Here is a 247,420-nt window from a genome sequence, read left to right as displayed (position 1 = left end):
TTAACATCTTTTCTGCACCCCATTTTTGATGGAAACCTTTACTTCAATTACAGCTGGTATACCTATAAGTAAAGAAAACGGACTAACCTTATACTCTAATTTCACCTTAAACCTTAAACTCTAATTTCACCTTAAACTTTAAACTCTAATTTCACCTTAAACCTTAAACTCTAATTTCGGTGCTGTAAGCAAACAAGCGTAGAAGGTACACGTGTTTAAATTGCTTCATGCCCAAAATAGCACAAGTGATTATTTTTTTTGCCTAGTATCTCTGTGCGCTTTTACTTTTGTTGCATTTTTTGTTTTTTTCCAAAAAACATTGCTTCCAATGCATGGCTCACAAGAAGGACGCTCTTCCCCGAGACTGAAGGATTCATGCTGGTCATCCAAGACCAGGTAATCAACACCAGAAACTATAGAAAATACATCGCAAAGGAGCCCGGAATGTCAGATGACACATGACGACATGATGACACCTGGCCTCAGAAACGATCCAACGCATCACAGGGGGTGAAAGGTTATCACCCACACTGAGTACACTCATAGACACGACTAGGTAAGGATAATACATCAGAAGTTAGCGAAGAAATACCAGTTGACCAAAGAAAGTGTACCATACTACAAGTAAGAACCCCAGGCAGTACTACAAACCCCAAACCACAAGCTGTACTGGGCCCGCGCCACAATAACGGATAAGACCATCTCGCACAACAGACCTGACATAACCCTTGTGGACAAGATGGAAAAGGCTACCTACCTGATTGACATAGCGGTGCCCAACACTAGCAATTTCCCAAAAACCCAAGAGGAAAAAATTAGGAAGCACATGAACTTGAGACATGAGGTCAAGGAGATGTGGCATATGCAAGAAGTAACGACCATCCTGATCATCGTGTCAACCACTGGTATGGTGCCAAAGACCCTACATAGCAGCAATAGGTCTCCCAGAGAATACCTACAAGGAACTCCAGAAAGTCGCAATCCTGAACCCCGGTAGGATAGTCAGATAGTTCCTCAACCAACAGTAACACCAAACATTACAACCACCCTGTGTACGGAGTGAAATCTCCCAATCAAGGAGAAATAATATAAGAATAACAATAATAATAACTCCTGCGAAAAAAAAATTGTGTGCCAAGCACGCATAGTGGAAGTTAAGTGAAACTTCTTTAGGTGAACAATTATCACTTGACCGAGGATCCTGTATTGACCGTATGAATGCCGAAGGCGACGAATCTGCATGAATTGGAGCCTCGGAGATATGGGACGTTCCGTCACCAAATCTAGTATTGGCAAGTGCTGTGGCATCGGATGTAAGACAAATGTCGGCCTGTAACAGCTGTCGTGGCTATTTGTCTTACACCCTCATTTGGAAATGCTGTTTGAAGAAGAGCATCATCTCGAGCTGCTACAATCTTCATACCGTTCTTGAAGCCTTCGATCGTTCTGGAACACACGGAACAGTCTGAACCGAAATCATTATGCAGGAATGTACATTTAAACTGTGCATGGATGGTTCATTGTACTTCAGGCAGTCTGTTTCTCTTTTCGTTTACGACTGGGCTTCGAGAACTCGTCATCGTTTTCATTTGCAGCATCAACTTCTATGATTCCTTCTTCCAGATTCACTTCTAACATTTCTGGGAAGATGTAAGGCTCTAAAGATGTGAATGGATCTTCTCTGGGTTCTTTGTTCAATTTCAACGCACACTGTAATTTCTTCCGGTGTCGAAATAGCTTAGATCTTTCCTTTGTACTCAATGGAGGTTGTTTGGGTGGTCGCATTGCAGTATACATGCTCTATACGCCCTACAACGCTCATTATTAGTCTTCGACTTGTTGAATTATAAATTTTTTTTCCGTTTAAATTTTTATTCAATACGGGAGAGAATGATGCATGAATCGCTCGTGCCTGGTACAATGGTGGGGGGGGGATGAGTCATTTGGTGTCGTTTTTTCTTGGCGATTTTTGTCAAATCACGGACGCATTGCACGTGTGCGTGAGCTATGCGCCTTATAATGCTCACTACAGTGTATCCCCCGCTTTACGATTGGTTAACTGTAAGATCAAATCACTTTATGATGGACACTCCATAACAAAATACCGTTCACTATACTACATGTAATAAGCACCGGTCATTGTGATCGTGTTTACGAGTTGAATTTTAATTCTATTAACCGCGATTCTAATAAGCGATAATAGGAGGAATATTATCCACATGCTATCTTTACTTTTATAGATTTACACTTTTGTACCTTACCAATTAACAAAATTAAATGATACGTGACAATCGGAAGAATATTTTCCACAGGTTGATAAAAAAAAATAAAAACAAAGGCAATTACATCGTGTATTTCCAATTGGTCATCCTTCCAATTACTTACCAGGCCTAACGCTGCTCAACTTTAGTGATCGCACGAAAACCGGGGTACGATATTTGGCTGTTCAAAGTGCTATAATACGTTTACTTAAGGCAACGTTTTTTGTCAACCCACGAACGCAAGTTACTCCCACCAGAAACCTGCCTGAAGCGCACCTAAAGAAGTTTCACTTCAAAAGTCGTAAATCTTACTTTAGTCGAGGTGGTATTGAACTCAAGATTTCTGCAAACGGTGTAAAACAAGAACATCAAACTGAGAAGTGAACGTGGGCTAAACAAACAGTTCCTGGCACGAGGCGACAAGTGGGCCGGGAGAGGGTGCAGTTCACACTGCTCTGCACACAGCACATCAGTGACATTACTGAGAAAAATATATTAAATTCCTCAACGAAAACACACAATCTCATGACTATCAACATTTATGATGTTTTGAATAGTTTACAGATTTTATTTAAAATTTTTATTAGTGTATCTCCATTAAATATTACCAATTGCAATCATTATCATATCGGTTAATCTCTGAAAAGTCAACACTTGGGGTTTGCGCAACAAACGTCAGAGGGTCACTAGATTTGACATGCATGGTGTAGAAGGATGGCGGATTATAACGACTGTGCCAGTTGTAAGCATGATATTGGCTAAGGAACGGATATGTATTATCAGGACGTGTTAAAACGGAAGCCTGTAAAGCTATATCTCAGTTGCAAAATATGACTTTATTTGAGTAACTTTCTATGTATCGGTGAGGCGATAAAATGAACCCAGCGGTTGAGGATAGAGGGCATTATCTTGTTGTAATTTCAGTGTTAAAAATCTCGATAGATACTTTTGTTGTTTTGTTTTTGTGAGAAAGAAACTCTCCGCGCAGATAACACAAAGGTGTAATCACTGTCCTTCCCACAACGGGTGGAAAAGGCTCCGGTTCAAATACCTTCATTGGCACAAGAAACGTTTATGGGCTTTTTTACTCCGTGGCTGAATTAGTCGGTCTTAGGGGTGGACAGAAAGGTTTTTTTTCCACCCTGGAATTGGAGTTTTCATCCAGAAACACAGTAGAATCGACCAGAGCACACGATAAATTTATGGATATATTTTAGTTCTCGGTGACCCTAACATAGCACTTTTTTGTGCCGAAGCAACTAAGACTGTGAAACGTCAATGTTTGTCTTCTGTGATCAATTTACCTGTTCCACTGGATGAAATACCCAATTTCTGGTGAGGAACGCAATTCAATCTTCTCATGAGATTTATTTTGGCTAATATTCCTTCTGTATTGACTGAATTCGTATCCATAACCTTTATACACCGCGTCTCCCGATACTGCCCTGCACGTTAGTATACTCTTTTATTATGCACCCATTCATAAATCTTATGTTTATTGTTTGAGATTTTCCGCGTACAGCAAAACAATGGATCTTTTCATTCATCATAGTGATGGTGGAAAATGATTATAACTCATTCCGATCATAGTGGGCACATGCCAGGGGCATTCATAGGGTAAGTGGCGCCCGGGTGCCAATTGAAATTGGGTGCTTCCCCTTTAAATTTTTCTTCATATGTGTATGTAAGTTTCAGGTTTTCAGGCGCCCCTTGAACATTGGCGCCCGGGTGCAGTATACCCCTTCACCCTAGGGACAACTCGCCCCTGGCATATATAGCGAAATGTGATCAGAATGGTTTAGTCTATTATCGTTTTCCACTATAGTAGAAAATGCAGATTTACTGTGCACTGTAAGTACATTTCTAAGGTACGAGATCACCGTTATATAGTGGAGAAATGGGACTGCCAATTGGGGATAAATATACTATCTCCACTTCCCACTTCGACGCTTACTTTGTAACTTGGCGCATCTGCTAGAAATAGCGAGCAGAAAATAGTCAAAAGTGCATATGATTATCATGTGTTATCGAGTACTTGAATGAAATGTGTTCTAAGTATTTCCATGTCTGCGCATATAGAACAGTGGCATTGTCACCATTCTTCCCACACCGGGTGGAAAATATCCTGGTCGATTTCCCATCAATGACGCTTGGAACTTTTATAGGAGTTTTATAAGAATTACCAAAAAGGTCACATTACAGAAGTCGATAAAAGATGCTCGAAAATATGTCCACATGACATCAGTACGGCGCTTAATCCCTCCAATAGCTAAACAGGCCTGACAGCGGTGAATCGTGCTCTACATAAGGATGTCTGTAAGATTCTGTGTCAACAAAACCCATTTTTCCACTAGCGAAGATCTTAGCTCACCAAGTGACAGAGGAGATGGCTGTCAATGTACAATACGACGCCCAAGTCCCACACATGGTCGATCGGATTTAAGTCTGGAGATCGTGCTGGCCACGGTAGTCGTTGGATATCTTCAGTTTCAAGATATTTCTCCGCCACTTGAGCACTATATGCAGTGGCTCATAGTGCATGAAAAGAAAATCTAAGCCAACCACACTCCTAAAAAGTCGCACATAGGATTCGAGGATCCGTTCTCGGTAACTCTTTGGAATTGCAGTATCCCTATCAAAAATATGAAGAGGGGTGCGGCAGTTGATCATTATTTCGTCTTGCATAGAACATCGCCTCCACTAAGCGTTCCTTTCTCTTCAGTTGAAGGGATGGTACAGCATTCCTCATTGTCTCCAGATGAAAAAAAATTTCTAGAATCGGTTTGTAGGGTAAAACAGGACTCATCAGACAATAGAACTGTACCCCAATTGTCAGAGCTTCAAGGCAAATGTCAGCAGTTTCGACGATCTCTGCCGTGTGTTGGGGTTAAAGGGATATAAACTACTGGCTTCTTTGTGTAGAGTCCATTTCTGTTGAACATTCTTAACACAATCCGGTTGGAAATATTTTTACCTGTGGCCGCAGCAACCTCAAGAGACAGTTGATAACAGAGGTTCCGTCTTGCTGTTAGAGCCAGATAGCGTTCTCTTCTGGTTGACGTAGCCCTCGGGCGACCTTGACCAGCTCTTCTTTAATAGTTTCTCTCTACTGAAACTGTTTCCATAAAAAAAAAAGACTATTTATTAGGGCTGTCGTACGGGGTGCCTGGCCACGGAGTCTCTAGTGTATATCGTTGCACTTGGATGCCATATATCACATAGCCTCCGAGCGATTAGACAGAATGCTGTGATTAACATAGTAGAGAATAGACTCAGCCAGAAGGGCTGGATGGTGGTTAAAGAGCCACATTACCACACTTCAAAAGGATTATGAAAACTCGACCTTTTTTGTGTGTTTCTTCTTGATGTCCAAGTTGTTGATTCTGGGCACGACTTAGAAACATGCCATCGCTTAAAAACAAGATACTATTACTCAAATAGGAGTCTAAAGGACATAGTTAAATAGCAATATGGAAAGACCACAGTAGTATCATCCATCACTGTTTCATTTAGGGAGGGGGTGTAAAATATCTGCTTCTCTACTTGAAACTTTACGACTTACAACATTAGACCTCAAAATACTTGCAATCCGTGTTTTATAGGGAACGATTGGTTGCTGGAAGTTCCATCAGCGAATGACCTCGGTAGTACACCGATGTCTACCAAGTCGATAAAACTAATTTTATCGACTAAAACTAATGCTACTACTAAGTACTCATTAAATATTATTAAAGAATGAATAAGTATTTGATCTATCAAACATTTTTAACAATTTTTCTTTGCATTTTATGAAGCTAAATTTGTATGGAGGGAAAAAATATCTCTCATTTATCATATGTGGACGCATTCAAAAAGCGTGAAAGACAGGGAATTCTTCCATCAATGGAATTTGCATTGAGGGAAGTGAAATAGCGCTCAAATGGTAACATAGCTTGAAGAATTAATCCATGTAGACGGAAATTTCATGTTGTGGATATTTGGAGCGTAATGTTAAATTAGCTTTTTTATCATTTGTGAAAGCAGGCATATTTTAATATGATACAGCTATATGTGGAAGAAATCATCTGTGTGAAGCAAAAACATTCAGAGAGTCAGAGTTATCGTAGGTGAAGTATAAGGAGGTGAATATATATTTATATGTGAACTGCTTGTTATTCACAGATAAGTTATATTGACTCCTGTTATGTAGAGATTCTTGATTGTAGAAAGAAAAGTAGGAAGTTAAATTTATATTAATAGGCCTTTCCTATTTAGTTCATTCACTCAAGTTTCATCGTAAGGTTAATGTTTATAATGCGCTGTTGCAACTTGTATGTAAAGATGAGTCACGCTTTTAACGTGTTATATCGATGTTTTGTATCATTTAAATTAATTCACTTATACTCCTTCGTGTGTTTGTGGATAGGGAATAATTGATTTGTTAAATTTGACCTTCATTTTTAGTGTGTTGACATTGAGCATTTTTGCACTTTAAATTGAGGAGCATATGTTTTCTATGTGTAAGTGCAACGTTTCTATCCAGATGAATCATGGTGTATTTTGTTTTGTCAACGCTCAGGGATAAGTAAACCTGAAAGAGTCACCCGCGAAATCCCAGATGGAAGCCTTTTGATAATGTCATCATTTATTTGTTTTCATCGTAAAATGCCCAACTTGTGAAACTTTGTACTGCAGTTATTACGATTGTTCAGTTATTATTGATTTATAAATAAAACATTTGTAATATATAGGTAGGATGTAAATACCATTCATGAAATTGTGGCAGTAAAATCTTAATGAATGTTTTCAAGTTGTTATTTTTAATAGCTAAATAGTGTTATAAATCAACTGAGGTGATTGGATTAAGCATGGTACATTTATGAGATTCATATCGATTTCAGTTGAATGGCTTTCAATAACGTTGGTGACATTTTTGTATTTCCTTAATTTTTAGCAGAAAACACCGTCACAATGTGGCCAAGTTAATCAATCTTGGGCAAGTGTTGTATGGTTTTTTCTCCCGCAAACTCTGGTTTTTCATCCAGCAAATAGCAAATGGACCACAGAATACATAGAATTTACAGACATATTATATACAGCACAATATAGTCTAAGTTTCTGCTGTACCTAAAACCCTACGACAACCAACCAGGATCACAGCTGATTTCACTCACAATATTAGTAACTACTTACAAAATTTTTCCCAAAGTGCCATCCCTTTTACGAAGTGATAGACAGCATCTGGTAATTTTGAATATTGAACAATGAAAGAGTGGATATTGTTGGTTAACTTCATCAGTAGCAGCTGTTTAAATGATAAATGCTGAAGACATATCCTCTTTATCGAAATTGTTGACAATATCTTTCATCTGTCAGAGTCAGATGTCAGAAATATTTATATAGTAAAATGCATTAGAGATTCATGTCTCCAACCTAGTGAGAACTTGTTGAGGAAGTAATACAAGTCCAAGTGTTATTTCCTTGAATAGCCTTCAGCAGTTAAGTAGTCAGGTGCAAGGGTACAAAAGTGCACTTGCTTTTAAGTGACCGTGGTTCAAGCTCATGTATCTTGTGAACTTCTCTGACCTTTTGTGGTTGTCCCAGAGGTATAAACAGAAAATATATATTTATTATTTATTTTCCTGATGTAGCTGTGTACCTCCTCAGAAACTTCGGAGCGCATGTGTAAAACAAGTCATAAGGTAGTGGAGGAAAAAGAATTTTAAGAGCTTGTGTCTCTCTTCCTTCATATACATTGATGAGCCAAAACATTATGACCACCTACCTAATATGATGTTGGTCCTCCACGTGCAGCCAAAGCAGCTCGTACCCGGTGAGGCATGGATGCTACAAGATTTCTAAATGTGTCTTGTGGTATCTGGTACCAACGCATAACCAGCAGATCCTTTAATTCCTGTAAGGTCTGTGGGTGAGATGCAGTAGATTGGAGTTACTGTTCCAACACAAACCACAGATGCTCGATGGGATTGATGTCTGGATAATTTGAAGGCCAGGGCAATACCTGGAAGTCTTCCTCGTCTTCCGCGAACCAGTCTCGAACAATTCAGGTGGTGTGGCATAGTGCATTATCCTGCTGAAAGATGGCACTACCAGAGGAGAAGACCTTTGCGATGAAAGGGTGTACCTGGTCAGCAGTGATGTTTAGGTAGGTGGTAGATGTCAGAGTGCCCAGCACATGGATGACTGGACCCAGGGCATTCCAGCAGAACATCGCCCAAAGCATGACACTGCTGCCACCGGCTTGTTTTTGTCCCATGGTGCATCCAGAAGCCATCACTTCCCTAGGTAAATGATGCACACACACCTGGCCATTCACATGGCACAACAGGAAATGTGATTCATCAGACCAGACGACCTTCTTCCAATCACTCAAGGTTCAGTTTCAATGCTCGCGTGCCCAAAGTAGGCGCTGTCGCCAGTGAACCCTGGTTAGCATGGGCACTTGGAGCAGCCTGCCGCTATGCAGCTCCATTTTCAGCAGGGTTCGACATACTGTGTATTGTGACACATTACTCCCGTCACCAGCATTCCAATTACTGGTGAGTTGCGGCAGTAATTGGTTCATGGGTTTTCCCTTCTTGGACCACTTTCAGTAGTTACTAACCACGGCTAACAGTGAGCATCCCACCAGTCGTGCCATTTTGGATATGCTCTGACCCAGTTGTCTGGCCATTACAGTTTGGCCTTTGTCAAACTCGCTTAAGTCCTCTGCCTTTCCCATCTGAAGAACAAGAGTAAGAGCGGACTGATTAACAGAACTCAGTATCAGGTGTTTTTTATACCGTGTCCCGACCTACACACATGCCATAGTTCACCTGCAGTTGCTTCGATTTGCATAACGACTCCACGCTTCTTGATTAGACCGGGGTTCGAGCCCGTCACCACCAAATACGGAGGATGCAGAAAGGTCAGGGAATGACCACCGCATATCCCGGAGCAATATGGCCTTAGTTGCTAATGCTCCTAAAAACCAAATAACAAACAAACAAACAAACAGCATAACGACTCGCTGGGCATAATGTTTTGGCTCATCGGTGTATGTAGCTGTGTTGATCAGGAATAGCACGATATTATCATGCTTGGTATGTCTGGATGTTATTTCACATGCATAAAGAGCATTTGTAAATAGGTGAGCAACAGTTGAGTTATTTACTTTTTTAAGCATTTAGTAGTGTAAATAAATATGGTTTTTGAGGGCCTATTGTCCTACAGTGTTTCTAGTGCCATTATATTGGTAATATATTTTTCCACATCACTTTACGCATGCCCTTGTGGGTAATACAGTTAGTAGAATTGCTGTCCTCCCTACACTGGGTGGAAAAGGCCTGGGTTTGAGTCCTTCATGATGAGAGGAATTTTTATGGGCCCTTTTTAGAATGTGGCTGGGTTAGTTGGTCTCAGCCAAGGGTAGCATGGTTTATTCTCCTGGAAACTCTGGTTTTTCATTCGGCAAACAGAAAATGGACCTTAGAACACACTCAATTTACAGACAATATACACAAAGCAATATGGCCTTAGTTACTGATGCTCATAAAATCCCAATAACAACAGCTTGTCTCATCAATGAAAAATTATATATTTTTCTTGGCAGCTTTTATCCTATTTATCTACATAACAGGAGTGAAACAAGTGTATAGATAATTTTCTTTTGAAATACACTCACTTGGAATATGTTCATGTATATATATAAAAAAATCCTTTAAAGAGATGTGTTACACTCCCCATAAAGGAATGCCAATATTAAGAAACGTTTTGCATAAATCAAGCTAAAACTTGGATTGTTTTTTGGAAGATAACAAAATGTATAGTAAACAGTCATATCTTCTTGTCACCAGTGTATGAACTGTAGCTGGCCAGTTTGTATTATTGGAATTTGATACTCTTCATACAGTTTACAAAATAATGCCATGGTAGTACTAGATAATGCATCACTGCCAAACTTTTTAAACTAAATTATTTAATGTAGGGTTTAAAGAAGTGCTTACTTTTTACATTGTTATTTGTTGTGAAAACAGAAAATGAATGACTGATTAAGTAAAAGGTGTCGAGCTAAAATAACAAATGGCCAAGTCAACCTGACATCATTTATTCATCTGTCACATATTGTGAAATACTCTTAAATAAGAACAAACTGTGGGATATACAACGTTTATTAGTTATTTCACTTGGTTTTCACTACTAGAAATCAGAAATACAGGAATATAAAAACAGCATTCCTATTTTCCAAGTGTTTTATTTATGGTATTAAAAATTTGGTTTCCAAAAACTTAGAAAAGGAACCAAGAAGTATGCTCTACCAATTTAATCAAAAAAACAATGACTGTGTGTTTATGGAAACTTGTATATTGTTCATCATGCATAAATATTTTTTATTTCTAGTACTGCTTTGAGATTTCACTGGAAAATCCATGTGTAGTTCAAGTACATGAAAGGGAAAATAAGCAAAATAGTGGAGGAAATGGTTCCCTCCCTCCCCAAAATATGAAAATAAGCATTTATGGTATTTTTCCTGAACACCCAAGCTCTATCCATACCAAAACATGTTTGGCTGTGAAAGAGTCAATTGTTTTTATTTGAAGTGGTTGTTATAATATAGATTTGTACTTAAAAGTCTGTGACCTGATAACTACATGCCGCTAGGTGTTAGGATTGGGACTGGAGCTGCTGGTATTATTTCCCTGTGTGTGAATAACCACACTGCAAGCAGCTTTGTATACGTTTCCATAATTTCCACTAGGAGAGGGGAAGGGACTGCTGACACCCTACAGAAACACTGGACATATAACAGAGGTAACATAAAAGTGAATGACATGGCATTCATTCTATCTGGCCTAAAATATGCTAATATGAAGGGAATAGTGTATCACCGCCAGATTTGTTGAAGCATTCCGTATACCATTGAATATGTCTTATATCAGAAACAAAGAATTTGTCTCATATCAGAAACAAAACCAATTTACTACTCCTTTTACGTTGAGTTTGCCTTTTTTGCTTGTCAAATTCTTTTTTTATTCCTCTCCATCCTAAGCACTTGCAAGGCAGTTGTCAACTTTTGCTCTTTCATTGATTATATCAAGTAATAATTCTATGCAAAATTTTGACTTATAATACCAGCTGCAAGTTTTTGTGAAAAAAAAAAGCCGAAATTTGAAGTTGTTACTGATATATTGTGAAGCTGTAATTGTAATAGCTGCTATAGAGAGAATCTGGGAGGGGGGCGGGGAGAATGGTTCACAAGGGTTGATCTTTCCACTTACAAAACTCATATTCAGATTTTGCAAAGTCAAAATTCTTTTTTACACCTTGGAAAAACTGTAATATTCCTTGTCTCTACTCATTCAGCCAAAATTATTCAGCTCCCCCCCACACCAGTGACACAGATCTTTCAGACTATTTCTTTGGACTTGGTTTTATTTTTAGAATAGGCATCACTCATTGACCAAATGGTACTCTCTCATCCGATAGCCAACTGCCATCTACATTGTCTTCATATTTGCTTTCCAGAATGTCAAGTGTGTCAGTAGTTTCTACAAAAGCAGTTAGTGCATAACATTTGAACCATTCTGTTGCACATGTCATTGTCAACTGAACTGTTACAGACTCAGATTTTTGCCTTATGGTCTTTGTACACTTGCTATATATTGCAGAACACTTATAGGATTCCACATGTCAGGAGTACATACTTTGATCACAGCAATGTAAACATGAGGCAAGTTTACAGCAAAAAGTGCATATAACTGCATACAGAGTTTCTCAGAAATATGTGCACACATTTTAGAAAAAGAATAAAATTCATTACATACCTCAGAAACTATTATTATTAGGAGTTTAGCATTAGCAAGGGCAAATGATGCAAGAAAGCAAGCTTATATAGCATCAGCCAAAAAAAAAAAAAAAAAAACATACACCCCCTTCTCATTTCACTCATCCACCTGCTCCAAATGTTTGTCTAGTTCTGCCTTGAATCCATTTAAGCTATCAACTTCTACGACAGATGGAAGTTTGTTCCAGCAATCAACCACCCGCTGTCTAAAGGCAAGCTTCCGCACATCTATCCTACAACTCTCTTTCCTCAATTTGAATTTATTTCCTCTCAGGAAATTATTCTGAGCAAGAGGAAGAATCCCATCAGCATTGAGCATGCTCAAACCATTCAAGGCTTTATACATCTCAATGAGATCACCTCGCAGGTGCCTAGTCTTCAGATGCTGTAATTTGCAAAACTTAAGTCTTTCTTTGTAAGAGCACCCCTTTGTTCCATTCACTAATCTTGTTGCCCTTCTCTGTACTTGTTCCAACAGCTCTACATCCTTCTTAAAATGAGGTCTCCAGACCTGTATACAGTACTCAAGGTGTGGCCTGACCATTGCCTTATACAAGTGGATAAACACCTTCTTATCCCTGCTAGAAAAATTCCTGTATATCATTGACAAGACACCATGGGCTACTCTTGCAGACCGTCTGCATTGCTCAGAAAACTTCATATCTGCCTGCACAATTACCCCCAGGTCCTTTTCATTCTGTACCTCTGTCACTGTAGTACCACACAGTTGATATGTTATTCTGGGGTTACTCCTTCCCATATGCAGTACTTTGCATTTGTCAATGTTAAACTTCAGTTGCCACTCTCAGCCCATCTACTCAACTTTTCTAGATCCTGTTGCAGCAGCATACTGTCAATAGTGTCATTAATAACCCTGCCAACCTTAAAGAGAGAAGTTTAGAGAAGAAATAATTTGTGGTTTGTGAATATGTAAAATCCAGAAGAAATCACTTACCACTACAAAGTCTTTAAATGTAGACATTTTAAAGTAGTACTTTGACAGGTTCTGAAAGTATGCCAATTTCTTTGGGCTCACTGTCAATTTAGAAAAGTCTATCTATCACATATTCCCTCCAACAGATTGGGTAATATTATGAAGGTTGATTCCTTAAATCCATGCCCCACTGGGCATTTCCTAGTCCCTCTGCAAATCAGTCAAATTGCTGGGTATATTCCTTGATTATAAGGAACATTTCCAGGGAGATTCAGCCAAAAAATATTGGTGTACTTCTGAAGGTAAAAGAAAACAAAAAGAACAGTAGTATGTAATATTTACTCTTTTAGTATGTGTGTTTAACTTCACAAGTGCAGTTGCATCATGTCTCTTCATGCTTGCAACTGTTGTGTTTTTGTTTTTTTTTTAATTGGTTAATATTCATTTCAGGGTGCTCTGATGATGTTTTTAGTCTAAACTGATGACAGGGAACAACTTTCCCATTGAGAAAACAGCAGTTGATTATGCAAAATTAAAGTTTATAAATTATAAAACCACAATGATAATAGTTAAATTTTAATGTAAAATTCAAAAATTTCAGCCCAAGTGTGATAAATACCTTAAATCTAAAAATAAGCCAGTTAGTAATAGTAGCCACCATATAGTGCAAGGAAGCCATAAGCTTTTGCTGCATTGGCAAAAAAAAAAACAAGTAGATAAGAAAATACAAATTATGTGCCTCCTCACCTGTGTGAGGAGGCACATAATTTGTATTTGAGGAGGCTGACAGTTTGAATAAATTCAAAGGTCAGCTATCCAGTTGGCCTTTGAATTTATTCAAACTGTCAGCCTCAGCTACTTGCAGGGCAATATGTTTCATCAATCAATGACCCACTGGCTAAAAGAAAACTTCCTACAATCTAATATAAACCTCAACCCCTGTAGTTTGAATTTATGACCCCTATTTCTTGAATTCTTTATAACAGTGAGAATTCCACTTCATTCATTTTACTAATCACTCTCAGAGCCTTATAGACCTCAATCAGATTGCTTCTGAGGTGCCTGGTTGCTAAGCTCTGTAGCTCACATAATCAGTCTTTCATCATATGGTCATCCTTCTGCCAATCTCACCATTCGATTTGCCCATCTTTGGACCCTTTCAAGAAGCCCAATGTCTTTTTTCAGATGAGGTCTCCATACTTGAATACAGTATTCCAAATGTAGTCTTACAATTGCCTTACACAGTGTGACTGTGACCTCCCTATCTCTACAGGACAACGTTCGATAAATCATCGATAGGATACCATGGGCTTTCCTGGCTGCCTGTTTACACTGTTCAGAAAACTTCATGTCTGCCTGTATTGTAACTACCAGATAGATCCCTTTCCCCCTCCACTGTTTTGAATTCAATCCCATCAAATGTATAATTTATTTGTGGGTTGCTATTCCCCAACTGTAAGACCTTGCATTTAGCTGCTACTTCTCTAACCATCTTTGAAGTCTGTTCAAGTCATCCTGAAGGAGCGCTGCTTGGCACTGATCATTAATGACTCTACCAATCTTTGTCATCTGCAAATTTTGACACCATGCTTTCTATCCCTTTGTCAATGTCATTTATGAAAATGAGAAATGATGGTGGGCTCTTTGAGGAACCCCACTCCTGGCATTACACCAATGTGAAGAATAACCATTAATCGTAACCCTCTGCTTTCTGTCCTGCAGCCACCCAGCAATCCATCTTAGAATCTTACCAGATATTCCAACTTGTTCAAGATTATACAGTAACTTGTCATGAGGGACTGAGTCAAATGCTCTGCTAAAATTCAAATAAATTATGTTGAAATTGTTCCCTAAATCCAGCTCATGGGTAACTGCCAAAATAGCCTACTAAGTTAGTTAAGCATGATTTACCCTTAACAAAGCTATGTGTGTCCAGACTGCCATATCTATCTAAATATCCCTAGATTGCACCCTTGATCATTGCCTCTAAGAGTTTTCCTGCCACTAAAGTCAGACTAACCAGTCTGCTGTTACAAGCTTCACTCTTAGAACTGCTTCTGTGTGTTGGCAATACATTGGCACTTCTCCAGTCCAGTGGAATCTCCCCTGAATCCAACAACCTTCATAATTAACCTCAATGGTTCAATACACTCCCTCGCATGCTCTCCCTTAAAACTACAGTGTATATGCCATCAACTCCAGGAGCCTTACTTGCCTTTATGCTGAAAGGTTTTCTAATAAACAATCATTCATAATATTCAACATCACTAATTTCAATGGCTCTGCCTCATTTGCACAGCCGCTTCTCAGTGTGAAAGGTTTTTCATCAGTAAAGACCGATGCAAAGTACCTATTTAATTCATCTGCAACATCAGCTGGTTTAAGACTTTCCCACACCCCGTCTTACAGTGAAGAAGTAGTTACAGTTAGAAGTTAGACCCTGTTGCCTTTCACTTTAAACACCCTATGTATTTATTAGGAAATAAAATATAAATTTGTTCTATGGCAGGAAGAAGTGCTCATTCCCTTTACTTTAAGACTGAAATTTATTTTGAGTACCTCCCACCATTCACTAATATCACGCTTGTTACTTATTGCATTCTCTAATTAATATATGTGTATAGCTAGATTATGCACATATATGTGTATATATATGCATAGTAGAGTAACAGTGAAAGTTACACCATTCACTCTAACAATCTTTCATGTAATTATTAAATTGTATTATAAAATAAAATTTCAAACAGAAGGCTTTGCTGAAAGGTTAATTGGCCATTTATTTAAAAGATGAGACTGCTGTGACAGCTTGTTTCAGGTCCATCTGGTCCTTCATGAGATGGCAGGGGGTCTGTAGTGGCAACATGCAGACAAAACAGTTGTAAGAAGTTGTGTGATGTGAGTTGTCACATGTTATATGGTTTTAAAGTTATTATATAGCCAAAGCTATTTGTTTTGTCTGAGTGTGAATGTTTTCCCTAAAACCATTTTCTATTTGATGAGAAACAGACTGTCATAACAGTTTCTTCTTTTAGGCAAACAGTTAAACATATTGGTAAGCCCATATGTTTAGAAGTAGTGGAATACCATGGCAACTTGTTACAAAGGAAAGTTTGGAATAGTTTCTGAAGTAATGCATGTAAGCTGACTGTCTGGGAACACTATTGTTTTTCCAGTGATGGTGATAATGCTTGAGTGTAGGCTCTTTCATCTTTAGAAATGGCTACATATCAACAGTGTCTCTGGATAGTTGACTGAAAACCATAATGCAGAGAGCCATTATTTCAGAAGCTGTTTCAAATTTTTGCAATAACCTACATTGATGTAGTACCCTTTTCCTTAATATATCATAAAGGCAAGTTTGTTCTGTTGCAGGAATTAAGATTATTGCATTATGTATGGAGTTTAAATCCTGCTTTCCATAAACTGAGATGAAAGGACAAAATAGTCTTTTAAACATCTTATTTCTCTGAGTCCATATAGCTCTATCTATATAACAGCTGCAGATTTCTGTCTTTTGGTGCTATTTCTTAATTGGTAAACTTTGTAACTTAGCATGGACTGCTCTTGCAAATTATGGCTATGTGACTGATCGAGAGTGTTTGCACAGAATGGTGACTTTCTTGTCACATTAGAGAGTAAAGGGAGCCTGAAAATGCCAAGTGTGGGTACAGCTGAAAAAATGTGTTCTTTTTTAAATCCTTGGGTAATCTCTTCCATAAACAGTGATTTACTGATGTGTACAAATATTGAATTTAATTCCAGACAACCAAGATTATTTTTCTACCATTATAACTAGTCATACTGCTGATCAGGTTCATGAGTAAAGCAGGGAGAAAAACAACATACAGCTGAAGATCACTCACTTGGCTTTTCATTCTGTACTAATGCTATGGAAGAGAAGGCCTAGTGAGTAACTGTGAATGTCTGTTGTTTTTCTTCTCTGCAATAGTTATAATAGAAACAAAAATGAAACTTAGATTATTGTTATTACATGTGTAAAATTAATTGCATTTCTCCAGGGTACATTATTAAAGGCAAAATATCATGTAAACTAATAAAGACTGTCTCATTATAATAATTATGGAAGAGGATGCCAAAAGGCACCTGGACATAAAAATTGCGAGCACATCTTTGGATGCAGTTGTTCGACTGTATCCCCAGTCCACAAAGGAGATCAAAAGGTGACATGAGTAATTACAGACCTGTTAGCTTAACTTCTGTTTCAGGAAAAGTAATGGAGTGTCACAGGTTAAAGAAGTAAAGTGGGAACATTGAGACAGGAATGCAATTAAAATGTGGTCACAGCATGGATTTATTAAGGTGCAGTTTTGCGTGACTACTCTGATTGAACGCTGTGATGCAGCAACAAAGGAACTGAATGCAAAGAATAATTTTGATATCATATACAGGAGACTCTCAATTAACCGGGACACTTCAAGACTCCAAATAAAAAAAATAAAAAAAAAATTAAAGTAATAACTCGAATAGGTATAAACAGATATTTTGCAAGTCGTAAATAAGTGACAAGCGGCATTATAAGTTGTCATTGGGAGATTAGTGTACCTATTATCTTGCAATCCCTGCTGTCTTCACACCCGCCACTCAAAAAAAAAGAAAAAAAAAAGAGAGAGAGAGACCAAATGTTTAGTTTGTTTTAGTGTGTCGCATCGATTGTTGTGTTCTGTTGCAGTGGAAAAGGTCAAATTTTGTTTCATTATTTATGTCAGGGATGTCGGAATTTTTTTTATAGTAAATTTTTTTTTTTTTGTGTAGAAATCGCAAAAATGATGAGTAAATACAAAAGAGTTGCACTTTCATTTAAACAAAAACTTGGAATTATTCAAAAGTTTGAAAACTGTGCATCTGTTAAATCTCTAAGGACTCATTATAATAGAGATGTATCAAAATGGCCAAACATTAACAAGTATCGTGTGGAATTCAGATTTGTCAATAATAATATAGTAGCAATATGTTATTAGTCATTCCCGAGTTATGTAAAACTCGACGAAGTAAGAAGTCCTGGAACGTATCTCTTACTTATGTCGGGGACTTTTGTATTTTTGGATTAACCAGGAAATCGATTATCCAGGATTTGTTTTTTACCATCTATCCCGAAAAGTCGAGAGTCTACTGTAGTTGGATTTCAGGATGGCTTTTGATACTGTTGTACATAAAAGACTGCTGTGTAAATTGTAGCAGTGTGGCATAAGGAGCAAGTTACCACTATGCATAGAGAGATAATTGAGTTATAGAGGGCAAAGAGGGGTTATTAATGGGCACTGCTGTTCGTGGACTGATTGTTATTAATGGGGTCCCTCGTGGTTCTGTGCTGTGCCCATTGTTTCCAATATTTATTAATGATATTGATGAGGGTATATCAGGCTTAATGTCTAAAGTTGGAGATGACACAATGTTTGACAGGGCGGTTAATGACAGTAATCAGGGTAAGCCACTGAAACAAGATGTAAAAAAATTTGTGACAAATGGGCTGAGAAATGGCAGTTGATGTTTAAAATTAACTGTTGCAAAATACTGCATATGAGTAGCAGTAATCCCAGATTAACATATGAACTGTGTGATACTACACTCAGGATAGTGGTACTAGTGGAGATTGAAAAAGACGTGGGGTTATTGTACAGTCAGATATGAAGTTTTCAGAGCAGTGCAGGCCAGCTGCTGGAGCAGCTTGTGGGGTCTTATCAGTGATATACAGGGGCTTTGCTGCCAGGGATGGAGAAATAATTGTCCCTTTTTGTAGGACAATTGTTAGGCTGCACCTTGAGTACTGCATACGGCATAGTGGTCTGGATGCCTCATTTTAGGAAAGATGTAGAGTTGCTGGCATGGGCACAGAGACGGGCAATGATATTGATGAGGGGAGCAAAAGCCTGATGTAGCCGAGTGGTCAGAGCGTGAATGCTGTGGCACACGCTCCGAGTGGACTGGGGTTCAAGCCATTGGCTGCTAAATATGATTAACATTTGTATCGATTGATTTATTGTAAATGCCTCTGACCTGGTGGTTGTGCCAGAATATAAACAAGAACATTTTAAAGAGGTGCTCTTACCAAGAAAGGCAAAGTTCTGCAAATTGCAGCATCTGTAAATTTGGCATCTGTGAGGTGACTTGATTGAAGTGTTTAAGGCTTTGAATAGCTTCAGTAAATTTAGGAAGGATGGTTGCAGAATAGATGTGCAGAAGTTTGTCTTCAGCCAATGGGTGGTTGATTACTGGAACAATCTTCCTTTCATTCTTGTGCAAGTTTATAGTTTGAGTAAATTCAAGGAAGAACTAGGCAAACTATTGGAGGTGATGGTTAGGTGAAATAGTTTTCTTTTATTTGGCTGATACTAATATAAGCTTGCTTTCTTGCATCAGTTATCACTATTAATACTACTAACCGAGAAGAATAGTTAATTTTTATTTATTCTCCATCATGAAAGTTTTTTTTTTTTTTTTTTTTCTGAAGCAGATCCATTGATATTCTGGCAAAATTTGCTGGGGCTGTGCTTACTGTCATTTTTTTCATAAATTAAACTAATTTACATTTTAACCACTAGTACTATCTTTTAGTCACTATATAAACATGTACTGGTGTAAATAAATTCACTTATTATTCCTTAATATTCACTGAAATATGCTTCTGTGAAACCACTCAACCATTAGATATACCTCTCTGAAATACGGAAAATTTTAAAATCTGGCACCTCTCAATCTTTGAAAAAAGTGCTGGATTTTAAAGAGTTTGCTGTATAATACTTTTTGTTTTTATTTTATTTATTTTTTTAAAATATATATACATAATATATAAGCAGAAATATAACCCATGTACAGTTTTTAAAATTTTCACCCTTAACGATTTTAGAAGTTGGAAAATGGGACTAATACTTTCATATTTTTATTTTATGTTTAAATAATGAAAGATTGAGTGGATACTTAGATGGAACTGTCTAAGTATTTGTTCAATCTTTCTTAAATTTTTTCGACTTTTCAATTTTAACTCATCAGTAGTTGATTTTTTTTTTGTAAGGCTAATGCTGAATAAGCCAACTTTGTTGCATTTATTTCACATCATTAATACTAATAAAGATTCATCTGTATACGCAAAAAGTAGTTATCCAGATATATTTTTGATCGCAATTTTGATTTTTACAAATGGGGGGAGGATTGGAATTACTGGTATTGTAGTCAGATTTAAAGTGAAGGTGAAAATGATCCATTATCATTTTTTACTGACCATCTTGTATGTATTATTGTTTTGACTGTGACACATTTATTATATTTTAGTAAACATTAAATTATTGAAAAGTAGCATTCTGTGTTGAGATTTTGGAGCTCCCCTTTCAGTTAGTGAGTTGTAGGTGGCTGTCTGTTCTCAGTATATGTTGGCATCTTCCATTAGTTAATTTAACTTGAATAACCTTAGCATCATAACGTCATAATTTGTTTAAATTTTTAGGAACTACAAGCCATATGATTTTCACATGTCTACTGGAGCCAAGCGGGCTTGTACGCGATTTAAAATTAGAGTAAAGCCACCAGAGGTCCGACCATCTAAGAAGTTTTGTGAAGAACGGTTAGCTTGTAAAAGTAATAAACAGTTTGCTGCTTATCGGTGTCAGGATTGTAAAACTTTTCAATGTGAAGTTTGTGAAGTGCTACTTCATGAAAGTCCAAAGTTTGTTTTACATGTTCGAGACGAACTGAAACCTCCTCCATCAGAGGTACTGTGTGAAGGTACCTGTAATGAAAGAAATTTTGCAGATGTTACATGTGACTTGTGCAAAAAGAATTTTTGCTTTAGATGTGATTTAGCTTTACATTCCCAAAAGAAAAAAACACATACCAGAACTAGTTTTGAATTTCTTAATGAAGAATTTTTTTCTCTTGATGAAGCATCTCCTGATGAGAAAGGTGAAGAATTAGAATCTCTTAGTGATTCTTCAGATAGTAGTGAAGAAATGTTAAGTTTATCATCTGTGCCACTTTCTGGGTTACTTCCTGATATAACCAGCCCAAATCGTTCACTCGAACCAGCAGTTATCAATAGCAGTAATAGGTCAGCCTCTAGCTTTTTATTGATTGATGATAAGGAATTTTTACAGGTAAGTCAATTCATTGAATAGACTACTTTTTTAATCCACTAGTAATGTGCAGGGGTCATTTCAGTCCCACTCCCCTTTTAACTCTTTTGCATTGTAAAATCATCTTCTTCATCCTCTTGTAACTTACTCTAGCTTTTGAGAGGTGCTTTCCCCGCCTTTGATTTCTCTTAATAATTCCAGAACTTACCTGTTAAAAAGGGTCACAATGGCTCCTGCACAACTATGAGCTTTCATACAAACCTTTCACACCTTCAGAAGGTGCTGTTTTGTATAATCAGAATTAAATAGAAAAATATTTCTTAAGAGTAGCATTTTAAATATTTTCTTAATTGTCTATTATGTATTAATTACCTGTTATTTTTCATTATTACCTATTATAAAATAACATTTTGTAATATATGCTTATATCTTTATTAAGCAATAGTGCTGATAATAAATATGTATGCAGTACATTCGAAAAGTTCCCAGAATTGCTTGCTGGTATTTAAATGTTTGTTTGTTGTTTGGTTTTTAGGAGCATTAGCAACTAAGGCCATATTGCTCCGGGAATATGCAGTGGTCATTCTCTGACCTTTCCGCATCCTCCGTATTTGGTGGTGACGGGCTCGAACCCCGGTCTAATCAAGAAGCGTGTGCTACACACTGTTGCTCCTTCCCACCTGGCTACGGAGGCGCCAAGGTATTTAAATGGTTTTCATTACAGCCATATGATTTTATGGGACATTGACGGTGACTTTGGTGCACATGCATGCCGTGGGAACTGGCCCAACCACTTCACTTGCGTGTCACAGATGACTGATTGCGGAATGTCTCAATTTGAACAGCGTGCTAACATCAAGTTCTTTAAACTTGAGAAAAGTGCTGCAGAGACACTGCAAGTATTACAGAAAGTTTATGGGGATGATGCTTTGAAGAAAACAGCAGTTTATGAGTGGTTTAAGTGATTTAAAAATGGTTGGGAAACACTGGAAGATCGATCTTAGATGTCACGAAAGTGGAAAAACTTGTGTAAAATGATAGCCAAATGATTGTTGTTGAGATTGCTCAAAACGTTGGACTGTCTATAGACTCAGTACACACAATCCTGATGCAAGATTTGGGGATGTGTCACACGTGTGCAAAGTTTGTTCCATGCTTGCTGACAGACAATAAAATGGACTGCAGGAAAGCCATTGAAGGATTTGTTTGAAAAATCTATGCAGGATCTGAGCTTTCTAAGAAAAGTGGTCAATGGGGATGAGATTTATGTGTTTGTCTATGACCCCGAGACCAAGGTGGAATCATCTGAATGGCATACAAAAATGTCCCCATGCCCCAAGAAGTCTAGTGCAACAAATTCCAACATCAAAGTATTTCAGCTAATCATGTATTTCAACAATTAGGACAGTGCAACAAAAATTTGTGACTAGGGGTGAAGCGTTACTGCTGCTTACAATGTTAGGGTTCTGACATGTTTGCATGAGAATGTGAGGTGAGGTGATGATGAGCTTAAAAATGGAAGGATAACTGGATCCTGCACCTTAACAACGTGCCCAGTCACATGGCAATGGGGTAGTTCGGCAGTTCTTGGCTGTGGAAAAATCACAGTTGTACAGCAGCCTCCTTTCTCTCCCTACCTTGCACTGGCTGTTCTCTAAACTGAAAGTGAGGCTTTGGTGGTTATCATTTCACTTAACTGGATGAGTATACAAATTACAAATGTAAGTGTACACACGAGTATGGGTATATGATCACAAGTAGGTCAAATAGTAGGACAAGCATAGTCAAATAGATTGCCCAGTTTTCCAAGTTCTTCCAACTTGGAGGAAGATGAAGTTGTTGGCAGTTTTCATGATCTGGTGATGAGTGATCTACACATGTCAGTATGGTATATTGCCAATATCTTAGGCATCTCATCTGAATGTGTGTACCTCAAAGTAACAGAGGTTCTCACTATGAAAAAGGTGCCAGCATGATGGGTCCCAAAGATTTTAAAAGCAGATCAGAAATGTACAAGAGTTGCCAAGTCAAGTGAACATTTGCTTCATTTTCAAGCAGATCCAACAAATTTCCTTGAAATATTTTGTGACCATGGATGAGATGTGGGTCCATCACTTTCAGCCAGAGACAAAGGAGAAGTCCAGACAATGGAAACACAGCTCTCCCCCCCCTCCAAAGAATGCCAAGTCAATTCCTTCTGCTGGCATCAGTTTTTTGGGATGCTGATGGAGTGTTACTAATGAGTTGCCTTCAAGAAAGGCCAGACTGTCACATGGGCATATTACACAGACCTTGTGAGACATTTGCTTGAAAACATCAAAGACAAATGCCAAGGAAAACTCAGCAGTGGAGTCTTGTTTCACCAGGGTAACTCACCCGCTTACAAGTCAGTCATTGCCATGGCTGCACTGCATGAGTGTGGCTTTGAAATCCTGGACCATCCCCTATGTTCACCAGGTCTAGTACCATCAGACTTTCACCTATTTCCTAATTTGAAAAAAATACCTGGCTGGCATCCATTTTCCCACTGACAGCAATATCATTGTCATTGCTGTAGTGGATGCATTCCTGGAAGCCCAAGAGAAAGCTTTCTTTGCAGCTGGAATCAATGCACTGCAGCATCGGTGGCAAAAGTGTATTGGCTCCAAAGGGAATTATGTGGAAAAGTAACATGTTATCAGACTCCTCAGATAAACTCTTCGTCAGGCTATGAAATTTTCAAATGCCCCTCGTATAATTTGATCCTTCTTGCTACCAGAGAAGTTCCTAAGATAGGGATATATATAGCATGTGGCTTTGCAAATACACATATTTGATGTGTACCCAAGATAATATACTAAAGCTATTAAATGTTGTGCCCCCCCCTCATAGAGGAGTGTATTTTCATTCTGTTATTGATTTTTTTTTAAACTTTTAAAGTGGTATTTTACATTGTTTTTGTTGGCCTTGGGCAGTCCAAAGACTAACTTCTTTGGTTTTTTTTTGCTCACTATTTGTACAACTCTTGGTCGGCATTTCTTCAATGTGGCACTTATCTTGCATATTATTTACAGCAGTTAGTTGCTTCCAACTAGGATTCATATGTATGTATATAGAGAACCATTTGAATCATTATTTGTTCAAATAAGTTCTGCTGTTGTACTTTTCTAACATTTTAAAGATGAAATGCTCAAGGCATAATAACATATGGGTTTAAATAACTATATAATATTGGTGTAGATACACCATAGTTTACCCATAAATTAAACTACGTACATAGTGAAGGCATCGTTTTTAATTGTATCTCATATTGTGGCTACTTCACAACAAGATACCAGGTATCGCACTACTTCGAATAAGTAATGCTTCTCTAATAGAGAAGACTACTGTTATTTATTTTCAGTGGATACCACCACCCAGACGGCACCGTTTCAAAGCTGTTGGCCTATCATCAGTGGGTGGGCAGGTATCCTAATAATGCAAACATGCCATCACAGTTGCGAAGTGGTTCCACAATAGGGAGATGCCAAATGGTGAACAAATTATAATGTATTTTAAAGACCAAATGCACAGGGCATAATAACATACAGGTTTAAAAAACTATAATATCGGTGTAGATTGCAATTGCAATTTGCGATTTTCTGAATTCATGCTTTTGCAAATTATTCATTTCAAGTTAAAATAAATAAATAATATACAGTTGTAATTTACTGTTCATATTGTTTAATTGATCAATAATATTTACTCATCTTTAATTTGATAAATAAAATCTAAGATAGGGATTTTAGGGATTTTAATCTAAGATAGTGAATGATGATTTAGTTTGGTAATAAATGTTTTTGAAAAGTTGACTGTAGTTAAAGATATTTGAGAATGCATGTTTCAGATATTAAGAGTTAGTACTATGATTACACATTAAGTATACTTTTATGACACAGGAAATTTTAATTTTATTTCAGACTGATTAATTTCAAACATATTCTAACATATCCTCTAAACACATTCTCAGGAAAGGTGATTGCCAGTTCATAGGTGCTACCGAACCCTACTGAGGTGCTGCAGCACTCGTGGGCATTGCAATGGCCAGCTCTGCTGTACTGTACTCTGGCTAAAATTACAGTAATCAGAATAATAGTCTAAATTCCATTTAGTGAAAAGTAGAGTATGATATTATATGATTTATACACTGTCATACTCTACTTTAAAAAAATGTGTGACAAATTGTAAAGAAACTATGTCATTAGATTGGTATTTAATTTGTGTAATTTTATTAATTTATAATTTTTATATTTTGATAATTTAATACTTAATAGTTATTGCTATTATAGGTGGACATATGTTATAATTGTATATTTTATCAAAAAAAAAAATAAAAAATATAATAAAACTGATGTATGAGTTAAAAGGAAAATTTTGGATTATCTGTGCTTCTCCTCTGCCATTAGTCCAGTTAATCAGAAGTTTGTGTATTTTCATCAGCTTCTTTATTAATTATGTTATTTGTATGATGCCATCACAGGACAGTAATATTTCAGTTTCATATCCATTGTGTCTCTCTGTCATTATTCAGTGAATGATGTGGTTTGCTTGATTTGTTTTTGGACATTGACATTCTTTCTCTGAGTTTTTATATAATTTCTCTTAAAACAATTTTGCATTTAATATTTTGGATTTAGTATTAGCTGCACATTCAGTACTTTTAGTTACTGTGGTTTGAAATTCGTTCATACTGTAACAGCAATAGTAATAGGCATATAAGTATCAAGTGTTTTTGGGTCAAATGGCACCAGGGGTTTCCCCCACCTCCATGTAATATACATTTTCATGTGATACAGTACACTGTAAAGGCCAGAGATTTAAAATATATGGATATTGTGGTGCATAATGTTTTGTATCATTGTTCATTAGGCCTTTTAGCCATTGGGCTCCTAATGGGACCCACACTTTGCCCCATGGAAGCAGGCCAGGTACACCCAGTATAGTTATATTTACTCTGGCAGATCCTGCTATCTAATTTCCTGAGATTTCGGTGGCTAGGACCTAAAAAAAAGAAAGAAAAAAAAAGTATTTGTCATATAATGCAAAGGAAGTCACAGGCTTTTTCTCACTGGCAAAAAAAAACGTAGATAAGAATATACAAATTATATGCTTCTGTCCTCACACAGGTAACTTATCCAGTTGACCTTTGAATTTATTCAAACTGTCAGCCTCAACTATCTGTGAGGGCAGGTTCCAGCCCTCACAGGTAGTTCCTACTTGTTCCAGCAATCAGTGACTCGTTGACTAAAAGAAAACTTTCTACAATCTAATGTAAACCTCAACCCTGTAATTTGAACTTATGAAAACTAGTTATGGAATTCTTTATAACTGTGAGAATTCCACCTTCATTCATTTTACTAATCCTTCTCAGAGCCTTATAAACCTCAATCAGGTCACCTGTGAGGTGCCTAGTGCCAAGCTCTGTAGGCCACATAATTGGAGTCTCTCTTCAAACAGTTGTCCTGCCAATCTCACTATTCAGGTTGTCCATCTTTGGACCCTTCCAAGAAGCTCAATGTCTTTTTTCAGATGAGGTCTCCATACTTGAACACAGTATTCCAAATGTAGTCTTACAATTACCTCATACAGTGGGATTATGGCCCCCTAACCTCTATAGGATAACATTCGATAAATCATCAATAGGACACCATGGACTTTCCTGGCCATCTATTTACAGTGTTCAGAAAACTTCACATCTGCCCATATTTAACTCCAAGATCCCTTTCTTCCTCCACTGTTTTTAATTCAACCCCACAATTTTTATAATTTATCTGTGGGTTACTATTCCCTAAGTGCAAGATCTTGCATTTAGTAGCATTAACACATGCAGAGTTCCCATTTTCCTCAGTAGAGCAAGCTTAGTCAAAGATTTTTTCATCATCAAACATTAAAAAACTGTTTCAGCACCTTCTGGATTTCTTCTTTCAGTTGCATTATATAACTAAACATTATCAATGGCACAAGGAGATATCCCATATACAGGAACAACAGACAAAAGCTTTAATAAGTTTTCTTTACACGAGGCAATATTACTTGAGGGGGTGGCCCTGTGCATTACTGATGAAAATTTCAGGCTCCCTATTTATGCTACTGAACTAATGATGTCTGTCTTTCACAGTGCCAAACAAGCATTATGAGCAATTTTGCTGACTCTAAAAAAAACATTTTGGCATGTAGCAGGACTGCATGGCAAATTGTGAATGACGGTATTTGATTTTTTTTATGGAACATTTTGCTGTTGAGCGAGTGCAGTCTTCTTTTAATTGCTGATATATCCAATTAGAAATAGAAAGAAAGAAAGAAAGACTTATCACTTAACACATTTGCTGCCCTTTATGCATATATACATAAAATGGCACTAGGCATGATATACTACATTAAAAATGCATCCAAGCAGTGTGCTGTAATACATACAAGTGGTCATTCTAAAGGAGTCAACCAGCAAGTGCCATAAACATAAAGGCACATGAAATTAACAACTACTCTGCATTTGCATATTGATTAAATACTTTGCAGTAATGCTTGGCTTTTGTTTATAGGCTTGGCATATGATTTTATTTATTTTTTTGCTTGTGTTGATGTTAGTTTATATACATGAATAAACTTTTTATAAAATTTCAAGATTTGTTCAGATTTACAAAAGTAGGTGTTCACTTTTATCAATGAATTCTAAACTTTTAATTTTTAACCATTGTGTAGAATTTTTGGAATGTTGGGGATGTCAGAATGTTGATGTTTTTTAACATGCCAAAAATTATGGCACATTGAATGAGTTGTCTCACATTTAGATGGAAGTGAATGTATTAATTTAAAAATTGTACACATCTGTATATTCACTTTCAAATTATTTCAATACAGGCACTAAAATTCAACCTCACACCCTTCCGTTTACTATTTTTTTTTTTATCATTGTTTGATACTTTAGTCACTTTCCTTAATAATATAATTTCGTTAGGTTAGAAATACTTTGCAAAAGCAAGGCATGGAAAGGAAAATGTTTTATATTGTGTTATTCTTTCCCTTCTGATCAGGTTAAGGAAACTGCCTAAAGTACTCAAAAAGAATAAAATGAAGGAAGTTTTTATCTCTGTTTGTAGTTGTCATACAGTTAATGGAACGCATTCAGACTTTGTATGAATAAAAAAAAAAATCTATATTTTTTTACTATCTTTTACACTATGCCAAAATAATTAATAATCAGGATTTAGTAGTAAGCAGAGAGGGAGATCATCATTCAGTTACATGATGCGAGTTTGATTGGCACTTTGCACCCATAAACATACTACTTTAGAAAGTTTTCAGAACTCTGCTGAGGTGCCTATGAATGTCAACTTTGCCAAAATTTTAGGCAATCTAAATGGGCTTTGTTGTGCTTCTTCTACACAATCTTTATAAATGGCCCAAAGTTTGAATTTGTATTCATTCTTTTTCAGTTATATTAGCATTAGCATTAGTAGAGGCATATGATGCAAGAAAGCAAGCTTATGCAGCATCAGCCAAAAAAAAAAAAAAAAACCCACTTCCACTTCACCCCTCCGTTCATTCAAAATACCTGTCCAGCTGAGCCTTAAACTTATTTAGGCTATCAACTTCCACGACAAGGGATGGAAGTCTGTTCCACCAACCAACTACCCACTGGCTAAAGGCAAATTTCCGCACGCCTATCCTACATCTGTCTTTCCTCAATTTGAATTTATGCCCTCTCAGGTGATTATTCTGAGCAAGAGGAAGAATCCCATCAGCATTGAGCATGCTCAAACCATTTAAGGCTTTATACACCTCTATCAGATCACCTCGCTGGTGCCTAGTCTCCAGACACTGTAATTTGCAAATCTTAAGCCTTTCTTCGTAAGAGCACCCCTTTGTTCCATTCACTAATCTTGTTGCCCTTCTCTGTACTCGTTCCAGCAGCTCTACATCCTTCTTGAAATGAGGCCTCCAGGCCTGTATACAGTACTCTAGGTGTGGCCTGACCATTGCCTTATACAAGGGAATAATCACCTCCTTATCCCTGCTAGAAAAATTCCTGTATATCATTGACAAGACACCATGACCTACTCTTGCAGCCCGTCTGCACTGCTCAGAGAACGTCATATCTGCCTGCACAATTACCCCCCGGTCCTTTTCATTCTCTACCACTGTCAGTGTAGTACCACAGAGTTAATACGTTGCTCTGGGGTTGCTGTTTCCCATATGTAGTACTTTACATTTGTCAATGTTAAACTTCATTTGCCACCTCTCAGCCCATCTGCTCAACCTTTCCAGATCCTGTTGCAGCAGCATAGTGTCAGTAGTGTCCTTGACAACCCTGCCAACCTTTGTATTGTCTGCAAACTTGGACATTAAGCTTGATATACCATCATCAATATCACTTATAAATACAGAAAACAATAATGGACCCAACACTGAACCGAGGGACTCCACTAATAACATTAGTCCACGATGAGCAGTGTCCATTGATTACCACTCTCTGTCTTCTCCCCCTCAACTACCCCTTTATCCATAGCAGCAATTTGCCTCCAATGCCACACTGCTCCAATTTGTGCAGCAGTCTTCCATGTGCAACAGTATCAAAAGCCTTTCTAAGATCCAAGTATATAATATCAAAGTTATTCCCTGCATCCAGTTCTTTTGTGACTGCATCATAGTATCCGATCAAATTGGTCAGGCAAGACTTCCCCTTAACAAAACCATGCTGTGTCCGAGCTATAACTGAAGTCTTGTCTAGATGATCCTGCAGTGCTTCTTTAACCAGTGCCTACATTAATTTTCCTGGAACAGAAGTTAAATTCACAGGTCTATAATTACTTGTGTCGGCCTTTGATCCCCCTTTGTGAATTGGGGTCACATTTGCACATCTCCAGTTTGTGGGTACCTCCCCTGAGTCCAAGGAAGTTCTCATAATTATGGCTAAGGGTTTGCTTACTTCCTTTGCTGTCTCCTTTAATATAACTGGATGGATCCCATCCACCCCAGGTGCCTTTCTTGTGTTTATCTTTAACAATTTCTCCTCCACTTTACTCTCATTATTACAAGATTCTCTAGCTTACTGCCAGAGTTGAATACACCTCTGGCATTCCCCTTGCTGAATAACTCCTCATGTGTGAATGTCGATGCAAAATATTCATTTAGTTTGTTAGCTACCTGAGCAGGATCATCAACAGTTGACCCATCAATATCAATATATAATTCTTGCTACTGAATATTAACCCTTTCAGGGATGAGTTTTTTGGGGGATGGGAGAATTCGGAAGTTCATAAAAATTCATTTATGTTAATATTAATTAATATTAATTGTTTCTTATTTTAGCTTTGAATGCTAAGGTGGGATTATTGTCAAATATAAAATTAAAATCAAAATTTCATAAAAAAAATAAAAAAAAATCATTATCAATTAATTGATATTTTTTGTAGCAATACCCTTTGTGTTTATATGTGTATTATTTGATTCAGTTTCATCAACTTCTGAATCTGAATTCCAGAGAATTTCTTTAATTGCAACTTATATAAGCCCACATTATTTCAAGGCTTGTAAAATGGGCCACTCCCTCATGTGCCAGTTTTTGATACTGTTGTAAAGATGAAAATGGCTGATATTACCTCTAAACATATTTGATAGATGACAGCATGTCTCTGAGTTTCAAGAGAACCTGTATTTATATAAATGATGTTTTGATTGATACTGTGCTGATAGAACCTTGAAAACATAAATTTACATGCATATTCACACAAAGGGGTAATATAATTATTTTAGCTGAACGTTATCACCCTTTATTTATGAATAATGTGAGGTGTACTTGAAAAGCTTCTGTCCTACCATACAACATTTTCACAACTTATGACTTGTGTCAGTCTCAGAAAACATTAATGCTGTTCATAACCTGATTTTGAAAGGTTGTCAGATTGGGTAACAGTACATAAAAAAGACATTTAATACTTGCTGTGATTGCATCAAAATGAATTAAAGATAAAAAAAAAATCAGCAAAATGGGTACCAAAACACTTGAATGTAGACCAAAAGAAGGCAAATTGTGCAAAGTTAGTTCTTGCCAAGTTTACCCAGTATTTAAACAAGTTTTTTGGTCAGTTGACTGTCATAGATGAAAACATTTGTTCATTACTATGGTCCAGAGACTAAACAACAGTTAATGGAGCAGTTTCGTGAATCACAAGAAATTTTGATAGATTTCATCAGCTAACAGGTAGAGCATCAGTTTTTTGAGACAGAGAAGGAGTAATATTCATTGAATATCGTCAAAAGGGTAAATCCAATGTGGGTGGATATCATTCTTTCTTGCTGCTGAATCATCAGCACTTAAAGCAACTCTTCAGGGGACTTTCTTTTTACACGACAATGCCCTGTCACAGGGCTGGGTTGTGACGCCCAGGGCAAATAAAGAAATGGTGCCCCTTGAAAACTGTTCTTTTGGAATTTTTGCATTTTTTAACTATAAAAAAGCATCCCCAAAATTTGGTGCCCAGGGCACATGCCCCACCTGCCTCATCCCAGTTATGCCACTAGGGCTGCGATAACTTAACAAATTTAGGTTACAAATTGCCAAAATTCACCCATTTCACCATGTATGGCCATTTGGATTACTGGCAGTTTGTTTCCTGCACTGAAAAAACTTCTGAAGAGTGATATGCTGGGATAAATAATATCTTATTCGTGTCTTCAAAGATTATTTTGAGAACTGAGAGCTCTAAGGGTTACACAAGTCTGCAGCCCTTAGAGGCAACTGTGTTGAATAAAAGTTGATTAATTTCCAAATTGCTTCATTCTTTGTTGGTAGGCCAAGAACTTTTCAAACACCTTTTGTATATTTTTCTCTCCTATTTTTGCCTTCTCATTCCCTCTCTTTTTTTTTTTTTTCATGTATTCATAGGTTAAAAGTGAAAGTGAATTTATTGAAAAGCTAGGATGTGATAGTGAAAGTCTGGTGAAAGTTGTCTGTATCTTTGGAAATACTGGTGATGGGAAATCATATACATTAAATCACACATTTTATGGTGGACATGAAACTTTTAAAACATCATCTACTCAAAAATCGTGTACTATTGGAGTTTGGGCAGCTTATGATCCAAATTATAGTGTGGTTATTATAGATACAGAAGGGTTATTAGGAGCAACATGTAATCAGAACCAGAGAACAAGACTTTTATTAAAGGTAAGTAAATGCAAAGATAGCACCATGGTTATTTTTTTGCTCATTAATTTCTCATTTTATTATCATTGCAGGCAGAGGTAAAAGATTAGGTAGGATAATTATGTAAATTTGTAACTGTGAGATAAATATACAGATTCTAAATTATACTGACAAAATTATAAAGGTAGTTATATACAGGGTGTTTCAGTTAAACGTTTCAGAACTTCTAAGAGGGGTAGGGTACATCCTGACAACTCGAAATCATATAGCAATGTGGGGTTGGAAATGCTTTCCTGAAGCGGTATTGTACACAGAAGTCATCGTGCAGCACAGATTCGATTTTCGGTCAATGAATGGGCCGGTATTATGGGAGATCACCTCATCGGACCTTACCTGTTACCGTGTCGTCTAACCGGACCTATCTACTTGATCTTTCTGCAGCAAGTATTGCCACAACTTTTGAGAGATGAACAGATTTCTGCATCGACGCAACAGACAATGTGGTTCCAACACGATGGAGCCCCTGCCCATTATAGCGGAGATGTTCGTAACTATCTGGATGTCACATTTGGTCAACAGTGGATCGGACGTGGTGGTCCCGTGCGTTGGCCTGCTCGGTCACCCGACCTATCATGTCTTGATTTTTATTTCTGGGGTCATATGAAATCGCTAGTTTATGACACTCCTGTTGACAATGCTGAGGAGCTGGTTGCAAGAATCGCAGTAGCTGCCGAAGAAATTCGAAATTCGCCTGGAGTATTCCAGAATGTTCGGATGTCCATGCGTCGGAGATGTGAGGCGTGCATTGTAGCCCGTGGAAGAAACTTCGAACACTTACTTTAATCCATGTACCTTTTGCTTCTTTTCATGTATTATTAAAACGATTTCTCACTTACGGTCTCTTTTCTTTATGGTGCTTCTGTGTACAACACCGCTTCAGGAAAGCATTTCCGACCCCACATTGCTATATGATTTCGAGTTGTCAGGATGTACCCTACCCCTCTTAGAAGTTCTGAAACGTTTAACTGAAACACCCTGTATACCAAAACAAGTAAAAAAAGTTTGTACAAACATGTGCTTGATTCAGAACAGTTATCATTATTTGAATTTGAAAAAATGTCTATGGACTTTATGAATGGTAAAAAATAAAAATAATAGAATAATAAAAAGTAAATAAGGATAACAAGTTATTAAGATAACAAGGTATACTAACAAGAAACAAGATATACTAAAATATTTATTCATATTAGGTAGGTGTCTGCCTATTCCTATTTATTATTTTAATCATTATTTTTTTGCCACTCAAGATTTTTTACCTCTCAAGATTGAAGGAGTAGAAATTATTTCCTCCCATCCTATAGTATTATACTGCATGAGATTAACACAGCCCAGTTGCACACATAACACTCGTTGTGTGCTTAAATGAAAGTTTTCCTTCCATACAAAATATGTTATTCACACAGTTCAGAATACGTTTGCTGATAGAGACCACCCACCAGCTGATAAGAAGCCATTAAGCTTCAAAACAGATGTCTTGATAGTGGTATCGCAGATTTTTTAAGTGCATAGCAGATTTGTCTGTTTAGATGAATGTACAGTTTTAAGAGATATTAGCACCGTAGGCTGAACCATTATCCAGGATTCAGCCTTAGTTATTTGCATTTATGTCAGACATTTGTTGGATATTTGTCTCTAAGTCAAACATAAGCCCAAGCCTTAGTATAGAGTACTTACTGTCAATCTTCGGAAGGAGCAGTCTTGAATGAATTACTAATGCAGTAGTGGTAGTAGTAGTGGCATGTGATGCAAGAAAGCAAGTGTATGAGCTTATGCAGCATCAGCCAAAAAAAAAAAAAAAAAAAAATCACACCATTCCCTCCAAATGCCTGTCCAGTTACTCCTTAAATTTATTTAACCTATCAACTTCCACAACGACAGATGGAAGTTTGTTCCAGTAATTAACCACCTGCTGGCTAAAGGCAAATTTCTGCAAATCTATTCTACATCTGTCTTTTCTTAATTTGAATTTATGCCCCCTTAGGTTCATAATCTGAACAAGTGGAAGGATCCCATCAGAATTCAGCGTGCTCAACCCATTCAAGGCCTTATACACCTCAATCAGAAAACTGCGCAGGTTCCTAGTCTAGAGCCACTGGAATTTGCAGAACTTAAGCCTCTCTTGGTAAGAGGATCCCTTCATTCCCCTCACCAATCTTGTTGCCCTTCTCTGTACATGCTCAAGCAAATCTACATCCTTCCTAAAACGAGGCCTCCAGACCTGTACGAAGTACTCAAGGCGTGGCCTGATCATTGCCTTAAAGGAGGGACAATCACCTCCTTTTCCCTGCTAGCAAAATTCCTATATATCATTGACAAAACCCCATGACCTGCCCTGGCAGCCTGTCTACAGTGCTCAGAAAACTTCATATCTGACTGCACAATTACTCCCAGGTCTTTTTCATTTTCTATCACCTTAAGTGTAGTACCACACAGTTGCTACGTTTCTCTGGGGTTACTTCTACCCATATGCAGTACTTTGCATTTGTCAAGGTTCAACTTCAGTTGCCACTTCTTAGCCCATCTGCCCAAATTATCTAGATCCTGTTGCAGTAGCACACTGCCATTACTGTCATTAACAACCCTGCCAACCTTTGTATCATCTGCAAACTTCGACACTAAGCCTGATATACCTTCATCAATATCATTGATAAATATACAAAACAACAGTGGACCCAACACCAAATCCTGGGGGACTCCACTAATAACATTAGTCCACAAAGAGCAGCACCCATTGATTACCACCCCTGTCTTCTCCCACTCAACCATCCTTTTATCCATTGTAGCAACTTACCCTTAATACCATTCTGCTACAATTTGTACAATAGTCTTCCATGTGCAACAGTGTCAAAAGCTTTCCTGAAATCCAAATATATGATATCAAAATTATATTTTGCATCCAGTTCCTTTGTAACCACATCATAATATCCTATCAAATTTGTCAGACAAGAGTTTCCCTTAACAAACCCATGCTGTGTCTGAATTATTGCTGCAGTCTTGTCTAGATGATCCTACAATGCATCTTTAACCAGTGACTCCATTATTTTATCCGGAACAGAAGTTCAATTAACTGGTCTGTAATTACTCATGTCACCCTTCGATCCCCCCTTGTGAATTGGGGATACATTTGCACATCTTCAATCCGTGGGACCTTCCCTGAGTTCAAGGATGCTCTCATAATTATGGCTAAGGGTTTGCTTAGTTGCTTTGCCGCCTCCTTTAATATAACTGGATAGATCCCATCCACACCAGGTGCCTTTCTTATGTTTAACTTCAACAATTTCTCCTCCACTTTGCTCTCAGTTATTACAAAATCATTAAGCACCCTGCTACAATTTGATAACCTCCTGCCATTTTCAACCTTAATAACTCCTCATGTGTGAATGTAGATGCAAAATAATCATTCAGTTTGTTTGCTATCTGAGCAGGATCATCAACAGTGGAACCATCGATATCAAGTGGACCAATCAGATTCATCCCCTTCCTTTTAGAGTTTATATAAGTAAAGAAATCCTTGCTGTTTTTCTTAGCATCTTTTGCCAAAGATTTCTCATAATCTGCCTTCGTCTGCCTAACCTCTGTGACCTGATTACAGACTAGCTTATATCTGCCATAGGCTTCTGTGTCATGTGTTAATTTGTATGTATCCCATGCATTTTTCTTCTCTGTCACGAGTCTCATTAGTTCATTTGATAACCATTTAGGCCTAAACCTTGAACAATATTTCTTAATAGGTCTGACACTTTTAGTAGCATCCACGATTAAATCCTTGAATGCTTCCCACTTAGAATTTACTGTTGGTAACATCGTCAATTGATCCCACTGTACAGAATTTAAAAACTGTCTGAGACCACTGTACTCACCTTTACGGAAGCAAAAACCCTTTCCTTTACCCCTGATGGTAATTATATCTTTAAGTAAATCCCACGTCAGTACACGATCACTGCCACCTAGTGGTTCCTTTATCTGCAAATTCTTAATACACGAATGATCACTGCTGATAACCAGATCAAGACTATTACCCTCTCTGGTTGCCTCTCAAACATGCTTCTGCAGAAAACAATCATCCACCACAAAAGTCTTACTAGTGTGTGTGACCAACCCACAAGTTCCAGTCAATATCTGGGAAGTTAAAATCCCCCATTATAAGACATTCCGATTTACTAGCCCACTCTATTTCTCTGTACAATTGTTCATTGTACTCATTCAAGTCATTAGGCCTATAACACACTCTTACTCTTATTTTTGCTTTCGCAGTGCTTATGTCACACCAAACTGACTCAACAGTGCACTGTTCATCTATATCAACTGGATGTATTTCTTTTGATTTTATGTTTTTCTTAATTAACAACATAACACCTCCTCCCTTCCTATCCTGTCTATCCTTTCTGTACACATTGTATTCCCCAAATTCCAGTTCTGCATTCCTTATATCTGTGTGACACCACGTCTCTGCTATCCCAACAATATCCGCCTTTGATGTCTTGACCAGCACTTCAAATTCATCAAATTTATTTTCTATACTTCTAGCATTGGTATACATGCAAGTATACATCCACCTATTCTTATTCTTAGTTACCCTAACACATCCCATATACCCACCTGTTTCACGATGACTGCCATCAGCCTCTGAAACCCTCAGCACCCCTCGCTCCAGGTTGCTACTTATTTTAATAGAAGTAATTCATCCCAGCTTTATTTGATTACATTTTCTGCATTGAAATTATCCCCTACTATCTTGTAATATTCCACTTAGTTTCATTTCTCCATTTGTCATATTTTACCGCTTAGTTCATTCTTAGAGTAAAACAGACTATTCAAAATTTCATAGTTCAAATGAACTGTGAAGTTCAAAATTTTATCATTTTGAAAATATACTGGGACATCAGTTATCTGAACTAATTGAGGAGAGACCAGTTAAGCTTATCAGTTTGTTCAGATAATTAACATTGACTTCTGAGGCACATTGAATCAGTTTGCTTTTTAGGGTTAGCTTAGTTCTGAAGTAGCATACATAATGATTAGGATGTATGATGTTGAACATCTGAATTCACATGGTACCACGAAAATCCATAGTCCATTGTTAATTGAATGCTGTTATATTATGTTCCATATAACACTGAAGGCTTAACTCCATTTGCCAAAAGGAAATCTGATTGAATTGATTAGTTTAGAAGCAAATTTCAAAATTGGCTTCTCTTTCCTTATTTTTTCTCTCCAAATGTTTTTCTTTAATTTTTAAATATTTTGCCATTGACAGACAGTACTAAACATTTATGCTTTGTAGACATTTTTATAACAGAACAGGTTAAGTGAAACAGGTCATCTGACCATAGTTTTATATAGTAGACTACAGTATATGGAATCAGGTGGTGCTGAGCAAAGTGTGTACTGCAGTATGTACTTTGCTCAGCATCATCTTACTTAAAATATATTTTTAAAGATTTCAGAAAGAACTGAAGGAGAATATAAGTATAGCCATTCTTGTTCTTTATATTGAATGCATTGTTATAAGCTAAGTATTTCCACTTGAGCAAAATTCCTTGTATTATGCACAAATTTCACACATACAATGAACATACATTTTTCTGCCATAAATGTATTAATGTTGTTATTGTTATTACTTATACAGGGTGATTCACTACCAGTGCAACAAACTTGCAGGAGGTGTAGGGGGCACAGTTATTGTTATTACTTATACAGGGTGATTCACTACCAGTGCAACAAACTTGCAGGAGGTGTAGGGGGCACAAAGACGAATCGGAATCAAATAGTATTGCAGGGTCCGAAATGCCTTCATCATGCGGTAGAGGACGTTGAACGGGAGGTCGCGTGAGCAGCGATCCCGCTGGAAGTCAGCATTTGCGAACCGCTTCTTTTGAAGAAACCAAGTAGCAAAAGTCCTCCGGAGTGGATAATCCGCAGGCTCCAATGATTGGACGCGTTGCAGATGGTATGAACTCATTTGGTTTGTTGACAGAATCCTCCATACAGTGGATTGGGAAATACCCAATCGTTGGCCTATCGCTCGAGTACTCGTACTCGGATTGCCTTCTGCAAGACGTAGGACATTCTCCTCATTGTCTGGTGTCCTTGTCGTTTGCTCTCGATTCATGGTACCTCTCGTGAAACAACCAGTCTCACGTAACCTTCTGTGCACGTGTGCGAAAATCGTATGATGAGGAGCACGCCTGTGCGGGAAACGTTCCTGGTACAAGTGCAGAGTGGCGCACCCATTATAGTCCGCAGCTCCATACGCGAGGTGCATGTCAGCCAGTTCAACGTTTGAATACTCGTCCATCCTACTGCCTCGGGAACTAGTTCACAAATGCTGACTTCCAGCGGGATCGCTGTTCACACGACCTCCCGTTCAACATCCTCTACCGCATAACGGAGGCATTTCGGACCCTGCAATGCTATGTGATTCCGATTCATCTTTCTGCCCCCTACACCTCCTGCAAGTTTGTCGCACTGGTAGTGAATCACCCTGTATAGCACATTAGCATTTAAAACCACATTTCACAGTGTGTATGTTATGTACAGGCTATAATTCACTTGTATTCACAGGCTGATTTGCATGTTGTGTGGGCTCAAAAACCTTAAATAACTCAGGAGGATAATATGTTATAGTATAACAGCAGAGATTATAAACATGACTTCCACTACTACAGTATTTCAACAGCATTTACTTCATTCATTTTCTGCTTAAATGAAAATAAAAACAGTTTTTTTTTTTTGCATATACAGTAAACCCCCGCTATTCGCGGGGGTTACGTTCCTGAGAAATGCCGCGAATACTGAGTTATGGCTCCCATAGTAATAAAGGGGTTCCGTTCCAAAGTATGAAATATATAAGAAAAACTAGTCTAAAGTTTTGTCTGTGTATGTATTATATGTACCTTCATAATATGACTATGTACATAGACAGTACATAGTGAAATGCAAGCATATGGCATCGAAATGAAAATAAGAAACAATTTAATATTAAATGTAATATTTATTATAAATTATCATTATTATTATTATTATTAAAATCAGTTTATTTCCCAAGAAACCTTGGGTCACCTCGGGACGGCTCTGTGCCAGAAGGGTATGAATATTTACAGACTAAGGTGTGAGGAACACAATGTACAATAAACAAGAGTACATGCGTGCTCGACCCGAGACTTTTACAGGATTAAATATAAAATAATGTACAAAATATACAGTAATATACAAAATATATGATTGCATGAATACAAAAAGTCTTTGTCATATACAAATGGGCAAGTTAAAAAAAAAAAAAAAAAAAAAACAGTCTGTCCAGGAGCAGGTGAGTATTATAAGTTCATAATTTGGTAGCAGTTCTTGAGGATTTCCTTCCTGTAGGGCTTGTCTTCACAGAACCTATCAGGGTGGATCCTAAATTTATTGAAGATCCGAAGACAATTGGCTGGAAACATGTTCCTCAGGGAATCAACAGCATAAGATGTAGAGGGAGACAGGAGTCTGGGTGCTCCCCTCTTGCCCTCCTAGGGCCAGAGATTAATGTGGATACCAATGGAGCATCAATTTGCCTCGTTATAATCCGTGCAAGCGTGAGGACATTTTTTGTCATGATGATATGTCTCCAGGGAGTGGTGCCCACATTTGCTTGTAGGATAGATCAGGAGATAGTTAGGGGGTGGCCTACCACCCTGTTCATCCATCTAAGCAACCAGTACTCTAAACTGAGATACTTCTGAAGGTATGAGGCAGGGGCAGATGACCAAATTTCTGAAGCATAGAGAGGAATCGGCGTAATACACCTCAGGATGTGCCGAACAAGCAGCGCTGGCTGATGCACACCAACAAGCTCTTGACGCACTGCCCAAAGAGCAGCGTATGTCTTCTGCCTCATCCTGACAAAGTGAGGCTGAAATGTGAGCCCAACATCCCAGGTGAGGCCAAGATCAGTATGAGAGGTCACCTTTTGCACTGGTTCCCCACTAACAAAGATTTGGATATCATTTTTGACTTTCTTCTTGGTTATCGTCAGTTGTGCTGATTTGGAAGGGCTCAGATGCAGCCAGCCCTATTGTGGCAAGATAACTTTCCAAGCTCAATATCTGCCTAGAAGCTTGTTGGTTGATATCATGAATCTGATGATTATGATCTGAGCTCACGTAGAACTTCAGATCGTCGGCATAAGAGACAAAGTTCGGATTCTGAGCAAGGAAAGGCTCCAAAACTGCTGCAAACAGGATAGCTGACAGTATGCTTCCTTGTGGGATGCCCCTTGAGACGTCAATAGTTACTTGAAAGTCATTGTGGGTCACAGACAGATGTCTTGGGAGTAAAATAGACTTCAAAATTTGAAGTAAGGTATCCGCCAGGCCGAAGTAGTGTTTCAGAATGGTAAAAAGAGCTGGGTAGTGTATTCTGTCATAAGCCGATTTTATGTCAAGGAATGTGATATCAATCTGTGATTTGTTGTTAAGGGTGCGCTAAATTCTGAAGAGGGTATCAAGAAGATTGGTAGTTGTCGATTCAAACAAATCTTTCAAGCCAGCGTCTTTGCTATCTAAAAAACTTATCCCGCCAGTGCTATCACCAGTTTCGCTAAAGTGTTAATAAAGGAGTTTTGCCTTTTCACGAATGATGAGTGAATTTAACGGAATTTTATTTTGAGTTCAGTCTTCTATCCACAGATTTAAAGCTTTTTCATTTTTTCTAATTTAACATCACGAGTTACAGAGCAAATTTTTGAAGCAATTAGCGCGTTTTCACGGACACTACGGCGGATTTTTTCTTCCGATTTCTTGATTGATTGTACCGTTGACTCATTGATTTTATAATGTTTTGCCACTGAGGAGACACTTTCACCATTAGAAATTTTGTCTAATATCTCAATTTTATTCGCTAATGTCATCACCTTTGATCTTTTCACATTTCCCTTGTTATTCGTAGCCATATTTTTGTACGGGTTAGAAAGAACTTGTCCACAATAAAGTCACTTTCTTCCATTAACACACTCGAAAAAGTCTGTTTTACACTGCAAAACGGTAGATTTATCACTTTTGTAAGCATATCAATTTATAAATTTATTCAATTTATAAGCATATAAATTAAAAGCAAACGACGAAACCTTCCATGACAAGCGCATAGCACATACTGAACAAGGATTAGCGAGAAACATCCACGCTCGCGATTTTGTCACCCCTCTCCCCCCACCCACTGAGCGCTGTTTTGACCGGGAAAGATAATTTTAGCCACGCCCATGTTTTTTTTATGGCGGAAAATGTTCAACGCGCTTTAAAATTCACATTTTTTCAGGTTTCATTTTATATTAAATCAGCGACCGCGAATAGCGGGGGTTTACTGTATATTAATACCTGATATTTATAAACAAAAGAAGCTTTAGTCTTCTCTTTAGTTAAGTTAAATTTGCTTTATCAAATATGTTGCTACTTATTTGAAATGCACTTATATTACAGATCACAGTTTTGACTCTAGTTAGGGTCTCTTCAGTGGGTAAGTTTTTTTTTTTTTTTTTTTTTTTTTTTTTGGTAGTTGTTGGCGCATCGGCTTCTGTGGCCATAATGCACCTCCCAAGGTTTTTGCAGTACTTTTATCCAAGCCCGAGGCGGGATTCGAATCCGCGACCTTTGGGTTGCCAGGCAGGCACTTTACCCACCTGGCTAGACCGGTCGGCGATGGGTAAGTAAGCACTTTTGACTGAAGATCAGGCTGTGATGACCCAGTGGTCAGAAATATCCACAATATGTGAGCTGCTAGGTGGCATAAAAGTTTGAAAAATCAAATAAATATTTAGGACAAAAGCAAGAAGCTATGACAGCCATTATAGGATTATTTGGACAGGTTCGGGTAATAGCCTTGGTTTAGAACATAGCTGTGAGCAAACTGCATTCATTACAGATGCATCAATCTCACATTGTCGCGATACCTCACCATGGAGTTAGTGATGACAAACGTTACAGTAGCAACAACTTTTGTGTTCTACAATGAATGAAAGTTTTGTTCTACACTGAAATTTTGTTTAATAAGCACTTGTGAATCTGTGTTTCAAATATATACAATAAAATATTTTTTCCCAAAATTTTCCTTCTAAAACATGGGTGTGCCTTATGGCCCAGTGCATGTTATCATTTGGAAAATATGGTATTTGCTTTTGTTACCTTCAAAATATTTTGTCACATGGGAGCTCTATAAGAAGAACACTCTTTCTGCTAGAACTCGGAAGCATTTCTGGAACTCTTGTACTGATATTGGCTTTAGTGCTCGTAACATACACTGCAAAACTTCTTCCAAAGACCAAAAATGTATCCCTTCCATCAAAGTTTTGATACTGGAAATAGAAATAAGTCAGACAAAATCATATTAGAGGAGTAGGAAGGATGTTCCATCTGAAGGAACTCCTGTTTTCTGTCTTGGCAATAATGTGGTATGAGCTAACATATCCTAGTGCAGCACCTTTTTTGAGAGAAAAGATGTTGCAGAAAAGCAGAACGTTACAAACAGCAACACCTTTTCTCCCAGAAAATGTGTTGCTCTGTGAAATGAATTCTGAATAGAAAATATTTTTTTATTATCAGAGAAAATAATGAATGTAGTCTTGAATTTTGATATATCCATCCTTATTTTTAATCAGTCTTGGAAGAAATTTTTTATATTAGTGTTAGAAGTAGTAAATGATATAAGGAAGCAAAGTTATACAGCATCAGGAGGAGAAAAAAAAAACTCCCACATCACATCAACTGTCCATTTCATTGAATAATTTTTCAAATCCTTCCTTAACCCTCTGACGGTCATGTAAATTTGCTTCTCACTGACAGATGCACCTTGGCATCAGGTATGACATTTTATAAACTTAAAATCAGCATGAAAAAATTAAACATTGTTCACTTTTTGATGCCATCCTTTATTTTAAATCTATTATGAACACAATTGTGAATAATCCTGTTATATTAAAAGCATATATTTTTAAATATATAAATGGGGTTTTAAAATAAAACTCCCCTCTTCTATGCTTTAGACATGTTTTTTTCACATGTTAAAAAATACTCGTATTTGAATATTATATTTACTGTCAGCAAGCAAAAATTGGAAGAAACTAAAATCAAATATCCTGCTCTATGTGCTTAGTGGTCCATTACAGTGAGACACAAATAACACCTGAAGCCAGCCAGTGCTTTTGTTATATAATGCTTAGACCAAAAGGTAACAGAAATGCACTTCAGTAATTGGATGGGAAAGATGGAGCTAATTTTAAATTCGCTTGTTTTTCAACACAAGATAATTAATATGCATGAATAAGCTTAAGAACCTGCTTTTTTTTTTTTAGGCCAGCCAAACTTTTTCAGTAACAAAACAATTAATGATGCAGATTGATCGGAAACGCATTACTTGAGGAATTCATAAATTGGTATTGATGTCACTCATATAGATTTTGTTTAAATTATAAAAAAACAGCTCTGCATACTTTATCTGGGTAAGCTCCTCTTGAAGGGTTAAACTTATTCAAATCATTCGCTTAACAACACTGAATGATGGAAATTTGTTTTAATGATCAATTACTCTTTGGCTGAAAGTAAATTTTTGCACATATATCCTGCAGTTATCCTTTTTCAGTTTATGTACCCTTATACATGTTGACCAAGAAAGGATGTCCTCAGCATTCAGTTTACTAAATCCATTTAAAAGGGTCAAGCACTTCAATCATGTCCCCTTGCAGGTGCTCACTTTCCCAGCACTACAGTTTGCTGAACTGAAGTCTTTTGTGGTAAGCGTACCCTGTTGTGTCATTAAGACAACTTTCAACTGCTATAATGATAGATAAAGAAACACGATACATGTACTGGCAACATTGAAGTTCGTCATGATATCAATAATTTACTCTGGCCATTTCTGGAACATTCTAGCCACATGCACATGCTAGGATCAAAAAAGTTCAAGAACTGAATTTTTATTTAAACAAATGTAGTGTCTACAGGTTTTTCCCATTAAAGGGAAAAATAATTTTCCCTTTAATGAGTTCTTTCATTTGGGAAGACAAATAAAAATCACAAGGTGCAAGGTTAGGTGAATAAGGAGGATGGTGTAAACAATTTGCAAAATGTTTGGAAAAGTATTCAGAAATTATTGGTATGATGAGGGGAGTTTTGTCGTGGAATAATTTCCAATTTTTCCTTGCCCATAAATAGTCTCCTCCTAATTGTACCTCTCAAGCATGTACTGATTTCCAGGTACATCAGATAGTGCTTCTAATGTGGGAGAAAAATTCATCATTTTTTGAACGTATATTGTCTTCCACACCTTGCATCATCCTCGACAAGGAGACATAAATCGAAAAAGGATGTCTACAGGATAGATGGGTGAAAAATTTGCTTTCGGCCAGAGCAATTGATTGTAAGAATAAATTTCCATCAAGTGTTGTAGAAGTGCATAGTTTGAATAAATTTAAAGAAGTAGCAATATATTATTAGAGGGGATGGACAAATGAGGTGGTTATTATCTATTTATACAGTAAAAAATTTTTCCTCCTAGTGATATTTGCTTCTTTACACCATTTGTGACTATTGCTCCTAATACTAATATTGCATCCATTTTTGAAGTTTTTGTACTGTTCAGCTATCTTAGTTTTTGATAAAGCACTTTCTTTGTACATTTCAGTAATTATTTCTACAATATCTAAGGCCGATTTTGTCAACAAAAAGTTAAGCTTTATATCTTTTTTTTTTTTTTTTTTTTTTTCCCTCAACAAGAAAAAAAAAAAAGATTAGTACAAAATTGCTACTGGCAGAAAAATTTTTAGCAAATTCGGTCCTGGAACATTTTGATCCTACATTGTGTGTCTTCATGCATGCTGGTTTAATATAAAGTATTTCAATCAAATTAAATTGCACATGGTTTGATTGAAATAAAGCTCTTTATAAAGCATTTTATGCTGTATTGGTATAAAATTTTGTTATTGTCTTAAAAGCAAATATTTTTTTAAATTTTCAGGTGTTGGCCATTTCTGACATTGTAATATATAGAACACGTGCCGAACGTCTTCACAATGATCTGTTTATTTTTCTGGGAGATGCATCAGAAGCTTATATTAAACACTTTTCTCAGGAGTTAGGAGCAGCTTTAAAAAAATATAAACTCGATACCCCTTTATCATCTTTGGGACCATCAGTTGTGATATTCCACGAAACTCGTTACACAGATATACTAGCTGAAGGTAACATATATTTTTCATATTCATTCTTATTTTTATATATTAATATAATCAACTAATATTCATATAAATAAGTACAAAAGCATCACTTCTGTATGTAGCTAAGTTGCAAAGATTGTATTATTACAATACATCTAATATTGTGAAATTCTCTTCTAGTTGTATACCCTTGCACTTCAAATAAGTAACACTCCCCAAGTAGAGAAGTATATTGCTACTTATAATCTTACTTATACATATGTTAAGTTTATTGTATCTTGAGGGTTCATAGTCTCAAGCTATGAAAAATAAATACACAAATCAATTAAATTAGTTCATTACAAATGTAATAAACTAACTTAATCAATTTGTGTATTTATTCATGCCATTTTATTGTATTTTCCAAAATTTTTGCTGTAAGATTTCTACATCCTATAGAAAAACTAGAATTCTGAGGACCTTACTTTGATATTGACTGTACTATCCAGCATATTTAACTTCATATAAATGTTGTAAAAACAATGACAAATATTGTAACTTAACTGGGATTTTGTACAAAGACTCAAAATCATTTTATTCTTGTTTGTAATGCAAGAATTGTTTCATTAAAAAATTGCCTTTCATTAATATTTTGATTGCTTGTTATCTGTACAGTCTACTTTTGCTCGGTTATCTCCATAGGACTAAACATGAAAAAAATTCAAAAGTAAGTTAGGGAAACATAGGAGCTATGACAATAGCATCATTCTGACCAGATTATAAGTAGATAATCTTAAAGTCATCCTCATTAATTTAGATCTTAAAAAAAAATTAAACAAACCTCATTTTTAGAATATCTGAACAGTAACTTCTAATCTTTCCACTGTATCATACATATAGTTTGACTTAGCCCTCTTTTATTCACTTCTTGGCAGGCTCTGGTTACCAAATTTGAGAATGACACTAAAAAATTAAAAAATATTTTCAGTGGTTCTAGCAGGTTTGTTTCCTTGTTTTAAATTTATTTTACTTTAATTTATATTTTATTTCAATAGATTTATTTTTTAAAAAGTTAGAATTTATGAAGTGAGTTTTATTCTTGGGTTGGATGTAGATTTTTTATCACTATGCTTAAAAACCACAAAACAAAAACTTGCTGTCCTGATAAAAGTACAGCCTATTATCACAATAGTTTTTGGGGATTGAAAAAATCCCCAAAATACTTGTTATAATGGATTTTTGTTATAATCAAGTAATAGTTAAAAGGTGCATAAATGTTAAATAAGGCATAGGAATTTCAGAAAATCTGTTTACAATCATTACTTTCCTCCATTGTTCATATTATTCTCCCATGTTAGCAGCAACCTCTGATGTGGTATCTTGTATGTGAATGTTTTTTAAACAAGTCACACCAACATTAATTTTTGATGGTGCAACTCAGATGAGTGGTTGAACTCCAAATAATAAACAAGAATAGAGAAATTTATTGTTTCAGGAAAGAAGTGATTACAAGAACCGAATAACTGTGAACACGACAATTTTTTGTCATGTCCTGCAGCATTGTAAGCTTCTAAAGGTGGGGGAATGAAAATTAGTATTCTCAACCACTTAAATTATGAAATTAAAGAAGAAAACTAAAAACTACTGCTGTTGTAATAGCTCAGATTTATGGAGTAAATTGTTATACTGACTAGAAAAAAAAAAGTAAGTGATAAAAGTATTTATAACTACCTGTGCTACATGAATTTTAAGATGGATTTTTCACTTTTGGGTAGTGAATTCAATTTGTTTCAGTGGAAGAAATGGTCAACAAGTTGAGTGACACTTCTTGACATTGAAATATGAAATATGCAAAACAGCACTGAATTTAACTTGAGTTTCAAAAAAAAAAAAAAAGTGGTAATATACAATCATCAATAGCAAAAAAAAAAAAAAAAAAAAATGTGCAAGTCTTTTTTTTATATCAAGAAATAAATGATTCCAGCACTTTATATAACGTAAAAAAATGCCCAGAAAATGTTTGAATAGTTCATTTCTTGATAGATGTCACTCACAAAAAAAAAAAAAGTCTTTTGTTTAAAGATATGATTAAAGTCTTTTATTATATGATATCCATTTTACTTTACAGAGAAATGAGTTACATATGAAGGATAAAACATTTGTTACAGCAAAGCTTTTTGCATGCTTACACATAATTTCAATCATTTTTAACCATAGAATTCCTCACTTTTAATTTTCATAGCTCGATGCCCATTAAGTACTGTTCATTGTGGAAGACTTTTCATTATAGATTACTCATAAGTGGTTTTTATGATGATTTGATTTATTCTTTTTTTGTAAGTAATCTGAATATATTATTTAATTCTGTGTTTTTAAATTTTGGTGAACGTAAATTAAGTCAAATAACCATGAGTTGGCATGCTCTACAATTAAAAATTTTTTCAGAATTATACAATACTATATATAATGACTTTTGCAGAGTCAAAAGAGTATCATTTATTTATTAAAATAAATAAATGATACTTACTGTTTGCATATATCCATATACAAGTAAAAAATAATATATATACAAATTTGTATATATTGAAGGATCATTTATTTTGGTATCAGCTATGAATTCAGCATCATAATTTTTTTGGATATTTCTGTAAATATTTGTAGCTTCCACTCCCACCACCATAGTTATTGTTCCACTTTTTGTTTTGTAAAATTCGGTACTTTGATATTTTGAAATTCCATAAACTTGAACATTTTTATTTCTGTTATTGTTTTTTTTGTCTCAAATTAAATAATTCATAACAGTCATTCATGATTTTGAACATTGTAAAAAAAAAAAAAAAAAAACTATTTTGAAGAGTAAAGGTAACAAAATTTAAAGTTGATGATTTTAATGAAATTAATTCCAAAATTACACAGTGGTGTAAATTTTTTTTTATTTTTGAAGAAAATGGAAAAACTCCATTAGACCAAATAAGAGCAAGATTTCAGGAATTGGAACTTAAAATTGATGCTTACAGTGCTCTTGAATATGTGGGAACAAGAAATTTTGGATCTCATACATCATTTGAATCATTGAAGGCAGCAATTAGAAAACATCTTCAGAATTCTACAGTCAGATCTTCCAGGAGGCCCGGTGTTATTTATCATGCCCTGAAAGTTGGTATTTTTTTTTTTTTTAACATTTTGTAATGTTCTTATTTTTTTTGTGTGTATTTTACCTATGTTTTCATTTTATTGCCTTTGCTAAAAATATTTACTCAAGTACTAATCAATTTGATTATTTTTATTTCTCAATTGTTTTCATACCATTATCATTCCATTGATGAAAACAGAATTAACTTATTTAAGATTTCTTCATTAATTATAATTTTTTCTATTTCCCTATCTATTTTTAATACGATATTGGTAATTTACATTTTTCTATTTAGTCATTGTTAATGTTCCAGGTTTTTCAATGTTAATATGCAGATAAGTTATGCAATAGGAGGGAGTATATGATGAGAGCCTTGTCGATCAATTCGTCCCTGGAAAGATTGTTCAAAGCTCAAGGGGTAGAATTTTTTTCAGCCTGGATTGTACTTGTTAACAGGAGAGACTGCTTCTACAGGGATGGGATACACTTAAATAGAAAGGGTGCAAGAATATTTGCTGATGCTATCGAGGCAGTGTTAGGTGGGTCGGAAAACTGCTAGCTTGGGGGGAGACAAATACTAATAGATTAACAGTAGCCACTGGCAGAGGTGAAAGAGATTCTTGCACTGCTTCTATAGGAATGAGCAGAAGCCTGAAAAACAAGATGCAGGATACTTCAGAGACAGCTGGGAGTCATTGCGGTACAAGTAAACACATGGGTTGTGTTAGGGTAGCTAAGAATAGAAACAGGTGCATGTATACTTGCGTTTACACCAATGCTAGGAGTTTAGTAAATAAATTTGATGAATTTGAGGTATTGCTCAAAACATCAAAGGCAGATATTGTTGGGATATCAGAGATGTGGTGTCACACAGATATAAGGAATGCAGAACTGGAATTTGGGGAGTACAACGTCTACAGAAAGGATAGACAGGATAGGAAGGGAGGAGGGGTTATGCTATTAGTTAAGAAACACATAAAATCCAAGGAAGTGAAGCCAGTCGACATCGCTGGACAGTGCAGTGTCGAGTCAGTTTGGTGTCACATAAGCATTGGGAGATCAAAATTGAAAGTAGGAGTGTGCTATAGGCCTAATGACTCTGATGAGTATAATAAGAAACTGTACAGGGAAATAGAGTGGGCCAGTAAATCAGAGTCTTATAATGGGGGATTTTAATTTCCCAGATATTGACTGGAATTTTGGGGGCTGGTTACTCACACACTAGCAGGGCTTTTGTGGATTTATTGGATGATTGTTTTCTACATCAGCATGTTCGGGAGGCAACTAGAGGGAGTAATACTCTTGATTTGATTATCAGCAGTGATTCTTCATGCATTAAGAATCTGCAGATAAATGAACCACTAGGTGGCAGTGATCACAGTGTGCTGAAGTGGGATTTACTCAAAGAGGTAACTACCGTTAGGGGTAAAGGGAAGGGTTATTGCTTCCGTAAAGGCGACTACGATGGACTGAGACAGTATTTAAATTCTGTACAGTGGGACCAACTGATGATGTTACCAACAGCAAATTCAAAATGGGAAGCATTCAAAGAACTTATCTTGGAAGCTACTAGGCTTTACATACCAACTAAGAAATATTGTTCAAGGTTTAGGCCAAAATGGATGTCAGATGAACTAATGAGGCATATGGTAGAGAAGAAAAATGCATGGGATACATACAAATTAACACGACACAGAAGCCTATGATAGATACAAGTTGATATGCAATCAAGTTACAAAGGAGGTTAGGCAGGCGAAGGCAGATTACGAGAAATCCTTGGCAAGGGATGCAAAGAAAAACAGCAAAGAGTTCTTTACTTATGTAAACTCTAGAAGGAAGGGGATGAATCAGATTGGTCCACTTGATATTGATGGGTCAACTGTTGATGATCCTGCTCAGGTAGCTAACAAACTAAATGAATATTTTGCATCGACATTCACACATGAGGAGTTATTCAGCGAGGGGAATGCCAGAGGTGTATTCAACTCTAGCAGTAAGCTACAGAATCTTGAAATAACCGGGAGTAAAGTGGAGGAGAAACTGTTGAAGATAAACACAAGAAAGGCACCCGGGGTGGATGGGATCTATCCAGTTATATTAAAGGAGGCAGCAAAGGAAGTAAGCAAACCCTTAGCCATAATTATGAGAGCTTCCTTGGACTCAGGGGAGGTACCCATAGACTGGAAATGTGCAAATGTGACCCCAATTCACAAAGGAGGATAAAAGGCTGACACAAGTAATTATAGACCTGTGAGCTTAACTTCTGTTCCAGGAAAATTAACGGAGGCACTGGTTAAAGAAGCACTGCAGGATCATTTAGACAAGACTTCAGTTATAGCTCAGACACAGCATGGTTTTGTTAAGGGGAAGTCTTGCCTGACCAACTTGATTGGATACTATGATGCAGTCACAAAAGAACTGGATGCAGGGAATAACTTTGATATTATATACTTGGATCTTAGAAAGGCTTTTGATACTGTTGCACATGGAAGACTGCTACACAAATTGGAGCAGTGTGACATTGGAGGCAAATTGCTGCTATGGATAAAGGGGTGGTTGAGGGGGAGAAGACAGAGAGTGGTAATCAATGGACACTGCTCATTGTGGACTGATGTTATTAGTGGAGTCCCTCAGGGCTCAGTGTTGGGTCCATTATTGTTTTCTGTATTTATAAATGATATTGATGATGGTATATCGGGCTTAATGTCCAAGTTTGCAGACGATACAAAGGTTGGCAGGGTTGTCAAGGACACTACCGACACTGCTGCTGCAACAGGATCTGGAAAGGTTGAGCAGATGGGCTGAGAGGCGGCAAATGAAGTTTAACATTGACAAATGTAAAGTACTACACATGGGAAACAGCAACCCCATAGCAACGTATCAACTCTGTGGTACTACACTGACAGTGGTAGAGAATGAAAGGGACTTGGGGGTGGTTGTGCAGGCAGATATGAAGTTCTCTGAGCAGTGCAGACGGGCTGCAAGAGTAGCTCATGGAGTATTGTCAATGATATACAGGAATTTTTCCAGCAGGGATAAGGAGGTGATTATTCCATTGTATAAGGCGATGGTCAGGCCACACCTAGAGTACTGTATACAGGTCTGGAGGCCTCATTTCAAGAAGGATGTAGAGCTGCTGGAACGAGTACAGAGAAGGGCAACAAGATTAGTGAATGGAACAAAGGGGTGCTCTTACGAAGAAAGGCTTAAGTTTTGCACATTACAGTGTCTGGAGACTAGGCACCAGCGAGGTGATCTGATAGAGGTGTATAAAGCCTTGAATGGTTTAAGCATGCTCAATGCTGATGGGATTCTTCCTCTAGCTCAGAAAAATCACCTGAGAGGGCATAAATTCAAATTGAGGAAAGACAGATGTAGGATAGACGTGCGGAAATTTGCCTTTAGCCAGCGGGTGGTTGGTTGGTGGAACAGACTTCCATCCCTTGTGGTGGAGGTTGACAGCCTAAATAAGTTTAAGGCTCAGCTGGACAGGTATTTTGAACGAACAGAGGGGTGAAGTGGAAGTGGGGTTTTTTTTTTTTTTTTTTGGCTGATGCTGCATAAGCTTGCTTTCTTGCATCAAATGCCTCTACTAATGCTAATTCTAATCCTGGCGTTCTTACTGTGGCAATATGAAAACAACTACATGTTTTTGTGGTAGAAACACCTTGGCACCCTTAATTTTCATATGCAAAGTGGTTTGACTTTGTATGTGTGCTGGTTTTATTGGCACAAAACAACATCACTCTATCCTTCATCACTTTAAAGCCCTGTGCCTTTTGTTCATCAGATTTACAAGCTAGTGTCTATCAGGAAGCATGCAATAACAAAGTCCTGTTTTGTCACAATTGTAAATTTGTTCTGGGTTGCCTTCATGTATTATAACGTTTAATTGTGATGGATAATCATCACGAGCCTTGGTGTCTGCAGATCAAATTTCACCCGAAATTGCAACCTGGCGAATTCCATTCTTCTTTTTCCATCAGCTAAGCCAGCCCTTGCTTGCTTTGAATCCTTTCTCATACTCCGCACTGGTTGTTTTAAGTTTTTCTTCAGATTTTCAGCTTGACCCCTGAGAATTTCACCAGATATAGGTTCCTTCTGCACATTCTTGCATGAACCATGTGAAAATAGCCGTATCCAATGGGCTGTTGCTTGATGTTTTAAGCCGCTTTTGCTGAAGACCTCCACTAGCATCAAAGTCACTTGTTGCTTGTTATAGGTTAGCTTCATCTTTTATCCATCCCCTTAGAGTGGATTTTCCAATACCTAGTGTCAACCTGTGAAGAGACCTTTATATAAAGCAAAACATTGAAAAAGCTTGTCGGGATAGAAGCTTCAAAAATTGCAGGTATCCCAAAGCTGCATTGGCAAAAACAAACTGTGCCCTGAGACAGTGAAAACTACCTGCAGTCTACTAATTAGCATTCAGAGTAAATATTTAAGGATTTTGCACATCACTCTAAACATAAGATCTGAAAATGTCAACTAATTTCTCCTGAAAATCCTAAAATATAAATTGTTCTGGCCTTATATAGTTTTCATGAAGTATAAACTGAAAATTTAAAATTTTGTGTATTTCCTTATGGATGATTTAGCATCCATTGGAGTGGATGAGGTGTTTAAATCTATTTTAGTAAATCCATTGCAGCTAGCTTTTCTTGAACAGACCATGCTTTTCTTTTTTTCTTTTGAGAACTTTCTATGGACATTAATTTTTTTATTAAAAAGGAAAGAAAACAAAACAAAAATTTGAAAACACACACTAACGTTACATAAGTAAGCTTATGTCCAATTTCCAAACACCATATGTAAATTTTACTGCTGTTGTATCTTTCCAGGATAGCTTTAAGTTTATTTGTATCACAGAACTTACCTTCTAAAGCCATAGTTCAATCAATAAAGTAAAATAAAGACAAAAAAAAAAAAAAAAGCGAGAGAAATATCATTTGACCATCTTTGTAAATTAGTCACAGGTGCCTCCAGCCCAAGTTGTATTTGTATAATACAAAGACAAACAAAGCATTATATGATGACTGAAACACAAAAGAAATTAAAATTGGTATTAACAATTTTATTCGTAGGATGTTGTGTTTACAGATAGCAATTGTGTTAATTGTTCCATGAGGCCTGTAAAAAAATCAGCAGCAATAAATGTTTGCCACACCAGTAAATGCACTGGAACAAATCACAAATCAATAAAATTTTAAGCATATGAAAAAGAGGGAGGGGGGGTGATGGAATTGGGGTCTTACCATGACTGTGTTATAGGCAGTTCCACGTTATATTGGGTCTACAGTGTAATTTGTGCAAGACGGTCATAAAATGTGGTAGAAAGAGACTGCTGATCTCCTCAGCAATTAGTTGGTGATAAATGTAAATAATATTCCCACAAATGTTTCCAAGAATTCTACTATATTTTATGTTCATATTTTTTTTCCAACCATCTTGTTAATGTTTTTATTTCTTTTTTCTTGTTTGCTAAACAAAAGTCTCCAGGACAGATTTCATTATAAAAGGGGTTTGTTCTCAGAGACTTTATTAATAGAAGCATTTATATATATATTACGACTTATTATTTCCAGTTATTTGTGCATTCATTTACAACTCCAAAAAATATGAAAATTTTTGTTTCTGCACCTCGTACACTGAATGGGTAGCTCTGAAGACAATTATTTGACTTGAGAAAAAGAAGTGGCCAGAATTGCAAATCTGTGAAAAGACCTTTATATAAAGCAAAACATTGAAAAAGCTTGTTGGGGTAAAAGCTTCAAAAATTGCAGGTGTCCCAAAGCTGCACTGGCAATAACAAACTGTGCCCTGAGACAGTGAAAACTACCTGCAGTCTACTAATTAGCATACAGAGTAAACATTTAAGGATTTTGCACATCACTCTAAACATAAGATCTGAAAATGTCAACTAATTTCTCCTGGAAACACTAAAATGTAAATTGTTCTGGACTTATATAGTTTTCCTGAAGTATAAATTGAAAATTAAAAATTTTGTGTATTTCCATATGGATGATTTAGGATTCATTGGAGTGGATGAGGTGTTTAAATTGAGTTTTATTATTACATAAATAAATCTTTGTTCCCATCATGGCAGGTTGCCAGGGGTTACTATTTTACTTATAGTAAAATAGATTAGTACTGATAAATTATTGCCACTCCCCAAGAATAAACATAAATGGCATTGCCTGAAATATTTTAAAATTTCCAAATGAATTAAAATTTTTTTTTTTCCTAAAATTTAATTATTGCACATAATGTGAATTATATATTTATTCATATTTATGAACCAGTAAACAGTCAGGAAAATGCTGACATTTTTATTTAATGTTATATTTGAATTTGGTTCTGTAAGCTTTGCAGCTAATACTGTTATTTTTGCGAGATTTTTAATACAGTTAAAACATCTTTAAACATCATTAATATGGAGTGCTAATAAAATTTCTTAAGTGCCATTAGCAATTTACTGAGGATTAGTTTTAAACATCAATAGAATTTTATTATGCTCAGTGAAACTTAAGTAGAACATCAGAAAAAGGAATAAATAAACAAGCTACATTCATTTTGAAATTGCATTTTTGATTATTAACAGTTTTTGTAATATACTTATTATAAAGAGAATAAAGTGAAAAAAAAGTAGTATAAAACAATAATATAAAATTGAACTTCTTTGTTACTTGGCTGGATTCCTGCCATCACATATTGATGAAGCTATAACTTTGATTAAGTTTTTTTATTATTATTTTTTGTTTATAGGTATTGAATGATAAATTCAGTGGAGATATTGAAAAGACAGTTCCAAACACATTCCCTGTGATGTTTTTCAGTTGTCCAGCACAGTGCATGTCATGCAAGTATGAAAAGTATAGACATTTTCTGATAACAGTAATTGAAAATAAAAATATTAGGCATTAGCTTTAAACAGAAGATTATTTACAGCCTAAGGTAAAAGATGTTTGATTATTGCCCGTAAGAAAATATGCACCATTATTTTGTATGTAAGGCATACATTTTATAATGGAATATCAAACTTAGTTATTTTCTGGTAACAGTAACTGAAAATAAATTTCTTAAGCATTAATTTTACACAGAAAAAAAATGAATACATGCAGTGTACAGATAGGAAATATTTTATTATTGTTTGTAAGAAAATATGCATTGTTATTTTGTGTAAGACAGTGTTCCTCAACCTTTTCGTTGTTGTAGCACACTTTTAAAGACACTAAAATTTTGCGGCACACTACAATCACTATTATACTCATATATGTTATATATATATATACACAGTCGAACTTTCCTATAACGAATTCGATAAATCCAGTGAAAAAATTCGTTATACAGAGAATATCTTTTTTATTAAAAGTTGCTATCTATTAGAAAATTAAAATGAATCTTCATTTATTTTTAATGTATTTTATTTCAAAAACACTTACTTAAATTACGTTTACACAATTTTCACCAGTATCACAAATTTAAAAAAAAATCTGTAATTTTCGTTTGCACAGTACAATTAAAGAATGTCTGATTCTCAAAGAAAACCTCACATTTGTTCAGAGCATTAAAAACATTATCAGGAACATTTTCACAAAACTGTAGACCCATATGAACTGTTTTAAAAGCGTGAATCATTTCTTCGCGAGTTGGCTTTTCTATGGGTTGTTCTGATGAGTCTTCAGCGTCATTGTTAATTTCTTCGTGACCATGGTTGCATCTACACTGTTCAGCAGTATTTCATCTGGATGTTCTTTTGTAGTCAGATCTTGATCTACATAAACCTAACTATCCAGTGTTATTTCATTTTCGATGTTTCCAGACGATTCTAATAATGTCCAAAAGTTTTTCAGTTGTGAAAGGGGCAGTTCATCTTGTTCATCCAGTTGTTATTTGACTTCTGTATTCAATGCAAATCCCGCTTTCAAAAAACAATTTTGAATAGTGTATTCAGTGACATCATTTGTCCAAACTTTTGCCAGTTTAGAGATGCAATTTTTAAGGTTAATTGTAACCTCCAAGTTTCTGTTTTCTGATAATGCATTGACAATCTTCATTGTTATTCTCTTTCGATAATGAAATTTAAAATTTTTAATAATGCCTTCGTCCATTGGCTGGAGTTTTGACATTATGTTTGGTGGTAAAAACAACAACTTCACACTTTTAAGTTTGGCAGAAATACCGGCAGGATGTGCCGGACAGTTATCAGTTACCAACATGATTTTCCTTTTTTCTTTTGTTATACGCTTGTCTAGTTTTAATATCCATTTTTCAAAAATATCACTTGTCATCCATGCTTTTTTATTAAATTTGTAGTCAACTTCCAAAGATTTTGTGCCTCTAAAACATCTTGGATTTTCCGATGACTAAAAGTCTTAATTTTTCACTTCCTGTCATATTTTCTCCAACTAGCACAGTGATTCTTTCTTTGCTTTGTTTTCTGCCAAAACATTTATCATCCTTAAAAGCAAGTGGTTCTATTCGGTAAACATTTAAAGAATAAACCCATTTCGTCAGCATTAAAAACATCCTTAGGTTCATATTCTTCCAAAATCTTCTTTAAGGTATTGTTCCTCCAACTGTTGCAATCTTCTTCACTTACTTTAACACTTTCTCCACAAATAACCTTTTCCACAATTCTGTGGTGCTTCTTAAATTTATCTAGCTACCCAATGCTCACGTTAAATTCTGTATGTCCAAGGGACTATGCAAATTTCAGAGCTTGTTGCTTAATTATTGGACCCGATATTGGAATATTCTTTTCACATATCATTTGTACCCATTTTAGAATAGCTTTATCAACATCTTCATATATACACAACTTAATTCGCTTCTTGTCTGCTCCTCCTTTAATTGCATTTAAAATGGATTCTCGATTTTTTAAAATTGTAGATAAACTGCTTGCAGGTATGGCATATTTCTCCGCAACATCTTTTTTCTTAAAACCCTGGTCGATATCATGAAGAATCTTTGCTTTATCATTAATACTTAAACACTTTCTCTTCGACATTGTTTCCGCAACTGGAAAAATTACTTGACTGCAGCTCTTGCCAATACATACACTGCAAACTTTGCTGCGCTGGCCATATAGCGAATTGTTAGTACCGCCTACTCAATGACGTTCGCTTGCCAATTCAACGGTATCACGTGACCTTTCCTATCAATCACTTTGAAGAAATATACGACTTTGTGAATTTCTTTTATTCTGCTTTCATTCATATATACACGAAAGAAAATTTATGGTTAATGTATGCTGTATGTTACTTTTCAGAAAAAAAAAATACAAGAGCATATAGCCTATGTGATTGATGACAAATTGTTCTAAAAGAATGAAATTAAAAAAAAAAAAAAAATTCATGAAACCATCAACTGGGAGTCCAGTTAGATGCGAATGGACATATCATATAATGATTGACAGGAAGGTCACATGGTACGGTTGAGGTGAGAAGCGAATGTCACTCAGTAGGCGTTACTAAAATCCGACTATGGTAGCATTCTGTGTATTGCCGCCACAGTTCGCTAAAGGTTTACCACAGTGAATTTCGTTCTCCCCTTATCCAACATCAATTTACAAATCTATCCTATTTATTGTAAAGTTTATGACCACTTTTAAGAAAACCCATTTGGTTTTATAACTGTAACAAAAATGAAACAAAGACCCTCCTACTGGCATCAATGGCCACAAGTGTTCACTAAAAGGATGATTAATTCCAGATGCTAATGCACAATTTTGGAGGGAGGAGGCCATATATTAGAGTGGCTGTTCAGTAGTAAATGCTTGAAAATCTTCAAAAATGCTTTTACTAATTTTTTTAAAAATTCGTTATAGAGAGACTAATGCTTCACTATATGGGATTAATTTTACATGTAATTTCGTTTCAAGGTGCAATGTTTTGCGAAAAAATTTGTAATATAGAGAAATTTGTTAAATAGAAGTATGTAATAGAGAAATTTCACTGTATATAATATATATTTATAATATTATTATTATTATTATTATTATTAATATCCATATGATGCAAAGAAGCCTGAAGCTTATGCTGCACCAGGAAAAAAAAAAGTTCCCGAGTAACAGTGACAGAGAGAGAGAGAGAGAGAGAGAGAGAGAGAGAGAGAGTGAGAGTGAGAGTGTCAAAAGCAGAAGGGAATCACCAAGAAAGAGAAGAATGATGATATCCAGCTCAGGACCCTGGGTGTGCCAAGCCCATGCTCACCAGATGTGAGCCCCCGGGGTCAAATATATATTATAAATAAAAATTATATATATATATTCACAAACTGGAAGTTATTTCTGTTGGTTATATTTAATAATACATTTATTATTTGTTTAAATGATTTAATTTTGGACATACATGAATTGCATGAAATTTAAAACAAAATATGTAAAAAATTAACATAATTATATAAATACAAAAAAATATACATTTATAACATTTTAATCAGTGAGACAGTTGGGTTTGATGGGAGGCACAGTTTTTTAATACGAGAATTTATCACGGATAGGCTCTTCCTCTCAGCTCCTCTTCTACCGACTTTAGTCTCTCTTTTTTCATTTAATCTCGGAAAACCCAGTTTTGCCCAAGAAGGAAGTGAAAAATGGCAATAAAATTCTAATTGCTTTTTCGGAAATTCGTGGATATTCAATTTTAATTTAAAATTTGCTAATATTAGTGTTATTAAAGTGAATTTCCAGTGACTGGTCACTACGGATCTCAGCCAGTTCTTCTTCCTCTTGCAGATTCCGAAGTTCTAACGTCAGAAGGTTTCTTGTTGCAAATGGGTCTCTACCCACAAATATTTTTTGGTATCAAGGAATGGAAAGTAATGCTCAATTTTTGGCTTTAACAGTTCTAATATTGCGCTTATTACATTAATTATTTTAGTATAATTCATTTTGGCAGTCAAGGGAAACATTTCTAATTTTTTTTCATTTACATATTTTTTCCTTATACTCAACTTTTCTTTAAAGGCGAACAACTTGTTAGTAGAAGTGAGTAAATTTTCCTATGGGCCTTGCATACTGATATTTAATTTATTAAGCTGCGTGAATAAATCTGCTAGAAAAGCTAATTTACAGCACCAAATTTCACCACTTAAATAATCACAAAGTTCTGATTGCTCCAGTGAAAAAAAATATGAGCATTTCCCCATGCAACTCATACATAACGCATGAGTACATTTCCATTTCAATAGCCATTGAACCTTGGTGCATTATTAAAGAGAAATGATCAGACTCCAGTTCCTTGCATAATTTTCCAAAAATACATATTTATTGTGGTCTAGTTTTGCTATAATTGACCATTTTAATCACTTGATCAAGTACAGGTTTTAAATCGGGTATGACTGTCTTCGCTACTAGAACTTGTCTGTGTCTAAAACAGTGTGTTGTAATAATATTTGAATTGTGGCCTTTTACTAAGTTTACAAATCCTTTTAGTGCTCCTGTCATCGTGGGAGCACTGTCGGTACAAATGTCAACACGCGACTTCCATAATATACCACACTTTTGGAAATAATTATTCATTACTTCGAAAATATCTTGGCTGGTTGTTCATTCAGTGAGTTCTTTACAACAACAACAAAAAAAAAAGAGATTATTAATTGTGTCATTTTCAATAAATCTGACAAATACTATTAATTGGATTTTCCCCCTAATATCTGTAGATTTATCTACTTGCAATGCAAACAGTCACCCAAAATTATTAATATGTTGAACAACTTGTTCTTTAATATCATCAAACATTCCTTTTATACTCCTGCTAATTGTGCTGTTCGAAAGTGGTACTGTCATTATTTTTTTTTTTCAGCTTCCTCTCCCAAAATACTTTTCATGATTACCCAACAACATGCTGGTAAAATCAGACTTTCTTCAATCAGGTGAGATTTCTTTTTATCTTTGCCACCAGTTCGGCTACTAAATAGCTTCTTGCACTTTATCAGATATTTTATCCATATTATAAAATTCTGTACCTTGTTTCCTAGTACAGGCTTAAAATATTCCATAGTTTTGGATGATAAATTCTCTTGTTTTGTAGAAAAATGACGCTACAATTTACTCAGCACAATTGATTTATTTGACAATTTTAAATCACACATAAAGGTTGAGGACAATCTTGGGTACCAGTATAAGAAAATCCCATCACCAAATAATCATCATCATATTTACAACAACATGTTTTCTTCTTTTTTGATTTTGATGGTTGGTCGTGTTTTTTTTTTTTTTTTTTTTTGTCATTTTCTCCAAGCTCGTTATCAAGTTGCCTCTTCTGATTTTCTTTAACTAAATATTTATCCATTGCTAATAATTGTTTAAAAAAAGTTAGTTACTTCTAGAAACTAATATAGTTAATTTAAAATACCTGTTCTATACAAATTAACTGAATATGATGTTTTACAGATAAAAACACAAAAAAGTACTTTTAAAACACAAAGGAAATTTCTTACTATGCTGCTTACAAGTTGCACTTGTACAACTCGAGGTGCCTGGGAAAGTCTCTCAAGTGATAAGAATGGCCGAATAAAGTTGAACAGATCTAGTACTAGGAATCAAAATGTGACATCACATTGACCGCTGGAAGGGGCTGGGGTCGGTGCAGCGTAAATAAACGAATTTTTTTTATTCAAATTAATTTTTATTATAAAACTTGGATTTATTATTTTTTTTTTTTATTTGCATTTTCCGCGGCACTCCTGAAGCATATTCATGGCACACAGGTTGAGAAACACTGGTGTAAGGCATACACAAAATAACGATGCATATTTCGAGAGTTGTTTTGAGTTTTATAATATGTTATCAAGTTGTATTGCTAGAAAACTCAATTGTTGGTAAGAGGAATTAGCCTTTGCCTTCTTCATTCAAACCAGACATTCACCAGTTATCTTTATTTCTGTATTTATAAAATCCATCTCATTATTATTATTATTATTATTAGCCATATGGTGTAAGGAAGCCTGAGCTTCCTTATGCTGCACCAGCCAAAAAAAAAATTCCCGAGTTACCCCGAGAGAGAGAGAGAGAGAGTCAAAGGTAGAAAGGAATCACCAAGAAAGAGAAGAATGATGATATCCAGCTCAGGATCCTAGGTATGCCAAGCCCATACTCACCAGATGTGAATGTGAGTCCCTGGGGTTCATGCTGTTGTTAGTAGCTAAACATCCAGCACATTGTTTCTGTATGTGTTATTTGATTGTGGGGGCTCTTTCACATCAGCAGAAAAGTGGGAAGTTTGCTTACAGTACATTTTCATATACTGTATATTGTTTAGTGATGAAGATATAAAAACAATGTGGCAAATTTGCATAAAACTGATAATATGATAACTTCAAAAATGATCGACTTTAACTGTTTATTAATTTTTCTGATTTTTAAACAAGGGCATGGTGGGGAATATATCCCCTATCCCAAAAGGTATAATAATACAGTGCAACCTTGATATAATGATCCTCTTCATACTGTGGTTGATCATATCTTCCAAAACAAATTATGAAAAAAAGTAGTGTGTTCGCAGAACTAGCAATTTCATATTGGAAACTGGATATACTGTATATACTCATATCTACTGTATATCCTACTACCATATTTATAAGAAGGGAAATTGCTAAAAATTGGCAGTATGACCACTTCAATATATTCAGTATTGTGCAGAGTAATTTTTGTAAACAACAGGACTCGTCAGAGACTAATTACTGTAGACCCCTAGTTTCTCCCATCAGCTAGAGATGCAATAAGAGAGTATATCAGTGGAATGCCAATTACAAACAGCTACCTCTGGAGGTAAATATGGCTACCATTTGTCAAATGCATTACATTAGTTACAAAGGAAATTTTTGTAAACAACAGCACATGACATCCTTTCTTCGATTAGAAGTTGCACTTAGGATAGCAAAAACTGCTAAGGGCTAAACTAAACAAAAAATATATATGAACTGACAAGTGATTTATGGAGAAATCATGTGACTTCACTTCAGCACAATGACAGGCCAGAAAATTTGGTTTTGATTTAGTTTTCTCAAAACATTCTAAATCCTAGGGCATCAGAAATAAATAGACAGCAAAATTAGTAAATTGGTAAGACTGAAGTAATGGCCACCAAAATCAAAAATTATGCACTTGAAGAAAAAGATTATCAAAAGAATTAAGAGTGGCAAAACAAACTGCAATATATTTCCCAATTGTGGAATTCCAGAAGGAACTATCCCCAGTTTGATGAAAGGAAGAAAAATTGCATTCGTCCATTCGTAGACTCCGTATAAGATGAAGTAGGCTTTGAAAGAAAGAAAACTAGACTTTGGGAAAACAATGTTGTGGACCAATGTTTATATTAGTAGTTTCTACAAAAGAGTAGTGAAGGAGTACTGATAAATGGGGTAATTTTGAAAGCACAGGCACTTACATTTCATAAGCTTGGTGGAGATGAAGACACGCTTAAAGCTTCTGAAGGGTGGCTTTAGAGTTGGAAGCCTCATCATGGGATATTCCTGGTTAGTCTTGTAGGCAAATCTGCATTTGGTGACATTACAGCAGCAGAAGTGTTTCCTGAATTTCTGTGTAATGTGATTCAAGATGATGAACTTGCAGATGAACAGTTGTACAACTGTTCATCTGCAAATCTGTTCATCACTGTTTTATCATAGTTGATTTGCTCATCAACTATGACAAAACGGTGCTGTACTATAAACTTCTCCCCAACAAGTCACTGGATTAAAAAGGCATCCAACAAAGCAGGCATGAAAACTAACAAAGAGAGAATTACTGTGTTAGTTTGCACAAACAAGACTGGAAATCACAAGCTAAAGCTATTGTGCACTGATAAAAGTTGAAGTCCCTAGTGTTTTAAGCATGTCAACATGAAATCTCTACCTATGATTTATGAAAATACACCCAACATTTGGATGATGAGTGATATTGTTGCTTCATGATTTGAAAGCAAGTTTGTACCATTGGTGAGATGCCAAGTGCTTTCCTAAAAAACTGGAAGAAAAGGCTCTATTACCATTGGATCGTTAGAAATCAAAAGATGGCAAGAATCATCAATTATCAATTTTTAATATATTTTTTAATAATTTTAGAAAAAAAAAGACTACAAAGAAACATGCATTGTTAAAGTTCTGTTAAAAAACTGCTTCTTCTAATAAAGCTAACAGAAAAAAAACAATAAGTAAAAAAAAAAGAAAAAAAATTGACTTCCTATTTTTCAGGTTTTTTTTTTTTTTTTTTTTTTTTTTAGCCAAAAGCATGTCAATTTGTACCAAACAGAATTGAATGATGGCTATATTAGTTGGACTTGTTTATATATTTTGAAGCTTGCAATGATGTACATAGTTGGATCTGATCATTTTTCAGTGACATTAGGTGGCTGTGTCTTTGATCAATGACTTAAGTCATTAGATAATTGATGACTTAAGTTACTCACTAACCATCACTATTATTTTCAATCTTTCTTATGGATTCACGTAAATTATGACAATATGATTGAGGTAAGTTATATTAAAAAAAGAGGTTTTCTGCAATTTTAATTGACTATATTCTTTTAATATAATATATTTTCAATGTAATAATTTTACTTTTACCAACTTGATTACTTAGACACTGTATGAATGAATTTACTATGCAGTGAGTTAGTCAGTTATTTAATAAAGCAAAACATTTTTCCTTTTAATCACATATGGGTATAAAGAAAATTTCTAATACAGTTATTAATGCTATTATTAAATAAAGTGTGGTAGACTTTAATAACAGTAATTTTTTTTATTTAAATTCATAAATGAACAATGTGATAACTGTTTTTTTTTTTTTTTGTATAGTGCTAGATGTATAAAGAGCATGAACCACAAGCGTGATGGCATTCCTCACTCATCAGATAATATGTGCAAATATCAGCATCAGTTTGAAAATGAGAAACTGTACTGTAAGGTAAGAAGTAAGCATTTAGCATTTAGCATTAGTAGAGGCATTTGATGCAAGAAAGCAAGCTTATGCAGCATCAGCCAAAAAAAAAAAAATAAATAAATAAAATAATAATAATAATAAATGAATAAATAAAAATAACCACTTCCACTTCACCCCTCTGTTCGTTCAAAATACCTGTCCAGTTGAGCCTTAAACTTATTTAGGCTATCAACTTCCACGACAAGGGATGGAAGTCTGTTCCACCAACCAACCACCCGCTGGCTAAAGGCAAATTTCCTCACGTCTGTCCTACATCTGTCTTTCCTCAATTTGAATTTATGCCCTCTCAGGTGATTATTCTGAGCAAGAGGAAGAATCCCATCAGCATTGAGCATGCTCAAACCATTCAAGGTAAGGGATGCTAATTAAGTATTAATTCGCCAATAGTGTTAAATGCTGATTTTGAGAGCCATTACACAGCAAAGTCTGTTGTGTTTACTTGTTTTGTGTTCAATTCATGTAATGCTATCTTCCCAAAGGACTCAATCCCTCACTCAGCCTTGCCCTATGATATAGGACAGTTTATTGATAATTGAACTTTGTGAAAATTAGAAGTTCTTGGTTTCTCTACTTGATTAACTTTTATTTATATGTTAAATTAATTATAAATTTTAAATTTTAATTATAATTTTGGTTCTATGGGTTGGCTCAGAATCTGCTGTGCAGATTCTGAGCCAACCTGTAGAATTAAAACTTCTGTTCTTTTGTGTTTGAATTTCAATAAATATCCCTTCAAAGTACTCTGTCATTATATTTGATTTGTTATATATGATTAGATTTAATTTTCTCATTTTCTCTTTCTTTTAATAGATATGTATAAAAGATGGTAGAAGAAATACAGTTGAACCGAAGTCAGCAGAATCTGCAGACTCATCCATTATGAGTATGGTGAAATATGTTTGGCAAGGGTAAGTAAGCCAATAGTGGGTTGGCTGGGATCCTGTAATAGCAAGTGGATGCAAGTAAGCCTATATGCTTCCACAAAAAAAATGCATAGCCCATTGATAACTGTTGCACTAGTAGGCCTGACATAGCCAAGTGGTTAGGAGCGGGAGTGCAGTAGCACACGCTCTTTGAGTGGACCAGGATTCATGCCCATGACTGATAAATACAATTAACGTTTGTATTGATGATTTATTGTAAACTCCACTGAACCTGTGGTCATGCCAGGGTATAAACAAGACCATTTCTTTCTTTTCTATACCAGCTGCAAATTTAAAGCAGTTATGATGAAGTTGGGAACTCCTTTATCCTTTAGAGACTGTAATAGGATAAACAGATTTTTTTTTTTTTCTTTTTTTATATTTCTTTTTTATATAAAAATTGTGCTGCTTCATTTAAATATTTGTTATATTAGTTGAAGTTTAAGATTAGATTCAGGTTACTTAGAAGATTGTTTCAATTAGTTTTACCTTTAGAGAAAAACGTTTTGAGCCTAAAGGCAAGTAAGGCTTCTAGAGTTAGTAATAACTGGTAGTAACATGGTAGTATTTTGAAGAAGGTAGTGAGAAAGTGCATTGCACTGTTAAGGTTAATTATGCGGGCATCTTTAGACTTAGGAGAGATTCTTTTGGTTTGGAAAGGTGCCTTTACGGAGTGGCAATACATAAAGGCCATTCTGAGAGTGAAGTGGATGACTACACACCACAGTTGTACAGGGTGTTCAGAAAGTCACTGTGCACTTTTCTAATCATATTTTGTTTATATTTCAGATTTTGATCCCAATATGGTTTTAACAACTGAAGAACGTGTATGGCTCGTCGAACACGTATTCCGAGAAGGTGATAGATACACAGATGTGGTGCGACAGCGATTTGCTGAAAAATTCCCAGATACATCTGTTCCACATCGCAATACAGTTCGTAACCTTGTCAATAAGTTTCAGGAAACAGGAGCAGTGGATGATGTCAAATGCTGTGGAAGGCCAGAAAAGCTATCGGAGGAGAAACTGTTGGATATTTCTGACAGTATGTGCAGAGTCCATCAAAATCATTACGAAAGTTAGCTCAGCAGCATGATATTGGTCTTGGAACTGCTCATAAAGCCGTCAGAAAGAAATTAAAGCTCTTCCCATACAAAATAATGGTGGTACATGAACTGAAAGCAGCTGATCATGAAAAACGAATACGCTGTTGCAGATGGTTTAACTGATTTATTGAAGAGAATACAGCTAATGTGTTGGATGTGACCTTTTTCACCGACAAAGCATGGTTCCATCTCTCGGGTTGTGTTAATTCGCAAAATTCAAGATTGTGGTCATCCGATAATCCTTACACTTTGCACGAAACACCCCTACATGATTTCAAGGTTGGTGTGTGGGTTGCGATTTCCAGATGTCGAATTGTTGGCCCTATTTTCTTTATGAACACAATAAACAGCGAGCGCTATTGTTTGGAGATTCTTCACACCTTCATCGGTCAGATGACAAATGATGAAATCAATTACTCATGGTTTCAACAGGATGGTGCTACTGCCCACAGATCTCACAGATCTATGCAGTTATTAAAGGAATGTTTTGGAGACCGCATTATTTCGACAGACTTGTGGCCCCCACGCTCAACAGATCTAAATCCACCAGACTTTTATCTATGGGGAGCAGCAAAATCTGCAGTGTATCGAGGTTGTCCGCGCACGCTGGATGACTTGAAAGCAGCGATAACAGCATTCATTCAGTCTATTTCAAGCAAGCAACTGATAGCAGTGTTTAGAAACAAAATAAGAAGGATCCAAGCCTGTATTGATGCTAAGGGGGGTCACTTTCAACATTGTTTATAATTGTCATTCATATTCACCTCCTGTATTCTATATTGAAACACGTCTGTTAATAAATATATAAGTGCACATTGACTTTCCGAACACCCTGTAGTTAACTATATCACCTGTGTCAGCTATATCATATCACCTAATAAAACTTGACTAACTATTAGAGGGGATGAATAGGTGATGTGGGAAGTTTGTGTTTTTTAGCTGCTCCTGTATGAGCTTTTTTTTTTTCTTGCATCATTTGCTATTACTAATAAATATGTGAAGTTTGAAATCTGATTCACATGAATGCTATTTACAGCTACACTGAATTTTATTTTAATTGCATTTATAACAAAATTGGACTTTTTAAACTTGGTTAGTCTGAGAAATGATTCCCTTTAGGATCCATTTTTAATTTAGTATTTTTACTTTTATATTTATTTTCATATACCTAATAATGCTGTACACTTTATCTACAAGGAACAAGATAGATAGAACATTTCATATCATCTATTTTATTATATTCTCAGTGTTAGGAATCCAGTAAAACATTTTACAAAGTAAAATTATTTTCATTTTAGCATCCTCATGAACTATATTTTAATTTACAACTCCACAGTTATTGATGTGCATATGTGTGTGCATACCCACACACAGTACAATAATTAAAAGTTACAAGTTTTTAGTGTAAGTTTAGTTCATTTTTTTTACTGAGAAAGGGTTCTAGAGAATTTCGTTATGGAAAAGCAATACATTTGTAACATTAAATCATTATAATGTAATTTACCTTATTTGTTATTTAGTTTATAAATGCTCAGGTCTACTCATATATTGCAGTATTTAAATTATTTTATTTATTATTGTTATTTTTTTTTTATGATCTCGTAGCTATGTGTTGGAGTGTCCCAGCTGTGGAATAATATATACAAGTCGTAAATACTGGTATGGGAACAGAGATCCAAGGGAAACTTCAGTTATAGCAGAACCATGCCATGTGTGGCCTGGTGTAAGTATGTCCATTCATTGCTATATTAAACTCGATGGTACTTTTTCTCTTTTTTCACTTAACTCTAAGAATAAATTTCTTTTTTTTTTCTCTTTTTTTTTCCCCCCCCACACTTGAAGAAAATAAAAAAAGTTAATTAATGGGAATGGTAGCCACCTGGGCCTGATAGCAAGAAATAAACTATTGCCCCTCCCCACAAAAAAAGCAGGGCTACAATTGGGATGGAAAAGAGAAGAAGAGGCTAGGTTATGATGGTGGGGGGGGGAGAGAAAGAGAAGAAAAATTATAAAAACTTAAACTTAGTTGGGTGTTCTTACGATCATGGGCTAGTGAAATTTAAGTGAACCCAGTGAATTATACATAAAACAAATAAATCAATAAGAAATTAAGCTGGAAATGTTTAATTACATGGCTATTCCGTAGAAGTCTTGCAGGATTGAAGGAATTGTTCATCAGAAGGTTACTATTGAAAGATCGGTGGTATCCATTATGCTATATTGTACACATCAGGTTGTGCACTGCACCACTGCAGAGGTGTCGAACTGGTATCCACAGTTTCACAACCTAATGTTTAGCCCATTGCAGCACTGTAGATATCACCCAACCTTTCAACAGTGACCTGTTCCGATGCCCCAAACCCCTACAAATTTCGGCAGAGACCAGTCAGTTTCCTCAAAAAGACCAGCCTCCAAGAATGGTAAAAGTTATTATCGTATGCTTGTGCAATTAATTTTGTAGGTAAAAGTTATGTAATTAAGTCATCCCAGTTTAATTTCTTATTTATTTATGTACAACCCACTGGGTTTCTATAAATTCCATTAGTTTACACTTATGTGGACATCTGACTTCCTTAACTTTCTATAACTTTCCCTTCTCTTCCCAACCCCCTTCCATCCTAGCAGGCATGTTTATCATTTATCCTTTTTCTGGCATTGCCCTTTATGTTTTTTTTTTTTTTTTTTTTATGAGAACCCCAAACACGAGAGGTATTATAACCTATAGTACTTAGTACCGTGCTTGGGTTGGAGGTTGAGAAGACGAAAGAAGATATTTGTTGATATTGGACTTGAACTTCTGTAGATTGTAATTTTCAGGAAATACGTATGAAGGAAGGTTGTTCCAGAAAACGGCAGTTGAATGAATAAATGAGGAAGATGAAAAGTTGGTTCTGTGGGTTTGAAGTTGGACAGTAAATGGATGTTGGCTGGTGGCGGCACGTGTTCGGACTGTTTTGAAAGAGAGAGCGGGAATTATAGAAGCCAATTCAGAAGAACAGTGCCCATGGAAGTATCTGTAGAAGAGGCATGCAGCAGAAACAGTGCGTCTATGAGAAAGCGAGTGGAGAGACTCTGTTAGAGATGAATCATTAATTAACCTAACTGCCCTCTTCTGAATGGAATCAAGAAGCCTGAGAGAGGTTTTGGGGGCCACCCCAGATGTGGGAACAATATTCCATGGCAGGGCGGATTTGCGATTTATACAGAGTGAGCAGCTGTTTGGGAGAAAAGTAACGCCGAGAGCAAAAGAGAAAACCAAGTTTTTTAGATGCAGAGGAAGCAATATTTGTAATGTGCTTGTGCCAAGAGAGATTAGAAGTCAGGGTAATCCCCAAAAGAGATATATCATTTTGCCTAGAAATCGGAGTGTCACTAAAGATAAGCATAGGAGCAGAAGAATCCTTTTTGCGAGATATAAGACAAGATTGAGTTTTAGAAGGGTTGAAATCAACTAAGTTGTCTTTGCCCCACTGGAGAATTACCTGAAGATCGGCATTTAAGGAATTGGCAGCAGATTTTCGAGAACTTGAAGCTGATTGAGCTGGACAAGGTTTCTCAAAATGGAAAGTTGAATGCAATGTGCTATCATCGGCAAAACTATGGATAGGATTTCCAGTCAATGGAAGAAGGTCATTGATATACAAGAGGAAAATAGTGGGGGAAAGAACTGAACCTTGGGGGACACTGGCATTAGTGGAGAAGTTAGAAGACAGAGAGCCATCTACCATCACCCTCAGTGAGCGATCAGAGAGAAAACTGGATAACCAATTACTAAAAACAGTTGGCAAACCATAAGATGGAAGCTTGTTTAGAAGACCTTTATGCCAAACACGATCAAAAGCCTTTGAGATGTCAAGAGCAACTACTTGTGTTTCACCGAACCTTTCCATTGAATTAGTCCATAAATGGGTAACATAAGCCAGAATATCACCAGTGGATTGACACTGACGGAATCCATACTGGCGATCGTTGATCAGACGGAAGGTTTCTAGGTAGTTTAAGAGTTGGCGGTTAATTGATTTCTCCATTACTTTAGAAAGAGTAGAAGTAATTGCAATGGGACGATAATTGGATGGGAGGGATTTGTCACCCTTTTTAGGAACTGGCTGGATATGAGCAAATTTCCAAGCAGAGGGAAAAACACCTTTGGAATAAGAAAGTGAAAAAAGGCGGCAAAGAATAGGAGTAAGTTCAGGAGCACAGGTTTTGAGAACAAGTGGAGAAATACCTTCAGGACCTGGAGCTTTCTTAGCATCAAGATTCATCAAAATCCTTCTGATATCCTTTTGACGGAAGACCACAGGAGGCATTGAATGGAGCGTGTTAGGAATGGTGGGAGGTGTTTTACCAAGATCATTAATACATGAGCTCGAAGAAAAATGGGATGCTAGCAGGTCAGCTTTATCCTTGGCTGAAGTGACAACAGAACCATCTGGTTTGGACAGAGGTGGGAGCAGAGATGGGCAAAAGTTGCGGTCAATAGCTTTGGCAAGAGACCAGAATGCTCGGCTACCATTAGGGCAAGAAGCAAGTTTTCTACTCTTAGCCCGTTCAAACTCTAGTTTGGACTGATTAATAACTGCTTTACAATTGTTGCGAGCTTTGGTGTAGGCAGAAAATGAAACTGAAGAATTAGAAACAAGCCAATTATGATATGCAACGTTCTTCTCTTGGACAGCCTTAGCACATTTATTGGAAAACCAAGGTTTAGATAAAGGACGAGATTTTAAAGTGGAGTGTGGGATAAAGGATTCCATTCCTGCAAGAATAATTTCACTGACACGATCTGAGCAAACGTTGACATCAGAAGTTTTGAAACAGTAATCAGACCAAGGAAAAGAAGAAAAGAAGTCTCGCAGGTCATCCCATTTTGCATTCTTGTAATGCCAAACAATACGAGGTTGGGAATAGCCATGAGATAAAGGTTCCATTGGAGAAGAGACAATCACCAAGTTGTGATCTGAAGTGCCTAAAGGACCTCTCACTTCAACCTTGTACTTAGAAGGGTTGTGTGTGAGAAAAAGATCAAGCGTATTGGCTGTATGATTAGGATTGTCCGGTATTCTTGTAGGTAAATGAACAATCTGTGCTAGGTCATTAGTAATTGCAAAAGCCTCAGCATCTCGACCTGCTGGGTCGGTGTGACTAGAAAACGGAAGCCAGCTGGAGTTGTGAACGTTAAAATCACAAAGGAAAATTACCTCACTGTTAGGAAAGTTGGACTGGAGAAAGTCAAGTTGCAAAGAGAGGAAGTCAAAGAGCTCCAAGTGATTAGTGGAGTTGGGAGAACGGTAGAGACAACAGATGAATTTTACACAATGAGGTAGAGAGATTTTAAGCCAGAGAAGATCAAAGAGAGGAGATTCCAAATTGCCAAGTCTCTGACAGGGAATATCAGAACGCACATATGCACAAGTACCACCTTTGAGTCGAAAGGAATCATACAGCAAATAATTTGGACATCTGAGATGAGCAGTAGTTGAATCAACTGATAACTGAGATTCAGTCAGAAAAAGTACATGGGGTTTGGAAGACTGCAAGTGGAAATGGACATCATTGAGATTAGAATTGAGACCACGTATATTTGTGAAATGAATTAGGAAGTCCTTGGGAGGTTTAGATCTTTTCGCAGATAAGCTTGCTCTATTATTTTGACAATTCATGGTGTATTCAATAGTAAGAAAAAGTGGGTGGGACATGCTGTATGAAGTAATGAAATTTTTGGATATGGCGTACATGTGGTAAGAATATACACAGATCCTTGACATAACGTGGCCTCGACAATGCTCCCCGCATACACACTACTCGGACTCCCTCCAGTCACTATCTGGCAGAGTAGAGGTAGCAAGATTATACACTAGCTGATCCGGAAGCTTCCTGGAGAGTTACCAATAGGTTCAGTCCGGTGTACTAACTAGCGGCCAGCCTGCGAACACCGTTTTAGAGCTGTACCCTCGAAATGTAAGGAATATTGGATCTCGCCACGACATTTATCATAACCTCAAAAATCATCAATCATACTGCATGATGGAAGAGATAGGGAAGGGTTGGCCGGAACTTAGCTCTAGAGACAAAACATGGGTTCCACCACTTCAAGCCTCCAATAAGCAAAGTGGTGGTATTTCACCGGTTGATGAGAGTCATCTACCACCTAATGTCTAAACCTGTCATAATGCTGATCTGAAAGGCTATTGCAATTCTAAACTACAATTATGTAAGATGTATCTTTGTACAGACAGATATTATGTATCTTTGTACAGACCTTCAGCTTTCCTAAAGACTATATAGATATATTTATTTTAACTTTTCTCATCAAGGTGGTGCTATATTGAGGTTTTTATTGGTAAAGCTCTTCCAAGACTTTTTTGGTTCTTCACTCTTAACCTGATGAGTATCTTACATAATTGTAGTTTAGAATTGCAATAGCCTTTCAGATCAGCATTATGACAGGTTTAGACATTATTGAAATGCTGTTTCATAATTTCTTTCATATGCCAGCACCCTTGTGATTCCTGATGAGATGAGGCCACAGAAAACTTATTCCTTCTTTATTCTAATTTTTATCCTTTGTATTTTCAATTTATTTTTGTGGTCGCAGGCAATGATATACAGGAGGCAAAATTAGGTAAGTATGATAAGTAAGTACACAAAATGAGTATATACAGCAGGCTCGATTTCCTGGGATCGGATTAACTGGGACACTTCAAGACTCCAAAGTAATAATTAAAAGTAAAAAAAAACATCCACCAGAAATCATAAAATTCAAGTAATAAATTGAATAGGTATAAAGAGATGTTTTGCAAGTGGCAAATAAGTGACATTATAAGTTGTGATTGGAAGATGAATGTACCTATTATCTCGCAACCCTTGCTGTCATTACACCTGCTGCTTAAAACAAAACAAAAAATGGTAAAAAGAACAAATGTTTAATTTGTTTTAGTGCATCCTGTGGATTGTTGTGTTCCATCACACCGCAAAAGGACAAATCTTGTTTCATTATTTATGTCAGGAGTGTCAAAATTTTTCTTATCGTAAATATTTTTTTGGTTTAGAAATCACGAAAATGAGAGGTAAACACAAAAAGAGTTGTGCTTTCAATTGAACAAAAACTTTAAATTATTCAAAGTTTGAAAATGGTCATCTTTTAAATCTTTAATGTTGGTGACCTAACCATATGTGACATCGTAAAAAATAAAGGGAAGCTATTAGATTTTGGGATCACATCTGATAGTGTTAAAGGCATAACTATCAGAAAAAAAATGATGAAACAGTACATATGAGGACCTCTACAAGACAATGATGTGGTTAAGCCACCAAACAGCAGAACCATATGGCAAAATACTTTTTTGACGAATTAAAATTGCAGGGTGATTGACACCATTTAAATAGAGGCACAGCTTTCATCAGATTGCCATTCAAGGTGAAAAACTAAGTAGTGATGCACTGGCTGCCCAACAATTCACCAGTGAGTTTCAGAAATTTATTGAAACCAATGAACTTGTGCTGGAGCAAGTTTACAATGCCGATGAAACAGGATTGTATTGGAAATGTCTAACTATTGACATTTTGGAAAAACCTGCCTATTGGACACAATTTACGAAGTTTCAGCAGCATGGAAATCATTAAAAAGCATAACCTTAAAGAGGTCTTGGCGTAAAATTTTACTGGGAAAAACTTGTAAAAAATATTGTGAAAATTATTGCAGCCCTTGGTGACCAATGCAAGCATACATTATTACCCATAGGTATGTTTTTATACCAATGCACACATCATATTGGACACGCAAGTAGTGCGTGGTAAGTTTTTCGTTTTTATCTATCACCATATTTTTAGGTACATCTATATATATAAAACGCTTAGGTATGCTGCCAAAATTTTCCAACTGCTAATTGTTGCCAGCACCCGATCATGCGTTCACCTCACATGACCACCACACTGGGCATTTTTTATTAATTTTTACACTAATGTTTTTCGACTGAAGAAAGGCAACCTATGCCTGAAAGCTATCGATGTACGTTTATTTTATCTGTCTTCAATTTTAATAAACCATTCTAAGTTTTAAGAAGTGTAAAAATGGCTGAACAGTGTGTAAGAACTTTGAGAAAATGTAGAAGAAATGTTGATGAAACAGAGGAGAGATCTAATAGACTAAGAGACCGAAATGAGACTACAACTGCAAAGACGGACAGAAAACAATGAAGAAAGAGAAGCAAGATTGGAAATGAGAAGACAGACGAAACGTCGTAGGACTAATCAAAGAGAAGTACCGGATGTGAATAATCAACAAGCTGTAATTAATGTGGAAGAGCATGACAGAGGAAATATGTGTTACAACTGTGAGTATTGCAATACAAGATATTGGGGATGTGAGTTAAACACATCGAATAAATACACTAAATGATATCATGATGGAAAGGTTTCATGATCCACTGTCTGAGACATCTACTCTATTACGAGAGCTGCTTACAGGAGATACACATGAAACAAATAACTACAGAGATCATATAAAAGAGTACAACTCAGCAATGGCATTTGCATCGATGGGCACAAAGATTAAATCACTGCCTGGAAATGGTCCATACTGTTTTAGAATACACGGCCAGCCTTACCATTTGGTCTTACCACTATGTCCAAATGAGGCAAATAAGCCAGGATATGGACAACTTTATATTTTCAATTCTGCTGCAGCAACAACAAAACAACTTGAAAAACAAGCTGAGATTGGACGAGATGCTGTGACGAGTTAACTCATTTGCTGAGTCATATAAACAAATGCATCAGTAACCAAAGCCAATCCAATAATGAATGTGCACATGGCATTTATAGAAGACCTGGGCTTAGATAAGAGACGATATAATGCACCTACATCCAAAACAGAGGTTGCTGCAATATTTGTTGGAGAAGACGGGGAACCACCTGCAAATAGAGACATATGCATATATCCCACAGGTGACTGCTGTAGAATTATATCACCGCTAAACAAGAATGGTGAAGACTGAAGGAGCTAGATTGAACTGTTTATGCCATAATCAGAAAGATGGCGTATGCCACACCAGGTACAACTAGTTGCTGAATATTTTTCGATTTTTTGGATTAACCGGGAAATCAATTATCCAGGATTTTATTTTTGCCATCTATCCCAGAAAATCGAGAATCTACTGTATAAGTACTACTACCAAGTTCTGTCTTTGTAGGAAGTCTCAAGATAGGCTTGTAGATATACCCAATAACAGAAACCACATATATACAGAAAAATCTCATAACATATATATGACGTAAATATATTTCATAATTTTGAATTATTTAATTATAAATTTATTAATATTATTTGTGTCTGATAAAGAATTTTGTCTGAGATACAGTAATGCAGACAGATACAGGCAGGGTTGTTAACAACAGTAAAGACAGTATGCTACTCCAACTGGATCTAGATAAGTTGGGCAAATGGGCTGAGAAGTGGCAACTGAAGTTTAACATTGACAACTGCAAAGTACTGCATATGGGTAGCAATAACCCAAGAGAAACGTACCAACTGTGTGGTACTATACTCAGAGAAGTGGAAAGTGAAAAAGACCTGGGGGTAATTGTGCAGTCAAATACGAAGTTTGCTGAGCAGTGCAGATGGGCTGCCAGGGCAGGTCATGGAATCTTGTCAATAATATATAGGAATTTTGCTACAGGAGGTGATTATCCTGTTGTACAAGGCAATGGTCAGGCCACACCTGGAGTACTGTGTACAGGTCTGGAGGCCTCATTTCAAGAAGGATGTAGAGTTGCTAGAACGAGTACAAAGAAGAGCAACAAGATTGGTGAGGGTGACAAAGGGGTGCTCTTACCAAGAAAGGCTTAAGTTCTGCAAATTGCAGTGCCTGGAGAGTAGGCACCTGCGAGGTGATCTGATTGAGGTGTATAAGGCCTTGAATGGGTTGAGCAAGCTGAATGATGATGGGATTCTTCCTCTTACTCAGATTAAGAACCTGAGGGGGCATAGATTCCAATTGAGGAAAGACAGTTGTAGAATGGATGTGCAGAAGTTTGCCTTTAGCCAGCAGGTGGTTGATTGGTGGAACAGACTTCCATCTTTTGTTGTGGAAGTTGATAGTCTAAATAAATTTAAGGCTGAGCTGGACAGGCATTTGGAACAAATGGATTGGTGAAATAGGAGGAGTTTTTTTGGCTGATGCTGCATAAGCTTGCTTTTTTGCATCGTATACCTCTACTAATGCTAATGCTAATTCCAACATTCTGATTAAAGTTTCCAACTAGAGGGTATTGCCTGGGGTTATTTTTGGTTTGGTCCTTCACTCTCACTTTGGTTACTTAGTTCCCAATTTGATTATTCCATTGTGATTGTTGTCATAGCATAGAACCATAGCCTCTCAATCCATTGTAATAGCAGGATTTTGGAGTTATTTAAATGCTATTTCCCTTGACTTTTTTGTTCACTAAGGACTTGTGATTTCTGATGAGAGAAGGCCTCTGGCAACCTCCCTTTGTTATATGAAATTTTTAAAATTTTGTTTCACTTTATCCCATTTTATTTTTCAAAATTCCAAGAAGACAGAGAGTGATTATAATGGACACTGCTCTTTGTGGACTAATGTTATTTGTGGATTCCCCCAGGCTTCTGTGCTGTGCCCATAGTTGTTTTCTATATTTATTAGTGGTATTGATGAAGGTATAACAGGCCTAATGTCTAAGTTTGAAGATAATACAAGATAATACAAGTTGGCATAGTGGTTAATGAAGGTAAGCTACTACAACGAGCTCTAGAAAAATTAGGCAGATGAGCTAAGAAATGGCTGTTGAAGTTTAACATTGACAAATGCAAGGTACTGGACATGAGTAGCAGTAATCCCAGATGAACATGCCAACCACCAGAAATGTTTCTGTGCTTTTAAAGAAACATATGGAAGTGTGAAAGCCCAGGGCAATTATTTTAAAGGGGAATAACTACTCAGCCTAGTGGAAAATGAAAAAGACTTGGGGGGGGATAATTGTGCAGTGAGATATGAAATTCTCTGAGCAATGCAGACAAGCTTCTCAGACAGCCCATGGAGTTTTGTCAGTGGTATGCAGGAACTCTTCTAGCAGGGATAAGTAGGTCCCATTATACAAGGTAATGGTTAGGCTTCATCTTGAGTACTGCATAGGTCTGAAAGCTCATTTTAGGAAGAATATAGATCTGCAAAATGGGTGCAGAGAAGTTCAGCGAGATTGGTAAAGAGAACAGGGTGTTCTTACCAACAAAGGCTTCAGTTCTGCAAATTGCAACATCTGCAGACCGGGCACCTGTGAGGAGATCTGATGGAAGTGTTTAAGGTCTTGAATGGACTGAATAAACTCAGTGCAAGACAACATTCTTCCTCTTGCTCTGACTACACACACAAGGGGGCGTAAATTCAAATTAAGGAAGGATATTGCAGATAGATGAACTTCCATCTGTTGTTGGAAGTGAATAGTTTGAATTCAAGGGAGAACTGTTTGTTTGTTTGTTATTTGGTTTTTAGGAGCATTAGCAACTAAGGCTATATTGCTCCGGGGATAGGGCTCCTCCGTAGCCAGGTGGGAAGGAGCAGCAGTGCGTAGCATACGCTTCTTGATTAGACTGGGGTTCGAGCCCGTCACCACCAAATACGGAGGATGCGAAAAGGTCAGGGAATGACCACCGCATATCCCGGAGCAATATGGCCTTAGTTGCTAATGCTCCTAAAAACCAAATAACTAGCTCCGGGGATATGCGGTGGTTATTCCCTGACCTTTCCGCATCCACCGTATTTGGTGGTCATTGGCTCAAACCCCGGTCTAATCAAGAAGCGTGTGCTACGCACTGCTGCTCCTGCCCACCTGGCTACGGAGGCACCTAAGGGAGAACTAGACAAATTATTGGAGAGGATGGATAGGTGATGTGGGAAGTTGGCTTTTTTTTTTTTCCGGCTGATGCTTTATAAGCTTTTTTCTTGCATCATTTTCCAAAATGGTAGTGGTATTTTCTCATGTCTGTGTTTCTAAGCTGCAATTGAGTGCTTGCTATTTTGTACTGCAAGTGGTTCTGTTGGGGTCACTCTGTCTTTAGAAGCATACAGCATGGCCATTATTTCTCATTAGTTAAAATAACAATTATCACTCATAATATTATATATTTTTTAAAATTTTCATGAAAAAGATCAGTGAGACTCAAACAGTTGCTTTTGACATTTTTAAGGCTTTTAATCATGTTTGCCATAAAAATGTCCAAACAAGCTTCCATCCTTGCCTTCTGTTTTTGCAATTAGATGTTCAGTTTTCCTCAGACTGCTTATTGTAAATGATGATAGTTGGTTCTCCGTCTTCTAACTTCTCAATAAATTCTGGAGTTACACAAAGTTCTGTTCTTTCCCCCATTTTTTTTTTTTTTTTTTTTTTCTGCTGTATGTTAATGATCTTTTACTGACTGGAAATCCTGTGCATAAGTTTATCAATTATATAACATTACTTTACACCTTCCAGTAGGAAAAATTCTGATTTGCAAAATCAGCTACAAATTCTTAAATATCTACCATCAATTCTCCCTTGGTGATGAAGAAAACCTTGGTTAATTTCAATCCTTCTATGGCTCAGTTGTGTGTTATTTCTTACAAAAGAAAGGCCACTGCCATTTTCATCTTCAACAAATCTCACATTTCTAGAGAAAATCACCTACTTTATTGGGATAACCCAAACCACTAATCTCTCTTGGCATAAGCATATCACAAATATATTTCTTCTTCTGCATTAATGAAACAGTGAAAATAGCTCAATAGCTATTTAGAACATAAAGTACTTTTCCTTCTAAACAGTTACAAACACAGCTACCCACATCTAGAGTTGTGTCCTCAAGACTTCTTTGAAGCTTCTAGACTTCTATCCAAAATCAGGGGTCTGATTAATTGGCATCTGATCCCTTACAAAGTCTTTCCATTCTGCCTCACAAATATTCAGTGTCTACTGCTTGCTGTTTCTGTAGATGGGCAGTGTTCTTTTGAATTGGCATCAATAATTCCTCCACTTTCTTCCAGACATGTGCCACAAGCAGTTCATATCTATTCACTGACCAACTCCAAACTCACAAAACTAACTTTTTTCTCTTCCTCATTTATACCTTCTACTTCTGTTCTCTGGAACAACCTTCCTTCACACGTATTTCTCAAAAATTACAGTGTGCAGTAAATCAAGTCCAATGTCAACAATATGATTATTATTCATTTCATTTTGGATAAAATATAATATAATAAATAGTAATAATAAAATATAACTGTGGTTTAGAAATGGTGTGATGATATTTTTTTAAATGAGTGAAAAGGTGACGATTTAAAATTATCAGTTTTTACCACTGATTTAAAATGTGAATGGGTGTACTTGAATATTTTTTTTTACTTCAGAGTATCACAGTGATAAAGTTATGGTGCTATAAAAATATTAATTAGACATGGTGTATTAGCCCTTTCACAAGCGAGTTCTCAGAATGTGTTGATCCTGTGGCAAGGAATTTTCTGAATGCAGGTGAGCTACAGGTATTGAGTTTATTTGTAGAAATTTGAAGTTTAGCGGAAACAAATACTTTGTATGTAAAACTTTTTACATATGATGCAGTAATATCTTCTACATATATTTATGCATCACATGATTCAGTTTCATCAATTTATAGATCAGAAATCCCCAGAATTTATTTAGTTTTGGCTTTTTGTATGTCCATATTGGACAACTGACACTAACAGATGAGTTTTTATTGATTTTCAAAGCTATTTGGGCGCCTTCATAGCCAGGTGGGCAGGAGCAGCAGTGCATAGCACATGCTTCTTGATTAGACCGGGGTTCGAGCCCGTGACCACCAAATACAGAGGATGCGGAAAGGTCAGGGAATGACCACCGCATATCCCCAGAGTAATATGACCTTAGTTGCTAATGCTCCTAAAAACCAAATAACAACAACAACAAAGCTATTTTCTTATGGCTACCTGATATAAATTGTTTACAATCATTTGGAAATGTAGATAAAGTACAGGCTGGCCTCAATTAACGCGATTAATTTGTCCCGCAAGCACATCGCACTAAACGGAAACACGTTAACCGAATATAATAATCAATAGGAAAAATTATAATTGGTCCTTGACCTTCTGTAATGACCATAAAGAATTTTAAAAATACCTTTTAAATAACTTTTTAACTGTATACAATATAAAAGATAATGAAAATAATTATGGAATTAAATGTTTATTGCATAAAACAGCGGTTCCCAAACTGTGCGCCACGGAATATTTTAAATTTTTGAGGGAAACACAGCGATACTTGACATCTGTTGGACGCCACGCGAACTACTAGCTCGAGGTAGTTCACAGTTTCAACATTTCTTATTAAGTTGTTTGGACCTAACTACTAAACGGAACTGTTAGGTGTTTCTTTGGTCTGGGTGCGCCTTGAAAAAATTACTGAGACATTAAGGGTGCCATGAACCGAGAAAGTGTGGGAACCTCTAACATAAAATACACAATGAAGAAATGACTGTTGTGGAAATATTTGAACAGTGTTGACTTTCTCTTTTCATCAATCAATTTCCGATAGCCGACAACAATCTTCTCTGGGCCCTGGCGAAATAAATATCGCAGAGAACCTCAAACCTTTTGTTTGAGGTTCTATGCAATAAGAAAGATTTCATCTAATTCTTTTATCGTTATCTCCTTCGCGGTAACATTTTCATCTGGCTCATTTAAAAATTTGAATTTTTATGCAAGTGTGCATTGACTTTATTAGCAGGAGACAAACAAGTAACACGTCTTCTTCCGATGGTTGATGGAGCACACCGAGGTGGGCAGCAGGTGAAAAGTGAAAAGTGGTATAATTTTTCAAATAGTGTTAACTGAAAATCATGTTAATCGAACTCACGTTATGCGAGGCCTGGCTGTATAGCAATACCTATTTGAACATTTCTAAACAATCCATTCATAAATGTACGCATTATCTGAAATGACCTTGAAACATCTATATACATAAATACACAGAGCATGTAAATACATTGAAAACATGTATAAAAAACATACTTGTGAAAGGGTTAAGGTTTTATTTTTGCCTGTGGTGTGTGCCTGTATGTACATTGCCTTTTGTAATAGTTTGCATTTGTTGTGGTTATCCCCATCTACTGGGTTGCATTAAAATCAGCTTTAAACTAATAATTTCAGTATTTTGATAAATATGAATTTAACTGAATTAAGGGAAATCATGTTATAACTACTTCATATATTATGCAAATATTTTAGGAGCTGCTTCCTAACCAAAATACACAGTATACAGCTCGTCGTGTTTTGGATGGTGTTCAATATGTATCTGAAACTGTATCATCGGTTACTTCTAAGCCTTCCAAAATGGTTAAAAATTGGATAACAGACAAGATTGCGCCTGATTATTGGACTCCAAATTATTTGATTTACGTAAGTTTAAGCTTATGAATTTTTGATACTAATTTTTTTTTTTCTTTGTAGCAACAAAACTTAATGCAGTTAAGACTAAAATAGGTATATATTATGGGAAAGACTGATTCCAAAAAATTTAAATATCCAATAGCATATTGGATATAGAAAAGGTCGTTAGCTTTCTAAGTTCTTTAAATTTCTGCTATTATGCAATATAATTATAGAATTCTCCAGTGAAGTAGTTAAAATTCCTCTAGTCAAGAATACAGTTGAAAACTTGCATGGTTCACTAACCTGAAGAAAAACTATAATCCATGAAGCCCCCTGGGATTTTTATAATAGTATGTATCTGGGTATTCTGTCAGGGAAATAAGACAGTGCACCCAGATACATTCTAGTATAAATATTACGGACAATCTAACCAATGATGAAATGATGTCAAAATTCAAGTGCAAATAAAAGGAGAATGCATCAACAGTGCAGCCATATACTTTTGATTTTCTAAGTTATTAACTTATTTTTTCTTAACAATATTATTTTATTCTTTTATTCCTTTGTCCATTGGTCAAACTTGTTTTTACTAACAGCCAAAGACAATACCACCTACATATAGGAATAAAGGTTTTTAGATTTTTTTTCTTTTTTTTTTTTTTTTTTCGTCTCCAATCGACAACACTTTTCTGCCACCTTTGGCAACTGCAGGAAAGTGTTCCAGTAGCAGTGCAACACCATAAATTGGGATCAGAATTCTTCATAGCTGCATTTTGGTACCTTTAATAATTTTTAATTACTGTTTAATATGGTAAGTAAAACAGCTATATAATACATAATTAGAAAGGCAAGAGTAACAAACACAGCCATTATAAACATCAACAAAAACTTAGCTATCTAGTAAATTGTGTTCTGTTGGTTTATTTCCAATGCAACGCAATTGATATATCCCAGGGAGGATACCCTCCACCACTTTAAAGAAAAACAAAGATTTTACTAATATAATGATTAATAAAAAAAAAAAAAACTAATATCAATAAAGATTTATTTAAAAAAATAAATAAATGTAAGGAATAGCAATGCTAACTGTGGTGCTGAAGTTTAGAATAATTCAAAACACTGCCCACCCTTGTCAACAAATCAAATTAATAATGGCCACCTTCCCTGTTAGTAACAGCCAAAATACATAAATGTCACAGAGGTTGATAAATGATGCAACTGACTATTACAACATTCATAGCAAACTAACCATAACTGTTTATATATGCTAATTATGACCATGTTCATACACAATATTTAAAAAAAAAAAAGTGAACTACAGTTTAATCTGCTGGAGAACAGTAAAGTTGGCCATTAACAGAGGGAGATCTCATATCAGATTTACCAAAAATCCCCACATCAGCCAAATGAATAAAAAAAAAAAAAAAAAAGTGGTTTTTATTAATGCCTACCTGTTTAGGGGTTTCACAAAAGCCAATAACAGGCATCTTAATGGGTTTTGTTTTTCTTAATAAATAAAATTCCATTTATACTCTGGACATCTCAGTGCAAAGAGTTTACATCATCATTCCGACTGCTTTACTGCACTCTTTGTGACAGCTTACAGTCTGAATCATGTAATTTGCATCTATGTTGCCCAAGACTGCAACCAGTCTAGGCACATCAATCAGTCACTTGAGATCTTAGCCAATAAAGTATATAAAGTAATATACTCACAGTACAAGCTGTATGACTGTAGAAATAAATTTGGTAAATTATGGACTTTGTGTCCAGCAGCCTTCCTCTCATGATTTAGTAAAACCATATTGTTTCATCTATGATGCTTCTAAAACACTGACTCAAATCGATAAAATGCCTTTATTAAACAAAAAACAAAAATACACATACTGACTGTATAAACTGTATATTAAAATAATAATAAAATAAAATATAAAGTTAAATATGTATGTGTATATATAGATTGTCGGATAACCTGCAACCATTATTGCTGATGAAGGTGGCCGCTGCTGCCAAAAGCTCCTGTGTTAGTGGTTTTTAGTGATTTTAAACATCTTTTTAGCACTTTTAATTTTATATTTTATTGCATTTTATTCTTGTTATATAACATCTTATTTTATTTTATTATAATATACAGTTTATACAGTCAGTACATGTATTTTTGTTTTTTGTTTAATAAAGGCATTTTATCAATTTGAATCAGTGTTTTAGTAGCATCATAAATGAATCAGAGTTCCTGACTCCAGAGGCCTCTTCAATGAAAAACCATATTGTATTTACTTATAGCAGTTGAAAATCTGCTAGCCACCAAACATGTAACTTTAATGTAATATAATTGAATATGCCAATTCATCATCCAATTGTGCTTATTTGGAAAACAAATTTTTGTTACCAAAGTGAAATGACTTTCAAAAAGGGTGGGAGGAAGTGGAATCTTAAAAATGTCCAAATATTGCACAGCTGGATATTGGATGTTCTACCTATACTTGTATATACTTTGATAGGATTTTCTGAGGTGGCAACCACAAATGACAGACAGACAGAGCTCTGTTTTTCTAGGCCATGAATCATCTGTGCGGCAATATCTTATCTATACAGTGGAATCTCATTAGTACATTTATGCTTGACACACACAGAGAGAGAGAGAGAGAGAGAGAGAGAGAGAGATCTGATTTTCTGGTCTTGTGTCATCTGCATTGCAATATTTTATCTATACAATGGGATCTCATTAATATATTCGCTTAGCACATTTTCCTACATAATACAATGATTTTCGGAAGTCCTAGTTTCATTCCTATTACCTATATGTGCAAAGATCCCATTTACTAACCATGTTGCCTATAGGTTCTTAGCAGTCATGCCAATGTTCTGTGGGTGCCTAGTGGCCAGATGTTGCTTACCAAGCATTTGTTGCAGCAGTTGCCAGTAAAAGTTTGATATACTGAGGTTTCTTTTTCAAATAAATGCACTGAAGGAAGAAATTGTGGCCTGCGTTCTCAACTGTTTGTTCTAAGCCACTTTCCAGATGGAGTGGAAGAAGTGGTTGTCCTTATTTAGTTGTGCAGTTTTCATAATGGAGAAGCAAGTAAGACAAATTACAAATTCCAAAAAACTGAAAATCTGAAAACTTCTTGTGGACCATAACTTCATGTGAAGCATGTGAATATTGAACATCCCTACATTTACACTCAGTATGACAGTGTCCAAATGGGGGATAATTAAAACGGTATTCAAAGACTGAGTAAGAGAAACTCGTGTGTGAAGGACAACATTGAGGCTCAAGGAAGTGTTGCTAAAGTAGTTCAAGCATGCATGTGCATCGAACATGCCAGTGGATAGAAGCATGGTTTGGGCAAAGGCAGCTGATATTTAGCCAAAAAGGGGGATGGGAGCAAATGATTTTATGGCATTAAATGACTGGATAGAAAGATTTAAGAGACACAGTCTTGTGTACCATTGTGTCCCTGGCGAAAGTGCTAGCATGAGTGTAGTGAAAAAACAAACTGCAAGCCAGCCATTCTTGAAGAATACAGCCCTGAAAACGGAATGTAGAAACTTGCACCACTGGTGATAGGGAAAGCAATGGACAAAATCACCCATTGTTTAATCTTTCTTATGAGCATTAGATGTCAAAATGGGTCAAAGGAGAAAAATTTTACTTTTCATAGATCAGTGTGTGGTCCATCCCTCCAACACCTCATATCTGTAGTATGTAATGGCGATGTTCTTCCTGCCCAATTCAACACTGTGCCTGTGATCAAGATATAACTTGATGTGTGAATAAAAATTATAGAAAGAGACGCATACAAAACAGCTGGCTTTTGTACATGCCACGCAGAAGAAAATTTTCATATTGTATGCAATGCAATTTGTGAAATCTGCATGGGATTCTGTTAATGCAAACACCATGAGGAACAGGGTGGGATTTTGTCATATGCTTCCTGATGGCTTTCCAGTGGTGGATTTGGACAACCACACATTAAAATCAGATGAATGTCAGAAAACTGCTAGGAACAACATTAGTTTGACAATTATGTTGAGTGTGACAGCAGCATCATTATCTTCCAGCCTTCATTGCTAGAAGAAATAGAACAGCATCATGCAGAAAGAGGCACTGATGACAACAAAGACGATGGTGAACAAGAGCTCCCACCATTCCAACATGTCAGCTGTATAAGCCATGGATGCTATGTAATGTTGAGGATGTCATTAATCAGTTGTCAAAAATGGACATGATTATTTACAAATTTGGCCATAATGATAAGAAACAAAGCACTCTTGATTTGTTTTTTAAAAAATGTTTGTTAAATAAATATATATTTTTTAACTCTCATGAGAATTTTCATTAGTACATTTTCCTGCGTATGATGATGTTTTTTTCCTGTCCCCTGAAAAATGTACTAATGAAATTCCACTGTATAAACCAGTTATTTTGCTTCCAGTTCTAATTACACCTGGCAATGACTGGGTCAAAAACTGGATGTTTAATCAAACCGTGGTCTCTTGGAATACCTGAATGTATAATATAGGTATGATATCTTGATGACATCATCAATGCATGGTGGCATGCTGTTGGAATCTGATGACTGCTTCACATAATGTCTTCAGAATTTGCACACAATGTGCAAGACTATAGGTCATACTCAAATTCTGTAGATAGTTTTTCTGTGGTTGGCAGTCATTGCAAAGACAACTGCAATTTGGATTTATTACTAACCTATAATTACATAAAAAATTAAGTTTTTGTTTATTCTTTGACATGACCACTAAATCAGAGGAGTTACAGTTAATTCATTTGGTATTCATTGTATGGATTGTCTTCATTTTGACAATGAATACAATCTTTAACTGTATTTAGTAGTCATGCAGACATGAACCACAATTCACTCAAACGCATGTACTAATGCTTTTTCACATTTTACCACCTGGCTACATTGGGTGAATGACTAAACTTCACTCTGTGTAACAAACACTATTCATTTGAATAACTAATTAAAATTAAAATAGGATGGTGCTATGATTTTTCTCTAAATTTTATCACAGATTGTTTCATTCTATTAAAACTATTAAAAAACCTGATTTTTTAATAGTTTTATAATAGATTTCTTTGTATGTTTTTAAGGTTAGGTTTCCTAACCTTTAAATGTAAATTAGCCATTGAGATTAGCCGTAATCATGAAAACTTTAGAAAAGGGCAAAAGAAGTGCGAGTTTTTTAATAGATTTTAATTTAGACTAAGGCGCGTTTAGGGCTAGAGCCTCAAGCTGCGAACAAATTTAGACTATGTATATAAAGTGCTTAGCATCATAATACACAGCCATTTCTGAGTAAACAGAAGATTTTTAAGGTGGCATCGTTTTAGGTTATATCTCATATTGTGAATGCCTTCACAACGAGTTGCCATGATATTGCACTACTTCGAATAAGTAACGCTTCACCTAAGGAGAAGACTATCTGAGAATAAGTAACACTAGTCTTCTCCTTAGGTGAAGCGTTACTTATTCGAAGTAGTGCAATATCATGGCAACTCGTTGTGAAGGCATTCACAATATGAGATATAACTTAAAACGATGCCACCTTAAAAATTTTCTGTTTACTCAGAAATGGCTGTGTATTATGATGCTAAGCACTTTATATACATAGTCTAGATTTTAATTTTTGGCTAGTGAAAAAAGCTAGGTTAGTTTATGCCGATGAGGCATAAACTAACCTAGATTTTTTCACAGGCATAAACTAACCTAGCTCTTATGCTGATGAGGCATAAACTAACTTCAGAACAGAGCGTGCACTCCATACTGTTTATGGAGTGCACATACTGTTCTGAAGTTTTACTATTTCCTTACCTAACTTTAAAGGTTATGTTAGGAAATACAGCAATAGGAAGAGAAAGAAAGAGTCTTTATATATATACTTACCAGGATACCTGCCTGCCCACTGATGAGTGAGCCAACAAGCTCCGAAATGGTGCCATCTGGGTGGTGGTACCCACTGAGAATAAATAACAGTAGTCGCCTCTACTAGAGGAGCATTATTTATTCAAAATAGTGCAATACCTGGTATCTTGTTGTGAAGATAGCCAAATATGAGATAAAATCAAACGATGCCTTTATGCTGCTCAGGTAATTAAATTTATGGGTATGGTGCATTTTATACTGATATTATATAGTTTATATATATACATATCATAACATCAGTCAGTCACTTAACGTGATAATGTTATCATCTGTTGCGTTCACGCACCGATCAGCCCATTATCTGTCACCCCCTGCATGTCAATAAATATATCGTTCTCAACTTCTAAGATCTATTTACTGAGAATGCAGGAAAAAACTGTGGTAGCAGCAAACTAGTTTGTCTGGTAAGTTTCCCATAGTTTGCCATGGTTCTCATGTTGGCTTTCTTTTTTACCTTCACCAGAAAAGTTTGAAATAGCCATAAGCTGAGTATGTTAAAGAGACTTCCATGGGCTATTTGATATGGGTAGTCATGAATCACATAAAATAGGGTGTTATAAAATTGTGTTGTCTCAGTTCCTGTTGTTTATCAGTTAAGTCTGTATTGAGTTTGTCAATAGTAGGCAGCATTTGTTTTAGAAGAAATTTGCCTGAAATCTTTAGCCTATTGCACTCCAAAAGGAGGGCAGGTTTAGATCTGGGGGATGGCTAGGGAGATTCTCAAGAGCATGGCCTCTCTCGTGTACTAGGCTCTGAGATCAACTCAGAAATTGTCTTTGTAGTGCAAACTTTTTTTTTTTTTTTGTAGCATATCAGCAAGTGGTAGTCACCTTTCAGATTTTAAGAATTTTAGCTCTCTTTTAAAAACCACTACTTTATTGTATAGACACAATGTGATGGCCGAGGGTCACATTTTGAATCCAAAGCAGGTTGAGGCATAGATTTCAATTACTACATTCTTTTTAATGAGGAATATGCTCCTCACACACAAAATAGCTGCTTCTTGATGGTCCAACTGAGGGAGTAGTAGTTATCTGTTAATTTGTCAATGTGTTATTTGAAGGAAAGTTTTGTGTCATCTTTGACGCTGAAATCTGTATGGAGTGAATCAGTGGTTTATGCCCTCCAGAGAGGTTTACGGTTGTTCAAGTTGTCAGTGTCTTCATCAGGATTGTCTTCTGGAAACAGTCTTGCGATAATTGCCTCACCAATGGTAAACCAGTCTGAAGTATACCCTCCTTAAAACTGAACAAAATGATATATCTCTGGGGTAATGAGCTTATCTCTACAAATTTTATATACAAGCCCCCCATGGATCAGAATTACCAGCCTGTGACACCAGATTCTGCCATGAGGACCTCTGCATCAGCATTGTCTTTGCAGATTCCTAAAGTGTAGAAAGCACGAATTAAGAGCTAAAAGGATTGAAATTCTGCAATTTACTGTTCATAATATATTTGCAACCACCTCTCCCACATACTATACCGAGAAGTCATGCTGGTCATTGCTTTCTTCTGTTCATAGTCACTGAAAAAGATTAAGGCATATTCCCGACACGGATAATATGCCGTGGTCAGCCTGTGTTCTTCTGTTACACCCTATTAGAGAATTAGGAGAGAGTGATTTTCCTTTATTCTGGAAATTAATCTGTTCTTTCTCGAGAAATGAGTCATCCACACTTTCATTAAATTTCACCTGTCTCTGTTTACAATGTAAACATGGTAGGAACAAGTGGGCCCTAGTTTAGATCAGGACATTAAAAAAGAAATTGCTTTAAAAATTTCAGATTTCAGAGGCCCCGTTCTATCATGAGGCCTGAAGCTAGTGCCTCATGCACCTATTTATAAGTATGGCCCTGTGAGATACAGAAAATCACTTTAAAGCAGTGGCCACAGAAAAACCTGGAAGCATCATATTCTAAGCCAGTGGTGTCCAATGTTTTCACATACAGGGGCCATATTCAAAGTGAGATTTGTTTCGTATGTCACACTGGGTGATTCAAGAAAAATTATGGTGTGTTACATTTTCATTGAGGTGTACTGTACATACACTTTTGCGCAGCCACCAAGGTCAAGCAGAAGGCATGCCATAATTGGAATCCCAGAACATTTTGATAGCTCATATATATACACAAGCTTCTGGATGGGCATGTGCATATTTGATACAAAACATAGATAAAAGAAACAGAATTCACAGCACCAACACGTGGCTTCATAACTTCAACACTCACATATTTGCAGCAACAAGTCTTTTAAATTGTTTATTTCCACTTATTTTAGCATCGAATGTACACAGTTCTTAAAATAATTATCAAAATTTAAAATGCTGTTTTGGTTCATTTTCTATGCAGGCCGTGTAAAATTTATTCGCGGGCTGGGTACAGGCCGTACGTTGGACACAACTGTTCTAAGCCATAAGTTTAAAAGAAGACAAAAGGTGTAGTTTGAATAGTATTAGCCATGAGTCATGATTGAGCACAACCAGAGCCATGTCATGGACCTGAATTGTGAACAAACTATTCAGTCATATCATAGCATGAGCTTGATTAAGATTAGGAGCCACGTTGCTTTGGGATGTTAAGGCAAAATATCCTACAGTCATTTAATTTGCATTTGCAATGTCAGCAATTTCTTGTTTTTTAAACTTCAAGCTTAGATTATGATGCTCAGGAAGGTTTTCCTAATGAGCAATACACCATAATTGTGGTGGTAGCAATTTAGCTTTATTACCAATGGAGCTGTGCCATATTAGATGTCAAGAATCTGAGCAAAGTCTCAGTGTCACGAAATTTATGAGCCCTTACTGTATGTAAAACTGCTTTACAAGTAAATTCACTACAGTATTTTAAAATTTAATGTACAAATAACTTGATTGATAATATCCTTACATCTTGATTAATAATAATACCCTACTTGTTAATAATAATATCCTACTTGTAATTATTCTCAGCAATGTGAGCAGTGCAAAAAAGAGTTTGGCCCTTTGGACACAAAACATCATTGCAGAGCTTGTGGTGAAGGATTTTGTGATGATTGTTCATCTAAAACTCGTCTAGTTCCAGAACGAGGCTGGCCCTCTCCAGAAAGGGTGTGTGACAGGTGCTATGAAACTGGTAAGATTTTTATTTATTTATTTGTTATTTTTGGCAGTTTTCTGTTCCTTGTGATATTTATGGGGCATTGTTTTTTTTTTTTATTATTATTAAATTAAATTTATTTGGTTTAGTCCAAACAGGGATTTCAATCTCTGTGAAGAAATGTTTTCTTTTTTTTTATAATCATACTTTTTTCTATTAAAATTATTATGTAGAATTATATATATAAGTGTTTGTGTATATATAAATTAATTAATTTCATGTTAATTTTTTAAATTATTTTGATATCAATTAAATGGAATTTGAAGACTTTTGCAGTAATTAAAAAACATGATAGATTAATTAAACCAACTGGGTTGATGATTTGGGAGTGTAGAAAAATTTATCATTTGTCTTAATCTGTAATTTGTATGAAATACACTTGAAGCAAGAATATTATAGAAAACAGAAGTAGAGGGCAGTGAGTGATGAATGAAGAAATGCTGGTTTGATTTGTATTTTATTGGCACATTAGCAACTAAGGCTATAATGCGCCAAATCCAGGTTATATATAAAAAGTTAAACATTCAGTGACCTAATTAGTTAGGCCACCATGTCGAGATATAACACAGATATAAAAGTAAAAAATATATCAACAAAGAAATAACAATAAAAGGTAAATTTTAAATATGAGTAAAAAGGTTTATTGATTTTCAATAGCTAAAAACAGCAGACACATTGTCATTGTCGGATAAAATCTTACTGAGTGTATAAGGCTCAGCCAGATGACTAAAAGCGGTAAAATAAAAATCACATTCATGTCTAAAATGTGACATATACTTAAATAGGTGTCACAGTTCTCACACATAGGACAGTCATCTGCCCTCAGCAGAAATGCATGTGTAAGATGACTGTGTCCTATGCGGAGGCGAGCTAACAACTTCCTCTCTGCGATTCCTGCGCAGACTAGACTGCCAATGTCAGATTACAGGCTTTATCTTATAGAGCTTGTTTGTGACTTGCTCGTGCCAAGATTGTTGCCATTGGGAGAGTAATTTTGCGTATATTAGATGCCTGTAGTCTGCATAGGGGACTAACAGGCAATAAGCATTGTGGGGTTCTGGTGACCTGGCCGCAGCATCTGCCAGTTCATTTCCCACTATCCCAATGTGGCTTGGAATCTAGCAGATAGCAGAAATGAATGTCAAAAGAACACTCAGACAGAGAGTGTAGTGTCTGCTGAATCCGGGTCACAAATGGATGAGGATTATACCTCATACCCGATAAAACCTGCAGTGTACTTAGAGAGTCAGTGTACACCATACACCTTTGATACCTATGGTTTTAATGTGGTCCAAGGCTAACTCTGTAGCATACAACTCAGCTGTATATATGCTGCATTCTTGGGGAATCTTTCCAGATATAGAACAACCTGGAAAGATAGCAGCAGATCCAACAGACAACTCCGACTTCGAGCCATCAGTGAAGACAGGCAAGAAGTCGGACTATTTGGCCCTGTGGGCAGAGTAGAGTTGGTGGTAGACAGAAGATGGAGTTATGGACTTACTCCAGTTTTTAAGGGAGGAGTCACATGATGGAAAGCGAGCATGCCAGGGTGGAAGTGACTGCCTTGGTGACTGGGCAACATTGTCTACCATGATGTCGAGCTCTCTGAGAAGCTCTTGGACACGGATACCAAAAGGCCGGTTGGCAGTCAGTCTGACGAGTGTTATATAGGTTTTCCCATTTTGGCTTGAAAACGGATGTCCACGTAGGGTTGTCTGGCAAGGATTTTAATTTAAAGGTATATTTTAAAGACAATTGCTCTCGTCGAAATGACATTGGTGGTTCAGTTGCTTCGACATATAAACTCTGGACAGGGAATGTTCTAAATGCTCCAATAGCAATACAGATGGCTTGGTGGTGAACTGGGTCCAGCCATCTAAGTACACTGTTTCTAGCCGATGCGTACACTTGGGACCCATAGTCTAGTTTAGATCGTACAAGTGCCTGATAGAGGCTGAGTAAAGTGGAGCGGTCTGCTCCCCATTTATTAGAAGAAATAGAGTGCAGGAGATTCAACCCTCTTGTGCACTTTGTCCGCAGTTGACGAATATAAGGTAAAAATGTCAACTTCTTGTCGAAAATGAGCCCCAAGAATTTTGTCTCGGGTGCTACTGGAATGATGTCTTGTCCGAGTTTAAGTTCTGGTTCAGGGTGAAGGGTCCGTTTGCAACAAAAGTGTACGCAAACAGTCTTCTGTGGCGAGAACCTAAAACCATTAGTCACTGCCCAAGAGTTGACGTGGTCTATGGCATGCTGCAATTGTCTTTCAATGGCCCTCATATTGCATGACTGCAAAAAGATGCTAAAGTCATCTACAAAGAGGGCACTGTTTACGGTTGGAGGAAGTTGTTCAGTTATAGAGTTAACTTTGATAGCAAAAAGCATAACGCTTAAAACTGATCCTTGTGGAACTCCCTCTTCTTGGCAGAATGGCCGGGACAGAGTGGATCTTACACGAACTTGGAAAGACCGGTCTGTAAGGAAGTTTTTAATAAAGAGGACAATGTGTCCTCTAAGACCAAAATTAAAGATGTCTTTTAAAATTCCACATCTCCAAGCCATGTCGTACGCTTTTTCCATATCAAAGAAAACCGACACCTGGTTCTCACGTTTCAGGAAAGCATCACATATAGATGTTTCCAAGTGGATTAAATGGTCAAGTGTTGACCTGTTCCTTCGGAAGCCACACTGTATCCTGGAAAGGAGGTCGTTAGCTTCTAAATACCACAAAAGACGAGCATTGACCATTCTTTCCAGGATCTTGCACAAGCAGCTCGTCAGAGTGATAGGACGGTCATTTTTTGGTATTTTTGGATCCTTTCCTGGTTTCGGAAAGGGAAGGATGGTTGCCATATGCCATGAGTCCGGAAATGTCTCTTCAATATATATTCGATTATAGAGACGGAGCAAACGATCCATGGATTCCGATGAAAGATGTTTAATCATCTCATAATGGATGTCGTCTGGCCCAACAGCACTCGCCTTGGATAGTGAGAGTGCTGCTTTCAGCTCCCACTGTGTAAAGGGCTGATTGTATTCCTCGCGATTGTTAGAGGACAGCTTCAGGTGATGTTTTTCTGATCTTTGTTTGAGTGCGAGGAACTCTGGGGGGTACGATGTTTCTGAAGACACTTTAGCGAATGTCTCCCCGAGAGTATTTGCAATTGCAGTTAGATCTGCAATTGTACATCCATTATGTTCCAGGATCGATGAAGGGTGTGAGGTGTATTTGCCCTTCATTTTCCGAACTTTGTCCCAGATGGCTTTGGGATTGGCAGCCCGTGTAAGGGAAGATGAAAATTTTATCCAAGATTCCTTTTGGCTCTGACGTCTAATGTACCGTGCTTTGTCACGTGCACATTTGAAGGCTATTAAATTATCTGTGGTGGGGTAACGACGAAATATTCCCCATGCTTTGTTTTGAGCCTTCCTAGCTGCTGTGCATTCTCCATTCCACCATGGTTTTAAAACTTGGAAAGTGGGATGATGTCCTTGAAATTGCAACTGCTGCTGCCTGGACTATACTTTCTGTGATGTGTTTTACTGACTCATTAATTGGCTCCTGGCCGACTATAGTGATATTGAATGTTGCCAGATGACGAAAGGCATTCCAGTCGGCGTGATCGATCTTCCAACGTGGTATCCTCGACTGGTGACATTGTCTCTCATTTGAAATAGTGGATAACACGGGGTAGTGATCACTACCATAAAGGTTTTCTTCAACCTCCCATGTACTCAGAGGCAGGAGGGAAGGGGAGCAGATGGAAAGATCAATGGCAGTAAATGTACAGGTAGCCGTGTGGAAAAAGGTGTTTTGACCCCACATTTAGAAGGGCCAGATCATTGTTTTCAAGCAATCGCTCGATAATCCGACCTCTTCTGTTGATGTCAGAACTACCCCACAGTGGATTATGCCCATTGAAATCCCCTAATAATAGAAAAGGGGGGTGGCAGTTGCTTAATGAGATCATTAAGGTCTGCCTGGGCGGTGTCGTTCCCAGGTGGCAAATAAATGGAGCAAACAGTTAAAAGGAACCCTACTGTAAGACGAACTGCTACAGCCCCTAGATTAGTGGTAAGAAGCACAGCTTGAAAGGGGTTGTGGTTACCCACAAGGATAGTGACTCCTCCGTGGGCAGGTCCATCCCCAGCTCTGTCTCTGCGAATAACTGAGCAGTTACGTAAGTAAGGGTCCTCATTTGCCTTTAAATACGTCTCCTGTAAGCAAAAGCAAGTTGGTTCATGCTTAATCAGGAGAGCCTTGAATTCATCTCTATTTATACGAAATCCATGGCAATTCCATTGGAGAAATTTAAATGTACCCATTATTTTGATTTACTGGGCCCATCTGGTGGCTTCTGAAGGGTTGAGGGCTTCATTTTCTCAGTCCTGGGTTTATCTCTCTTTGGAAAGACTGGACGTTGGCCTGTATCCATTTCTTCTTCTTCTTTCGCAAAGAGTTCCAGGATAGACTCATTCTGTACCTCCTTATCTTCAACATCCATTGTCTCTTGGATTGTAGATGCCTGTTCCCCTTTCTTCGGAGTTTCTTTAGTACTCTGTTTTGGAAGTGGTGGAGCACTAGGAGGTACAGATATAGCAGTGGCGATTGACTGTGATTTTTGGGTGGGCTTTTGGGAACTTAATAAATAGCGCGCAATGGGTGTGAATGACTCCCTTGGTGGAATACTCGTATCAGTCTGAGTACCAATGGTACTTTTCCCAGAAGCTTTCTGGGTGTATGAGGGCTTGGCGCTATTTATAGGTTGGATGCATCTTCTGGCCTCCTGATAGGAGATGTTTAGCTCTGTTTTTAGTTTTTGAATTTCCTTCTCATCTTTCCACCGCTGGCATGCTCGAGAGTATGCAGGGTGTTCTCCTTGGCAGTTAGTATAACTTGGCTAAGAAGCTAAACATTCCTTGCTCTCGTGGTCTTTAGCACCACATCTAGCACAGGCAGGGTTGCCACGACAAGCTGTTTGAGAGTGGCCATACTTTTGGCATTTAAAACACCTCAGTGGGTTCGGGATATAAATCCTCACTGGGCAGTTTAAATAACCTGCTTTTATGGAACTTGGAGGCTGTGGGGTGTTAAACATTACGATGAGAACTCGGGTAGGGACGAGATTCCCATCCTTCCGTATCGATATTCTTTTGACAGCCGTCACTCTTGGTCTTTAAGTTCAGAGCAGATCTCTTCTTCAGAAACATGAAGAAGATCCCACTCTGATATGACACCGCGTGAGAAATTCAAGGTTTTATGGGGAGTAACGATGATGGGTAATCCCCCCTAACGAAGTGGCTTTCAGTAGTTGCTGTGCATGTTTTTGGCTTTCAGCCTCAACTAAAATGTCTCCAGAACGTAGCCTTTTGACAGATTTTGGAGGGTTAGAAGGATTAGAAGGGTTGACGTGTCAACCCTTCTAATCCTTTCTGGATGAAAAAGGGTGACATTTTCCCGAGTGCCTGCTCTCCGGTGGAACGGAGAATGAGGAAAAGCGGTGTCACAGATGGTGGTGTATCCTCAGTTCTGGCTCTTTTTGCAGAGGCATTTTCTGCGGTTTCGTCTCGATTAGGTAGGGGCCTTGTTGGGGCCCCAGAAGAAATAGAATTTAAATTACTCATATGCATAAGATAAAAATTTCAGATGCCCTAAGTACCTCACCCACCATGGAGCCCTACGAGGGGACGCCCACTCGTGAACTAGCAGGTACTGCGTACACGAATAGGACGCCAAGTTAGCTTAGAGGCACCATACCTACATTTCCAATAAGCCTTGATCCCGTCCCAGGACCAAAGGGAGGGAGGCTTGTTGGAATGCAGTTGACCCTAGCAGTAAGAACCACCCGCCGATTGATCCCAGTTGGGCTGGTCCGGGACCACCCGTCTTGTCGAAGCAGGGGCCAAAGTGGTGTATTAAGGCTGGGCCCCTCAACCACCAGGATCCCCTTTCCGAATTCCACGGGTCGCGGCGCACAGCTGCACATGCCGGATTCCAATGATGTAACCCTGGAACTAAGGTATGGGCGTTAGATCCCAGTGATGCTAATCTGGAAAACCAGCACCATCACTGGGAGGTCCCCTCACCACGTACAGGTGCCCACATCGAGGGGAAGAAATAAAAGTCAATAGATGCTTACGTGGTAGTCCTAGCTCAGGACTAAGCAGATTTCTATAGTCAGATCTGCTTCCATTTTTTTTCAGAAGTCTCTAATCCACTTATTTCAATTCACTTAATCTTGGAGCAAGTATACTTTAGTATTCTAACAACAACAACAAAAAAACAAACTGAAAATATTAGAATTATGTAAGTGTGAATTTTACTGTTCTCCTGTGTGAGGTTACTTTTTTAATTGAAGAAGTGTAGCCATAAAATTCATTAGACTTCATATTTGAGTACAAAATGCACTGCACACTCAAGGTTGCATAGTTTTGAATGAAAGTTTTTTTTTTTTTTGTAACAAGACTCCTGTTGCTAAAGAAATGATTTGCTCTTATTATTCAATATAGCATAAAAATCAAAAATAAAAATTTAAAGCAGCTTAACCAATTTATTACTTTTTTTTCTTTTTTTTTTTTTCAAAAAATACTGACTGCTTACCAGTGTACTACTGTGTGCCTGTGATCATAATTTTTTTTTTTTTTTTTGTCATGCAGATTTTACATGTTGTTACTAAGATGAACTATTACTAAGGTATCTACCTTGTGAAAAGGCATAATTAATGTATATTTAATGATTGCTCATTTCTTTAATTTGATAGAAATGGGACTGTGGCACTGTTATCCTTGTTCTAACTAACTCAGAGAAATATAGAAAATTAAGATTCCAGTTCAGAAGAGCAGTGCCCATAAAAATTCCATCAAATAGTAGTCCTTCATTCCTACTACTCATGTTCTCTGGAAGAGACTTTCTTTACATAACAGACTGGAAAGAAAGTGATGTCAAAATATGCTAAGTGGAAGGCATTATGTAGAAGTGAATACTCAAAATTTATTAAAAATTAGTCACATGACTCCCTGTTACATTAGTATGCAAAATGCATTAACTTAAATTTATGTAGGAAAATTTTTAAAATGAAATATAAAATTGTAAAAACCTATCTGTAAAATCTATTTAATAGTCAAATAGGGACATCTGCTTTACTGCTATGTAGCTCATAAAAATAAACTATATTAACCTTGTATTCTTAATGTTTGTAAAAATATTTTTAATCTGGAGTAATTTGTGTATATAATGTGTTTACATTGTACAGTATAGACAGTATATGTACAGGGTGTTTTTGAAAGGTCTCACCAGGCTGTCTGGACGTGTTCTATTGTTCACAGGGAGATAAAAGTTCATGTGGATGTAGGTCCAGAAATGCTTCTCTTCTGAGTTATAACCATTTTCTTTTTTTTTTTTTTCTTTTTTTTTATTAAGGATGTTTATCGAGTTAAATTTTTCTGTTGAAGTTTTTTTTTTATTATTATTATTATGAAAACCACAAATGCAAAAGGTATTAGAACCTATAGTACCATGCATGGGTTGATGGTTGAGAAGATGAAAGAATATACTTATTGACATTAGACTTGAATTTCTTTAGATTATAATTTTCAGGAAATATGCATGAAGGGAGATTGTTCCACAAAACAGAAGTTTAAGGGAAAAATGAAGAAGAAAAAAAGTTGGTTCTCCAAGTTTGAAGCTGGACAGTAAGTGGATGCTGACTGGTTGCAGCATATGTCCAGATTGGTTTGAGAGAGGGGAAATTGCAGAAGCCAGTTCAGTAAAACAATGCCCCTGGAAGAATCTATAGAAAAAGCATGCAGCAAAAACAGAAAGTCTATAAGAAAGAGCAAAGAGGCTTTTAAAAGACTGGCCACTAATTAACCTAACTGACCTCTTTTCAATGGCATATAGAAGCCTGAGGGTCTGGGGACACCACAGATATGGAAACAGTATTCCATGGAAGGCCAGATTTGAGATTTATAAAGAGTGAGTAGCTGTTTAGAAGAAAGGTAATGCCAAGAGCAAAAGAGAAAACACAGTTTTTAAATGCAGAGGAAGCAATATTTGTGATGTGCTTATGCCAAGAGAGAGAGAGATTAGAAGTTTAAGTAATCCTAATAGAGATATGTGATCTTTTATAGAAATCTGGGTATCATCAAAGATGAACACAGGAGCAGAAGAATCCTTTTTGCAAGATATTAGACAGGACTAAGTTTTAAAAAGGTTGAAATTAACTAAGTATCTTTGCCCCATTGGAGAATTACCTGGAGATCAACATTTGAAGAATTGGTAATGGATATTTGAAAAGTTGAGGCTGTTTGACCAGGCAAGGTTTCTTAACCTGGAAGGTGGAATACAATGTGCTATCATCAACAAAACTATCCAGACAATGGAAGAAAGTCATTAATATACAAGAGGAAAAGAGTGGGAGAAAGAACTGATCCTTGGGGAATACCAGCATTAGTACAGATGTTAGAACACAGAAAACCACCTACCACTACCCTCAGTGAGTGGTCAGAAAGAAAACTGGATACCCAGTTACAAAAACATTCAGCAACCCAGAAGATGGAAGCTTATTTAAAAGACCTTTATGCCAAACATGATCAAAAGCATTTAAAATGTCAAGAGCAATTGCATGAGTTTCACCAAACATTTCCACTGAATTTATCCATAGCTGAGTAACAGAAACCAGTATATCACCAGTGGACCAACACTCAGGGAATTCAAATTGACAATTATTGATCAGATGGGAGGTTTCAAGATAGTTTAGGAGTTGGCACTTAATGAATTTTTTCATTACTTTAGAATGAATAGAAGTGATTGCAGTAGGATGATAATTGGATGGAAGGGATTTGTCACCCTTCTTAGGAACTGTAGAAATGGCTGGATATGAGCAAATTTCCAAACAAGGAAAAACACCACTAGAATAAGAAAGTGTAAAGAGATTGCACAGAACAAGAATAAGCTCAGGTGCACAGGTTTTGAGAACAAGTGCAGAAATGCCATCAGGGCCTGTAGCTTTCTTGGCATCAAGATTGTTCAAAATTCTTCTGACATACTTTTGACAGATATACTAGAAATGGTAGAAGGTGGTTTACCAAGGTCACCAGTACAAGAGTTAGAAGAAAAGTAGGATGCTAGCATGTCAGCTTTATCTTTGGCTGAGATAAAGAAATAGAACCATAAGGTTTTAACAGAGGTGGGAGTACAGATGGGCAACAGTTTCAGCCAATAGCTTTTAAAAATGGCCAGATTGCTCTGCTACAGGTTGAACAAGAAGCAAGTTTTGTACTCTTGGGCTGTTCAAAATCTATTTTGAACAACTTAAGAGTACAAAACTTTCTTCTTGTCCAGCTTTAGTTGAGCAAGCTGGCCATTGGACTGATTAATAGCTACTTTACAATTATTACAAGCTTTGGTGTAGGCAGAAAATGAACCTGAAGATTTGGATTCAAGCTAATTGCAGTAAGCAACATTCTTATCTTGAACAGCCTTAGAACATTTATTGGAACACCAAGGTTTTGATAAAGGACAAATTTTTAAGGTGGAATAAAGGATTTCATTCCTGCAAGAATAATTTCACTGCACAATCTGAGCTAACATTGACATCAGATGATTTAAAATAATAATCCAACCAAGGAAAAGAAGAATAAAAATCTTACATATCATCCCTTGTAATGCTAAACGTGTGGCTGAGAATAGCTACAAGAGAAAGTCTCCAGTGGCGAAGAGATCAACACCAAGTTGTGCTCTGAGGCATCTAAAGGACTGCTTGCCTCCATTGTATACTTGGGAAGGTTCATGATAAAAAGACCAAGAGTGTTGACTGTGGTTAGGATAATCTAGTATTCTGGTAGGTAAATGAACAATCTGTGCAAGGTAATTAGTAATTGCAAAAGCCTCAGTATCTCGACCAGCTGGGTCCGTGTGGCTAGACAACTGAACCAGCCGGAATTGTGAATATTAAAATCACTAAGGAAAATTATCTCACTGTTAGGAAAGTTGGACTGGAGAAAGTAGAGCTTCAAAGAGTTCCAAGTGATTAGTGGAATTGGGAGATTGATAGAGGCAACAGATGAAGCTGACAGAATAAGGTGGAGAGATTTTAAGCCAGAGAAGATCAAAAAGAGGAGATTCCAAATTACTGTTTCTGACAGGCAATATTGGAGCAGATGTGTGCACAAGTATTACCTTTGAAGGACAAGGAATCGTACAGTGAATAATTAGGACAACTGAGATGAGTAGTGGTTGAATCAACGATAATTGAGATTCTGTCAGTAAAAGTAAGTGGGGCTTGGCAGAATGCTAGTGGAAATGGACATTCATTGAGATTGGAACCTGAGGCCACATATATTTGTGAAACGAATGAGGATGTGTTTGGGAGGTTTAAACCTTTTCACAGGCAAATTTGTTCTATTAGTTCAACAATTAATGAGATATTCAATAGAAAAGAAAAGATGGAGGAGACGTATGAAGTAACGAAATGTTTGGATATGGCATACACACAGCAAGGGTGTTTGTTGTTATGTTATTTTGGTTTTTAGGAGCATTAGCAACTAAGGCCATATTGCTCCTGGGATATGCAGTGGTCATTCCCTGACCTTTCCGCATCCTCCATATTTGGTGGTCACGGGCTCGAACCCCGGTCTAATCAAGAAGTATGTGCTATGCACTGCCGCTCCTGTCCACCTGGCTACGGGGCGCCAGCAAGGTTGTACCCATCTCCTTGACATAATATGGCCTGGCAGAGTCGAGGCAGTGAAATTATGGGGAATTGCCAATAAGTTTGGTCAGGTGGACTATCTAATGGCCAGCCTGCAAACACCATTTTAGAGCTGTACCCTGAAAAATGTAAGGAAGATTGGACCTTGCCATGATGCCCATCATAACCACGAAAGGCATCAATGGAAGAGAGGGAGGTTTCCAGAGCTTTGCTCTAGAGACATGGGTTTCACCACTTTGGGTCTCCCATTGGAGGGTTATACCCAGGGTTAATAACACCCTGATCATATTGTGAAGGTGCAAGAGGAGGATTTGGTTGCCACAGAACAACTGGACTTCACCAAAATTCATTTCATTTGACTTGAGTGTCACTTGAATATCAGTTCCATTGGCATTTTCAACTTCCAGGTAGCAAGTTGTTGTTGTTGTTATTTGGTTTTTAGGAGCATTAGCAACTAAGGCCATATTGCTCCGGGATATGCGGTGGTCAATCCCTGACCTTTCCGCATCCTCAGTATTTGGTGGTGACGGGCTCGAACCCCGGTCTAATCAAGAAGCGTGTGCTACGCACTGCTGCTCCTTCCCACCTGGCTACGGAGGCGCCCAGGTAGCAAGCCCTAGCTTGTCATACCCGAGAGAATATCTGTGACCAGCCACAAGGGCCAATGAGAAAAGTATTTAATGCTCACTGTAAGTGACTGATGAGAACTTTATGTCTACATGAGAGCAGGTGTTCAAAGTGCCTCCTTCAACAGCAGTACTTGCCACAAGGCATCTTCTCGTAGATTGTTAAACTCATTTAGAAATTACTAGAGCATTTTCAGATGTTTGACAACTTCTTGGAGAACTTATGCATTACAAACTGGAGTAGCATAAACAAGAGCCTTGAGGTGTCTCCATAAGAAGAAATCCAGTGGATTTAAATTGGGAGAGCATGAAGTTGGTCCACTTCTACCAATCCAGTAACCAAGACTCTGGAATGACTAATGTCTACCCAGAAGTAGACAGCTTTGTTCCAAAATTTTATGCATCTAGAGTGATATCGGATATACATATGATTCAGATTTACTTCTCATCTTACTTATTGCCAGGTGTATTTACTCTATGGAAAGCAATTCACTCTATGAAAAAAGAAAATGGGCTGTAACTTGGAAGCATTACTTCCAAGTTACCAAGCATTACTGATCATATAAACTTTTTCTGTGCTTAGTAGAACAAGCCCCCAGTCTGATGAGCCCTTTCATAAACACTGTATATGGAAAGTTATATTTACATTAGATATTTATATTTATTGTTTTAGGTATGGCTGGAACAAATGCAAAAGCAGAACCTCCTGATGTTACAGCTCGTTATGTAGGTCAAACTATACACAGTGCATTAGAAACTATAGTATCAGCTTTAGATTATCCTGCTGGTAAGTTTTGTAATTTTACAATTTTATTAAGAGAGACATAGTTATCAACAGTGGATTAATTATTTATTATTATTTTTTTTTTTTTTTTTTTTTTTAGTTGTTGGCGCATTGGCTTCTGTGGCAATAATGCACCTCCCAAAGTTTTTGTTTTTTTTTTTTTGCATTTTTACTCTGATCCCAGCCCAAGGTGGGATTTGAACCCGCGATCTTTGGGTTGCCAGGCAGGCACTTTACCCACCTGGCTAGCCCAGTCGGCAGTGGATTAAGTGCTTGACACAAACCACCAACACTTTACCTGACACTAGCAGATAGCAGTATCTGCTCTGTAGTGCTTCAGTACATTTTCAATTACTGCCATGTGTGGCAGTTTCAATTACTCCACTGTGGCCTGTGAATACTGCAACAGGTTAGCATCAGTGATAATTTACAACAGTAAAAATAATACAAAGGTCTTTGAGATAACAGAAGAGGAGAAAAAGCAGTATATACTTTCACTTAAGAACAAGTTTGAGCTTCTGCAGACTGCTCAGGACCAAGATATCGATGTGGAATATTACAACTTTCTGAAAATGATAAAGCCCAAGAAACCTATAGGTAAAAAGAAATCCAAAGAAGAAAAAATTAGTCAAGAAACACTTGTGATGATGAACCGAAGACAACAAATGAAGAGCAAGAAAAACACTGACAAGGTGAAAATTGAGTATACTGAGTTATGCAAAGCGATTAGAAAGAGACTCAGAGAGGACAAAATTTAACACAAGAAAAGTAGAACAAGCATTAAGGAAAACAAAGGACTTAAATCAGCAGTCAAGAGCAGTAATACAGAAAGATAAATGATACTGAAACTGAAGAATAGCGATGGTATACTTATAAATAGCAGAAGACTACTTTTTTTTTTTTTTTTTATTTTGGTAGTTGTTGGCGCATCGGCTTCTGTGGCCATATTGCACCTCCCAAGGTTTTTGCAGTACTTTGATCCAAGCCCGAGGCGGGAATCGAACCCGCGACCTTTGGGTTGCCAGGCAGGTACTTTACCCACTCGGCTAGCCCGGTCGGCTAAAGAAGACTACTATAGAGAATTATACAAGGAGCGAGGGAATGATTCCAGCAGTGGGGAAGATGGATCGCAAATTAGTAACACATACCTGATATCCTTCCTGATGAGGTAGAACATGTGTTGAAGAAAATGAAGAATCAGAAAGCCCTAGGGGAGGATGAAGTTACTGTAGAGTTGTTAAAATTGGAAGGAAGAGACATGACACAAAAACTGGCAAGACTTCACAAAATGCATTAGAAAAGGTGCGACGCCCAAGGAGTGGAATAATGCAATCATAGTTTTGCTGCATAAGAAAGGAGATAAATCAGAAATTGGAAATTATAGACCAATTAGCTTGTTATCCCACATCTACAAGTTGTTCACAAGGGTCATTACTAACAGATTAGAAAGAATACTTGATGAGAATCAACCGAAAGAGCAAGCTGGCTTTAGGATAGGATTCTCAACTATGGATCACCTTAAATAAATAAATTTTCTGTTTATACTCCGGCACGACAACCAAGTCACCTTCACGTAATATCACAGCTAATGGAGAAAGCAAATGAATATAAAACACCGTTATGCCTGGCATTTGTGGATTACGAAAAGGCATTTGACTCTATACAGCTTAAGGCAATGTTTCAGGCACTGGAAAGATAAGGCATAGATACCCCATATATTATGATTTTGAAGAAAATATATGAGAATGCTACCTCCTTTATTAGACTAGACAAAGACAATAGTAAATTTAAAATTGAGAAAGGAGTTCGACAAGGAGACAGTATCTCCAAAGTTGTTTACTGCTGCCCTTGAGGAAGCTTTCACAAGATTAGACTGGTCGCAGAAAGGAGTCAATGTGAATGGTACCTTAATCAGTTATGCAGAGTTAATAAGGATTTTGGACTAAAGATGAATATGGCTAAAACAAAAGTAATGATGAACAAGTATGCCACAGAAAGGGATATAATGATTGAAGGAGCAGTAATTGAAAAGGTGGAATTATATACTTATCTGGGACAAGTCATTAGCTGTAATAATGATAAATGGCTGAACGTTAAGAGAAGAATAAATTTTGGATGGATAGCATTCAGGGAATATAGTCACATACTGAGGAGCAATATCCCAATTTGTCTGAAATGTAAAAATATGAACCAATGTATACTCCCCACCATGACTTATGGAAATGAAACTTGGGCACTCGCCAAAAGAATGGAAGAGAAGCTGAGAACTACACAGCGAAGAATGGAATGAAATATATTGGGACTGTTAGATAAGAGAAACACATGTATTAGGCAGCAAACTCAAGTAGAGGACATTCTTATCAAAACTAAAGAACTAAAATGGCTTGGGCAGGACACAGCTTGAAGACATGATGACAGATAGACTAAGAAAATAACAGAATTGTACCCAAGAGGAGCTAGAAGAAAACCTGGAAGACAACAATGGAGATGGACAGATGAAATTCATGAGTTTGTGGGTAGTAAATGGATGCCATTCCACAAAACAGAAGGTACTGGAAAGTTGCTGGAGAGGCCTTCATCCTGCAGTGGATTGAAAATGGCTGATGATGATGATATATATACAGTATAATATATATATACAAAGGGTACTAGGAAAGTTTTGCAATATGACGCAACAATGAATCACAGGAAGCTGCTTGTTGCTGCATGTTGAGACATGTTCATACGTGCATAGTAGCCGCCGTGCCAAGTCGATGGGCTCAGTTATTCATTAGTAGTGATAGTGTAAAGTGCTTGCGATGGCATCGTGGTCACGAAATGAGATAAGGACAGTTTTGCGGTATAATTTCGTGCGTGGTTTAACCATAGACCAGTGCTTAGAAGAAATGACTCTTGCACTAGATGATGATTGTCCACATCATACAACGATATTCAGGTGGTATAGAGAATTCCAAAGGGGAAATTTCACTCTGGAGGATTCTGAGAGGCCGGGAAGGCCACGAACGTCAGTTACGGAGGAAAACGTTACTGCTGTGAGGAAAATGCTTGCCGAAAACAGGCGAGTGACCTACCAACAGATAGAGGATAGTTTGGGCCTAAATGCACCAGCAATTCGTTCGATTCTGCAAGATCATTTGCACGTGAAGAAACTTTGTTCTCTCTGGGTGCCGCATCAACTGACTGAAGAGCAGATGACACGACGTGTGACTTGGTGCCGGGAGATGTTAAAAAAGTTTGTTAGTTATTTATTTAGTTAGTTATTTGGTTTTTTTTAGGAGCATTAGCAACTAAGGCCATATTGCTCCGGGATATGCGGTGGTCATTCCCTGACCTTTCCACATCCTCTGTATTTGGTGGTGACGTGCTCGAACCCCGGTCTAATCAAGAAGCATGTGCTATGCACTGCTGCTCCTTCCCACCTGGCTATGGAGGCGCCTAAAAAAGTTTGATAAGGGACAATCTCGGTATGTGAACAACATCGTGACAGGTGACGAGACTTGGCTGTACTATTACGATCTGCCGACCGAGGCTCAAAACAAAGTTTGGGTCTTTGATGATGACGATACACCCGTAATTGTCAGAAAATCCTGATCTGTAAAGAAGAAAATGATAGCTGTATTTTTCAAATCGAGTGGAATTGTGGAACGTGTCGTTTTGGACACGCAGAAGACAGTCACAGCTAAGTGGTATACTGAACAATGCCTGCCTAAAGTCATTGGATCTATGAAGAACCTGCGGCCAAAGTCAAGAATGGACACCTGGTACCTCCATCACGATAATGCTGCAGCTCACCGCGCCAAAGCCTGCACCGAATATTTGACCACGACAGGACTGAAACTTCTCGAGCACCCTCCCTACAGTCCAGACCTTGCTCCCTGCGACTTTGCACTGTTCCCGCATGTGAAAATGAAGCTAAAAGGGAGGCGGTTTTCCAGTGATGAGGACCTTCTACGGGCTTGGGACAACGAGTGTGCTTTACTCCCTAGTGAAACTTGGCAGAACTGGTTTAAAGATTGGTTTCGGAGGATGGAGAGGTGTATTGAATGTAGAGGAAATTACTTTGAAAAAATTAAATAAACAAAGCTGTATTGCAAAACTTTCCTAGTACCCTTTGTATATATATATTGTTTTCTTTTTTCCTGCTTAGGAATCTGAGCGTTAAAAAATACACATGTATTTATTATCATGACAGTATTTATTACAAAAAAAAATTGCTGACAAAAAGATGACTTCTGTTGCTGATAAGGCAAAATCGATTGATAGATATCATTACACATATTTTTATAAAACAAGTCCACCCTCACTATAGTTCAACTTTCAAAATTTCCTTGCTAAAGCATCTTTCTTTGATTACCTTATATTACTACTACGAGCAAACCATAACTTTCTTTTATTGTTTAATTTGTGTTTCTGTGGTTATCCTAATTTGCTTTTATTTGGAAAACCTATTTCCTTATTTCTATCTTAAAATTGATGCACTTCACATAATAATATATCTCATTTTATCTTTTTAAGGATTGATCAAAAACTACGCTCGTCCAGATTACTGGATTCCTGATGAACAGTTAACTCACTGTTGTGTGTGCCAGCAAGAATTTTCTGCAAAACTTAGTATTCATCACTGTCGCTCTTGTGGTGATGGTGTGTGTGATCCGTGCTCTCAGTATCTAAAGCAGGTACCTTCCAGGAATTACTACCAACCTGTAAGGGTTTGCAAGAACTGTAATGGAAAAGAGGACACTTGCAATTATTAAAACAGATGTCTGATTTAAGAGGTGTCAACACTGTTACTATCATTCTTGCCATTCCTGTAGCTCACAACAATTTCCATGCTTCAGTTGAAATGAAGGAATGTCTTGAATATAAAATGTACTATAAATTTACATATTTTACTAAAATTTGATTCCAGTGAGAATTAAAATCCTTTTTTGAATAATTTTAAGTTGATTATGTAATAGAAACCACCATTAAGTTTTGTACTCGTAAAGGCATTTGTACAAAGATTTCCCTTTATTGTTATACCAATTTAGAATTTTTAATAGTCGTAGACATCATAATTTGGTTTTTAAGTCACTAAATTGTGTACTTTAAGTCTGTATCAGAAAAATTGCATGTTGTTATTTAAAAAAAAAAAAAAATGAGAACTGTGATATCATCATCCAGCTTCATGCAGCAGTTTTAGATAATGAAAGAACAAAATCTGCTTTTATAACTCTGCAGCATTTTTGTGCACAGTAAAAGCAGAATAATATAAGTACAAAAATGAAATTTTTATCCACTTGTTGTTTCCACACCACTCATAATGTTGCTTATCAGGCAGAAAACTTATAGCTGTTTGTGGTAATTATTAGCAATTAAAATGAAATATTTTTTGTTTTAAATGTTTCTTAATGAATTGGTGATTAGTATGAGTTTTTGCGACTAGTGTTGACACTATTCTACCCTGGATAAAAGGAGGAAAAATATTTATCACATCGAAGAATTTGTTTTTTTTTACAACTACAATAAAAGAAAATTGAAACATGAAACTAGAAAAATATACCGATAGATGTCACTTGGAGAAATGCTTGCACATTCAAAGATAACAATATAAATTTAATTGTTTCCTTTTATATGCCTTATGTATCAGTGTTAAAAATAATTAGGACAAACAAAAATTTGATTCGCTCCTTAAGATAACAAAATAGAATTAAATACAGATTGGATTAGTCAGCCAGTTGTGTACAGCTTTCCAAAACTAGCATGGATAACGATATGATATTTTCCTTTTGGAACCTCAATAAACCATTTGATTATATATTTTCAGACTATCATGACAAATAATTCTTGGGATTTCCCCCTTTGAGAAATGTAATTCCTAAGGGAAAAAAAAAAGAAGCTTCTATTAAAAGAACGAAAACTGACAGGATAAAAGAGTTCTTATAAAATATTTGCTGTGACTAACATGAGTAATACCTACCTGGATAAGCTCATATTAGTTGAATAATTTTTACCCATAAGTGCAATGTCACAGTGTGGGGGTGGGGATGGAGCTGTAATTGGATGGACCTCAAAAAAATTTTTATTATAGAAAATAAATTTGAACAATAAATTAATATGGAAATATAAATTCAAATCTGAATAAAAATAATATAATATTTCAAAATGCTTAAGTTAAACTTCTCCAGAGATGTAAACGTAAAAAAATTTATCTAGCCCAGCAGTTTTTAAGCTTTACTTGGCTATGTACCCAGTTTTTAGTTGGAAAAACTTGGCCATTCATCAAGCATATAGATACTGTCTAGATTTACCAGGGAGATTAAAAAAAAAAAAAAAAAAAAAAAAAAAGCAAAAGCCCACTGAAATGGCTGTCTGAACGTTGGCATTGCATCTTAAATAAATAGTGGTGCCTCCATAGCCAGGTGGACAGGAGCAGCAGTGTGTAGCACACGCTTCTTTATTAGACTGGGTTTTGAGCCCGTAACCACCAAATATGGAGGATGCGAAAAGGTCAGGGAATGACCACCGCATATCCCCGGAGCAATATGGCCTTAGTTGCTAATGCTCCTAAAAACCAAATATCAAACAAACAAACAACAAATAAATAGTATTATGAAGAATATTGTTTCTTCGGGAATATTTTTTAGTATTTGAAGCAAAAACCCTTTCCTTCCCTTCCCTTTCCTTGAATAAATCCCACATAAATATGCTATGATTAGTGTCAATGATTAGGTCAAGAATATTGCTTTCTCTTGTTGCCCTGCTAACACATTTGTATAGAAGGCAGCCCAGCCAGCTCAAGGGTATATGGGCCCCCTAGGCCACACTGACTGATTGTGCCCACTCCTGCCAATGCAAAGATTTTCATATTTCAGAATGATTAATTTTACATTTTATTTGCTTACAAAAAGTAAATTATATACAATATAATTATGTAAATTATATCGTGTAAAATTAGTAATTATAAATTATAATTATTCAAATTAATAAATTATAAATTTAATATTGTTTGTTTTTAACATGTTAACACATGAAATGCGCAAAATTTTTGCGGGCTTTGTTTTTGGTTGGAGGGGCAGCTTTGGTGCCCCTAAACCTTGGCACCCCTAGGCCAGTGCCTACTCAGCCTTACCCTAAAGACAGCCCCGGAAAGAAGCCAACAAACAAATCTGGAAGTGTTCTGCCATTGAGTGAGCAGCCAACTTGAGTTTCAGTCAGTATCTGTAAAGTTAAAATGGTTCATGATAAGATAGTCTAATTTGCTGGCCCACTCATTTGCCTGCCTAAATACTTGTTCATTATACTCATCATAAGTCATTTTGGCCTAAAACATGTACCTGCTCTAATTTTTGTTTTCCCAAATCCTTATGAGTCAAATTGGCTTAGAAGTTCTCACACTTCAACACAGAACTATCAGGTCTGCTTAGGCCTGATAGCTAAGTGGTGAAGTATAAGAGTGCAGTAGGACATACATTTGAGTGGACCATAGTTCAATCCTGCATGAGTGTTAAATATGGTTAATGATTGTATTCATTATTGAAATGATTATTTGTAAACTCCTCTTACCTAGTGGTAGTGCCAAACAGATAATTTTTTTTTCTTTCATGAATGTCCTTTCTGTACATGTACTTGTATTCAAATTTTGCATCCCCCGTATTAGAATAGCATCACATTTCTTATAATTTCTGAATGTAATGACAGCCAATTCTTTAAATTCATCAAAAAAATGGAAATTTTTATTATAGAAAATAAACTTGAACAGTAAATTAATTAACATGGAAATATAAATTCAAGTCTAAATAAAATAAGACTAAAAAATATTGAAATAGTTTGATATATAAAATTTTTTAATATTGAAAAATGCTTCTGTTAAACTTTCTTCCAGAGATGTAATTGCAAAAAATTGATTTAACCCTCTAGCCCAGCACATCCTAACCTTTAATGCAGCAGTAGCGGAAAAAGACCCAACAGGTGATCCTCAAAAATAACTTTCCAGTATTAACCGTTAATCAATGATTAAAAATCTGGAATTTTTTTCTGCCTTCCTAAATATAGCCGAACTTTTATTAAAATAGTGTCTGAAATGATTTTTGATGTGAAAACATCTTTGACGGCACCTACTACATTTTCGGACTGAAGCAAAACCAATTGGTAATGAAATTTTCAGACAGAAATGACACAAATGATGTCATTTTCTAAATGGCACTAATGATGCTAACTAGGTCACTAACGATTCAGTAAAGTAGTGCGTATGAGAATAAAATGTTACATCATACTAAGAGACGGAAATGATGTTACTTCCTAAACGATGCCAACTCAATCATGCGATTCGGTAAAGTAAGTAGTCAGTAGTAATATTATGCAAGAATAATAGCTTCAAAGCCACCAAAGAAGCCTCCCATGTCAACAAAAGAACGAGTTCAAAAACATAAGACAAAAAAAATGCAGTTTAATAAAATCTGCTTCTCAATATTTGATCAACATCAATCTTCTACAGTAATTTCTCTTCAAGAAGCTGGACTGACAACATCATTAAATTACATTCAAGAACTTCCTTAAGAGTTCAATCCAGAAAATTTGAGTTCAAATGAATTACCTGAGGATTTTAAATTGATTTCTGAAATGGCTAGACAGAGAATACTGCAACAACCAGCTTTGATTGCATCGTCCAAAATGAAACAAAATCATATTTCAGCTCAACTGCCTGTTGTAGACCCTCCACAAGTTTCAACAGTAGTTGAACGTCGAACATAACTAACTCCTATAAAGAATTTGAAACAGAATTTCTAAAATATACATTTGGATCTGTTTGTGATATCTGATCGATTATGGTATGAAAATGATGTAAAATTGTGCACTCTGGAAAGTTATCCATTACTTTTCTTAGAATTTCCAACTGCAGACCTAATGACTATGAAGGCCCAACCCTTTAACCTTGTCCAAGTCAAGGATATTTTCATATAAAATAAAACATCTTTCATGCATACAGAATACATGCTGTTTTTTTTTTTTTTTTATTGTTTTCATACAGAATTTTCATTGCACATCAGAGCCTATCAGGTGACCTACCATTGTCTGCAACTGTTTGGCTTTTTGCTTGAAGAATAGCATGATACCTGACAAGCATTGATGCGATGCTGAATTTGTTTAAAGTTTCAGGTTACTTGTTTGTTTGTTTTTTTCTCCCATTAGTTCAGTAAACACCTACAGTCTTACCCTAATTGTTTTTTTAAAGATTTATTATTGTTTTCACAGTGAAGGCAATAACAACACTCTCTCTGAATATCTGATAGTAAGCAAGATATACAGTTCCAAATTTCACATATGTGAAGTATGCCAGTTTTGAAATAAACCTGAAAATGGAAGTAACAAATAGTACTGAATATATATAATGTTTTTGATAATATCTGTGTGTGTAATAAACAGAAATATATGGGCATGTATCAAATTTCATGCACCTAACTCTTAAAGTGGAAAAATGGAAGGGAACAAGAGATTGGTGTTTCTATTTTATGTCAAACTTTTTTTTTCCAATAATTTCAGCAGAAATAATATTTCTTTGTATTTTTTGAAAATAAAAAGTGTAAAATACATAACGTTTTAAAATTTTTATTTTTAAAATTTAAAAAGTACATACACTAAGTGCTGCAATCCATTCCATTAAGAAAAATATTAGCACCATTTAAATAGAATTCATAAAAGGCCAAAACATTTCCAAAAATTTTAAAAAAGTTTGGCACCTGTCAGGTGGCCCACCACCGTTTTTTACTGCGTTCTGGGCGCCACCACTGATGGGTTAACCAGTAGCTGTGACGCGGAACCTTACAGGTGCCGTTCAAAAATTATGTTCGGTATTACCTTTTAATTAATGATTAAAAATCAAAGTACTAAATTCCTAAATATAGTGAAAGTTTTATCGGGTTTCATGCCACTTTGTGCAAAACTCCATTTGTGTGAAAGGTACCACAGAACTGACATTGATAAGCAATTTCGAATTCAATGTTTGCTTAGTCAGTTGATTAAAAACTATCCTTCCCCCACCCTTAACTCGGCAGTAGTATTGATCTGTTAATGCAAGTGATATTGGCAACCTGATGGGTCCCAGATTTTAACTTTAATTGAAAAAGATATTCGGTTTTTTTAATTGTGTTTGGGGTGTATTAACGCTTGACGTTTAACAATTATATATTGCACTGCTTGTTAATTTACCAGCCAAAACAATATTTGAGTTACCCTGAGAGAGAGAGAGTCAAAAGTAGAAGGAAATCACCAAGAAAGAAGAATGATCATGATATCTAGCTCAGGACCCTGGGTGTGCCAAACCCATACCAGATGTGAGCCCTTGGGGTTTTTATAGGTTATCAAGTAGCCAGGAGTCTACATGTGATGCTTATCCACAGATCCATCGATAAGCATTACATACTAGAATTAAACCTAAAATAGAAACATGAAACAGTTAAATTTCTGTCATTTGTCGAAACATTCATGAATGAAACTTCGGCATTGCTCCAACACAAGCCAATATTTAAGAAAAACATTTTTAAATTAACGTATTTCAATGAAAAAAAAGTCTGTTAATTCTGCCTGTGTATATAACGAATGTTGAACATAGAATCATTCATATAATAATAATATTTTCCTCACTCCCCAAGGTTCTTGTGACGTTCACTACATAATTTACCGTTCGTGACAACAATAACAGAATTTTTCTTGCAGTCCATGCTAATACCTATATAGGCGAGTGGGGAACTTTGAGAAACTACTGGAGTGTTTTAAGTGCGTGACGAACTGTATTAATTGGCCATACTACTTAAGTATTAACGTTTATGTTAATACTTAAGTAATACAGTTTACGTTAACTCATGTTCACAATAATCAAATTGTTTCTCAGACCCCCCCCCTCCCCAATAAAACTATCCTATACTTGACAATTTTACCCTGCGGTCTGAAGTGGGAGTGCATTACCTGATAATTTACAAGACAACTCGCTGTCCCAAATAATTTAAACTCGTTCAGTAATAGCCAAAGTTTTACCCGCATGGGTAGCACAGTTGGTAGGATCGCTATCCGTCCCACACCATATGGGAAAGATCTGAGTTCGATGCCCGTCGATGACGGGAGGAATTTTTGTGGGCCTTTTTCACAACGTGGCTCAGTCGGCCTCAGCCGAGTGTATCATGTTTTTTTCTCCCAGAAAAGAGTTTTTCGCCCAGCAACCGGGAAATCGACTTCGGAACATATGCAATTCACAGACAATATATACGGAGCAATATGGATAATTGTCGCTGATGCTCCTAAAATCCTACCACAACAACAGCCCCAAATTTCAGTCGCATTTTGCAGCTCCATGCATTGTGACAGAAAAGAATAATCAGATGAACTAGGATTTCTACAATGGCCTGTGAATAGCAGAAAGAAAATGGGACTAACTACGGAGCGTTGTAGAATTCCCACTCGTAGCCTTGGAGTATTCAAAAGAATAGTCACTTATAAGTTCAGTCTCAAACTTGTTAATTATCCTTTCATCCATTGGGACAACTTCCAATATTGACATTTTTCAGTCGGTATTATTATCAGTAGTGGCAAATGAAGCAAACTTATGTAGCATCAACCAAAAAGCAGTGCTAACATCTCTCCGTCTCCTCTAATAATTTAAGGATGCTATCATAATTGGCTAAAGGACTGTTTACTTCTTTTGTTGCTTCTAATATAATTGGATAGACCTCATCAGCAGCAGGCTCCTTATTTACGTTTAGCTTCAAGAACGTGTCTAATTCTCTATTCAATTTCTACTGATAGACCTAAATTTATTCAAACTACCCAGTGTTTCTGGTGCATGAGGCAAAACCTTGTAACGGTGCCTAATTTATACCGTGTCTTAACACACATATGCAGTAGCACACTATCAGCGCCTATTGTAGGTGGCACCTGTGGCAAGTGCCTCACTTGAGCACCCCAAGTGTCCGCCCTGCTACCCACTTCAACAACAACAGATGTAAGTTTGTTCCAACAATTAATAATTATTTCGCTAAGAGCATATTTTTGGACACCTATATTGCAGCCATTCTTTTTCAATTAACATCACCTCGTTTATGTTGCGTGTAAACGAGTAGGAATGCATCAGCATTTAGTTTGCTCAATCCATTTATAGCCTTACGTAATTCAATCAGATCTCCTCGCGGGTGTTCTTAACTAATCTTGTTGCTTTTCTTTACATCCATTCCAATAGATTCACATCCTTCCTTTAATGAGGCTTCGAGATCTGCATGCAATGTGCAAGATGCGCTCAAACTGTTGCCTTATACAGTGGGATAATCACCTCTTTGTCCCTGCTGGCAAAATTTCTGTATATCGTTGACAAAACCCATCAGCTGTTTGCATTGCTCAAAGAACGCTACCCCGGACTGTACAATTACCCCTAGGTCCATAATCCAATCTGTATGTTATTCTGGGATTACTACTGCTAATACGCAATACTTGCAATTATCAATTTTAAATGACACTTCCAAACCCATATGTCATTTATTTTTTATTACTGCCATTAACCACCCTGCCGACTTTTCTATCACTACGAACTTAGGTATCAAGCCATTAAACATCAAATATTAATAAATATTGAAAACAACGTACCCAATACTGAATCCCGGGGACACCACTAATAACATTTGTACAAGAAGCAGTGCCCATCGATAACCACTCTTTGTCTTTTCCCACTCAACCATCCCATTATCCATACCAGCAACTTGTCCTTAAACTCATACTACTCCAATTTGTACAGCAGTCTTTTGTGTGTAACAGTATCAATAAAAGCTTTTCTTAAAATCTAAGTACAGTATATGTTGTCAAAATTATTTTTATATCCAGTTCCTTTGTTACGTGTTACAAGTTCCTTTGTTAGTGTCCAATCAATTTGGTCAGACAAGATCGTCCCTTAATGAAACCAGCTGTGATTGTCGTATAACTTCTTTCCTATCTACATAGTCTTGCATTACAAGACTGGAAATATGTAAGTACATTTCCCGAATCCAAGGATGCTATCATAATTGGCTAAAGGACTGTTTACTTCTTTTGTTGCTTCTAATATAATTGGATAGACCTCATCAGCAGCAGGCTCCTTATTTACGTTTAGCTTCAAGAACGTGTCTAATTCTCTATTCAATTTCTACTGATAGACCTAAAGGAAAACTTATATACAAAAAAACTTTCCCTTAAGTGCATCAATAGCTACGCTTATGCTGCATCCAGCCCCCTTGTGACAGCCTCACAATAGCTTATCGTGCCTTTAACAAACCCCTGCTTTCTTCTTCTATAATCATTAGGTCGAAGTCGACTAACTTAGTCCCAGTCTGAAAAAATACCATAAAAATTGCTCCTATGTTGAGATTTGAATTCAAGCCTTTCCACACGATGTGGAAGAACAATGGTCCTTATAATTAAACGAGGGGTGATCATTTTATCCTTTTAAAATCATTAAAACTACACCATCACATCTCCAAACTTTATTATTATTGTTTGGGTGATTCACTTCGGTATTTTATTTATTTTATCATTGTAATACTACCATCCGGATGCAGCCATTGGAGCTAAGAAGGTTCGTGGCTTTCTTACATTGCATTATACTGTATTATATAATATACATTTAAATTAATATATCTGTTCTGTAGTCGATTTGTAGTTTCTGGATGAAAACCCCAAGTTGTGAAAACGACCCATAAAAATTCCTCGTATCATTGACGGGATTCATACTGAGGTCTTTCCCCAGTATGGGTAGGACGGTTATTATATTAACTATGCTAACCACGAGGGCAAATAAATTTTGCGTAGTTCCAATAGCAACCTACACTAAAGGGGAGTTTTGTTGCATTGAAGTAGATAAAATTTAAAAAGGTCTAAAAAGTTTATCAAGTAGTTTATTGAACTGCACAGGTAACATGCTTGTCCATGAAAGATGAATGCTCAGGAATTAAACAAAATAATAAAAGCTTGGAAAGTAAAGAATAAGCAAAATAATTTAAATAGCGAAAACTGTTCATCCAAAAGCCCACTGGAAATCATAAAAAATGTTGATAAATTATTTCTTTCATTTTTAAATAATTTTTAGAGCCACTGTTTATCATTACTATGTGTCTATATTTTCCCAGACATGTCCGAGAATTTTTTCTAGAATTAACCATGAAGCGGACCATAATTCTCATATGGTCTAGCACTCTGTAGGTTGTGCCTGGGTGTGGTGGATGCCCGGAGATAACTACCTGCCGGACTGTATCGTCCCAACAGTGAAATTTGGTGGAGGTAGAGTGATAGTTATGTGCTGTTTTTCATGGTTTGGTGTGGGATCATTAGTTTTTTTGGACAAAACCATGAATGCTGGCGTCTATTTAGACGTCGTGGTCAATAATGCGCTATGCATTGTGGCAGCAAGTCAGGGAGGGCTTATACTTATATCAGTTTATGTGTGACCGTCTACTTTGTTAACTTTATACTATAACATTAATATAATATCAGTGTACTTATTTTAAACTATTACGAAGTACAGTCATCACACCATACAACTTGGTTTCATTTTTTTTAACTGTTGATATATGTTGCCTTTACATCCTCGACTATTATTGATGAGTATCCCTTAGTAACGGTTTACCGGATCCTTCGACTTCTACAAACTTCTTAAAATTCATTTGGTACATTTTTTCTGACTGGATGGTATTTACAGGCAACATGTGCTCCAATATTTTTATTCCATGGGCGATGTATCACCCGAGAAACCCGTCCACTATGGAAACCACTCCCTATAGAAAACTCTTGATTCGTGGATCCTTGACTCCATTTTCTGAATGTAAGTAATTCAGCGACTCTCTTCAGAGTTAGTGAAGCCTTCTTCTGACCTGTTCGTCCTTTACAACTCAGATTCATCTGAGTTATAGAGGACGCACAAGCCATTCCACTTCTAATAGAATTAGAATGCGTCTCATCTTATCTTTAACTCTCGTGGGTAGTAAGTACAATTGGTAGAATCGCCGTCCTCCAGACACACTGGGTGGAAAAGACTTGAGTTTGAGTCTTGTCGATGACATGAGGAATTTTTATGGGCCTTTTTCACAACATGGTTGAGTTAGTCAGTCTCTGGCGAGGGCAGCATGGTTGTTTTCTCCCGGAAACTCGAGTTTTTCATCTAGCAAAGAGAAAATCGACCTCAGAACACACAATTTACAGAATATACGCAGAGCAATATGGCCTTAGTCGCTGATGCTCTAAAACCCAATAACAACAACAACTGTTATCTTAAATAACCAATGAAATGATTTCAAAATCTGTAAAGATATATGCGCTGTGTGTTCAGAATGAAAAAGCATGCCAAGTAATTCCGAATACATATATTAAATTAAATACGTGTTAATTCGAAACAAATTAAAGTTGCCCTCCCTATGGGAGGGCAACTTTAATTTTAGGGCTTAAATCCTTAAATCTTAAAATTGTATTAAGCCGAAGCACGTTAAAACGAGATTTCGCCGGGATTTTGTTACCTTTGAAAGGAGGTTGTTGATGTAATCATTTTCTGGGTCCAAACACACCAATCCGTGCGCGTTCCTTAATTAGCAAAACATGGCCGTCTATACTTCTAATAAAGGCATGGAGATTGTCGAACAGATGGGCAGGTTGAAAGGAAAAGACGCCAGTTTATACCCGTATTGAACTTTGAACCGATGAGCATAAATTTAGTGGAAAATACAATACGTAGGTATCCTTCCCCCTTGTCTGAGTGGGGCCAACGAACCCATTACAGTTTCCAAATAAATGAATGTATAAATACACACTTTTTTCCATCCACAAACACAAACTTGACACCTGATCTTTCACCTTCCCTCGTCCTGCAAATAAACTTTCTTCATAGACTTTTCTCGTTAATCTTCGCTTGAAAAATAAAATTTAGTGAACGCACCAGATGCTGTTCGCTTTGATCTACCAACCTTAGGGTATCAGTAAAGAAAATGTATTCGACCTTCTTTCAGCACTACAGATCTCGAAGAACAAAATCTCTGAGAGGTATGTCCAATTTATTGCAAACCACCTGATAAAATCGTTCCCAATTAGTTCTATACGTCCCTAATAGTGATGTCAACTTTGTTTTGCATGTTCCGAGAGATTTATAAAAGTCCCATGGCTTGTTTGTATTTTGGGTTTCTTTCTCTTACGGGTTTATTTTGCTCTTGACCTGCCTAATAGTGCTATCAACACCACAGATATCCAAGGAGTACGTCATGTAGCAAAGTGTGGACATAATGGTGTAGTTAAACATAACTTTTGGCTCTTCTCCAAAGTAAATGTGGAAAGCGTGGTATACAAGGGGGGTGTTGTCACCATCCTGTTTTACCTAAAGAGCGTCGGATAACAAGGCTCATGCACTTTCTCTTGGCCATTGTTTTTGAAGTCTGTTTTCTGTCTTTCTGATTTTGGTTACTTCTAAGTTTCCTTATTTTATTTTCTGTCTATCAATCCAAATTGCAGTAATTTCGGCTTCAAATGTAGAGAATTATTCCTAGCCTTTTGGTTTTGTGTTGAAAGTTTTTTTTTTTTTTAGAAAAATAATATCTAAAAAGTATTCTAATTCTATTTATTTAACGTTTTCAAATACTCCGTTGAATTAATGTTTGAAAACTTGTTGCATGGCATCGATAACAGCAAGAATAGGGAAGTCCTGTTTGAAGTAATACAACACAGATGCAACTCGTTGTAAAGATGAGAAGTGTTTCCATATTCACAATCCCCTTTCAATAAGAAAGTTCTTTTTGTTTCTTTCGAATCTTGGCTCATGAGTCCAAAATTGGAAAAGGATATTAGATATGTTTAGAAATAACTTATCTCAATGAAATATAAACAGAAAATTATGTTAAGTTTATGGGACATTTTGGGACCAAATGAACTTCTTAGGCAATATAAAATAACGTCTTAAATTAATCCTGAAAAATATGAAATTCAATATAACTTGATGTGCATAACTGTTACGTCATGATCTCTGTTGTCTTGCAACCTCCCTCAGTTCTAAGGCTGGTTTTTGAACGGTAAAACTTCAATTCACTTCACTAGCAGGGGAGGAAAATGAACTAACTGTTCTTCAGCTAAATGTTCCAAAGTGTATGAATTCTATGTCGTCTTGTGGGAAGAATGGCCTGACTTCAAAAATAAGTGGACCAGGTCAATTCTTTGCGAGACAGTTCGTTGTACAACAGCACCGTGCATGATATTTTGGTGTACGAGACAATTTGGTGGATGACATTTCACTGTATGTGACAGTTTGGTGTATGAAAATTTGGTGAAAGACAGTTGGCAGCTAAGAACATTTGGTGTATCACACAGAGATCAAAAATTAACAAAATTACTGAAGTAAAAGGTTTAGGAAACAAGAGAAATTTTGGCGACTTAGAACGGATGCAGGTTTGTGAGGTAGCACAGTGGTATCGTCACTGTTCTCTCCCCCACACCGGATGGAATAGGCCCAGGTTCGAATCCTGTCGATGACGAGAGGAACTTTTATGGGCTTTTTTCACTCTGTGGCTGAGTTAGTCGGTCTCAGGCGAGGGTAGCATGGGTTTTGGAAAGTCGGGTTATTCGTCAAGCAAACAGACCACAGAACTCAAGCAATTTACAAACTATGTAGGGAGCAATATGGCCTTAGTCACCGATGCTCATAAAATCCTACAACAACAACCACTAATTGTCATTCACCAAATTGTCTCCTACACCGAACTGTCATGCACTGAATTGCCGCATGCACCGAACTGTCGTTCAATGAATTGTCTTGCAAATCATTGTACAACAGTACAAATTGACGAATTATAGTAATTGTACGTTGTAGGAATTGACGTGATCCCGTTACATCGAAATCCGTTTTCACCATTAAAAAAGAGTCTCTAAAAGGTACCTCGCTGACAACTGGACTACGTTTCTAGAAGATATTTGCAATCAGCAAGGTTAAGCAAGAATAGGTTCCATCTGGATATTACATTTATGTACTGACGATAATGATTTGCATCCACACAGAGTGACCATGCAATTTAGGTACACCTACCTAATAGAGAGTTGGTCCTCTTCTACCATGGACTCGTCGTGGCTTGAATTCAACAATGTTTCGAAGGGTGTATCACAGAGATGGTGGTCCAAGTTGGCCGACTTCTCACAGGTTTCAAATTGATTGGTTGCGGTTCCATTTCCACCTCATCCCACAGCTGCTCAACTGGATTGAGATCTGGAGTGGCCGCTGCAATAGGATGAATTCACTTTCATGTTCCTGGAACAAGTTAATGGAAAATGGATACATTACGGCCATGAAGATGCTCCTAGTCGGAAATAATTTACAGACAATTTCCTGTGACATTCAAACAATACCTCAGACGAGGACTGTATGGTTTTTTCTCACAGATACTCAGATTTTTTATGCAAACAGCAAACCAGCCGAAGAATACACACTATACGACGCCTCATAGTCTTAGTTGCTTTAGCGTTTAACACACTCACACACGTTTATTACTGAGCATGCTCAGTAATAAACGGATTAATAGAAAGGCCATATTCTGTACAATGTGTAGTTTATAAATAAGATAAATTAAAAACTACGAAATGAAATGAATGAATGAATAAAATGAAATTTAACTGTATAAATTTGAGTTACCCCTTTATGACGCTTCCCAGCAATATATATGAGTAGTACTGGGAAGGTACATCTGCTGACTCAGATTAATTTATATAATCGAAAAATAGTCAGAAAGAGCTATTTTTCAGCTGAAAATAAATATGAGTTTACCTTTAACTTTAAAATAAAACAAGATAAGTGAATATTCTTCTATTTTAGAACATTTCTAGGAAGAGGCACTTGAAAATTGCGTTCATATTTCCAACGTTAAAGGAATTCTTTACTTCTGAGAAACGGATGGCGTTTCTTCATCCACTTAAAGAACTTTTAACTCCTACAGACAACTTGTCTGTTGCGTCTCTACTATGTGCTTTCTATTGCATTGCTCACCAATGCGAAAACAACAATAAATTATTAGCGATTTTGTTTAATAAACCAGAAATATATTAGTTCGACGATTTGTCGACAGATGGGATTGGTGTCGAAATTTCTTTCCAGTCCTTAACGAAATCTCCGGAAACATGAAATAAATAGGATGAACATGAATCAATCCGTAGCGAGGAATCCTTACAGTCGACTGGAAGGGCAAATAAACATAGTCTAACGTCGACAGCTAACACGTGATTGCTGAACAAGATGTGCGTTCTAGAGACGGATCGCTTTTCGTCACAACTCCCTCTTCGTGCTCTGCACAAAGACACCCACAGTTCTGAGCCAGTCACGTGATTGCACCGAGCTGACGCTCTTGACCGTTTTCTCGTCCCTACACTTCTTTTTCTAGACCCCTCCAAACACGTTTGGCTTCTTTCGTCCGTTGTTAGCAGCGAGAGAGGTTGCTCCTCCGGTCTTCTTCCCTTCCCGCGTGGTTCGCTTTGTTGAAAATGGAAGAAAAGAGAGATCTTCGCCTTCCTCCACATTCCCACCCTCCTCATTGTCGAGTGATGCTTACTCACAAGCTTGGACTGTTGGTAAGTTCAACGTGTCTCAGTCACTGTATTTTATTAAGTAATCATTCCTGGCATAGCAGGCGTATAAAATAGTTTCCTAGAAGATAAAGGTATAAACAATGTTAAATTAATAATTAAGCTGATTTTAGTTTAATTCTTTGTTAAGGTTTTGCTCCATAGCAACGAGCAGAGAGTTCACTGTATCACTCTACCTGAAAAAGTAGTCTGCTTTGGTAACTTTTGAATCCGGAACGACTTGGAGAGGTGATAAATCTTCATCGACTACCAGTGATTCTTCTTTGTATATGCACGAAGAAAATATGTTATCTGAGTAGATGAGGAAGTCTCAGACATCCCTCAAATTTACCAGTTACTCCTCCATTACAGGATTCGGGTTAACTAAAAGTCATAGCAAATGTATCTGCATAACTAAATCTGGTTTAAATATACCTGGATCTCAAGTAAATCTTCTTGAGATCTAGATAGATCCACCAGAGTTCATAAAAATCAGAAATATACTGCTTCCACTTCTCTCCAGAGCCTAAAATTAACCACTAAGTTCTCCAAGAGATATTATTCTACATGCTGCTACTGTTAGCTCAGTAGGCTCTATAGACAGACGCCAATATACTTAAGGGACACGACGACCAATTCCAATCCAGGAATTTAGCTCCTCTGTGTCCTTCTGTATATTTGTGGTTGCTAAAAGCTTTCCCTGCTACCGGAAGACCCTGTCCATATATTATCAAAGGCAGTAACCAAGTCGGCTCATCTCCTTCCTCAGAGTCCAACACAGCAGATGAATGTCCCTGAAATAGGATAGCCCCCAAAAGATTAAATATACCTCAGTTTCGGAACTATTAAAAGCGGCCTTTGAAAGCAAGTTTCTGTACCTGGACAGACCTGGACCAAGGAAGAAGATTGTCTAGACGAAAACCAAGTGAACCCAATCAAAAAGAAATGCAAAAGACACAAGACAGGGTAAAAACTAGATATTTGGATCTCTTAACAAGCAATTTAAATCTAGTTTCATTAAAAAATTATGATCCATTTAACCAGTTTCAGTTTCATCCAATTATCTTCTCGAAGATTTCCTGTAATTTATATTAATACGGAGAAACAGAAAAAAATAATCCAATATGGTGATTTTAAATTAGCTCTGTCCTTTTGCTGTGAACACGAGTCCTCCTGAAGTTCACTTTTCAAGAAAAAGGTTTAACTTGATCCAAACATCTTCCCGATCCAAAAAATCTGACTTGACTCTGCTGCGAATGAGGAAAAAGCAGATGGTAGTTAAAAAAAGCAGAGAGGCCAAGAAACATAGGATATACTCGTCCGATTGCAAGAGTAAATCAAGTTGGTTGGTTGATTTAGAGATTTCTTAGGCGCATCGGCAACTATGGCCATAGTGCGCCACGTAAATCAAGTAAAAGGGTTATTGTCAACATACTTTGTTTCAATGTCTTTCCAGACAATTAAGCGGATCAGACTGATTGAATTAAATGGACCAGACTGATGGAATTAAGTGTATCAGTTGATGGAATTAAGTGGACCAGACTGATGGAATTAAGTGGATGACTGATGAAATCTATCACAGAATACTACATAAGATAATGTAGTATTGTCTTTATTTAGATGCAGAAAGATTCATTATCAACATGGCAACTGGAAAGACAGATTTCATAAAACGGGAAGTTTTTTTAAGATTAATTTTTTTATATCTTCTTAGGAGGGACAAAAGAAGTTTATGTAGAAAAGGCGTTAAGATAATAGCCCATTAATACACGTTAAAGTTCATAAGCACACCTGGTTCTTTAGAATCATTTGTAAGCAGACATAAGGAGATAAAGATCATCTATGCTTTTTGTCATCCCTGTGCATCCCTGTGACGTCAGTGAGAAGGATGACTTTCAAAGCTATGTTAGGATGCTATTTTCAAAGTATTGTTCACTTCCACTAGAAAGAAAAGCCTATTCAACTTATAGAGAAAAAAAATATCTAGCACTGCGCCTACCTACGTAATTGTATAAAACATCTCCTACGTGATGACGTGTTCAGAGGGTTTTTACGAGGAATTAGTCAATCATAATTTCACGTTATTAATATTGGAAGGAAAAAAAAGGGGGAAAAACCCAATAAAGCCTGTGCGTCGTTCCAAACGAAACTTATTAAAAATAAATTTGCTTCCGGGATCAATAAGACTGTTTAGACTTTTACGTTAATTATCCTAAGCTGGGAGATTGTAATTTAAGAATCCACCCACTGTTTTTCTGGCTGAGACTAGCTAAAACAGACCACCACCCACTGCACCACAAGGTTCAATAAAACAATTATTAAGCGACCTGTAAGCTTCGTGCCGCCCGTTGACAGTTTCAACAAACAATTAGATGACCAAAACCGGATGGAAAAGCATCTGGAAGTTGCCACGGTAACTCACAAAGCTAAATATATCATCACTATAACAGCGAGCTTTTACTAAGTAGCAGTCAAGTATACGTCCCCTCACTGTTCATTTGATGTGTCTGCTGTTCTAGAGGTACTCCTATAACGATCGTTTCTAACTACCCCCTTCCACATTCTTTAATTAGTGACCCTCTTTAATTAACACTCCTAAGCTTAATATTTGCATATTTACGTCTGTTCATTTCCGCTTTGGATTCACCTAGAACGTTTCCAAGATAAATGTGGTTAAATGTTTGCTCTAATTAGATAATTGTTTTGTTTTAGAAAATTTACGTCTTTTAGGGTGTCTTTCAATTTCGGGAACAAGTAGAAGTCGTGAAGAGTTGATCGTCTGACAGAGTTTTATAGTTAACTCCGAGCAGCTTTTAAAGACTGGGTTATTAAGAGAGATATTTCTAAATAAAAACGGGCATTTTAATCCCAAAATTATAAATGGCCACTGAATTAAAAAAAAAAAAAAGTCAGACATCTTAATAAAACTTCATAAAATTCTTCACGAGTATATTCGAAATTACATTCGTATTTTGCAGTTTAGGGATCTCGTGTTTTAGTTTTTGCTTTTAAAACAGTCTAGACTTCAGAATCAATAGATGCACTATATAAGAAAAGACATTTCTGTATGCACTCACTGGAAAAAAAAATATATATATATATAGAATCATACGTTCCGGTTCCTGTCTTAAACCTTCTTCAGTGAAATTAATTATAAAAGCTAAACTACTATATTAGATATTAGAGAAGTGAAACTCTAAATACCAAATAAAGAATCTTTATTTGAAAAAAATTATTTTTATTATTTATTTTATTTTATTTATTTATTTTTATTTTTTTTGGTGTTCCGCCATAACAGTATTAATACTGTAATTCGTATGGGATATTGGTCAAAAAGTTCTGGAAGTTCCAGGAGTAACCTAACCTAGCAGATAGGGACATGATGATGACAATGACGTCCCTATCTATAATCTAGCAAAACCACAACGAAGGGAACGGGCTTGGCAGAGTCGTTTGAATAAGAAAAAAAACGCAAGATGAAAATTTATAGCTCTCACAAGTAAAAGTTCTAAATCAATAGTTCTGATTGAAAAAAAATCACGCCTTTTTTTTCTAGCAGAAGTGGAAAGCGAAAGAGATTTTTTTGTTCGAATGGGTATCGAAAATCTAGTTGATAAAAACTGACACTCTGTTCCATAAACTCTTCCAAGTTCAAATGAACCACCAAAAGCAACTTCTACTTGTTTCCATGTCCAAGAAACAAATGCGTGACCAGTGATGCATATACGTAACTGGATGGCTTTAAAATCAAATTTAGAATTTAATTAATTTATGTAATTTCTTTATTTCGTTTCATTCTTATTATCAATTTCCATAATATCATTTTTTCACAGATCTACCTAAAAAGAAAGAAAGAAATGCTGAGCTTCGTTCGCTTCAATTTTCTCTCTCTCTCTCTCTCTCTCTCTCTCTCTCTCTCTCTCTCTCTCTCTCTCTCTCTCTCTTCCTCTTCTCCTACAATTTATGAAATATTGCAAGGACGACTATTATTGCATTATCGTCTGCTCCTTTAGATTAACTTTCCTGACATGCCTATCATTACAGCCAGTAATGGACTGATTGTAAACAACTGTCGTCTGCTCACATCACGTTTCACCAATTTTCCGTCTGCACTTGTCGATTTCTCAAAACACTGTTAATAGCACTGTTCGCGAAAGTGCTCGCGTGGCACGCAGCTCGTGAAAAAAAAAAAGTGATGTACATTTCGTGTTGTTGTACGCATGACAGAATGCAACTCGCTGTTTTCTGCACGTGCTAACAATGGAAACTGGTTATAATCGCAACAATACTGGTGCCCCAAACCTGCATTATAAATAAATTTCCATTGAGTTAAATTTATTCAGTGGAATGTTACGCTGAAATTTTATCTTGAACTGATTCAGATTCTAGAATGGCAGGCAACAAATGTCACAAGGGGGATAATGAAGAGCGCCGTTTTAAATCATGGTGATTCGTGTCGGAACTAAACTTACCCTGCTTGACGGGTGAGGGGAGGGGAAGACGGAGAAAAGGAAAAAAATGCATTTCAAGCTATATTTACCAGGGGCGATGCGACTGAGCGAAGTTTGGGGTGTGAGACAAAAATGTCGACCAGGTGGTGAAAATGGAAATAAAACAAGCAGTGATTGAGAACTTAGACAGAAAGCGAGTCTCAATTTAGCACCGGTAGTAAAACTCAATTTATAAACTGCTTTCGGTTCTATATTTAGTCCAAAAATCTCCTCAGAATTGCATAAATATACATTCTTTGATTTATTTAACGGCCTCAATACAAACAAGTAAAATAAATTCTCTATTTTAATAGTGGCATTCTTCTAATGAGATATTCTTTATCCATGTCTCGGAGAAACAAGTAAATAGTGCTGCCATCTCTTGACGTAAAGTAGCAATACGAACTAGAAATTTTACATTCCTTAATTACAGAACGAAAAATGACAAATGATTGGTTAAATAAATAAATGGATCAAAATAAATGGATCAGAGAATACCCACAGTATACTCTGTTTCTGAGAATTATTTTTTAAAAATTAAATGGAATTTTATGTATATTTGACTGATTACAAGTTATATTGTAAAAATAAATCTATTTTATAGAAAATTAAGTTCTAAGGTACCCATTTAGTTCTGCTACAATACTCTGCATGCATATCCTTATTTGTTTATCATAATAATGGCATATTTATCTCCAGCGACAGATTGTGCAGCTATGGCTCGTCTATGGGAAAGTTGGGTTCCGTGTGGTCAGGGAGAGCCCGAGCCCTACAGCCTTCAGGGGGGACCAACTGTATGGGCATAAGTATTTTCCAAAAATACTTAATGAATGATTAATTAATTTTGCTGAATTTTCACACCAGGGGGAGTTAATCTTGTTCGCTTCCCTTTAGAGCACTCAAAAACGTGCGAAGGCTTTCTTTATTAGTCAACCTAACTTTTCCTCACCTTTTAATAAATCGCCCCAACTTTCACAAAGTATCTGACTGTACAGCGTTAGCAAATACATCATCTTCACGCCAGTAACGACCTCTAGTGACGATTTTCGCTATTCCATAATGACTAAAAGGTATAAACAGAGACTATCCTGCAGTATCTTACGATAGATGTGCTTATTAGACGTGTCGCAGGTAACCAGAGCTGACAGGTCAAGGATCAGCGGCGTGTGTCGGAAGACCCTTTTTGCCAAGAGTCGCAGTCGGAAAATTTGTCGCCTTGGGCTCGTTTTCCCATAGCGGGGCGGCGGCAGCAACGGAGTGTGGAATATAATTCTTAAAATAACGTACATCTAATGAAAGGTGCGCATTGTGCAGCCAACCATCCACCATCAGCCAAACAACCCAAGGTTATTAGACACCCTTAAATACATCCAGACATGAAGCTTAAAGAAACGAATACAAGATTCATAGTATGTGTGTGCGTGCGTGTGAGTGTGTGTGTGTGTGTTCTTTATTTGCCCTTCCCTCTTTCTTTGTGTTTATCTTCCTGTTCTTTAGGATAGAAGTGTTTCTACAGAAGCCAAAAAAGCTTTCTTGATCCAAATCGAGTAAGTAAAAACCAACCAATTTATCCTTATCAATTTATCCTTAAATTGTAGATCATGTGAGGGAGACTGTGAGGGGAAGAAGTGCACACATTACTTTACTTTTTATTAAAAAAAAATTAATTATTTTGGACAGAAATCTTGCTATCGTGTAAAGTTCATTTTTAATAATTTTTTTGGTTATTTTATATAAAAAGATTTGTATCCTTAAATTTACTTTCCAACAGTAAAACGTAATTCTATTTTTTTCAATTTTAATTACAAAAAAATCCAGAATTTCTTTCGAACACCCTTTTATGTTTCTCTAAGCTGGCTGTTATAGCTAATTATAAAACGCTGGCGTTCTTTGCAATCGTTTTTCTTTATTTGTATCGCCGAGAAAATCCCCAGCCCACCGGAGGAGTCTCATCAAGACAAAACATGACGGTGCACGGAGGAGCTGCAAGTTGTCGCGAGGACAGATGACGTCACACTAACCCAACTGGAAGGATGCCAATCTTTAAACCTACAAGACACTAAAAATAATGGCACTTTTCTACTGTGTGTCTGTCTGTCTGTGTGTGTATGTATGATCGGCAGTAGAGGGGCCTCGAGGGAACAGGATCGTCCCAAAGTGGATCAGATGTCGGCCGAGGTGGGAGAGGAATTGTGTGTGTGTGCTTTAGGAGTTTATGCCGTGTATGTTGGAAGCCTGTGTGATACCTGAAGACAAGTTTGACGGATGGTCAAGCCATGATTGCGAGAACGGTAAGGCGATTGACCTTTCCTAAGCCACCCCTCCGTGTGTGTATGTGTGTGTGCAAACCGCAATGCGTGCCGTCCTTGGGAATGTTCGTGGAAGGTTTCGTTGTGTAATGGAGGGTTAAGTGGGTTCTGGAAACAAAGGGGTTAAGTAATCGATGTTTCTGTAAGTATCTACTCCGCTGGAAAGGCAGTTAGTTAAATTGCAGAATTATCCAATTTATTTCTTTTTATTTTTAAAAAAAAAAAGTCACTTTTTATTAATAGTCTAGAAAAGATTTTTTTTTTTATGTATATACACGTTAGATACAAATATTTTTCTGATTTTTAAATGTCGACCATTTAAAATAAGAATTTCTGTCAATCTCGTTATAACCAACAGATATCCAGATATGAAATTTACAACTGTCTGGTTGCCATAGAAACCGGGATTTGAAATAAAAATTCCAATATACTGCCACGTGCTCTGTGCAATTGTTACCGCGATGTGAAATAGACATTCTAATAATGATTCCACGTGCTCTGTGCAATTGTTACCGCGATGTGAAATAGACATTCTAATAATGATTCCACGTGCTCTGTGCAATTGTTACCGCGATGTGAAATAGACATTCTAATAATGATTCCACGTGCTCTGTGCAATTCTTACCGCGATTTGAAATCGACATTCTAATAATGCTGCCGCGTGCTCTGTGCAATTGTTACCGCGATTTGAAATACACATCACAACTGAGCAACAATACATAACCTCGGTAATACCACGTGTTCTGTGTAGCTTTTACTGTCTACATGGTAGAAATAAAATTAGTTTTTTGTGATCATTTTATTTATGCCTATTGTCTGTACATATCCTTAAAAAAAGTATAGGTGTAAAAATTCGATTACTTAACCCTATTTATCTTTTTGATGCAAATTGTTTGATTTGTCGTTTCAAATCTTCAGCCTAATACATTGTGTCCGAGGTTATCTTTGCGCAATCGATTATTATCTTCAGCATACTTGTCTGAACGTGTCAGCTTGGCGCGTGCTTTTTTACATAGTCTATAATCTACAAATGAAATTCTAAGAAATTAATATTTAATAATTTCTGAAAAAAAATAGGGAAAAGAAAACAGATTTATGGCACTGACAATGGAAAATACAGAACATTGATCAAATGCTTTTCTTTAGTAGTGCAAACCGAAGTTTGTTTCAATCGAGTTTCCTCGGTATTGCACTACTTGAAACAGCAACTTTCCAGTTGAGATAGAGAAGCGTTATTTAAGGTAGTGCAAAGAAAGAAATTTATTAGGAAGATACAGCGTGCTCTATAAAGAATTCTGCCTTTTATTATTTATTTATTTCTCTTCGAAAACATCTCGAAGCTTGTTTCGCTGTACTTTTATGATGTGAAAAAGTGCGAGTTATCTTAAAGCAAAATACTTTTCATGAAATTCGATGCCCAAGTGCATACGTACTTGGGATAGATGCAACACGTGCCAAAATGCACGCAGTTTTGTCGGCATCGGCGTTTGATCGCTGCCTTAGTCCTATCTCGAGAGATCGTGTGTGCGTTTGTTTCGTGTCTTCCCAATATCAAATTTCGATGCACTTTTTGTAAGACGATTTTCACATTGAAGTAACCTGCAACAGAAATTTACAGACACTACGCCTCATAGCCTTATTTGCTTTGGCGTTTATCGCGCATACTAACACTACTATGTATGTTAAGTAGTATTTAAACCTCTCGTGGATAGCACCGTTGGTATAATCACTGTCTCTGTAGACCTGCTGGAAAAGATCCGAGTTCGAATCCTGTTGATGACGGGAGGAATTTTTGTGGCTGAGTTAGTCGGTCTCAGACGAGGGTAGCATGATTTTTTCTCCCGGAAACCAGGGATTTTCGTCCAGTAAATAGAAAATCAAAATAGACGCAATTTACAGACATTTTATATACAGCTCAATATGGCCTAAGTTGCTGATGCGCCTTAAACCGCTACAAGAACAAGATTGTTGTTGTAGGGTTCTAGGAGTATCAGCAACTAAGGCTATATTGCTCCGGGTACATTGTCTGTAAATTGCGTTTGTCCTGTGATTGATTTTCTGTTTTGCTGGATAAAAAACTCGAGTTTCGGGGAGAGAAAAACCTTGCTACTCTCGCCTGAGACCGACTAACTCGGCCACGTTGTGAAAAAGGCCCATAAAAATTCATCGCGTCATCTACGGTAATCGAAATCAGATCTTTTCCACCCGGTGTGGGGAGGACGGCGATTCTATCAACTGTGCTACACACGAGGGCCTATTTTAACGTCTTCGTTTAAGTTATTTAATATTCCTTATGTTTTGCCTATTTTCGCGATACCTCTTCTACTCTCTGCGATCTGTTGAAGACTTGAGTGGATACCTTTCCTCCTTTGACATTCAAATAATACATCTCATCATTCATTCAATCACTGGTCCGTAGTCATGGTGACGGGTTCACTTATCACCAAGTCCATCGAAGTAGTGTTATTATAGGATAGACGGTAGCTATCTGGTCTAGCGATTCTCTTCTACTCCTCCCTTTCTCCTTGTCTTTTCCTCTCTAGCTATCTTCCCTTATATTTCTCTCTATAATCTCCTTTCTACCTCTCTCTCTCTCTCTCTCTCTTTATATATTCCCATTTCAACCCGTGTTTCTTCTCTCTCCTTTCTACCCATCTTTCTTCTTTCTACCTATCTTTCTTCCCTATCTCTCTCCTCTCTATATATATTCTTCTTTCTACCTATCTTTCTTGTCTCTCCTCTCTTTATATACTCTCCTTTCTACCTATCTTTCTACCTCTCTCTCTCTTTATATATTCTCATTTCAACCCGTGTTTTTTCTCTCTCCTTTCTACCCATCTTTCTTCTTTCTCCTCTCTTTATATATTCTCCTTTCTACCTATCTTTCTTCCCTATCTCTCTCCTCTCTTTATATAGTGTTCTTTCTACCTATCTTTCTTCTCTCTCTCTCTCTCTCTCTCTCTCTCTCTCTCTCTCTCTCTCTCTCTCTCTCTCTCTCTCTATATATATATATATATATATAATCTCCAATCTACCCATCGCTCTTCTTTCTCCTCTCTTTATATATTACCTATCTTTCTTGTCTCTCCTCTCTTTATATACTCTCCTTTCTACCTGTCTTTCTTCTCTCTCTCTCTCTATATATATATATATATACATATATATCACTTTCTTCTTTCTCCTCTTGGCGCACTATGGCCACAGATGCCGATGCGCCCTAAAAAATTCCCAAACAAACAATCTCTCTCCTCTCTTTATACATTCTCCTTTCTACCTAATCTTTCATCTCTCTCTCTCTCTCTCTCTCCTCTATGTACTTCTTTTTCGCTATCTGTCTGTTTTCTATCCGTTTTTTTCTCTCTTTCTATCCGTTTTTCTCCCTCTTACTATCCATCTATCTCTCATGTCTTGTTTCGCTCTCCTTCCCATCTCCAATCCTCTGCAATCGTTCCTTTTAAAGCAAAAGACAGAATTTCTGCATTGAAACGTAAGGTGAAACAGCAAAGCAAATGGTGGCTACACAGAACCCGTAAACATTTTGAATTTGGGCAAGCAAAAACACCAATATTGTTGCAGTTACTTCATTTCAAAGCACCCACTAAAGACCCTTAAATCAGAATCAACACACCGCATTTCTCCTAACTGAGATTCTGATATAAAACAGAATTTTAATTCTGACTCAATCTCAGCTGGAAGGGAATTACAAATTGAGTTAGAATAATCGAGTACTAAAGTTGCACTCAACAAGTTTCGGATACCACAGAGCACGGCTGCGCTGTCACTCTGAAAAGTATTCCTCCGCGATGCCCTCTTTGCAAGTAGAAGTTTTTCTTAGCTCAACACGAGGCAAAGGAACTTCAACGAATGGAAGACGAAGAAAGTGTGCTAAGACTTGTTGTACGGTTTTCGGAGTACCCTCAGGGCTAATACAGAAGGACAGCATGTGTGTTGTTGTAACCCACCTCCTCATGGCGTGGACGGGTTTGGAGGTAGCCATTAAATTGAGTAGCGGCAAATTTGCTCAATTGATATGGCTCAAAACAAGGACTCTCTCTGAAACACAGACTCGTGTATCTCAAAACGTTTGGGCATTATTAACTCTATTCGGCAAAGATGAACTGATGACTAATAATCCACTCTTTAATAGATCATGATCCCTGTTTATCTGCAACAGCAATCGCAGATTTTAGCCCCTCATACTATTAAAGAATTTTATTTCTGTTATTATATCAACACATTATATTAGTGGATAATACATACCGTATTTTGCGAATTATAAGACACACCAAAATTTTGAAAATTTAGAGAAAAATAACATTTTAATTAGGAAAAATATTCACAATATGCTGATCGCAGTATTTCAAAGTTATTGTAAAAACTTGTATATTCAAGGCTATATTAATCACAAAAACAAAGGACATGTTGTTGAACAAGTCTACTCTGGAAGATAATAATATTCTTCCTATTTCTTAGAATTCTGAAAATGAATAACTCCACCAACAAAGATCTTGGAGATACCTTTCGTTATATAAGATAATGAACAAATTTTAAGCCCTTTTTTCAGCAAAAAAAAAATACGGTGTTCCAAATAAAAATTTTAGAATCGCACATAGCACAACCTACACTCAGTTATCACTGAATTATGACCACCTAGCTAATATCGTGTTGGACCACCGTTCACACATAGTAGCCGTTATTGACTACTATTAATTATAGTCATTGACTCCATTAGATGTCTGAAGACATCTAGAGATATGCAGCAGGTTGCCTGTCCATAAGCCCACTTCTCGTTCCGAAACGCCCCAGAGGTGTTCAATTGGATTGAGATCAGGCGAATTTGGAGGCCAATCAAAATGGGTGATATCTTCATTATGTTCTTTGAACCACTCATGCACTATCGAGCCCGATAACATGGCTAATTGTCGTCTTGAAAGATTCCGTTTCTGTTAGGGAAAAAATACAACATATCAAGGTGCACATGGTCTCCTAAAAGCAGCGGGTATAACCTCACCAGTGAAACGTTGGTACATACTCATCAGGGGTACTAGTTCTTTTCAGAAAAACATGGCCCATATAAAACAGCCACCTGCCTGGATCGTGGGCACCATGCACGTTGGATCCATGGACTCCTTTTGCTTGCGCTAAATATGAAGGCATCCTTCGGCGTGTTTTATCGGGTATTTGGGCCTATCCGACCAGCACACTTGTTCCCAGTTCCTCCAGTGTTCAACCAGCATGTTGTTGACAGTACAGGATAGGCACGATCCAATAGGTAGCCTCTCCTCATCAGCGTTGAGGAGAGGGTGCCTATTGGATCGTGGAATCCCATACGTCTGAGTGCAAGACGCATCATCATTTAGGATATTGTTCTTGCGTTGCCCATATTGTATTGCGATGTCAAATCTCGCACAGTGACTTACTCACTATGAACATCCACCTTGCAATTCTTTGTACACCTTAACCACTCTGGGAAACCGACAGGACATGCCTTTTCGTATATGGAATCACGAGTTACCACAATCATGCTCTTTTGAAACTCCGGGATATCTTTACGTCCCATAAATGCCACGTCCCATTATAGTCCATCCATTTCCTCCTTGAATATATTCAGACTACCCACTTCGATAGCACCAAATGCGAGTTTATTTCAATAATCAACCACTCCCTGGCTGCAACCATCTTTCCTCAATTTTAATTTATGGCCCCTCATGTGTGTTGTCTGAGCAAGAGGAAGAATGCCATCAGCACTGTCTCCATTGCTCAGAGAACTTCGTATTAGACTGCACAATTACCCCAGGTCCTTTTCATTTTCCACTACTCTGAGTAAAGTACCACACATTTGATACGCTAATCTGGGATTACAGCTAACCATCCGCAGTACCTCGCATTTGTTATAGTTAAACTTCAATTGCCATTTCTCAGCCCATCTGCCTAATTTTTTAGATCTTGTTGCAGTAGCATACTGCAAACCTTTGTATCATCTGAAACCTTGGACAATAAGCTGGATATACCTCTATCGATATCGTTAATAAGTACTGAAAACAACAATGGGCCTAGCACTGAACCCTGAGGGAGTCCACTAATAACATTAGTCCAAGAAGATTACTAATTCTCTGATTAGTTCTCTGACTTCTCCCACTCAACCATCTCTTACTGCTGAGTCCTCTTCAGCAGTAAGAGAAGTCTTTTATGTGCAACAGTATCAAAAGCTTTCCTGAAATTCAAGTATATGATATGAAAATTATTTTTGCATCTAGTTTCTTTGTTACTGCATCGTAGTGTCCTATAAGATTGGCCAGACAAGATGTCCTCTTAACAAGCCCATCTGAAGTATAACTGCAGTGTTGTCTAGATGATCCTGCAATACTTCTTTAAGGTTTGTAATTACTCATGTTTCCCTTTGATCCCGCTTTGTGATTTGAAGATATATTTGCACATTTACAATCTATGGAGGATCTCCCCCGATTCCAAAGATGGCCTCAAAATTAACACCATAAACCTACTTACCTCTTATGCTGCCTCTTTTAATATAATTGGATTTCAGCCCTATCTGCCTTATTTACTTTTCTCTTTAGCAATTTCTCTTTCACTGTTATCGCCCTCGTGAGTAGCACAGTTCATAGAATCTCCGTCCTCCCCGCACCGGATGGAAAAGACTTGAGTTCGAGTCCCATCCGTGGCATGAGGAATTTTTATGGGCCTTTTTAAAAACGTGGCTAAGTTAGTCGGTCTCAGGCAAGGGTGGTATGGTTTTTTAGTATTAGTATTAGTATTAGTAACGGCCGTATGGTGCAAGAAAGCCTATGGCTTATGCTGCACCAGCCAAAAAAAAAAAAAAAAATCCGAACAAAACAATGATAAAAACAAAAATTAAATAAATAAATAAATAATAATAATTAATAAATAAATAAAAATAATAAAATGAAATTAAAAATTAAATAAAAAGGAAATTAATCCTATCATCCTATGCGCTTCCCTTACCCGAAAGTACTATCCAGATGACCTTTGAATTTCCCCAAACTGTCGGCCTCTACCACCCATGAAGGCAACTTATTCCAGTAATTTATAACTCGCTGGCTAAAATAAAACTTCCTGCAGTCCAATCTAAACATTTCCCCCCGTAACTTGAATTTATGTCCCCTAGTTCTAGCATCATTTATAATCTTGAAAATTTTGTCCTCATTCATTTTACTGATGCCTCTCAGAGCCTTAAACACCTCAATCAAATCTCCTCTAAGGTGTCTAGTTTCCAAACTCTGCAACCCACATATTCGAAGTCTTTCTTCATACGGACGCCCTTTTGCCGATCTCACCAGGCGAGTTACCCTTCTTTGCACCCTTTCAAGAAGCTCGATGTCTTTCTTCAGGTGCGGTCTCCATACTTGAACACAGTATTCCAAGTGTGGTCTAACATAGGCCTTATATAATGGGATTATCACGTCCCTATCTCTACTTGCAAAAGTTCGATAGATCATCGATAGGACACCATGGGCCTTCCTTGCAACCTGTTTACAATGCTCAGAGAATTTCATGTCTGACCGTATCGTAACACCCAAGTCCCTTTCCTCCAGTACTGGGTTTAGTTGAACTCCACCAAGTGAATAAGTTATTTTGGGATTACTGTTTCCCAGGTGTAATACCTTACACTTTGTTGGATTAAAGCACAGCTGCCATTTTTCTGACCATTCTTGAAGTCTATCTAGGTCTCTCTGAAGAAGCTCAGCTTGACAGTGATCATTAACTACTCTACCAATTTTAACATCATCTGCAAATTTAGACATCACGCCCTCTATCCCTTCATCAATGTCGTTTATGAAAATTAAAAACAACAGTGGTCCTAATACTGATCCTTGGGGAACCCCACTTCTTACATCAACCCAATCTGAGGAATAGCCATTTATCACAACCCTCTGCCTCCTGCCCTGAAGCCATCCTTCTATCCATCTAAGGATTTTCCCAGTGATTCCAACCTGTTCCAGCTTATAAAGCAACCGCTCATGTGGGACTCAGTCAAAAGCTTTGCTGAAATCTAAATAAACAATGTCGAAATTATTCCCTAAATCCAGCTCGTGAGTGACCCTTTCGAAATAGCGAACCAGATTTGTTAAACATGATTTTCCCTTTACAAAACCATGCTGAGTATCCTTGAGAATTTCAATTCGATCCAAATGATCCTGAATTCCACCCTTGATCAATGCCTCCATGATTTTCCCTACTACTGAAGTCAGACTGACAGGTCGACAATTTCCCACTTCACTTTTAGAGCCACCCTTATGTATGGGAGATACATTTGCACTTTTCCAATCCAAGGGAATCTCCCCAGAGTCTAGTGATGCTCGCATAACCAGCCTCAGTGGTTCAATGCACTCGCTCGCTTTTTCTCCCGGAAACTCTGGTTTTTCGTCCATCAAACATAGAACACACGCAATTTACAGACATAAACACACGGAGGAATATGGTCTTGTCGCTAGTCCTCATAAAACCTTACAACAACAACAACTTTCACTGTTACAACAAAATCATTTAGTTACCTGTTGAACTTGTTCCACTTCCTAAAAACTTCTTCAAGGGTGAATGTAGATGCAAAGGTATTTCATTTGTCAGCGACCTGAACAGGATCATCAATTAGGCCAGAGGTTCCCAAACTCTTATACCTTGAAACCCCTTAAAATTTTCCACAAATTCCATGTGCTCCCAAGTGAAAAAAAAAATGAAATGCTTTTTACTTGGAGCAGTGGGATGGTTTGTCTGTATTTCCTTAAAAAAGTGCTTCATGAAAACAAAAAGCCCCCTCTCTAAAAGCCAAGTGTTCCCCCTCGTGGATAGGCATGCTCCACACTTTGGGAACCTCTGAATTAGACTAGTGTGCCAATGCTGTTCATCCCTTATTTTAAATATTACCTAACTAAAGAAGTCTTTGCTATTCCATTCTTAGCAAAGGAATTCTCATAATCTCCCTTAGCTTGCCAAACCCCCTCAGTGACCTGATTTAAATTCTGTTTGTACTCACTGGAGAATTCCATACCCCCTACTAATTTATAATCATTCCACGCATTTTGTTTTTTCTGTCACAAGCCTCATCAGTTCATCTGACATCCATCGTGGTCTAAACCTTGATCTAGCAGTTTTCAACCCACTTAACACTGCCTCGACAGCATCAGCAAATATTCTTTCATCCCTACTATAAATTAATCCAGACCCTGCAAAAACAGCCCCTTCTATTAACAAGCACAGACCATGCTAATAAAAATCCTACTTCAGGAGTATGAAAAATCTCTCCAGGACCGAACTTACTGACAAGGCTCTCATTATGTACTCTTCCCTAACGTGTCTGAGCAATTCATATACTTATCAATTTAATCCTAACTCGCGACTTTTTCTCAACATTGCCATGTATTTGTTAAATAAATCCTCAGATATTCTACTCTTACAATCACTACTACCAACGTGTACAACAAAATCATCTTTTGTGGCCTTTTTTAAAGGCTACAAAAGATGATAACTGTTCTACAGCATTAACTTTTGCACATCCTATCCTTTTTACAAAATATATTTCTCGTTTCCCTGACAACAGCGTCACTGAGAATAACTACTCCTGTGGGAGTAGCGCATTCTGTCGTGTCGTGTTATTAAACTGATATTACAGCGTTTATACTCCAAGCAGTCGCATAGAATAAGAAGAGTTCACAAGACAAAGAGAATACAAGAACATCACAGTAATTATAGTTCTTCCTCTTTAGTGTGGTTTGTCTTCTAGTGCACGAAACAGACTAGCCCCGAATGCGGGCACCCGGGTGAATATTCGTAATGCAAAACGTACTTTGTCATGTGCGTCCACGTGGCAGAGTTGGCTCTCGTTCAAAAGTGTCATCATATTGTGGGATTCGTATGCGCGTATTCTCTTCCTCCAGGGACATGGAAGGGCATAGTTATTCTGGCATGTGGCATATTTGTAACTACGGAGTTGCTAGTTTGCTGCTATGGAAACAAGCTGTATTTGTGTGTCCATAGATCTGGCACACCAGCAAGCAGCACGAAATTTCTCACTCCTTCCGATGGCAGTGAAAATGTGTTACCTATAGGAGAACTGATAATAGAGTACCCCAAGATAAGTAATAAATATTCCCACTTAAACAGTAACTTCACTGACTGTATAGTACTAAGTTGAATCCTCATCAACTGGATTCAAAATTCTGGATGCAAAGATTAATAGTTTAAATAGAGCAGCAGGCAGAGATGAAAGTGATTGTTCATGCAGCAGCCCAGAAAGCAAGATGTCTGGGATTTCAGCTCCTGCTGTTGGGTATAAATTATTGGACAACACAGTCTATGGTAGATATAAATCAGTCGGTAATCAAGTCACAAAGGAGCTAGCCAAGCTAGTCAAGTCTGGTAAACAACGCAAAGAAAAACAGCAGACTTCTATGCTTATATTAACAATAGAAGGAGAGGATTGAATCACATTGGGCCACTTAAGGTCTATGGGTTAGCTATTGATGACCCTGCTTAGGTTGAGAACAAATTGAATAGATATTTTGCATCTACATTCACACATGAAGAATTCTTTAGGGAAGGGGATACCAGAAGTTTATCAAACTCTAACGAAAGTAGCTAAATTGTTGAGGATCGATATAAAAAAGGCACCTGGGGTGGATGGAACCTATCCACTTATTTTAAGGGAGGCAGCAAATGAGGTAAGCAAACCCTTAATTAAGCCATAATTATGAGAGCATCCTTGAATTCAGGGGAGGTCCCCATGGACTGGAGAAGTGCGAATATTCCCCAGTTCGTAAAGGAGTATCAAAAGAAGACGTGAGTAATTACAGACCTATTGGATTAATGTCTGTTCCAAGAAAAATAATGGAATCGCTGGTTAAAGAAGTAATGCAGGATCATCTGGACAGGCATGCAATTATACTGCAGTCAGAGCATGGATTTGTTAATGGGCAGTCTTGTGTAACCAATCTGATTGGTTATTATGTTGCAGTGACCAAGGAAATGGATGCGAAAAATAATTTGGACATCATATACTTGGATTTCAGGAAGGCTTTCGATACTGTTGCGCATAAAAGACCTTTGTATAAACTGGAGCAATATTGTCTGTAAATTACATTTGTTCTGAGGTCAATTTTCTGTTTGCTGTACGAAAATCCCGAGTTTCCGAGAGAAAAAACCATGCTACTCTCCCCTGAGAGTGAATCAAGACAGAACTGCCTTGTCCTGTCCAGATCATTAATGAAAACAATAAAGAATAGCGGACTCAGTGGTGAGGCTTGAGAAAACACCTTGAGAAACAGTGAGTGGAGTTGATGAAGATCCATAGATTATTACGGATAGTTTACGATTTCTAAGCAGCGAATCAAGTAAAGTGGTCAATGACTGTAAGGTTAAAGCTTAAATTGCAGAAGATGGATGCGAACAGAGTCAAATGGATGTGAATTATCAAGGAAAAAGAATCAATGAGATGAGACAGCGAGAAACTTCGGACAGTTATAAGGGACATTTATTGGGGTTGTATAGGAATTACCAAAAGGTCATATTACAGAAGTCGATACAAGATGCTCGAAATTATGGTCACATGACATCAGCACGGCGTATAAACCCCTTCAACAGCTAAACAGACCTGACAGCAATGAATCATGGTCGCTATAAGGATGTCTATAAGATTCTGCTCAATAAATCTCATTCTTCCACCAGCGCTGATCTTAATCATCAAGTGACCGAGCTGTTGGCAATGCAATGCGACACGCAAGGGCGTCCCACACATGTTCGATCGGATTTAAGTGTGATGATCGTGCTGGCCACGGCAGTAGTTGGATATCTTCAGTTTCAAGATATTCCTCCACCACTTCAGCTCTATGTGCAATGGCGTTGTCGCGCATGAAAAGAAAATCTGGGCCAACCGCACCCCTAAAAAGTCGCACACAGGGTTCGAAGATCAGTTCTCGGTGCCTCTGCGCAGTTCCGGCACCCCTATCAAAAACATAAAGAGGGGTGCGGCCGTAGATCATTATACCGCCTCCACGTTAAGTGTCCCTTTCTCTGATTTTGGAAGGAATGTACGGCATTATCTCCAGATGAAATAACGTCTAGAATCTGCTTGTAGGCTAAAATTGGAATCATCAGAGAACAGAACTGTGTCCCATTTGTCAGGGCTCCAAGTCACATGTTCATGGCGCAATTTCTAAGAGCTCTGTGATGGTTTGGAGTTAATGGGATACAAATCACTGGCTTCCTTACGGAGAGTCCACTTGATTTGAGTCTTCTTAACACAGTCCGGTTGGAATGTTTTCCCTGTGGACGCAACCTCAAGAGACAGTTGAAGACAGGATATCGTCTTGCTGTTAGAGCCAGATAACGGTCTGTTCCGGTTGATGTGGCCGTCGAGCGACCTTGGCTAGCTCTTCTTGTAATCGTTCCTGTCTCCTGCAACTGCCTCCATAGTGCCGAGAAGACACTGCGTGACACATTAAGCCAATGTGCCACTCCCCTGCGACTGCCGGCTTCAAGTCGTCCAACTTCTAGCCATCTCAAAGAATCATCTAAACGACGATGACTTGCCATCCTGAGTACTGGAGATGTGGCACTGAGAAGGCCAAAAAAACGAGAATCAGGTGACATGGTCGCAACTCTAGTTTGGGCAGTGTCTTCCATGACACTGCCCACAACAAAATATCCACGAAAAATTATTTGTTCTCTTAATATTGTGGAGCAGTGTATTTTGATACAGAAAATTCGCAGTTAGAGTTACAAGTTTAGCAGCGTGTTTACTTTGTTAACCTTACAGCAGTACCACATTAGTGCCCTCGTTGGTAGCGATGTGGTTTTAATCACTGTCCTCTCACATGACTATGAAACGCGCTCGAGTTGGCATCCCATTAATGATGCCAGGAATTTTTATGAGCTTTTTTCACAAAGTTACTGAGTTAGTCAGCCTCAGTCGAAGGTATCATGGGTTTTTTTCCTGGAAATTGGAGTTTTGGTCTAAGTTGTAGATGAGCCTAAAACCCTACAGCAACCAACCAACACAATATACCTCCACCTTATAGCTTTAGAGCTAGGAGAGGCCCATGGACTGGGACTGTTTTCGTATATTCCGGTACTGTCATCAACGTGAAACTAAAACCAACATTCCTCAGACCAGGCAACGTTTTTCCAATCATCGAATCGCATCTGCGCACCTGCTTAATATAGCATGAAGCAAACACGTGATGCCGTTACTGAAGGAGTGCTCCATTTCCAGAAAAGGGTATGTGTACCTAATAAAATGGCCACTCAGTGCAGTAAAAGTTGAAGGACGTTTTCGTTATTCTTTTTTTGGGCTGATGCTACATAAGCTTGCTTTCTTGCATCCCATGCCTCGATTACTCCTACATGTAGTCGATGTTCATTATATTATTGTTTTGTTTTTACGTCGAGGTAACTAAGGCTATGAAGCATAAACAATTTACAGATCGATGCCCAGTAAATTGTATTTATTTCCGTGGTAAGTTTGCTTGTTTTTCTGGATGAAAAACCCGATTCCGAGACTGATTAACTTGGACAAGGCGTATAAAACACAGTTGTAGCAGCAACGACCATGCTAACCATCTACAGTTGCTTTCTGTTTTAGTAAACAATTAAATTATGGTAATAAACATTTCTAAGTTTACTGAGGACCAAAATACGTGTGGTAATATCTTGTTGATAAACATGAACACGGAATTACTGAAAACACTGGCAGATTGAAAGGAAATAATCCATCCACAAACAATCCGGACACAAACCATCCCGAGTTCACGACATCTTCCTAAACACGACCATCTGTTCTCTCACCCGAAGCGATATTTGTACAACTCTCTTCCCACTCTCAGCATCTGTGCATTTTCTCCCTTCCTCGATCTTCTAACGAATCTTGATGTTGCCCTAAGAAACCCAAGCGTACAAACGCGGTCGTAGGTCAATATATACACTTCTGTAACTGTCAGAAGCAACGTTACCTCAAAAGTTTGGAGTGGATACTATTCTGAGATCTTTGTTCCTTTTAGCGACTGTTTTCATTTTGTTATTTCCTCCTGGAGATGAAAATAGAAAGTTCTAATGTCATCACCAGCCTGTTTATCTTGTTTAAGCCTTGCTCTTTAAACATGGTGTCTGCTGGAAGTCGGAAAGCCCTTTTCAAATCATCTACAGGGGTACCTGTTGTTGAGTGAATCGATTGGTCTTGATTTTTGTATTCTTAAGTTATTGGTATGCCATAAAGACTAACCGGAAGTGACGATTTTTATAACTTCCACATAACTGCCAATGATGGCAACACCTGGATTTTCCTCTCTATTCCTCCATCTGTTACGTCACTGTATATCAGATGACAATGAACTCTCGGTGAGTGTTTATTTATAGTGGGAAAGAGAGAGAACTCGTTATAATCGTTGGAGAAGTGCCAATGTACCCCCAATACATAAAGGCGGTTCTAAGAGTGAAGTTAGTATCTAGAATCCGGTTAGTCTGACTTCAGTGGTAGGGGAAATCTTAGAGGATATGATTACGAGTGCAATTCGGGGATATTTAGATAAAAATGGCATTCTGAAGGACACACAACATGTTTTGTTTAAGGGAAAATTATGTTTAACTAACTTGGTAAGCAATTTTGATACATTTACTCATGAGCTGGGTGTAGGGAACAATTTCGGCATTGTTTGGATTTTACCAAGGTATTTGACTCAGTCCCTCATGAGAGGTTACTGTATAAGCTGGAACATGTCGGGATTACTGAAAAGATTCTAAGGGTTGCTGGTTGGCTGCTGGGCAGAAGGCTTGGTTAATGGATGTTCTTCAGATTGGTGCAACTTCAGAACGGAGGGTTCTCCAAGATTTCTTGGACCACCGTTGTTTCTGATTTTCATAAACGACATCGACGAAGAGATAAAGGATATGATGTCAAAATTTGCAGACTATTTAAAGATTGGGAAAGTCGTGTATGATCAATGTCAAGCAGTGCTTCTTCAGGATGACTTGAATAGGCTTCAAATTTGGGTAATAGCAACTCTAAAATAACTTGTTGGGGTTGAATAAAACAGTAGAGGGAAAAAGAGATCTGGGAGTTACGATATGGGAAGATATAAAGTTTTCTGAGAAGTGTAAACAGGTGTCCAGGAAAGCCCATGGTGTCCTATCGATGATTTATCGAACAACATCCTGTTGAGGCCATAATCCCACTGTACAAGGAAATTGTAAGACAGTATTTGGAATACTGGGTTCAAGTAAGGAGACTTCCATCTGAAAAAGACATTGATCATCTTGAAAGCGTCCGAAGACGGGTAACTCGCATGGTGAGATTAGCAAAAGGGCGATGCATGAACCAGGCAACTTAAAGGGGGACTGCTTATAGTTTATAAGGCTCTGAATGGGTTAGTAAAATGAATGAAGGCGGAATTTTCACTGTTATAAAAAGTTTCAGGACTAGGGTCATAAGTTCAAGTTACAGGAAAGAGGTTTAGGCTAAATTGTAGGAAGTCTTCTTTTAGCCAGCGAGTTGTTGATTGCTGGAACAAATTGCTTTCTCCAGTAGTTGAGGCTGACAATTTGAAGAAATTCAAAGGTAAAATGGATAGTTACCTAGAGGGAAGCACATAATCAGTATTTTCTTATCTACTTTTTTTTGGACTACGCAGAAAAAGCCTGTGGCTTCCTTGCACAATACAACTAATGTGAACTAATATTAAAAAAAATTCCTTGGGTTCGGATCGACGAGATTCGAACTCATTCCTTTTCCATCGGGTGAAGACTGATTATAACCACTATGCTACCCGCGAGGCCCGAAACAAAGGAAGTCGCGTATCGTTGCACTTTACTATCTGCTTAAAGATAAGGAACATAATAGACGGTGTCGATTAATTACAAAATTCTGGTGAAGTCGAATTATTTTTGGCACGTGATAGTACATCGGTGTCATAAAAGTTTGGAAATATTAGTAAAATAATAAGAGGAGTTTACCTCAATACAGTACGTAGAACACTTCCGTATGATACCCTCCAGAAATTAAAACGGAAAAAACGAAAAAAATCGACAACTTACCGGTACGTTAGAGTAAAATATAAATAATTAAATAATCAATTTAACACAATTCAAATCAATTTAAAACAATTAAAAATCAAATTAACGCAATTAAAAGAATCTAACGAAAATATTCAAAACGATTTTCCTTCCTGAAGCTGACAACGCTTTTCGACCGTATGTCGTGATCACAGGAAATAAAATTACCGAATCGGGTTAAACCTGATACTTAAATAGAGATTATTTATCTTCGCGCATGCGCGTAAATATCCACGCATCGGAGATCAAATATGGCCGCCGAACATTAACAGAATTCTCGTGTAATTTAATTTCAACGGTTTCTGCAATTAATAGTCGCGTATAATTACGTTGAACGTTAAGTATTTTGGCCTCGTTAAATAAAAAAGTATGTTTTTCGTTAATGGCATGAAAGGCTAATTCTGACGCTGCTGAACGAGAAGCACGAACTGAGGCTTCGTGTTGATTTACACGAATATTAAGAGGAAATCGCGTCGAACCTTGGTAAGACGAGTCGCAATCACCGCAAGAAATGTTGTTTACCAGATCATTAATTTGTATTGCGAACGCGGAAAGAACCGAGCGATTGTTCGGTATAGTGTGTAACTTCCGTATTGGCCTAACTACAATTTTAAATTCGGTATCTTTAAAGAATCTGTTAAGCTGTTTGTGCCACTGTTCAACATATGGGACAGAAATAAAGTATTTTTTGATATTACTATTGTTGATTGGTGTAGTATTTTGTATCCTATCCTTAGGATACAAAATACTACATTTCCGGTTTATTGTGGTAATGGAATAACCCCTGTTTAAGAATCTGCTAGTTAATATTTGTATTTCTGAGTCCAAAGCAGATTCCGTCGTTGAATATTTATATGCATTTAGAAATTTTGATTAAAGATAATCGATCTTTTGTAGGTGAACGGGTGATAGCTATTATAATCCAGTCTTGTGTAATTAAGTCCAAATTCAATATCAATTTTACGCATTGTTTTTTAGGTAGTTTTCGAGGTGGTAAATTATAATTTAGTCCTTTGGATAAAAGTGAAATCTGGTCCTGTGATAGTGTACACGAGGAAAGATTTGTAACCTGTTGATATGTCGGTTCGTTGAATACCGGGTGAGGGGGTGTTCGTGAACTAGCTGATGTATTCTGTGGTAGTACGTTGTGTGTCTGTGGTGGGGTTGTCACCCAACTCGTATGTGTTTTTGTTTATTCGAATATCGAGATTTTAAGGCAAGCTTAACAATATTACGCGATGTGGCCAGTGTTAGTTGTTTTATGCCTGAAATTTTTTGATTTAAATTAACCCTGGCAAACTTCGGAAGGATGTTGTTTTGAAGGCATTATTTTAGAAAAGAAATATGGTAACTTTGGGCCGAGTATCTTAGTGTTGATTTAATGTAATTTTGCACCAAGCCATTCAAAAAATCTCCCATAATTGTGTGTATCGATTGTTTACTACTGGAGAGACAGAAAGTAATTTTCATTCCTGTGATCACCACATACAGTCGAAAAGCGTTGTCAGCTTCAGGAAGGAAAATCGTTTTGAATATTTTCGTTAGATTCTTTTAATTGTTTTAAATTGATTTGAATTGTGTTAAATTGATTATTTAATTATTTATATTTTACTCTAATGTACCGGTAAGTTGTCGATTTTTTCGGTTTTAATTTCTGGAGGATATCATACGGAAGTGTTCTACGTACTATATTGAGGGAAACTCCTCTTATTATTTTTCTAATATTATTATCAACGTAGAACATATTGAGTATTAGAGCTCTGATTCATACTATCTAAAAAAGTTTGGAAAATACCGCCTTAATGTTTTCATTTGCAGTTATTTTTCCCTTTGAATGATTTTATTTCTTTTTCAAAGTAATTGCAGATTCATTCTTTCTTCTTCTTGAGAGTACTGTGCAGACATGAGTCGATCAGGAAGCGAGGCTTCTAAGAGCAATAAGGCGTTTCCTAAGGGTGATTTGCAGTTTGGTAAGCATCATCGACTTCAGGATGTTTGGTGATTTCCGGGTGACTTTATTAAGTAAAACACACACATCACTTATCAGAAAAGGATAAGTGATAAAGATAAGTGGCCCCTTACAACGCGTGTAAGGGGCCACTTATCACTCCTTCAAGTAATAGCATCATGTGCTCGTACCATGTGATAAAAAGCAGGCGGGCAAATATGTAGGGATGCTTATGTGTGCAAAAAAACAAGAAGGTACGGTCAGATTGAGCTCAGGAACCCCAACACCAGAGGACTGAAAACACATTCCATGGTCTGACGAATCCCGGTTCCTTCTGTTTCACGCTAATGGGAGGATCAATATGAAGTAATCATCATGAATCCATGGACCAATCCTACTAAGTGTTAAGAATGCAGGCAGGTGATGGCAGTGCAAGGGTCTAGGGATGTTTTCGTGTTGTATATTGGGCCCCTTGCTACCAGTGAAGCAACATTTGGATACCACAGGTTACCTGGAAATTGTTTTCAATCAGTCGCGTCCCTTTATGGCTGCAGTGTATCCATGTAGAGTAGTCCTTCCAACAAGATAATACACCATGCCACGAGACCACAATTGCACTAGTTCCAGGAACATGAGAATGAATTTAGCCTATTGTGGAAGCCTGTTCAGTCACCAGATCCCTATCAAACTGCGCATCTGTAGGATGAAGTGAAACGAGCTCTTCGAAGAAAAAATCTGCAATCGTTCCAATTTTCAACAAGTGTGAGAACCAATGGAGTCCATCCCACGACAAATCTACGATCTTCTGAGGGACTAAACTGACCTACTCGCTATAGGTAAGTGTACCTGATAAAGTGGATACTCAGCAAATCATTTGAAACATACTTAGCAGAAAAGTCATCTACATTTAAACTTCATAAAGGCAACAGCTCCTTGAATGCTGGGCAGAATTTCCTCAGGCACAATGGCGCAGTTGTTTCAGGGCCCCTGTTCTGTTAGTACAGGGGCTCCATTATCGAATTTTACTGCCTTTAAAAATACATGCGCCAGAATCCTTGAGTACTTAAATCTAAGATTGGTTGAATGGCTTTGAAGATTCTGATCAGGTGGTTATTCTTTGCTGGCCCTGTTTATGGAAGTCTGCCTTGGCTAACAACTATGTGACGTAATCATGTATACAAACACGACTGGTGACTAATATACAGGAACTATTTTCTCTATATACGATGTAAGAATATTTTTATGTTGGATACGAACAAATAAAAGTTTATCCAGCAATTACCAATCAATAAAAGAAGTCGACCTTATTTTATATCTGCCTCTGTCTTGTGATTGTTGGTCTTTCTCTCTGGTGTTGGGGAGGTAAACTGATGTTTTCAAGATGAGGATTTTCTGTTAAACACTTCAGTCAGCAACTGGGTGTCCCAGAACTTAGCCAAAGAGAGAGTAGGGCGAATACAAGTAGATGTAAAGTGGGTCTCGTTTCAGAAAGAGATGTTCACAAGGGTACGTCAGATGTCTCGCGACCTGATGGATAATTGTGATGTAACATTTTTCAAAGATCACTTCTGCCAAACAATACCTACCTAACTAATGAGGTCACGTGGAGAAAACAAAGCGGGTCACCTATTGTTGTTACACTCATTTAGTTCATGCGCGTGTTTTGTGTTCAGGATTTTGGGAAGTGGCCAGATGGAACTCTCTCCAAACGAGAGTAAATAACGAGCCGGGAAAATAACCGATAATGGAATTTGGACGATCTACCGAACAGCAAAAGCATTACAAGTAGTGGATGTTTATAAAACCGGGAACAGCTTTGAAAATCCATAAATCGCATAAATTTATTTTTATCTTCACCATTCTCGATCTGACTCAATCCAGCATGGACGAAGAATTTCCTAATTAACATAACTTCATACAATTGTTATTATCCGTTTCCATTACTAAACAGGTTTAAACTCGACAGCCACTTGAGCAGTCTCAACCGGTATATTTTGAGAGATTTATCAGGACCTTCTTCCCACTGGGCCTTTTCCACCGGGTGTGGCGAGGACAGTAGTTAAAACCTCTGCGCTACCGCGAGGACTTGATATTAGTGCAAGGACCTATTTTATGGAGTAGCTGTGGCCCACAACGCAAACATCGCCTGCTGCAGGTGTGGCAGGACAGGTGGGCAGAAACAACCAAAGGAGCAATCACCCACAAGTTCTTACCGCAACTTGAAAAAATCTATCCAAAATCGCCTACTTGGTTCTTCCGGGGTTGCAAACAACATACTTGCTAACTGGACACGGCCCCTTTAACGCAAAGTTAATGGACTTCGCCCTTGTAGAGGACCCATGCTGTACATGTGGAGAGATCGAAACCTGGGAACACCTCATGTACGACTGTCCGCAATACGAGGATCTCAGGTGCATTCTAATCACGAGTATAAGATACCTCCCCAGAGGGCAAGAGTTTCACCTATTGGATTCAGAGGAGGAATACAGAGCCCTGACCAACTTCGCTCAAGAACTCTTCTCAAGAAGGAGAACCCTATATGCAATACACCAGGAGTGAAAGGCGACCAGCCAGATAACAAAAAAAACATCCTTTAGGACACACCCCAGAATGAAAATTATGTGGAAGCTACTAGCTGTCTACCAAGAAACCCTGCCTATGTACCAACAAATATGAGACCTAAGTGAAACTGACAAATATACTGAATGAAGATAGAGAACCAAAAACAAAGACATTCAACTTGGACGGAACACTGTCCCACGAGTGACTCTACTACCGGACTTATGACTACACTACGTCTGATGCAGCCTCACTGCCATGTAGCCAAATGGCGATCTCTACCAGCTCCCTTGTCTGGTACCTTTTTTTTCCTATCCCTGGCAGGGGTAGAGGAGGAGATGGTCTTCCTGTTTCCTCCCTCCCCTACCACCCCATATATTTCGCCTGGTGAGGCATGGGCATGCCTTACTGACCATCTGGGGTTGCCTTCCCTCATCATCATCATCAGCCATTTTCAATCCACTGCAGGATGAAGGCCTCTCCAGCAACTTTCCAGTTCCTTCTGTTTTGAGCACTGGCCATCCATTTACTACTCAAAAACTCATGAATTTCATCTATCCATCTCCGCCTTTGTCTTCCAGGTTTTCTTCTAGCTCCTCTTGGGTACCATTCTGTTATTTTCTTAGTCCATCTGTCATCATGTCTTCGAGCTATGTGTCCTGCCCAAGACCATTTTAGTTCTTTAGTTTTGATAAGAATGTCCTTTACTTGAGTTTGCTGCCTAATCCATGTGTTTCTCTTCTTATCTTGCCTTCCCTATTGACCCCATACTTCTGTCTTTCCCCCGTCTTCAGTCTCTTCCCCCTACTCTGACTAATACGCCAGCGTAAACCCCACATAACTAATCAAAATTAACGATTTCTAAACTGAAAACTGAACCATATTAACCTCTCCTGGCTGTTCTAAACTTAAGTGCCCCCGTTTTTTTTTGTTTAAGGTCCTAGCCACCGAAATCTCAGGAAATTAGGTGGCAGGACCTGCCAGAGTGCATATAAGCTACTGGGTTCCTGGTCTGCCTCCACGGGGCGAAAGTGGGGCAACGTTGGGCCCCAATTGGGGTTTAGCGGCTAAACGACCAGAAGAACAACGGTACATGACATTAAACGATCCAAGACCCACACACTTTTAAATCTCTGGCATTTACAGCTTACTGTAACACACCACAATGTAAACTACGCGGAGATTGGGGAAACCCCTGGTGCCGCTTGACCCTAAACACACTTACACTTACACTTAACCCAAACATCGAGATGGGAGAAATCCCAGGTGCCGTCTGACACGAACATACAACCCAAACATCACAGCATGCAATGTAATGCACAGCGTTTACTTGTCTGGTGTGGGTCGTGCATCAGACAAGTAAACGTTGGTGGTTTCTCAGGGCCTGGGCTTGGACCATAGCCATCTATCGTTCCAATGAATCGCAATAATGAATTCCGTGAAATATTCCAGCGCGTCCGTAAGGAGGGTAGCTGCTGATAATATCTTTGTGAGATATTTCTGGTAACGATATTCATTATGAGAGACTAAAAGTTGTGTGGGCAATAGGATGGCTTCAATAGTGCCAAGGAAGGTTCTATTGATTTTGAAGTATGCTTTCAAGACATGTATTAATGAGGAGATGAAAAAGTCGTCACATGCTCCTCCCAAGGACAAAGGCGCATGTGATTTACATCTGGAAGGGATTCGTTATATCCTGATCAACGTTTCAATTAGATTAGTTGTTGGTGATCTCTTTTTAACAAATCAGACAGCAACTTTCGGAGAGTGAACAACAGAACCTACCGCCTGTTCTAAATTTCAACAAAGAAGACCTTCCTCTCCTTTTCTAATTACGCTACCAAGGTGTTCAAGCGAAGAAGGAACCTGTTGGCAGCCTCCCGTAACCACCATAGCAGAACATCCAGCTACTTGAACCAGATATATATCGCAACCAACTACAAGGATGGACGTCTCAAGTCGAGACCTTCAACGCGACCTCAACCATCGTTGTCTAGTTATTCCAACTGAGGTATTTTGTTGACAATGGTCCCAGGAACCGGGCCATTGTATACGCAGTTGTCGGAAACCACCAGTGGTGCCCCGAACTCAAACACTATACCTGCTTTGCTGGCATAGCAGGTCAATTGTCAGAAACGTATCCTACTGTCAGCAAAATATCCAGATCCCTTGGGGGATCTAGCAAATGCTAGTACCCTTGAGTGGGATGAATAGTCGGACCACCTGCCAAGTGGATCAATTCCACTCCTGCTAACTCCATTTAGTACTTTCTGACCTGGCATGTCAGTCAGGATATAATACTGACGCTGGATCCCCCCCCCCCCCCCCAGTGTGAGATCTCTTTCCACAGGGAGACCCAACGCATGCCTTTGGGGTTAGATTTGCTGGCCTGGTAACTTCCAGCCAGAATACTCAAACACTTTCAACAGATGAGCTTCTTAGACCTCGACTCTTCTCTTTATTTGAGCCTCTTCCCCCCAGTTTTGATATGGGCCAGCTTCATCAAGCATCCCTCTGTACTCTGGCCTGGCTCTTTTTTTCTGTGGACGGATGCTAGGAGGTGTCTTCTTTGGCGATCGTTCATCCCAGTAACTAAATGACCAGACGAACAACGCACCAACACACGTCTGGCTTTCCAGAGTCTTGTATCTTCACAGTGCCACTAAGTGCGGTTTTGTGGAGAACCACTGGCACCGCCTAACAAACACACAATATCCACTATGTGTGGAACTGGACGTGTCGGTGGCTAAACCAGTCACAAGGTGTTCCTGGGAATCTCAAAAAAAAAAAAAATAATAATAACAGTACACAACCAGTGAAAATCGTCTGAAGTACTTGGGATTTTTTTTTTTTTTTTGTATTTTATTTTGGGTTGTTGATGGAATAGGGTTTTAGGAACATCGGCAACTAAGGCAATATTATTCCGTGTATATTGTCTATAAATTGCGTGTGTTCTGAATTCGATTTTTCTGTTTGCTGGACGAAAAACCCGAATTTCCGGGAGAAAAAGCCATGCTACCGTCGCCTGAGACCGACTAACTCAGCCACGTTATAAAAAAGGCCCATAAAAATTCCTTACGTCATCGACAGGACTCGAACTCAGGTCTTTTCCCCTCGGTGTGGAGAGGACGGCGATTCTACCAACGAGGCCTTTTATTTTGGGTATGGATATTAAAAATTAATAATCCCGAATACATGGGACAACGCCACTCTTCAGGAGCTGTTTAAAGATGCACTAAAAGGTCAAGTGCATCTTTAAACACTTTAGAAAAATTATGCAATTTGTTTAATAAACTGGAGAAATCTGTCCTGTTCCATAATGGACTCCTCAGGGTAGGCCGTTAGCGACCATTTAAAGATTTTCCTACTTGATCCCACAGCTTTCCAGGGACACACCTGATGAATTTGCAATGACCAGTAACTGAAAATCCATGAAGTGTCTTTTTTTAATAACCCCATCAATCTGTAGTCGAACCACAATAAAAGAGATGAGCACTTTTAATTAAAAATTAAGATTCTCTTTGCTTAGAACTTCATAGTTTTATATAATATTTCTCGTTGTTCATCTACCACGTTAAATGCCTTCTGTCATTCCAATATGAATGAGCACATCAGCTTTTAAGTAGGCGAGACGAGCATCCTTCCTTAAATTTAAAAGGTAAAAGCACACACGTGTATACCAGCCTCTTAAAAACGAAGAGGATCTACTCCAAGCATTGCAATGATACCAGTCTTGATGTAACCACCTTCTATGAGTAAGCGGATATTCAATATGTTCAACAGAACAAAAGTTTTCGACTGTCCCAGTTTCCCGAGATCACCTAATCTCAGTTGAAGTCTTTAACAAGTTGTCCAACAAGGCCACAGTAGACTGGATAGCTATCCACTATTTATTATCAAAGCGTACAGCAAGAAATCCTCAGAACCGCCACTATTCGCAGGTTATATAACAACCACTTTGTTAAACCCATCCTAAAAACTAAGGATTCCGAATGGATCCGCTAAAGATTTTCGACCCATCTCTGTTGACCGCTCGTTGCTCAAGATTTTAGAAAGTCATTCACTAAATATTAATCAACCATCTTTTGGTCATAAGCCTCTATGTCTATATACTGTAATCAGTGGAAGATCACCAACCACTTGCACACCTACTTTCGCTTTCAGAAAACCTTCAAAATCTCAACTTAACGTAATATTCCCACACATAAGGTCCATCATATGATTAGATCTCCATCTCCACTCTTTTGCATATATTAGAATCATACTTTACATAACAGGCAATCTCATGAAAATCCTCAGGAACAGACATCTGGTCACTCATCAGCACTACGATCGAAATTATGCCACTTCAAGGGACATTCCACAAGGAGGTGTCCTATCCACAACCCTTTTTATTGCTACTTTAGAACCTTCCTCATCTATGAATCAGGATCAGATCCCATACGCAGATGACATGAGGCTACAAGCTCCACGTGGACATAAACACCTCCGAAATCAACCCGCAAGAAGTTGCGCTGAAAATTGCACAACTTGAAAGATCCCAACCATTCGATCTACCTGGAAAGCTTTACATCATAATAAAATTTATTTTAATTAAATCGCATTAATTATTTTAGAATTTATATAATTAAAACATCAACTACAAATGAGTCTTCTTTGAGATAATATTCTCAGAGTTCCATCTACTAAAATACCAATTTTCTGACGTGCAGATCGTTTCTTAAGAACCGATTTTGATACTTCACACGATGCGCGGTTGAAGAGTGTCTTCTTGTGTGCAATGGACGCTTTAAATAACATTTCGCCGATATCATCTGCAGTCCTGTCCTTAGGTACGTTGACTCAACGCGGAAACGGAAGTGTCAGATGCCGCCGCTTGCGTTGGGTCTCGTGTCCCGTTGGTGTTACGTTGGAGCCATATATATAAAGTGTGGCGTGCCACGTGGAGCAAACACGCCTTACTGTGTGGATACTCCTTTTCAGCTGTTGCCCGATCTGAGATTTTAAGCAGTCAAGATGTGAGTTTAGTGGAGTCACCGCTGCTGACCCCTTCAAAGGTCATTAGGACGCTGACGTACTTAAGGATGTGAACCAGCAGCGATACCTCCTTTGGTAAAAGATGCCGGTAAGTGAGAGACTCACTTCATTGCTCTTTGGTTAGATGGGGTTGCGGGTAAGTGACCCTCGGTACAGACATCCCTGCTCTTTTCGGGACAACGTCGGCTTCACCCCAGTGTGTTCACGTGTCCTATCAGGCGAAGTTACAGACGCACACCACGGGAGTCCTAACACCAGGGTGGAACACTTGCAGCTTTGATCCATCTCGCGTACTACTTCTCATATTAACGAACTGTATGTGTAAAAATTAGGCGTTGCCAAGGAAAACAGTGTCTCATTGAACACGTTTCTCCTTCGAGATTCTTGTTTTGCGTTATGTCATTCTGACTTCATTTTTCTTTCTTTTTTTTTTACCTGTCAGAGAAAGTGATAGTAAAATATTGCTTTCTGTGTCGGTCTTCTTTCCTTTCAAGCTATCTTTTTTATTATTAATATTATTTTATCCCACTTTCGTTCCTTCTCTGTTTTTTTCCACTCTCTGTCATTTGATAATCATTGAACAACTTATTTCATCTTTTATTAAAAGATTCATCTTGTTTTTTAAAAATTATTACAACCAACTTAACGTCTGAAAGATTTGTTAGGTATTTTTGAGTTTTAGATGTGAGATTCCTGCGATTTTCTCTTGTTCTCACATAGTTTTATCCGGTGTCTTCGAAGTGACCAGTAAAAAAGAAGATTGTGATCCAAAGATAAGACCAGAGTCCATGATCTATAACGTTATGAATACTGAATCCATTAACGAGAACCAAGATGTCATAATTTCTCTTCTTCGTGAAGATGATTTGTGTTGTCCAATTTTTGTTAATTGTAAGTGATCGTGGACGTGGCTGAGTTATTGAGTCGCTACTCGAAAGATTAGTTGGATCCACTCCAGTAATTCATATAATCATCTTTAGATCATCAAGATAAAACTAAGGATAGAAAGTTTCTTTGTATACAGACAAGGATCGAAGCACGAGTCCTAGGACCAGTGTCTTTGGATTCGCTAAAATCTGTCCAAATACTGACCGTGTTCTCTAAGCAAGGGATATCCATGTCACCTTTTCATGAAAACGCCACTGCTCAAATGTCTGAGATAATTGGACTCCACATTCAACCATCTGTCTTTTAAGTGCAGACAGATCGATTTCGATGGCAAAAAGCACAGGGTGAACAGAAATTAGTAATAAAATAAATAGAGAAAAATGATTTTGTCCCATTGTTGAGAAAAACTCGAATATTTTAATGACATGTCGAACACAATTTACAGGTGGCGCCCTTGAGGCTTGACATAATAATCGATGAAAATAAGGTCACTGCAAAAGAGAAAGAAGATCGCAGTAATTTGAATTTTTTGTCAGTTTGTGTTTTCCCCTTACGTAACTAAAATAATGGAGAATAAATTAATATAAATAGTTATTTTTATAATAAATTAAGATATTCTCTTGTATTGGAAGTCTCCTTGGGAATGAAAAAAGAACAAAGTACTTATATTTTAGAATTGTTAGCAATTAACTGTCATCTGTTGTTGGACTGTGAACTATATAAACTATCGCTGGACTCTCAATTATTAACCATTGCTGGGCTGTCAACTATCATCTGTTGATGGACTGATAACTTTTTCTATTGTTTAAGTGTTAACTATTCACTGTTTTCGATCGTTGGACTGTTAATTATCAATTGTTTTACTATTAACTCTTACCCAATATCTATTTTTGGACTATAAACTATTGTCTAATATCTATTGTTCGACTATTAACAATTTCTTAATATCTATTGTTGAATTAACTATTCTTTATTATTTGATTATTATCTATTGATGGACTGTTAACTTTTCTATTGATGGACTGTTAACTTTTCTATTGTTGGAGTGTTAACTATTAGTTATTATTGGAGTGTGAACTATCAACTGTTTACTATTATCTCTTGTTTGACTATTAACTCTTACCTAATATCTATTTTTGGGCTATTAACTGTTCTTTATTGTTTGACTATTAACTTTAACTGTTATCAATTGTTTGACTATTAACTATCATCCATTGATGGACTGGTAACTTATCTATTATTGGAGTATTAACTGTTTTCGACTGTTAACTGTTGGACTGTTAATTATTAACTGTTACCACATATCTATTGTTAGACTATTAACTATTCCCTAATATCTGTTGTTGAACTGTTATCCATAGTTGGACTAGTAACCTAATATGTATTGTTAGTCTAATATCTATTGTTGAATTACTAATCATTATTTATTGTTGGACTATTAACTATTGTCCAAATATTAACTGTCATCTGATGATAGACTGGTAACTTATCCCTTATTGGAGTGCTAACTATCAACTGCTGGACTGTTAACTATTATCAATTGTTTCACTATTAACTCTTGTTTAATAGCTTTTGTTGGATTATTAACTGTTGCCTAATATCTGTGTTGGACTATTAGCTAGTGCCTAATCGACTGTTAACTATCGCCTAATTCAATAACTTGGACTATTAACTCTTATTTGTGTTTGTACTATTACCTAATATCTACTGTTAAACTATTGCTTAATATCTATTGTTAAACTATTACCTAATATCTATTGTTGGACAATTAACTGTTATTTAATATCTATTGTTAAACTGTTACCTTATATTTATTGTTGGACTATTAGCTAGTGCCTAATGGACTATTAACTACAGTATTGCCTAATTCTATAACTTGGACTATTAACTCTTATTTGTGTTTGTACTATTACCTAATATCTATTGTTGGACTATTAACTAATATCTATTATTAAGCTATTACTTAATATCTATTGTTGGACAATTAACTATTACTTAATATCTAATGTTAAACTATTACCTAGTGCCTAATGGATTATTAACTACAGTATTGCCTAATTCTATAACTTGGACTATTAACTCTTATTTGTGTTTGTACTATTACTTAATATCAATTGTTGGACTATTAGCTAGTACATAATATTCTTGTTGGACTATTAGCTATTGCCTAATGGATTATTAACTACAGTATTGCCTAATTCTATAACTTTTTCTAATTCTAAACACTAATTCTAAACACTATAACAATATTAACAATAGATAGTTAATGACTATTAACTATCTATTGTTAGACTATTAACTATTAGTTAATAGTGGGACTATTAGCTATGATCTATTGTTGGACAATTAACTATTACTTAATATCTATTGCTGGATGATTAACTATTACTTAATATCTATTGTTGGACTATTAACTATGATCTATTGTTGGACTATTAACTATTACTTAATATCTATTGTGGGACGATTAACTAATATCTATTGTTGGACTATTATCTATTGTTGGACTATTAACTAATATCTATTGTTGGACTATTAACTATTGTTGGACTATTACTTAATATCTATTGTTGCACAATTAACTATTACTTAATATATATTGTTTGACGATTAACTATGATCTATTGTTGGACTATTATCTATTGTTGGACTATTAAGTATTCGAAGACTGTTTTTGTGCACGTCCAGTGGGCTTTGTGCCCTGCATGTCAACTGACATAACCCAGTGTGGTGTCAACGGCCCACAAGGTAAGAAATCCTTCTGGTGGCGTCCTATTTAAAGAGAAATTGAAATCTTTCTGAAAATAGCTGCGTCCAACTATAGGTGCTGTTGTGCCGAAAATACTCTCGTGTGGCTTTTACATCTCACAATAGCGCGGTTTATTGTTTTCCCAGCATTTGCACACAACTTTCTCTTTCGTCTCTCCGACTGTCTGCAATTATCCGAAGGACATCTGAACGAAAACGACATTTAGGAGACGCTTATTCGTAGGCGGGTGCAGGGTACCGAAGTGTCGGCTGCGCTTACAGCTCCTTTGAAGCTGTTTAATGTGCAACCGGAAGGGATTTGCAGCAAGAAACAGTCTTTCTGCTTCCTTTAACAGACATCTCTTAAAATGGGGCACAACTGCAACGCGTCAAAAGCCCTCTGGCGATTTTAACCATTCCTTAAAATTCATTAAGGAATTGCCACGCCACCTGGTGAGCAATGCTCATAAATCTGAGGAAAAATTATTTTAAATAATGTAAACTACACAAGATAAATTATAAAATTTTTATATAAGATTGATTAGTATTTTATATAAATTTATAGAAAAATTAGAAACGGGGAAATGGTCGTGCTCCGTACATCCGTAGCAACAGATATAATGTACGGTGTCGCATTTCGGAAGCGGCAACAGAAGCCAGTACGGTGCGGCTCCTGAAAAAACGTCAGGATTGGCATCCATCCATCCATCACGATCTTTCTTCGCTTGTTCCACTTTCATTCCCACTCCCCCAGGAACAATCTTCACCAAAATACAACCAACTACTCTTTTGTTCTTTATTTCTCTTTCTACGATTTTCATAATTTTACTTTTAAAATTGATCGCAATAAAAACTACATTTGCATAATTAAAACCAATTTATTTACTGCATAATTTACACTGAATTCTTCCACGAACAGCTAAGCTAATGTCCTTTAGAGGGCGTTTTTGAACGCTTTATATCAAGGGATGTACAAATTTATTGACGAGGGAGGAGGTCACGGTCGCTCGCTCTCCCCCAAGGAAGGACAATATTATCTTTCAACTGAATTGAACAATATAACAATATTGTTCAACCAACAAACAAACATAACAATATTGTTCAACCAACAAACAGTATTGTTTACAGTAAAAACCAATATAACAATATTGTTCAGCCAACAAACAACAGTATTGTTTACAATAAACAAGGAATATAACAATATTGTTTAACCAACAAACAAAAAATATAACGGTATTGTCCAAGAAAAAAAACAATACTGTTTGTTTATTGTGAACGATACTATTTATTAGTTACGCAATATTGTTGGTTTGCTGATTGGACAATATTGTCCAAAAAAAAAAAAAAAACAATATTGTCCAACCAACAAACAGTATCGTTTACAATAAACAAACAATATTAATAAATTTTCTGTTTATACTCCGGGACGACGAAACGGTCAGAAGAGTTCACAAGATAGATAGAATACAAGAAACAGCACCGTATTTAGCAGTCATGGGCTTGAACTCCGGTCACTCAAGGCACGTGTACTTATGCACCTGTGACCTGACCACTCGGCTACGGCGAGTGGTCAGCAAACAATATTGTTTGTTTATTGTTGGACACAGGTATAATACACTCCCACAGTCACGTTTTACTAAAAGCATCCCAGTGGCTTATTCAACCAACAAACAAACAATATAACACTATTGGCCTACGAAAAAAAAAAACAACAATATAACGATATTGTCTAACCAAGAAACAGTATCGTTTACAATAAACAAACAATATGACAATATTGTTCAACCAACAAACAAACACTATAACAATATTGTCCAAGAAAAAAAACAATACTGTTTTCTGTTGGTTAGACAATATTGTTAGTTTGTTGATTGGACAATATTGTCCAAAAAAAAAGCAATATTGTCCAACCAACGAACAGTATCGTTTACAATAAACAAACAATATAATAATATTGTCCAATCAAAAAACAGTATTGTTTACAATAAACAAATAATATGACAATATTGTTCAACAAAAAAACAAACAAACAATATAACAGTATTGGCCAAGGAAAAAAAAACAATATAACGATATTGTCCAACCAACAAACAGTATCGTTTACAATAAAGAAACAATACAACAATATTGTCCAATCAACAAACAATATTGTCCAACAAACCATAACAATATTGTCCAACCAACAATATAAAACTACTGTATTGTTCAACCAACAAAGAGTATTGTCCAATGAACAAACCAACAATATTGTTTATAATAAACAAGCAATATGACAATATTGTTCAACAAAAAAACAAACAAACAATATAACAGTATTGGCCAAGGAAAAAAAAACAATATAACGATATTGTCCAACCAACAAAGAGTATCGTTTACAATAAAGAAACAATACAACAATATTGTCCAATCAACAAACAATATTGTCCAACAAACCATAACAATATTGTCCAACCAACAATATAAAACTACTGTATTGTTCAACCAACAAAGAGTATTGTCCAATGAACAAACCAACAATATTGTTTATAATAAACAAGCAATATGACAATATTGTTCAACAAAAAAACAAACAAACAATATAACAGTATTGGCCAAGGAAAAAAAAACAATATAACGATATTGTCCAACCAACAAACAGTATCGTTTACAATAAAGAAACAATACAACAATATTGTCCAATCAACAAACAATATTGTCCAACAAACCATAACAATATTGTCCAACCAACAATATAAAACTACTGTATTGTTCAACCAACAAAGAGTATTGTCCAATGAACAAACCAACAATATTGTTTATAATAAACAAGCAATATAACAATATTGTTCAACCAACAAACGAACAATATTCTTCAACCAACAAACGAACAATATTCTTCAACCAACAAAACGATATTGTTTACAATAAACAAACAATATTGTTCATCCCACCAAAGACGATTTTTCCCTTAAGAACACGTACTGTGCAATGGTTGGAGAATAAATGAATGTAAAGTGATCGAATACACGTTCTCGCTTAGCGAAACATTTTCCTCGACGTCGGCTACAACGAGGGTCAAGAGAACTATAAAAAATGCGAGTACTCAACAGCTGTCGGATGTCACGCTCGGCGCAGACTTAGACAGCGGGGGGTCTTGTGGGAGTTCGTGCGGCTATAAATACGGCAAAAAGTGCGAATGGAGGAAGAAAATCAGAAACACGTGCCGTGCCGAATCGGTAAGGATAAGAACGAGGCGAAACGTCCTGTACGTTTGGCGAGTTGGCTCGGCCAATGTCGAGGTGGCAAAGCGACTGAGCGATGACAGCGGAGATCTCGTGCGTCGGCCAAACGCAAGTAACGCTACTAAAACAAAACGGAAGGAAATGGTGGAGGCCAGCGAGGGGAAGGAACACTGTCAGTGATGATTATCGGCACGGTAAGTCTTGGGGGTTTTTTCTTAAGTGAGCGGAGAGGTCAAGTTTGGGGCAGTTCGATTGCACCGTGTGACGGCAATATCGTTCCCCGACACCGCAACTTCGGAGTAATTGCTTTCAGGATAATCTCGACAACATTTGCGTTTGGGCGAACTGGAAGTACTGCTCAATAAATGCATCGAACTCCAATTATAGTTTACATTTAGATAACAAGAAATGGTGTATGAAGATATTTCATAATTAATTTTAAAAATTAAGAAAACGTTTAAAAATCAAATTTAAAATTTCATAATTAAATTTTTGTAGTAATGAAGCAAAAAGTGACCCCAACTAGTGAATTTTACCTGCTTATAATGGTGGAAAAGTAAACCGTGATTGTGTGGAATCAAATCCATCAACGAAGGAGGATCCAATAGTGCGAATCCTCATAGTAGAACAAACTTGCCTTTTTATTGGGTTGCCCCGATATTGCACTACTTTCAAACGATCATAAGGTTAATTGGGCATTCGTTTGCTTGTTGCCACTAGAGACGGATGAGGGACCAGCTAGCATTGAAACAGGCTGTTAAAGCAGTCATATTTTAAACAAATGATTCCTTGAAAGTAATGCAATACCAGGACGACTCATTTCAAAGGCAAGTTTGCTCCGCTGTAAGAATCAAGACCATTGTGTTAACCGTGCAGTTAGTCATAGACAACACCACACGTTCTGTTGTCCTACTTGGACAACAACAAAGTTCACAGCAATGCTATCCAACTGGGACAATTCGGATTGTAGTGCAAATACACCGATGATGTTCCTTAAATAACAAAGTCACAAAATTCCAAATATTTTTGAAAGTTATCTCAAAAGACCATTTGCTTAATTTGCATAACATTCTTTTCGATCCTTAGCATAAAAAATGGCGTCATCAACAGTGATATTCAGCGCACAAAGTCCTTAAACTTAAGATATGTGTGGAATGCCACGAATTAGGCCACCTAGTGACAAATACCTTTTTTTATGCCAGAAACTTATAGCATACACCACCAGATGGCCTGTTTGCTGCATTTAACTTACATCCCCTGATGCTATACAAATAGATAGATAAAAGCTATCGGAACTGTTAAGGAACTATAAAAAGATATCGGACCTGTTAATTGAATTGCAATTAACAGTTCTGTTGCCTAATAATAATTATAAACAGTGCCATTTAGTGAACAGTAACCCATTTCTTCACCTTCTTAACCCTTTCACCCCTTCACAGATGAAGTTTATTCCACGAGAGAGAGAGATAGAGAGAGAAAGAAAATCAACCAAGTCTGCTCCACTGGTTAAATATATTGTAGCTACCTTGGCGGACGATTCAGTGACTCATCTCTTTTGACGTCATTCTCTGACAGTCCCCAGTGTTAGTTACTGTTGATGACTCAGCTTTAACCTATCCATCCCCCTTTTTCTAATCCCCCTGTCTCATCTCCGGGGATTCCAAAATAAGTTTGTAGTTTTTTTTCCGTGGTGCACGCTCTTGCATATCCATGTCAATGTCAACGTATATATATATGTTCAATTTTATGCAAATTGCATAAAATGATTATTATTAACCATTTATTTTACGCTAAAATATATAACTTATAGCATATACAAGGAGTGGACAAAATAATGGAAACACCTATATGAAAACTTAAATCTACTGCCTGAAAAATAACTACAGAGTACAATACTTCGGCGAGAACTTCATTGAGATGAAATTAATGGCATAGTTGCTATTGCTGTTGCATCATCCTGACTATTATGTGCAACAGTTAACCATGGAGGAAGATCAACAATGGTTTGGGCACCAATATCTTGGTATTCTTTAGTTCCTGTTGTCACTTTGAATGGACGAATTACTGCCACCCACTGATTACCTTTATATTCTCAGTGACCAGGTTCATCCATGGTGCAAACATTGTTTCCCACAAACGATGTGATATTTAAAGATGATAACGCTCCAATACACACAACCAGATGTATCCAGTCTTGGTTTGAGGTGCACGAAACTGATGCTAAGCATCTCTCATGGCCTGCACAATCACCAGAATTAAATGGTATTGAGTCAGTGTGGGCATATTTGGAGAGGAAAGTGAGAAGCAGATTTCCTCCACCTTCATCACTCGAGCTTGAAGCGTCCCTCCATGAACAATGGGCCAATATTCATCTGAAGACAATTCAAGATTTATTTGAATCCTTCTACGTAGAACACAAACTATTTTAAAAGCAAAGGGTGAATCCATCCATATTAGTGCACACCTGTAACTCTTATCATAGGTGTTTCCTTTATTTTGTCCACTTCTGTATTTGGCATGCATTCGTGAAGTAGAATTTTTAGAAATCAGAGTAGTTTTAAAAAAGATAGGGGAGTTATATGATCTTAAACTGTGACAATTATTTAACAAAAAAAAAAAGAAACGTTTTGGAGATCCAGACGTTTATCTTGGTTGTTTCTTTTGCCATAAATAAATGGGATGGGAGTATTATCGTCCATTAGAAGGAACTCGAAACCTGCTGCATCATTAAAAAAGTGTGTTAGAGGGGTTAACGTTTTCCCTTCTATTCCTAACATCAATCATAGTTCATGTCCAACTCCATAATTGCATCACATGACAGGCAAATAGTTTCAGATCCCCATGCCTTCCCCATCCTTGTCTGATCTTCTGATGTTTATGAGCTGGTTTAGATCAGTTCTTGGTATATTCGCATCTCTCCACATTCAGTATTAACCTGAATTGGTCTGTAGACTCAATTTGGATTGATTTGTTAAAATCACTTTGGGCAATTTCTCTTGGGTTCATTGTCAGTGACAGTACAGTGGTTTCGTCACTCGTTTAGAGAAGATCGAATCCTGTCGGATAATAGAAGAATTAATATTAGCACTAGTTTTAGTACTAGTACAGTGGAAAATGATGCAAGAAAGCAAGCTTAGAGAGCATCAGCCAAAAACAAAGAAAGATTTTTCACATAGTCTGAGCAAGAGGAACAATCCCATCAGCAGTCAATTTGCTGAAGTCATTCAAAGCCTTAAACACCTCAGCCAGATCTCCTTGCAGGTGCCTAGTCTCCCGACTCTGCAATTTGCAGAACTGAAGCAGCCTTTTTGGTAAGAGCACCTCTCTGTTCCCCTCACCAATTCGTTACACTTCTCTGTACCCGTTCCAGCAGCTCAACATCCTTCTTAAAATGATTCCTCCAGACCTATATATGCTACTCAAGATGTGGCCTAAGCATGGCTTTGTACAAAGGGATAATCAGCTCCTTATCCCTGCTAGCAAAATTCCTGTATATCATTGACAAAATCCCATGAGCTGTCCTGGCAGCCTGTCTGCATTGCTCAGAGAACTTCATATCTGACTGCACACATCTCCGAGTCTTTTTCATTCTCCACTACCCTGAACGTAGTACCACACAGTTGGTACATTACTCTGGGGATACTGCTACCAATATGCAGTACCTTGCATTTGTCAATGTTAAACTTCGATTGCCATTTCTCAATCAATCTGCCCAACATTTCTAGATCCTGTTGCAGTAGTACACTCCCATTACTGTCATTAACAACCCTGACAACCTTTGTATTATCTGCAAAACTTCGACATTAAGTCTGATGTTCCTTCATCAATACGTTAAATACAGAAAACACCAATGGGCCCTGTACCACACTCTGTGGGACTCCACAAATAACATTAGTCCACACAGAGCAGTGCCCATTGATAACTACCGTCTGTCTTCTTCCAATGAATCATCCCTTAATCCATAGCAGTAACTTGCCCTTAATGCCACAATGCTATTAAAGGAGCCTCTTCTGTCGAAGCTGGAATTAGCAAATTTTATCGATTTTTAAGCCCCTACACCATTTAAATGTTGTTGTTGTTGTTGTTTTAGTAGGGTTTTTATGAGCATTAGCAACTAAAGCCATATTACTCGTGTATACTGCCTGTAAATTGCGTGTATTCTGTGGTCGATTTTCTGTTTGCTGGATGAAAAACTAGAGTTTCCGGGAGAAAAAACCATGCTACCCTCGCCTGAGACCGAATACCTCAGCCACATTGTGAAAAAGGCCCATAAAAATTTCTCACGCCATCGACGAGACTCGAACTCAAGTCTTTTCTACCCGGTGTGGGGAGGACGGCGATTCTACCGACTGTGCTTCCCACAAGGGCCACCATTCAAATCGGCCTGTGATCACACACTTGCACATCCATGATCTGGGATCACATGCAGCAGATGATGGACTACCGAAGCTGGTAGTCCAGTGGTCATAATCTTGCCACAGTAATCCAGCAAACAACCAAATAACACGCCTTTATTAGATATAACATAGTGTAGGTGTAGTTGCTTCGGCTTAGGAAACTTCTGTTATGAAAAGTTTGTTTAATCTTAACCAACTAAGCGCCAGTTTTGTTCATTTCAACTATAAAAACCTTTACTCAAGCTACTTGGACAGGTGTATGAACGTAGGAATATGCAAATTTAATAATTATTACCATGCGCCATGTAGAAAATCTTGCAGTGTGCCCTAGGGTTCTCCATACCTGTGCTAGATGACATTACTGGTTATATTATTTGCCAAATAAGAATCCTTAGTTTCGAGAGAAGTGAACCCACGCAATTCTCGCTCGAGATCTACTAATCGCGATAGGATTCGAACCCAACCCGTGCCTTCTATCCGCGAGCCCTTATTTGCATATCATAACGATATGTGCATGCTCATTTTCACTTGCACCACACCTTAACTTTTGTCCATTAGTGTAGTTTTACGTTATTCAAAAAGATTCCGTTCTTCACATTTACGTGTCTGGTTTGTCTTATGGACCGGAATCATCTACATTATATAAATAAATAAATGTCTTCCAATCTTTCTGAATAAAGTAAAACCACACTAGTGAACAAAAGTTTTGGTGTTTTGTAGTCCATTTCATTGATTAAAATTGCAATGATAATCATTGAAGGAAAAGGTGGATTCATATACTTATCTTGGGCTATAGTAATGATAAATGGCTGGATCGGATGGACAGCATTCAGGAAATATAGTCACATACTTAGGAGTAATATCCCAGTTTGTCCAGTATACTCCACACCATGACTTATGAAAGTGAAACTTGAGCAGTCACCAAAAGAATGGAAGAGAAGCTGAGAACTACACAATGAAGAATGGAACGAATTATATTAGGAATCAGACTGTTGGGTGAGAAGAGAAACACATGGATTAGGCAGCAAACTCAAGTAAAGGACATTCTTATCAAACTAAAGAACTGAAATGGATTTGGGCAGGACACAGCTTGAAAGCATGATGACAGATGGAGTAAGAAAATAACAGAATGGTACTCAAGAAGAGCTAAAAGAAAACATGAAAGACAACAACGGAGATGGACAGATGAAATTCACGAGTTCATGGGCAGTAAATAGACGGCCATTGTCCATAACAGAAGAAACTGGAAAGTTGCTGGAGAGGCCTTCATCCTACAGTGAATTGAAAATGGCTGAAGATGTAGTCCATTTTAAAATTTTGCATTCTAACTCAATAATCGTTTTTGGTTCAGTCCGAATTAGACGCTGAAGTCTGGGACCGATATGAATAAGTACCTAGAATTACAAGAAGGGGTAATGAATCCTCAGAAAAATACTTCCAGACGCAAAAATCTACATTCTTGCATATTATTTTCAAAGCTTTAAAAATCTGCAATATAAAGGATAGTAACAAGAGCTTAATACAATTATTAATTTAAATTATTATTAATTACACATCGGGGAACAAAGTGAAGTTATTATCCTGGTATGTGCACTTCAAAAACATTCAAAAACTGGAAGAATCCTATAATGGAAAAAGTAAACAAACATGCTATATGTAAATGAGCTCACATGCGAAGCAAGCCTCAAAACCGACTCACTCTCTCTCTCACTCTCTCTCTCTCTCTCTCTCTTGAATTAAGCGCCATGCACATGTAATGTTGGCAACCTAAGCTGCTTTACCCAGCCATTAGCATTATACCGGAACGGGACTATTTTTTTTTTCTTTTTCTTTCTTTCTTTTTTCGCGTCTGCGTCGATGGTAAACAGAGTTTCTAGGAAAGCCAAAAATATGAACGTGTTAGCGTACTCGATCTTATATTTGAAGAAATACGCTACCGAGCTACACTACGCGCGTATTTGTTTTAAAATTTGAATAAACATGGATTCTTGTATTCAGTTATGTAAAGTTTGTTTTGGTAGTGATCAGGTGATGCTCATTGGACCTGGACCAAAAGTAATTAAGATATTTATTATATATAAATTTATATTTTAAATCATTGGTTTATTTCTCTTTCGAATATTTTGTATTTTTAGTATGGAAGGTAGACATTTAATAATTTTAATTTTTTGTTTAAAAATGGTTAATGTTTTGCAGTGTTCAAAATGTAAATGATTTATACAAAATAGCAAAATTAAACTAAATCTATATATAGATTTATTTTAATTATATTTAGATATTTGGTTTATTTATAGTTATATAAATTAAAAATAAATAATTTTTTTATTAATTTAGTACATATAATTGATGTGTGAAAATTATATTAGAATAAATGTTCAAAATATTATCATTTGTACATTTATTTGCTTAAATATTACCAAAATAATAATCAACGCATGCGCATTTCAGTTTACTTAACTTTCTGTACGTTATTTTTATTGATATGAAAATTATTATAATGCGTCTTGGTAAAAAAAGGTGTTTGAATAACTTTGTATTTATAAACATTGAACGTTAAAAAGTATATTTATATATCATTAATTTTAATTAATTTAATAAATACATATTTGTTAAATTAAAATATCACATAATGAATAAAAAGATTTTAATTTGGAAAATATTTATAAATATAGTAGGGATTTGATTAGCATTTATACAAAATTAAACTAAATTTCTCTGTATAGATTTCTTTTAATTATATTTAGATATCTGGTTTAGTATATATTCTTAATTTATAGTTATATAAATTACAAATAAATATTTTTTTATTAATTTAGTACATATAATTGACGTGTGCAAATTATATTAGAATAAATGTTCAAAATATTATCATTTGCACATTAAACAAAATTAATTAACGCATGCGCATTTGTTTACTTAACTTTCTGTACTTTAATTTTTATTGATATGATAATTATTATAATGCGTCTTGATAAAAATGGTGTTTTAATAACTTTGTATTTATAAGTATTCAACGTTAAAAAGTTTATTTATATATCATTAATTTTAATGAATTTAATAAATACATATTTGTTAAATTAAAATAATCACATAATGAATAAAAAAGATTTTAATTTGGAAAATATAAATATAGTAGAGATTTGATTAGTATTTATACAAAATAACAAAATTAAACTAAATTTATCTGTATACATTTAGTTTAATTATATTTAGGTATTTGGTTTAGTATATATTTTTAATTTATAGTTTTTATAATAATTTTTTTATTAATTTAGTATATATAATTGACGTGTGCAAATTATATTAGAACAAATGTTCAAAATATTATATTTGCACATTTACTGGCATAGATATTACAAAAATTTTTTTTAAAACAAAATTAAACAGCGCATGCGCATTAGCTTTCATAATACATAATGTTATTGATATTATAATTATTAGAATGCATCCTTCGTGAAACAAAAGGTATCTTTGAATAACTTAGTATTTATAAACAATTAACATATTTATAAATCAGTAATTTTAATTAATTTAATAATACAAATATTTTTAATTAAAATAATCACATAATAAATAAATAAAAAAAAGATTTTAATTTGTAAAATAAATATTGGCTACAGTACGGTATCATAAATACCTTTCTTTCATACTCGAAGTTTATTTCACAACGTTACAAACGTACACTACCTGACCACCTTATTAGGATCATGCGTTAATAGAGTAGACCCCCATGAATCAGGCCAGACCGCAGTTGGCCTGAATCATGGGTGTCATGAAAAGTGACACAAGGAATATTGGGTCATTCATATAACAAAATTGTCTTCAATTTTTGGACTGACATGGACAGAGGATTCTTTCTCCTCCAATTTTACCAGAACATATCAAGATCCTTGATGAGTTTCTGAAATCGCCTTGTTGATATTATAACCCATATTATATTCGCTAATTGAACCTCACCCTCCGGGGTAGCCAAACGGATAGTATCACTTCTACCTCACCCCATATGTAACAGACCCAGTTACTTCTCACCTGGCCTGGACTCGTTACCTAAATCTTCTAATGTAAACGTTGTTGAAACCCATATTTTATGTCATAATCTTTGAGGATGTCAATTAGTAAGTCAATACTAGGTCACCCTCTTCTTTTAGGCTTGGCTTCCTTGCCTGGATGTCCAATTTATTCACTGCCAAATTAGCGCAAAAATTTTCTAAATTCTTATTCCCGGTGTGGGATCTCAGACAGCAGATGGAAAGGGAAACTCGCTTTCGTTCATCATAATTTAGACCTTGATGTTCAAACTGACATCGCATTTTTAGGCCTGGCCTATGCATTTCATTGTGTTACTTCTCATGTTTTGTTGCTTTAATTATATACATAAAACGCAACCGCCTTCAGTCCATTGGGAAGAGTCTTCAAGAATTGCACGGCTATAGTTACAATTCACAATCAAGATTGGACTCTAGGGATTCCTCACGGCTCCCCCTTGGGACCTTCATAATATTTACATGTTTTCGTTTCACCTGCCAATACTAAATTTCAATTGAATGCCGGAACATTCCAGCATGTAATTTGGATTTATTTATGTGGATAAAGAAACAATAACACAGGAATTGTTATTTACAGTTCCTCTCTTGAAATTAATGTCATATTTCGCTTTCATGCACGACAACGCCACTGCACATAGAGCTCAAGTGGCGGAGGAATATATTTAAACTAAAGATATCCAACGACTGCCGTGGCCAGCAAAATCCTCAGTTTTAAATCCGATCGAACATGTGTGGAATGCCGGCATTACATTGCACTCCTACAGCCAACTTCTTAGTCACTTGGTGAGCTAAGGTCTGTTCTGTGGATGAATGGGATTTGTTGCCACAGATCTTATGGACACCCTTATATCGAGCATGGTTCACTGCTGTCAGGTCTGTTTAGCCGTTGGAAGGAATCTATATTTATAATGTTGTTTTTCATTGGTCTATTATTCTGTTGAATTCGAATAAATAAGAGCTTACTGTTGGTTGTTGTTGGATTTTAGGCACATCAGCGATTTATACCAGATTGTGGCTTACCTCATTGACAGGAGTCGAACTCTGGTCTTTTCCATCCGACGTGGGGAGTTTCTGAGAGAAAAAATCCATGCTGTCCTCGCCTGAGACCGACTAACTCAACCACATTGTAAAAAAGAGCCAGAAAAATTCCTCCCATCATCGACGGGATCCGTACTCAGGTCTTTTCCACCCAAGTGTGGAGAGGATGGCCATCCTGCCAACTGTGCTACCCACGAGGGCCCAGACTAATGGAGAATAATGGTGGTTCTTCTGTAGCTGTAGTGATACAAGTAGATGAAGTTTTTCTTGTAGTGTCAGCAGACGATCAGGGAGATCTGTACGACCTTTGCTAGCAGGGAGGATGATTATTCCTCTTTGTAAAACGATGGCGAGACCATATTTGGAATATTACAATCAGATCTGTAGGTCTCGTCTGAAAAAAGGACATAGAACTTCTTTAGAGTGTCTAATGGAGTGCCTGATGGGAGACGGCTTTAAATATGCAGAGCCTGGAGACTACACTTGAATAGTGACCTCATAGAGGTGTTTAAGGTCCTTTCACCTGACTAATACTAAACTATTAGGAGGGTGGCGTTGGGTTATTTTATAAATAGAAATAAGCCATGAGGCTTCAGTATATAGTTTTTTTCAATTGAGTACTCTATTGTCGATTTTCCTGTTTTGCGGGATGAAAATAGAATTAATATAGACTTTCTAATATAAAATTTTTCAAATTTCGAGGCATTCCGATCAAAAAAAAAAGAAATGAATGATTCATTAAAATAATTAAATATCTCATTAAATCAGAAGGTAATCTAAAATTGAAGCAATAACCCAACTGAGGCAATTAATTTAGACATTTCTAAAAGAATTTCGGATTTTTTTGCGGTTAAAATTCAAACCACACAACCACAGTCCTCTGAGAATTGTGGTAAAATATATTAGCTAGGATATCTTCGCATGTTTATTCCCTCGTGAATAAAAGGGGTTTGTAAACAAGGACTTAGGTTCCGTTCTGTTTGCATGCAACCTTGGTGACGAGTCGGATTCTGTAAAATGCAGCTTGGTGACATGAAAGATTTGTTTTGAAGCGAAGACAAATTTCGTGCGTAGGTATTTACATGTAAGAAGCTGTGAAATATGGAGCAGAGGGATAAATTTGCTACTGAGATCAGTTAAACTGATGGGATTTTCTTCGGGGGAGGGGGCGTAAAAAATTCAAGGCGAGGTCACGGCACATAACTGTCAATGGTTATCCATCTTCTGTTTTATCTGAATCTCGTGTAGGCATTCGCCACCAAGTAGCAACTGTCCAAGAAAGATAAAAGTAAACTCATCATGTCTTAATTGTTTTTGTTGTTAAAAGCGGCGTCCTTCACGTGTCGTACTTGTTCGAGATCTCAGAGAACAGGGAGAGGGCCCCCCCCATCCGAAACGGAGCACATCGAAAACATGTTTCAAAGAAAACAGCAGAAGATGGATATAAATTGGCACACAAGAATGGGGTGAATGCTACCATAACATAGTGAGGGGGCGCTGTCTGTTGGTTGGCTCAGTGAGAGGGTTGATTTTTGCTACTGTCTTGGCGAGGGAATTCTGACTTTTTAATTTTAACTTGGGCCATATTGGGCCGTGTATAATGTCTGTAAATTGAGTGTGTTTTTTAGTAGGTTTGCTGGACGAAAAACCGTTTACGGGAGAAAAAACCATACTGTCCTCTCTTGAGACCAACTAACTCAGCCACTTTGTGAAAAGAAATGCCCATAACAATGCCCAAGAAACTCGACATGTAGTCCCTGTCTATCTCAGAGCATCCCTGACAACTTCAATGACAGTGGAATGCAGAAACTTGTCGCATTGGAACTGCTTTGGTGACTATGTTGAAAAGTAGCGATAGAAATACTATCTTCAATCTGCATTGGCCAAAATAGTACGAACCTTTATATTCAGAGAGTCATAGACAGAAGAAATACAAATAGATACAAGGAAGCTGTGACTTGAGGTGATGACCTATTGCTCGTTGAGTATAAAGACTGTAGAGGCTGTTCGACTTCAGTAATCTGAAGCCAAAATGTGGAAAATGGTGATCTATCAGACTTTGAAAAAAGTCGTATTGTCGGTGTACGTTTAGCAGCAGCCAATTGAAGAAATGAAAGACATAACTGGGTCTCAAAGCATCCATCCCAAAGGCTTTTAATGACTGGAACCAAGCGGTTCTTACACATCACAAAGGCGTAAATACTTCAAGAGCGAAGCCTTCGTACTCTAAGGAGGACTGAATGAAAGAATAGGACAGTGTGCAGCAAATAACATCTGAATTCAATCAAGCCAACTGTCCTATTTCAACCTATACCATACTCAGGAAATTGAAGACATTGGGTATTGGCAGTCGTCCCTATTCGGAAGCTACTTGGTTCAGAGAAAAAAAAAGGAAAAATCCTCTTGAAGTGGCGACGAGAACGTCGTGATTGGACAGTGGAACAATGGAAAAAAGTCATGTGGTTGGACGAATCACGATACACCTTGTTTTGCAGTGATGGTAGGCAGAGCGTGTTGCGAGAACCTCATGAAGCGATGGATCCTGCTTGCTTTGTTAAGACAAGCTAAGCAACAGGAGGTGGTATGTGTTGTTCACACGGACTGAGTCCGTTGATACCGGTTGAATGTCATCCAGGAAGTACCTGAATTTTGTATCAGATATACTGCACTCTGCAATGTTACTTTTATCCGGAAGGTGATGGCCACTTTATGAATGACAATGCAACAGCGCATCGTGTCCGAATCGCACAAGAATGATTCGGAGAACACGACACGGATTTCCACCATCTTCCGTGGACTCCACATTCACCTGATCTCAATCCTAAGAGATCTTCTGGAGAGAGCTATTTGGTAACGAATTCCTCTTCCTGCAACAATGTCGCAGCTACGCGATATTGGAAAGAATGGTTATAATTAGATCAATAGAATCTATGCAGTGCCTCCCACTTGACCCGATTCGATACTGAATAAAGATTCGTATTTTTTTTGGCCAATGTGCGTAAACTTTTGGCTGTAATCATCCGCAAAAGTTTTAAAATGAGAAAAAGTGTCACACCACTGATGTAATGAGGTCTTCATTAGTCTGTGGAATCATCTCCTTGAACTGGCGCTAATTGTCAACCTTTTCCTCCCTGATATATGTGGTTGGAAATCATAGTCCAGTGAGTTGGGACTCTGATATATGCAGAAATTTATACGCAAACTTCTGTGTTTGTTAATTAGTTGTTTAAATTTAAGGGAAAAAATTATCCTAAGGGAAATAAAAGGTATTTAAATAAATTTGTAAACAAAAGTTTTGATAGAACAGATGATAGTGTGACTACAATAAACCATTTAATAGAGAAGAATTTTATTATCTCAGTGTCTGATGAAAAATTTGTCGAGCTTAAGAAACAGAAAAAGAGTCATAATATGCAAGATCTAATTTAAAGGCAGGATGCGGAACTGATTTGATGTTAAATCCACAGTTTCTTTTACAACTGGGGCTGTATGCACTCCTGCATTGTAGTCGGGTCTTCCTTGGGCCCACTTAATGATTCATTTTCTTTAGCACTGCATTATAATCTTATCCAAAGGCCACAGATTGTGCCTTCTTTGGTGGTGATGCATTAAGCTTCCACTGCGAATTTCCTTGGTTTGATTCAGGATCGTAGTGATGGATTCAAGACTCATCTCCAGTGATTTTTATGTTTAAAAATCTATTTTTAGTGACTTGAAAGGTGATTTGAAATGCTTCTGTTGGTGTATTGTTCAGTAGAACGAAATTTCACATTAGTTTGCTTGTTGGTTCATTACTTTCTCGAGGAAACTGCTGCTATTTAGTTCTGAAAAAGAGTTTGGTATTAAATAAAGAAATCCGGAAGCGAACCTCAATAATTGTTCCTGTCACGTGACAACTAATGCATCAACTGCGTGTGTGTTTGCCCAAAGGGTGCAACCTCCTTCTCCCACCTACAGAGATACGCAAATCATCAGAATTCTAAGTAAGGGTCGGCACCTGTTGCGAACACAAAATGTAAACAGATCACAGTCTTAAGATCCTCGACCTCTTCTGGTAGAATAATTAGCCAAAGCCAAAATGACTCTCTTTGAACGCGAGCGGCTCTCAGTCTTGAAAGACAGCATTTCAGACTTCTTCGTAATGATAGGTGACGCTTTTTAATAGGCTACTCAAAACCGTGTTGCTCGTTAAGAAGCAAGAGGGGTTGTCATCCGGATATGAGACATTGAGGAGTGATGTGAGGATATTTTGGACTGTTTACCTTATGAGGAATAGCCGCACATTTTACGGTTTCTTCACCTCTCCTTCTAATAATAGTAGGGAAATATTCAATGACGTTCATCAGACACATGGAACTTTAGATGAAATCTCTTCTGCACTTGAGGGGTTTCAGAACATCCCAGCCATTCAAACAGCGGCTAATTTGGGAAACTCAGCAATTTAATCCTTGTAGTTAATCCCCTGTTCCATCACTCCGTCTCTCAACACTCCTCTCTGACGTTCCAGGCTTCAGAATATTCCATAATGTCCCTGTTTGATTAAAAACGCATCCATGGATGGTTGCCTAGTAACGACTACAGGATGAAACATTTCTTTTGGACCCAGTTAATATTGGAGGAAAAGGAGGGTATAATCTCTCGTACAGACCCTGATTTTTGACTCCTTCTTTTAGCGTTTTAAAAGCGGTTACATCAGCCCCTACTGCCGAAAAAGATCGTAAGTCGACGCTCAGTTCTAAATGTGTCACATTGGTTCTTTCCACCGTGCGTGTGCTACATCCCTTCCTCTTAATTTTAGTCTATTCCTATCGTAAGATAGGGGTTTAGATTTCCGGAGATGTCTCACTTGGAACATTTCGGAGAGTTAAAAATAGAGGGCGCTCTAACAAGGTGTTTCGATAACGAAATGGAAGAAAACAAAAAAAAGAAGTGGTGTAGTTTGGGCTTTTAGGACGATCCACCTAAAGCCCTGTGAGTCATTGACACCATGGAGACATTTGCAATTTTTGTCGCTCATTAAAATGATGTTCCTGTGACAGCTATCGTGTGTATACTCAGCTGTGTTTGCAATGTATCCTGGCTTAGCTTGTCATGGTTTCTTTTTAATTCCTTTAGTATTAAAGTAAGTTATGTTGCTGTACCACATCATCGTACTATAGATACTTGCAGAAAAATTCTTAAAATTACTTCACAGTGTTGCTTTTCTATTTTCATTCATCTGTTGGCACAGAACTGTGGATAAATTTAAATTATTATTCTAATGCTTGTATTTTTGTCTTTAGTAACGTATGTTCAATGGGAGAGATTGCATATTGTGCTGACTAAGCTACCATAAAGGACAGCAAACATCTTGCCATGAGGAACTATAAATGTCAATTGTCACCAGCCATTAAACAGGTGCTTAGAAACACGATCTGTAGCCTTATCGCTCTCGTGGGTAGCACAGTTGATAGAATCGCTGTGAGTTCGAGTCCCATCACCGAAGAGACTCGAACTCAAGTGAGGGTAGCATGGTTTTTTCTCCCGGAAACTCGGATTTTTCGTTCAGCAAACCGATCACAGCACAAGTGCAATTTACAGACATTATATACAGCGCAATATGGTCTAAGTTGATGTGCCTAAATCCCTATAACAACAGTGTATTAACTGAAATGGCTGATGAACTCTCTTTCCATTCCTTGTTGACTCCGTGATCACTGGAAGTTCTTCATTATCCCCCAATTTTGTCCATTGACTATTAATGACCATTCCGCCATTGTCCCCAACTCAATGGCATCTATTCGTTGACGACTCGAGCTCCCTTGAATTACTGAGGTCTCAGCCAATGATCCTGCGTTAGAAAGATTATGTAATCTATGATTAAAGACGCAGTACTTTTGTCTGAGTCCGATTAACCGATCCACTTTTTGAAAAAAAAAAATTATAAAAATTCTACGCGTCATTAACGTGATTTGAATCCGGGTTTCCCATCCGGTGTGGTCAGGATGGTGATTATATCCACTTTGCTACCCGCGAGGAGGATTGGCTAGGCACCTTTTCAACTTTAGTTTATAACTGTACAACAAACATGGAGTTTATGATTTCTCTTCTGAAAAGTTGTGCAGTTTAAAATTATTTCATTAATCTGATTTATGTGAAGAATTCCGAATTCTCATTCCAAATTGACGAATTACAACGTTAATTGTGTATTCTGTTTGTGAGTATGATGGAGAGACCTCACGACCTTGTTTAACAGCAGTGGTTTAGGTAAAAGAAAAAAAAAAAAAGACATCAAGGAACAGTTTTCCTGTCAGAGTGCTATTTATAACACCAAGAAAACGGCACCTGTCAGCAAAGGACCAAAAATAAAAGGAACCGCTATTTCTGCAACCTTGTACGGAGAAAGAACAAATGGTTGAACACAATGCCGAGTTTGTTATCAGCTTGATCTCAGTTCCCTTACCTAGACACCACTACAAATAGACAACTGCTAAGTCAATTTAGAAATTTAATAATAAACTGAACAAAGAGCAATTATTGTCAAAGAATCACAACCAGTTTTCTGTGAAGGATCTCTCATCTTCTGTTCAGTTTACAGGAGTCTGTTAAGACAATTTTTTTTATCTACAAATTTCTGATGGAAGTTTAAAGCCCCAGAGCTCTCCCTACCATACGCCCTTGACTGTAATAATATCTTCCCAAATATTCTTCTGATTTTTGAGCGTAGTTCTAAAAGCCATCCGACTTTAACCATTATAACAGTTTCTAATCGAATGGGGTTAAAATCCGAGCTTCTAGAAGAATGGTATACTCCAGCCGCTACTGAGGCACACAGACGACTAGCTCTTCTTTGGACTTATATCCTTTAAATATTCTTATTAAGGTTAACACCCCTGCTGGATTATATTCAACAATTGTAACATTTAAAAATTATCTCCAGGTATTGAGTTTATTCCGTTCTCTTTATTGTACCACACTCCACGTTCAATGTTAAATGCACAAAATTCAACCAGCAATCGACGAGCACTCACAATAAAGACTTAAGTAACCTTATTGCATATTCGGGATGCTTTCATTTGTATAATAACATTTCCGGTTCTGCTTGTTCTATCTGTTAAACTTTCTCCTTATAGCTGGCAGCACAGTTGGTATAATCACCATTCTTTTCACACTGGGTGGTAAAGGCCCGGGTCCGAATCCTTTCAATGATGCGAGGAACTTTTATAGGGTTTTTCAACTCTGTGACTGAATTAGTAAGTCTCAGGGGTGGAGAGCAAGGTTCCATCGCTTGGAAACTCGGGTTTTTCATCCAGCAAAACAAGCAAATCGACACCAGAGAACGCACGCAATTTATGGACATAATACACATTAGCAGATTAGAAAGCTGTGGAGTGGCTCTAATATGATAATTATCTGTTGGTCTTTTACTCTGCAATGTTTTTATCAATTACCTTACAAAAATAACCATCAATGTTCCTGTCCAAATTGCAATTAATCCAAAGCAAGCTACTCAGTTGAATTGCACTCATCTGCCTTGGAGTAAATCCATTGGAAATCAATTCCCCTTGAAGTAAATCCAATAAAGTATCATAGACCATCTTCTCTGGACTTAGAGTAACCATCACTTCTCATCCTAAAATTTATAGTCCAAAACAAAGAAAATGTCGATCACATCAAGAATCATATCACATTATCAGATAGTTCCATCATAGGTCAAATCTGCCAATCCACGCTTCATAAAAGAAATACATGGCTTGCAGTAGTAGTAGTGGAATGTGATGCAAGAAAGCAAGTGTATGAGCTTATGCAGCATCAGCCAAAAAAAAAAAAAATCACACCATTCCCTCCAAATGCCTGTCCAGTTCCTCCTTAAATGTATTCAACCTATCAACTTCCACAACGACAGATGGAAGTTTATTCCAGCAATTAACCATCTGCTGACTAAAGGAAAATTTCCGCACGTCTCTTCTACATCTGTCTTTTCTTAATTTGAATTTATGCCCCCTTAGGTTCGTAATCTGAAAAAGTGGAAGGATCCCATCAGAATTCAGCGTGCTCAACCCATTCAAGGCCTTATACACTTCAATCAGATCACCGCGCAGGTGCCTAGTCTCCAGCCACTGCAATTTGCAGAACTTAAGCCTCTCTTGGTAAGAGGATCCCTTCATTCCCCTCCCCAATCTTGTTGCCCTTTCTGTACACGCTCAAGTAAATCTACATCCTTCCTAAAATGAGGCCTCCAGACCTGTACCCAGTACTCAAGGCGTGGCCTGACCATTGCCTTATACAGAGAGACAATCATCTCCTTCTCCCTGCTAGCAGAATTCCTATATATCATTGACAAAACTCCATGACCTGCCCTGTCTGCATTGTTCAGAAAACTTCATATCTGCCTGCACAATTACTCCCAGGTCTTTTTCATTTTCTACCAGCTTAAGTGTAGTACCACACAGTTGGTACGTTTCTCTGGGGTTACTTCTACCCATATGCAGTACTTTGCATTTGTCAAGGCTAAACGTCAGTTGCCACTTCTCAGCCCATCTGCCCAAATTTTCTAGATCCTGTTGCAGTAGTACACTGCCATTACTGTCATTAACAACCCTGCCAACCTTTGTATCATCTGCAAACCTGGACACTAAGCCTGATATACCTTCATCAATATCATTGATAAATATACAAAACAACAGTGAACCCAACACCGAACCCTGTGGAACTCCATTAATAACATGAGTCCACAATGAACAGTGTCCATTGATTACCACTCTCTGTCTTCTCCCACTCAACCACCCCTTTATCCATAGCAGCAATTTGCCTCCAATGCCACACTGCTCGAATTTGTGCCGCAGTCTTCCATGCACAACTGTGTCAAAAGCCTTCCTGAAATCCAAATATATGATATCAAAATTATTTTTTGCATCCAGTTCCTTTGTAATCATAATATCATAATATAATATCCTATCAAAATCATAATATCCTATCAAATTTGTCAGACAAGACTTTCCCTTAACAAACCCATGCTGTGTCTGAATTATTGCTGCAGTCTTGTCTAGATGATCCTGCAATGCATCTTTAACCAGTGACTCCATTATTTTACCCGGAACAGAGGTTAAACTAACTGGTCTGTAATTACTCGTGTCACCCTTCGATCCCCCTTTGTGAATTGGGGATACATTTGCACATCTCCAGTCCGTGGGGACCTCCCCTGAGTCCAAGGATGCTCTCATAATTATGCCAAAGTGTTTGCTTACTTCCTTTGCCGCCTCCTTTTATATAACTAGATAGATCCCATCCACCCCAGGTGCCTTTCTTTTGTTTGTGGATTTCAGATATCCAGCCATAGTTGCATCTCATCTAGACTTTGGATTACTTCATTTTGAATGTCTGCCGAAAATTCATTCCCATCTACTTGAGTTTGTATAATGGAGATCCTTTTATTTATCTTTCTAATATTTTTTTACCTGTAAGCAGTTAAATTCTCTTAAAGCCTCTTGATATCAGAAGAATGCAACTTGATCTGAGGCCAAATAGTGTTGAGAATCTAAACAGTTAGTTCAGGGTATTTTCCATCCACGTTCCTACTGTAGCGTTTCAACAGATTGTTTCCTGTTTAGAAGCAATAGCAAACACTTGCTACTCAAGTGATTGTTCCAAATACCTTTTCAAAACTGTCTTAATTTCAGATAATGGTTGTTGGTGGATCGTGGGAATGTGTAAAGGAGAGATTAGAGAGATTATGATTTGCGAAATGAACAGAGATTGATAGCTTCGCTGACATTCGTGATGGGGCGCTTAGTATTGCACACGCTCACTTTGTTCACGTGAGAAACTGTCCGCCTGCCAATCTTCGTTCTATTTCCCAACTTTCTAATTTTAAAACTTCGCTAACTCCTCAGTAGCGGGAACAAACGTACAACGTCACCATCCTTGTGTACGTGTCGGCGTTCCTTTTGATGTGAGATACTTTTCGCGCTCTTCGGTACACGGTAGAGGATCCGTAGCCAATACGACAGGAATTTCTCGGTGGTTACTCCGTATCGAGGATAACACTGAGCCGAGATGCCAAACGTTGAGGGGTGAGGGGGAGGTGAAACAAATAAATAAAGTCAGTATAGTAGAATCCAATGAATCTTTTCTATTTTCAGAATTCTCACTGCCGGATTAAGACCAAAGAACAATTTAAAACAATATGGACTAGGGAACCATTTTTAAGATTTGCAACAGATCTTAAAACATCTGTTGCACATGGAAGACTACTGTACAAATTGGAGCGGTATGGCATTAAGGGCAAGTTTCTACAATGGATAAAAGGGTGGTTGAGTGGGAGATGACAAAGAGTGGAAATCAATGGACACCACTCTTCGTGGACCAATGTTATCAGTGGAGTCTATCAGGGTTTCGTGTTGGGTCCACTGCTGTTTTGTATATTTATAAATGATATTGATGAAGGTATGTCAGACTTAAAGTCGAAGTTTGCAGATGACATAAAGCCTGGCAGTGTGCTACTGCAGCAGGATCTAGAACAGTTGGACAAGTGGGCTGAGAAGTGGCAACTGAAGTTTAACATTGCCAAATGCAAAGTACTGCATATAGGTAGCAGGAACCCCAGAGAAATGTACCAACTGGGTGATGTTACACTCATGGTAGTGGAGAATGAAAAAGACCTGGGAGTAATTGTGCAGTCAGATATGAAGTTTTCTGAGCAATGCAGACAGGCTGCCAGGGCAGGTCATGGGGTTTTGTCAATGATATATAGAAGGAGGTGATTGTCCCTCTGTATAAGGCAATGGTCAGGCCACGCCTTGAGTACTGCGTACAGGTCTGGAGGCCTCCTTTTTGGAAAGGATGTAGAGTTGCAAGAAACTCCACCCTTACGAAGAAAGGCTTAAATCTGCAAATTGCAGCGTCTAAAGATAAGGCATCTGTAAGGTGATCTGATTGAGATGTACAAGGCCTTAAATGGTTTGAGCAGGTTCAACGGTGAAGGGATTCATCTGTTTGGGCATAAATTCAAATTGAGGAAAGACAGTTGTAGAATAGATGTGCGGAAATTTGCCTTAAAAGTAAAAGTTGAATGGCAAAGGCAAATTGTAGTTTCGTTGAAAGGGAAAAACTTGTTCAAGATGTTGAAATATATTTTTAACCATAACAAAAATGTAGACTATTTACGTTGTAAAATCAAAATATATTAAATATTTTTTATATCGAAATATATCATTTTTAATTAATACTATTTACTCTTTAAAATCAAAATTTTGTATTATTTTGATATTTTATATATACAGTACAACCCGGATAAGAAATTCCCGCATAAGAAGTTTTCCTCTGTACTAGGTTTGGTTTCTTAAGTCCCAATTTAAACTCTGTATGTTGTAATGTATTATTTTCCCGTGTAAGAAGTTTCCCGGGTAAAAAGTTTTCCCGCATAAAAAGTTCGTGATAAAGAATACACAGAGTATTATTAAAAACTATAAGAGGAAATTTTATACCTTTAAGCAGGACTGGAATTCCCTCAACACTCACAGTAGAAGGATTATGTGCTGGTTATACACTGGTGTGCAAAACTTAAGGACAATGTCTAAAGGTTACAACCACAAAATCTTTACTTCAGGTACTCTTTACTGATGAGAGTAGATTCAGTCTCAGCAGCGATTCTGGACGTTAGCTAATCTTGCGAGAGGTTGGCACACGGTATCACCCCGCAAACATCACTGAAAGGGATCGATATGGCGGTCGAGGTGTTATCTTGGATGGACGTACACAACTTCAGATACTGGAAGGCGGTACTGTAACCGGTGCACGCTACCGTACTGAGGTAATCCTTCCCCATGTGTGTCTGTTCCGAGGTGCCATTGGCCCCGAGTTCGTGTTTATGGATGATAACGCCACACCCCATCGCACTGCAGCTGTTGATATGCTTTTGGAAAGTGAGGACATTGTTCTTATGGATTGGCCTGCCCGTTCCATCGATCTAAATCCCATCGAACACATATGGGACGCTCTGGGAAGACGCCTAGCGGCACGTCCACACCCACCAGAAAATGTTCACCAGCTGAAGATGGTGCTGAGAGAGGAATGGACTATGTTACCGCAAGAACTTATCAACAACATTGTTCTAAGTACGAACAGGCGTGCATCGACATTAGGGGTGGCCATATCTCGTACTGAGGACCACCTCTTCCCTTTGTTCCATCTTTGGCAGTGATGCATCTGTATCATAGCAGCCAGTGCTATGTTCCCATTTTTGAATAAAGTCCCATTGTACCGTGTTGTTTCCTTCATCATTTCTGTACCTCACGAGGTTCCTTTGGTATGCTTTTTCCCATATCCATGCCACTCCTATGAGAAGCTACAGGTGAAAACCTGACTGGTCCTTAAAATAAAGCTGAAATTTGGTAAACGAACATGTTAGAACAAGAACTAAGCCTGCTCAACCCATTCAAAGCCTTATATACCTCAATGAGATTCACTTCGCAGGTGCCTAGTCTCCAGACACTGCAATTTGCAAGACTTAAGCCTTTCTTGGTAATGGGGCCCCTTCGTTACCCTGGTGCAATTATCTTTCAAGTGGTTAATTTAAATGTTTTGCTTCTGGATTTATTTTCTGTGTACAGTGTCATAAAGCTGAAATTAATCTACAAATAATATAGCAATCGATTAATCGACAAATAATCTATTAATCACCAAATAATCGATTAATCTATATTAATCACCACCTTGTACAATCATCTGTAACGTTCTTCTTTGGCAAATTTCCAGTCCTAGAACTAGATTTCAAGACACGTGAGATCATCGTTGTGATATAAACTTTTCATTTTTATTTCGTAAAATAAAAAAATAATCTCTTTTACATTAAATATGAGATAAATTTTTATATAAACATATTTTGTTCAAAATAAAATTTAAATTTTTTCTTTTAAAGAATCATTCTTTTATTTCGTTAGTTATTAAATTTTAAAAATATTTCGACACCTTTTTTTTCTAATATTAAATGCTTGGTCATGATGGTTGAGTATTTACTATTCACTTTTGAACTCAAAAAATGGAGTACAGTAAAGGTTGTCATAATTTATAGAAAAATAAACATTGTAAGTTCAAGAAATATTAATCAATCAATGGTTGCAATAAGGAATAACAGAGACAGAGAGCGCAAATATTTCAAAGTTAGCAAAAAATATATATATAAATATATTAATTTATAACAACAAAGCGTATAGCTAAATGGTATAGGATACAACTTTGCAAGAATTTGTCAAGTTCTTCTTTAAATTTATTCAAACCATTCACTTCCACAACTGATGGAAGTCTATTCCAACAATCAACACCCACTGCCTGAAAGCAAACTTCCGCTCATCTATCCTGCAACCATAATTCCTCAACTTGAATTTGTACCCCCTCATGAGTGTAATCTCAGCAAGAGGAAGGATTCCATTCACATTCAACTTACTCAATCCATTCAAAGCCTAAAAGCCCCTAATTTAGATCATCCCGCAGGTGCCTAATCTCCAGAAGCTGCAATAAGAACAACCTTTTGTTCCCTTCACCAATCTGGCTGCCTTTCTCTGCACTTGTTCCAGCAGTTCTATATCCTTCCTAAAGTGAGGCCAACAGACCTGTATACAATACCCAAGATGCAGCCTAACCATGGACTTGTATAAAGGGATTGCTAAAGCAGATGAAAGGAGAAGACAGTTATGATGAACGTTTACAGCAGTGGACCCTAGGGGACTCCACTGATAAGAGTGCCGATTAATATCCACTTTCTGTCTTCTTCCACTTAACCATCCCTTTGTCCATAGAAGTAACTTTTCCTTAATGCCACATTGCTCCAGTTTATGCAGTAGTCTTATGTGCTCTTCCACTTGTCTCAATTTATTTGACATCCGTTTAGGTCTAAGCCTTGAACAGTATTTCTTCGTTGGTATGAAAAATTGATGAAAGTCTACTAGTTTCTACGATTACTTCCATGAATGTTTCCCGTTTAAATTTGCTGTTGGTAACATCATCAGTTGGTCCAACTGCATAGAATTTAAGAACTGTCTGAGACCACTGCCCTCGTTGGTAGTGCCATCCTCCCACACCTGGTGAAAAAGACCCGAGTTCGAGTCCCGTCGACGACTTGAGGAATTTTTAAGGGCCTTTTTCACAACGTGGCTAAGTTAGTCGGTCTCAGGCGAGGGTAGCATGGTTTTTTTCTCTGGAAACTCAAGGTTTTCGCCCAGAAAACCGACCACAGAACACAACCAATTTACAGAAAATATTTTTCTGATGCCAACAGGACTTAAACTGCTTGGATAACGAAATGGTTTTAAATCTAGCAGAACAAACTTGCCATTTGCAACAGTTTCCTCGGTATCGCACTACTTTCAAACAGGTGGCCTCCCCGAAAGGCTAACTATCCATTTGTTTAAAAGATGAGACTGCTACGATAGGAACCAATTAGTCATGTTTCAGGACTAACTGGTCCCTCATTTACCAATATCATAACAACTCGTTGTAAAGGCAAATTTGTTTTGCTGAAACAGTCGAAAGGAGAAGACAGTTTCTGCTTAATATTTACCGAAATGTGCTTCTCCATAACTGCTTAACCACCAGGTGTACCTTCTAAAATTCGGAAACATAATATCAGAACGCTTAATTTTCATTCTTTTATTAAATTAATCACAATAGGGATGTTGAAAGTTGCGAGCTGTTGAAAGCTCTCCTAATACGCTAATAATGTAATCCTTCCATTCGTGTCCGATTAACCCAGTTTCCCCTTTCAGTTTTCGTTAACGTGACAGATGCTAGATCAACGTCTGTTAAATTGTAAAAATGCCTACCAAATGTTGCTCCCATTTCATTTTGTTATTAAATTTAGCGAGTTGGTTTTCTGTTTCAGATATTGCCACTCAAGTTTCCTAACATCCGGGGATTTGTTTCCATTTGCCCTGCCAACTGCTTCAGCTTTATTGAGAGCGACAAACAGCTGTAGCAAAATCCGTTGGCGCACACCGAACGAACTTAGCATGACACGATATGAAAATCTTTCTCTTTTTGATATTTGAGAGTGTTTCTCTTGTACTTCCGCCACAGCTCCTTGTCTTCGCATCTGGATGGATGTGTTTTCATCTGTTACCCTTGTAAGACACATCTCGGATAATTCATTACTCAACGATACACGCCACCTAACGGAAATGCTTGTAACCACGATAAACAATGGCTGCGCGAGACAAAACTATTCCATTAATGTATAATATTTATTTATATTATTAATTTTATTATTTTGGCTTATTTTTCTCTCATTTTTTCCACCTATCTGCTGTTTTTAATTAAGATTTAAGTTATATACCTTAACTTATATCGTGTATTCATTTTTACCATCAATTACGTGCTCAATTTTTGTGGGTGAGATGAACTACACCACTCGACAAAATTAACAGAACAAAATGCTTTACTTGAATATTTTATTGAGTGTTCGGCACATTGTTCACAATAAAATAGGAGTCCCGATTTAGCCAAAAACAGATTCCAGCCGTTATTTTACCTGGAGACAACGAGGATGGCGGTACCTTCTCTCCAACATCACAGAAAGGGGCAATTATGGTGGAGGAGTTCTTGTGTGGGGCAGAATAAGGATCAATGGCCCTACCCCTCTTCATGTATTTGGTAGGCGCACCGTAATTGCGCAGAGGTACCGAGAACAAGTCCTCTAACCACCCTGGTTAACCAGGTACATTCACCATCTCCAGGATTGTTTTATATACCAACTTAAATATCACTCCCTGGATAGTTCACATTGCATCCAGGAATATCCTTCTTTATCAGATGATTACCGGTGTGATTGACGTCCCCAGTCTTCGAGGACTTATCTCTACTTCACGTGCTGGACGCAGTAATGACAACCCCTGCCTACAGTTGCATTCTATTTCTGTATTTCAGGTAATCGTAATAATGTAGGGATCATCAAGTTACTGTCACAATTTCTCATACGGATAGAGACTTGCGACAAAGAAAATAGTGCGAACTTCTGTAAGACTGATGGCAAGTTCACGGCTTTAACGAAAGATAAACTGCAGGAAGTGGAAGGAGGGCTTTTGAGATCTGTAAAATCTGCAGTCAGCGGGTAGCTGCATTAGGCAGCGAGTCTAATGGATCTTCCTTAACCTATTTAAAGTTTTAACGAAAATAAATTCATTCAGTATTATAGGATTCCGGGGGAATTTTTTTGTGAACAAACAAGGGCAGTTTTACCATTTCAAGAATGGTAAACGGCCACACAGAATCAGAAGTTTATAAGATAGAGAATACAAGTGTACACGTCAGGGAGAACGATCAGGGACAAATGTTTATAATTATATTCAAAATGTATACGTTAATAAGAAAAATCGAATAACTTCTTTTATATGCTTCACTGAAGAGTAGCCCACAGTTGGAACAATCACCGTCCTCCCAACACCGGATGGAAAAGATTGGAGTGCCGTAGATGACGAGAGGAATTTTTCATGGGTTTTTCACAACGTGGCTGAGTTATTCGGTCTCAGGCGAAGGTAGCATGGTTTTTTCTCCCGGAATGTCGGATTTTTTATAGAAAACATCAAATCGACCACAGAATACACGCAATTAAAAGACATTATATACTGTGCAATATGGCCTGAGTTGATGATACACCTTAAAAACCAACCTTTGACCATCTCCAATTTTTCTGCTATCAACTTGATAACCATTCTTAGATTGGTATTAACAAGTTCCCGCTTCTTTTTGTCATACACACGAGTATATTTTTACCAGGTATCTACGGTCTGGTTGCAATTTTCTGTTACTCCAATTGGTCCCCACTGTTTGACTAATGACTGCTACTGCTCCAAGTGTGTTCTCAATTTGAAATAATTTTTAATTATCTTAATGTATTAATTTAAATACCAGATGACATTAAATCCCTGGGTCTTAAACTGTGTGCAAGTTCTGACAGATTGCCTACTGGTTGCAAAGTGGCCTTAAGTTACAGTGGCGTACAAAAAAACTGCATCACCTTAAAAAAAACAACATTTGTAGTGAAACGTATAAGATATTGTTTGATTACAGCCATTTTGTTTGTCGTCGCAAAGCAAAGGTATTGCGTCAGATAACGATTATATTGCATCAGACAGTAATTGCAAGGTATTGCATCAGCCGTTTCTATAAATACGGCGTTGGAAGTTTATACACGCTCATTAGTATCCTGTTTTGCGGAGGTGTGAGCATGGCTCCATATGTTCAGTTGACACCAAGAAAAAAAAGTGTCACACAGCAAAATTGGTAAGTTTTATGCTATTTAATGATGAGTTTGTCTTCTTGTCTTGTTTGTCTTCTTGTTTAATTGTCCAGCGAAAAACATTTTCATTCAACAAGTATCGAACGATGGTGCGCCATCTTTCATAATCTAGTCAAGTTTGCTTTCCAGGCCATCAAGTTGAGGCATTAACTTATTACCAAGAATGTTCCAGTAATCCTATCCAGTTACAGCACTTTTAAATAGAAATAGTCCACGAATGTTTGAATTCCATACACTACAATGATGTCGCTGATGGTGGAGTTGGTTTTCGATGTGATTACAATTGTTATAGACCAGAAATTGCATTCGATGCACGGTGTGCTCGACTACAGAATGCAACATCTCTGGAGTAATGTTCCGCACATGCTGCGTTACCTTGTCCTTTAAGACAGCCAGGTTAGGGACACTTCCTCGATAAACATTGGCCTTGAGGTGACCCACAGCCAAAAATCGCACGGTGTACGGTCAGGCGAACGTGGTGGCCATGCAATGGAAAACAAACGATTAATCACTCTTTCTGCAGTAAAGGGATGCCAGAGAAGCTGCTGTACTGGTCGTGCGATATGAGGAGGAGCCCCATCTTGGATAAAAATTGTCTCATCCAGGCATCCTCTTTGCTGCAATTGAGGAATAATGAAACTGCTCAGCATGTGATGATATCTTTGTGCTGTAACGGAACAGGTGGCTGTTCCTGCTGGGCGCAATTCCTCGAAAAAGTATGACCCTAGGATGAAATTTGAAGTCACGCCACACGAGACTTATTTTCGGCGGGTGCAATGGGATTTGCTGAATAGCATGCGGTGCTTCTGAAGCCCATATTCGGCAGTTTTGAGTGTTGATAGTCTCATCGAGATAAAAATGGACCTCATCTCCCCAAAGAATGTTCAATGGCCAAGCATCGTCCGAAAACGTTAGAGCAGATGCGATTCGTTTTTCAGGATCATATCTTTGTAGCTGCCGCTGACGACTGATCTTGTATGGACAATAGTGGATTAGTTTCCGAAGAATTTCCCACACAGTGGAATATAGGACATCCAATTGCCTCGCTACTCCCCGTGCGCTGCCACTAGTTCCAGCAGCTGTATCCATGGATCGGTCCACGATAGCCGTTGCAACTTCCTCTGCTACCTGAGGTGAAACAGACTTCCTTCCTCTTCCAGGCTTAACAACAAAGGACCCATTTTCCTCAAATTTGTTAATCATTCTTCTAACTGCCGCAGCTGATAAAGGACCTTGACGTAAGTTCTTACAGCGTCTAAATTCACGAAGAGCAGCTGCTGCATTGCATCTATTAACATAGAAGAACTTTGCAATTATGCTTTCAACTGTCCAAACCCTAGACTGTGACAGAATCTTTGCGATGAACAAAAATTATCAATGCAAGATTCTACACCCACAAACCTTGGTAGTACCACCTGTAAAAGACCCTTGAGTAATCGGATAAGTGTACATAACTTCTTGAAGTGTAACATTAATTCATTATGATTTGTATCCTTTCTTGTTGTACTTTGTACGGATTATTATTTTCATTTTTTCAGTCGTATTTTTTTTGCTAAATTTCTCGCCACGTCTTGAAGGGATTGTATACTACATTTGTTGGTAATTCGGTATATCAATAAAGATTATTTATTTATTTATTTAGATATTTTACCTTACTTTTTTTCTTTAAGCCCTGCACATGTTTAGAATCTTTCCTGGATTATATTCTAATTAAAATGTCGAATAATTCGAGGGATGCAATGAACAATATTAGTCTAAGCTGTTTGTTGGATTTGCATTACTATCACTGAGTTTGCTTTCTGGGATTTATGCAGACGCTTGCGGAATTTAATTTGAGATCTGTAAATATACTGGCAATAATTCATGTCTTTCTAATTCTAAGCATATATTTAACTTAACGTTAGGATTTTTTAGCGCTTCCCAAATCGAGCCCTCGTGGGTAACACGGTTGGTAGAATCATCGTCCTCCCAAAACCAGGTGTAAAAGACCTAAGTTAAAATCCCTTCGATGTGGCTCATATCTGGTGAGTATGGGCTTGGCACATCCAGGGTTCTGAGCTGGATGATTAGAATCTAATTCTTGAAGATTGCTGGAACAAACTTCCATCTGTCGTTTTGGAAGTTGGCAGCTTAAATAAATTTAAGGAAGAACTGGACAACCTTTTAGACCAAATGAATGTGTGAAATGGGATTTTTTTCCCCTCTGGGCTGATGCTGTATTAGCTTGCTTTCTTGTGCCATATGCCTCTACTAAAAGTCTTTGGCTAAGAGTGCAAAGAAAACTAGAAAATAATTCTTGGTTATGTTAACACTAGAAGGGAAAAGGAATGAGCCACATTTGTCCAGTGGATACCAATGTCATAATTACTCGTCCTAACACTGACTTGAAGTGAATGGTTTTATAATAACTAAAAAGAAACTGGAAGAGGAATTGTTGAAGTTAAAGCGATCAAAGTACCCGGGACTAATGCAAGCTATCCAATTACTGTATATCAAAAGTGATAATTGAGCTGCAATAATCAAAGGAGAAAGAGAATTCAGGATACCCTTGTGGTAGTACAGTTGGTAGAATCACCATTTTCTCCACACCGGGTGGAAAGACCCGAGTTCGAATCCAGTCAATGACGTGAAGAATTTTTATAACCCTTTTGCACATGCTGAGTAAGTCAGTCTCAGCGAGGATAGCATGGTTTTTTCTCCTAGAAACTCGGGTTTTCATCCAGCAAACAGAAAATCGACCACAGAACACACGCTGTTGTTGTCTTAGTAAGATTTTAGCAGCATCAGCGACTAAGGCCATATTGTTCTATCTATAGTGTTTGTGAATTGCGTGTGTTTTGAGGTCGATTTTCTGTTTGCTGGACGAAAAACCCGAGTTTCAGGGAGAAAACACCATACTACCCTCTCCTAGACCGACTAACACGGCCACGTTGTGAAAAAGGACCACAAAAATTCCTCACGACATCGACGGGACTCGAACTCAGGTCTTTTTCAGCCGATGTGGGGAGGACGGCGATCCTACCAACTGTGCTACCCACGAGGGCCAGAACACACTCAATTTACAGACAATATACACAGAGCAATATGGCCTTAGTCGCTGATGCTCCTAAAACTCTACTACTGACTGAGAATTCAGAAGTACTTGCAGATTGGAGATGTGAAAATGCATCTCCTATTCACAAGGGTAGGTCAAAGGTACTATACACTTGTAGGTTTGACCTGCGTCAGGTAAACTAATGGAATCGTTAGTTCAAGAAGTAATTCAATATCACCTTGATAGGACTGGAAGGTCCGCAGCATTGGTTTGTTAAAGGGAGATCATGCCTGACCAATCTGGTTAGCTGCTAAGTGGTTGTTACAACTGACTTGGATGCAAAGAATAATTTTGATATCATTACTTAGATTTCCAGTAAAGCCTTTGATACTGTACTACTTGTAAGTTGTTGTATAAATTGAAGAAATGTGGCATTAGGGGCAAGTTACTACTATGGATAAGGGGATGGTAAAGTGGTTGGAGGCAGTGTGGTCATAAATTGACATTCTTCTCTGTCTAATGTTATGAATAGTGTTCGATGTTGAACCACTTTTGTTTTCTTATGTTTATTAATTAAATATGAAATACTGCAATTATTTCAAGTTTGGCGTCTAAGTTTGATGATGACAAGGGTGGACAGGGTGTTAATCAGGATATATTACTTCAAGAAGATTTAGATAAGCCAGGCAGGTTGGTTGGCAAAAGAGATTTAGCATAGAAAAATGCAGGGTACTCTATTGTATATTAAATTTTATTTAAATGGATGATATTTCATTGCAGAGATAACACTGGCGTTGTATTATTTCACATTTTTAGTAAAATATCTTGAATTAACCAAGCATTTATTAGTTAAAGATTACGATGATATGCAGTAAACTTTGCACATTCTTGTTACAGGGGATAGCCGTTTCGAAGAAAGAGGTGGCGGGACTTCTTATAATTTTTATTATCTACGTCCTAATTGGAGGTGCTGTCTTTATGGCTTTGGAATCGCCTTTAGAAGAGAAGTTACGTCAACAATTGGCTGACTTAAGAACTGAATTCAAAGGTAAGAATTAGTTTATTTTATTTCAGTTCTTGTTTTCCCCATCCCCTTCTTTAATACGAACCTAAAAGTCAAGCGCAGTAGTTGACTTTTAAGTTCGGATTTCATTACTTCAAGTTCATCAGGGGAATGTTCTCATCGCTCTAAAGAAGCTAGCTTATGTAGCACCAGCCAAAATATAAATAAAATTCTTTCAAGTACTTATCCAGTCCCTCCTTAAACTTAGATAACCTTCAACCTCCACATGAGTAACAGGAATTTATTCCGACAGTCAATAACTCTTTGACTAAAGAAAATTTTCAGACATAGTCCATATTGTCCTCCTCGATATGTGCCTTGTGTATGTCACATAACTGATGATAAAACTTCGCTCGTCATTTAGTTTACTTAAACCTCACAAGGTCTTAAAAACCTTAATCGGGTCACCGCAAAGACCTGGTTTCCCAACACTGCAGCTTACAAAACTTAAGTCTCTCTTGGTAAGAGTACCTCGTTGTGAGCTTAACCAATCATGTCACTGTTCTCTGTACCCTTTCTAGCTTCACTCCTTGGCTGAGTTAGTCGGTCTCAGGTGTAGAATGTATAATTACTTTTAAATCGATTTCCTTATCTACGATCTTGAGTTTGGTGACAACCAAGTGGTAAGCTACTCTAGGATTACTGTTGTCCAAATGAAAGACCTTGCATTTTCCAGCATTAAATCTCGGCTGCCACTTCTCAGCACATTCAAATAATTTATCTAAGTCTTGTTGAAATAGCATAGCTTGATTCTTGCGATTGACTACACTGCCCACCTTTGTATCATCAGCAAACTTAGACGTTAAACCTGAAACAGTTACTTCAATATCATTAAGGAATATTAAAAACAGTAAGGGGCCAAAAACCACCGAACCCTGTGAGACACCACTCATAACATGAATCCATTAAGACCACTCTCTGACTTCTGCCACTCAACCTCCTCTTTATCCATAGCGGTAACTTGATCTTAATGTCACATTTCTCAAATTTATACAACAATCATTCATGTAGGACTGTATCAAAAGCTTTAGTGAAGTCTGAGTTATTCCTTCTATCCTATTCTTTACTTACAACCTCACAGTAGCTAATTAGTTGGACATGATCTGCCCTTAACAAAGCCAGCTTTGATTCCTTATAATTCCATAGCGGTCTTATATTCACCCTTAACTAAGGAGGACTCCATAATGTTCTTTGTCCCAAAATTCAAAATGACAGGTCTATAGGGGCATTACCTGAATCCAAGAATGCTCTCATTATAATAGCTACAGGTTTGATTACAAAATTTGCTGGTTCCTTCTTGATTTTTGTGGTTCTTTTTCACACCGTGGCTGAGCTAGTCGGTCTCAGGTGATGGTAGCATGGCGTTTTCTGTCGAAAACTTGGGTTTTTCGTCCAGCAAATCGACCACAGAACACAAGCAATTTATAGACATTATATAAGGCGCATGACCTAAGTTGCTGATGCGTCTAAAACTCAACAACAGTCTCATGAACCATAAAGTTTATTAGGAAGTACTGCTAGTACTGCTGGAGAAACTACAGTATTTTGAACTACATCAAAGACAATTTAGTTTTAAATTTGAATTTAAAATAAATTTAAAAATATAAGCATACTTCTGAAATATTTTAATATCTTTTAGGAATACTAATGGATTAGGGAGGTTATTAATGTTTAGTACGATTTGATGTAAAATTTAGGTAGTTATGGAGTATTTCTTCAGTTCGAATTCATTATGAGAAAACATTCAATGGATTTATCCTGAAGGCCTCGTTTGAACCTCTGGATGGTTGATGGAGGTTTAATTGAGCAAAATAAATGTGGGACAGTTATTGACAACTGCGAACAAATTCATGTCACAAAAACCATAGGTTGTGTAAAATTGGAGAAAGCTAAGTACCAGAAATCGCCAATAAAGAAAGTTATAAATGGGGGAAAGGAGTTCATCTCGTACTCGAATAGAAAAAAAGAGCGAATCAGATGGATCCCTTATTTGATTGAAGTGGAAGAATCATAGAAACCCTTTCAGAAGTGGTACTTTTTGATATTTACATCTGATAGCATCTTCGAAGCCTTGGATGATCAGTGAAAAGGAGTCAAATTTTTAGGAAATACTCAATGGGACCAGAGACCAAAAGTAGAGATCATTAATGGATGCTGGCTGGTAATATGCATCTTCTAATGTTCGTTTTGCAATTCGCGCTGTAGTTTTTATTGAAAGAAGTTAGTAATAACCTAGTAGCGTGGATGGGTTAAAGGTAGGCGGGTAAGATCCTCTGGAAATTGTTGTTGTTGGGTTTTAGGAGTATCGGCGACATTGCAGCCAAAAGATAACAAATAAAATCTTGCGAATTGCAGCTTGCTCAATATATGATTAAAATTAATTGGATTTATAATTTTATGATCTGGTAATTAGAAATTACTTTAAAAAATTTAATCGTTCTAATTAGTTTTATATAAATCATTATAAATAATAATAATGATTTGGCTTTTGTAAAAGATGCTTCTGAATATTTACTTGCTCATTCAATCAGCAAGTTGCTCCTGGACAAATAAGCAAACAAAATAAATAAATTTAAAATATTACAAATTAAGTATTGAAGAGTGTAATACTTGCTCTGAACCTACACACTCTGCAATTTTAAATAAAATTGGTTTTAAAAGAGATGCTCATATGGCATCTTTGTGTAGTCTACAGTGCGGTTCCTTGTGTTTAATACTATTAAGAGTTTCTGTGTGTTGATGTGACTGGATGGTGTTCTTGTGGTTTGCTAGTGTCTATTCTTATAGTCCCGCAGATATGAATAGATTGGGGGAGGGGGAGGGAAGAGAAACGTGCGTTGTTTCGCAAAGCTGTAATTGGCGAGAGTGGAGAAACACTTGTAATTTTTGCTGCGCTGGAATGATGCGTCTTTCTAATTATGTGGGATGGAGCTAGCTGGCTGTCCCAAGCTGCACAAGTTCTTATTTTGTGTGCTGCACTGAACATTTGGTGTTGCTCAGTTCGTTGACAACATCTGGGAAATGTTTAATCAAGACCAACGTATACAGATTGCCAATGTTGGGTTCATTGCTTTGCCGAGACAATGAATACATTCATGCTTGTTGACATTTTATTATAATAGTGTTTTAACTGGCTTTTTATGTGCTTGGATTTTCGTGACGTATATTGTTTTTCGATTTAATTAATTAATTAATTAATTAATTCACGCTTTTATTCGGTTACCAATCAACGCAATTTATGTATTGTATAATTTATCACTTTGTATAAGGCAATGGTCAGGCCACGCCTTGAGTACTGTATACAGGTCTGGAGGCCTCATTTTAGGAAGGATGTAGGTTTTTAATTCTGTACAATGGAATCAACTGATGATGTTACCAACAGCAAATTCTAAGTGGGAAGCATTCAAGGAATTAATCGTGGAAGCTACTAAACGTTTCATACCTATTAAGAAATATTGTTCAAGGTTTAGGCCTAAATGGTTGTCAAATAAACTGAGACTCGTGGCAGAGAAGAAAAATGCATGGGATGCATATAAATTATCAAGCGACTCAGAAGCCTATGGCAGATATAAGTTAATCTGTAATCAAGTCACAAAGGTGATTAAGCAGGCGAAGGCAGATCACGAGAAATCTTTGGCAAAAGATGCTAAGAAAAACAACAAACATTTCTTTACTTATATAAACTCTAAAAGGAAGGGGATGAATCTGATTGGTCCACTTGACATCGATGGTTCGACTGTTGATGATCCTGCTCAAGTAGCTGATAAACTGAATGAGTATTTGGCATCTACATTCACACATGAGGAGTTATTAAGGTTTGAAAATGGCAGAAGGTTTTCAAATTGTAGCAGGGTGCTTAACGATTTTGTAATAACTGAGAGCAAAGTGGAGGAGAAATTGTTGAAGTTAAACAAAAGAAAAGCACCTGGGGTGGATAGGATCAATCCAGTTATATTAAAGGAGGCGGCAAAGAACTAAGCAAACTCACAGCCATAATTATGAGAGCATCCTTGGACTCAGGGGAGGTCCCCACGGACTGGAGATGTGCAAATGTATCCCCAATTCACAAAGGGGGCCGAAGAGCGACACGAGCAATCACAGACCAGTCAGTCCAACTTCTGTACCGGGTAAAAGAACGGAGTCACTGGCAAAGATGCATTTTAGAATCATCTAGAGAAGACTGTAGCAATAATTCATACACAGTATGGGTTTGTTAAGGGAAAGTCCCGTCCGACAAACTGACTGGCCACTATGATGTGGTCACAATAACCGATCAAAATGTGGTTTGATTAGTTATTGTGATCTGTATGCAAAAAGTAATTTTGATATCATTTATTTGGATTTCAGGAAAGCTTTTGACACTGTTGTGCATGGAAGACTATTGTACAAATTGAAGCAGAATGGTATTAAGGGTAAATTGCTACAATGGATAAAAGGATAGTTGAGTAGGAGAAGACATAGGGTATTAATCAATGGGTGCTGCTCTTCGTGGACTAATGTTATTAGTGGCGTCCCACAGGGTTCGATGTTAGGTCCACTGTTGTTTTGTATATTTATCAATGATATTGATGAAGGTATATCAGGCTTAGCGTCGAAGTTTGCAGATGATACAAAGGTTGGCAGGGTTGTTAATGGCAGTATGCTACTGCAACAGGATCTAGATAGCTTGGGCAGATGGGCTAAGTAGTGGCAACTGAAGTTTAACCTTGACAAATGCAAAGTACTGCATATGGGTAGAAGTAATCCCAGAGAAACGTACCAACTGTGTGGTACTACACTTAAAGTGGTAGAAAATGAAAAGGACCTGGGAGTAATTGTGCAGTCAGATATTGGTATTGGTGTTTAAGGGCACAAGGGCAGCTAAGGCCAAAATGTGCCAGGTCCTATATTATTATTCTAAAGTAATATAATGTGTTCCATTTTGGCATCAGAGGAATTCATATATATGTATTTGCTTCAGAAAGGTATAGAGTGTAACTAGGTTAGCACTATTGCCAATCATGTGGTTAAGCGATAGCGGGTCTTGCAGTTGTGATTGAGGGTGGAAAGTACTTCTGAAATGGGAATAGTGAGGACAATCTAAAAGTATATGCTTGACTGTAAGCGGTAGTGTACAATGCGTGCATCGAGGCGGGTCATCCCCCATTAGTAGAAACATATGTGTTAGGTGCGTGGGTCCTATCCTTAGTCTTGCCAGTACAACTTCTTCCTGTCTATTTTGTCTGAAGCTGGAAATCCATAAGGTTGGTTCTTCTTTGATTTGGAGCAACTTGTTATTACTTTGTGCCTTCCATATTTCTGACCACTGAAACACACAGACTTTTTTTATATGCTTCAAATAATCTCTATATGGTACTTGGTAATTAATTTGCTGGTGTTGTACTGTTTGGTTTTTTTTGGCTGCCTGATCTGCTCTCTCATTGCCTAAGATACCAGAACGCCCAGGGATCCAACAGAATTTCACTGAATGATTCCTACTTCGTAGATGGTTTAAACAGCAAATGATTTGTTTTTTGATTAGTCGTGATACTGAAAATTGACTGCCCAAAGCAGACACTGCACTCAATGAATCAGTGTATATTATACTGCTAGCATTGTGGAGAGTGTTAATATTCTGTAAGGCTAGTTTGACTGCATATAACTCAGCAGTATAACTGCTGCATTCAACTGGTGGTGATATGGAGACTGTAAAAGAGGGAAAGACAGCTGCGGCACCAACAGCAGAACCTGTTTTTGAGCCATCTGTATTTATTTGGTAGCTTTTTATATTGTTCAGGGCATGTTCTTTATGTAGTTGTTTGATATTTTCATTTGCCAGGGAGTTCTTTCCCCATTGCTGAAAGTGAGTATCACAGTGAGGGAGATTTACAGACCAGGGTGGGTCAGGAATATCGCTCTCTTGAAGTATGTTATCAAAATCAATATTCCAGGTGTGAAGCAAATCTTTTAATTTAATGCCAGTTGGTCTATTATCAGTCGGTTTACTGTTATAGAATGCTGTCCACTCAGGGTTGGAAAGCAACGGTCGAACGGGGTGGTCTGGAAGGCTTTGAATTTTAGCTGCATAATTTAGAAGCAACATTTTCCTTCGAAGGTGAAGTGGAGGTTCGTGTGCCACTACATACAGACTCTGAACAGGGGATGTTCTAAATGCGCCCAGAGCAGTGCGAAGGGCACTGTGTTGGATGGTATTAAGTCTGATTAATGCACTTTTCCTAGCTGAATCATATACGATAGCACCGTAGTCTAAACGAGATCTGATAATAGCACAATACAAATGTAACAGAGTGTATCTATCAGCTCCCTATTTCATAGCCGAAATGGACCTAAGTATATTAAGTTTCTTTAGACAAACAGTTCGGAGGTATGTGATATGAAGTTCAGTTTAGTGTCCAATATTAACCCTAGAAAACGAAGATTACTGGTGAGAGGGATCAAATGGTTTTTTAATCTGAGTTCCGGTTCTGGGTGTAGCTTAGGTTTTTTGCAAAAGTGAATTGCAATTGTTTTTTGATCTGATAAACGATATCCATTCTGCATTGCCCATATCTCCAACTTATTTATGGAAAGTTGCAGTTGTCTTTCAATGGTATGAATATTTTTTGAACGGCAAGATAAAGTAAGATCATCCGCATACATATATAGTTCGACAGTATTTGGGATGTTGTGTGTTATGGTGTTCAGGCTAAGTGAAAAAAGGGTAGAGCTCAGCACTGATCCTTGTGGGACACCTTCTTCTTGAGTGTAGGACCGAGAAAGTACAGATTGGTAGCGGACCTGAAAGGTTCTGTGTTGAAGAAAATTTCTAATGAATTCTGGTAAGTGCCCTCGTAATCCTATGGAATGAAGTTTTCTCAATATGCCATACCTCCAGGTAGTGTCGAAAGCCTTTTCTATATCGAGACTTACCATTACAAGATGTTCATTTTTGACGTACGCATTGCGGATGTTAGTCTCGGCTTTCACCATTAGATCCAAAGTGTATCTTCAAGAAAAATCCGATTATAGAAAATTAATAGTAAATTCAAGGCTGTACTGTTTATATGTTTCAGCATTACATAGTATATACCATCATGTCCAGCTGCACTGTTGGGTGATCTATTTAATGCTGTTTGCAGTTCAAATAGGTTAAACGGTTGATTATAGGCAATGTATTGGGTAGTATGGAATTTTATTTTGTACCTTTCAGCCGAAGCTTTGATTTTAAGAAAGCAGTTAACATACGCTGACGTGGCAGATGTTTGGTAGAAATTCTCTGCAAGGGCATTAGCTATTTCTTCTTTAGAAGAAATTTCCTGTCCATTTTTGATTAAGATGGGAGAAGGAAGAGGTGGATATTTCCCATTTAATTGCCGAATCTTTTTCCAGATGAGACGACTGCCAGTATCCTTTGTAATAGTGGAGGCAAACTTTATCCATGATTCCTTTTTGCTTTTCTTCTAATTTGTCTAGCTTTTGACTTTAGCCTTTTATATTGAATTAGGTTCTTGATAGTTGGGAACTTCCGGAACAGGTTCCAAGCTTTATGTTTTTTCCTTTTTGGCATTGGTACAAGCTTCATTCCACTAGTATTTAAGGTTTTTGTGTTTACATGTGGAGGCTTGAGGTATTGCTTCGGAGGCAATGGTCAGTATTTGCCTGGTAATATGCTCTGTGACATCAGTGGGTTGTAGTCTTGTCAATTGGTTATCAAAAGAAAGACGGTTTGAAAACTTTTCCCAATCTGCTCTGGAGAATTTCCATTTTGAGCGATTATCAGGGTATGATGTTTGAAGCGTTTGGATTCTGCATATGATTGGAAAATGATCACTATTGTGTGGGTCGTTTAATACTGTCCATTCTATACTGGGATATAATATGGGGGAACAGAGAGTTAAATCATTTGCTGACATAGATCCAGAGGGAAGGTGAGTATAAGTTTTTTTCACAAGTGTTCAGTAATGTTAGATTCAGTTGGTCTAGTATTTTTTTTTTTTTTTTTTTTTTGGTAGTTGTTGGCGCATCGGCTTCTGTGGCCATAATGCACCTCCCAAGGTTTTTGCAGTACTTTGATCCAAGCCCGAGGCGGGATTCGAACCCGCGACCTTTGGGTTGCCAGGCAGGCACTTTACCCACCCGGCTAGCCCGGTCGGCTTGGTCTAGTATCGTCTCGATCAAGCTTCCTCTATTGTCCATGTGGTCTGATCCCCACAATGGATGATGCGCATTGAAATCACCAAGGATACAAAAAGGTGGTGGTATTTGTCTTATAAGGTCTTCTAGTTCTTTAAACGTGCACATCTTGTTAGGTGGAAGGTACAGAAATACTAGAGTTAGAATTTGCCCAACTGATACATACAGTAATAGCTTCTAAGTGGGTTTGAAGCGGAATGTTTCTAGAAGGTATTTTACAGTCAACTAGAATCGCGACGCCTCCACGTGCGGATAATGAGGGGTTTCTATCTTTTCTGTAAAATGTAAAATTTCTGATTGATGGAGTTACTTGTGGAGTTAGATTAGTCTCTTGTAGGCAAACGGCTATAGGACCATATCGGGAGATTAAATCATAGATGTCATCGGTATTGCTGCGTAAACCTCTACAATTCCATTGAACAATGTTCTGCATTATCGGGGTTTGAGGAGGGAAGGCGAGTCTGTCTGTTTCTTGTGAGTGGGTTGCTTTTGACGGTCATATTTCATTTTATCTTTTCTAGGAAAATCAGGTCAGTTTGACCTGATGAAAATCCAGTCTCCATATCATCTTCTGCATGAAGATCAACGACTGTTTCATCGTGTGTAGCTATATTTTCAGAGTCCATTCTATTTGAGTTTGTCTTTTGTAATTCAGTGGCTTGTTGCTTTAGTGATTTATTTAACATTTTATCACATGATTTTATTTTAGGGGGAACTGTGATAGGGGTATTACTTATTTCATCAACTAGAACGGGTTTGGTGGTAGGTTGAGATGTTGATAGTACAGATCGTGCCCATTCTGCAATGGATGTATTGGGCGGAATTGATACCTCAGTTTGGGTTGAAACAGCTTGGCACTTTAGTGTAACGGAAGCGTACGTGGTTTTTGGGACAGTTGACTTTATTTGCTTTCTTGCTTCTTGATATGTGACCTTATTCTCGATCTTGTACTTTTGTATTCTTTTTTCAATTTTCCAGAGTTCGCATGATTTTGAGTATGCTGGATGGTCATTCTTGCAATTTGAACATTCCAGAGCCTTTGCAGTACACTCTGTTTGTGAATGGTCTTTTGACCCGCAGTTAGGACAAGTAGTTTCGCCTCTGCATGTTGTCTGGGAGTGACCAAACTTTTGGCACTTGAAACATCTTAAACGGTTTGGAATGTATGGGCGGATACGGCAGTTTAGGTATCCTGCTTTAACTGAGGTCGGCAAATTCGGTGTACTAAAGGTCAATATAATATTACGTGTGGGAACAAGTTTGTCATCCTTCTTTATCATAATTCTTCTTGCTTGAGTTACTTTCTGTTCTAGTAATTCCATGACTATCTCCTCTTCGGTTACGTTCAACAAATCCCACTCACTTATTACTCCTTTTGAGGAGTTCAAGGTGTTATGTGGTGAGACTTTGATTGGGATTTCGCTTATAGATGACATTTTTAGTAAAAATTCTGAATGCCTGGCTTGAGTGGTTTCAATTAAAAGATCTCCTGATTGAAGCCTTTTCACCATTTTCGGTGTACCTGCTGCATTTTCCAGACATCTCTGGATGACAAAGGGAGAGAGTCTGCTTAGCGGCTGAGTCGATAAAGAATGTATAATCAGAAAAGCTGGTGGTTCTGATTTGTTACAGTCCTTTTTCATTCTTTTTGGAAAATTGGAATCGTCTTCCATTCTGCGGGTCTCAGTATGTTGAGAGCCTGTTGGCTCTAGTGGTGGACATGCATCACAGTCCATTGTTGCTCCTTTTAGCCCTGGGAGTGAGAGTTTTTCCTCTCAGATTTCCGGCCCCGCCACGTGGAGCCAGGAGCGGTGCCACCTATTGGCCAAGCGATTGGAGAGGTTAGTTTGTTAGTGCAAAAATTAATAAATATACTAGGAAAAGAAAGGTAATTTTCCTTTCTGGATTCTTACTTAGGATCTGTTAAGTACAGAACAAAGAAATGAGGATGAGAAAAGCACTGGAAAGAAAATATAACTAAATCACTGAGAAAGAGCACTATATCACTTAGGAAAATCGCTTGGACACTATCGCTTGGCACTCGGGGCCAGTCAAATATGAAGTTTTCTGAGCAATGCAGACAGGCTGCAAGGGCAGGTCATGGGGTTTTGTCAATGATATACAGGAATTTTGCTAGCAGGGATAAGGAGGTGATTGTCCCTCTGTATAAGGCAATGGTCAGGCCACGCCTTGAATACTGCGTACAGGTCTGGAGGCCTCATTTTAGGAAGGATGTAGATTTACTTGAGCGTGTACAGAGAAGGGCAACAAGATTGGTGAGGGGAATGAAGGGATCCTCTTACCAAGAGAGGCTTAAGTTCTGCAAATTGCAGTGGCTGGAGACTAGGCACCTGCACGGTGATCTGATTGAGGTGTATGGGTTGAGCACGCTGAATTCTGATGGGATCCTTCCACTTTTTCAGATTACGAACATAAGGGGCCATAAATTCAAATTAAGAAAAGACAGATGTAGAATAGATGTGCGGAAATTTGCCTTTAGTCAGCGGGTGGTTAATTGCTGGAACAAACTTCCATCTGTCGTTGTGAGGTTAAATAAATTTAAGGAGGAACTGGACAGGCATTTGAAGGGAATGGTGTGATTTTTTTTTTGGCCTATGCTACATCAGCTCCTACGCTTGCTTTCTTTCATCACATGCCTCTATTACTATTATCAATAAATAAGATGCTTATTATAGACGCTGAAAAAGAGTTAAAAAAGAAAAAAGCAATATGTGGCCGGACCTATCCAGTACCGAAACAACATGGCACTGTGCATTACATCGTCTTATTTTGTATGGCTGTAACAAGTAGTGCCATCCAAGCATATCCAGAACTGTTGGCACGTTTATAATCCCGGCATTCAGCGAGTAGAGGGTGTGTTGGAAGAGCGACAATAACGAGGAGATCTTGGCTATGGAGCTCCATCACTTCTAAGCCTTTAAAAACACCAAAAAAAAAAAAAAAAAAAAGGCAGGTGTACTGACATCTTGTCTTCTTTCCGATTCGAATGTTCATATAAAACCGGTTCTTTTAAAATCAGATAGTCATCATATATATATTTAATACAGTGCTGCTAGTATTGATTCAACCATGTTTTAGGTTATAATATTATGAAGACCTTATCAAAGTATTATTCTCAAGTCTCCACTCAGCAATTTTGTTTCACTTTACTTGTTTTTAAATAAATGTGTTTATAATTTTTGGAGCAATCCCTATTCTGCGTGATTATAAACCTTCCTGGTTAGTTTTGCAAGATCTTGCATAAACTTACGAAAAAGATACCACAAATAAGACATTTGTGATGATACAGATACTGCTGTTTCTTCTATTGTCTCAATATTGATAAGTTACACTGACTTAATCCATTTTAAGTACAAATTTTAATGTTGCACAATTGAAAGACCCTTCCAGAAGAAATACTTGGAATAAATGTTCATTCATTTCAAGAACACTTCAGTTATGACAAAAATTGCCAGGATCTAAAAAAGGTAAATAAGCTAGATTATCACGCAGAATATCTCTTTGGAATCAGCTGTAATAATGGAATTATTGAATTCCTATAAAGATTTTTGTGTTGCCCTTTTGTCTGCAAACTGTAAATCGACAATTTTGAACATTTTGTTTCAAACTGATTGAAACAGTTGAGTCAATTGAATCAACTGTTCGAACTACAACAGATTTTTCTCAGCAATTACATTCATCTGATCAAATTGTTTGGCCCGTGAAAATCTTTTTATTCCATCTCATCGCTTAAACTCTTTTCCTTGACGTCTTAGAAAAACAACGGAAATAGTCTGTTCCTCTGCAGTGGATGTTGGCCCCTGTGTCGCAATGCAGGTAACTTCATCTTCCACCCACTCTTCTCCATGTACTGTTGCGAGTCATGCTCTTTGGAACCAGGCCATGCGCCACCTCATCTCTACACACTACGCTGATAATGTGTGCCATCATTGTCAAGGCAAATCGTACCAGACAGACCTTTTGTTCAGTACTTTACACGAAAAAGCCCCATTACTTGTCCAATGGGGGATTCTCGGGTGTAATTTTTAATTCACAAAACCAGAAAGAGAGATCACAAACCTTCTTAGTGATTTTGATATCAAGAAGGATGGTTTCAGGCCGCGATGGTATTTTTACATTTGTTTTTATCCTGTACTCCAAAATTAAGTCCTGTTTTGTATCCACTTAATATTCACCTGTTCCACTGACGTTATTCCTCTTCTCTGGAAGTTCGCTCTTTCCACGCCATTTCACAAAAAGAGGAGACAAATTTTTACCATCCAATAATTATCCAACAGGTGTCAATTGAACTGTTTTCTATAGCAATGAGAAAACTGCTACATTCGCTTGAAACGTTTTCTCTATTTAACGATAGCCAATATAGATTCCACCAGTGTCGATCCAAAGGGGTTGTATTGGCATATATTACTCATCTGTGCATAAATTCCATGGACAGAAAAGATTAAGAAACTGAAGGAGTTGCTCTCGACATTTCTAAGACTTTCGATAAGGATTGGCATATGGGCTTTTCTAATTTTATTGAATGCTTGCTGACTTCTTAATAAAAATGGGTGATAACTTCCTCTCTATTCGCTTTTGCACGAATGGGAGATCTATCTAAACTTCTCAGCGCTCTGCCGGAGTGCCCCAAGGCTTAGCTCTTTCGTCTGATGATAGTCCACTACACTATACTCTTTCCTGTTGTCTTCCGCGACAGTATGGTGGTTCACCACTTGTCGCTTGTTTGGGGAGGTTTCAGTTAAATCCGCTTCGAAATTGGAATTCTCCAAGGTCTTATCAATCAAACAGGCAGTTAGCCGATATCAGGTGTAGTTATCCCAAGTTTTTTCAGCGAACTTGAAAATTAGGTAGGAATACACACCTGTACATCCACTTCGAAATAAGCCTAACCTTTAACCTTTCTGAGTACCAAAATATCATTCATTAACTCAAATATTCATCCTTTGGCATCCACAGTAATTTGCTTTTCGCTTTTTTGGCAACGATATCTCTTATTATGAAAACATCTGTTCCCATATCTGAGTTGAAGCTGATGCTTCTCCACCACCACCAAAACATCGTTGACCTCGTTCCAGGGTTTTAGGAGCATCAGCATCTAAAGCCATATTGATCCATGTATATTGTCTGTAAATTGTGTGTTCTGAGGTCGACTTTCTGCTTGCTGGACAAAAAACCCGAGTTTCCGGGAGAAAAAACCATACTACTCCTGACCTGACCTGAGTTCGAGTCTCATGCTACATCGATGGGAATCGAACTCAGGTCTTGTCCACCCGCTGTGGGGAGGACGACGATTCAACCAACTGTGCTACCCACGAGGGCCTCGTTCCGCGTATTTTCCTTTTGTTTAGTGATTATCAATACAATTTAGAAAATATGAGGAATAAGAGAATATAAAAATTCTTATTTTTTTACTTAAAAATTTAACGGAAGTTATTAATGGACGATTTATTGTTCAAAGATGCTGCCATCTAGTGATAAATGTGTAAACTACAACACGTAAAAGAGGTTCTGTTTATACGTATTTTGTTTATTAGCGTAATAAAGTCTGTATTCATGATTTTTAATAGTTTCTTCTATCAGTACTCCAGTCTATATTTAAGCCACCACTTTTCGAAACTTCTTCAAGCATATCAGTACACTTAAGACGAAGTAGCCCTTGACAAATTCTCCCACAAGCACTTAAGAAGCAGCAATTGATGAACCTGTTGCGAATACGAACTGGCAACCGGCAAAGAACTGGGCAAAAGACTGGGGGTGGAGAGTAGCCACATTCTTCTGATTACCACACAGGCTGTCTTCGAGTAGAATTATTGGCACTTTGACAGGGCGCAGCATCCATTACTCTCACAGAGTCATATGACTTCACTTAATAGAAGAAAATGGTCCGAAAGATTTGTTTACTTCTCCTCTTATAAATTGCAAATGCTTTAATGGATTCCCAAGTGGCCAAATGAAACGTTACATTTTAGAATTAGGGTTAGAACAATTAATGTTTAAAAAAAAGGGTTTTTAAGAGCTAGAAATATTAGCTTTCATTATTTACGTAAAATTATAAAAGTTAATAATATATTTAATTAATCACTGAAAAAAAATTAACTAAAGATGGGTGGGAATGTACGCATTGCGTTATATTTTAGTCGAATAACATTTCTTTTTCAAAATGGAGGGGATTATGGGTAATATGGATCAAACCTTCCATGGGATCAACAAATCGTATACTGAAATTTTTTTATTAATCTAATATTTCTTTGGTGAGTAAATCTTGAACATTCAAACAACTGAGTAACCACTGAATTTTGACCACCTACCTAATACCGTGTTGGGTCCCTCCTCGTATGGACAACAGCCGCTGTTCGCCTAGATTTGACTCCACTAGATGTCTGTAGGGAGCTGCAGCCATGTTGCCCACAGGACTTTCCACAGTGTTGGAAGAAATGACGGTTGCGCGTCCACTTTCCGTTCCGAAACATCCCACAGGTGTTCAATTGGATTAGGCGAATTTGGAGACCACTCAAGATGGATGATATCTTCACTGTATTCGTCAAACCACTCGTGCAGTGCAGGCCCGGAAAAAAATGCAATATGGCAGGGTGCACATGGTCTCCTAAGAGATGCCGGTAGACTTCACCAAAGAAACGTTGGTCCACATACACCAAGAGTCCTAGTTCTTGCCACCGAAATATTCCTCATAATAAGAAACTCAACTGACTGGATAGTGAGCACCATCATGATGGGAACATGGACTCATGTTGCTTGCGCCACACATGAAGGTATCTGTCGTCATGTTGCATCAGGTATTTGGATTCATCCGGCCAGCACACTCGTTTCCATTCCTCCAGTGTCTAACCAGCGTGTTGTTGACACCACAGCATTTGCCGTCGGCGATGAGCAGCGGTGAGGAGTGCGTGTTACTTGGGTGGTCCACTGTGGAACTCTAACGTCTGAGTTTGCGTCGCATTGGAATATTGTTTTCGTATTCCTCATATTGCACTGCAATGTCAACTGTCGCGGAATGACTTGCCCATACAATACACTTCACTCACCACCAACATCCACCTTGCATAATCTTTTAAAGTTCTGTCGGCGGGAAATAGTTTGACCAGTTCGACACCATTCTTTTGTACACCTTAACCAGAGTGGGCCGTGAGCAACCGACAAAACGACACACGAACTCCCACAATCACGCTCTTTTGAAACTCCTTGATAGCTTTATTACTTTGACTAGCACAACCAGATGCAAATTACCACTGCTCTAGCGTAAGAAGCTGTTCACCTTTCTATACTGCGAACTATGCGGCACAGTCCATTATGGTTGGGGTGGTCATAATCCAGTGATCACTGAATTTAGAATTCTTGAGGGGTAAAACTGGGGAAGCTGTCGAATTGGAATTAGTTCTGAAGTCTTGTCAAGAACTAGCAGAACATACCCTGAATCTCTAGTATCGATCTAAATCTTTCTTATCAAGCAATGTGCAAATATCTGAAATATAGTTCCATTTATGCACAGGATTACTCGAAAAGTGCCGAATTCCTATTGGTCTGGTTTTAATAAAATTGGGATGGCATGAAAAAGAAGACCCGAATATAAATTTCATGAAGAGTTGCCCAACACGAGTCGAGTTGTTGCATGCTTTTATAGGCTTTTAATAGTTAACTTTAACTTTTTTTATATAAATTTAGTAACAGGGGGTATACGTACTCCCCTTTATAAGTATTATTTATGTGGTGTCTCTCTCCTATTTCCGCACAGTCCTTTGAAGTCTTCTGTAACTAATGTATTTAGAAAATTTATTCATGCAAGTATTTGCATGCCAAAAGTTCCTTGCTCTTTGACACCGATATATTTTTAGAAGAGTGTAAAGAATGGTGTTCGTTAAATAGCTTTCCCGGGGAGGGTAGGTCACTACCAAGTCTGATTTATGTAGGCAAGGAACATGCAACTACTATGATTAGAACCGCAAAGTTTACTGAGAATAGCAATCCTCCCCAAAACAAAGCGTCAGGGATATTTAGAAAACAATGATGTAACCGTTGATACATTGCGAAAGTGATAATCTTAGTTTCCTGGTGCTGCACACGGGATGGTATATGTGATAGAAAGGGGCAGAGAGGGACTCAGTGTTTGGAACCATTTGTCTGAAAAAATAAAACTGTGTTCACCCTAGAAAATAAAGCTGACAGCAAAAGTTTGAAATGGGCTTCACTGTCCAGTTCCAAATCTCAATGCAAAATTGCATTGAATTCTTTGTAACGTGGACAGTTTAAAAATGCGTTAAGATTCAAACGAAGATTGGGCTGACAACACCATGATTGCAACCAAATACAATAAGTCTTTAAGGTTTCTTTAGTGGATATACACTAGTTGGGGGAAAAAAGTATTTCCAATGGGACGTCTTCGCAGTGAATCATCTATTCTTGGAAAGAACCAGAAATTTGTGCCTGAAGGAAATTTTGATTCAATGATTCAAATAGATAAACATTCGTTAACTGAGAAAATTATGTATGAATAAGGAAATTTCTATTAAAATTTTCGCAGCAGCAAACGGTGAAATTTCAAATTTAGAATTTTAAACATTTTAGATAATTTTAGAATATTATTGTGATGTTGGACATTCTGGTTTCGTTACTGATAACTACTTGCTGTTAACCAAATTTGGTTTGACCCGTATACGAAACGGCATATCTTGTCGGTTGCCCACAGCCCACTGTGGTTAATGTGAACAAAGAATTGTGTCGAATGTGTCAAACGACCTCCCGCCGACAGAACTGTAAAGGATTACGCAAGGTAGGTGGACGTTCGTAATAAACGAAGGGTGCAGCGAGTTGTACAGGCTAAAAATATCCCACACGATTCACCGCACACTCAGAAGTGTGGTGTTCCATAGCACACGACCCAAAAGACACCCTCTCCTCACTGCTAATCATCGTCGACAGCGAATGCTATGGTGTCAACAACATGCTGGTTGGACACTGGAGGACTGGAAACAAAGGTTCTGGTCGGATTAGTCCAAATTCCTGGTGCAACACGACGATGGACATCTTCATGTTGGCATAAGCAACAAGCCCATGGACCCAACGTACATGGCGCATATCTAGCATGCACGATAGTTGCTTAATATGAGGCATGTTTTGCTGGCAAGAACTAGGACTCTGGTGCGTGTGGACCAACGTTTCACTGGTGATGTCTACCTGCAGCTCTTAGGAGACCATGTGTACCCTGCCATGTTGCATTTTTTCCCCGACAGAAACGGGATCTTCCAAGATGATAATGCGGACTGTCATCTGGACCGCACTGTACACAAGTGGATAAAGGGAAGAGAACCGATTTCCAGTATTCTTAATACCCGGTCCAGTAGACAACCAAACGCATACTTTGCTTCATATTATAAATAGGAAGACATTAGGAACCAATAAACTATAATTTTTTCGGTTTATCACATGGAGTGGAATGTTTTTATTAATGTAAAGTTAATTGTCTGTTTAAGCCACGCCTCTCAAGCAAGATGTCGGTACACAGTTGGTATAATAACCGTCCTCCCACACCGGACGATAAAAACCTGAGTTCGAATCATTGTCAATGACGCGAGGAATTTTTATGGGTCTTCTTCATAACAGGGCTGAGTTAGTCATTCTCAGGCGAGGGCAGCATGGTTTTTTTTTTTCTTTCCCGAAACCCTAGAACAACAATAACAACCCTACCGTGCGCATTCAACTGATTATCGCATCGTCTAACTTGTATCCTGATGGTTGGGCATCGCTGATATTTGAGAACGCTGTCGCTAAATGTTCTGGCGGCTTGCCACCATTGCTGAAGGTCCACTTGGCCAACTCATGGGCTATGCATCACTCACTGAAGGATGTTTATTTTGAGACCTCGCTGGAACGGATTACATTAAATGCTTGTTACGAACAGATGTGCATCTTTAAAATCTACATCCGAGTAGGTCACATCTTCCACGTTACGTCAGATGGTACTGAACTCCTTCTCTCTCTCCACACACAACATTTACCTGCAAGATAGTTGAAACCGCGTCACTCTATTATTCTCCTCAATTTTTCGTTCGATTTTTAATACGTTTAGTCTCAAAAGTAAGATTTCCTCACCAGGAAATCTTGTCTTTTTGATTCAACCCAAAAGATTATTCCCCAGTTTGTTTTATACTTTTGAATACTTCTCAAAGTTGTATTGCTTTAATCCGCAACAAGTTTGGGCACTGATGTAGAATGGGTGAGCACACAATGAATCGAATAATCAATAAAAGTTCATCTAGTCTCTAAAGCATTATTGTGTACTGTAGTATGCAGTCATAAGTTAAGTCTATGGACTTCATATCGATGTCTTCTCTTGCAGCTAAATTGCAATACTTACAGCACCCCAATCTCACTCGCCAGGACATGGAAGATCTCGTGCACCGTTTGGCAGACGCTATGAGCCAGAACCTGATGGATGACAACGGAAATGATACCCACATCAACTGGAGCTTCTACAACTCGTTTTTCTTCGCCATCACTGTGGTTACCACGATAGGTAGGGTTCTTCTCTATTAGTCATCTAAATTTAATTTTTCTTCCCCAAATTTTCAAGATAGTGTTCTGAAAATTCCATTTTATCACCAAATGATTACAGTATACATAGCAGTCACGAAGTTCAATCACTGATTATATATTGGTACATGGATTGACGTTTGAATAAGCCCTCGTGGATAGCACAGTTGGTATAATCACAGTCCTCCCCACACCAGATAGTAAAGACTTCAGTTCGATTCCAGTCAATAATGCGAGTAATTTTGTGAGCCTTTTTCACAACTTAGCTGAGTTCATCTGTCTGAGGCATAGATTCATAGATTTTTCTCCCGGAAACTCTGGATTTTCATCCAGAAAACAGCAAATCGGCCACATAATACATGCGATTTACAGACATATTATATACGTTGCAATACGGTCTAAGTTTCTAATTCTCCTAAAACAACAACACTAGAGTGTGTTGTCCCAATTGCGAAGTTTGGCACAGTTTTGAGGTGGTTGAATGGTTTTTCTTGTGGTTTTTGCTTGGAGCGTTGGTTGTTGTTGTTGTAGTAGGGTTTTAGGAGCATCAACGACTAAGGCCGTATTCCTCTGTATACTGTCTGTAAATTGAGTGTGTTCTGTGGTCGATTTTTCTGTTTGCTTGACGAAAAACCCAAGTTTCCTGGAGAAAAAGTTATGCTATTCTCTCGCTTGAGACCGACTAACTCAGCCATGTTGTGAAAAAGACCCATAAAAATTATTCACATCATCGACGAGTTTCGAATTCAGTTCTTTTCCATCGGGTGTGGGGAGGACGGCTATTCTACCAACTGTACTACTCACTAGGGCTCGTTCGTTGTTCCTGGAACTAAAAATATATTACGTTGATATTCTGGACAGTTCCATTCTTTCTACACAGTGGTAGCAGGATGGGGCGGTTACTTTTCTGTTTCAGCATGGCAATGCACTGTAATACTGCACAGCTTGTAGTAACTTGATTTGAAGAGATGGGTGTGTAAAAGCTTCGTTGAACTGACCAGAGCTCTGACCTTAACCCAATAACACCAATGCATTGATCTGGAACGTCAGCTTTGAGCCAGACCAACATGCTTGCAATCACTAGCTATATTGAGGTTGTGTTCCAAGAGGATTGGACCAAAACGCTTCCTTTCCGCTATCTTTTATAGAATACATTGAACAAAAGGGTGCTCTTACCTAGAAAGGCTTCAGCTCTGCAAATTGCAGCGTCTGCAGAGTAGCCACCTGCGGGGTAATCTGATTGAGGTGTTTAAGGCCTTGAATGGATTGAGTAAGCTGAATGTGAAAGGAATCCTTCCACTTGCTAAGACTACACACATGAGGGGACATAAATTCAAGTTGAGGAAGGAAGTTTGCCTTCAGCCAGCGGGTTGGTGATTGTCGAAACAGGTTTCCATCTGTTGTTGTGGAAGTACTGTAGATGGGTTGAATAAATTCAACGAAGAACTAGACAAATTCTTGAAGGATTTAGATATGTGTGTGGCAATATAATATATTCTATAAAAGGAACTATAGAACTGCACATTTCAAGAGGAAAGAATGACAGAAAAATAAAAAAATTGATTGAATAATCTCCAAGATTTCAGGGCTTCAGTGCAAACCACTTTTTCAAATCTCTAAAGAACGGGTAACTAGGTCACTTCTTTGCTTAGAGTTCAAAAATTGAATCTTCAAACGTACAATACAACGTTTGAACTTCGAACAGAATTCTTTGGAAATCCATTTTGGCTATACTTTTAATACCATGTACGTTAATTATCTTGTCATATTTGTTCTTATTTTGAATGACTATCTCTCTGGAAGTCAGAATTTTTAACCCCCTGATGGCTGATGCCCTTCAAAATGGATTCCTTCTGGATTCTCTTGGAGTTTTGCATCCCAAAAACTCACGCTAGTTTTAAAAAATACACACACCGTACTAAGATTAACTATTTTCAGATAATAGTAGAGGATATATGACTGTTTTTTTTTTTATTGTGTTGGTATTGGTGAGTCTATTAATAATATTTTGATCAGTTCATTTATCAACTAAAAGAATAAAATAATGTCTTATCAGACGCAATGTTTTACTGATTTCAGGTTATGGGCACCTGGCACCGTCCACCATCCCAGGCAGGATATTTTGCATGTTGTATGCCATGATTGGGATACCAATGACAGGAATATTGTTAGCAGCCATCGGTGACCACTTCAGTAAGCATCTCATGAAAAGCCTGCAGCGAGCCAAGAAAATCTACACCTCTAAATTAGCTTTGGCTATCAATGCATTCACCTTTCTTTTGCCCTGGTTTGTTGTGTTTATGATACTTCCAGCGGGGATCTTCATGGCTACAGAGGACTGGACTTTTCTTGAAGGACTTTATTACTGCTTCATCACCTTGTCGACGATAGGATTTGGGGATTACGTGGCAGGTGAACGGTTTATTTATCGTTAAGTATCTTTGCATGTGTGTTTATTTGCTGTTCAAAGAAAAGTGAGAATCATTTCTTGCCAATGTAAAAACGTTTGCACGTTGTAAGGGGCTAAAAACCCAGACTAACTAATGGGGGAAATATGCTATCCACTCTTCGATTGACTTCGGTTCCTACTGAAGAGCAGAGGATACATGGTTTTCATTGACTTCAGTCCCCCATTGGAGAAGCATTTAAGAATTCCACCAGCTTCAAACGAGATTCGAAACCAGGCCTCTCCCAATGATTGACAAGTAGCGATCCCAAGATATTCCCACAACGCCCTCGTAGATAGAATGGAGGTTATAATCACTGTCTCCCCACACAGAGTGGAAAAGGACCTGAGTTCGAATCCCGTCAATGACGCGAGGAATTTTTAATGGGCTTTTTCACAACGTGGCTGAATCAATCGGTCTCAGGAGAGTGTAGTCTGGTTTTTTCTCCCGAAAATTGGGTTTTTCGTCCGGCTAACAGCAAATCGACTGAACACACGCAATTGATTTAAAAAGTAAAAATATTTGTAGGAAATGCAAACAAAGATATGCAGTAGTTGAGATTACCATATAGTGATAGTTTACACTTTTGATTTTTTTTAAATTTACATATATTTAAATTTCTGTGTTGCTACGAACTCAACACACTTCTCCAGACCTCATCATCATAATACGCTTGTAAACCTCAGCTATAATTTTCTTCAATGGCATTCAGAACTTCAAAGCTCATCATCGGCTTCATCCAGCTCCAGACCTCATCCTTCTTCATCCAGCTTCATCCTTCATCAGCTCCAGACCTCATCATCAGCTTCAAAGCTAACGATGAGGTCTGGAGAAGTGTGTTCGGTTCATAGCAACACAGCAATTGAAATACCTGTAAATTTAAATACAAAGTGTAAACTATCACTACATGGTAATCTTAACTATTGCTTGTTTTCTTTGTATGATCCAAGAATAAGCCTTAAAGTTATAATCATATATAAGACATAAGATCGGAAGAGTAGATCGAGTAGATGGGGAAGTTGCACCAATTCAACAGGAGCATCCTTTGTTTGCATTTTCTACAAATATTTTTACTTTTTAAACCAACTTTATTAAAATAAAAAAACATAATATATCCAAAACTTTTTTATAACATTGTGTAATAGTTTATTAATAATATTTTATTTATTTTCATATTTATAAAATATTTTTGTGCATACAGTATTGACAAAATTCCAAATCAACCACGCAACGACCTATTTGAATTTTTGGTTCTTTGCCTTGTAGGAACTCTCATGTCTATGGACAAGTCGTCCATAGACATGAGAGTTCCAATGAGCTGACAAATAAAACAATAGTTAATCCCACCATCTTGTTTTTAAATGAGAAATATTAAATCTCGTTTCTTTGGGGACTGTAGAGTAACATGACTCAATATGTCTCTGTAGAGTGAGGCTAGATATTGTTCTGCTGAAGATCGCAACCTGTTACAGCATGTTTAACGTATGGTCAGTTCAATAGGCATCTGTAATTGTCTCTACAAGGCTCACAGAGTGGAATACTGTTTTTCGTACGCCTAAAAGATTTGCAAGTAGAACAACTCTATAATCATTACCAATATAGGGATGGAAATTATTATGATTATCTGCTCATGCCTCTGTTTTCTCATTGTAAACTGTACTCACTGGCCAAAACAAATTTTCAATATCTAGTAGGGAGGCGACCACCTTTTGCCGAATTATAGCCGTACATGTCATGGCATGGATTCCACCAGTTGTCTAAGAAGTTTAGCCCCAGATTTGACTATTCTTCCATCAGGATATCTGTCAGCTGCTGTATTTGTGGTCGGTTGAGAACTGAGAAGCCGAATTGCACTTTTGAATATATCTCAGACATTCTCAATTGGATTCAGATCTGAAGAATTAGGTGACCTGAGTAGATGATGGAAATATTGGAAATGTTCCTTGAACCATTCAGATAAAATCTTTGCACGGTGGATAGTTGCGTTGTCGTTTCGAAAAAATCCACCGCAATCCAGGTAAAAATGAAACACTGAGCTTGGTCCGACACGACAGGAAGATATTCATTGGGGGTAACATGGCCTTCTAACGGTATGAGCGGACCGAGTCCGTACCAACAGAACATATCCCATATCATGATTTCAGCTGGTGGACACGAGATAGTTTGGTACATGGCTTCATGAGGTTCAACCCACACTTTAACCCTACCACTCGCTGGTGCCATAAAGTATAAATCAATTTTTTACAGAAAGAAGTGTTATCCGTTGACGAAATTGCAGAACCCTTCTAATTTTTTGGCCAATGAGTGTATAATCACTAATTATTAATTTATATTGGGGCAGTAATCGCATACCTCGTCGCTGTCATTCGGGTCCACCATTACTTTCTTAATTGCTGAGTTTTATCCGACCAAAGACCTGAAATCCCTAAAAAATGAATACAATTCAGGTTCTGCCTAACATAGCTTTGTGACCATGTGTTTCTCCGAAGAATTCTTAGAAATGTGGCGCGTGGATCATAACAAAATTACACAATGTGTGTTTGTGGTCAGCTCTGGTCTAGACAGATCGCTAAGTGTTTACGTTTCCAACTCTGTCCATGCGTAACATTTGTAAAGAAATTTCTGAGTTTGTTTTTGTGTCTGTATTTTTATAGTTCAACTTTTTATTTGATCTTTTACTGAACAGGGATTAATTGGAAATGATTTTGGCTCGTGTTCTCTTCTCATTTTTTAGATTTTTAGGGCTGAGAGCCTGCACAAACAATTATATACTCTTAAAGAAATTATTAGTGCCTTTTTCAGAATAAGGAGAATAAATATTATTCTCAGTAAACAACTTGTAGGTCTCACTCATCCAATGTTTGAGATGAAGATGCCAAAGTTTATTGTTTCTTAAAACGCGCCTTACTCTTACACACTCATTTGAACTTAAACTAATTTAAGTGCCAACGAATTCTGAAGATTTTTTTATTTTTTCGTATTAGTCTAAGTTCGTTGAACGTGGTATGTGCTTATGAAACAATAAATAGTCCAAGTTCACCTTGAAAAGCAAAATGGCGCTGTCACATTCCCAAAACGACATGTATATTTCTAAATTAACTTTTAAAATATACACTGCTGCCATCTCGTGGTGAAAACTGGATACTAAAAAAATATAAATAATACGCTTCTTGGAATGTCGACATTTAGTGAAAATTTATGCGTCTTCTTTCAAAAAATATGTTTCCTCCTTCTCCTACGTTAAAGACAAATATTTATTCTTCCAGACATAACATTTTCACAACCGAACTTTAAATATATCCCTTTATAAATGAAATGTAAGCGCAAAATTAGATCAATTAATTATTTTGTTTATTTTTCTGGGTCACAAAATCGTGTACAGTTATTCGTAAACACGAATGGTGATCCCATAATCCCTTTGGCGTGGAAGATTACCAAATTAATTAGGACTTTCAGGAAATTAGTTAGATTATAGGGGCTTTTATGCTCGCTTCATTAACCTGATTCTTTTTATTGCTTAAAATATCACTCGTTATCAAATAGCAACTTCGTGTACTGTATTTGAATTTATAGGAGATAAAAATACCAAGCACTGGATGAAAATCGTCATCTTAAAAGTAGATTGAGTTTCATCAGTAATTGGCGGTCACCTAATGTAAACAAAATAGACTTTTGAGCACAATGACTGTAGTACAGCTTTCTCTTTGAACATCTAACTCTGTACTTCAAGTTTATAGAAAACAGCCCTCCTGGTCAGTAGCGAAATTGCAAACTCCCCTTGAGATACACAAACAGGTACATGAGATTCATGTGGCCTTTAATAATCATACCTAACGGTAGGTCGTTAAGTATTAAAGGCTATAATGATTATTAAAAAAAACCACCGGCGCCTCTCAATCAATTCGGCCCCCACGATGGTGGACTTAGGAGTATGGTAGATTCGCCACTGCTCTAGTAAACATTTCATTTATTTTTAAACAATTCATTTATTCATTTATATTTCTCTCTTTCAACCCCCTTACTCCCCTACAGGCTGGTCTTTGCTACATACCAAAAAAGTTTGAAGGTCGTGTTAAGTGATTTTGAAATTTTGACTTTTGATTTTGAATTTGGAAAACGTAATCTTCCTGTGATTGTATCTATCTTAGAAAAATTTCAGCAGAGCTACAAAACTGCACAGATCGACACTACACTTTCACATAGAGTTCATACAGAGGCGTACAAATATCATGAGACACAGTGCCACACCATAATCCCACGTTCTCCGAACTTCACTGTTGACATAATGCACTCCAGCAGCAGATATTCTCCAGGAATCCTCTACACCTGCAGCCACAACCCCATTTGATTTGTATAGGGTGTAGCTAGATTCGTCACTTCATCGACTTACATCGTATGAACCAATTTTAGCGTTCTTTGCACCATGCAAAGCAAGACAGCTGGTTGAGCTACTACGGCGCCTCCGTAGCCAGGTGGGAAGGAGCAGCAGTGCGTAGCACACGCTTCTTGATTAGACCGGGGTTCGAGCCCGTCACCACCAAATACGGAGGATGCGGAAAGGTTAAGGAATGACCACCGCATATCCTGGAGCAATATGGCCTTAGTTGCTAATGCTCCTAAAAACCAAACAACAACAACCGGTTGAGCTACCGATGTTTGGTTACACGCCGCAGTTCTCCCATGAAAATCGAAGTTGTCTAGCTCCATTCGTACAGACCTCAGCCTCCCTACTGATGTGTTAATGTCCTGGTTCATGTTTTGAAGGGATGTTTGACGAGATTGTCGTATTATCCTTCCCCATACTCTCTGGTCACGTGGAGTGAACTTCCATGTTCTTCTTGTGAGGTGCTGGACTGTGATAGTATCGTCACACTGCCATTTCATGATAAATAACATCAGTGACAGTCGAATTTGAATGGTGTAGGCTCTCAGCAATTGCACAAATAGACAAGCCAGCAAAGTCGACAGTCGAGGATGTTAATTGTTGGATGTCATAATTAATACCCCTCTAGAAATCGAGCTCGGCTTTGTGTGCCACGACTAGATATAATCCTGAACAATTAACTTGCGTAGCTCATACGACTTCCTTATAGAGTACACCGGCCTGAATCACTTGTTTATCCGAGAAGGTCCAATGGACTACGAAAACAGAGGTATCAGCATATTTTTGGGTGGGTAGCCAAAAATATACCGACACCTCTCTTTGCAAATTGGCACCATGACTGGCCAGTCGTGGTGTTTATATGTTGAAAGCACAGTATAGTAGCGTCACCTGTTGCCCAAACAATGTTAGCATCTTGTGATGATTTCTTTCAAATCATCCACAGATTGAATATATCCTTGGCACATTCTGTCCTTGCAATATCCCCATGAAAATAAGTCACCAAAATTTCTTGAGGTCCAGAGATCGAAGTGGCCAAACGTTCATTACCGAATACAGTACGTGGCCGACCAAAGTGCGAAGAAGTCCCATTCTGCATAAAAAAAAAACAGTTATTTTAAAATACTGTATCTGCTTTCTGAAGAGCATAAATCATTCAATGATCTGAGGAAGACTAGGAAATCGAACTTCCTCGAAGAAGAATGATCCAATGACAAAATATTCTCAGTGAACCCATAGGAAGCAGCAACACATGGAAATTGGAGAGGCACTTCGTTGAGAAAACCTGGCGATGATAATCTCCACGGGTGATAATTATCGGTATTCACAATGACGGTTCATGTTGGCTGTTGCACCTCCTGAATCTTGTATGGATACCAATGAATGATGACCCGGTAGAACTTTACCGATGGTTGACCATGGAAATTGAATGTAATGCTATGGCGGATCACGAACGAATCCGGGAAGAAGCAACAATGGATGATAATCATTTCTTCGAATTTTTCTCCTCATTTTATATAGCCCATTTTGGGAAAGTGGTTTACTTCTTAATCCTTTTAAACGGCGATATTTTATAAGCGCAGCCACAGTGTTTCTGTTATTCTGATAAAAGAGTTTTAGCAATAAAGCACGATCTTTTTCTTTCAATGCAGTTTCAAGTTCTGTTGATTGCTTTCACTAACTCCGTTTTTAAATCCTCTGAGAGGCGTCAGTGACGGTTCTGTGATAAGGTTACAGGTTAGATTTGTCCCCTTCTGGAAGTTATTAACCGTTTTCCATCCACAGCCAACTGAAGTGATGCGTCGCAATTTAATTATAACCTTATACAATTATCTTTAATTAATTATATAAATTATTATAACACTATGAAGAGAAGATCAATTTGCATGTGTTCAATAACCGGTTCCATTGACTTCCCTGAGGAGGCATTCCATGATTAAATACTTACTACAATTGATCTGTAGTTTTAAAAAAAAAAAGCTGTCATATTAGAACTCACCAGAGAATTACCCTACGTGTATTAAGTCCATAAATTGCGTGTGTTCTCTGGTCGGTTTGCCTGTTTTGCTAGACGAAAAGCAGAGGTTTGCTAGGGATTTTTTTACCAAAAAACGTTTCTATCCTCTCCTCGCACCAACTAACTCAGCAACGGAATGAAAAAGCCCATAAAAGTTCATCGCCTCATTGACGGGATTCGAACCCGGGCCTTTTCCACCTGATGTAGAGCCCTCGTGGGTTGCAAAGTTGGTAGAATCGCCGCCCTCCCCACACTAGGCGGAAAAGACCTGAGTTCAAGTCCCGTCGATGATGTGAGAAATTTTTATGAGCATTTTTCACAATGTGGCTGAGTTAGTTGGTTTCAGGAGAGGGTAGCATGGTTTTTTTCTCTAAACTCCCGTTTTTGTCCGGCAAACAGAAAAATCGACCACAGAACACACGCAATTTACAGACAGTATATACTGGGCAATATAGCCTTAGTCATTGATACTCCTAAAACCTTACTATACCAACAACAAGCCTGGTTTAGGGAGGGCGCCAATTATAACTACCTGCTACCCGCGAGGACCAGTTGTTTCTACAGATGGACTGATTGAAAAGGTGGCACGTAGTAATTTAGCGCTTAGAGAATTGAGTATTAACTAAATAATTGGAAAACACTTTATCAACAGAAGTAATGAACAAGTTTAAAGGATTAAAAAGAGGTCATTGCCCCACCTACTCTGAGCACGGTGTGAAGGTTGAATAGATAACGAGATTACTTTTGAGTTCGTGTATGGTATCTGATGCCGTTACAGTGACAGATGAATTTAATAAACCTCTTTTTCATCTTTGCCAGTAAATCAAAAAGACCGAATGATGAAGTTGAATACAGGAGAGGGAAAGATGCCCCAGTCTAAAATTAGCCTGAGGGTTAAAATAACTGTCTATGGGTTCCAAGTTTTTCCCCCCCTATCTGTCTCTTGTCAGGGAAGGGAGGCTACAACCACTTTGTTGTACTGAAGTTCACTCCACTCTAAATACGTAATTTGAAAAACGTGAAGAGTTCAGCTGATGTGGGGCCGAAATCGATGTCAACATCAGGAGCGTCGATTGCATATAATTTTGGAATATACATGGGAAAAGCAATTAGCTTCTAGGATACTATCGTTGTAGTCAAAAAGTTTGCAAACAGGGTAATGTTCTACAATTCATATTAACATTAGTGGTAGAATATAGAATAGCAGGGTGGTCATCAAGTCCTGCACTGGTTTTAAATTTTAATAACTAAAGTTATACAAATGATATAACCATTTAGTAAAAATTATATGAAAGTTCAAATCTTAAAGTTTTTTATATAATAATTTCATCCATGTAAATCTGATTTTTCTTTCGTTGTATTTGTATTTTATCAATTTATCTTTTATTTTCAGATGTTGATTGACCCCAAATGGCAACAATTGAAGAAAAAGTTAACTGCGTGCTTTGGCTTGCAGAGTTTAAATCAATAACACCTGTGTGAAGAAAGTCCACTACTCATTATAAAAAAGATACACCCCATAAAATGTCAATAAGTAGGTGGATGAAAAATTTGAAGGAAACTGGATCAGTTAAAGTGGTTTGTCATGATGGCAGCCATGTTGAAGTGTGATAATTAAAAACTGCATTAAGAATAAAACTTTAAGACTTGAACTTTCATATAATTTTTACTAAATGGGTTTATCATTTGTATAACTTTAACTATTAAAATTTAAAACTTTAAAATTTAGGACTTTATGACCACCCTGTACAGTCTAGTTTTATGCTATTTCTCGAAAAAAAGAAAGTTTACTTAATTGCATGAGGCCTCAATATATTGTGTCTGTATTTTTCTTTCATTTTATTTTGTTTATTATTATTTATTTTGTTTTAATTTTTATTTTTTTGCGCGTATTCTTCGGTCGGTTTGCTGGACCAAAAAACCTGAGGTTACGGGAGAAAAAACAGATACTCCTCGAGACCAGCTCACTCAGTTGTAAAAAAAGGCCCATAAAAATTCCTCGCATCATTGATAGGATTTGAACTGGAGCCTATCCACCTGATGTGGGAGAAGACAGCGATTATAAGCACAGTGGTACCGCGAGGGGAGGTGAATTAGATGATTTCATTCCTATAAAAATGATTTCACTAACTCGATCATAGCAAATATTAGGATGAGAAGATTTCAAAGAGTCCAACCCAGGATAAGAGGGAAAATATTATTCAGATCATCCCAGTCACTTTCTTGTAAGGTCAAACGATATGCTGCTGACAATGTCCGTGGGACAGGGGCTCAAATAGAGAAGAGACCAAGTTGTGAACTGAGGAAGCTACAAGATACTACCATTATTTGTTTATTTTGAAGAGTTCTTGGCGACGATCAAGGGTGGGTGTGATTAGGATTGCATCGTATTCTAATAGGTAAATGAAAAATCTGTGAAAGGTCATTACTAAGAACAAGCCTCTTAGTAATGACCATCTCTCAACACCTCTACCAGCTGGACCGTGCAACTAGAAAAGAAAATTGAAGCCAGCTGGAGTTGTGAAGATTAAGATAACGGCACTGTTGGGAAAGTTAGATTGGAGAAGAAGGTCAAGTTTCTAAGAAAGGAAGTCAAAGAATTCAGCGATTAGTGGAGTTTGAAGAACGGTAGAAGCAACAGATGAGTTAGAGAGACTGGAAGAGACAAATTTTAAGCTAGAGGGGATCCCAAATTATTAATTCTCTGACATGGAACATCAGAGCGGACATATGTACAAATACCACCTTTGAACATAAAGGAACAGTACAGTGAATAATTAGGACAACTTGAGATAAACAGTGGTTGAATCAACCGATAATTGGGATTCTGTCAGAAAAAAGTAAGTGGAGCTTAGCAAACTGTAAGTGGAAATGGACATCATTGAGATTGGAACTGAGACCACGAATATTTGTAAAATGAACGAGGAAGTGTTTGGGAGGTTCAGATCTTTTCCCAGATAAGTTTGTGCTATTAGTTTGACTCTTCATGATGCATTCAGACATGGGAAGACATGTATGAAGTAATAAAATTTTTGGATAACGCAGCAAAAATATATCTAACTCTTTGACATGGTAGGGTGCACAATATACAACTCGGACTTCCTCCAGTCACAAGCTGCACAGTAGAGGCAGTGAGTCACTAGCCGATCTAGATGCCTAGTAATATAGCAGTTGAAATGTAAATAAGGGATTTCCATAATGTCCATTCCTCAAAAGATATGATCGTTCTGCATGATAAAAGAGATGGAAAAGATACCGTGGAGACCAAACATGACTTCCACTACTTCAATATAGATTTCTCTCATTACACAGTATTGGACACGGTGACGAGAGTGATCTATACTGAAGTATGATGGATGGCTGTACACTCCAAATTCGATAAACTAACCTTTCTTCTTTTCATCCATTCTTCGAAAACTATAGCCTATCAAAATACACAACAAGGACGATGATTATATCCACTGTGATCAAAATTCACCTGCATCGATCTGAATTTCAATTTTTAACCCTGAACCCCTTTAACCCGACATTCGGCTTGCCTTATGGAGAGTAAGCCAAATATTTCGGCAAATCATACCAAAGGATTAATGAGAAGCCAAACTCCATACACGATTTAACGACTTAAAGAAATGTCTGTGAAGGTGGTAGAAGTATTTTGTTGCTCCCAACGGGTGCCAGAAGATATAAAGAACACAATAAGTTCTTTGTAGAACGCTACAGAGAACACGCCACAGATCACCAGGGTAGAGCATGCATGCCAAGTTGTATACATAAATGTCGGGTATCTTGAAATCATATACGTGTACCTTGTTCATTACTCCGTGTCTAGCCAGAGACACTTTGTAGTGTCTTTCTGTGGTGACGTATATCTGTGCACCCCAGGGGGAATTTTGTTTTTTTTTATTTGCTTTTAAAATGTCAGCTATGTGTTATATTTTTGAGATAAGGTTCTAAGTTATATTCGTGTTGAGCGTTAATTATTCATGCAAAATTACAAATAATATTTCTAAAGCACATGCATTCTCTGTCTATTCTTAAATTTTAGTCCAGTTTTATGAATAATTTTCATAAAAGAAAAAAAATTGTAGCTGGATTCGATCTCGACTTCAAAGTAAAAAATGTAAGGTAAAAAAACGCAAACAAAATAACATTTTCTAAATGTTTATTATAATACTTTTATTATTATCCATACTTTTGATTTCAGCGTTATCGAAATTTCTAATTATTAAATTTTTTATTTAATTTAATAATTAATTTCATAAATTTTATTTCCTGTGATTAGCTTTCTGATGCCATATCTACACTGAATGATCACTGTATTATGACCACCTACCTAATACCTATCGTTTTGGGCTACCATTCGCAACAGCCTCTATTCGTCTAGGCATTGACTTCACTAGCTGTCTGAAGACTTCTTAGGTATCTGCAGCCACGCTGCCTGCAAGGCTTTCCACAGTGTCGAGACAGATGACAGTTGCGTGTCCATACGCCTCACCTCCCGTTTCAAAACATCCCACAGATGTCCAATTGACTGAGGTCAGGCGAATTTGGAGACCATCACGATCTTCACCATGTTTCTCGAACCATTCCTGCACAGTACTGGCCCGACAACACTGTGTATTACCCTCTTGGAAGATTCTGTTTCTGTCAGAGAAAAAATGCAACATGGTAAGGTGCACATGGTCTCCTAAGAGATGCTGGTTGACTTCACCAGTGAAACGTTGGTCCATATACACCAGGAATCCTAGTTCTTGCCAGAAAAACGTGCGCCACATCAAGCAACCACCGCCACCTGACTGGACAGTGAGCACCATGCACGATGATCCATGGACTCGTGTTTCTTGTGCCACACGAAGGCGTTCGTGAGCATATCGCATAGTGGTACAGTGGCTTAGTGTTTGGGTAAGATGCCACCGGTGGTTTCCCACATCTATGCCACCTTCTGAAGAAATACAGTATCCTGTAAAAGCCAGAAAAAGTGTAGTGTGTTGTGTTATGACTACTTAGCCGCAGGGTCCCTAGTGGGACTCTGCGTTACTTGCTACCATCGCTGGGAGGTTAGTCAGGCTGTCCACCATACTCAGCCTGCTCTCTGAGCTTCCTGACGAAGAACAAAAAAAAAAAAAAAAAGAAATGTTTTCTTTTTTTTTAAGAATGAACAGGTAAATATCAAAGAAAGGTGGGTCATAATGAAGTTTAAAAAGGTAGTAAGCCACAAAGAAGGGGACTGGCGTGTTGCACCAGGTATTTGGACTCATCCGACTAGCATATTCGTTTCCAGTACTCGAGTGTCGAACCAGCGTGTTGTCAACACCACAGCATTCGCCATCAACGATGATTAGCAGTGGAGAGAGGATGGCTCTCGGGTCGTCTGCTGCAGAACCCCATACGTCTGAGTGTCATGACATGAACTATAGGGTTTCAATACCCAATAATAGAGCGGGCACATGAAGTGCGAAACTTCAATTGTTATAATGGAGCAATTGTAATTATCTGTAAAGTATGTAAATAATGGCGAGGGGGAGTGCCAGGCAAGCTTTCTGGGACCGCCTAGGACAATAAATTAAAAAAACATCTGAGTGTGAAGAGCATCATCATTTGGGATATTGTTCTTGCATTCCCCATATTGTATTTCGATGTCAACTGCCGCACAGTGACCTGCCTTTTTTGAGTCCATAAAAGGCGCTGCACCCTTCGCTTACCAGAACATCCACCTTTCGTAATCCTTAAGAGTTCTGTCGGCGAGAGGTGGTTTTTTCTGTTCGACACCATTCTTTATATGCCTTAACCACAGTGGGCCATGCGCAACTGACAAGACGTGCCGTCTTCTGAAATTGGGAAAGACCACCTGTCCTCCCTATCAGATCGATTAAGAAGCCCCAGAAAAGCGTACAGTATTTATATGATACCAAGGAACTCTAAATCATATCATATGACATCTTACATTTGCATACCGCAGTTTAATTATTTATAGACGCCATTTGAAAAAGATTTCTAATTTTTTTGACCAGTGAGTACACATAATTCATATAATTTAACACTGAACATCCCGTCATGAATCTACCTATAGTACTCAGAGTACATTGGCACCTTTGTATCATCAATTAAAAGTGAATTATTGCTTTGAGAGCAGCCATAAGTCTCAATACCAATCGTGCAGAGACTTATAATCTCAGCAATGATCATGAATCCCACGTTAGTAAGCAAAATCGAGCGGTAAGCCAGAATTGTGCTATTTTTCGAAGGCCATTGGACACCTGCAAGAAACACGACACATTATTCTGCTGTTATTTTGATCGCTTCAACAGCGGGTATTTTTGGCCACCTTCGAATTCAGACTTTAACCCGTGTCACTTTTTCTTGTGAAGTTTCTTGAAAGAGAAGTTCTGCAGGAAACCTGCTACACTCATGGACTTGACAGCCGTGATTGTTCAACTGAGTCGCAGAATTGACGAAGATTGACAGCACACATCTTCGTTAGCCTTCAGGAACTTGTTTGTCAAAATGCAGAACGCATTAAACTTGTAATAAAAGAAGAATGTGATCAAGAAAATTCATAGCGTTTGTTAATGAATAATTGAGTTTCTTAGGAAACATCTAAATGTATCTACATTTCGCGTACGTGAAATATTATGTCCAATTTCGCATTGTACAAAATTTGTACCAAACAAAATGGAAACTATTTTTTTCATACGTCGACACTTTACATTGTTATTGTAGGAGTTTAGGAGCATCAGCAACTAAGACCATATTGCTCCATGTATATTTGTCTGTAAATTTCGTGTGGTCAAGTTTCTTTTTGCTGGACGAAAAACCCGCGTTTCCAGAAGAAAAAAACCATGCTACCCTCGCCTGAGACCGACTAGCTCGGCCACGTTGTGAAAAAGGCCCATAAAAATTCCTCATGTCATCGACGAGACTTGAACTCAGATCCTACCAACTGTGCTACCCACGCAAGCACTTTACATTGTAATTAATTCCTAACCTACTTCTAAACTCAGACATCCTTGTGGATAGCACAGTTGGTATAATCACCATTCTCCCAGACCTGTGTGGAAAAGACCGAGTCCGAATGACGCGAAGAATTTTATGGGCCTTTTTCACAACGCTGGGTTAGTCGATCTCAGGAGAGGGTAGCATGGTTTTTTCTCCAATAACTTTGCTTTTTCATCCAGCAAATCGACCACACGGCACACAATTTACTGGCATTTATATATGGACCATATGGCCTAGGTTGCTGAGGCACCACTTTTCACCAATTATATAATTCCATCCAAAATAATAGCAGTAGAATAGGCCTTCGATATTTGGGGTCCAATATAAAGGCTCTGGTGATCCTTGTTAAGAAGGAAAGCCAAAGACCTTTTAAAAATATTTAATGGTAGATTAAGCATCATTATACTACTACTCTGCCAAAATATTAGAAACGTCAGGCAATTTTCACTGACAAGGTGCAAATGAAATATGCATTCATATCAAGGAACCACACAAAATGGTCACATAAGCCTTCAATCCTTAAATACTGCCATAATGGTCAATAACCAAAATCAGTCGTCAATATGGCCAAAGTGTGGTATAACTGATTTTCAAAGATGATTTTGTGTGAGAAAAGTTGTAGATACAGTAGCAAAAAAAGTTATGGATATTATCATTTGTTCGAACTGTTAAAACAGTTATTAGGAGATAAGAAATTTCAATAAGAAGGAAATTATTGAAACCAGAAGTTCTGGTTCTGACAAAAATTAGACCTTCAAACAGATATTATTCGGTTATTACAGTAACACCCTCATCCTTTAGCACATGGCTACGGCCTTTAAACTGGAATCTGACACTTGAATAAGTCAATTTTTGAATGTGTTAAGCAAATTTCTAATTGGGAACTTATCATATCCTTATCAAAAAAGAAATAAAGCATTTGAATTCAAAACATGAACATGTCAATAAACGGAATTATATCTATATTTCTGTTTAATTTGTTTAAGGGATTGGTTGAATGACTCTCGATAAATTATACTGTATGTGTATCATGATTAACTGCAGATTTATTATTTGGCGTTCAATTTTGAATTGACCAATCGAAATATACTGGACATTTATGTAGAATAGTGCAACCATTCCTTAATTTTTTCTTACTGTTCTAAACTTCTGAAAGACAATGTATCATACAATTTTATATAGTTAATCCTCTTTTCATCCCTATAGGTAATTTTGAAGGTAGCTACATCTGGATATACAAAACTGGAGTCGTTCTTTGGATTATTTTCGGACTGGGATATTTAGCCATGATCCTCAATTACATTTCTAGGGCCATGCGTTGCAAGCACGTCCGAAGAATGGAACATCGGTTGTCCACTAGCTTCCATCACACGCAACAAAAATTTGGACAAAGGCTGGATGAAATTCAACACATTCTACAGGAATTCTCAAAGGTATGACTTCCATGGAATTTCTTAAATTTTGTATTAAAAAAGATTAGGTCTCACATGTTGTGGGTTAGTCAGCACTCTATGTCTTAAATTTCGTACGTTTCATGATCGATTTAGGTTTTTTGTTGGATGAAAAATCTAAGTTTAGGATAGAATAAATCCATCTCCGCTAGAGAGTAACTCAATCACCAGTAAAAACTGTGGAAGGATTTGGTTTGGAATCTAGAATTGATCTCGGATTATTGCACTGCAACTGAGAGCACTTTCAATCATTGGTGCTTTATAAAAGTACTGGTGACCTTTGGGTTTATGATCTAGTCGTCTAGCCCTCTGAATAGCATCATATAATTTGAAAATTTGTTAGTTTATCAGTGTTCAATGGCAGCAAAAGAAGGGGGTGCGTAGCCGAGTGATCAAACTGCGAGAGTGCAGCAGTACCTGGGTTTGAGTGAAATGTGATCCCTTTAATTTTATGTGGCCGTCCGGGACTATAAGCAGAAAATTTATTTATCTTATTTCAAATCAGAAGTATTACCTCATATTGATTTATGGTTTAAAATTATTTAGCGATTAGATGAAGTAGGGTTGCTGGAACTGTGATGGAAATTTCCTGTTAGCCAAAAAATGACGTCTCTATCTTTACTTCATGGAAAAACTATTTCAGTTCAAATTTCTCATCATCTTGGTTAAAGACCTGTCTGGTAAACAACCTTAAAAGTCCAACGATATCCAGAAATCTTAATGAAGTTGCATTGACCAGAATACAACAATTTAGTGTGGTCGTTGGCAAGAACTAATGACTGCAGTAAGCGGTAAGCGTTCGTTAGCCATTTCCCCTTGGCTAATGCGTCATGGGCCGTTACTTTCATCCGCGTACTGTGACTCAGCAATCCAACTTCATTTTAACTACTTCCATGTTGCCAATGAATCACGTTTGTGCCAGTGACAGTGAAATATCGGCCACTACTTTTAGGCTTCGGAGAATTGTCCGCCTCTGTTAACATTCCGCACCTAGGTTCCATGATATCCAAATTGCAATGAAATACAGATTTGGAAATACATGCGTAATTCTTTACTGTTTTACTTTCAAATGTTGTCACTTCTCTGTAATAGAGCAATGAATCTCGAAACTGCGTCAGGAGAGTTCTCGGAACTTGTATAACCTCTAAGAATATTTCATTTCTGTTTATTTATTGCCTAATATGAAATTGTATATTGAGCAGGACTCAACATGCGTTTTAAGGACTTTCGAAATAGTTTAAAAAAATCACATGATTTTCTAACCTTAAAAGATTCAAAAGAAAGGCTCCTTTCTTCCGAGTATGGGTCAGTATTTATTTCGTTTTTATTTTTATTTTTTGTTCAAGGAGTCTAGGGCCTTAACGAGGTTCAAGGAGAGGGAGATTAGGTGAAGAATACAAACTTTTGTGTTTTCTGCATTTAAGAGAAGAGGGCGCAAAAATTAACTCTTATCCCGACTGCTGGGAAATCTTGCGATGTTACTGAGGAGTTGTAATCTATCCAGGAATTTGAAAATCAGATCTCGGATGGATATTATATAAGAAATATAAGTCAATGAACAGAAACTTCGCGTTGCTTTCCCGTTCATCTAGGGAGATAGTCGAAGCCCATGTTTCAGGTTTTCCAACTGTCCATAAAAAAAAAAAAAAAGATAAAATTGGACACATCCTTAAAAATACTAAGATTTTTTGAGTGCGAGATGGGATTTAAAAAAGATTTGCATTCACCCAGAAGTGGTTGTGATAAAAATATGATTTTTTTTTTTGATACTTTAAAAGTCCTATAGCACGCAAATTTTGGTTTCGATCTGACAATTCTTCTTTTTTTTTTTTTTTTTCAGCGTTGAATGAAGTGAAGTGTCACAGTGAATGAAGTGGAATACAGATCGGCGATTTGGTTCCTCTTTCTGTATGGAAAAACACAAAAAATCCACGAAATAATGATCGCTGTTTATGAAGAAGACTGCCCAGGGTACAGAGCTGTTACATATTGTTATAAACAATTGAAATGTGGAAGAACCTCAGTGCATGATGAAGAAATCCCAAAACGCCCAACTATTGCTGAAACAGAAGAGAATTTACAAAAATTGAGGCATTAATCCTGGAAGATCGTCGTATTAGCGTCAAAGAACTTGATGCAGAGCTTCAAATTAGTATAGGATCTGTGGAGAACATAATCCATCAACAGTTGCATATGAGTAAAGTGTCTGCTAGATGGATTTCCAGACTTCTGACCCCCTTACCAGAAAAAGGAAAGGGTACAATGTGCACATGAAATGTCGATGTACCAGAAAAAGCAAGAGGACTTTTTTTATGGCTAGTCAGCATGGATGAAATTTGGATCCATCATCATGATTCCGAAACTAAACAAATGTCACAACAATGGAAATATGCAGAACCCCCCAACCACCAACCAAGGCAAAGGTGTAACCAATTCCTGGAAAGGTGATGCTGTCAGTTTTTTTTGGGATCAGCATGGTGTAATGCTAACAGATTACCTTCAAAAGGGCTGTATTGCGAGAGTGAAGTAATATTCCAACCTCCTCATAAAGCTACCTGATGCAATCAAATTAAAAAGACAGGGAAAGCTGTCAAAAAGTATGTGCGTCTGTTCCAAAAGAATGAAAAGAATGCTGTATACTGTAGTGAGGTGTGCCCACGAATGTGGGTTTGAAATATTGCCACATTCTGTTTATTCTACGATCTTGCACCCTCGGATTTCTTCCTTTTTCCTGCCTTGAAGTCGTCCTTTCTTCGTGGAAAACTCTTTGCTGTTGACGATGAGGTGATTTCTGCTGCCGAATCGTGGTTTGAATGATGGTCTACAAAGGACATCTACAAAACTGGCCTGCAGAAGTTTACTGAGAAGTAAAAAAAATGTATCATTTTGTCTGGTGACCATGTTGAAAAAAGTGTATTACATGTATTTGTTTCAACCTTCTGTCGCAACAACTTCTGGGCGAATACAAATCATTTTTGAACCTCCCGTCGTATATATTTATTTTTTATTTTCACTTTCAGTTATTTTTCAGATGATTAGATCCGTATTTTAATGGTTAGAAATAAAAATATAAAACAAAAGTAAAAAACGAGCTGTGGTATCTTGTGTAATAGTCTGATACTACTGCAGGCTTCCTGCAGTAATATCACATGTTTCAAGTAGTGCACAAAGTTGGACGAGGTCTGAACTTTTCGGACCTCGTCTGACTCTGTAAAATATGTAATTAGTAAAATATGGCGAAATCTGGGCCTCTTCTGATGCCTACCATTGATCCCTAGCACACTTATAGATCCAAACAAAAACAACACTTGTTTTTCCTAGGTGCCTTTTTCTTTTCGGCTCAACCGTGGTAGTGCATATTATTTCATACACTTCGAGTTAACTATAGACCAATCATCTACGCAACTGCTGGTATTTTGTTTTTTTCATACAATCCGTAAAAGTCATTATTCAGCGATTAGCAACCCTGATGTGTTTGCATTCAAATTTTGGCCCTCATTTCCAGTTGTTAGATCACTATGATAGGGCAAGTATAATGAAAACATTTTTGTAATAAGTTATTATTCTTTTATCCAAAGTAATTTAAAAATTAATCAAAGTAATAATCCTAAATATGAAGTGAATGTCTGATAAAACGCTGACACAGTTGCAAATGAATCACTGTTCTTCACCAAGTCTCTCAAAACATGTTAGCATTTCTCTGCATACTTTCACACGGTTTTGTTTCTGATTAGGTGTCAATGCTGAGGAATACTTTTAGCAGAGATTCGGGACATTTAAAGAGTACTGTAACAGTCACTTTCTCGCTGCCAAATGAGACATTCTGCTGCTGATGGCGTATGATTCCTCTGTCTTCACACAGAATCTCTTGGGCCTTTGCAATTTGCTCTAGAGTGGTGGAAGTCGTCGTCTGTTCATGCCTCGAGTTATCAGTCACAGATTCTGAACAGTGCCACTTGAACGTTACAGTTTTTTCATCAGATACTCCTCTCCGTAAACCTCTGATAATTCTCTCACATTTCCTGTGGCATCATATCACATCGAACACAATAGCGTATAACAGAACATTGCTTTGTCTTCAGACCTCCAATGGCGCTTAACTTAGGCCACTTTGCCGGAAGGAAAACCGGAAGAAGAGTTTCTGGAACAAAAAAAACCATGCTACCCTCGCCTGAGACCGACTAATTCAGCCACTTTAAGAAAAAGGCCCACAAAAATTTCTCCCATCATCGACGGGACTCGAACTCAGGTCTCTTCCAGTCGGTGCAAGGAGGACAGTGATCCTACTAACTGTATTACCCACGAGGGTGGTATGGCTTGTGAGCCTTTTATAACTCAGATGAATTTGAGTTGTAAAGGACGAACAGGTCAGATGAGGGCTTCATAAACTCTGAAAAGAATCGCCGAATTGCTTACATTCAGAAAATGGAGTCAGGATCTACGAATCGAGCTCATTCTATAGGGAGTGGTTTCCATGTGGATGGGTTTCTCGGGTGATACATCGTCCATGGAATAAAAACATTGGAGCGCATGTTGCCTGTAAATACCATCCACTCAGCAAAAATGCACCAAATGAATTTTAATTTCGTAGAATTCTAAGAAAACAGAAAACAGTTACTACCAACTGTGCTCCCCACGAGGGCATCTTTCTTATGTCTCTTTGGATAGACACACTGTGTACGTGCTAAAAATAATTCGACACCCACTCAGAATTATAAACAATTCTATTTTAACATTTCTTTAAGCTCAAACTTTAAATTTCCTTTAAACTTTAAAAGCTTTCAGTATACCAAAGGAAATTTGACATTGCTTTTGAACTCCCTTTAGGAATGTTTCAAAACTTTCTAATTAGAAGTGGTTTGAAATTTTTTGGTCTTGTGAGAATGGTTGGAAAAAAAAAAAAAAATGTGGGAATTAATTTCGTGTAATTCCCATATTTTTTACAACGCCTTTTTATGTCTTATTAGATGAAGGTAAAATGAATGTGGGGTGACCAAAAAAGTTTGTGAGGTTTTTTTCAAGTTTCGTTCGTGTGTTTGTTTAAAGGTTGACAGAAATTATGTGACACTAAGTCAGTTGGTGTCTAGCAAGAGTGAAGTGTGGTTCGGTTGTTGTTGTAGAAGGGTTTTAGGAGCATCAGCGACTAAGGCCATATAGCTCCGCTGAGGACTCCACACCATATTGCTCCACTACATTGCTCGACTAAGGCCATATTGAGTATATGAACTAACTCGCTTGACCAGTTGTTGACGGGCGCAATGAAAACTGGCTCATGACAGCAATACTCCAAACGATCACATCATTGGTGTTCATTCTATAAACCTGTGCTGCACGCTATAAAGTCCCCCCCAAACTTCACCAATAAAAACCATTTTGCTGTGTATCTGGTGGAATACAGTTGGAATCATGTCCACTGCGAGCTTCTGCCTTCTGTCCAAAAGATCACAAGGGACAATAAACAGTTTTTGTTCATTCTTTTACAAACGTTTTAATTTCATATTAATAATCCGCACGAACTTTTTTTTTTTTTTTGGTCCTAATTAAACAAATTTCATGACTTTTTAAGTACCATTCGTTTAGTTGGCTAAAACTCTTCAAATTCATTTTAGCAGAATACAGTTAAATAATATTAATCATTAAATTTATAAAAATAATTGTATTTTCTTGCGATATCTGTAATGAATATTAAAACTTCCATTTCTATTTTTCAGCAAAGACAAGGGAAGTCGGGTGGAAAAGGACTAACAAGGGTGCAGTCTTTCCCAGTCCCTGAGCCTAGCCACAGCACAGATAGCCTCAGAGACAAGAACCATAACAGAGACTTTCAAATGCAACGTCTTCTTAAACTAGTACAATCCCTGAAAGAGGATACAAGGAACGCATATCTAAACCGCCAAACGAGGCGAATGTTGGGTCATTTAGGTCACCTAGAAGCACTAGACCTGGAAACTTCCGTAGCTCTTCCTTGCCGACGCCATAGTCTGCCAATAGTGTTAGTCCCAGGAGAAGAAGAAGTTGTGCAGAGTTCGAAGATTAAAAACAGAAGCAATTTAGAATTCTTATCAGCTCCATTTGGAAGTAAAGAGTCAAGTGTGGTAGAAAATCATCCCCCAAATGGTCTCCGTCCTCAGCAGTTGAAGGTCACAATCGATCTCGAGCAACTGCACAGCACTAGAGTTTGAAGATATCCCACAGATGTTCGTGCCTTAATACTCTAAGATGGTAATGTGTGCTGTGACTTACCTCCCTCTTAAGGGGGCCACGCCGCGTGCCCCACATCTACGATGTGCCATCGTATCTGTGATGACGTGTTGGTAGGTTCTCCAGCAAGGATGAAGTTCTCAAAGTGCCTTAGAATAAGGTGATAGTAAATACGTGGATCTGCCTAGTGGTCAGTCAGTTCGTCTTTCACAAAAATTGCACAAAACTTATATGTCATGAGGTACTGTTTAAATGACATTACATATCGACGTCCACTTATGTGCATGCGCAACAGTACGTCGTGCTCCAAACTTTGAAGACTAGTCTTTTTACACGTTTTGTAATAAAGCATCTGGTGTTTATATCCTCTCGTGTTTTAAGTTTTTTTTTTTTTTTTTTTCTAGATAAGTTCTGCTTAGAGAACTTGGAACAGGTATGTTCAATCGTTTCACCAAAGCATTGTAGAATAGACTCATCCGAGATACAATATGACCATTTAAACAAAGAGTTTTTTGAAGATATCAATTTTTACATTTCCAGTGTAGTGAGTGTTTATAAAAGAATGAGACAATCTGCACGTATTTTTTGTATATATATCTTTTCTACCACTTAAGAAGATAGAGAGCGGTTATAGCAAAATATTATAAAGAAAATACACGCACATACAGTAATAAAAGCCTCCAAATGGAGTTAAAATGACACCATTTCTCCGTCCGTGGCAGTGATGAAGTCTACAGCCTACGCAGGTTTACTGAAGGAAAATTTAAATTATTGTTCCTTCGAGAATGCTTTGATTTTGTATTCAAAATTATAACAATTTCTGAACTCACTCCATTTCACTCCATACGTCATCATCTGGTTCGTTTTACGTCACTCATAAGGTCAAATACTGTACATTGGAAGTATGGAGTCTAAGTGCATTATTCTTAAGTGGTATCGGGTGTCATTTGTATGTGCAGAAACCATGGATTCAGTATGTGTACATAGCAAATACCTTGTCATCTGTATATATATATTTATATATGCCTCTGTATATATTTCATAATTCCTGTAACCTGTATAGTGAACTTCTGTATTCCATTTGTAAACATGCATAAATTGTTTGTTTCTGAAACTTTGGGTTCGGGGAGGGGAGTGAATTATATAAAAAAATATGAAGTGATATTTGTCTGCGTCACTTTATTTCACTCTTAATGAGTTTCGAATTAATTAATAAAATGATAGTTACCACTTTATTAAGCATTAATGACATTAATAAACCTCTACAGACATATTCATAGCCTCATTACAACTAATGAACCAAGTAAAAACACATAAAATCCATACCATTATGTTAGAACTATCATCAAGCTGCAATGCTGGTGCAACAGAATTTATGTGGAACCGTTCTGAGTCCAACTGAAGCTTGGAATGCGTAGTGATTCATCGCTCCACATCATGCTTTCCCACTACAATGACATTCAAATCTTTCATCAACTGCACCAGGATAGACGAAGTGTGCATGCCTTCTATTTCCTGTTTTAAGCTGGTACAGCCATTTACCACTCATGTGACTTCTGAAATTGACCATTACCTCCCAGGGATGAGGTTTCCCATCGCGTTCGAGGACAGTGTGTGTGCATGCGTACACACACACTGCATTTCCAAACGTATCCGGACATCCCTGTACCCTGCTTTCATTAATCAATTACCACCGACAGGAAGCCATTATAAATGCCACATTTGTTGTTGTTGTAGCCTTTTAGGAGCATCAGCAACTAAGGCCATAGTTATGCGTATATACCGTCTGTTAATTGCGTGTTCTGTGGTCGATTTTCTGTTTTGCTGGACGAAACACCCGAGTTTCGGGAAGAAAAATCATATGACCTCGCCTGAGCCCAACTAACTCAGCCACGTTATGAAAAAGGACTATAAAAATTCCTCAACGGAATTCGAACTTAGGTCTTTTCAACCCGGTGTGGGGATGACCACAGGGAGACCACAGGAAATGGTATTAAAACAAGGAAAATATATAGGGAGTGCATACAGAAATCAAGCAAGCCAGGGCTTGGGGTTTCCTCTGTCCAAGAGATGTTTCCTTTCATGAAGATAAAATTATACATTTATATATTTCATGGCCTCTTTATATGCTTTGGATTAGGTACTCGTCATGTCGAAATCCGGCTCTGGGCAGTGGCATCGGACTTTACAGAATAGTTGCAGCATACAAAACACTTGGAGTTTCATCTACATTTATTCAATATGAGCTCCCTCAGTTACCGTGCAAATGTCCCAACAATAAAATAATTCTTCACATATTAACTACAACGTATCTTATCTCTGTCCACGTTGTTTATCTGCTTATGTGACAACTCAGATAGGGTGTTAGGACCGTTTTTCATCAGAGGAACGTACACTCCTTCACTAATCTCCAAAGAGTAAAATATAAAGGTGTCACGTTTGATGAACACAAAGGTCATGGAATACCTCCTACAAGCCAACTCCACTTACCGGGAAAGAATGAGTGAAAGCAGCCATGTTGTAAAAGTAGTTCATGAAAATTCCTCACGTCATTGATCGGATTCGAACCCTAGCCTTTGCCATCCGATGTGAAAGGACGGTAAATATAACCACTGTGCTACCTCAAGGGATACTAATCGTGTGCTAGGGTTAATTCATCAGTCATCATTGGTACTATGAACGGGTATTATCTCGAAATAAATATAAAAACAAATAAAATATAAAGAAAAATAAATAAGTGTAGTAAGGCAGGGTTCTCCAACGAATATAAGTAATGATGTCGTTCGGTTGGAGTTGGTAAGAAGTTTGGTTTGGTTGGAGTTGGGTGAGAAGTTAGGTTTGGTTGGAGTTGGGTAAGCGAATACTTCACTTACATAATTTACTTTAGTTAATTATCACCTGGGCAGTAGTTATGACGTCACCACTCTAGCGATACATTGGTCTTGTTTGGTCTTGGTTACTTGCGCCAGTAAATTCTAAGTCGACTAACATAATCTAATCTATCGCTAGAGTGATGACATCACAACTAGTGGGAGGGGATTATTAATAAGTACTTTTACTTTTAATAATTAAATTTTAATTTTATATATCAAATAAAACAATGATAAAATCATACAACTTTATGAAATCAATCACTGGAAATAATCAATAAGGAATAAAATTAAAACCAGAAGCAAAATTTGAAAAAAACTTTTTGCAACATCCTCTCTAAGTTGCCTGTAATCCCTTGGTGATCAATAGCCACAGTTTGACAGCCTTTGTATTTATTAAAGTAGTAATATATTAAGGACCAGTGGCGCATTAGAAGTTTGGAGTATGAGGGGAGCTCCTACATTCCAAATTTACAACTTATACAAGCGGCAATATATGACACCAAAATCATATAATATAAACAAACTTCTTGGGGAGGGGGAGGATAAATTTCGCAGAAAAAATTGCAACGGGTGTCCAATATTCGAGTTTTGAAAAAACTCGAATATTCGAGAAAGTGAAAAAAAAAAAAAAAAGATTGCTTATCACTGATATAGGGACAGCTTTGTTTACTAGTAAAGCGGCAACTTGGCAACATTAACAAAAAGCGGTCTAATACACCTCTTCAAAATAGATCTTTGGGCAGATGGCCAATGGAAAGAAAAAGGCCAAAGGAAAAACAGTGTTCTGAGACAAAAAGGACACCCTCATAAAAACTTGGGAAATAAGCTTTGGAGTGCTATAATTAAGCATCACAGATCAAAAGTTTTTAAAATAATTTCATGCTTTTTTATAATTTCGATATGCTGTATTTCTATATTGGATTTTGCAATTAACACTGTGCACTTAAAGTATAAAACAGCTTTTGAGTACTCGAAACCTTACTAAAAGCTTTTACATGACGAGGATGCAGGTGTTACAGTGAATGAAAGCTTCCTTTCATCTTCAAAATCGCGTTTTTTATTAATAATAAAGCTATATGATGTCAATTTTTCAAAGTATAGAAATTATGACCATTTAAAAAAATAACTGTCCCATTTGAAAACATGAAACAATCATTTCGTTCTAATTACTGACATTAAAATTTAACCAAAATAGAAGCAGAAACGAGTTTTATCGGAAGGTATTCGCCATATCATTTGGTATTGGGTTTCTAGATACTAATTCTTATTTATTAGTTCTCACTTGCACAAGTAAGACCAATCTGTTTTGTTGCTATGTTTCAACTATGCACGCAAATTACTGCTGTTGTTGTAATAGAGTTTTAGGAGTATCAGCAACAAAGGCCATATTGCTCCTTGTATATTGTCTGCAAATTGCGTATGTCCTGAGGTCGATTTTCTGTGCTGGGCGAATAACCCGAGTTTCCGGGAGAAAAAACATGTGAGCCCTCGCCTGAGACCAACTAACTCAGCCACGTTGTGAAGAAGCCCGTAAAAATTCCTCACATCATCGACAGTATTCGAACTCAGGTCTTTTCTACCCGATGTAGGAAGGATGGTGAGTCTACCAACTGTGCTACCCACGAGGACACGCAGGGCCCATACAGATTCATCCTGTTGAATACATTTATAGTATTTTAAATCTCTACTTTAATTGCTTTAAAAATGCTTTAATTATTGATCACTGAAAATTCTAGAATTTGTATCTGGCTGGGAAAGTCAAAGTGACCAAGTAGCAGTTATGGGACGTAGTAAAGATATCTGTGAAATAGTCTACATTTTCACTTGGTGAGTACAGCTCAGAGAGAGAGAGAGAGAGCAGTCGTCTTATACTTTTGCCACTACATATAGGCATAGAATAACATTTTCTCTCTCAGAATGTTTGTTTCTTTTCCCTGCTGTGCGCTTGTTAGGCGTGGGAACGTAGATGGTAACAATTAGACTGATATCAGATGTCCGGCTCGAAGATGACGAGAGTGACATAGCTCAAGCTCTCGGATCAGTGGTTACGCAATGTTTATATAAAAAGGGGAGCAAGAGTTACGATTGCGGGCGGAGAAACAACAGTTTCGAAAAGAGATTATTGTCCGATCGTAACTTGAACCGGGTATTTAGCCCGTGTTTGTATTACGAGGACCCCTTATGAGAGAAAATGAATCTGGAAATGCAAGGCGACACTAATATAATAATTCTCTTGATGACCCCTCAAATATGTCTATTCGTCTCAGTGAATTAGGGCAGGCCTTTGGAAATACCAAAGGAAAAGGGGAAAGAAGACGATATATATATAAGAAGGGGAAAAAAGAAAAAACGGGGAGTAAGAATTGAAAACTGGTTGCCAAAGTAGACCTTTGAAGCGGAGAGGGTTTTTTTTGGATCAGACGGATAACAAGAAGCGATTTTCTCCGACGGGGAGTGAAAATAAGAAGAATGAAACGTTTTCCCATGGACCGTTCTCGGGAACTGGGAGGCCAGGAGGAAACTCCGTTATTTTCGGGTAAGCCAGTATTTAATTAAAGTAGACACAGAATATAAACTCTGAAACACAAGCACCCACCTTTTGATCAAATAGTCTTTCTTTATTTTCCCACATGACTCCTCAAGATGTTGCATTTGCTTTTACTGCTCAGAGTAAATTTAGAACACTAGATATTTTGTCCTAATTTGAACCGCTAGATAGATCATTTAAAACTCAGGGTTTCTGGATTCACATGATATTGTGCTGGCTTGCTGTAGCGAGGATTCACGAGTACATTGATTGGCAAGAGCATAATATGACAGAAACCACTGTGGAACATATCACAGAATTTCAAAAGGGCATGAATCTGGGACTTTGTGTGTCAGGTCCTTCCATATCGGAAAAGGCACGTCTTGTCAGTTGCTCATGGCCAGCTGTGGTTAAAGTGTACAAAGAATGGTGTCACACAGGTCAAACAACCTTCCACCGACAGGACTGTAAAGAATTATGCAAGGTTCATGGTGAAATTATGCAAGGTCATGGTGAGTAAAGGGTGCAGCGCGTTGTATGGGCTCAATGGCAGGTCACTATGTGAGAGTTGACAGTGCAATACAATATGGGGAATGCCAGAACAATATTCTAAATGATAATGAATTGCACACTCAGAAATGGGGTTCTACAGCAGACGACCCAAGAGACACCCTCTCCTCACTGCTGATCATCATTGGCGGTAAAAGCTATGGTGTCAACAATATGCTGGTTAATCACTGGAGGACTGGAAACGGTTGTGCTAGTCAGATGAACCCAAATACCTGATACGACATGCCCTGTCTGCGCGCGTAGCACAGTGGTATCGTCACCGTCCTCCCCACACCGGGTGGAAAAGGCCTGGGTTCGAATCCCGTCGATGACGCGAGGAACTTTAATGGGCTTTTTTCACTCCGTGGCTGAGTTAGTCGGTCTCAGGCGTAGATAGCAAGGTTTTTCTCTCCATTAACTGGGGTTTTTTCGTCCAGCAAAACAGGCAAATCGACCATAGAACATACGCAATTTACAGACACAAATACGGGTTAATGTATTTAATTACGGGCACCCATAAAATAATAATTTTTGATATGACATGCCCTGTCTGCGCGGGTAGCACAGTGGTATAGTCACCGTCCTCCCCACACCACGTGGAAAAGGCCCGGGCTCGAATCCCGTCGATGACGTGAGGAACTTTAGTGGGCTTTTTTTTCACTCTGTGGCTGAGTTAGTCGATCTCAGGCGTAGATATCAAGGTTTTCTCCCCCAAAACTGGGGTTTTTTTCGCCAGCAAACAGGCAAATCGGCCAGAGAACACACCCAATTTACAGACAAAATAAATATATGGGTAGATGTAATCATTTACAGGGGACCCTAATATCATAATTTGATACAACGTGCACTTTGGTGGCAGAGTGCTCTGGAGAGGTTCCGGGAGACCAGGGTTTCTAGATCAATCTTCAAATTACTTACAAACTATTTTAACCAGCGCTCTATCATAGTTAAGAGTGGTATTAAACAGGTCTCTAGACATGTTACAAGTGGTAATCCACAGGGATCAATTCTTGGCCCCCTGTGTTGGAATGTTGTTTGATTCATGGCTCGTCAAGAAATTTGAAGGAACAAAGATAATTGCCTATGCCCACGATCTTACCATCCTTGTCCGCGGTAATTCAAGGAAAAATCTGGAAGACATAGTTAACTCCATCTTACAAGAACTTTCAACTTGGTCTGCAATTCACAAACTGCAGGTTTCAACAACTAAAACATCTCAGATGCTTTTAAAAGGAAAATTAGATAGAGAACGTCCACCACTTGTAAAGTATAGAGGACAGACAATTAAATATACTGCCATAAAAATATTTAGGTATTCAACTTGATGATGCCTTAGGTTTTCTGCTACATGCAAGGTATGTGAAAGAGAAATATAAGTCTTTCTTATTCCGATTGAGACAGGTAACCAAGCAGTAACGGGGCCTGAGAGGTCATTCACTCAGGTATACTATAATTGCGTTTTTTTACCTATCATTGCTTATGCAGCTGGAGCGTGGAGACATAGGGCCAACAAGTCTACAATTATGAAATAGCTTCTGCAAGCCCAACGTGCTGCCCTCCTGATGATGTCCCGGGTGTGTAGACCACTTCTTCTATGGCTTTGCACGTGTTATTTGGAAAATTACCTCTACACTATGAAATACAATACAGGTATATGATGTATCACCTGAAGAAATCAATACCTGTTACTTTGGATGATGTGTACCTTGACCTAGATGCTTCTTTAACATCTGAGAAAAGGCTTCGTTCCATTTATGTAGACAAAGAGACTGGTCAGCTTCGGAACTCGGAGAAGTGACCAGAAAGTTTTTACCATCAGTGAAGGAGTTTAGGAAGAGAGAATCTTTGCGGTTTGCGCCTGAATTGCATGGTACATTTTTACTCACCGGCCACGGGAGTATTAACAGCAAATTATTCAAATTAGGATTGTCTCCTATCCCACTTTGTCTCTGTGGACAGGAAGAGAGTATTGACCACATTATTTTCGATTGTCAATATTATCAAGATTACAGGCGCGAACTCCAACTTGTTTCAGATACCTTCACAATGGGAAATAAACATCGCTTATCCGATCTCAAGCAGCATCTATAGCACTAAACACGTTAGCCTCCGTACTTTTAAAAGAAGAGAGGAGCTTAGACTTGCTAATTTGGGAAAACTTTATCATGAGTTGATGATGATTGGATACTCATTGGAACCAAATATACCCTGCTGGACATTGAACGTGTTCCTGTATATATTTAACCCCAGGGGCTCACATCTGGTGAGTATGGGCTTACCACACCCAGGGTCCTTAGCTGGATATCATCATTCTTCTCTTTCTTGGTGATTCCCTTCTACTTCCGACTCTCTCTCTCTCTCTCTCTCTCTCTCTCTCTCTCTCTCTCTCTCTCTCTCTCTCTCTCTCAGGGATTTCGGAATTTTTTTTGGCTGATGCAACATAAGCCTCAGGCTTCCTTGCACCATATAGCTAATAATAATAATAATAATAATAATGATAAACACGTTTGCCTCCGTACTTTTTCTGAATTTTTAATAATTCAGACACTTTTTTTAATAATTCAGACACAGCATGGGTTTGTTAAGGGAAGTCTTGTCTGGCCGATTTGATTGGATACTATGATGTAGTCGGAGTGGGGAGACAAGGACTAGAATACGTTATGGGTCTGCATGGCTGGGGATCTAGGAATGATGATGGTGACAGGCTTTTGGATTTCTGTTTACGGAACAGCTTGGTCATAGGAAACACCAGGTTCAAGAAGAGAAAGAGTCACAAAGTGACAAGATACAGTTGGGACGGTCAACAGAAATCCCTCCTTGACTACTCGTGGATAAAGAGCGTGTCTCCTAGTGTCTCCTTGGGTAGTGAGCACAAGTTAGTTGTTGGAGTTTTAAGATTCCCTAAATTCAAGAGGATCAAAATAACAAGAGAGAGAAAACTACGGGTGTGGAAATTGAAAGAAGAGGAAAAAGGGGCAATGTTCAGAGAAGAGTTCAGGAAGGTTGTACCTAAGTCAGTGGTGAACAGCGTGGAATCAGAATGGAAAGCATTCAGACTGTATAGTAGGATTGACAGAGCAGGTTTGTGAAAGGACAAGCAATATAAGATGGAAAGAAACCCCATGGTGAAATGATAGGATAAGAGATGCTGTGAAAATCACGAATGCATTAAGGACCTACTTCCAGAACAGAAATGACGAGAATAATAAAGAGAGACAGAGCAGACAGACTTGACTTGGAATGATGTAGTGCAGGCCTGGAAATACATCAAGACAGGTAAATCTACTGGTATGGATGAGATAAATGCTTAAGGCTACAGGCTAGGCAGAGATAGCATGGACATACGGACTGTACCATAAGATCTGGGATGAAAGACAGGTGCTGAAGGATTGGACAGGTTTGCTCATCTCATTGTTCAAGAAATGGAACAGGAAAGTGTTCCAATTATAGAGGCATCACACTGACATCACATGTGAGAAAGCTGTATGAGAGAGTGTTAGAGCAGAAGATAAGAGGAACGATTGAAAATAGGGTGGCCAAGGAGCAGTACGGCTTTAGGCCTAGCAGATTTTCATTCATCTCCTTCTTGCCTACTTGGTGATTCCCTTCTACTTCTCTCTCTCTCTCTCTCTCTCTCTCAGGGTAACATGGGAAATTTTTTTTTTTTTTTTGGCTGGTGCAGCATACCCCTCAGGCTTCCTTGCACCATATAGCTAATAATAATAATAATAATAATAAGATCGACGGTGGATATAATTTTCTGCATCAGGCAGAAAATTGTTATGAACACAATAAAGAATTATAGGTGGCATTTTGGATATAAAATGAACGTTTGATGCCATAAAGAGAAAGTGTGGAAGGTTTTGAGAAACTTGGGGATAGAGGGACATCTTGTGGAGAGAACTGTTTGTTTGTTATTTGGTTTTTAGGAGCATTAGCAACTAAGGCCATATTGCTCCGGGATATGCGATGGTCATTCCCTAACCTTTCCACATACTCCGTATTTGGTGGTCACAGGCTTGAACCTCGATCTAATCAAGAAGCATGTGCTACGCACTGCTGCTCCTGCCCACCTGGCTACGGAGGCGCCCGGAGAGAATTGAGAATGTGCACCAATACAGCGAGCAAAGTAAGAACAGTGGTGGGGTTGATGATGCGCAATGTAAAGTGGTGGAACTTGGACAGGACCAGATGAAAGTCATGCTCTTCGCAGATGACCTCTGCATATGGGGAGAGAGCAGGGAACAAGTGCAATGGCAAGTTGATATATGGGCTAGTATGGCCAATGAATTTGGACTGGTTTTCAGTTCAGGAGAAGAGTGAAGTAATGGTTCTAAAGTGGAGTGGCGAGCTTGACAGATACATTACAATGGAAGGGAAACAGCTAAAAATGGTTAACAACTTCAAATATCTAGGAAGCACCATTACAAAGACTGGAGTAATAGATGAAGAAATAAGTAGGATACAAGCGGGTGGGAATTTCTATGGGCAGACAAGAGATCTGATTTGGAACAGGAACATACCACTGAAGTGTAAGGCTATATATCAGGCCTATTACGTACCAATTCTGACATATGCATCTGAAACTTGGATTATGAGAGAAAAAGGATGAAAGCAGAATTCAGGGGGTAGAAATGAGATATTTTTGAGAGGGTATAGCCAGAAAGACAAGATTCGACAAAATCAGGAGTGATGTGATTAGGGAGAGAATTCAGGTTGAAAAACTCCAGAATAGGATTGAAAGGTCCCGTTTAAAATGGTTTGGACCTGTCAAGAGGATGAATGAGAGGCGTTTTCCAAGAAGAATATTTGATTTACAATTAAGGGACAAAAGACCAATGGGGAGACCAAAAATGAGATGGCAGGACATGATAAAGACCGATGTCATTAAGAGAGGAAGAAATTGGAGTGAAATCAATGCAGATATCCATTTGTAATGGAAATGCACACACACATACACGCAAATGGATATCTCCCCTTATCACATGACCACTTCTGACAGAAATGATTAATGTGAATACAGTAACTCTCAAAATGACACACTTAGAGCCTTACCAACAAAGTACATCCTCTCAAGAGGTTGTTGATAAGGCTCTAAGCACAGCAACTCTGTGGCTGCAGTTAAAGAGAGTATCGATGCTTAAAAGGATTAAGAAGAGAGCCATTTTCTCAAATGGGCCATTCAAAATTTTAAGAAAATTCAATGAAAGGGTGTTATCTGTACATCCCAGAAGAAGACATCCCCAAGTTAGAGCAGCTGTTGGTAAAAATAATCAGCATGAAATCAACATTCATCTGTTAGCACCAGTGCAGTAAAACGACTACTTAACATTCCATGATCAACCACACTTTAAAGTTCTTTGATCGATCATTTACTGGTGCAATACAAGATTGATGTGGTACAACAGTTAATACAAAATTATTGACATTAGGTAATTACTTTGCTCTGTGGGTTTATGGCAAGGATGGAGAGCACTGATACGTGGATAGGGAACACCTTGCGGACCAACGAAACACATTTCCAGTTAACTGGCTGCGTGAATAATCATTGTTGGGCACGAGTTTACAGCAAATTCTGTGAATGGATCATTTTAGCATCTATTCCAAATTTGTATAATGACAGCCAATCATGATTTTCTTCACATCATGTGGTTCCTACTCTTCACGAGACAGATGTTATTAGATGCCTTCACACACATTGGTCAGCCAGTAACTCAGCTGCTTTATAATACATTTGATGATGACCATATCTCTCTCACTTTTGGCAATGTTTGGCCACCTCAATCAATGTGACTTCTAGTTATAGGGACTGTCTTAAGAACAGTGTGTATCAAGTACATCAAATCTCTGGCTGACTTGAAGGAAAGCATCACAAGACATATTACTTCATTCCCATGACATACTTTGGATAACAGTTGCCCATTCCATACCGTGCATTCAGCATATTGTGGACACAAACAATCACCACATACATTTCAATCTTCCCGGCCAGCTGTTTGTCCAACTCTACCAATTGCACACAACACCAGTTGCTCTCCGACAGCTTTAGTTATAATAAAAAATAAATTTAGTTGCAATGAAAAGTGAATATAATGGCAAAAAAAAGGGATTTTTCAATGAAAAACTTTAATAAAAAAATGGGATTGTGGGTCTCCCACTTCAGAAGCTCATAATCCATTCTAAAGTCATTGGTGATGAAATATAGGTTTAATCCATGATTTGTCACACCCCTAAAGCATTTTTTTAAATAAACATTATTTTTAGCTTTTGTTGAATTGAAAAAGTGTTTTATTAATTAGGATTTAGATAATCTATCCCACTTTTTGTTTG

At 37.5% G+C, this 247,420-nt stretch overlaps 2 protein-coding genes and 1 non-coding gene across 4 annotated transcripts; all 3 read left to right on the top strand.

Annotated features, from left to right (window-relative positions):
• The first annotated feature begins 6,165 nt into the window (after positions 1-6,165).
• LOC150077030 (zinc finger FYVE domain-containing protein 1-like) lies at positions 6,166-108,222 on the top strand. Its single transcript, XM_090386672.1, has 13 exons — positions 6,166-6,382; positions 20,478-21,123; positions 32,006-32,287; positions 45,308-45,530; positions 48,430-48,641; positions 55,384-55,481; positions 64,423-64,531; positions 65,378-65,475; positions 68,201-68,318; positions 81,868-82,038; positions 90,912-91,074; positions 103,113-103,226; positions 107,739-108,222. Exons 2-13 carry the CDS (start codon positions 20,503-20,505, stop codon positions 107,975-107,977), a joined length of 2,448 nt encoding a protein of 815 aa, XP_090242798.1. The 5' UTR covers positions 6,166-6,382; positions 20,478-20,502; the 3' UTR covers positions 107,978-108,222.
• LOC150077031 (small nucleolar RNA SNORD36) lies at positions 79,877-79,955 on the top strand. Its single transcript, XR_016547751.1, has one exon. It is a non-coding gene; the product is annotated as a small nucleolar RNA SNORD36 (small nucleolar RNA).
• A 21,003-nt stretch (positions 108,223-129,225) lies between the features above and the next one.
• LOC150077029 (potassium channel, subfamily K, member 16-like) lies at positions 129,226-235,507 on the top strand. Of its 2 annotated transcripts, none has more exons than XM_090386272.1 (6): positions 129,226-129,570; positions 192,745-192,895; positions 211,455-211,631; positions 213,728-214,060; positions 228,696-228,922; positions 234,652-235,507. In XM_090386272.1, exons 1-6 carry the CDS (start codon positions 129,556-129,558, stop codon positions 235,120-235,122), a joined length of 1,374 nt encoding a protein of 457 aa, XP_090242398.1. In that variant the 5' UTR covers positions 129,226-129,555; the 3' UTR covers positions 235,123-235,507. The 2 variants fall into 2 exon arrangements, with proteins under 2 accessions (XP_090242398.1, XP_090242397.1); XM_090386271.1 differs by lacking the exon at positions 129,226-129,570 and adding an exon at positions 168,463-168,515.
• Positions 235,508-247,420: the final 11,913 nt, after the last annotated feature.

This window comes from Mastigoproctus giganteus, chromosome 12 (genome assembly GCF_048544385.1).
Source record: "Mastigoproctus giganteus isolate SK-2022 chromosome 12, ASM4854438v1, whole genome shotgun sequence".
NCBI classification, from domain to species: domain Eukaryota; kingdom Metazoa; phylum Arthropoda; class Arachnida; order Uropygi; family Thelyphonidae; genus Mastigoproctus; species Mastigoproctus giganteus.
The sequence above is the reverse complement of the archived record's forward strand: the minus strand, read 5'-3'. Positions and strand labels throughout refer to the sequence as shown.

Excerpts from the sequence above, each read along its gene's own strand:
- LOC150077030 (XM_090386672.1), top strand. The coding sequence starts at position 20,503 with ATGTCTACTGGAGCCAAGCGGGCTTGTACGCGATTTAAAATTAGAGTA. Across the intron at positions 32,288-45,307 it reads GAACAAGACTTTTATTAAAG|GTGTTGGCCATTTCTGACAT; the intron begins GTAAGTAAATGC and ends TTAAATTTTCAG. Across the intron at positions 91,075-103,112 it reads TGACAGGTGCTATGAAACTG|GTATGGCTGGAACAAATGCA; the intron begins GTAAGATTTTTA and ends TTATTGTTTTAG.
- LOC150077029 (XM_090386271.1), top strand. The coding sequence starts at position 168,492 with ATGCTCATTGGACCTGGACCAAAA. Across the intron at positions 192,896-211,454 it reads CTTAAGAACTGAATTCAAAG|CTAAATTGCAATACTTACAG; the intron begins GTAAGAATTAGT and ends CTTCTCTTGCAG. Across the intron at positions 214,061-228,695 it reads ATTTGGGGATTACGTGGCAG|GTAATTTTGAAGGTAGCTAC; the intron begins GTGAACGGTTTA and ends TCATCCCTATAG.